A 276,328-nucleotide genomic window follows, 5' to 3' on the forward strand; every position below is an offset into this window, starting at 1 on the left:
TCCAGGGGGCCCAAATGATGGTACTTCAGAGGGAGACAGAAGCCTTAGGAAAGCCTGGGAGAGGAAGTTACTAACTGCCTCTGGCACAGGAGGTGACATTTGAACTAGATCTTAAAAAATAAGCTGGGGGACTTCACTGGTGGTCCAGTGGTTGAGAATCTGCCTTCCAATGCAGGGGACGCGGGTTCGATCCCTGGTCAGGGAAATAAGATCCCACATGCCGCGGGGCAACTAAGCCCACATGCCGCAACTACAGAGCCCACGCGCTCTGGACCCCCTGCACCGCAACTAGAGAGAAGCCCACGTGCAGCAACTAAGACCTGACGCAGCCAAAAACAAATAAATAAATAAACATTAAAAAAATAATAAGCTGGTACTCAGTCATAAAAAAGAATGAAATAATGCCATTTGCAGCAACATGGATGGACCTAGAGATTATCATACTAAGTGAAGTAAGACAAAATATCATATGGTATCACTTGTATTTGGAATCTAAAATAATGATACCAATGAACTTATTTACAAAACAGAAATAGAATCATAGACATAGAAAACAAACTTATGGTTACCAAAAAGGATATATTTGGAATTTGGCATTAACAGATATACGCTACTACATATAAATTAAATAAACAACAAATAACACAGGGAACTATATTCAATATCTTGTAGTAACCTATAATGGAAAAGAATCTGAAAAAGAATATATATGTGTATATATATACATACATGTATAACTGAATCACTCTGCTGTACACCTGAAACATCGTAAGTCAACTATACTTCAATTAAAAAATAAAAATTAAAAAAAGCCAGAGAAGGGAAGGGCATTCCAGGCAGCAGGGAAAAGAGCACATTTGATTTTAACAAAGTTCTGAACGAGGAGTACGATGGGGTGAGGGGAGAGGAGGTAGAGTAACGCTGTGAATGTGATCTTAGGGGTGACATTTCAGGCCTGGAAGACTCCTCTAGCTTCACTCCACTTACCTAGCCACGCGAGACAGACAGGCCCCTAGCTGCGTTACTGGACACAGCTCAGAGCAAGACATTCCCCTTCCCCACCCCGCAGCGGGCATGACAGCCATACAGGTTTTATTAATAACATATAATTTGACTGGTCTCTTGCAGACAGAAGTACTGTGAGTCATACTGTGGGCATGTGCTCTGTCGTCGGACCTCAGGATGGGGCAGCAGGTGCTACAAAGCCACAGCACAGAGAAGTGCTTTGGTCATCTCTGCCCTCCAGCACCTTGCACAGACCCTGTCACAGAAGGCAGCTGCATTGAAGGAAATGATCTCTGGGTCCAGGAAGTTCGGCATTCAGGGAGAGTGGGCCCATTTCAAAACATGCTTAGATGCCCCCCCTCTGCAGGTTCCTGGGACTGGGGGGAGAAATCGCAGGTGGTTCTCAGGGGCAAGAGCACAGCATCTTGAGAGCTTGCTCAAGTCGCTTCTCCAAGCCTTGGTTTCCTTCTCTGTAAAAGGGGGAAATGATCATACTCATCCTAGTAGCCTCATGGAGTTGCTCCAAGAATCAAGAGTGCTTTCTTCGCAAATATGTGAGCCACTCTACGAAAGTTCTCTGTGAGCCGCTCTACAAATGTTCTCTGTGAGCCACTCTACGAATGTTCTCGGTGCCTGAATGGCCCTTGCTGGTTCTGGAATGGCTGTTCATTTCCTTTAGCTCCGAGGGGAACTTACAGATGTGTGAACTTATAAATTTTACTCTTTGGGGAGTATTTTAAATTTCATCTTAAAAGAGAAAGAGTAAAAATGAAGAATCTTAAGACTATATATAGTGGCAGAATTTTGTGCCCTCTGACTTTTAGGAGCCACGTGTTGGTATCATTCCAGGGAGAAGGTGGCACCCAGAGTGCCCCCTAAAGCTAGCTAGAATTCCAGGTGCTAGGACTCAGACTTCCCATTCCCATGCCCCACTTCCCACCCCCGGCTCCCACCCCCATAAGAAACAAAGTTAGTCCATCTCCAGGCAATCACCCATCCGGTCATAGATTGGGCCCTACCCTAGCCCGGAGCATAGCGCAACTAGGGTATCCCAGGCAGCCGGCAGGACTGATGGCAGCCCCTTCCTTCAGTCCCCAAGCTCAGGATCAGGAGGGAAGAGGGAGAGACAATGTACTGCTTCTTGGGTCATCCTGCCACCAGCCCTCAAGGCCTTCTGGACAATTGCCTACTCCAAATCTCAGGCTACCAGAGCCATTTGTAGTCCTGGTGGTTGATGGCTTGGCCATGGGAGTGTGGCTCGGTAGGAAAGAAGCGAGGAAGAAATGAGGAAAGTTGTGCTGAACCCAGTGGGGTTCCTTCCACTCTCATCCTGGAGCTTAGGTCCCTGGGGCTTTCTGCTTCTCACTGCCTTCACAGCCCCTAACCTCCCCACTCCCCCATAGGCACAACCGGGGAACAAAGGCTCAGTGAGTTCTGAAAAGAGAGTCACGTATCACTCAGGCAAGAATGCACCTAGGCAACAGACACAGAGCCCCTGCACGCAGTTTGCAGATCCACCAGTAACAAGCATCATGGGCCAAGGCCAAGGATGAGGGGTTCGGAGGCAGAAGACCTGGTTGCCAGAGCTGGTTCCCACTTCCATTAGCTAAGGGTCCTTGGGCAAGTTACTTACCCAAGTCTCTGTTCGCTCATCTGCAAAATGGGTTGTCGTGAGAGATAATGCAGGGTTGACCTGACACTCCCTTGAGATAATGAACATAAGCATTTGTAAGATGTGAAGCTTGATACAAATATCTCATAAGATACACATTCACCAGCTTGACTTCCCATCCCCTGCCATAGCCTCCCTGAAGCTCATAGACTTCTTGCCAAGAGCTCTCACAGCCCATGGTACCAGGTGCCGGACCCACACACATTTACACACCGCATACTGTATAAATATAGGTTTTATTAATAATGGGTGAACCCCCACAAATACAACCGGCATCTCTGTGTGACGGGGAGAATCCGTGGCAGGGTAAAGAAGGTAGAGAGGTGTGTGTACAGGACGAAGGGGGGACAAGAGCCCTAGGGGAAGGGGAAATCAGAAGTAGAATGAGCCTGGACCCGCACCCCCAGGAAAGCCAGACATGTTCTAGGTGTGTCTGTCGCTCTGGTGCCGTGGGCATGCTGCTCTGGTGCCCAGGGCCCACCTTGGCTGATAGAAAGCAGGTGGAGAGACGTGGACGAGAGTTTGAATGAGCAGCAAGTGGCCATGGAAGGAGAGGGGGAGTGAGATTGCCAGCTTGACACACAAAAGAAGAGCCATGGGGTGGCAGTGGCCAAGTTCATCTTATGCTCATGCTTGTGCTTGTGTGGCATCCTGAACTCCAGGGAGCTGGTGCCCTGTGCCACCCCTGCCTTGGGACGGAGGGAGGGAGGGAAGACTGGGGGGTAGACACCTGCGGATCCTGGAGACGCCCCAGGCAGCACCAGCCTCATCCTTAGAATCAAAGCGGGGTCCCCAGGAGGAGGGTGACACGGCCCTTCCCACAGCACCCACCATCACCACCACCATCACTCTTCCTGTGAGCCACAGCGGGACAGCGAGTGTGTGTAGGGCCGAGATGGCCTGTTCACATATTTGTGCCTGTAACTCAGGAGAGGTGAGGGAGCATTGCGGGACCACGCGAGCAGCGAGAAAGGAGGCTTGGGTCTTCTCCCACTCACCCCCCAGAATAAAGTGCATTCTCCAGTTCCAGTGGCGGATGGGAGAGAAACACAGACATTATTGCAGAGGTGCCATAGGCCCGGCCCCCACCAGAGGTGACGGGGAGGAGTCCAGGGGACAGCCCATGGCGCCAGGCCTCTCCAATCCCCAGGATTGGGAGGGATGATCAGACAGAAAACCCAGCTTCTGTCCCAACAGATTGTCCGAATCAGCCAGGGTCTAGGGGCAGGGAGAGGTGAGGAGGAGGAAGAGACTTCCAGAGTCCGTCCCTGCTCCATTCCAACGTCCAAACGGGACATCCAGGGGACCCCACCAGGGCCCAGCCCTGGAACACCAACCTTATAACAGCCCAGTTTACAAACACTTGTGTGGTGGGGACCCCCGGGGGGGCCGCTTTGGTCAGTTGTCAGTGGGGGCCTGGAGAGCCTGGGGCTCCCAGACAGACAACAGAGGAGCGGGGGTGCGGGGGCAGAAGGCAGGTGGCAGCCTCCCCGTGGTCTTTGCATGCAGATGTTGGAAAGAGGAGGGAGGAAGCTACAGACCTACAGACCGCATCAACTCGGGAAGACTCCTGGGTGTGGCGGGGAGGCCTGGCGCCCCCAGCCCCAGGGCCACGGCTGGGAGCACAGTCCGACAGCCAGCCTGTGGAGGAGCTGAGAGAGGGGAGGGCGGCTGCACCAGCAGCGGGGGCCCAAGTCTACGAGGTTAAAACAGTCCCAAAGGGCCGGGGCCGGGGCTTCCTGCTGCAGGGGCTGGGGTGCAGGCCAGGGCAAAGCTCTATCTCTCTGACTTGACCCGGTAACGGAGCACAAGGTATGCCAGCAGCCGCAGGGCCAGAAAGAAGATGCCCAAGACCAGGAAGTCCATGTAGAGCTTGGCGTCCTCCACATCCAGCGCTCGGAGGATGCTCTGTGGTTCCTGGAAAGGGCAGCGTTCCTCCAAGCAGGTCAGGTCTCCTCGTTCCATGCCATAGATGGTCAGAATCACCCCCTCAAAGCCATACCTAGGCAAGCAAGGGCATCAGAGCAGGACACAGAGCGCAGGGACCCTGCTCCCTGGGCAAACTGCCAGAGCCCAGGTACAATCTCTCACCCTTGGGGCATGGCCTCCTACAGGGAGGAGCAGGGGCAGATGGTGAGGAAGGGGCACTGACCTGACATAGGAGAGGTAGGAGCTCCACTGCAGGTAGGTGGGGATGGTTTTGAAGCTGACAAAGAAACCGGAGAACAAGAGGACAGGGATGGCGGTAACTGGGCCCACAAATGTGGCCACCTGGAGGGGAGGGAAGGCGACCGGGCCGTCACAGGGGTGATCAGGACAGACCCAGGACTGGGGTGGCCCCCAGGTTTCCCATAGATCCATCCCATTCCTTAGGCCAGCCCCTGATTCCTCCCACCAGACTCCGTCCCCCCTCTTGGAGGTCGCCACCTACCAGCCCCTCACCTGTAGGGAGTTGGAGGCAGCTCCGATCAGCAGCCCCAGAGACTGGGCCACCAAGGCCGTGGCAGTGGCCAGGGCTGAGAAGAGCAGGAAGCGGCTGGTCTCAGCTGGCTGGCCTGTCATCCAGTACACAATGCTGCAGTACACCACCGGGCACACCACCTGGGGAGTGGGCACAGGGCTGGGCAGAGGCCAAGACCCGCCACTCCACCCAGGCAGAACCTCTAGGACAGCAATTGCTAGAGCATCGTGGCTGCTCCTGCCTCTGCACTCCCGTTCATGCAGTCACGTGAACTTGACACGTCCCCTTCCTCCCCGGCTCGAAGAACTTCATTCATCCTCCAGTCTCACCTCTTCCGTCAGGCCCGCTCGGACCCGTTCAGGCACGGTGACTTCTCTGAAGGCCCTTCCCATCTGGACCAGCATATTCCTTATATTGTTAATTAATTAACTGTGTATATGAGAGCGTTTTGTCCCCCTGGATGCCATCAATTCCTGGAGGACAGGGACCGAGCCTACCATGTACAGTAGGGCAGGTTCTTCCCTGCACAAGGCGCCCAACCAAGAGGCAACCAGAGGTGGAGCCCCAGCCGAGCTCTTCTCACCCTAGCACAGTGCAGCCTCCACCCTGAGGAAGGGAGACATGTTTTCTAACTTGCTTAAAGGTGCCCTGCGGATTTTTGGTGGCCCTGGTGCTTGGAACAGGGTAGTGGTGGCAATAACAACAACCAAACCCAGCAAACATTATCGGGTACTTTAGTATGTGCTGAGCACTATTCTAAGTACTGTACGTGTATTAACTCATTTCCTTCTCAGAAACAATCCCGAGGTAGATACTATCATCATTCCACTTTATAGATGGAGACACTAAAGCAAAGAGTGATTAGGTGACTTGCCCAATGTCTCACAGCTAACGAGGAGCAGTACGGCTCCAGAGCCCACGTTATTCTCTACTGCCTCGAATAAGATTCACAGAGTCATTTGTAGGGCTGTTATTTCCATCATTTTCTGTTTGTCCTCTCTTATTCTCACCGGAACATAAGTTCCACAAGGTCAAGACTACTTCCGTCATGTTTGTTGCTATATCCCTAGTGCCTGGCATGGAGCCTGGTGCCTGGCAGGTGCTCACCACCTGTTGCTAAGCGAGAAGAAGTCAAGGAAAGGATGGCAGGTAACAAGGTTAAGGGAGGCAAGCAAGCAAGGATGGAAGGAGCAAGACAGGAGGGAGGCAGTGTGGGGGGAGGAAAAGGCTCACCTGGAAGGGCACATCGGCCATGGTCTTGGCCAGGTAATACGCTTTGAGGCTGTACCAGTAGTTGAGATGCTCCCTCATGAAGACGGCCATCTCTAAGGGGACTGAGGACACAGGCCGATCAGGCACAGCTGTCCAGCACCCTGGCCTTACCCCGTGCCCCCCACTCCCGCCCCACGCCCAGGGCAGCTCGGCTCACAGGTGAGCACAGTTGGCATCAGGGCAGCAAACATGAGGAAGAGCATGGAGAAGAAGAGGCAGCCCGTGTTGTTGAAGACCTTGCTGGCATCGTCACCGATGTGCAGGTAGAGGAGACCAATGAGCACACCAATCACCACATGGGACACAAACCGCAGGTGGGTCAGGACCTGTGTGAGGGGTGATCACGAGGAGAGAGGATGGATCACAGGCTAGGGATGGGCAGGCCACACTTGGGTAGGAATGTGGGTGTGCCCTCACAGGCACAGGGACCCACGGGGGCATTAGGGGGAGCTGTTGGGGGAGGGGCCCCATCACTATCCCAGCTGCTGGGATCCTACACCCCACAAGGCCAGGCTTATGCCAGCCTCCCCTCCCCCAACTTGATGTCTCACCGTGTCCCTGAGGATGGACATGAAGGTCCTCTTGAAGAGGATGCAGAACTGTGTGAGGGTGCTGGTGGCAAATGTGTGGCTTTCAATGGGATCCACTTCCTGGAGAGAGGAAACTGGATCAGGTGAGCCTACCCTACCCCCCACCACGAACCCAGCTCAGCTGGTGGGAAAACCCCTGAGCCCGTCCCTGGGGCAAGGGTCCTCCAGAATTCTCCACCATTGAGTTGGGTACCTGGAAGCTGGCCTTAGCGGTGTGAATCAGAGTGAGATTCAGAGAGAGACACAAAAAGGGAGAAAAAACTTGGGAGGGAGGAGATAGAAAGGAGTTAAGGACACCCATGGGGGCTACTAATAGATCAGTCACTTCTCTTTATTTATTTTATTCATTTGTTTATTTTTTTGGCCGCGCTGCGCAGCTTACTGGCCGACCAGGGATCGAACCCACACCCTCGGCAGTGAAATCACAGAGTCCTAACCACTGGACCACCAGGGAATTCCGCAGTCACTACTCTTTAATCCATTGAAAACATTTACCCTAAGGGTGTAATACCTTTATGCCACCAGTTTCACAATATTATTAACAATGATAATAATGATGACAAAAAAAAAATAATGATGACAACAGCAACAATAACCCTCCCAGTCTTCCAGGGTGATAGTATCTCATTTAAGGAAGAGAGCTGGCATGGAATGAACACCAACTGTACCGGCTACGGTGCGAAGAGCTTTGTGTGATGATCTAATTAGTCCTCCCAATAACCCTGTGAAATAAGTATCGTCACCTCCAAGTTAGTGATGATAGTAAACCACACTGACCACGAGGCCAGAGACAGCTTCAGTCTTGTTTACCAGGTGGCACTAAGGACAACGTGCTACAGACGCTCAGTAAGAATTTGTTGAACAAATAAATGAATGAGAAAGTCGAAGCTCAGAGAGGTTAAGTAATGTGCCCAAGGTCACACAGCTAATAGCAGGTCTATTCCAAGTCCTGGGTTCTTCCTAAGTACCCAGTGGTTGTGATGCCTCTGGGGCATGTCCTCTTTGGCAGGGCCATGTCCATGGTCCTCTCTCTCCTCCCCCACTCTGCACTCTGCCCTCTCCACCCCTACTCACCGGAGGGCAAGGGGGACAGGGGGCAGGGACCTCATTCTTCTCAGGGCTGCTCTTCTTCTCTGCCATGGCACAGAGCCCATTCTGCACAGCCCTGAACAGCAGGGGATTCAGGTCTCCGTACTCGCCAGAGGCCACCTCGATGACTGGGGGACACAGAGGGGTGTGCTCAGCTAAGATCTATCCTTGCTTCCCAAGGGCAAGCCAGCCCTTCCTTGGGTGTGCGCGGAAGGCAGGCGACAGTGAGATCTCTGCCCCTGGGAGGCCGAAATGCATGATCTGAACCCCCAAGTTTGGCCCGCCACCATAACCCAGCCCCTACCAACAGGCCCCCACTCACTGAAGTCAGCTGGGTTGTGGTAGGTGGGGCAGTGCAGGCCGAGCCCCTTCAGATAGGGGATCAGGTTGGTGACCACGCCCTTGAAGATGCACTGACCCTGGCTCAGGATGTAGAGCTGAGGCAGAAAGAGAAGGACGAGGAAAACACCATGAGCGGGTCAGGCAGGTCCCACGACACCTCTACTGACCCCTTCCCTCTCCCCATCGCAGGCCGGTCACCTTTGCGTCCCAGAGGACCCTCACCTTGTCAAACATCTCAAAGAGCTTGGCACTGGGCTGGTGGATGGTGCAGATGATAGTACGGCCCCCCTGGGCCAGGGACTTCATGAGGGACACCACTTGGAAACAGGAAGCGCTGTCCAGACCACTGTCCAGAGAGAGGCCACCAGGGGGCGGGGTGAGGTGGGCAGAGACAAGGGAAGGGACTGTTTGGATAGGGCAGCTGCTATGAGGGCGAGGGAGCTGGCAGGAAGGGGGTCACCCTGGCCATCCCTTTATCCCATCCACACTGTACGATTCAGGCATTTGGAGGTACCAAGAAGCCCAGAGTACTGTTAGGTGTAACAAGCAATTATTAAGCACCTGTTGAATGCCAGGCACTGGGATTACAAAGATGAATAAATAAGACATAGACTCTGGTTGGGAGGGAGAGAGAGAGAAATGCACAGATCATTTGAGATAATGTGGACCATGCTGTAGAAACATGGGGTGAAGTAGGGGGAGGGTTAAGCTCTGTTGTACAAAGGTGTTGGAGGGTAGTCAGAGAAGTTCCCTGAGTGAGTCTGGCAGAAGAAAGAGCTAAGCCAGGTGAGGGAGGGAGGAAGGGCAGGTGCGGTGGTGAAGGGCATTCCAGGCAGAAGACACAGCATGTGCAAAGCTCAGAGGCATGAAACACATGGCTTGACTAAGAGAATTGTAAGTGATTCAGTATTATTAGAGCATGAAATACAAGACAGTGTGAAGCAAGATGTGAGGCCAGAGAAATAGGTTCAGACCAGGACCTTGTAAGTCCTCTGACTTCATTCTGAGGGCAAATGGGAATCACTGCATATTTTGAAGCAGCGGAGTGAGCATTGCCAGACTTTTCTTTTAGAAAGTTCACTCTGGTTGCAGTTTGGAAGAAGGATGGGCTGGGAGAGACTGGAGATGAGGAGATAGGAGTCTTTTGAAGAAATGCAGGCAAGAGCTGATGATGTCCTGAATTTAAGCACTGGCACTAAGAATGGGGATGGGGCGAATCTGAGAGATGGAAAAAGAACGTAGAATCAGCAGGACCTGGCGATTGATTGGCTGTGGGGGAGAGAAGGAGCAGGCGACATCCGTCAAGGAGGACATCGGGATTTCTGCTAGGGTGAAGGATGGGGCTGCTATGGCAACAGGATTGGCAGGGGGGGAGCCCTTCTCTGGCCCCAGGAGGCTGCAGACACATGCTCTTGTCTCCAGCAGTGGAGCAGATTCAGCCTCTAGCCCTGGCTCTGGGCTGAGGGGAGGAGGCATCCTGGTGGGAGAGGAGGGGGAGAGATACCTGGTGGGCTCGTCAAAGAACATGACAGGTGGGTTGTTGACCAGCTCCAGGGCGATGGCCAGGCGCTTCCTCTGCCCTCCGGAGAGCAGGGCTGTCCTCGTGTGGGAGCAGGACATCAGGCCCAGTGCTGTCAGGATCTCTGTCACCTGGCCCGGCCGCCCACCCACCCCAGGTCAGCTTCAGAGTCTCTGCTTCCCCCAGCACCACCCCAATTTAAGTAAGCATCTCCCTGAAGCGTGATGTCCCAGCCTTGGCCGCCCCTCTCTTACCACCCAACTCGGGGGCCCCAGAACTCAGCAGCACTGAAAAGGGCAGCTGACCCGTTCCCCCCCCCCCACCCTCCCCCACTCACCAGCTCCTTCTTCACCTCCTGCTTCTCACTTAGCTTCAGGTTAGCAGAGACCTGGGGCCCAGAGAGAAGGCAGATCAGATATGTGTGGGAGGGAGCACAGCCTTGACCCCTTAGCCAATGGGAAGGACGGGGACAGCGGATAAAGGGAAGGACTAGGAGGAGGGGACGGCCATCCAGCTCTCACCATCATGGCTTCCAACACTGTGAGGTGTGGCAGCAGCATGTCGTCCTGCATGATGTAACAGGACATCTTTCGGAAGGTCCTCAGTTCCCTCGGCCTCCCATTGACCAGGATCTGCCCCTTCATTCCAGACTCCCTGAAGGAACGTTGGTTGGGGATGGGGCTCAGGGTCACTTCAGAACAACTTCTGTGCTCCCCAGGGGACCCCTCTGCCTGGTCCTGCCCCCATTCTACCCCAGCCTTGTTCTCACCTGTATCCTGCCAAGATGTTCATGAACGTGGACTTGCCAGCCCCTGAGGGGCCCATGATGCCAATCAGCTCCCGGCGGCAGAATTTACCTGATAGGCACTTAAGGAGAGTCTTATAACCTGCAGTGAGGGAGGGAGGAACTTTTGATCAGGGCTACAATGAACAGAGACACCCCAAACTCTTAGGAGCCATGGCTGTCAGTGAAATAGGCAGTCCCTACTCACTGTGAATTGGTTAGGATGGAGGAACGACCCTCAGCGCCCCAACAATAACCTATACCCTCTCACCCCGTCCCCCTAGAAACGACCACCACTAATGTCAAAGTACCCGAGGTGACAATGCTCTTCCTTTTTTTTTTTTTTTTTAAATTTATTTATTTATTTATTTATTTTTGGTTGCGTTGGGTCTTCGTTGCTGCGCGCGGGCTTTCTCTAGTTGCAGTGAGCGGGGGCTACTCTTCGTTGCGGTGCGTGGGCTTCTCATTGCGGTGGCTTCTCTTGTTGCGGAGCACGGGCTCTAGGCACGCGGGCTTCAGTAGTTGTGGCTCGCGGGCTTAGTTGCTCCGCGGCACGTGGGATCTTCCCGGACCAGGGCTCAAACCCGTGTCCCCTGCATTGGCAGGTGATTCTTAACCACTGCGCCACCAGGGAAGCCGGCAGTGCTTTTTCTGAAGGCCGTGGGAAAACCCCCACATCTGACGGATGGGCGTGGAGAGGAGATCAAAGTTACAGTAGACTCTACTCTTCTACAAACACAGCGGCCACTCTCTCATCCCCTCCAGGAAGACTTTCCCAACGATCCAGCCTGAGCTGGCTGACTGTCCTCTGTGCTCCCATAGCACTTCTCATATGCCAACACGTTTGTTACTTGATGTGCCTGCCCCTCATTCCCCTCCTCCAGCCTCTTAGTCAGTGAGCTCCTTGGGGGAAGGGTCTGTGTCTTACTCATCTTTGTAACCTTAGCAGACTGGCTGGCACATACTAGATGCTCAATAAGTGTTGGTTCTACCTTGGCCTCATTCTAAAAAGCCTTCTTCAGGGTGCTCTCTCTGCCCACCAGTCTCTGCAGACCCTAACATGGCCCAGTAAAATCTCACCTTTCATTCACTCACTGGGAGGCCGCATATGCATTAAGAGTACCAGTTTGGAGTCGGGTGGATCTACGTTCAAATTCTGGCTCCACACTTACCAGCTGTGTGACCTTGGGCAAGTTGCTTAACCTCTCTGAGCTCCAGGTCCCTCATCTGTAAAATGAGGATGATAGTACCTATCTCATAGGGTTGCTATAAAGATTCAATGAGATAATATATATAAAGCATATGACACAGTGCTTGGCACATAGAGCCCATTAAAAACAAGTGATATTTTATAATTAATCCCATTTGGCAAGCGCTTATTGATATATACTACATTCCAAGCTCTGTACCAGAGAGTGCACCAAAAAAATGAGGAAGACATAGTTCCTGCACTCAAGATGGTGATAGTCTAGGTTAAAAAGATGGACAAGAAACCATCTATGGATCTGAAGAAAGATAAAATAAGGGTTATAACAGAAGTACAAATCATGTGCAATGAGAATGCAGAAAATGGAATTGATGAGGGTGGAAGGGCAAGGGGAAAATCAGGAATGGCTTCATGGAAGAGGTGGCATGAGCAGCATTTCAAAATGGGAAAGGAAGGCAGAAGCTCTCCAGGCTTTGGGAGGAAAAGCTCTGCTATATAACAGCATATATGTAATACAATCCAGGGAACAAAGGGCAGAGACTCCACGGAGTCAACTGGTGAGACAAGTGGGTGGAGAGGAAAGATGAAGCCAAGGAGGCTGGCCTTGCCTGCTGGGCTTGCAGACCTGCCTCAGTGAGGCCGAAACACCAATCCCCTACCAGGTACTTTGCTCACTACCACCCTCCTCCCACCCGTACGGAGCCCAATTCCCTCTCCATTCTACCTCCTTAGCAGAGGCAGTGAAGGGATGTGATCTTTCACCCTCCCTCCACAGCACCCAGCCGTCCCTCTGGACATATCTGGTCAGACAGGGGATCAGCTGCTGCCCACTCTGGCATTCTGATCCCACCAACTGCCCATATGGTGCTTTCCAGTTTACAAAGCTCAGTGCCTCAGTCACTGCTGTAGCAACATGGATGAGGCAACTGGGGCCCAGAGACATCCAGTGACTTACCCAAGGTCACACACACAGCAAGTTCTTTACTGGGAGAGGGGAAATCATGGATTCCAACCCTCTGCCTCATTCATCATCGCCGTCAATTAGAAAGAAGTGTGGTTGCGCATGCCAGGGTATGCCTTTCAGAGCTACTCACAGGAAGCGATTTCTTTTGCAGGGGAAGAAATTGACAATGATGACCCCTCCCTTCATTTAATCCCCACCAAGCACTTGATTGAACACTATTGCTGAATTCAAATATCACCCTACGCTTGCCTTTCACAAAGCATTTTCACAGCTAACATCTCAGCTGAGCCGCACAACAAGCCTGTGTGGTGGGTATTCTTATCATCCCTGTTTACAGACGAGGAAAGTAAGGCCAAGAGAGGGTAAGCAGCCTGCCCAAGGTCACACAGCTTACAAGTGGCTAGGAACCCATGTCTTGGGACTCCTGCTGGACCACAACTGCTCAGCATGGGAGGGGCCTGCCATGCCTTCAGGATGGAGACCCACCACAGTTCTAGATCTGCCTCAGTCAGTAACTCTCTTCAGAATTTTATGAAGTCACTTAATCCTTCAGGGCCTCCATTTCCTCATCTATAAAATAAGGATAGTATATCTCCTCCCAAGGACATAATAAGGTTATTATGAATAATAAGTAAGATAATTAATAATAATTAATAGAAAAGGGTTTTAAAAATCAAGAAGTGTCCTTTGTAATTAGGAGAGGTGAGTGACAAATCCTTACGTGGGAAAGACAGAAATCTCCCTCTCTCCACGCCCCTTGCTCTTTTTCCTCTCTGCCTACCTCTAATTGCCTTCTGTCCTCCAGAGAAGGGGACAGGGATTCAAGTAAAAAGAGAAGGCAGAAAGAGGAGGACAGAGGGCAGAGAAAGGGGCAAGGGATGGACGAGACGGCAAAATGGCCAGTAAAGCAGAACGGGGTTGGCAAGGACAAAGGAGGGAAGGACTTGGTCAGGGGTGTCCATTTGCTGTGGCTGGTGGCTTGAAGCAGCCAGAGAGCTGGCCCATCTAGACACATTTCTTTTATATCTTCATTTCTCCTTAAAACTGTGAGGGCTAGGAAAATAACAACTACCTCCTCATTTGGCCCGGAGCTGGTGTCAGGGCCGAGAGGCTGCTTAGTGTTAAGGTGCTGAGCAGGGAGCCCGCATACCTCAGTTTCCAATGGCTCAGGCCCTGTGACCTTTTGGTCCCTCATGGGAGTGAGGGTAGGGAGGGCAGAGAGAGTTCAGGCTCAGCCCTGCTCTGAAGCACCCCAAACATTTCTTAAACCTCAGAGAACAATGTCCCAGCTCCACCCCTGATCCACACCCAGGCTCTGGGGAAAAACCCAGCTTCCCTATTCCCAGCTCAACCTGCCCAGGGCAGGGAGGGTGGGGTGGGGGGCAAAAGCTGCAGGGGATGCAGGAGATGGTCAGGGTTCAAAGGAACTCAGAGCCCCAGCCAGACCTTACCCCCCTGTCCTAATGGGAGAAACAAGGAGGAGATGGGAATGCTTAACAGGGAGGTTAAGAGAGAGAAAGGAACGCTGCATGGAGAGCTGGAAAACCTGGCTTCTGGTCCCAAGTCTGCCACTTATTAGCTGTGTGACATTGGTCAAGTTACTCAACTTCTCTGGGCCTCAGTTTCCTTATTAATAATACAGGGATGTCATCTATCCTGTCAAGCCTTCACCTTCCGTGCCTCGGAGGACTTCGGCAAGAACGAAGTAAGAAGACAGGAATGAGAACATCTTTTAAAATTAGCAGAGCTCTGTAGGTCCAAGGATTTTTGCGAACCACTGAGGACAACCCCTGCAGCACAGCCCCTAATTTCTCATATCAGCCCTCAGAGGCAGGAGCTCTACCTGAAACAACAAAGGAAAACTCCTCATGGACCAGAGGTGATAGTGTCATCTTGGAAGAGGAAATAACCAATTGAATCTAGTGTCCCATGGTGCTTACAGGTGTAGGGGGAGTGCAGACCCCCGGCACCTCAGCTGTGTGCACAGTGAATGAGGGGCATAGATTTTGGTGGACCCGCTCCTGCCGGATTTGCAGAAGAGGAGACATCCAGGCCTCATGCTCCCAAAGGGGCAACTCATGGGGGCTCACAACTCCCCATCAGGCTGCTCCCTTACCCCGTTTGCGCCAGCAGGGTCCCTCCCTCACGGAATAGGACAGCTCCACAAACTCGATGTCCACGGCTGAGCGCTTGGGTAGGTGGGAGAAGCGCTGGGCTTCGGTGATGTGGTTCTCCACCTTCTTCAGGTGTGTGGTCAGCATAGGGGGCTCCGCCCCATCCTCCAGCGCCACGGCCATGGCCACAGCCCCAGGTCCTAGTCCACAGCCCACGGCCTCCAGCGCCTTCTCCGCCATCACGCCGCCGCCGGCCTGCAGGGAGAGGGCCTGCTCAGTTTGGGGCAGACCCCGATCCCTGGCTCAGAGCTCCCTTGCTTTCTAATGTGCCCTCGCCCCCACTCCCCGCCTCCTTCTCAGGGTAGGCCGGCTACTGGGAGCAGCCCACATCCCACCGCCAGAGCATCTGCCCTCCCCCGACCACCACTCCCCGCGCAGCAACGATCAGTCCCGACCTCTCCTCGGTCCCAGGCAGCCCCAGCCCTAGTCTGGCCCCAGCTCGGCCCCTCGAAGCCCGCACCCCTCCCTCCTCCCCACGGAGGCTCTAATCTCCTTACCCCGCAGGCCAGCAGCCCCAGGGGACTGGATGGGAGGGGGTGGGAAGGGGCGGCTGGCGGAGGCTGCCGGCTAGGAGGTCAGGGTAGCAGGGTGAGCACAGGGTGGACCAGGCGAAGGCGGAGGAAGAGGAGGCTCTGGGCCTCCCGCTGCGTTCCCCTCCCCATCCCTGGGCGAGACGCCCTGGCTAGCCCCTCCCGCCTGCGCCCCTGGGTCCGCGCGCCCCGGGCTCTCCCCAGGGATGGGCGCACCACCCGGACTCCAAATCCCCACTGCCAACTAAGCCCCCCATGGCGGGCTCATCCCCCTCCCATCTTCCGCAAGCCTGGTCACCTTGAGGCGCCCCCGGGCCGGTGCGGAGCCGAGATGCTTAGCGCTGCCGCGGGCCGAGGATGGAGACTCCAGGCCCTCTTACCTGCCTCCGGCTGCAGCACCGGCGTCCCGGCTCCCGGTCCCGGCGGCAGGGCCGGGGCGGGGCCGGGCCGGGGCGGGCGACAGGGGAGGGCTCGGGCCTCAGGTCTGAAGAGAGATGACAGGGTTGGGGAGGGGCGACTGGGGCGCGCCCCTACTCAGCTTGGCCGCGCACACCTGGTTCCCTGAGCCCGACCCTCGGTGCCTTGTCCTCCCGAACCCGCCGGGCGACTGCGCTCTCCTCCAAGCTGCTGCTCGCCCTTCCCGCTGTTCTTAAAGAGCCCGCGCCGCCCCGCTGCCCGCGGGGGGCGAGGACTGCGAAGGGGAGCGACGCGTCGGCGACGTGGGGTGCCGCAGCGAGTGCAGTTGTGGACCCGGGACTGGGGAATTGGTGGCGAAGGGCCGACTTGGGGGCACTGAGGAAGGGAGAGCTGAAGTCACTCAGTGGGGACACGTCCCTGGATTACAGACTATACAACGGTGGTGGCGGAGGGGGAGGGGAATTGGGGGGTGCAGATTCCGTCACTCTCAAGGGATTGTGGAGCTGTCAGCCTGTCTGCACCACCACCACCCCAATTAATTTCCCTCAGTTCTGGCCCTTGAGCTCAGGCATCCCCTGGGAATCCCCAAACTAGATAAAAATGCTTTGAAAGCAAGAATCGTGGGACATCCTCCCCCCCCCCGCCCCCTCCCCCGCCTACCCTTTCCCTCTCTAAAGGCGAGGAGACTAGTTAAAAAGAGACAGAGGGTGGCTGCTTTGGGAGAGCTTGCAGGCAGCTCCAAGGTTAAACTGGTACCCAGAGCTCAGCCTGCTCCAAGTGTAGAAATCTTTATTCTCCCAGGCAAATTCGGGCCTTTAAGACAGGCATTGCCTGATGCTGGAGGCACATGTGTGCCAGGGCGTGCACAGGGCTCACAGAACACTGTCTTTGGCGTCTTCTCACATACGTGTGCATTCTCTCCCTCACCCGACAAGCCTTCAAACGGAAGTGCCCAGAGCACTCTCGGGGTTTTTCCCTGCTCTGATCCTTCCTCAGGCAACTCCTCTTGGCCCCTGCCTGCCCCCGCCCCAGTCTTCAAGGGGTAAGTAGGTTAGCCAGCAGAGACACGTGACCTGAGCTTTTAAATTCCCACCTGTCCCACAGCAGAGCCGGATGGGAGGGGAGGCTGCTGGTGTTGCTGCCGTGACTGAGGCTTCTCCTTGCTGCAGCAGATGAGAGGTTACTAGCAGTCAAACCTCTCCCCCGCTGGTCCCCCCCTCTGCCAGCCTCTCTGAAGCCTGGAGGCTGCCGGCCCCTGCAGGATGTCTCCAGGCCCCCCCCCCCGCCGTGACTTAGAGTTTCATAAAGATTTTGGATCCAGCCCTCTCTACCTTCCCCTGACCCCATGCGCCACATCACCACTGTTCCTCAGGAACCCCCATTCTCCAAGTTAACCCCCAGTGCTCTACTGTAGATCCCCCCCCAACAGTTGCATTATCTCATTTAATCCTCACAATATCCCTATGAGGCTGGTGTTACAACCTCTCTTTACAGATAAAGAAACTGAGGCATAGTGAGGCTAAGCCATGTGTCAAGAGGACACATTTAGTTGGTAACAGAACAGGGCTTAAACCCTAAAGTCCTCTCTGCTATGAAGCCTCTGGGAACCCTATTCCCAAATGGACTGTCTCCCTCCACTTCCTAGACAGGCTCTTCATTCTCTCAAGATAACCTCCATAGCTTAATGACACTCCCCCCCCATTCCCTGGCATACAACTTTCCAATTTTCAGGAAAATTTCCTCCCCTTCCTTAGGAATGCTCTGTCCCCATTCCTCAGGACAGCCTTCCCTACCTTCAGAGACCAACATTTCCAAGTCTTCTGCCAGTTTTCCGCCCTGTGCGGTTCACACCCCCTGTCCCAGGGCAGTAGTCCTCAGCCTTGGTTGAGAGTTAGCGTCGCTTGGGGACTTTCAAAAAGATGTTTAGATAACACTCCAAAGCAGTTCATGCTGATCTCTAAGGTAGGATCCAGGCATTAGTATTTTAAAACGCTCTCCAACTGATCCCACTGAGCGAGCAAAGTCAAGAACCACTGCCCTGATGAAACTTCCATTCCCTGGGTTAGGACACCTGTCATGCACCCACTAAAAGCCCTTCTCTTCCCTGAAACAGGCCTCCCCATTCTCTAGGACACAGGACACCCTCTCCCCATTTTGTGAACACATCTTCCATGTCCTGAATTTGCAGTCGGAAGATTTGCATTCTACCCTTTGTGCTTTTACTAGTTTTGTACTCAAGCAAATTTCTCCACCTCTGTGAGTCTCATCCATGTCGTGGGGATGATAAAAAAATCCTGCATATCTGCCTCTCAGAAGAAAAGGTTCTTATGAGATTCAAGTGTTCAAGTGCTTAGCAATAGATGATGATTTTTAATTCTCAGGAAAAGAACAGATCATACATCCTTACTCTCCAGGTCAGACTTACCATGGTTCAAGGTCATTTCATTTCCCGCAGAAGAATCTCCCATTTCCTTGGCAAAGGAGGGGAAACTACATTTGCTGAATACCTGCTATGTGCTAGGCTCTCAGCATAGAGATATGATCTCTGAAGAAAGAGCTAGGTCTGTCTCTTTCTCCCCTGAATTCCCAGAACTTGTGCACAGAAAACCCACTGTATAGCCATGTATTGACTAAACAGTCTAACCAGTCCTCACAACAAATTTATGAGGCCAGTATTATCCCCCCATGTTTCAGATAAGGAAACTGAAGCTCAAAAATGTTAAGTACAAGTATGAGGTCACACAGCTCATGTCGTGGATCCAGGGATCCAAAACCAAGACTACACATTCTAAACAATGACTTGATCTACTATGTCAAACTTCCTCATTCCCTAAGTGTCACCTTCCCATTTTATGAAGCAGATCCGTCTCCACTCCCCTGAACAGGCTTCTTCCCATTCTAGGATATAAAAGTTTTCCAACCTTCTAGAGGTCCACTAGGACAGACCCTTCCCATTCTGGGAGATACCCCCAACTCCTTCCACATACCTTCCAAGACAGAACTTTCATTCCGTAGAACGCACACCTCTAACTCCTGGAAGAGACCTTGTAACTCGAGAGCAGTAGTTCTCAAGCTTAGCACACATGAGTATCCCCTGGAGGGCTCCTTACAACACAGACCACGAGGCCCCCTTCCCAGAGTTTCTCAGTCAGTACCTGGGATGTAGCCAGAGAATTTGCATCTCTAATAAGTCCCCAGGTGATGCTGATGTTGCTAATCTGGGGGCATGCTTTGATTTCTCATCCTCCGAATAAATTTCCAGTCTCCTACCATGGTCTTTCCCTCAATGCACAAATGGATCCTCCCCCCCTTTCCTCAAATACACCTCCTCCATTCCGTGCGATTGATCCTCTCCTATTTCTAGGATCCTCCCCAATTCCCATCCCATAGCCTCCCCTCCCACCACCAAGACAGCCTCCATCCAGGACAGGTTCCCTAGACCCAGATAGGTAAGGGTTGGTGATAACTGGCTTGTGGGGAGCAAGGCAGAAGCAGAAAATTCCTGTCTCAGCTTAGTGCTGGGAGCTAATCTAGCAGACACAGGGTGCTCTGGGCAGGGATTTGTGGGAGAAGCAGTTGGTAAGGAGCTTTATGGACTTATGGGAAAAGGGGGATAGCAGGATCCTATGGGAGCTGGAAAGGAATTGGGTTGTGGACTTTGGAACTGACCCAGTTCTGCTTTCACCACCCCAGGTTTCTGGTCTACCCCGACAGTCCCTCTCTCTCTCTCTCTCTCCCTCTCTCTCTCTTCTTTGGATAGAATGATTTTCAAGTGTATTTATCAGTGGAAGGACCCTCTGCTGGCCACTTGGGGAAATGCAGCCCAGGCCTGGGAGAGAGTGGTAGATAAAAGAGGGAGGCTGCTGGAGACAGTAAAGATGGGTATAGGCACCTGAGTCCGGGCAGTGGAGGGGTACCTACTAGGCAGAGTCCTGGCTGTTGCCTTTTAAAAACAATCCTTGTTGTTAAAAAATATGAGAATATAACATATATAACAAAATCAAGCAATACTGAAGTATATTTTAAAAGTGTGATATTTCTCTCTCCATTTCTTACCTGTGATGTAGTTCCATTTCCTTTTCTTAAAATTTTTAAAAATAATTTCTTTTTTTTTTGGCTCCATTGGGTCTTCGTTGCTGCGCGGGGGCTATTCTTCGTTGCGGTGTGCAGGCTTCTCATTGCGGTGGTTTCTCTTGTTGTGAAGCACAGGTTATAGGTGCACGGGCTTCAGTAGTTGTGGCACGTGCGCTCAGTAGTTGTGGCTCGCGGGCTCTAGAGTGCAGGCTCAGTAGTTGTGACGCAAGGGCTTAGTTGCTCCGCAGCATGTGGGATCTTCCCGGACCAGGGCTCGAACCCGTGTCCCCTGCATTGGCAGGCGGATTCTCAACAACTGTGCCACCAGGGAAGCCCGCCATTTCCTTTTGATAAGAAGAAAATGAGGGGTTCTTCGAAGCTGCCAAGGTTCTTTGCCCGAGTCACTGTCTCTTTTTCCTTGAGAACCCACACACCTTCTGCCTCCCAGTCTCAGCTTGCCGTCTTCCTTCCCCTAGAACTTGAACTCCCACCACACCCCTTTGTACCCTTTGCATGGAACCAGCCTGAGACCAGCCTGTTTGCCCAGCTTTTCTCTGGGACTTGTTCCCCTGCTCCAAACACAAGGCCAACTCCCCTGGAGGGTGGGGAGAAAGGCCACTGCTGGTAGGTGTTCAAAATGCCTTATTTCCCTTGATCGCTGCTATTCCAATGACCCCTATCTCACTCAGCAGCCTACTTCCTGTGGACATACTTGGCACTCCAACTAGCTCCATTTTATTTATTTATTTATTTATTTATTTTTATAAATTTATTTATTTATCTATTTAGTTTTGGCTGTGTTGGGTCTTCGTTGCTGTGCGCAGGCTTTCTCTAGTTGCAGTGAGCGTGGGCTACTCTTCGTTGCGGTGCGCGGGCTTTTCATTGTGGTGGCTTCTCTTGTTGCAGAGCATGGGCTCCAGGCGCACAAGCTTCAGTAGTTGTGACACGTGGGCTCAGCAGTTGTGGCCTGCGGGCTCCAGAGCTCAGGCTCAGTAGTTGTGGAGCATGGGCCCAGCTGCTCCGCGGCATGTGGGATCTTCCTGGGCCAAGGCTCGAACCCGTGTCCCTTGCACTGGCAGGCAGATTCCTAACCACTGCGCCACCACAGAAGCCCTAACTAGCTCCATTTTAAAATGTCCCTTTTCACAACAAAAAAACAAACAAACCAATCGAAAAATGGGCAGAAGACCTAAATAGACATTTCTCCAAAGAAGACATACAGATGGCCAATAGGCACATGAAAAGATGTTCAACATTGCTAATTATTAGAGAAATGCAAGTCAAAACTACAATGAGGTACCACCTCACACTGGTCAAAATGGCCATCATTTAAAAGTCTACAAATAATGGGACTCCCCTGGTGGTCCAGTTGCTAAGGCTCCGTGTTCCCGATGCAGGGGGCCCGGGTTCCATCCCTGGTCGGGGAACTAGATCCCTCATGTCGCAACTGAGAGTTCGCATGCCACAACTAAAGTTCCCGTATGCCGCAACTAAGACCCGGCACAGCCAAATAAATAAATAAATAAATGTTTTAAAAATCTACAAAAAATCTATCTGGAGAGGGTGTGGAGAAAAGAGATCCCCCCTAGACTGTTGCTGGGAATGTAAATTGGTGTAGTCACTATGGAAAACAGTATGGAGGTTCCTCAAAAAACTAAAAATGGAGTTGCTATATGATCCAGCAATCCCACTCCTGGGCATATGTCCAGACAAAACTATAATTCAAAAAGATAGGACTTCCCTGGTGGCGCAGTGGTTAAGAATTCGCCTGCTAATGCAGGGGACACAGGTTCGAGCCCTGGTCCGGGAAGATCCCACATGCCGCAGAGCAACTAAGCCCGTGCGCCACAACTACTGAGCCTGTGCTCTAGAGTCCTCGAGCCACAACTACTAAAGCCCGCGTGCTACAACTACTGAAGCCCACGTGCCTAGAGCCTGTGCTCCGCAACGAGAAGCCACCACAATGAGAAGCCTGCGCACTGAAACAAAGAGTAGCCCACGCTCACCGCAACTAGAGAAAGCCCGCACGCAGCAATGAAGACCCAACGCAGCCAAAATTAATTAATTTTTTTAAAAAACTATACTTCAATTTAAAAAATACTTTAAAAATGTCCCTTTTCTGACCGCCTTTCCCTCCTGCCCTGATCTTCAGAGGCTCACTGTATTTGATTCTAACTAGTCTCCTAGGGCCTCCCTGCCCAGTTTTGACCTCAGGATCCTTCTCTGGCTGCTCTAATTACCCTGCTCCTTGACCCTAGGCAATTCATGTCCAAGCAGACAAGCCATGGCCAAGGATCAACCCAGTGGTCTGTCTTCTGCTTTTGCTCCGGGGCTGCTGGTATCTGCTACAAAAAAGTGTCTGGTTGTGTTGAAGTTGCCTGATCTTGGTCTTCAGCCTCTGCTGAGTTGTCAGGTGATCTATCTCACTCCTATATCTAAAAACGGCATTTCTAAAACTTGACAGTTGTTATCAATCTCCTTAATCCAACAAATTATCCCTCAATAACATTAATCCCTACTCTATCAAGGAAATAGAGACCGCCAGGCATGAAATCCCTCTCACACCTTACATCTCCTACAAACTAAATTCACATCCCCTCCCATCCTGCCTTCCCTCTACTCGAAGGAAGGGATGTCTCCATTACTTTCCAAGCTTCGTCTATCTACTTGTCCTCCATATTCCTTGCTCAGTCAAGAAATTCAAGCTATTTAGCATGCTATGAAAAGTTTTCACAACCTCCCCCTACCTTCCCTCTCAGCCTCAAACCCCTCTGCTACTGTACACGAAATGAGTATGCACCTCATTCGCAAAGTGCACCGTGGGATTCCTGATCTTGAGCAAATTCATTCATTCATTGGGAGCCTATATTCGCTAGGTCACAGTCTGACAGAAATGACTTGATTCCCCATGACTACTCTTCCCTCTTCTCATCTTGGAGAATCATTTCTCTTTTCTACCCACTCAGCTCTTCTGTGCTCTTGTGTGAGGTTATGGACTTGCCCTAAATAAGAAAAATGAAGCATCAGCTTCCACACTGCTGGGCCACCTGCCCTCTCTTCCTACCGCCACCCCTCTGAGAAGAGTAAGACAGGGTATCTCCTTAATCTTCAGGCACCATGATGTCTGACTCTAGATGAACTTTTAAGGCAATCAAATTAGTACTGGCACCCTCCTTCCTCCAGGGATCTGCTGTCACCCACCCCCAGCCTCTATATTCTTCCACAGGCCTCTGGCTGCTTAAACTCAATAACCCCTTTCTCCGGTCCGGTGCTTTCTAACCCACGCACACAGAGCCCAGGATCCCCTCCTCCTGGAGAACTGGAATCACACGGTAGCAGGCCAAAATGTCTTCTGCACTCCCCATGGTCCAGACCGAGCAATGGGATTTGGTGGGGGCGTCACTGGTATGACTGGTAGGGAAGCCCCTTTTCACGGGGTGCTGGCCTGATCCTGAAGGCACTGCTCAGCTGAGCAATGAATGCCATCAGTAATGCTGAAGAAATCCCTCAAGTGGCAGCCCCAGCCACTGCTTAGGACACCAGCAAACCAAGGGCACCAAAAAAATGAAAGAAAAAAATTGAGACCAGAATTTGATAGTTTATAAATATATATTTTTGAAAGTATAATCATGTTGTACTTACTTGTAGTTGCTTCCGGGTTTAATATTTTCATTTTGAATTATACACGGAGAATGGGGCACCACAGTCTTACCAGGGTTCAGAGCCTTTAGGCTTCATCTCATCTTGATTGGGAGAAAGGTCTCTAATGACTTGCCCTTGGGGTCTGCCTCTGGCCCTGTTCTGTTCAACCTTTTAACCCACCGCTTGGAGACAGTTGTCCATCGAGTCTCACAGGTCAAAATTTAATGAGGATAAACACGAGGGCTTGCTGTTGGGTCCAAGATAACCACTGCAAACATCTAAAGTGAAGGAGCACAGCTTGGGCAATAACAAAACATGTAAAGGCTTAGGGGCTCCAGAGGGCAGTGGCTTCATACTAAACTGAGAGCATGGTGTAACCACCAAAACTAGAGGCCCCAAGGACACGGGGATGGAGAGGGAACTCCAAACTACACGACACAGGAGGTTTAGAAGAAACTGAGGGTGCTTAGCCCAAAGAAGCCTCCGTTGTCTTCAGTTATCTGAAGGCCTGATGGGGGAGCAGAATTATACTTGTTTAGTGGAAGGACAGGGTGTGGGTGGTGAAATTGATACAAGATCCTAGAGGAGTAAGCCTGGAGATGCAGTGGCTTTGCTTATGCAAGTCTTCACTTGCGTTTCCTCTCTCCTCTATGTTGCCATTTAAAAAAAAAAAGAAAAACCTTTCTCAATGCCTTTTTTTTAATATATATATAATTATTTATTTCTTTATTCATTTATTTTTGGTTGCATTGGGTCTTCGTTGCTGTGCACAGGTTTTCTCTAGTTGCGGTGAGCGGGGGCTACTCTTCGTTGCGGTGTGTGGGCTTCTCACTGCGGTGGCTTCTCTTGTTCCGGAGCGCGGGCTCTAGGCGTGCGGGCTCAGTAGTCGTGGCTTGTGGGCTTTAGAGCGCAGGATCAGTAGTTGTGGCACACGGGCGTAGTTGCTCTGCGGCATGTGAGATCTTCCCGGACCAGGGCTTGAACCCGTGTCCCCTGCATTGGCAGGCGGATTCTTAACCACTGCGCCACCAGGGAAGTCCTGCTTTCTTTTTAAAATTATTTTTTATTGAAGTACAGTTGAAGTGCAATATTATGTTACAGGTGTACAATATAGAGATTCACAATTTTTAAAGTTTATACTCCATTTAGTTATTATAAAATATTGGCTATATTCCCTGTGTTGTACAGTATATCCTTGTAGCTTATTTCATACATTATAGTTTGTACTTCTTAACCCCCTATCCCTATCTTGTCCCTCCCCCCTTCCCTCTCCCCACTAGTAACCGTTACTTTATTCTCTGTATCTGTCTCTTTCTTTTGTTACATTCACTAGCTTGTTGTATTTTTTAGATTCCACAAATAAGTGATATCATACAGTATTTGTCTTTCTGTCTGACTTATTTCACTTAGCATAATATCCTTCAAGTCCATCCTTATTGTTGCAAATGGCAAAATTTCATTCTATTATATGGCTGAGTAGTATTCCACTGTATATATATATACCACATCATCTTTATTCATTCATCTGTTGATGAGCACTTAGGTTGCTTCCATACTTGGCAATTGTAAATAATGCTATGAACACTGGGGTGCATGTATCTTTTCAAATTAATTTGTGTTTTTTTCCAGATATATAGCCAGGGGTGGAATTGCTGGATGGTATGGTGGTTCTATTTTTAGGTTTTTGAGAAACCTCCATATTGTTTTCCACAGTGGCTGCACTAACTTACATTCCCACCAACAGTGTACTGTTTTCTCCACATCCTCACCAACATGTTCTTTGTGTTCTTTTTGACGTCAGCCATTCTGACAGGCGTGAGGTGATATCTCATTGTGGTTTTGATTTTGCATTTCCCTGATGATTAGCCATGTTGAGCATATTTTCATATGCCTGTTGGCCATCTGCATGTCCTCTTTGGAAAAATGTCTGTTCAGTTCTTCTGCCCAATTTCTAGTCAGTTTGGTTTTTTGACGTTGAGTTGTATGAGCTGTTTATATATTTTGGATATTAACCCCCTATCGGTCATATCATTTGCAAATATTTTCTCCCATTCTGTAGGTTGTCTTCATTTTGTTTATGGTCTCCTTTTCTGTGCAGAAGCTTTTACGTTTAATTAGGTCCCATTTGTTTACTTCTGCTTTTATTTCCTATGCTTTAGGACAGATCCAAAAAAATATTGCTACAATTTATGTCAAAGAGTGTTCTGCCTATGTTTTCCTCTAGGAGTTTTATGGTTTCCAGTCTTACATTTAGGTCTTTTACCATTTTGAGTTTATTTTCGTATATGGTGTTAGAGAACATGTTGCTCTTTCTTGAAGGGTCTCTTGCAGAGGCGAAGCGAACATCTACATTGACTTGATCTTAAAGCCCTCATTATTTCTTGCCTGAATTCCTGCAGCAGCTCCCTCACTTGCATCTGCCAGCTCTCTCACTCCCCATCACGGGCAGAATCACCGTTCTAAAACTTGATGCAGTCCTTTTGGGCGGCTTTGCCTTCCTTCCCAGTCTCGTCTTTCTCCACAACCCACTGCCCTCTGTGCTGCAGACCACAAAGTACCCCTTTACATTCGTTTACAGACCTAGTCTCCTCTGCTCGGAATAAACCGGCCACCCCTTTGTAGATGGTAGCTCTAGTTGTTTCCTCGACAAAGTCCTTCTCGATCCCTTGGCCAAGTAATACTGTCAGCTCCTGCTTTGAGCCTCCTCAACAAACCCTGACAGGCCTCTCACTCCACCCATTTAGGTCTTTCCTCGCCTCTGTACTGCAAGTCCCCCCGGGGCAGATCCTGCCTGGGTTTATCCATCTTTGTATCCTTAGCACCTGTCACAAAACCCAGACTATACGAAGAACTCAGTAAATGGCTGATGGAATTAATGAAGAGACTTCTCTTTCTTAATTCTTTCAGCAGTAGGCACACAGTTTTTGTAGTAAGAATTATTTAGTCCTTTTTTAAAATGTCTTTTTAAAAGACGTTTAGTCCTTTTTAAAAAGTGTTAAAACAACACTTTTGGGGCAGCTTCCTGCCTATCCAAGACCCCTGAGAGTACTTCCTTGACCTCTTGAGAGTGGCGGAGACCCTAAGAATGGACACAGAGCACTAAGATGTGACTGGACAGGCCTAAAAAAATGGTTCTTGTTTAGGAGGGTTCCAACCCCTTTGAGAATCTACTGAAAAAACAGACCCCTTTCCTCAGGAAAATGCATTCAGATACACAACTTTCTAACTTGGCTCCTGGACCCCAAGTACCTGCTATTCCCTAGGGCCTCCACATCCACCCTCCGCCCTAAGCCTCCTTCTTAGTCCCACAGCTCCACAGGTAAAGAACCCCCAACCCAGAGGTGCTGGCTTCTAACCAGCACTCAGAGAGTGGGGCCGGCCTGGGCGCTCTGGCTTCCTGGCAAGCCCCACTCGTCCATCCTAGAGTGTTCTCCTGCCCACTCCTGGCCTATGCCTGGGACCTCTATAGAGATGGTAGATGTTCCAAGAAGAAATGGAGAAGTTTCACCAAAGGTGGGGAGCGGGGGAGGGGGGCAGGGAACAAGAGGACAGTTAAAACAAACCCCAGTCACTAAAAGGGGAACGAGCCTAATTATTCAGCTCCTCTTCTGGGCAGCAGTATCTCCTCGTTATCTAGTTAATACCACCAAACATAAGGAAGAAGTTAACGGCCCAAGCGTTTCTTTTATTACCAAAAACAACTGTTACGCACATACTCAGTGCCTTCAATCCCATCCCTGAGGATGACCATGAAAGTCCTTGGGGTTTATAGGAGGAACCATTTAGAGGGAAATGCCTTGGCTGGTTGTGAGGAAAGGGCCCTTGCAGGGATCAGTTACATGTCATCCCTGGGCCTAAGGACCCCTAAAGACAGGAATGGATGTGAGTTGACTATGGATTTTAATCACTCTTCCAGCACGTCTGGGAGTTAGGGTTAAGCCTGACACTAGCCCCCCCCTACAAGAACACACACACAACCAGGGTGCCCCCCAAAGAATCCAAACTCCTTAGGATCCCCACAAAATGTGGTCTGGCAAAAAAGGGAAGTCCCTCAGTCTGCTGAATGATGCAAGCCGGGTCCAGAGTGGACCGCACTGCTCTCAACACCACTCCTAAAGGCATCCATTGGCAAGGGCTGCCCACTAGGGGCACTGCCACCAGCCCGGTTCAAACCCCAGGGTCTGGGGTAGCAATGGTCAGGGTCTGCAGCCTTCATACCATCTGGACTTCTGGCTCCTCAGCTACTCCCTGAAGCTCTTCCATGACGCCCCCGGAGGGGGGCTCAGAGGCTGGGGGTGGCTCTCCCGGGGCTTCGGACAGCACATAGTAGACAATCTCTCGCTCACCTTGGGCGCTGGTCTGATTCACCACGTGGATGACAGGGCTAGAAGTGTCCTGAGAGGCCGAGAGGGCTGTCCCCTCACCACCCCCACCTTCCTCTTCCTCTTCAGCCTCTTCCTGGGGTCCTGGCTCCCCTGGCACTGTTTCTAGAATGATGCCCTGCAGGCTGCTCTCATTCAGTGATGCTCCCAGGCCCGATCCCTCTGGGGGCTGCCGCAGCAGTTGCTGTGTCAGCTCTACACTCTCATAGCGAACCAGCTGCAGACGCATGTAGCCGTCTTCATGCTCCTTGTACCTGGTGAAGGAGGAGCACAGAGGGCAGCAAACAAGGGCAGAGGGAGGCAGAAATGGCCTGGAGATTGGCGAGGTAAGGGACAAGTATGGGGGAAAGAAGCAGCCCTGGGATTCTAAGTGATGGAGGTTAAAGACAAAAAAGGTCTTTATTGGAATATTTAGAAGAAAAGGCAAGAAGGATCATTACTCAAAAAGGAAAGGGAGGGGAGGAAAGGGGAGAGAGAGGAATTATCTGTACTGGACAGTAGTGTTGTCAAAGGATTTATGAAAAGGCCATGGAGCTACAGATTAGGACCCTTGGGCTCACACTCTGGTTCCGGCTGCAGGACTTTTGGCACCATTTACTGTTTTTGGCATCGTGCCTTGGATTCAAAAATCAGAAAAATAATCTTTGCCCCACCACTATTCTCTAGGTTCCTTGAGCCTAAATGGATATGGTGGACATCAAAGTACCATCAAATTCAAGGTCTATAAATAGTTGAAAGGTATGAAGAAAAAGTGTGGGAATCTGGGAGGAACATACCGAAAACGGGGGTGCCCTGAGGGCCACTTGAACTGGTGTTTCTTGCGAAGGTGCACGGTGAGGTTGTTGCCCCTCGTGAAGCATTTGTCACACACATGGCATCTATACCTTGGCTCTGAGTCTCCCTGTGGGGGTGGGGGGAGGGAGAGTGAGGCTAGCTTCCCCCCGACCCCGGGCTCCCCGACACTTCTGCTGGCCCTTCCCCACCATCAGCCCCACTCACTTCATGCACTTTTCGGTAATGGGACTTGATAGAGCAGAGCGACCGGGCACTGAAGGTGCAGTTCTCGAAATCACACCTGTAGGCTGGCTCCTTGCTATGGGTATCCAGGTGCTTCCGGAGGTCGATCAGATTCTTGCAGCTGCCGAGAGAGGTCAGGAGGGGTCAGAGGGCATGGAGGACCCTGGAACACGAGTTTTCTGATTTCCAGTCCCCGTTTCCCTTTACCTGTAGTCACAATAGTCACATTTAAAGGGCCGGTCCTCGCTGTGGCGAAAGCGCATGTGGTTTCGGAGAGAGGATGGCAGTGGGCAGGTCATGTCGCACAGAGGGCACTTGTAGTGGTTCACTGAGAAGTAGAGACGAGGCTGTGATCCGAGGGCTAGTGGAAGCTTGGAGGGCGGGCCGGGACGAGAGGGGGTGGCCGGCTACTCACCATGGTTACGCATGTGGTCCCGCAGCAGCCGCTCCGTGGCAAATCTCTTGGAACAGTGAGAGCACTGGAAGTGTTGCTCTGTGGTGGGGCGGGCAGAAGAGAGGGTGGGTTGTGAGGGATGGTGGAGAGGCACAGAGAGGAGAGCAAGGCACAGAGAGGGGAACCATCCCAGGCAGAAGGGAACCACCAGAGGAGGAGCGGGGAGCTTAGGGAACTATGGACGGACATAGTATCACAGAAAGAGCATGGGACTTGGAGTCGAGAACCTGAATTAGAATTCCGGCTTGACCACTTACTAGCTGTGTGATCTCAGGTGATTTAACCTCTCTGAGCCTCAGTTTCCTCATCTGCAAAAAGCGGGGATAAGAGGCCTACCTCATGGGGCTGCTGCTAGGATTCACTGAGATAAGAGCTGTGGCACACAGTAAGCATGGCATAACAACGTCTAATGAGTCTCTATCAGCAGACACTGTGGTAGGTGACTGAGCCCTCAAGGTAGATGTAGCCAACTTGCAGATACCTTCAGGGGTCCCCTCTCCTGGGAATGTGCCCCTGACCCCCACTCCAAGCCTGCACCCATGCCCCTTCTCCGACCGCTTACGATCCAATGAGGTCTGGCGACGAATGTGATCTAAGAACTTGGTGTTGTTGGCAAACATGCCCCCGCAGGTGGGGCAGGCCACCACCTTCTCCTGGGTATGGCTACGGAGGTGCTCTCGAAGCTTAAAGCGGTCCTTGAAGGTGCACGTACAGCCTGGGAAGGAAGGTCCAGTCAGGTCCAGCTACAAACCCTCAGAGTAGGCTCTGGTACCCCCAAGTCTCTCCAGCCAGCAGCCAACCTTGCCCTGTAGGACTGGTCCCACCCCTAGCAGCCCTGGCCCCTTAGCAACCCCAAGGTTTCTTTAGAGGTCAGAAATTAAAGAGTGGTCCTACCTTTCCAGCCACACAGCACCACGTGGTTGTCCTTGCCGACTGCCTGGTATTCACAGCACAGGCTGTGCGCTTCCACATGCCGATAGAACCACTCGGGATTGTCGAAGGAGCTCTGTGCCAGGAGCAACTTGGGGTAAGGACTGAGGGTGGGTGGAGGGACTCTTACCCCTAGGTGTCCAAAGGGGGCTTCTCGGCTCTCTCCCAAATTAACTTGGTGGGGATAGGAAAGTTTGAGCAAGGGGGCTACCCAGAAATGTAGGAGGGCTACTAGCGGGAACCTCAAGAATACAGGGCCATCCCTGAAAGGGTCAAGGCATCTTGAGATCCCCAACTTCCCTCCACCCCTATGACTGGCTCTGCCTGCTGACCTCACAGTGCTCCCACAGACACAGGAAGTGGTCAGGGATGTCAGGGATGAGGTTGCGGCTCTGGAAGTCCAGGACGCAGGGGCTGAGGTCGGCCTGGCTCTGCAGGGCCTGCAGCCCGCACTGTTTCAGCTTGGTGTGGTAGCAGTGGAAGTAGACATGGCGCACGAGATCAGCCGAACTGTCCAGAGAACAAAAGCCGCACTCCTGCCACAAGCAGGAGAATTCTTCCTCTGCAAAGAGGGGTTTAGAAGGACGAGTCTGATACTTTCCAAAGCTCTCCGTCCACTTAGCAGCAAGTGAGGACGCCGGACTGACCTGGTATGCCAGGAATTCATTCAGCAAATACTAGTATTTAATGACCACTGACTGTGTGCCAGGCACCAGGGATACAAGGACGAGTAAAAAAGAGTCCCAGTCTTTGTCCTCGTACAGCTTTCAGTCAGGGAGAAAAAAACATCCAATAATCACATGTATAAATACTAGACTGCAACCAGGTGGAGGGGAAGTGTGGTCTAGGCAGGGGGACAGTGTGTGCATGTCCCAGTGCCAGTGACTCAGAGACAGCAGGTGTGGCTGGCATTTGCTACAGTGGCTGGGAGTTTCTGCTGTTCCCCGAGGAAACTGGGAGACCTCCCACCCCTTCCTGTCAAACCGGAAGTCCTTCTTTCCCCCATATCCTGCCCAAAATCGGCCTTCCCTAGGAAGGACTATTCACTAGAACTATTCAATTCCACTTCCTATCTCTCTAGCATCTGTCTAAGCACCAAATTTCCAATGCTTTATAGGGGTTTACTTGTTTTGAAAAGTAGATACTTTTAAAAATATAATAATCCCCTAATTTCTCCCCTGTATAAATATTACTTGACTTTTGAAGCTATTAGTCATAGTTCGCAGTCACTAGACTCAAAACAGAATTTGAGGTGGGGGAAGGAGAGGTGTCTCTATACCTTCTGTAGAACAGAGTTTTTCAAACTGTGTTGTGACCCATTAGTGGGTAGTGAAATCAGTTTAGGGGATTGCAAATCACACTTTTTTTTAATGAAAGAGAATAAGATAGAACAATTCAGAGAGAATTTAATAAAGGCAAGTATTGTTTTTAGTATTTTTTAACTTTTGTGTACAGGGTTGTGATATAAGATGTATTCCTAACTGGTGGTCACAGTAAATAAAAAAAAAAAAAAAAATTGAAAAACACTACCAGAGAGTGAAAAAAGCAGCTTGCCAACAGCTTGTACAGTATGATCCTTTTTAAAAAAATAAAATCATATCTATCTAATTTATGTATACACATGCAGAGAGAGGTCAAAAAGAATGTTCACCAAAGTCAGTAATTGACTTTTGATGGCAGGATGGCAGGTTCATTCCATATATCCTTGTTTAATGAGTTTTCTATAATGAGTCTACAGTGTTTTTATAAACAAACCAAAAAAAGCACAATTAGGAAAATAAACCACTACTCTCGCCGGCTGCCTTCCCCCTTTGCGGCAAGGAAAATCAGATTTTCCACCATCTCTTGAGCTCTTTCCCCCTGCTGTGTCCTGCTTCCTTACCCAGCGGGTCCTCCTCCTCCTCCTCCTCCTCCTCCCCGGAGCCCTGCAGGTGCTGCTGCAGGTGCTGAGTGACGTGCTCGCAGAACTCCTCCATGGCAGAGCACACAAAGGAGCAGGACCCCCACTCACACTGTAGCCCCAGGTTCTCCTTTCGAGGAACTTTCCCAGGGGGCGGCATGGCCTTCACCCTAGAGGGGGAGGAAGAAATCAGCAGCTGCCTGGATTCCACCCAAGTGCTGTTGGGCATAAACACCTGGGTGGGCAGCCAGCCTAGACCCAGGAGACATTTTCCAGTGGCCCGTGACAAACTCCATGCTTTTTCAATAAGGACAGAGTAGCAGTTCCTTAAACCCCTGGAAGCTGTCTGCTGTTCTTGGGAAAGGAGAATACAAACTAACATTACTGAGCATGTGCCAGGCTCTGAGCTAAGAACTTCAACAGACATTTTTTCAAGGAGCTTCAGAGCAACCCGCCAGGAAGGAATTACTCCTACAGGAAGCAGAACAATGCTCAGGTTCAAAAAGAAGGCTTTGGGGAATGACCCAGGGTTCAAATCCAGACGCCTCTGTCCACCACCTACTTAGCTGTGCGACCCTGGCCAAGTAACTTAACCCTTCCACTCCTGAACATCCTCATCTGCAGAATGGAGATAACAAGCCCTTCTGCTTTTAATTTCACACTTACTATACGCCAAGCACCTACTAAGCACTTTATCTGCCTTGTGTCATTTAATTACCAACACCACCCTATGAGGTAAGCACTATTTTTAACTTCATTTGTAGATAAGGGCCTAAGGCTTGGAGAGGTTAACTGGTTTGACCAAGATCACACACTAGTGTGGTCGGGTCAGGTGAGGCTGACTCCAAAGTCCACATTCTTTCCTATGCACACAGATGACCCTAGAAGCTCCTTATTTCTTACTGTATCATAAGTCCCCCGCCAGACTTACAAAGTGCCGTACAAACTCCCTTTGCCTAACCTATCCAGTGCTTTACTCCACCACTGCCCTAACACCCTCTGAACAACAATGCAGATTCCATTTCACGAAGGAGGCGGTTACCTGTCCAGTTTATACTGGGTGTACACAGTGCTAGGCACACTTAGGCATGTAATAAATATTTATTGAAGAAAGCTGAATAAAAAAACTAAAGGTTCTCAACCTTTAATATGCACACAAATACAGAGGTTTCCAGCCCCTCCCCTAAAGGTTCGGATTCGGGAAGGCTGGGTTAGGCCTAGAAATATGCTCTCTTAACTCAGCACTCCAGTTCTGGTGGGGCTTCCAGGAACAGAGTTTGAGGAGCAATAAAAGAACAGTCTCCCTTGTTAAAACAAAACACAGGGACTTCTCTGGTGGCGCAGTGGTTAAGAATCCGCCTGCCAATGCAGAGGACATGGGTTGGAGCCCTGATCAGGGAAGATCCCACATGCCGCAGAACAACTAAGCCCCTGCACCACAACTACTGAGCCTGCGCTCTAGAGCCTGCGAGCCACAACTACTGAGCCCACGCACTGCAACTACTGAAGCCCGTACGCTCTAGGGCCTGTGCTCTGCAACAAGAGAAGCCACCGCAATGAGAAGCCCACGCACCACAAAGAAGAGTGTCCCCTCCCGCTCACTGCAACTAGAGAAAGCCCGTGAGCAGCAACGAAGACCCAACGCAGCCAAAAATAAAAAAAATAAAACAAAACAAAAAAAACCACAGAATGACAGATGATACTGCAAGCAAAATCTCTGGGGGAAGAAAAGACACTAAGAGGCCCTGACTCTGTCCCCTGAGTGTCACCTCTTCCTTGAGGATTCTCACTGATTCCTGCTGTCCCCACTGTGGTACCCTGAGAGGGAGCGGAGGCATTGCTCCCGCTGGCCTTCCTGAAACAGGTGGGAACTCTGAAAAAGAACTTTACTACATAGTGACGAAAAAAACCCAGAAAACACAAAATGCATAACATCTTTCATAGCTACAACTGTAAGAACCTACTATATCTAAATGCTTACCAGAGAAACCCCTTTTAAATCCACAGCCTTTGCCTCTTCTCTGAGAAAAAGCCAGCTACCTTTGACACTCTGGGTTGTGAGTACTTGGGGTTGCTGAGCTCTTGGTAGACTAATAGTGAAGCCCTATTAGGAGAAAATGTGGACTACTTTCACAATTTTGGGGTAGAAGAAGTAGGGAAAGCCTTCCTAGGTCAGACATAGCAGTCCAAACCTCCTATACTACCCTTCAGGATCAAGTCCACTTAGCACCGCATGCAAGGCTCTTCTCCAACTGGCCGCAACTTACTTCTCCAGGAGCTGGGTAAGGGAACTAACACATGAGGGCCTACCATGTGTCAGCCCTGTGGTGAGTCCTCTTCCAAACTTCAGTTCATTTGGTGTAAGAGTGTCTTGATTCTAATCCAAAGGTCGTGCCCTTCCCCCCACACCTATGCATTTATTCCCTCTTTCTCTCTGAGTCAGTAATCTTTGTCCCTAAGCATACTACATTCTCCTAAAACGCTCTGCCTGAGAAACCTCTACTCATTTGCTTCAAGCCCAAATGCCCCCTGCTTGGTGACCCCTCTCCCAATTCATCCAGGTACAGCTGACATATCCCCCCTCCTGCCTCCACAGCACTCGGTACACACTTCCATCCAACTACCTGTTACAATGGAACAGAATGTGTGTCCTCTAGACGAGGAGCTTCTCAGGGCAGAGCCCATCTCTTCTTCACTTCTCATTCCCAGCATTAGCCCAGAGCTTTGTACTCCCGGGAAACTCAATAAATGTGGGGATATGACTATATCCCAGGAAGCGCTCCTAAACTACCCCGCCCCTCAAATCACTCTCACATTTCGGTCTGATGGCTAGCGTAGTTGAAACCAGAAAAGCTCAACCCTATTTTTTCTGCTGCCCTTGGTCACTCATGGTTGTTTTGTGTTCCACTCTCATTTACCCAACTGGACAATATTAGCTGCTTCTAAGCAGATACCCTATCACGCCTGTGTCCCTATACTGTGTCCAGCACAATGCTGAGCACAAATATTCTAAACACATACCTGTTGTTAGACTGTGGATAAGGCCCCGGAAGCAGGCTATCTAGATATCTAGAATGACTTGAAATTTAGGCAAAGCTCCCTGAATCCCTCTTTCACCATCCCCCAGCGTTCTTTACTTTCTTTCCCTGTACGCTGCTTGTTTCTACCCTGGGAAGCTGTAGGACAAAGTGACTATTTGGTCACCCCTCCTCTTTCTGTAGGCAAGGGATGCAAATGAGGCAACCTGTATACGGAAAGGGTGCTGGACCAGTTGTCAGAAGACCTGGGTTCAAGCTTCCTGTCTCAATGAGTTTGCTCAGCCTAGAATAATATAACACCTATTAACTATCTACTATATGCCAAGCACTGTTTTAAGTATCTTATATGTATAAAAACTCATTAACACAACAACCCTATTGAAGTAGGTACCATTATTACCCACTTCGCAGATGAGGAAATGGCCCAGATAGGTTAAGTAATTTACCTAAGATCAAAGCTAGAAAATAATGGAGACAGAATTCAAAGCCAGGGAGCTTGGCTCCGTTCTCCTCCTGCATCAGCCTGTCTTACCTCTTCATGTCTGATTCCTTCCTCCCCACAGACATCATATCCATATACACAATACCCAAAGCATGTTTTATTGAGTAGCTATTTTGTCAGTTTCCTCCAATAAGCTGTGAGCTCCTAGAAAGCCTGGTCTGTGCTGTGTTCAGTTCTAACTGCAGGGCCACCACGTACCTACTACAACCTCTTTTAATGTTTAGGTAAATCTGTTAACTTATTACTTTACTTTTAGACAAATCACATAGCTTCTTTGAACCTGTTTCCTTAAATGTAAAACAGGATACTAATATCACAGCAGTGGATGATGGATTCAACAGATCTGATTAGAAAGTTCCAACATTTACTAGCTATGTGACCTCAGGCAAGTTACTTAAGCCCGGGTTTCCCATGTAGCATGGGAATAATCATGCATGTCTCATTGAACTGATTTATGGATTAAACCAGATAATGAATATTAAAATGCCTAGCATAACACACCGCCAGAACTCAACAAGTGTTGGCTCTTCGTATCCTTGCTTCTAAGGATGAGATGATCTAAGCACGAATTCTACAAAAAGATCAACAAAAGGAAAGCCCGAAGGATTCCTAACCCTTCCTTTCATCGGGAGTCATAGTAAGAAGCAATCAGCAAATACTTGAGTATAAATTGTAACGCAAAGCACCGAATGAACCCTGACTGGTGTTCAAGAAAGGAGGGACCCAGATCCGGAACCTCCTAAGGACTCACAATGTGGTCGAAGAGATAAGACTCTGACGTGTTAAGACAACGACCAAAACAAAGCGCCGAATGAGGGAAAGCTGGACAGGGAGAAATCCCAGTGGCAGGCGAAGCAGGGAAGACTTGCCCTAAGCGGTGAGGACCGGGCCCCTGGAGCACAGGTAGAATTCGGAGAGAAGGAAGGAGACCGTTCCGGCGGGTAAACCTCTCCCTCTCAGCCCCGCAGGCTTCCCCCAAGGCGTGGCGGCGACCGTGTCTCAGCGGCAGCGAAGCCCCAGACGGGAGGTTCGAGTCGATGTTGGGGGCAAGGCGCTGCAGGCACCAGGCAAACCAGCGTGGCCGAACAGCAAGAGGGAGCCTCGCCTAAGCGACCGGGGAAGAGCCTGGCCTCGGCAGCCAGCCCAAAGCCCAGCCCGACGCTGCCCGGCCAAGCCCACAACCCGCAGCTTACCGTCGATCAGTCTGCTCCGGGGTCTCTCCTGCTCTCCTCCCACCTCGCACCGTCTCCGGGAGGGCGCTTGAGCGACGGCCAACGACAGCCAATCGCCGCTCTCGGATCCCTCTAACAACCAATCGCCCCTGCGACTGACGGAACCCGTGCGCGACCAAAACACGGAAGGGGCGGGAGTGAGGGGCGGCGGGACGCGCGGAAAGGTACCGCTGCTGGCGCCGCGGATCTCCTGGCGTGGCGCAAGCGGGGATCCCTAGGGCCCGAATTCCCCGAACTGCGCAGGCTCGGCCCACGGCACCCACTGGGCATGCGCAGAGCTCGGGCTGAGCGCCGAGAGGGGTCTCTGTCCTTGTGTTGGTTATCAAGCTAGCTGGCCGCGTGGGCGCTGAGGCAGAGGAACAGGTGGAGGAGGCCGAGGAGGCGGAGGAGGAGGCATGCGAGGCTCCGTGCCCAGCACAGCAAGCCCCGCTCAGCCCAAATGGGGGTCCTTCACCTTCTTAATCTTTCTGTTTCTTAAATATCAGTATTCCTTGTGCCATCTTCTCTTTCCCCTACACCTCACCTCCTGTGTCACCAGTCTCAGTGAATGACTCCTTCAAGTCAGAAACCTGGCGGTCATGGCTGATTCCTCCCTCACACGTCGCATCCAATCCATTGCCAAGTCCTGTAAATGCTACCCCCTTAAATACAGGATCTCTCATGTTCATCCCCCGTTCTTGATGTTCGTCGCCCCCTCTCTAGTCCATTAACAACGTCCATCCCGGATGTCTACACTGACCTAACTGGTTCCACTGCGGACACTCCTACTTCCCTCCAAACCATTCTCGACGGAGCTCTCAAGTGATCTTTACAAAGAGCAAATCTGATCAAACCATCACCCTGCTTTAAACACTCAAAGTCATTCTGTTGTCCTCAGGACAAACCCCCAAACCATACTGAGGCTTTCTAGACTGTTCAGCATCTGGGTCCTGCATACTTCTCTCCACCGTGTCTTGAGTGCTCCTCGAACTCACTCTCTGCTCTCCAGCCCCCACATTTCTTTCAGTTTCTCCACCACACCTAGCTGCCTTTCCTCCCCTGCCTTGTTCTTGCTGTTTCCTCTGCCTGGAATAATCTTCCCTTTCTCACCTTCCCACATATGTTTGATTCCTACTCATTCTTCTGGTCTCAACGAAGATGCTTCTTTTTCCTGGAAGTCTTCCTGGACATCCCTTTCCTGCATTTCCCCATTACAGCTCTATCACGCGGTATTGTATTTGCCTGTTTACGTGTCTGCATTCTGCACTAGACTCAGTTCAGTGAGAGAGGGCAGGGATTGCGTGTGGTTTTCACGTTTATAACCCCATTGTTTAGCCTAGTGGCTGAAACTCAGTAAGGGTCCAAGACATATTTGTTTAAAAATTATGTACGTTAGTAAAGTTCATTGGGATTGATATTTACTGTGTTATATTTTCTAACCTAAATATAAACCTATATAATTTATATAATCAGAAAACACCTTACATGCTCAATATAAATAAAATGAACTTAAAGATGCCATTAAAAATAGCAAAGCCAGGGACTTCCCTGGTGGCACAGTGGATAAGACTCTGAGCTCCCAATGCAGGGGGGTGGGGTTCCATCCCTGGTCAGGGAGCTAGATCCCACATGCAGGCAGCAACTAAGGAGCCCTGGAGCTGCAACTAATGAGCCTGCCTGTCGCAACCAAGACCCGGCGCAACCAAATAAATAAATATTTTTAAAAAATAGCAAAGCCAGAGTAAAATCAGAATTTTGTGCATGAAGTTTGTTACTAACAACAAACAGTGAATTAAACTTTGTCCCTATTTTAAAATATAATTCAAGAGTAACAAAAATGTTTTATCAACTTTATCCATTCAAAAGCACATAGGTATATTAATACTTCATAAAATGCCAACTGTATTTTAATTCAGACTTACACCACTAAAGATGGCTCTTAGCTTTAATTTAGCAATTTCATGAAGAAAAATCCATTCACTGAGCTGTGTAGACTCAAACAATATTTACAGAGCAAAAATTTCAGGATATCTCTGGAATCCACGCATGTTTCCAAAATTTGAAATGGTGTATTGCTGTCTAACATAGGTCACTTCCATCTCAATCTGCTTCTCTTGAAAACAAGACACAATTTTGGCTGGATAATTCAAGACACATCCTGAGATTTGTTCTTTAAAAGCTGCCAGAAAATCTTAAAGCGTAATTCATACTCATCAAAAACTGTGGATCTCTTCTGAAAGTATAAGGTGAATTAGGTTATGTTTTGCGTTTCTTTTGCGTTCATTTTTTTAAATCCCTATTTTTGAAATGTGATCAGGCTCTTTGCCACTACTAAATATGTGATTGCATTGAGTTCTGGGCAGATCACCCTAGAAACTGAGTACATCTTCCAGTCACCATCAGCTCAATCCACAGGTCTAGTAGGAATCTGAATACCTGCCCTCCCATCAACAATAGTTTCTTGTGAAATTTCAAGTTCAGTGTGTTTGGCCGTCTTGTCATATTGGTAAACAAACTGCTGCTCTGTGAACTATTAAGAGTTGTATTTCTTAGATCAGGGGAAGTAGCTTGATAAATCTTTGAGTTTTGAGGACCTAGAATTTAGCATACCAATATATGCAAATTAACCAAACATCCATATTCTGCCACCCTTTCTAAATATTCCATTATTCTGTGACTAGCACGGACAGGAGCATGGGGAAGATGAACAACTCCAAGCTGCCTAGCCAAAGGCAGGTGCCCTGAAGCCCCTGTGATATAGGTTAGTCAGAATGGCAAGGCTGGAAGTGAGTGTGACCTGGATGATTATCTAGGCCACCCTTCATTTTAGAGATGTGGAAGTTAAGGTTCAGAAAGCAGAAGTGGACTTCTCAAGGTCACTTGCTGTGTCTGTGGTACACCCAGGTTTTCTGTTACTGGTCGAGTGCTCTCTCTGACATCCTGCAGCAGCTTATCTGTTTCAAGTCCTGTGTAAGATCCCAGAGAACAGCAACCAGCGTCCTAGAGTTTGCTAGTATCCATAACTCCCTGAAATTTGCCCACATTTAGGAGTGAAAGACTTTTTGATGATGATGAAACCCTTATAAGACTTCCCCCTCCCAATCCGTCTCTTCTGAGGCAACAGCTCACACTTATTCAGCACCGACTGTATGCCAGCCAAGTTCTAACCCACAACCAAATGATAGTTACTTTTATCGCAGTCCCCACTTTACAGATGAGAAAAGTGAGGTGCTCTAAGTTTACATATCTTGCCCAAGGTCACAAAGATAATTAGTGGAGCTGGGACTCAAATCCAGGCAGTCTGGATCCAGAGGCTGTGCTCCGGACTCTCCTATATTCTAGAAGGAGCAGCCTGTTCAAGGAAGGGGAATGAAGATGCCCGTACTAGCCAATAGACTTTTTTTTTCTGACTGACATTTTTGCTACAGCTTCACCCTTTAAAGACGCTTGTTCTCCCATCCTCTCTGTACATGTCCCTTCCTCCCTGCAGGAACTTCGTAGACCCAATATATGTGTCACCGACCCCACCTCACTATCTGGGCCCTGTCTCTGATCCTCCCACTCCGTCAACACCACAGCCTCGCTGCCCATTCGCCTGTCAAAGGATGACCAGTTGTCCAGTTTATAAACTCCAATTTGACTTTAATAAATTAAATTCCAGGCCATCACACAGCAATGGACATCATCATCTCCCGCTAGACAGAGGTGCAGCTCTGCTCTTGCTCCCATCATCACACGCTCTGTAAATAAAGCCCCTAAAGCCATCTCTCGGGGGAAGGATTCCCATCAGGCTCCTGGCTCCCTCCTTCCAACAGAGCCACTGCTCACAGAGAAGGCATCAAGTACAAAAACGGTAACAAAGGGGGAGGGAGGGATGAGGAGCAGAAGGGGAGGCAGGGAGGTGGGGAGTACCTGCCCCCCATCCCGGGCACCGGCCCGGCTTCCTATGAGCCGTCAATGTCCTCAGAGGCAGACATTGGTGCTGGTCGGAGTGGGGACCTGAGGGAGGTGAGGGAGCCCCATCCGAAAGGGAATTGCCTACCCTCCTGGGATAGGAAAGAAGGGTCACCTGGGAGAGATGCCCTCTACTACCTGTTCACTGAGGGTCCGGGACCACACATATAAATAAAAAAGAGAATAAATAAGGGAGGAAGGATCAGCTGAGGAGCTGCGCACCCTGGGACTCCTCTGAGGGGCCAGTGTCGACAGCAGGCCAGCGGGTCTGGGGAGTGCCCACACGTGCCAGGACAGAGCCCCCTCTCGCTCCCAGCCACCCGCTCCCTCTTCTATGTCCTCAGCAACGGGTGTCCACGTCTCACATGCTTCCCGTTGCAAGTACTCTTCCAACTAGCCCCACAGCCCAGGGTGGACAGGGCATCCTGGAACCCAGAGGGCTTCCCTGGCCCAGGCTACTGGGAATCCAGGAAGGGGAATGGAAGGGAACGTGGGGAAGGGGCTGAGAGGACGCCTGCCCTCTCCTAGCTCAGGAGGTGAGCAGGGCCCTCAGAGCTGGGGGCTGGGGTTGCCATTGGCCTTGGGTTTGGATTTGAAGGAAAAGCGCTTGATAAGACGGCGAGAAAAGCTGCCAGCCTTCTTTCGGACGCTGGGTGTGGCCGTCGTGTTGGAGAGGTCATCGTGTGATTGGCTCAGACCAGCTTCCTTCTGACGAGGCCTCCGGCGGAAGATGAGCTTAGTGCCACTGCGCAGGAAGCTCACTGTGAGGGGAGAGGGGAGGCTGAGGCAGCGAGGGGGGCCCCACGGGGTGGGGTGAGGAGGGGAGCCGAGAAAGGACAAGCGTGAAGGGGTCCAAGATGTGGAACAGAACAAACATGCCCTTTAGCCTTCCTGGGGAAAACACGGTGATGCTCGTGGGAGTCCGTGTGTGCTCCTGACCACCGCCCCTGAGGTGGAATGTCACGGGGCTGGCTGCTCCGTGAGGACAGATGGACGACTGGGCCTCTTTACTATGGAAAGACAGAGGCGGAGCAGAGGGTGTTCCTAAAAGCCATGAAGGGACAAAGTGGGTTGACGCTGACTTGTTGACCAAATTCCAGGGTGTGAGCAGGAAGCAGTGTGTCTGGAAAACTTCAAAGAGGTAAATTCAGGACGAATATAATGAGAAGGGTGCTTACACGGCAGGCTTCGGACTTAGGACTCTCATTATCCCAAGAAGTGATGCAGGCTTAAATCATAAATAAATACATTCGTGAGTGATAGACTCACTGGCAGAGGGATGTGGACGTCTGGGGGCAAGCCCTTGAACCTGAGAAATTAGAAATACCACAGCTGTGCACAGACTGTGTCACTGCTAGAGGGGTACTCCTAGGGTTGCCTGGGGTAGGAATTCTTATACTCATAGGGGAGAGAGTAAAGAATGAAAGGAAAGGGTCGTGGGCGAGAATAAGGGAAGGAGGATATGCGCTTAGATCCAGGAAGAAAGAAAAAGGGAGGTAAAAGGAAATATTTTTACATCTCTTCTTATCACCCAAGCCTGTTAGATCCAAGCCAAGACTCAAGGCATCAAGTCCCCCCTCTCTACTCAAGCTTGGCTGAAACAGGCTGGGAACTCTGGGATCCCTTAGGGGAGGAAGGAGGAGATTGGCCTGAGGCTCCTATGTCCCTTAGTGTCCAGTGGGACCCAGGTGATGATACTGGGTGTAAAAGAAGGGGGGGGCTGCCAATATCTCCCCACCTTTGTGATCCTTGAGGCTGCGGGTTTCCAGCGCACCAGTAGACCCTGTTTCCGACTCAACATCATCCACAGAGGGCCTCTCAGAAATGTCCGAACGTGTTGTCTCATCTGCTTCCTGGACACTCGTGGGACTGGAGAGGGCATCTAGGGGTCCTGGGGATATGGCTGGTGGGTCTGAGGGAGGTGAAGAGGGACCTCCACTGGGCCCTGCATCATCCTGCATTGAAGCTTCCAGGGATGCCGCATAGCCCAGGGATAGTGCCAACTCGTCCTGAGCAATGGGCACCTGGCAGGAGGGACAAGTTTTAATGGGCAGGAGTGACCAATGAGGGCTCTCTCCCTAGCCCAGCTCCTCTCCCCAGAGCCCCGTTACCTTGGAAACACCGGAGATGATGAGTGTGCTACGCTTGGTGGGTGTCTTCTTGGCTGCCCGCCCGCTGGGCTCAGTCAGCTGGCGAATGGCTGTCTCTGCTACAGGGTCCAAGCCGTTGGAAAGGTGGCTCTCCCCTGCTGGATGACGGATACAGGGGATGGCTAGCCTGACTCCTCCCCAGCTCCTTCTTGGACCTGAACTCCTGTGCCCCACCCCAAATGGTTTTTGACTCTGGGGCCCAGGTGCCAACCCCCACTCACACTTCCCGATTCCCTACTCACGGCTGCTGCTGTGGGAGGTACTGCTGGGGCCACCACTCTCGCTCAGCACAGTTGTTGTCTTCTCGGTCACCTCCACCTTGGACGGGGAGCGGGAGGGGGAGTCTGGTGGGTGGGGGAGGGTCAGTGAGCTGGGAGGTGCTTTAGAGTGGCCCCCACCCCCTACTGTCTTTATTGAGATGCAGACTTTGGTTGACTCAGAGGGTAGGGATGACTAAGGGATGATTAATCACAGGGGTGACTAAGAAGATGCCATGGGGACAAAAAGACACCACAGGAACCAATGGGAGCGTGGGAAAGTGCCATGGGGCCCACCGAGGGCGTGGAGAGATGCCATGAAAATATTGAGTGTGCAGAGATGGCAAAGGGGTCCAGTGGAGGTAGGGGGAATTCCATTCCCCTAGGGGGAATTCCATGGGAGAAATGTCATGGAGGGCCCCTGGGAGTGGGAGAGTTGCCAGGGAGGACACTGGGTTTGTTGCAGGGTCCCACAGGGTGCTGGAGGTTGAGGGGCGAGGGAGGGGCAATTGGGCAGCTGGGGCTGGGAAAAGGGAAGGGGAGAGACGTGTGAAAAGACAGAGGGCAACTTGGGGAGGTGGAAGTGTGAGAATACCGTAGGAGGGGCTGGTAGATCCAGGATTGAAGAGGGAGAGGACTAGTTAGGGAAATGGAGGGATGCAACGGAAAGTTTGAGAGAGTTGAAGACAATGAGGAAGATGTGGTCGGAAAACAGGGAGAGTTGGAATTAGGGCTTTCCTTGCCCTTTCCCTGTCCAGCCACGGATCTGCAGTCTGGGGCCCCTGGCTAGAGCTGGGCTCCCAGGCTCCTCCTCTTTACCTAATTTGCCATCTACCCGGGGCCGGGACTGGACGGTGGTGACTGTGGTGACAATGGTGCCATCGGGCATGATGGTCCGGTCAAGCTCAATCTTCTTGGTAGGTGTGATGCTGGGGCGTGGAGTGGAGGGGGTGGGAGTGCCCAGGTTCCGGGGGGAGCCCTCCTCATACTGAAGCTGCCGAGGGGTGGAAGAGGAAAGAGGCAGGGCCTCAGAGACTGGTCTTCCCCCGTGTCCTCCCACCTCCCCCCAGGGGGCAGCTTCTCACCTCTACTGCCATGGTGGCTGCCTGCCCCAGGGCTTTCCCTGGCCCAGGGGTGAGTGGGCACACCTGTCTTCGGGACAGTGGTCTGGAAGGGGAGGCCACAGACACTGTGGCCTGGCCCAAGAATTCAGCTGGGGAAAGGGGTGGCACTGTGAGCTGGGGCCATGACCAGGCCCCGCTCAGCACCCACCCAGAGGTGCTCCTTCCTGCCCCATACTCACTGTCTCCACAGCTGCTACTCCTCAGCACTTTGAGGATCAGCTCCCGGCTCTGGGGCCCCAGATCCCTGTGGCCAAGAAGAGGTGGGGCAGGGAGGGGGAAGATTAGCAAACTGAATCCACCCTTGAGTTGATCACAGGCCAGAGGCAGAGAGAGATGGCGGTAAATAAGATAGAATAAGTGCTGCAATCATCCTCCAAATATGGTCTCTTCCCAAGAGAATGGGACGGGGCTGAGCAGGGACCATACTACTCAGCTGGGCATTCAAATCCTCCATGCTCCTGCCCCATCCTGCCTTCGCAGTCTCCCTCTATGGCAAATCACTCTCTTTTTCCTTTACTCAAGTTGTTCCCTCTGCCATGAACACTTTTCTCTAACACTCCGTTAAAATCCTACTCTTGCTCGAAGGTGTGATTTAAATGCCACCTCCTCCATGAAGCCTACTCTGATCCTCAACCTGTGGGAATTAAGCTCCCCCATCTAAGCACTTCCACGGCACTTTGTGTAAACCTGGACTGGAGCACTTATACCATCTTCTTTACGTACACCTGTCTCTGCTTCTAGCCTGTGATCAACTCAGGGCGGGGGTGTATCTTAGTTATATCTGGACTAGGCCAGGGCCTGGCAGACAGTAGAGGCTCACACCAAGGTTTACTGAAAACAGAGCTGATTCATGCCAGGGCTCTGCTGGAAGGCTCTGATCCCCAGTCCAGCCGTGGGAGCAAGGGTGGGGGCTGGGGAGTCACTCCTTACAGTGTCAGGTCCTCGCTCCACTCCACCTCAGGCCCAGCCCTCATGGGCTTGGTCCACTTCTGTTGCATGGGGTTGTCGAGCTCAGCTACACAGCACACTTCCCCAGTGCCTGTGGGGAACCGGAAATTTGAAAATGCTCAGTTCCAAGCTGAGAGGCCACTGAGGAGCAGAGAGGCCACGCCCTTGGCGGGGGGGGGGGGTGGGGGGGCGCCAGGAGCACCTGCAACCATAGCCTCGGCAGTCCCCCAGAAGCTTCTGGCTCTCACCTTCCAGCTCACGTCCCAGGTGAGATGCTCGAAGCTGCCTTAGGAATAACCGGGTAGGTCTGGGGATGGCTGGCTGGGCTTGGGGCACCACAGGTGGCTTCTCACTGGGTACCTAAGAGCAGAAGGAGGTAAAAAGACCAAGAATCCCGACACAGTACCCTGGGGACAGTATGCACGCAAACTCTTTGCTTTGAGCACCTACTCACCAGGCCGCCAGGGGCAGAGCAAGCCCTGAGGTTGACCATCATAGCTGGCTGGGTGCTGACTATGGAATCCTCGATCAGCTCCTCAATAGTGGAGAGCTCTACTTGCTCCTCACCTCTCTGCGGGGAGGAGAACAAGGAGGTGAGGCCCCCCAGCTCCGCCTCCCCCTCCCTGCTCTGTCGCTTCTCTCCCAGCCCTGCCCCCTTACCTCCCTGTTCTGCAGCTTGGGAAGCACTGTCAGCCTGAGATCTGGGCGATCAGTGAAGGCCCAGGATACAAGCAGGCCCTCGCCAGGGATTTCCTCCAGGTTGACTTCCAACTGGGGACAAGGGACAAAGGGACTGGGTTGACTTGCCCCACTCCTCCAACTACTCCCAACCGCCCCCCCAGGACCCTCCCTTCCCAAATTCTGTCTTAGAAAGGAACCAAACTGAAAAGGCTGAGGCAATTGAACCACCCGCCCCCTGCCCAACTCAGTTTCCCACATCCTCCTCCACCTGTGTTGGTGGCAGTGTCAGAGTGACGTGGTAGGTCTCCATGGAGACGGCAGCGGGGGACTGCTGGGTCACAGAGACTGGAAACATCACCTCCTCAGCAGAGAGCTGGCAATGCAGCACCTGAGACAGGCGAGGCACGGAGGCAAGGAGGGTCAGGCACAGAGGAAGGGTGCTCAACTTGGCCCTGCCCTGTCCTGCCCGACAACGGGTCAGCAGACCCCTCTCCACTTTGGTTTTCCTTGGGAATCACCTTTTGGGGGTGATAAGCCCATAAAAGAATGACAAAAGCCAAAGACTCCTCTCTCCAGAAAAACGCAAATATGCACACATGTACTACAGTTTGCATGTAACTTTAGTGGGATTTTCAGACCTCCTGAAGCCAATCCTGGGATTCCCTAAGGCATTCAAAGACTTCAGGTTAAGAACGCTCAGACTAAAGGGAAGTCAGGATCAGCCCCCACTCCAGCCCTAAAGAAGGCAGTGCCCATCAGACCCTTACCATGGTGCGCTCTGATTGGTCTGTGCAGGTCACATGACTGATGCTGGCTTTGGGTGGGAGTTGGGGCACCTCCTCAAAGGCGATTTGGATGGAGCTCTGAGGGAGTAATGTGGGCATAGGATCAGGTCTCTGGAGCTGCCCCCCACAGGGCTGGCCTACTCAGTTGCTGGCTAGGCCCTGGCACTGCAGAGGCCTCAGCTGCAGGCTGGCTTCTGGCCTCTCCTTGGCTCAGGGCTTTAGGACAGGAAGTGTCCCCCTTGAACCCCGCCTCTCCAGGGGCCTGCAGCTGCTAGGGAGACCTGGGAAGCTAGACCACCTCAGAGACCACATCACCTTGAGCTGAAGACCCTAGATTTCTCCTGGAATGCCAGAAGCCTCCCTCTTCCCCCCCAGCTTCCTCTTCATCCCCACCCTACCCCCGAAGAAAGGTGTGCATAGAAAAAAAATAATAAAGGTGTTGGTGCCACCTGTATATCGTAGCTGGGCAGAGAGAGACACAGCTAAGCTAAGGATGAAAGCAGTAGGGCCCCTTATTCAAGACAAGAGCTAAACCTTCTTCCAGATAAATAGGATGTAGAGGCATAAGAGTATGACTCTATCCATATTCTTGGAGATGAAGACTAGCTCAGCATGGCCTTGGGGAACTTTACCAGAGGAACTGGGAAGAAAAGCAAGCTCAGAGGGCTCAAGGGCCAGAGACTTGGCTAATTCCTCAAGGCAGACAGCAGGGTGGCTTTAGGGAGCAGAAAGCTGCTTAGCTTAGGTGTTGTAAGAGCTTCCTAATTCTTCCACAGCAGTGGAAGCAAACTACTGCAGCCCCATCCAGAGAGCAGGATGGGAAGAATTGAGGAGGGGGCACAGACTGAGCTGGCAGCTCCTCCTTGGGTCTTGCGATGGGAGGAAACAAATGCACAGGGCTCATTTGCCCGGCAAACCAGGGAAAGCCAACTTCTCTGCTACTGTAGCAAGCTTGTTCAAAAGCCAGGCCAAGGGAGATGGATGCTGGGAACGCCAGTCTCCCCACCCCCTGCAAGGGAGGCTAATGTCCAGCTGAGTCAGCTGTCCCGGGGAGTCAGTCCTGACCCAGGGACAAGGTACAGGGAGAGCTGGGTGGAGGGCTGAGTTCACGGCGTAGACTGACAGATGCCATCTGGCTTTCAGGTCAGCTGGGCAGAGGAAGCAGAGCAATTTCTTGCATGGCCACTTCTGTTTCCAGGCATCTGGGGAGCTAGTGGATTAAAACCCTCAGACTAGTGGTGACTGGAAATGGAGAACCCTCTGAGCCAGGGGCTAATAGACTGTGAGGGCCAAGATGAGTGTGGACCCCAAGAGAGGGCGGTCTCCACCTCCCACCCCACCTCAGTCTTATGACCACGCTTCCTGCCCCACTTCCTGGGAGGCCAGCTGCCCATGGTGCAATGGGAGGAAGTAGGCTGGGCTAGTCTGTGACTGACCCTCAAGGGGCAGCTCTAGGCTCATCTACTGGGCGGGGCATGGATTGTCAATCTCCTTTCCACCTGAATACCTTTCCCTCAACACAGACACTGCAGGGAGCATGGAGAAGGATGTGTTAGACTGCAGCAGTGAAATTACTGAGGGATGGGGTGGGGGGGAATTCTCCCGGGAGACCTGCCTGATCACACCAGGGATCTGGGGCATGAAGTGCTGACTGGGTGTGGTGGCATGAGGACCAGGCAAATTCCTTCCACAGGTGCACAAGTCTCCCTTCTACCCCCTGCAGCGCCCCCCCCCCACACCACACACACAACCAGCACCCAAGCTGGGCGGAAGTGCCCTGGGGCACAGGGATTAGCGTTGCTATGAGAACAGCAAGTTGTGCACTGGTCTGGAGCCAGAGAGTACCTAGACCGCAAGAATAGAGGATTTGGGACACAGCCGCATTTCTACAACCTCCAGCCTCACTTGCACCCGTTTCTCTGATCCCAGAGGAAAAGAAAGGCCATAGGGTTCCCCAGTTGCTCCCCACCCCCATACGTGCCTCCTGGCCTGAGCAGTCCCTCCTCTAGAAAAAAAGGCTGAGTGACGGGACCACCTAGGTCCTCCTGTCCAACTCACCCCATCCCTGCAGGCCTGCTCGTTCAACGCTCGCACCCAAGCCCGCTGCCAGTTCTCCCGGAAAGACCTGAAGGCGAAGAGCGACGCCAGGAGGCCCCGGACGCCTGGCTCCTCAGGGGCGCCAGCCCGAGTCGCCCGCAGCCTCAGCAGCGAGCGCCACGCGCCCAGCTCCCGCAGGGAGCCGGCGGGCTCGGCGGCTAAGGCGGGTCCCGGGCCCCGGCCCCCGCGGGCCCGCGCCAGCCACAAGCCCCGGGCATACTGCAGCAGCCAGCCCAACACCGTAAGCAGCGAGGCGGCGAAGAGGACCAGCAGGGCCGCCCAGCCCACGTCCCGCTGCCCCCAGTCTGGATCCATGCTCCGCGCGGGCTCAGGTCCCGGTTCCGGCTCGGGCTCAGCCGCTGCCCCGGGGGAGCATGGCCCGGGCGGGCCGCAGGCCGGGGGCGGGCTCCCCCGGGGCTCGGCGCGCGGGATCGGGGGCTCTCCGGGGCTGGGTGCCCAGGACTAGTGGGTGCCACAGATCGAGGAGAGGAGGTTCCTGGGGGGTCGCGACGCCGGGGTCCCTCTCTCCGGAGTCCGGGGCCCTCCTCGGCTGGTCCGGCAGTCCAACCCGGGTTAGTCGCCGGCCAGCGCCCGACTCCTCCCACGGCGGGGGCCCCGCCGGACCCGGGCGGGGACTCGTCTGCAGAGACGCTGGGGCTCGCAGGCCGGCACCGGCTCCGGGAGGGCTGCGTGCGCAGAGCTGACACTGACAACACCGCCGGGCCCCCCGCCCCCATCCGGCCTTAAAGGAGCCGCACCCGCGGCGGGCGGGGCTTAGTGAGCCCGGCGTTCCAGCGCTAGAAGAGGGTGGGAGGAGGAGCGGAGAGCGGAGGAGGTTCTAGGGTTGGAAATAGGCGGGATCTTTAACTACCCCGCCCCATCCTGGAATCAGGGGTACTCGTGCTCCCCCGAGCTCAAGGCGAGAATAAGCAAGAGTAATTTCACTCACCTGAGATGACGCCTCTGCTTTCCCCTACGTTCCTTAGCTTTCCATAGTTTGGACGCCTGTGGGGTTAAAAAGGAGGTGACCCCTGTGAATAGCATCAACCCCTTATCCCAACACTCCCAGGCTCAGCAGCTTCTTGGTTCCTATGTCCTGGCGGAAGCTAGGCCCTGGGTATGTAGCTGCAGAGCATCCCTCCTAGATAGAAGTGCCTGGCAGAGGTCCAGCTGATACCGACCCGAGAGGAACCAGAACCTGAACCTGGTAGAGGCTGAGAATAGAACATGGAACACTGAACCCACTCCTCCACCCCCATCCTCTTCCCTCTGGAGCCAGGACCAAGGGACACCCTATTAACCTCCTTGCTCGTGTGGGTTTATTCTGGAGATATTTGCAAAGCCTGGGGCTGCTTCTGTTTTTAAAAATAATTTATTTCCATAGTAACAGCTCCTGCCTATAGAGCACGTGCAGAGTGGGTGGCAACGAGGAGGGAGCTGGCAATGCAGCACTGGACTATCAGTAGATTCAGCCAGAAGACCCTGCCATCCAAATATGTGATATCCCAGCAAGCACCCAAAAAATTATGTTATAGGTACACTCTGGCCTCAGGATCCATCCCTTTTCCTAGATTTAAGGGAATGGATTTCGTCCCTATAGGACAGAGGCTTGTCACTGCTTTCTGGAGGCAGGGGAAGGAAAATCCTACAAAAGGATTCAAAGGAATCCCCATTCCCCAAGAGGTCCTTTTTCCCCACATACATATGGCAGGCCTTCCTTAGAGAGGTAAACAGAGAGGCGTTAAGTATCTCTCTCCCAAATCCAGTCGTTAGTCTGAGCAGTGAGCAGATGGGAGTAAACAATGTCTTCTAAAGTGCGCGGTTGCAGAGCTAAGCAGAACCTGTCAGGTCAGCGACAGGGTGCCTGAGCCACAGGAGGTGGTAGGAAAGCCTGGGGCATCCCCAGATTTCACTCTAAGGAATGGGGTAGGGTGATGGGGTAACCTTGCTGTGACCCTGCCCATGCATTATCACTGGACCTCCAAAACCATAGAAGATTCCTAGAGTGTGGATTTTTAATCTTGAGGGGAGAAGAAATGAAGGGAGGAGAGAACTCAGGGACACAGAAGGAAGCTGTCAGTGGACAGAGCAGCTAGGGCTAGGGGAGCAGGTTATGCGGAAAGTTGTCCAGGTACCGTTTCACTATGAAGACCCTCTTCCCCCAAGAACCCGTTTCAGGGTTCTTCAGAGTTCATCTCAGGTCTCTGAGTTCTTGGGTTTACTTCAACTCCTCCACTGAGCACTTGGTCCTGTGCTGCCGGATACTGCTTCACAATTCAGTCTTATATTAGTCTCTCTACTTAGTCCTCCCAATCTTCCATCCACTTGTTACTAGACCTCTTGTACTTATTTCATTCTGCCTTATAGCCTAGCTGGTTGTTTATATGTCTGTTTTTCCCACTCACCAGAAAGCTGCTTAAGAGTGGAGACCCTGTCTTACTCATCTCTCTTCCCTCATATTGACTCAAGGTGCTTTAATATGATGAAGTAGACTCCTTGGGGAAAACAATTGCATTTATATCACTTTGTGTCCCCACAGTACTTAAAAGTTTCCCATGCACATAGTAGGGGTTAGCAAATTCTTTGTAATTTTAAGAAGTCTAACAGAAAATATTCCAATATACATGTAAACACTGAGAATTGCTATATTGTTTCCATCTTTTGAAAAGCCATTCATGTCATCCAAGTGGAATGGGAGATCTTGGGGCTTGCTATCAGCTAACAACTTTTGATAAACTGATAGGAGAGAGGTGGAAAGAAATGGTAAAAGAGTAACTCAGCTGCTTGTAAAGAGCCACAGATATGGTCCTGCAAGTGTCATAGATCCGGACTCTCCAAAGCTGTCTCATATGGACTTTTTCAGCACTGTGAAACATTTCTGGGACAGTCTTTGTCAGGCAATCAGCCTTAATAGTGCATTAGCTTTGCTTACTGGGAGGCACTCAGAGCTCCCCAGTAGGAGATGCGCATCTCAGACTTTGTCTACTCAGCCCAAGAAACCAGTGGAAACTCACCTGATCCATGGGTCCTAGGACCAGCTTCAGCATTTAGGTAAATGCTTTGAACTTGTACCAGGACAGGCACAAAATTTCAAGTGTGGCCAAGTCATGTGTGTGTTTGTTTCTCCTGGTGAGTCTGATAATCAACTGGGCATTTACCATCATGGGAACAAAAATATTCAGATTATATGACAAGTATCCAAGTAACCATGTTCTGATGGTAACATGTATGCATGGATGATGAATCCCCAGTGTCTTGTTTTTGAACAAGTATCCCCTACCCTCTTCCAGGGGGGTGTGTGGGGGAGGGCTAACAATCTCTGGAGAAGAAAGAGACAAAGGTGCCCAATGCCAAGCTGGGAAGGAAGAGTTATTAGGATTGGCCTCCTAATAAAACAGGAAATAGATACAGACTGTCCCTCAGACCTCCAGGGAGTCTCAGCCCGCTCCTGATCAACAAGATAACTGAATGCTGCCTCCTCTGGGGCTCCGACAAGCTCCTCCTTTCCACCTGCTCCTGGCATCTCACTTTCGCTGTTTGGAAGGCCCTTCCACTCTTGCCACCCACTGAAATCCTTAGAGACACTACTCTTCCTCAAGGTCCTCTCACTTCCCCTGGTCACAACTAATTGCTCTCTCCATGTGCTCCTATTGCCCTCTGTACCTCTTTCAGACCCAGGCTCATTATGTGTGATAATACCTTGTATACAGATATCTGTGTGTCCTTAGCCCCATAGGAACACACTGTGGAACAGAAAACACTTTGCCTCTAGGGAATTTCCAGTCTAAGAGGCACAGATGCACACTCATGCACCCGTGTGCAGGTACACACACACACACACACACAGAAAAACAATACCAGTGGGATAATAAGTACTGAAAATTTGGAGGAATACTACTATCGAGTAATTACTGGGATTACTTTATATACATGGTTTGAGTTGTTAATTAGAGCCACCTTCGAGTAGAAAGGACATTTCACATCTGGTTTTGAGAGACAGGAGGGCCTATCTTTGGCCTAAAAGGAATCAACCTGACCCTGACTCCTTATTCAAGAATGAACAAAATGTCAGCATACTTCAGTCGTCTCCCGCACTTCCTGGTGATGAATTCTTCTCTGAGGACTAGAAATCATTTGCCATCTAACAGCTTGTGTGTCTGTTAAAGAGAAAGATGCTGGTGAACTGTTATTTGCAAGGAAACAGGTGCCAAGCAAAAGGCACCTAACCTGGAGGAAGAAACCTGCCTGGGAATTCCTCAGACTTACTGGAAGCCAGCCACTTGTGGGTCTGGTTCTCCTACTTAGCTCTTTCCAAAGCCTCAGCCTCACCTCCTCCGACTGGGAGCCTGGCACAGTGCATCCAGGACCAAGGAAAGTCAAGTACGGGGTTAAATCCAAGACCTGAGGGCATGAGGGTACTCCCAGCCCCTTCAGTGCTGAAGTACCCCTCAGTGTTGCCCGGCAACTAACTGCTACTGGGGGGGGCAGAAGGCGGGTGGGATGATGAAGGAAAAGTACCTGGATCAAGGACACGGAAAAACATGAAGTGGGAGGGGCTTTTCCAGTGTCCGCGCTTTAAATTTTACATCATCTTCCAAATTGTAGCTGTGTTTTGGGGAACTGAGTTGTGTTTACCTTGGCTTACTTCCCAACGTTGACTACGTTGGCAACAGGTTTTCTATACTGAGCAGGTGTTGCTCTACATCCTCATTCCGCCTGCCCTCCCCCTTGCTCCCAGCAGCCATCTTCCCGTCTCCAGAGACGTCCCAGAGTAAACGCGGGGCATTGGCCCTTTAAAGGCGACCAGCGAAGGCCGACGGAGCTAAACTTGACGTGGGACGAAGAGTAAGCGGCGTCAGACACGTGGTACGAGGAGGCGCTCATCTTGGAAGCGGGCAAGGAGTTTTTCCGCTTTGGGCTGTACACCTTTAATGTGATGTTAGGAAAGTATCCGCCTTTGTTTGTCCTTCTTTAATTGCTTTTCCAATCCCCTCTTGATGATTCAACTCTCGAATAAAGGATGTAGTTTAAAATCACACTTCTGTCCCTACTCTTATGCCCATATTAAAAATGGCCGCCGCCTTCCACAGCGACAGTTGCTCTGCAAACTAGATCCGGGTGGAAACAGTGGGTAGGCAGATGCAGTGGGGCAGAGCCAAGGTTGCTTTATAGAGGCTCGAGGGAGTCCAGAGGGCGGCTCAGGTCAGAGTTGCTGGGTTTCGCTCAGGGTGGTGTGGGAAGATCCAGCCTGTGGGGAGCGGCCACTCCTTACTGCTGGGGCCTCAGGGCTTCTGCCCAGCTTGCTCGTTAGCTAAGGAGGGGGCCGAGCGGGCCCCCTGGACGGTCACCATGTGGGCCTTCCCGGAGTTGCCGACGCCGCTGTTGGTGAATTTGATCGGCTCGCTGCTGGGACTTGTAGCCACACTCACCCTCATCCCTGCCTTCCGTGGCCACTTCATCGCCGCACGGCTCTGCGGCCAGGACCTCAACAAATCCAGCCGGCAGCAAATGTGAGAGGCCGCGCGCTGGTCCGGGGCAGTGGGGAAGGGGTGGGCAGGCAGGGTCGGGGGCTGGAGTGCTGGACTGCGCGCGGAGACGAAGTGCTAACCCAACAGCCAGCCCGGGACTCTGGGAGGTGGAGGGCAGATCTGGTTAGCATTGGGGAAGGGGTGGAGGCGGGAAGGTGGGACCCTTGGGTGGATCTGGGACTCCAGTAGTGGTGCCCTTCCCCGCTCCCAAGTCAGGTTATGGTGGTGCTTGCACTAGTGAGTAACCACGCCCCCTTTCCTCTTCCCCCTCCACCCGGCTTGATGCTGGCCCACAGCCCAGAGTCCCAGGGAGTGATCAGCGGTGCTGTTTTCCTTATCATACTCTTCTGCTTCATCCCTTTCCCTTTCCTGAACTGCTTTGTGGAGGAGCAGTGTAAAGCCTTCCCCCACCATGAAGTAAGTGGGTTAGTGAGGGCTGCTGCCTGTGACTGGGACTGGGAGCTACTGGAGAGAGTTGGGTTTATTTGGGTGTGGGGGGAGGGGCTGAGAACGAAAGAAAAGATGGGAATTCTTGAAAGGAACGGTGAAATGGGAGAAGGCTGGAGCCGTGACCTGCCCGAGCCTTCCCCAGTTTGTGGCCCTGATAGGTGCGCTCCTTGCCATCTGCTGCATGATTTTCCTGGGCTTCGCGGATGATGTACTGAATCTGCGCTGGCGCCATAAGCTGCTGCTGCCCACAGCTGCCTCACTACCTCTCCTCATGGTCTATTTCACCAACTTTGGCAACACGACCATTGTGGTACCCAAGCCCTTACGCCCACTTCTTGGCCTGCATCTGGACTTGGGTGAGTAGTACTGCCACTTCTGCCCCTATGGCCCCTACTTCAGGGCACCCTTGCCCTGTGAGATATGCAGCAGAGCAACCTTCCTGGTGCTCCACATTCTCCTCCCTGTTTTGTCCCTGTGTTTTCTTAGATCCTTTTGTTGGCCTTTCATCCCATCCTCTATCCTCACCACTTTTCTCAGAAGACTATCCTTAAATTCTCATTCTACAGGTGGCATTACTTCTCTTACTGTTTTCTCCCCCCAGGGATCCTGTACTATGTCTACATGGGGCTGCTGGCAGTGTTCTGTACTAATGCCATCAATATCCTAGCAGGAATTAATGGCCTAGAGGCTGGCCAGTCGCTAGTCATTTCTGCTTCCATCATCGTCTTCAACCTGGTGGAGCTGGAAGGTAGGTGGGATTGGACTAGGGAGAGAAGAGAAGTCTGAGTGTTAAGGAAGTTGCCTGATATCTGGCTTTGGGGAATTTGTTAAACATGAGAAAGAAACCAAGATTTGTTAACTGTGAGAAAGAAAAATAGCAGCCCTGTCATTTATAACGGCATTGGCACTAATAGGTAGGCCATGGTCTTCTCCTATTGAACATAAACAACTTCATAAAACCTCAGAATCAGACAGGGTCACTCTGTGACCGTGATAGAGTAAGACCAAAACTAGACCCCTCTGTAACCATGTCTGAGCATAGACAAAACCACAGGAACACGGTGCATCTCACAAAAATGACCAAGATCCCCTTCTAGCTAACATGAGTGGTTGCTGCTTCCTTCCGATAACAACTCAGTTCCTCTTACTTCTTGGATAAAAATTATTAAGATGCTCAATCATAGCATTATCTCTGCTGACAGCACCCAGTGCAGGGCAAAACTCTCCCTCCTTGCATCCTCCCCAGAATTATTTAAAACAAATTCTATAACAAGTCCTCCTAACACCTCCTTACTGAGGCATCCCATGGTTCCCCATGGTGTGTGGGTTCCAAAGTTTCTCTTGTTTCAAGTCAGTAAACCCAGCTTTGACTACAGGCGTGTTTCTGGTGGTTTTTGGCTGTTGGACATCCATAAGTACTTATTAAAGCTAAGCACTTTTAAAATGTGATCTCACTTTAAACTCTGTAACAGCTCTATGTGGCAGGTGTTTTCATCAGCCTTTTTTTTACAGATGGGAAACTGAGGCTCAGAGAAGTTAAATGTGTCATGACCAAGGTCACACAGTTAGGAAGTAAAGCTGGTATTCAGACCTAGGTCTGAATGGTCTAAACCAAATGTAAGATAGTAACTAGTTTAGGAAGAGTTCATGAAAGAGGTGAACTATTGGGAACTGCGTGGGTGACATAAAAGGGGTAGTGAGTTCTTGAGACTTAGAGAGGTGGACGATACAGCTTGGGACAGAACTCAGGGACAGACAAAAATAGGACCCAGGTATGCAGGGGAAGTGGCTATCAACTTTTCCTTTTTTTCTTTTTCCCCTGCTTCCAAAGGTGATTATCGGGATGATCATGTCTTTTCCCTCTACTTCATGATACCCTTTTTTTTCACCACCTTGGGATTGCTCTACCATAACTGGTAAGTAGGCCTGTGGATAGTGGGACAGCTATTTGAATTTGTGGCCAGTACGGTCCTCCTGATTGTGACCCATCTCCTGACGGAGAGGCTTAACCTGTGCATCTCTGTATTGAGTGTTTTCTGGGTCTTTTTGGTAATATTCTTAAATCTTAAATATTCTCTACCCAACTGTAGCCCGGGGCAGGTGCTGTGGAGCCCCCAGGAATAGATGGATTCAGGGCCTTGTTTCCTGGAGAGTTGCTGGGAGAGCTGGAATGTCCTCTGAGCCAGAACTAGGGTCAGGGCTAGCCCAGTGCACAGGGTGTGTGATGTGAGAGAAAGGATTGCTAATGCCTCTTGCCACTGGCTCACATCCTCTCCCCCACACAGGTACCCATCACGGGTGTTTGTGGGAGATACCTTCTGTTACTTTGCTGGCATGACCTTTGCCGTGGTGGGCATCTTGGGACACTTCAGCAAGACCATGCTACTCTTCTTCATGCCCCAGGTGTTCAACTTCGTCTACTCACTGCCTCAGCTCCTGCATATCATCCCCTGCCCTCGCCACCGTATACCCAGGTAGCCGCTTTGGGGCTTGAAAGGGACATCATAGCTTTTTCCTTTGGGATGCCTTAGACGTTTGCTGTGCAAAGGGAATGGGCCCGAAGAAGGGCTAACTCTTGCCATGCAGTTAGCCCTTTATACATTACAGAGCACATTTAGTTCCACGATCTCATTTAATGTTCACAGCAGCTCTGATCACACAGAAGCAAGCAGCAGAGCCAGAAATAGATCTCAGGGTGTTTGACTCCACATTCAGTGCTCTTCCTATTAATTAACCACAGGGAGGAGAGTTCTTTGAGTAGTGGCCCAGTCACATGAAGCTGTCTTCCCCTGCAGACTCAATACCAAGACAGGCAAACTGGAGATGAGCTATTCCAAGTTCAAGACCAAGAGCCTCTCTTTCTTGGGCACCTTTATTCTAAAGGTAACAGGGTAACAAGGAGGTAAGGCTCTAGGCTGCCATTCGGAATTCAGGGAGTGGGGAACCTAGGCCTACATCACACCCAAGGGGAGTTTGGAAACATTGAGCAGATCCCCATTCCTGAAGCGTAGGTATTAGCTGAAGTTCTCTCCACTTTTGACCCCTCCAGGTAGCAGAAGGCCTCCGGCTAGTGACAGTGCGCCAGAGTGAGAATGAGGACGGTGCCTTCACGGAGTGTAACAACATGACCCTCATCAACTTCCTACTTAAAGTCTTTGGGCCCATGCATGAGAGAAACCTCACCCTGTTCCTGCTGCTGCTACAGGTGCAATGCTGTTGGTGATGTGGTTTACATCTCCTTGTCTCCCTTTCTCTGTGGTTCTTACTGTAGTTCATTTCTCCTTACAGGTCGTGGGCAGTGCTGTCACCTTCTCCATTCGGTACCAGCTTGTCCGACTCTTCTATGATGTCTGAGTCCCCTGATCCACTGTCCTTTGCTTCACAGCCTCCAGATTTCCTGACTCAGGCCGACCTCTTCTAGACCAAGATTGCCTCCTGGCCCAGGCCTCTCTCACCCTTCATTCTCCTCCAGATTTTGTCCTCAGCATTTCCTTTCCCCTGTGATTATTGACATCCTGGGCCTTTTTTGCCCTCTAATGACTATTGATTGGACTTTGCCTATGGCTTTCTTCAACTTGCCACTCCCCCTCTCCGTCCCATCTTTGCAGCCTCCTAAGGTGGGATACTGTAGCTCTGATGCAATTACCCACAACTCTGACACTCAAGAAATACGTTGGGCCTGGGGATAGAACCCTGGCTGGGGATAGGGACACAGGCTCGAAGGTGACTTGACATTTGACTATAAATTAAGTATTCTGATGATTTAGCAGACTGGGGGGCCAGGTGCTCCCAGTGGTGACAATAAACTGTCGTCTTTTTCTTATTGTTCCTGTAGGTGTATTTCCTATATAGGGCATTTTAGGGTAGACTGGGAGGGTTGGTGGAGGCATTTCCTCGGAGAGGATGCCTATCTCTCTGCCCCACCCTTTTTCTTTCAGTACATCAGGCCCCTCCTAGCAAGAAGGGAACAGAGGGGGCTTCCCTGGTGGCGCAGTGGTTGAGAATCTGCCTGCCAATGCAGGGGACACGGGTTCGAGCCCTGGTCTGGGAAGATCCCACATGCCGCGGAGCAACTAGGCCCGTGAGCCACCATTACTGAGCCTGCGCGTCTGGAGCCTGTGCTCCGCAACAAGAGAGGCCGCGACAGTGAGAGGCCTGCGCACCGCGATGAAGAGTGGCCCCCGCTCGCTGCAACTAGAGAAAGCCCTCGCACAGAAACGAAGACCCAACACAGCCAAAACTAAATAAATAAATTAATTAAAAAAAAAAAATCTTAAAAAAAAAAGAAGGGAACAGAAAGAACAGACCAGACAGAACATGTTGAATAAATAGGAAATCCTGCTGCTCAGGTGGCATAAAGAGCCATAAGATTGGCGTTATCTCTTCTCTGGGACGGGGTTGGACTTTCAGGGGGTCTCATTCCTTCCCTTTTTCACTCTCCCTTTGCCAGGCAGGAAGAGGGAGTGACCAGACCTGGGACGGGAGGAAGAGGTAGCCGTAGTGTTGACCCCTTTCCTTTAAAAATCCTAGACCCGCACAGACTTCCCTGAGGCTCTTGAGGTGGCTTCAGGCTCCACCCTCTTTGTCTTCCGGCCCCGGTCTGGGCTGTAGGGTTTAAATCTGGCGCGCTTCACTTGGATTGGCTACACCCGGGAGTGGTTGGCTGTTTGCTTGCTGCCGCTCCTCCTAGCCTTTTCCCCGGGCAAAAGGTTTTCAAATTCGACCAATCGGCGGGCGCGTTCCCTCAGCTGAGGCGCGTCATCGAAGGGTTAACCGCAGCCAACCGGAGGCGGGTATTGGAGAAAAGAGCCAATCAGGAGGACGCGGGGGTGCGCCCTGGGGGCTTATAAGGGCGGCCCTTGGGCGCGCGCGGCAGCAGTTGGACTGCGGCGGACGGCTGTTCCTTAGTCTTGTGAGCCGTCCTCCTCTCCGTTCCTCTACCTCGCGCAGCATGTCGGGCCGCGGCAAGACAGGCGGTAAGGCCCGCGCCAAGGCCAAGTCGCGCTCGTCGCGAGCGGGCCTCCAGTTCCCCGTGGGCCGCGTGCACCGGCTGTTGCGGAAGGGACACTACGCCGAGCGGGTGGGCGCCGGCGCGCCGGTCTATCTGGCGGCGGTGCTCGAGTACCTCACAGCCGAGATCCTGGAGCTGGCGGGCAACGCGGCCCGCGACAACAAGAAGACGCGGATCATCCCCCGCCACCTGCAGCTGGCCATCCGTAACGACGAGGAGCTCAACAAGCTGCTGGGCGGCGTGACGATCGCCCAGGGAGGTGTCCTGCCCAACATCCAGGCCGTACTGCTGCCCAAGAAGACCAGCGCCGCCGTGGGGCCGAAGGCGCCCGCGGGCGGCAAGAAGGCCACCCAGGCCTCGCAGGAGTACTGAGGGCGCCCGTGCCGCCGCCACCGCCGCCGCCCGGCCCCTCCCCTCGCCACCACAAAGGCCCTTTTAAGGGCCACCACAACGCTCACGGAAAGAGCTGGGCCACGTCGGGCTCCGGGCCGGGCGGCCGCGCACTCGCCCCCTCCGCGGCCCCGCCGCCGCCGCCGTGCGGCCTGCCCCTCCCCCGCGCGGCTCGCTCCGGTCGTGGCTCGGCGGAGGACGGCCGTTTGAACGCCGCTTGGTGCCAGGAGCGAGCTCGTGACTCGGCCGGCCTGGCCCCCGAATGCTGATGGGCTGCGGGGAGGCCGCGGCACCTTCTAGAAGGCTGGGACGGCCGCGCTGACGCAGGGCCGGGGCGCGTGGCGGGGAAGGTGAGTCGGTGCGGACGGCCGCCGGCGGGGCCGCGCGCGTTCCCCACCAGCCCGGTGCTCCGGACGGGACTCGGTTGCCGCCGACGGCGGCGGAGTCAGTCGGTCACTTCATTTGTCCCGGGACGTCCTTTGCTGCCGGATCCCGAGCCTTGCACGTCCGCGCCCCTTCCATCTCCACTCGCAGGCCTGTGCGCGTCCCGGAAGACACCCTTCGCGGCGTGAGCATCTCCCGCGGTGTCGGGTCCCGGCGGCGTGGGGGCTGCGGGAGTCCTGCCCCTGGACCCGCGCCCCTCCCGGCGTGTCCGCTCCGCAAGCCAAGCACCTAGATACCAGCACTAGTCCGTTAACCCCCATCTGGACTGAGCCGCCGTTGGCCTCGGAACTGGAATTTTGCAGCTAACCCATCCAAGACAGTACTTTAGGTATTGGGGAGTTTCAGATGGACTAATTTTGTTTATTAAAGGATTGTTTTCTTTTTTAAACAATGAGGTGTCTCTTCATTTTGCAGACGGGTTGTAGGATCGATGACTTTGTAGATTCCTAAAGGTAGTGGGGGAGGGGAGCTATCTGATACAAAGGCTCTACCGTTAACTGGAGCGGCAAATCGTAGATTATAAGATTATGGTTCTTTCTTGATGTTCCCTGGGAGACAATTTATTCTGTCAGAACTACTGAGACAGAAACAGAAAGCAATGTATTCCAGGAGAACTTTGGACAGGGGTCCTAGCCTCTGAGGTAAGGAGCAAAGGGTCTTGTGGTTGTCCTTATCTTTCTTAACTGCAACCCCATCAAAAACAAAACCACCTTCAAATCTAGTTTATTAGTGGAGTTGGTTACATTCAAAGGCTGTGGCTTGTTAGATGTTTTTTCTTTAGAGACTAAGCCTCCACCTACTGAGGAGACAAGGCATCACCAAGGCCCCAAGTTGAGACAAGTCTCTGAGTCTCTGCCCCTGCAGTTCAATCCCCTGGGTAATCACCCCCCAGGTAGCAGTGAGAATGGGGCACTGAGGGCTGGGATGTAGGCACGGGGCACCAGCAACCCAGGCACCTGTGCCCCACAGACCAGTTAGTGGGCATCATTGAGCTGCCGTGCAACATCCAAGATGTTCTTGGCTCCTTTGTTCAGCAACAAGGTGGCCAGGCTGATGCCCAGGCTCTCAGCAGCCAGCTGGGCTCGTCGTGGAATGTTCTGGGCAGTGATGCCCACCAGCTGTGGATCATCCTCAGGGCCATCTTCATGCTGGGCAAGGGAAGGAGGGTAGGATTTGGTGAGCACGAAAGGGGAAGTAACATACAGACGTGTTTTTTACCCTCTCCGTCACCCTCCAGCCTTGGCACCTGGGCAGGGACATGGATGGTGGCCTGCATGGTCTCTTGCATGCTATCTGCGCCATTCAGACTCCAGACTCCTCCAGTCAGGTATAGCTGGGAAAGAAAACAGTTGCCTCAGCGTATCGTGAGAGGGAACTGCTTAGAAACCTGGGCTTTTCTTGCTGGCAGCTCAGGATGTCCCTTCCCTGCCCTCCCACCCATCTTCCCCTGCTTACTTGCCCATCCTTCATAGCTGTATGCACCGCCACTGGCACACTGCAGCCTCCTTCCTGCAACAAGTTCCCCCTGTGAGCTCCAAGGACCCTTACCACCCCCTGTACCCAGAGTCCTCAGAGATAACAGACCCCTCTAAGGACATAACTGAAAATGAGGTAGCGGCCCAGACCTGGGTCCTGTCCATACTTTCAAGGATGAGTTACCACGAAATACAGAGCAATAATTTGAGAAATCTCCCCACTGCCCTTCCCAGCTCCCCAGGTACCCACCCCTCCACAAGAGCACAGGCCCTACCAGGTGCCTCAGGAAGGCCCGTTCAGCAATGCAGCGAAGCAAAGTCTCAGGATCATGCAACACACCCACCAGATCCAAGATGTCCTGGTCCTTGGCTCGAACTTCCACTCCCAGAGCCCCCTGATGGAAAAATAGACTAAGATATCAGGGCCAATCTTTCCCCAACCAATGGCGCTAAGGATGGGAACCAGCCTACTTCCACCTGTTTGCCAGGTCCTTTTGGGCCAGTAGCCTCCCAAGGCTTGCCCCTCCCTGGGAATGTTCTTGGTTGAAGACAAAAGAAAGGGACACATCAACACACGGCTTCCCTGGTCAAGCATACCTGACCCACAGCATACATGCACTCCTCAGGGTGCAGGATCTGTGGGGGCAGAAGAGGCAGTCAGAAGGGTGGAGGTGGGAGTGCCTAAAAGCACACAGCAGTGAGATCGGGCTTTCCTAGCATACAGAAGGGCTGGAGAGGCAAGAGTGGGAGTTTGGCCTCTGATCCCCAGTCTTCCCAACCTGGGACTCATTTCCAGCTTGCACTGTTAGAGGTGGGTATTCAAAAAGAGAACACAGGCAGGAAGGAGATGAAGATCAACTGGGGAGGGAAGAGGGGCAGGCCCTACCTGCCCCACCCGGTTCTGCCAGCCCATGCGCTGCAGGCCAGCTGCGGCCAGGATGATGGCACTGAACTCCTGCAGCTCATCCAGCTTCCGAAGCCGTGTGTTGAGGTTTCCCCGCTGTGGAGAGGCGCTAAGGACCACAAGCTTTGGGCAGTCTGGAGCCTTATGCTGTTCCCTTTGCCTGAGTCTCTCAATCTGCTAACTTCTCACCTTTGAGTTCTCAGCTTAATGACAACAGCTAACACTTACCTCATACTTACTACATGCCAGACACTGTTCTAAAGTGCTTTAGATATGTCAATTCATTGAATTTTCACAACCCTATGATGTAAGTAGTAGTATTATCATCTCCATTTTACAGATGAGAAAAATGATAGAGAGGTTTTAATTTATTTAATAACTTGCCCAAGGTTACAAGACCTCTGAGAAGCCTTCCCTGACTCTCAAGTCTGTGTTTAGATGTGCCAGCTAGAAGCTTCCAGAGAATTCCCTGCTTTGCACACTGGAGCACTTAGCAAATACTATTTTGAAAATCAGTTTTACAAACATATAACATTGTAAAAATCAAAACAATATAGTGGAATATAAAATAAAAATGGAGTTATGGTTACCAAAGGGGAAAGGGGATAGGGGGAGATAAATTAGGAGTTTGGGATTAGCAGATGCAAACTACTATATATAAAATAGATAAACAACAAGGTCCTATTATATAGCACAGGGAACTATATTCAATATCTTGCAATAAACTACAATGGAAGAGAATATGAAAAGGAATATGTATATATATGTACAACAATCACTTGCTATACACCAGAAACTAACACAACGTTGTAAATCAACTATAATAAAACAAATTTTTAATTATTTACATTTAAATTAAAATGGAAGCACCCCCCCAACCCCCCTCCCTTGATGTAATCATTATTCAGTATCACTCTGTACTATCAATGCCTGGTTGTCTGTCTCCAGAACTAAAATGTAAACTCTGTGTAAGCAGGGACAATGTTGATCTTGCTCACCATATCCCCAGTGCCAGGCACTTGCCTGGGGCTAAGAAAACATGAAAGGATTATGAATGAATGGATGGATGGCTGGATGGATGGCTGGATGAATGGGAGAACAGGCAGTCCACTGCATCCATGGTCCACTTCCTCTGGAAGCGCCTTCCACTCTCACAACTCCCAGGGCCATCTGGACCTGGTCTTCCTCCTTGGCTGCTGCCTCCTCCCTCCGCTAAAAGGATACAATACTCTTGAACTCCAGATGTGGGAACTTTCTCTGCAGCTGGGCCGCTCTCCGCAGGGAGCTAGTTCCCACCACGCTGCTCAGAGAGATGATTTAAAATGAGATTTAACTAGGCAGGCACTGTTCCTTTCCTCCTCCTCCCACCCCTCCATCTTCTGTGCACATCCCACCAAGATGCCTATCCAGGTCCCACTCACCTCTTCTCTGGCAAGGTTTCTAGGGTCTTCCCAACAAATTTTGGGTGAAAGACCACAGCATCATAGGGGCTCTCCCGCCTGGGGATGGAGGGAAAGTCAGAGAATAAGGGAGAGATCTTGGTTCAGGTCACTTCCAGGCTCTCTCAATAGTCAACTAACGGGCATTTTCTGAGTTTTCTGCCATGCTTGACACTCCTCAGGGCAGGGGAGACAGCCTAGAGGCAGAGGGCCAAGTCCCAAAGGGAAAAGTCAAGGTTAATATGATGTCTACCCCGTGCCGAGGCCCCCTGACTGGCAGGACTCTTACTTGCAGATGGCTCCAATGGTGAAGCCAGGAGGAAGCACCGTGGGCAGGTCCTTCAGGGAGTGAACAACCAGGTCCACTCTAGAGAGACGGCAGAGAGGGAAGGAGAAGGGGTCTGAGCAGCACGTCCCCAGCCCTTCTCCACCCACTCCTGCCTGTACGTCACTGGCAGAGCCTAGAGTAGTTCAGGAAGCAGGCCTTTCCGAGACCTTGGGTCCTAGAGGCCCGCTCCCCTCCTACCCTCCCTTTCATCCCCCTGCCCCAGCCAATCCTGCACCCCAGGCAGCCAGATGGCTCAGAACCAGGACACTTTCCTTTTCTGAGGCCTGAAAAACTCACATATGAGCCCCTCTCTAGCCTATCCAAGCGTTTAAGCCCAACAGTCTAGCTGATACCCAGGTCTGATGTGCACTGGGGTCCTAGCGAGAGCCTGGGAGGGCGCCATGCTCCCTGCTTTCACTTACTCATTCCTCTCCAGCGCGTGTTCCAGCTCCTTGGTAAACAGGCTCTTCTCTCCAATCTGCCAGGCAAGAAAGAGCCTCAGGGTGAATCTTTTGGGGGAAGGAAAGAGGAGGGGGAAAAGGGTTGGATGGAAAATGTTGTTACCTTCGAGAGAGCAGTATCAAGAATCTTGTCCCCTGTGGTGGACATAGCAACTGAGGAGAGAATCAACCAATCTGATGTTCAGTGATCAGCATTTATTGAGCCCCTACTGAGCTCAACACTTGTGCTAAGATTGTTGGGCACATAAGCCCCAGTCCCTACCCTCTGGGAATGTACGATCTAGGAGGAAGACTAGACGTAATCACAAAAAGACCCAAAGCAGATGTTAAATGCCAGGCTAGCCCAGGTAGTCAGAGCTGGAGGTGTTTAGAGGAGGACAGGGCCCTCCAAACTGGGGACAGCCAAGAAGAATTCTCAGAGGCAACAGGACCAGGCTGTGGTCCAAGACAAAGCCAGAAACACTGTGTTCTCCCCTCCAGGGGTTAAAGGCTTCCCATTAGCTTCCATTCCTGTCCAGAAAACTCACTGATTTCAAACTGCAGGCCTGGGTATAAGGTTTTCAGCGTTGCCACCACACTGTCCGTCTGTATGCGGGCCAGCTGGGGGTAGAAATTCAGGTTAGTCCTGTCCTCTGGCCACTGCCCTAAGGTCAGACCCTCACAGGGTCAGGGAGATCCTGAAGGGATTGGAATTCAGAGAGGGGATTGAATGCCCACCTAGGAAGGGGAGGGGTCTGGCCTGGGAGTCCTCTGTACCCCAACTTCCCAGCCCAGGGACTATCTCTTTACAGAATGCAATCTGTCATTCTGCATGGGATTTGATACTCAGTCACCCCATTTCCTCCATCCCCGAGCTGCTGAGAACGCTCTGGGCCCCCCAACTTATAATACTGTGAACACAGAAGTCTTCTGACAAACCTCCTCCACCCCGGTACTTGCACTCACCTGGCTCTTGCGGGTACCCACGCGAATCACTCTCATCTTTGAGCTGTTTTCTTCCTGCAGAAAAAGTCCCCAGGTCACAGTCCCTGCTGCTCTTTGTGTTCCTCAACACCTTGTCCAAGAACCAGAATCACTGGCTTGGAAGAAAGGAACCTCAGCCCCTGGCCTGTGGCCAGCTGAGCCTCGGAGTGGGGAAACACTCCCCTGCCCAAGACTGGTCCCTTTACCTTCCCCAATACCTTCTGCCTCCTCAGGGATCCAGAGAAGCAGAGACCAGACAGAACAGTAGGACCTGCTGTTGCTGTAATGACCAGGACACTAAGCCCTGAAGCCCAGCCAAGCTAAGGCAGCAGGAATGCTGCACTCAGCCAGGTGGGTAGAGAGATAAGGTCTATCAGTCTGGCCCCAGGGAGGGTGGGGCCTGCAGCAGGCAGGGGCAGGACAGCTGGGGCCACACAGGGGAACGTGAGCTGAGTCACTGAGGACAAGTTCAGCATCCAAAACAGAGCGGCACTTGAGAAAGCTTCAGTGCCACCTAGATGCCATAAGAGCTACCCTACAGCTGCCGCGCTGTGGATCCCGTAATCTGGACGGAATGCATACGTAAAGGACTGGGGTCGACAGATCTGACATATAGTCCTGCTCAGCCTCTTGGCTGGGTGACCTTGAACACATCATCTTATTTGTTCATCTATAAACCTGTTTGTTCATCTATAAAATGAAGAAGTTTGCACTCAAGTATCTTCTGCTTTTGATATTCTGTAAGACTAAGAGGGTGAGCTGTCTAATGTCCATTCACCTAGAATGTGGCCTCTGGTTTCACCACGAAGGAAATATTAGGATGTCAGAGACCAAGCCAAGAACTCAAAGGGACATGCCTCTTCCTCTTGCCAGGGCACCTTGGACAAAGGTATTCAGTGCCAAGCAGGCAGAACTGGGTTCTCCAGTCTGAGGTCCTATTTCTTCCCAGATCAGACAGTGGCCACTACAGATACTATCAACTTTCCCTGTTCTGGGATCTTCATCTGACAGAGTTCTTCTGCAGTCAGGTATCTGGGGCCTCTGTTGCTGGAGGAGGTGAGAGCTGGCTGCTCTTGGACTCTAGTCTACTCCATGGCTATCACTTCTCCAATAAATAAACCCTGGGGGACCCTAAGCAAATTAGGTTAGGTTTGAAATGCTAAACATGGCAACTAAAATTCTGGGCCACAGGGAGCCCACAGAAAGGAATCTAAGGTCCCAGAAACTGCTATGTTCAAACAATCCCTTAATTTCACTGATTCTGCACAGCATATTCAAGTCAAATTGTTCCAGTAAAAAATTCCTTATTGAGCATATATATCCTAGAGCTATTGCTTTTAATCTTCATAACAACCTATCAGGTAGACAGGGCAGGCATCTCTGGAACTATGTTACAGTAGCAAAGTCTGGCTCTGAGGAGCAAAGTGACTTGCCCAGGGCCACAGGGTTAATCATGGGTAGAGAGCTGGAATCCAGATCTTCTTACTCCTAGCCCAGCACTCAGGAATGTCAGCAATGGCAGAGAATCCCACTCCTTACCAGCACATAGGTCAGGGAGAGATAGGCAGCTGCCCCACTCCTTTCTTATCTCAGGCTGACGTTGGCCTCATGGGCTCTGCAGTTTGCATCTGCACAAGCCCAGAGCTGGGACCCCAGGCTAGGAATAGGAAGGCCCAAGGGCATCCCCCGTCCATGGTAGTAACCCAATGATGTGTCTCAGTTGGGGACTTTTGAGTGTAGGCTGGGGCTGGGTGTCCATTAGAAAAAAAGGGGAGAAGGTGCACTTCCAAGACGTTTGTGTGCAGTTCGGAGACTTCGAGGTACACTCTCCTCTCTGGATCCAAAATGGAACGCTTCCCCAAAGTGGCCGAATCTCGACTCGGACCTGTCTCGTGTGAAGGGATCCCGGGGAATAGCACTCTGTCCCGTGCAGACGAATTTTCCTGTGTTGGGTCACTACATCTAGAGCCGTGGAAGCCATGCCTCATGGAATCCCATCCAGAACCCCGCAGGAACGGGGTTGCGTTTGAGACAATCCATCTGCTCTTAAGTCCGCCCCCACCGCTCACTGATTCCCCTAAGGGCAACCCAGCTACTGGCCCTTTAAAAACTATTCGAACCAAAAAAAAAAAACAAAAAAAAAACAGACGGATAATCGTCCCGACCAATTGACGACGGAGAGTGGCAACTTGGGGCCAATCGTGGCACTGCTAGTGCAGAAGACCGAAGTTGCGAAGGTCACCGGCTCAGGACTCACCGCCGTTGCGGCCGCGTCGCCGTTACCAGACATGGCTGTGCGCGGGAAGTAGGCCGGGGGCTGCTGCCAATGTCCTCCGGAGTCGGGCAAGCAGAAGGCCCCGGCCGGCCGGCCGGGCACTGGGCGCACGCTGAGCTCGCGATCCTCCGGCAACCACACACTCCCGGCTCTGCTAAGGGCCTGCGTCACTTCCGGCCCCGCCCCAGAGGGGCTGGACCTCCCCTGGGCGGGAATTAGAACGATTGCGACAGAGAAGACCTTACCTTGGGTTACCGCCCCTACTCCCCCAGGCTGACCCCGGTCTTCCCCGTTTGAGACCCAGGCCCACCAGCTGTTCATTTTTACTTTTACCTAGCCAGGAATACCGATGGTCAGTGGCCAAGGTATGCTTCCCGGATTTATCCACAAAGTAAGTTCCTTGCAGTCCCTCCTACCGCCACCCAAGGGAACGTCAATAAACCAAAAGTAGGCGTGCCGAGAGGAAAAGGATATTAACCCTACAACGCGGCGTCGGAAGTTAAAGGCTACTTGAGCAACTTACCACGCCCCCAGGCTGCATTCAACGTCTACAAATAAGAGGCCTGCTTCTGAAAGCTAGTCACCCAGAATTCCACAGCACTATCTCCTTCGCTGTGGCACAAGCAATTAGTGCAGCTTATGTGGTGCTTCTTCTGCTACAACCCTGAAGTAGGCAACTAAAGACAAATAACTGAAATGGGAGTGCCAACACATTAGTGTTAGTGGGAAAACGGCTTGTGAGTAAAAGTGCTTTACCCATTAACAGTACTAATAACCACGTATTAACCACTTCCAAAAAACTGGACACCTGTCATCCATACCAGCCCGAGGGCTACAAGATTCCAGGCTTGACTTAACTCTATGTGTTTCAAAAGCACCTGGTATTCACCAGAGATGTTTTGCAACTGAGCTTTAAGAGATATGCAGTGGTCAACAGCCCCAAACCAGCTCTGACTTGACCACAGGACCTGCTGGTGTCCTAAAGCTACCTTTGCTTCATTACCATGCCAAGATCCCCGCCCAAGGGGGATATTTGTACTCTGCTAGGCGCAATTCCTGCCGTGTGGAAGACTGTGATGCCCCAGCTCCCCACCCCCCAAAATCTCTGCCCCTTTCCTAGAGCCCTGATGACATGTCTGCCTCCTATCCCTTAAATTCTCTTACTGCCCTCCCTTGGGGGAGAAGGTGTCTTTAGAGCATGTGCTCTCCCTTCTCCATTCCTTGATCAATGAATAGTTTCTGCTCTGCTATACCGAACATGGTTTTGTTTCACTGGAATTTGCAACTCCAGGCAAAGGACCCACTGAGGGGGTCACTGACCTCTTGGGGACCAGTAACACATCCATTGATTGGCTCCTTTGACTTTCATAACAGCCGTACTAGAAAGATGTTGTAATCCCTCATGTACAGACGAAGAAACTGAGGTTCAGAGAAGGTTCAGAGTTGCCCTAAGTGAAACTAAGAATCAAGCTCAGGGCAGCTGATCCAAAGTCTGTATTCTTAGCTGCTACCAATGTAGTGTACTCTATCCGCCTCTTCTAAATACTACCTAAACCACAATGTCTAAGTTACTTCTTTTAATTAAATAACCCCATAGGAGCAATTTTCCAACGGGCAGTGTAACCCCAATTACACGCAGACACTTAGCAACACAAACGTCAGCTGACAACTTCGAAGGGGGAACAAAATGTTTCAATAAAGGCCCTTTTATCCTGCTTATCATCTGGTACTGAATACAGCGAGACACCAACCCACCCATTATGAAGGCAGGCTTTAAAGCCCAAAGCTCCCCACCAGAATCTGCCTCCAGCTTGAATACTCTGTCCATACAAGAGCCACAGACCAGCCACACTATAGAGCCGAGTCCTCAGTCCGGGCTGCTCTTGGGGCTCAGGCCTCAGGCCTTTGCAGAGGTTCTTCAACTGAACTCTACTAGATGCCATAGGCCCCACTCATTACTGGAATGAAGTGTCGTCAACATCATCTTTAAGGAACTCTGTAGGAAGCGAAGGGGAGCTCTAGGAGAGCAGAGGGAAAGAAGAACATTTTGCACAGTTAAGAATCACCAGGAAGTCCCCAGAATAAATCCTTCAACCCCAAAATCATTATATGCTTTTATTTATAGACTCTGGGAGCCAGGACCCAAGCACAGCCTGGTGCTCTTGGATAGAGAATAAAGCCGCTATTGTCCAGACTCTGAGGTTGCTGAGGTGCCCTCCCCCTCTGGTCTGGAATGATCTACACTGCTCAAAAAGTCAACAGGAGAAATGGCAGGTTGGCCGAAGGAGGAGGCAGGAAAAGAAAGTCCCCTTAAGTCCTGAGGGCTATGGCATGAGATGAGAGCAGAGTCCTGGGCATGTCTGCCTAACTCCTGTGCAACAGCCCTGTCTCTGTCCCCCTGTGTCCCTGCTGCTGGGCCTCCACCAACACACCCCTCCCACTAGCCGCTTAAGTGCCCCTCCTGGCGTGTATGAGCAAGTCCCTCTGCAGCCCGGCCTCCAGGCTCGCAGTCAGTCGGGCTGTGGGTGGGTCGGTCAGCAGAGTCAATTTGTTGAAAACACCTCGGCCAAAGTAGTCAGCAATCACAGAGAAGCTGTCGTTGGAGCACTTGAGCTGCAGGGAAAGAGAAGAGTTGCGAGTCAAAAACCCACAGGACGGGCTTCCCTGGTGGCACAGCAGTTAAGAATCTGCCTGCTAATGCAGGGGACACAGGTTCGAGCCCTGGTCCGGGAAGATCCCACATGCCGCAGAGCAACTAAGCCTGTGCGCCACAACTACTGAGCCTGTGCTCTAAAGCCCGCGAGCCACAACTACTGAAGCCCGCACACCTAGAGCCCACGCTCCACAACAAGAGAGGCCACCGCTTAAGAATCCGCCTGTCTGTGCAGGGGACATGGTTTCAAGCCCTGGTCTGGGAAGATCCCACATGCCTCAGAGCAACTAAGCCCATGCGCCACAACTACTGAGCCTGCGCTCTAGAGCCCGTAAGCCACAACTACTGAGCCCGCGTGCCACAACTACTGAAGCCCGCGCGCCTAGAGCCCGTGCTCCGCAACAAGAGAAGCCACTGCAATGAGAAGCCCGCGCTCCGCAACAAGAGAAGCCACCGCAATGAGAAGCCCGCGCACCGCAACGAAGAGTAGCCCCCGCTCAACGCAACTAGATAAAAAGCCCGCGCACAGAAACGAAGACCCAACGCAGCCAAAAATCAATCAATCCATCAAAATAAAACAGAACACCTCATTCCATCTCTTTAAAAAAAAAAGAGAGAGAAGCCACCGCAATGAGAAGCCCGCGCACCGCAATGAAGAGTAGCCCCCGCTCGCCGCAACTAGAGAAAGCCTGCGCACAGCAACGAAGACCCGATGCAGCCAAAATAAATAAATAAAATAGATACATTAAAGAAATAAAAAATGTTTTTTAAAAAAAAAAACCCACAGGAGGAGGAGAAAAGAACACCAGTCCCCAGCGCTCACCACCTCCCTGGGGGCGGGGGAGTCACGTCATCCCCACCTGGTGCTGGAACTGATCATGGAGATCTCGCTTCTGTTCCTGGGCCCGAATCATATCCATGACCTTGCGGTTTTCAGGGAGGCAGGTGGGGCAGTCAGCATCACTTTCTGAGTAACTCTCAAAGCAGTGCTGGTGGAAGGAGTGGCCGCAGAGAAAGTGGACTGAGGGCAACTCCAAGGCACTGTTACAGATGCTGCACTTGGTCTTCTGGAAAATCTTCGGACTACACACAAGGGAGACCAGAAAAGAGTGGCAAAAAGTGAGGGCAGGGCCAGGAACCATGTGGAGAGAGAAGGCAGTTGGAGGCAATGAGGAGAGAGAGGTCCCCGTTAAGGAACTACGAGGCCCTGCTCTTCTTACCACCTAAAGGGGGTCACAGGAGGACCCCACACTGGGCCTGCAGGGAGTCTCAGCACCCTCCCAGCAGGTCCATCCAACCCAAAAGTACCTGCTACAAGATAATATCCTCCAAAGCCCAATAAATCACGTTCTACGTAGTAAATCATTCTTTGGAATTCCTCCATCAAAACAGATCTTCAAGAATGAAATGCTCAAACACACTCCATACAATCCTCTGTCTTTGAAAAATGACACCCTGTGAAGAACAGTGTTATCTCCGGACACCTCCACAATTCTGGATGCCAAGTACCTCGCCTTCAGCTCCTGGATCTCCTGGCGGATACGGGTGGTCTCCTCTCGGTAGCGCCGCACCCGGAGCTCGTCCTGCGCAATCTGCTGGCTCTGCTTCTGCAGTTTTTGGACCAGGTAGTCCCGGATGACAGACAGGGTGGCCGTGGAGTTGTGGGCCAGGGTCTGCACCACTGAGATGGGGGTCCGGGAGGAAACAAGACCATGAACCAAGCAGCCCTCTGGATAGAACTGAAGGGCCCCTGCCCGAGCCCGACTGTCGGCAGCCTGCACCCAGCCACCCTCCCCGTCCTCCGCAGTACCTAGAAGAGGCGGCATGAGGTTCTTGCTCTCGATGTGCTTAAGCACGGCCGCCACGTACTCCTTGCAGTCCTCCTCCTTGCGGGCGAAGTAGCTGAGTGCCTGTTCCCACAGGGAGGGCTCCTGCTCCCCGTGGCGCTCGCACACGGTGATCACCTGCCGGTACTGCTCGTGCTGCATGTGATAGTGCATGATCTGTTGGAACCTGCGGCCGGGGAAGGCACACGTCAGCAGCTGTCCCCCACAAGGGACTCGGCTACATTCCCCTTCCCTGAGATTCCCCAGACTCTTACAGTTTCCCCTGCTCATAGAGGTAAAGGACCCCATCCTGGAAGTCGTGCATCTGGCAGAGGACCAGGGCCTTGTCAAAGACATCACAGAAGCGACCACTCTTCAGTAGGGAGATGGCCTCTGCGTGAAGCTTCTCTTTGACCTAAAAGAGGAGGGTAGAGCTGCTGGACATCAGGGAAAAACGACAAGGCCTCTCAGGACCAGGCAAGTCAACTATCTCTTCCCCTCAGTCCAATTTCCTCTTCACGGGGGACCATTTAGCCCCCAAGGGTGAGGTGTTATTGGTCTAAAGAAAGCAGCAAGAGGCAACCAGGAAAGAAATGGAAGCAGTTTTTTCTCCAGCGCCTCCGGCCGCTTTGCCAGGTCTCACCTGCGGCTCCTCCTCGTGAGCCCAGTTCTGGAGTCGCAGCTCAAGGAGTGTGTCATAGATGCCCTGCGGGGAGTCAGGCTGCACCTCACTCATGTGCTCTAGGAAAGCTTTCAGCTCCCGCGGGTTGTTGGCAAAGATGGGGATGAACTCCTCTGAGTTGGCCTAGGACGGCAAGGGAGGAGAGGTGGCCGAGTGAGTGGGCTCGGTACTTGGGCTGCTAAGGTGATCCCTGCTGTCCAAAAGCCATTCTCCCTGAGGCCTCACCCTGCAGCCTGGAGCCTCCCTATCGCCTCGGCCTTCAAGGCTGGGCCGATAGTCGGTACAAAGTCCCTTCAGCAACTCAGTCGTCTGCTCTGGTATATGGTGCATGAGGATCTTGCCGTAGCGTTTCATGTTGCTCTCTGCCTGCTCAAAAGGCAGCTTGCCGATGTATCGAAGGGCTTCCTGATAATTCTGTGGAGAGAGAAAGGGCAGAATAAGCACATGCTCCTGCCTCACCCACCGGGAAGCATTTTCAGCATCCCAGGGATGTCCTAGAAAAAGAACAGGGTCCTGCCCGTGTCAAGAGGCTCAGCTACCTTGATGTCCTCTAGCTGGATCTTCAAGTACCACTCGTGATGTGCGTGGTTCTCAGCCAAATAGAGGGCATGGGAGTAGTAGCCAGCCTGCCGGAGGACCTTGATGGCTGTCTCCACATCAAAGTGGACTTCACTCTCACTCTTTGTCTGCCAGGGAGACATTAGACAAAACCAGTCATAGAGAGGTTGTGGTTGGGGAAAGGAAAGGAAATATGCATCTGATTCTCAGACCAGATTCTTAAGGCAATAAAAAAGTTGATGCTTTTTTTTTTTTTTTTTGGCAGCGCTCAGCGGCATGCAGAACCTTAGTTCCCCAACCAGGGATCGAACCCATGTCCCCTGCAGTGGAAGCGTGGAGTCTTAACCACTGGACCACCAGAGAAGTCCTAAAGTTGATGCTTTTAAAGCACTGTTATCCTGCCTCTCCAAAAGTCTTCCTCTGCCTCTACTATTAGAGGGACTCGTCTGGGAACACAGGGCTTCCCTGGGCTTAGATACCACGAGAAGTTCTGGCATCAAAAAACAAGAGGGGTGGGAATTCCCTGGCGGTCCAGTGGTTAGGACTCTGCGCTTCCACTGCCGGGGGTCCGGGTTTGATCCCTGGTGGGAGAACTAAGATCTGGCAAGCCACGCAGTGCAGCCAAAAAGAAAAAAAAAAAAACCAAGAGAGAAAACAGAAGAAAACTCGCAAAAAAGGCTATTCCTCTTCCTAGTTTATAGACCAGAGGACTCTGGTCCCCAAATAAGGTCAGCTCTTCCCTGTCTCTGCAGCCCTGGTGGAGCCCCTCATGCTCAGTGGGGCCCTCACAGAATCCCCCGCCAACACCACCCTGCACCTTGATGAATTCCTCCAGCTTCGAGCTGTCCTTGAGCTTTGTGTAGCAGTTGAGCAGTAGGGTGGTGTGGTCGGCATTGGCCAGGGACTGCCGGTGCAGGGTCTGCAGGTAAGCCGTCAGGTTGTGGATGCGCTGGGCATCCAGGAACTTGCGGATCACATACGATGGCTCCAACTTTCCAATGGTTCTAGGGAGACATATGCATCAAATAGCATTGGGGTCAGCGTACTTCTCAAACTTTCATGTGCATAGGAATCACTTGAAGATCTTCTTAAAATGCAAATTGTGTTTCAGCACATCTGGAGTAAGGCCTGAGATTCTGCAATTCTAACAAAATCCCAGGCAATGTCGATTCTATTAGACCATGGACCACATGAGTAGCAAGGCTCCAGAGCACTGTTTCTTAAACTTGGCTGAAAACAGGAATTCGAGAGAGGTTGGGAAAGAGCCTAGACAGGTTCTTAAGACCCCTTATTAATTTAAGAATTAGTATTGAGGGAAGAAAGTGTGGAAGCAAGAGATGAATACCCTTTTCCCTTTAAAGAATCTTATCAAAATGAGTATTAACAAAGGTCAAGTTAACATCTAAAATAACAGATACTCATCAGCTCAACTGCATGCTGGTCATGTAATATTTGACCCAAAACACTCCCTTTCCAATAAGGTATACTGTCTTCTCACTTGAGGCATCACAGTTTCTGGAGGAAAAAAAGACGGTTCACAGTGGAGTCCACCCTCCTTCCCCAAGTGCAGGTTTTAGCCTATCTGGCTCACAGCTATATCCTAAAGCGCCTCCAGACTGACCGGATATACTGCTGGACAGCCCCATCATGGTTGCCCTTGCTGTAGAGATGGTCCCCATACTGCATGAAGATCTGGGCCAACCCATCACTGTCCAGATGCTGGCTCTTGGCCAGATTAATCGCCATCTCGAATAGGTTCTTCTTAAACAGCATCTGGAAGGGAAGAGAGATTAGAAAACTGGAAGAAGCAGTCCTGAGAAGACACCTTCCCAGAACGCACCCACAACACACAAGGCAGACAGTTGTGAAGCCCCGATCAGCCTAGATCTTAGACAGGGTGAGACCTCTCAGATACCCCCAAGAGCAACATCAGCTCGCCTCACAAGGTTCTCTGCAGGCAGGCAGAGTGGACCCTGAGAGTGGGTTCAGGCTCCCAGCCACTGCTTCCCTCTAAGGCCTCATCCCAGGCCACTGGCCTTGTAATCCTACCCTAAGGGAGCTGAGTAAGTGACCCAAAGGGAAGGAAACACCCTGGCCAAGGGACTTGGGGAGCCTGTTCCTAGAGCTGCGTCTGGGTGCCCACGGCCAGCTCTGGGAATCTGGTGGCCTTGCCTCCAGTTTGGTCTGTGTGTCCTTCTCCTGCAGTGCGTGGACCCGCCCATCCCGCGTCAGCACGTACAGGGAGCCCCACTCAGCAAGCACATCCACTACATCCTCAAAGACGGTGCTATAGGCTATGAACTTGTTGCACAGGTCATAGATGTTGAGAATCTGCTTGTCGGAGCTCTGGGAGTCCCTGCTGGTAAACTCTGACCTGTGTGGGAAAGAGAAAGACCCAGATATTTGTACCACCTCTGTCTCAGCTCCCCTCGATTTCCTTTCCCGTGACAACTTTGGTGCTGCCCATTCCACCCAGAACAAGACACCGCTTTGGCCCCTCTAGCAGCTCATCCTGTGACATTTAGCATGGCGCTGGCAGTTGTAGGAAGAGAACATATAGACCTGGTCTTACCCTTTAGGATCCTATAATTAATACAGGCAACACATTGAAAAATTAACTACATTCCAACATCCATTATTTAATAAATAATTAGTGCCTGGTGCATGTAGGCCACTGAGCTTAGTACTGAATGAAAACTAACATCTGACAAGGATCACTTGCATCACGCTGAAGACCCCATCACCCTTTCTGGTGGCTCAGAGAAAAAAACGCCCTGTCTTGCATCTCCCAGAACTCTCCAATTTCTCCACTACTCAGTCCCTTGTTCCTCTACCCAATTCATTTTGACCAAGGAGTAAAAATCCCAATACCAGGTCCCAAATTCCCTGGAGCATTCTAGCGCATCAGGGCTGCTCAGCAAATGTCTGCAGCAAAATCACACACTTTTCAGCAAAAAAAAAAAAAAAAACATTATAACTGAGTCTAGGTGTAAGCACAATCTACCTAAAACCAAATAGGAGATTGACGGGATCCAGGCATTAGGAGTTTAAAATCAGGTTAATTCTGGGGAACAAGTTCAGCCCTCTCCCTTTTGCTTCTCCGTGGAGTCCTTACTTGGGAGAAACCTTCCGGTCACGGGAGACAATGACAAGGTAGCCTCTAAACCAGTGAGCAATGAGTTTATGGCCCTCAAAGGCGAAGCAGGGCCCCCGTTCATCAGGCTGGTACAAGTAGACACATTCATCCCCCGCCACTATGAACTGCAGGTCCTGAGAAGGGTCGCTTAGGGCTGAGCAGTGCAGGCCACAACCGTGGGTGTCCAACTCCACACGAGGGTAGTCCTTTCCAGAAACTATGTAGGACTGCAGGAAGTAAGAGAGGGGTTAACAGGCTCTCTTTGAGGAGGAGGCATCTAAGCCTTCCCAAAGGTATCTCCACCTCCATATTGGCTCTCTCTTCTTAATTCTTAGCACCCTAAGACTTTCCCTGGCTGCTTGCCATCTCCATTAACCACCACCCATCTATTAAATATATAAGCAAAGACTACATTTCTTTTCTCTGTATATACTATCACTACTTACTACAGGTATTTAGCAAGTAAGAGAATTTTACTGCTTTATCCAAAAACCATTGCTGAAACAAAACAAAACTACTGCTGAGACTAAGCTGTTATAAATTAGGAGCACAGGAACCAGAGAAGTAAAGCAACTTGTCCAGTGTCTCTTAAGTTAATTAGGAGAAAAACTTAGGTCTTTTACTACAAGACCAAGAGTTCTTTTCCTAGCTCTAACTCTTCCCAGTCTCCTAAGTGAGGAAATAAAATATTAAGCTGGGCAAATGATTCAAGGTTTTATGATGAAAACTGCAGGAATTCTACCTCTTTTGTCAGTTCCTTACCCTAGCCCCCTGAGCAATGTTAAAGCCTTTCCTGCCTGCCCGTAACAGTGGAGGCCCTGGTCATACCTGAACATTCTCAGTTGTCACAACAAACAAGTGAGTGGTCTTTCCTGCTTGGCGAAAGGCCAGTCCGGTAACAGGATAGTTGCCCTTGTGCAAAATCTGGGTCTTGCTATGCCGGTCCCGAGTGATGTCCCCTTTGTTCAATGTAACACTGCCATCTGTGAAACCTGCAGGAGAGCAAGAAATCGCATTTTATTGAGGCTGAATAGATCAGGAAGCACAGAAGGGGAAAAAGACTACTTGAGGCACTTGTTAGAAGTGACAATCTTTCTCCTCATACCCAACTTCTCCAGTGGTTACCATGAAGATCAGGACTCACTGACTCATTTTCAAAGAACAAAACTAAATGCTTTCCCATCCAGAACTTTAAAATCTCAAACGCATCAGTTCAGTACAAAATGGTCTCATGAAAACAGTGAAGATGAGCTGCAGAAGCAACTCTGAAGAAAATCTATAAAAAATCATGGGGTGTTAGCTTTGCCTTCTTTCTGCTTACCGATGGCCATAAAGTTGAGATTTTCATGGACAGTCAAACAAGATACAACAGTCGGCTCTGCCCCTGGGATGGCAGGGAAGATTCGAGTGCAGAGTGGATTGCCACCATCTCTCTTCTCCAGGTTCCAGATCTTTACCTGTGGACAGACCTCAGATGTGTGAATGCTAGTCACCCTCCAACAAACAGCCATTCCCAGGCTCCTGGGTCTTTCCCATTTCCTTTCTAGGACTCACCAGGGGGTTGATCCCCTCTTCATCCTCACCGACAGATGCCAGAATGTTGTGCTGCTTCAACTGGTACAGGTGTGTCACCCGTAGTTTGTAGGCCTGGAACCCGGTAAGCTGTAGGGAGCGGGGCAAGAACCAGATCTGGCCTTCCATGTGTGCAGAGTAGTCAAGGAGCCTCCTTTCCAAGGAGAGATACTTAAATTTAGGCCAGAACCCAAATAACAACTAACATACATACAACTCTTTAAATTTTTCAAGGGTTTTTCCACAGATTATCTTCTGGGAACTCCCCATCTTAAAAAGACTAGAAAAGAAAGGCCCGAGTTTAGTGGCAGCATTATGAAAAACAAAGCAGCAAACTCATGGCCTCATTTAACTCCTCCCCCACAATACTGGGCTGGGGAGATAATGACACCTCACATATTCATCTTTTAAAGCCAACTTGCATCCGTTCTTTTCATCCATCTTAAAAGAAAACAAAAACAAAAACAAAGCCTTGCCGAACTGTTAGTCTACGCCCCTTTTGCAGATAAGGAAATTGAAGCCCAGAGAGGTTAAATGACTCGCCCAGGATTGTTCGCTCAGTTGGCAACAAGTTAGAGAACGGACTTCCTCCTTTCTTCCCTCGGACCACAGAAGGAGCACTGGGCGCCCATCTAAAGGAAAGTGGCACGTAACACGAACCCCTCTGAAGGACAGATTTCATCCCAGCTGTATCTCTTCAGGGATTCGGGGAGGAAAGAGGCAGCTCCAGAGGAAGGATATCTCCAAAGACTAGGCTCCCTCGGCCTGAGTCGCAGACAGTGATGCCAGGAGGGAGGCAAAGGAACTTGGAAGCAGAGGGTCCAGAGGCAGGCGCAGCCCCGGGAGCAGCCCCATCATTGCCCAGTGGCTCCTTCACCAGCTCCTTGTCGAAGAAAACGAAGCGCCGCCACTGCAGGTAGGCCGCCATCTTGACCGAAGGCCCCCGCCTCCGGTAGAGAGGTCACATGAGAGGAGCCGGCGGATCACGTGACCCGGCAGCTTCCTGGAGCCTGGGTGCGCAGGCGCTCTCCAGTCGCCTTGACAGCTTCCCCCTGCTGGGAGAGTGCGCGCCGCAGCTTGAGGCAGTGTCCCCAGCCCGCCACTCGCTCCGCATTTTGCGGTTTTGCCGGCTCTGTAAGTGCCCTGGCTGAAATGCTTGTTAAGAGCTAGACCTTCACCTCTTTGAGCATCAGTTTCCTCCTTTATTAAATTCGCAGGCAATGAGGGATCAAGATGAGGATCAAATGTCACGCGCTTTGTGAATTGTAACCCGCTGTGCCTAGGTGAATTACCTTCTGCCCTCATAGGACTGTTTTGAGGCCTAAATGAACCCGTGTATGTGAAACTGGTTTTTCGGCCGTAGAAGAGGAGAATTGAAGTTAGAGGTTTGTGTCTGCCACCAGATACGGATTGTGAACTCTAGTCAGTGTCTTATATTCGTTTTTGTGTCCCTCTGTCAGAGCGCGTGGCATGTAATGGGCACCTAAAACATGTTTCTTAAGGAAGCTGGGAAATACTGATGGGGCAGGAATTCCAAGAACCTGGCCTTTCTCTCGTTGCCATAGTGGCAGGGTATGGCACGTAAGCAGAGCACAGCAAAGAGCCTTGAAGCCGCAGCTCTGAGCACTGAGTGATTTAATGAGTGGTGTCTAAGACACTCCATGGTACCCACCAGTCCCAACTCGGGCTAAACCAGCTGTCCACGTGGAAAACTGCAGGTGTACTGTTTGTGTGCCACAGGAATCTACAAACCGGAGTGACACAGTCATTTGAGATAGTATGCATATGAAAAAGTGGCCATGTGGTTAGTATTTGTGAAGTTCATTTTTGCATCCTTAACCCCACAGCTTTTTGTTTTCAGAACATTTTACTCTTTATTCCTTCCCCGGAGTTCCCAGAGAGTAGGGCCTGTATCTTGGTTACCAGGAACCAGGTCTAACAGAGCCTGGTAGATACTCCATGTTTGGTTGAAGCAATGAATGTGGATGATTTTCCTCTTATCACCTCCTCTCCTTGGTCTTGTTGACGGGAAAGGTAGTGTCCATTTGTCTAAAGAAATAAATGAGGGGAAGGCACACAGATTGCCTGATTTCCAGCCCAGATTTATTTCTTCTCTGTCACACAGGTATTGGAACTAGTTCAGGATCTCAATCCGTGGGCAGAAGCACAAATGGGGAGTAGATGGGACCAGCTTTCACCTGCTGAGCGTATTCTGTACTATTCATTAGAATTTTTAGATCGTATGTTATGTCAGTTGTTAAGACTATGGATAATATGTGTTAAAGGAAGCAAAGTGAAAGCAAAGAGATGTGAACAGCAGAATGGCATCTTTGTTGCTGATGTGCGGCGTGCTCCCCCTACTGTCCAATGATAGAGGCTCAGCATCTTCCTTTGATGTCTGAACCTGGTAAGGCCCATGCGCACTGGATCTTCCTGTTGATGGGGGTACACAGGCAGATAACTGGCCCACAAGAGGACCCATGGCACCTCTTCAGACTTGCTGCCTTCCTTCCTTTCCTCTTTTTGACCAATACGTGTTCAGTACTAACTGTTCCTGGCGAGTTTGACCACCACCATAGGGACAGACATAAACAGGACTGACAGTATCCAGCCCTTAATTTCTTTTTTATAATTGAAGTATAGTTGATTTACAATGTTTCAGGTGTATGGCAAGGTGATTCAGTATATACCTGTATTCTTTTTCAGATTCTTTTCCGTTATAGTTATTGAATATAGTTCCCTGTGCTATACAGTAGGTCCTTGCTGTTTATCTCTTTTATATATAGTAGTGTGTATCTATTAACTCCAAATTCCCAATTTATCCCTCCCCCCTTTTTCCCTTTGGTAACCGTTTGTTTTCTATGTCTGTGAGTCTATTTCTGTTTTGTAAATAAGTTCATTTGTATCTTTTTTTAGATTCCACATATAAATGATATCATATGATATTTATCTTTCTCTGATTTACTTCACTTAGTATGATAATCTAGGTCCATCCATGTTGCTGCAAATGGCATGATTTCATTCTTTTTTATGGCTGAGTAATATTCCATTGTGTGTGTGTGTGTGTGTGTGTGTGTGTGTGTGCGTGTGTGTATATATGTCATATCTTTATCCATTCATCTGCCGATGGACATTTTTAAAAAATATTTATTTATTTGGCTGTGTCAGGTCTTAGTTGTGGCAGGTGGGGTCTTGCGTTGCGGCGCACAGGCTTCTCTCTAATTGTGGCTTGCAGGCTCTAGAGCGCATGGGCTCAGTAGTTGTGGCGCTTGGGCTTGGTTGCCCCGCAGTATGTGGGATCTTAGTTTCCCGACCAGGGATCGAACCCAGGTCCCCTGCATTGGAAGGCGATTCTTAACCACTGGGCCACCAGGGAAGTCCCTGTCGATGGACATTTAGTTTGCTTCCGTGTCTTGGCTATTGTAAATAGTGCTGCTACGAACATTGGGGTGCATGTATCTTCTTGAATTAGAGTCTTCATCTTTTCTGGATACCAGTCCTTAATTTCATGTAGTGAATGATACATAACAAAGTGCTTTCACTTTTCATGGATTCTTCATAGCAACCATCTGCAGAAGTATCATTATCTCTGATGAGAAACAGAGTCTCAGAGAGGTTCAGGTGATTCTCTCTGGGCAAAAACATCAAAGTCCTTTGGAAATAAAACATGAGTTCTTCAGTTCCCTAACCTTTAACTAAATGGTTTGCTGGGGTGTAAAGCTAGGCCACACTTGTCAGAACACACACCGGGGTTTAACTTTTAGTTATGCTTGTCTGAATCCAGGAACTTCAGTATAGTGAGGAAGATAAGAAGGCTGACTACACAGAAAATGATCGAGTGTACAGATTCACTTACAGTTCTGCATACTGAGAACTGGAGTTCTGAGGAGACTAAAGATGAAGAAGCAACTCAAGTCTTTAGCTTGAAATTAAAGAGATCACAACTCAGAATCAAGAATTGCCTAGCAATGCCCTTTCTTTTGCCCTTCAGCCAACTGCAGCCCATGATGTACAACAGTCATTTCCACTAGAGCAGAACAGGAACACTACTCGTTCTAGCTGCAAGCTTTTATTTTCTATCATTTCCCCCTCTCATCTGGCTCTCTGGGAGAAACCATTTTCTAGACTACTGGAAAGTCTGTTTTTTTTCTCTTAGCCCCTAAAAAGGCTAGCAGCAGTTTCCACTTTAGGAACAAGAAGGTCAACCTAAAATAAACTCAGAGGTCTTACAGTATAAGAGAGTCCAGGGCTCCAAGGCTACCATGAAACAGGAGAAAGAAGCAATTAACTGATTATTGATTGTGAAAATCTAGCCTACAAAAAGAGAAATTCCGCATGAACTTGGCAAAGCACTTAACCAAGCTTTTAACACTGCAATAGTGCACATCTTTTAGTTTTATTTCTCTAGACAAAAAACAAAAACAATAAAAAAGTTAACTAATGTATATTTGGTGCTTAGGATGTCCCAAGCCCTATGTAAAGCACTTTATTACCTTCTTTTTTTTTTTTTTTAAGTTAGAAGAACCACTAAACAGGCTCTTTTTTATTCATATATTTATTTATTTATTTGCACTGGGCCTTAGTTGCAGCAGGCAGGCTCCTTAGTTGTGGCTCCAGGGCTCCTTAGTTGCAACTTGCCCGCTCCTTAGTTGCGGCACACAGGCTCCTTAGTTGTGGCACACGAACTCTTAGTTGCAGCATGCATGTGGAATCTAGTTTCCTGACCAGGGATTGAACCCGGGCCCCCTGCATTGGGAGCGTGGAGTCTTATCCACTGTGCCACCAGGGAAGTCCCTACCGCCTTCTTTAATTTTGACACCAACCCTGTGAGGCACATACCAGCATGCCTCTTTAAATGATGTCGAAACTGAGGCTCAGGAGAGCTAAACAACTTGCCTAGAGTCACACAGGTAGGAAGTAGTGGGGTTCACAGACAAATCCAGGTCTGCAGACTCCAAAGCCCTGTATTCTGTGTGATCAGTTATTTTTTAAAGAGCACTCAAGTCCATATATTTGTTCATAAGTCTGAGTCATTTTTCTATGTGATCATGAAGTCATAGAATTCAAGAACCCTAAAAGTCTTGCTTTCTCTCCTTGACACATAATAATCCCCATCTCAATGCAAGCTGAGAAATGTTCCTAAGCCTTTGTGTCCTCATCACCCCCCGTCATTTTATTAAAACTTATAATGCCGGGACTTCCCTGGTGATCCAGTGGTTAAGAATCTGCCTCCCAGTGCAGGGGACACGGGTTCAATCCCTGGTTGGGGAACTAAGATCCCATGTGCCACAGGGCAACTAAGCCTGCATGCCGCAACTACTGAGCCCACGCACCACAACTACTGAGCCCGTGCGCTCTGGAGCCCGCGTGCTGCAACTAGAGAGAAGCCCCGTGCCGCCGCAACCACTGAGCCCATGCGCCACAACTACAGAGCCCGCGTGCCACAACTGCAGAGCCTACGTGCCATGGAGCCCGCACACTGCAAAGAAGAGCCCGTGCACCACAACTAAGAACCAATGCAGCCAAAAATAAATAAATAAATATTAAAAGAAAAAAGCCCCTCATAATGACAAGACTTTATTTTTTTTCCTTTTGGCCATGCCATGCAGCTTGCGGGATCTTAGTTCTCCAACCAGGGATCAAACCCGTGCCCCCTGCAGTGGAAGCCCAGAGTCCTAACTACTGGACCACCAGGGAATTCCCACCAAGACTTTAAAAATGAATTAATATTCTAATGTTAGTAAGGATACAGGGGCTGTCATCCACTGCTGTTGGGGAGTGCATATTGGTAAACCTTTCTGGAGGGCAATTTGGCAATATGTATCAAATGCCTAAAAACCAGAATTTAAGGCCACATTTCCACTTTTATAGATTTATTTATTTACTTTTGGCTGCGTTGGGTCTTTGTTGCTGTGTGTGGGCTTTCTCTAGTTGTGTTCTCTAGTTGCGGCGAGCAGGGGCTACTCTTCGTTGCGCTGTGCGGGCTTCTCATTGCCATGGCTTCTCTTGTTGCGGAGCATGGTCTATAGGCACGCGGGCTTCAGTAGCTGTGGCTCACAGGCTCTAGAGCGCAGGCTCAGTAGTTGTGGCGCACGGGCTTAGTTGCTCCGTGGCATGTGGGATCTCCTGGACCAGGGCTCGAACCCATGTCCCCTGCATTGGCAGGCGGATTCTCAACCACTGCGCCACCAGGGAAGCCCTCCACTTTTAGAAATTTATCCTAGGTAGATTATAAGGGATAGAGTTACATAAAAATTTATCAATAAATGTGTCCATTGCAATTTTATAACAGTACAGAGAACATCTTAATTGTCAAATAGTAATTTTGGTAATTTTAAAAATTAATTAATTAATTTATTATTTTTGGCTGCGCTGGGTCTTCGTTGCTGCACACAGGCTTTCTCTAGTTTTTGCGAGTGGGGGCTACTCTTCGTTGTGGTGCGCGGGCTTCTCATTGCAGTGGCTTCTCTTGTTGCAGAGCATGGGCTCCAGGTGCGTGGGCTTCAGTAGTTGTGGCATGCAGGCTCAGTAGTTGTGGCTCATGGCCTCTAGAGCTCAGGCTCACTAGTTGTGGCACACAGGCTTAGTTGCTCCGTGGCATGTGGGATCTTCCCGGACTAGGGCTCGAACCCGTGTCCCCTGCATTGGCAGGCGGATTCTTGACCACTGTGCCACCAGGTAAGTCCTTGGTAATTAAATATTGTATTTCTCTATGCTACAATTCCATAAATATAGCCACTGAAAATTCTGGAGGGGAAAAATATGACATAGGAACCTGTTAAAAGAGTGTGTATCGATTGATATACATTATAATACTATAAGTGATTTAATCTAGAAAATGGAATTGTGAGTGGTTTTTATTCTTTTGTTTTGAATTTTATTTTATTTATTTTTTGTACAGCAGGTTCTTATTAGTTATCTATTTTATACATATCAGTGTATACATGTCATTCCCAATCTCCCAGTTCATCCCACCACCACCCCCTCACCCCCCCGCCACTATCCCCCCCTTGGTGTCCATACGTTTGTTCTCTATATCTGTGTCTCTATTTCTGCCCTGCAAACCGGTTCATCTGTACCGTTTTTCTAGGTTCCACATATATGCGTTAATATACGATGTTTGTTTTTCTCTTTCTGACTTACTTCACACTGTATGACAGTCTCTATATCCATCCACGTCTCAACAAATGACCCAATTTCGTTCCTTTTTATGGCTGAGTAATAGTCCATTGTATATATGTACCACAACTTCTTTATCCATTCGTCTGTAGATGGGCATTTAGGTTGCTTCCATGACCTGGCTATTGTAAATAGTGCTGCAATGAACATTGGGGTGCATGTGTCTTTCTGAATTATGGTTTTCTCTGGGTATATGCCCAGTAGTGGGATTGCTGGGCCATATGGTAATTCTATATTTAGTTTTTTAAGGAACCTCCATACTGTTCTCCATAGTGGCTGTATCAGTTTACATTCCCACCAGCAGTGCAAGAGGGTTCCTTTTCTCCACACCCTCTCCAGCATTTGTTGTTTGTAGATTTGTGTCTCCATACAAATTTTAAGATTTTTTGTTCTAGTTCTGTAAAAAATGCCACTGGTAATTTGATAGGGATTGCACTGAATCTGTAGATTGCTTTGGGTAGTAGAGTCATTTTCACAATATTGATTCTTCCAATCCAAGAGCATGGTATATCTCTCCATCTGTTTGTGTCATCTTTGATTTCTTTCATCAGTGTCTTATTGTTTTCTGAGTACAGGTCTTTTACCTCCTTAGGTAGGTTTATTCCTAGGTATTTTATTCTGTTTGTTGCAATGGTGAATGGGATTGTTTCCTTAATTTCTCTTTCTGATCTTTCGTTGTTAGTGTATAGGAATGCAAGAGATTTCTGTGCATTAATTTTGTATCCTGCAACTTTACCAAATTCATTGATTAGCTCTAGTAGTTTTCTGGTGGCATTTTTAGGATTCTCTATGTATAGTATCATGTTATCTGCAAACACTGACAGTTTTACTTCTTCTTTTCCAATTTGTATTCCTTTTATTTCTTTTCCTGCTCTGATTGCCATGGCTAGGACTTCCAAAACTGTGTTGAATAATAGTGGTGAGAGTGGACATCCTTGTCTTGTTCTTCATCTTCGAGGAAATGCTTTCAGTTTTTCACCATTAAGAATGATGTTTGGGGGGCTTCCCTGGTGGCGCAGTGGTTGAGAATCTGCCTGCCAATGCAGGGGACACGGGTTCGAGCCCTGGTCTGGGAAGATCCCACGTGCCGCGGAGCAACTAGGCCCGTGAGCCACAACTACTGAGCCTGCGCGTCTGGAGCCTGTGCTCCACAACAAGAGAGGCCGGCGACAGTGAGAGGCCTGCGCACCGCAATGAAGAGCGGCCCCCACTTGCCGCAACTACAGAAAGCCCTCACACAGAAACGAAGACCCAACACAGCCAAAAATAAATAAATAAATAAATAAAGGAGTTCCAAAAAAAAAAGAATGATGTTTGCTGTGGGTTTGTCATATATGGCCTTTATTATATTGAGGTAGGTTCCCTCTATGCCCACTTTCTGGAGAGTTTTTATCATAAATGGGTGTTGAATTTTGTCAGAAGCTTTTGCTGCATCTATTGAGATGATCATATGGTTTTTCTTCTTCAATTTGTTAATATGGTGTATCACATTGATTGATTTGCTTATATTGAAGAATCCTTGCATCCCTGGGAGAAATCCCACTTGATCGTGGTGTGTGATCCTTTTAATGTGTTGTTGGATCCTGTTTGCTAGTATTTTGTTGAGGATTTTTGCATCTATGTTCATCAGTGATATTGGCCTGTAATTTTCTTTTTTTGTAGTACCTTTGTCTGGTTTTGGTATCAGGGTGATGGTGGCCTCATAGAATGAGTTTGGGAGTGTTCCTTCCTCTGCCATTTTTTGGAAGAGTTTGAGAAGGTTGGGTGTTAGCTCTTCTCTAAATGTTTGATAGAATTCACCTGTGAAGCCATCTGGTCCTGGACTTTTGTTTGTTGGAAGATTTTTAATCACAGTTTCAATTTCATTCCTTGTGATTGGTCTGTTCATATTTTCTGTTTCTTCCTGGTTCAGTCTTGGAAGGTTATACCTTCCTAAGAATTTGTCCATTTCTTCCAGGTTGTCCATTTTATTGGCATAGAGTTGCTTGTAGTAGTCTCTTAGGATGCTTTGTATTTCTGTGGTGTCTGTTGTAACTTCTCCTTTTTCATTTCTAATTTTTTTGATTTGAATCCTCTTCTTTTTCTTGATGAGTCTGGCTAATGGTTTATCAATTTTGTTTATCTTCTCAAAGAACCAGCTTTTAATTTTATTGATCTTTGCTATTGTTTTCTTCATTTCTATTTCATTTATTTCTGCTTTGATCTTTATGATTTCTTTCCTTCTACTAACTTTGGGTTTTGTTTGTTCTTCTTTCTCTAGTTCCTTTAGGTGTAAAGTTAGATTGTTTATTTGAGATTTTTCTTGTTTCTTGAGGTAGGCTTGTATTGCTATAAACTACCCTCTTAGAACTGCTTTTGCTGCATCCCATAGGTTTTGGATTGTCGTGTTTTCATTGTCATTTGTCTCTAGGTATTTTTTGATTTCCTATTTGAATTCTTCAGTGATCTCTTGGTTATTTAGTAACGTATTGTTTGGCCTCCATGTGTTTGTGTTTTTTACGTTTTTTTCCCTGTAACTGATTTCTAATCTCATAGCATTGTGGTCAGAAAAGATGCTTGATACGATTTCAGTTTTCTTAAATTTACTGAGGCTTGATTTGTGACCCAAGATGTGATCTATCCTGGAGAATGTTCCATGTGCAATTGAGAAGAAAGTGTAATCTGCTGTGTTAGGATGGAATGTCCTATAAATATCAATTAAATCTGTCTGGTCTATTGTGTCATTTAAAGCTTGTGTTTCCTTATTAATTTTCTCTCTGGATGATCTGTCCATTGGTGTAAGTGAGGTGTTAAAGTCCCCCACTATTATTGTGTTACTGTCGATTTCCTCTTTTATAGCTGCTAGCAGTTGCCTTATGTATTGAGGTGCTCCTATGTTGGGTGCGTATATATTTATAATTGTTATATCTTCTTCTTGGATTGATCTCTTGATCATTATGTAGTGTCCTTCCTTGTCTCTTGTAACATTCTTTATTTTAAAGTCTATTTTATCTGATATGAGTATTGCTACTCCAGCTTTCTTTTGATTTCCATTTGCATGGAATATCTTTTTCCATCCCTTCACTTTCAGTCTGTAGTGTCCCTAGGTCTGAAGTGGGTCTCTTGTAGACAGCTTATATACGCTGTCTTGTTTCTGTATCCATTCCGCGAGCCTGTGTCTTTTGGTTGGAGCATTTAATCCATTCACGTTTAAGGTAATTATCGATATGTGTGTTCCTATTACCATTTTCTTAATTGTTTTGAGTTTGTTTTTGTAAGTCCTTTTTGTCTCTTGTGTTTCCCACTTGGAGAAGTTCCTTCAGTGTTTGTTGTAGAGCTGGTTTGGTGATGCTGAATTCTCTTAGCTTTTGCTTATCTGTAAAGCTTTTGATTTCTGTTGAATCTGAATGAGATCCTTGCCAGGTAGAGTAACCTTGGTTGTAGGTTCTTCCCTTTCATCACTTTAAATATATCATGCCAGTCCCTTGTGGCTTGTAGAGTTTCTGCTGAAGAAATCAGCTGTTAACCTTATGGGAGTTCCCTTGTATGTTATTTGTCATTTTTCCCTTGTTGCTTTGAATAATTTTCCTTTGTCTTTAATTTTTGTCAACTTGATTACTATGTGTCTCGGTGTGTTTCTCCTTGGGTTTATCCTTCCTGGGACTCTCTGCACTTCCTGGACGTGGGTGGCTATTTCCTTTCCCATGTTAGGAAAGTTTTCGACTATAATCTCTTCAAATATTTTCTCGGGTTCTTTCTCTCTCTCTTCTCCTTCTGGGACCCCTATAATGCGAATGTTGTTGCATTTAATGTTGTCCCAGAGGTCTCTTAGGCTGTCTTCATTTCTTTTCAATCTTATTTCTTTTCATTCTTTTTTCTTTATTCTGTTCCACGGCCGTCAATTCCACCATTCTGTCTTCCAGGTCACTTATCCATTCTTCTTCCTCAGTTTTTCTGCTATTGATTCCTTCTAGTGTATTTTTCATTTCTGTTACTGTATTGTTCATCTCTGTTTGTTTGTTCTTTAATTCTTCTGGGTGTTTGTTCTTTAATTCTTCTAGGTCTTTGTTAAACATTTCTTGCATCTTCTCAATCTTTGCCTCCATTCTTTTTCCGAGGTCCTGGATCACCTTCACCATCATTATTCTAAATTCTTTTTATGGAAGGTTGCCTATCTCCACTTCATTTAGTTGTTTTTCTGGGGGTTTATCCTGTTCCTTCATCTGGTACAAAGTCCTCTGCCTTTTCATTTTGTCTATCTTTCTGTGAATGTGGTTTTCCTTCCACAGGCTGCAGAATTGTAGTTCTTCTTGCTTCTGCTGTCTGCCCTCTGGTGAATGAGGCTATCTCAAGTGGCTTTTATTCTTTGTTTTTCCTGTGTTCCTCCAGTTTTCTTCAATAACCAGACATTTCTTTTGTAATTCTAAAAACATTTTTATAAAAATAGAAAAAAAACAACTTATCCTGGTGCTTCTCTTGCCTAAGGTTACAGTAAAATCAAACCCTCTAGTCCTTTGTGTGACACATACAAAATAATTTTTAAATTTTTTATTGAAGTATAACATGCAAACAGAAAAGTGTACATACTACAATCCATTGAATTTTCCCAAAGCCACTGCAACCAGCATCCCAAAAGCCTGCCCTACGCCCTCTTCTTACCCTGAAAGGGTGAGCATCATCCCAACTTTATCACTGTAACTTAATTTTGCCTGTTTTTAAACTTTATACAAGTGAAGTCATAAACTGTGTGCTCTTTGGCTTCTGGCTTCTTTCACTCAGTATTGTTTGTGGGATTCATTTAAGTTGTTGAATGTAATAGTAGACCAATTGTTTTCATTGCTGTACAGAATTCCATTGTGTGAATCTACCACTATTTATTTATCTATCCAGCTATTGATGGGCATTCGGGTAGTATTCAATTTTGGGCCCTTATGAATTAAGCTATTATAAACAGTCTCTACATTTGTTAGATATACACCTAAGAATGGGGTTGCTGGGTGACAACAAATTTTTTAAATTCTCCTGGATTATGTTCGCCATAATCAACATTGCCCTCAGCCCATAACATAATGTGCATGGTTTATAATGTATGAATGTGCTCTGGCTAATATGTTCATTTTAGTCTTCTGTCAGTTTGGCACATGTTCTGCAAGATGGCAACTTTCTTCCCTTGGGTTTCTACACAGTGTGGGGGAAGGGATGTAGTCCTCAAATGTTATTACAGGTTATTCTGGAGAACTAGTGGAGTCAGCTGTCTTAGTTAATCTAAATCAGGTGTTTTACATTAAAAATTTCCCATTGTTTTACAACTTGCCCTTGTGAAATGCTATTCTCTTCTCTGGTCAGAGAACAAAACAGGTGACTTCCCAGAGCACTTGCACCTGCTGCACGTCCCAGGGGGACAGACACCCAGGTCGAGAAGCGTAGCTGCAGCAAACTGTGCTCCCACCAAGGGTATTCTGGGAGTGGGAGCTCACTTAGGAGCAGGGGAGACTGACTTTCTTACTCTTCCAATTAAGTCATTCAACAGGTTTTTAATAAGTGCATGAAACCATGAACATACTTGTTTCCCAACAGACTGACTCCTCTGAAGGAAGGGACAAGGTCGTCCCCATCTCTGGAAACCCAGCACCTAGCACAATGCTTTCAGACGACAGAGGGCCAATAAATGTTAAAATGCATACCCTGAAAGGGATGGAAAGAATCTACCCTACTGGATAGCTGGTCAAAAGTAGAGTCAGTTATTGAGAAACAAAATCTTTCTCTGTGGAACTGAAATGACAACTTCTGTGTTCATCAGTATGGCTAAACAACCCCCATGCTATAGAATGTTCTATAGCAGTAAACAAGGTGAATCTTTATGTACTGGTATGGAAAATGCTTCATGATTTATTGTGAGTTACCGAAAAAAAAAAAGAGCAAGTTGCAAACAATCTAATTGTACGACATTTTATCATTTAGAAAAAGACAACAGCTACATGTTTCAAAACACATATATGTAAATACAGAGGAAAAGGCCTGGAATGTTATACATCTGATAACAGCAGATACCTCAGACAGAGTAAGGTTGTGGATATTATCAAAGGGATTTAGCTTTATCTAGAATATTGGAACTTTTTTCAAGATTACATTTGTGTATGGTGCTCCAGTGGTTAAGACTTTGTGCTCCCAATGCAGGGGGCGCGGGTTCCATCCCTGGTTGGGGAACTAAAATCCTGCATGCTACACAACGTTGCCTTAAAAAAAAAAAAAAAATTACATTTGTGTATTATTTGTGTAATTAAACCGTTTTAAGCGAATTTCTATTTCTACCAATTTCTCTGCTACCTGAACACTGAACTGTTCTTAAAGGGAAGGAAAATAGACCTTTCCCTGGTACTGCCCATAGGTTTATCTTCTAAGCATAGACACCAGACTCTCTCCCTAAGCCTCATAAAAAATGTAGGGAAAGGAACAGATAAGAGTTCCTTAACCAAGCCCTGGCTGTCATAGCCAGGGCCTTCACGAGAACCTTCTGTGAAGGAAGGCCAGGCGTCGATTTCGTGAGAGAGGCGACTGATACCACGTTTAAGAAAAGTGCGCTCATCTCAGTAAAACTGGGAAAAGAAAGTGCTCTAAGGACCGTGCATATTTCTATGGGACTGCAAAGTACAGAAAGGGAAGTGAGAAGCGCCAATACCTGCCCGAGGTTCTTTAATTCAGAAAAAAAGGGAAGTGCACAAGCTTTAATGGAGGCGAAACAGGAGGTGGTGCATCTGTGCTTAACCAATTACAGCTTCACAAATATTAAAAGTGTCTCTTGTGTGTAGCGATTTGCAGTTTGGAATATTCCTTCTCATACAAATTAAACAGGCCAACTTCTGCCACGAACACAAGCGTTATCTCCGACCCATCAGCGAATATCTCTCCTCTGGTGGCTTTAGTTTCCTCAAAGAAACAAAGCGGGGTTGAGGTGGACTGAGCCAGAAGCGCAGCCATTCTCTGATTTCCAGCCAAAGCCAATACCGACCAACAAGCGAGCGCCTCTTCCGCGTGGCTGCGGAGGGGATGCCGATCCTTCCTGCCCCTCGGCCGGAGCTCCCAGGTGACCAGAAGAATAGGGCCGAGCGCGGGACCGCTCGTGCGCCGACTCGTTCCAGGGACCGGTCACTCCCGACCCGGGGAATCAGACATCCAGCGCCGCGGCCGGAAAAGTCCCGCGAGCGCACCGGGACTGACGCTGGGCCGCGTGACGTGGACCAATCCACGGCCAGCATCGGCAGTTTTCCTCCAACTGGTTGACTGGCCCCTCCGCTGCCTCCCCTGTAGGGGCCGGAGACGGAGGAGGGGGCGGGCTTAGGACCTGGCCCAATGGGAACGCGCGCCGCGGCGGCGGGGGGCGGGGCCGGGCCCGCGGCGCAGGGCCGGGCGGCGGAGGCTCCAATGAGCGCACGCCGCGTCCGGGGCCGGCTGGTGCGCGAGACGCCGCCGGGAGGTTGGTGGCTAATGTAACAGTTTGCAAACCGAGGGGAGTTGTGAAGGGCGCGGGCTTGAGGGGCGCGCTGCTGGCCTCGTGGGTCCGTCCGCCGCCGCGTTTTTCCCAGAGCTGGGGCCACAGGAGCGGAAGCAAGAGGTAGCGAGGGTGGGGATGGCGATGGGTACCGGCCACCCCTCCTAGAGGAGGCAACGTGCTAGCTCCGGGGGCGGGCCGGTAGTGGTAGTGAGGGTCGCACAAACGCCAGTGCGCTTGGCCCTGCATCTCGGTCCCCGGGGCGCCCCCACGTCTTAGGGGTGGACCGGGACCCGTTTCCGGGAGTGGGAGCCGCCGTCTTCGGCTGGTGAGGCTTACGTGAACTCGGGGTGCTCGGTACCCAACGGCGCGGAACCTTACCGTTCCAGGCACAGCGTCTGAGTAGGCAGCGGGGCCTGGTATGGGATGGAGAAGGGGAGCGGGCGGGACAACCCGAGGGGATGCTGAGGATGAGACAGGCCCTACTTCCATCCCAGCCTCCCCCAACGTCACCATCTCTCAGTTCCCGTCCAGGCCCGGCCCGGCTTTCCCCGCCAGCAGGGGAGCTCCAGGTGTAGGAAGGTAGTTGAGTCCTGGGCGGGGATCCCTGGCCGCACCCCAGGTGTCTGACAGCAGGAACAGTGCTGGGGTGCGCCAGTTGCTGCCTATGCTGTGGACGGAAGGCCCTGGTCTCCTTTCTCCTGTCCTGTTACGTTTATTTAGGGATGTGGTGGCTGGCGGCCAGGATCTCTGCTGTTTCACCTGGGCCTTTGTGTGGGCACTTCTGCGAATGCTGAGAGTGCTTGGTTCTCATTGGGAGGGAGGGGATGGGATGTAGACTGCTCTGCCCTGGGTGAGGAGGGAGTAGGTATGAATCTTAAAGCTCTGTTCTGGATGAGGTTCTGCCTCCTTCACTCAGGGCATCCAGTTACAAGTGTTGTTTTTCTCCTCCCCCAGAGACACAATGGCAGCCACCGTCAGGAGGCAGAGGCCGAGGAGGCTAGCCTGTTGGGCCTTGATGGCTGTGCTCTTGGCAGACCTGTTGGCACTGAGTGGTGTGTACCCCAACAGAGGCATCAAAAGAAATTTAAACGAGTGAATGTTGGATGATACATGGTGGGAAGGGGGAAAGAAGCTGGTGGTGGGAAACTGGACTCTTAGGTTGCCAGACCCAGACCTTTTTCTTTGTCTATTGCTGTCTTACTTTCTCCATGGAAAGAAGTGTGCTTTGATTAGCGGGGCCTCAGGAATTGGGGGAAGAGGGGCTAATTGACAAATCTGTTTCCCCTTCAGACACGCTGGCAGTGATGTCTGTGGACCTGGGCAGTGAGTCAATGAAGGTGGCCATTGTCAAACCTGGAGTGCCCATGGAGATTGTCTTGAACAAGTGAGGGCGGCCGCAGGGTCGGGTGGGGAAAGGGAGTCTGCGCCCCAAGCCACAGTGTGTTCTTCGTAGTGCCCTCGGCAGACTTTGGTGTGTGCACGATTGATTGTGTGTAGGGTGTTGAGGCTCCTGAGAACACACCCTGCCATAGGCACCTGGTCCCATTGTCTCTTTTCCACAGGGAATCCCGGAGGAAAACCCCAGTGACTGTGACCCTGAAAGAAAATGAAAGATTCTTTGGAGACAGTGCAGCAAGCATGGTGAGCTAGCAGCCCGCCCCCTTCCCAGAAGCAGTGGGCAGAGGAGAGGAGGTAACAGACCCCAGAGTCTGTTCCCTGATCTATCTCTGAGGTAGGAGGTAGTGATGGCCAGCTTGGAGCTTAATACTCTGCTTCTTCTTTACCTCCTCTCAGGCCATCAAGAATCCAAAGGCTACGCTGCGATACTTCCAGCACCTCCTGGGGAAGCAGGAGAATAACCCCCACGTAGCCCTTTACAGAGCTCGTTTCCCTGAGCATGAGCTGGGCTTCGACCCACAGAGGCAGACTGTGTACTTCCAAATCAGCCCGTGAGTGCCCTGCTGGGAAGGGTGGGCTCAGCGGGCCTGATGGGGTCCCCATTGCATGTGCTCACCGTTGTCTTTGCCTCGATGCCTGGCTTTCCTTGCCTCTAACTGCTTCCTTCCCCCAGGCAGCTGCAGTTCTCACCTGAGGAGGTCCTCAGCATGCTTCTCAATTACTCCCGTTCTCTGGCTGAAGATTTTGCAGGTGAGTGGCCAAGATGGGGCCAGTGGGAGCCAGGTTCCCTAGGGACTCAAATGGAGGTAGTTTTGCCTCCCAGGGAATATTTGGCAACGTCTGATGACATTTTTGGTTGTCACAACTGGGGAGCTACTGCTTCTGGCATCTACCCAGTAGAAGCCAGGGGTGCTGCCAGACATCCTAGACTGCACAGGCCTGCCCCCCAAACCAAAGAATTATCTGGCCCAGAGACTTCCCTGGCAGTCCAGTGGTTAAGACTCCATGCTTCTACTGCAGGGGGCACGGGTTTGATCCCTGGTGGGAGAACTAAGGTCCCGCATGCCGCACAGTGCCACCAAGAAAAAAAAAGAGAGAATTATCTGGCCTGAAACATCAATTGTGCTGAGACTGGGAATCCCTCCTCTAAGGTGTGAAGCTGGTGGGAACTCTGTTCTTTTGTCCCCTGTAGAGCAGCCCATCAAGGATGCAGTGATCACCGTGCCAGCCTTCTTCAATCAGGCTGAGCGCCGAGCTGTGCTGCAGGCTGCGCGCATGGCTGGCCTCAAAGTGCTGCAGCTCATCAACGACAACACTGCCACTGCCCTCAGCTATGGTGTCTTCCGCCGGAAAGATATCAACAGCACTGCCCAGGTGAGCCAGGGAGGAACTGCTGACCAGACTTCCAGCGTGGCTGAGTCTGATGATGGAGGCCATTTGGCTCGTTTTGCATCTTGTTTCTATGGCTGGCCCTTGACAAAATGAGGCAACAGCCCTCAACCCCTTTTGGAGCTGTTTGGCTTTCATTTGAGAGTTGGTGCAGCCCCTTGCAGGCAGGGAGGCACGCACCCTGGAGTTGAATAAGGTTCCTGTGACAGTGGCCTTGATGTCTCTACAGAATATCATGTTCTATGACATGGGCGCAGGCAGCACTGTGTGTACCATCGTGACCTACCAGACAGTGAAGACTAAGGATGCAGGGATGCAGCCGCAGCTGCAGATCCGGGGAGTGGGGTAAGTGGGTGCTGGGAGGAGGGCTGCTTGCTGAGATACCCTCGGGTCAGGGGTTTCTTCTCAGAGGGGCAGCTGCCTCACTTTCCTGCTCCCTGCAGGAAAGCTCTCCTGGTTAAAGCATCAGTCCTCATAGGGTACCTCTCCTGAAGAGCAAGGGGTAGATGGAAATTGGGGGAGGACAGTTTGGGAAGATTGAAGGGCAGAGAACGTCCCAAGCTGCTTCTGAGGAAACCCACACGGCCATAGGCCATATGTGGAGTGTCAGATTCAATTATTTTTTTGTTCTCGTCATTCCCAGTTTACTTATCACTGGCGTTATCTTATTTCACGAACCCATTCTTTCCTGTCCATCTTTACTGCCTCTATGCTAGTCCAAACCACCATCGCCTCTTTCCTGAAGAATTGAAGATCTCCCCGCTGCCAGTGTGGCCTCCCTCCAGTTCTTTCTCCACATTTCAGCCAGAGGGTTCTTTTCAAAATGCCAACCTGACTGTATATTGTTTCTTTAAAAACCCTACAGTGGCTTCAAACCTTTGCCTTGGCCTATAAGGCTGTGCCTGTGTGCTCCTGGGCTCCTCCTGCTTGGCTCTGACCCTGAGCCTCTTGCTCTTTGAGCTCCAGCCATCCTTGCTCTCCATGGAACTTACACACCGCACTCTCTCACCTCACAGTTCTTATGCATGCTTTTCCCTCTGTCTAGAATGTTCTTTCCTCTTCACCTAGTTAACCTCAACTCATCGTTCAGGTTTCAGCTCAAGCATCACTTATTCACAGAACTTTTCCTGACCTCTCTAAATAGCTGAAATTTTCCATATATACGTTTAGTGGCGTTGTTTTACTCTCTGTCATAACGCATAGGATGGTTAAAATTTCACATTTGTATGATCATCTGGTTGCTGGATTATAAACTCTTTGACAACAAGGGGCTTGTCTTGTCTTTTTCTTCTCACGGTTGCATCTCCAGAGACAAATACATAGTTTGATGCTCAATAGGTACAGTTGAATGAATGGGCAGATGCTTATCGCTGTGAGGTGTCAGCCGTGTGGGTGAAGGCCAGGTTCTGTGCAGGTGAAGGAGTCCTGTGTGTTCCTCATGCTTTTCCCTGTTCCCTTTCCTGCACAGGTTTGACCGCACCCTGGGGGGCCTGGAGATGGAGCTCCGGCTGCGTGAGCACCTGGCCGGGATTTTCAACGAGCAGCGCAAGGGCCAGAGAGCGAAGGACGTGCGGGAGAACCCCCGCGCTATGGCCAAGCTGCTGCGTGAGGCCAATCGACTCAAGACCATCCTGAGTGCCAATGCCGATCACATGGCCCAGGTGCTCACATGTGGCTTCTTGAGGGCAAATATTCCCCACCCAGAGGGTGGAGGATCCCGCCACGCTGAGCTAAACTCCTTGTGCCTGGTGTGGCCCATCCCTTCTTCCTGTGCTTCCTTCCATCCTCCCAAAGTCCTGTTCCCTTGGTGTCTGACCTGCTCACTCAGAGAGCAGGACCTGGGTGAGAACTCTGACCCTCCTCATCCTCCCGCAGATCGAGGGCCTGATGGACGATGTGGATTTCAAGGCGAAGGTGACTCGGGCAGAGTTTGAAGAGCTGTGTGCAGACCTGTTTGAGCGGGTGCCTGGGCCTGTGCAGCAGGCCCTGCAGAGTGCCGAGATGAAGCTGGTGAGGGGGTCGTCGAGGAGGGCATGGCGGGGAGGCAGGTGGGATAGAAAGCGATGAGGTGGCAGGAAGGAGGGAGTAGGAACGTCAGGGAGCAGTCAGTGCTGAGGAGGAGGGTTAACTCGTGCTGATCCATCTCCCATTCTTTCTCCCCTTGCAGGATGAGATTGAGCAGGTCATCCTAGTGGGTGGGGCCACTCGGGTCCCCAGAGTTCAGGAGGTGCTGCTGAAGGCTGTGGGCAAGTGAGTGTGGGGGGCTGGAGGGCTGAGGGGAGGCGGGCCGGGCTGGGAGCTGCAGGTGGATGGTGCTGAGGCTTGGGATGCTCACAGGGAGGAGCTGGGCAAGAACATCAACGCCGACGAGGCCGCCGCCGTGGGGGCTGTGTACCAGGCAGCGGCGCTCAGCAAAGCCTTCAAGGTGAAGCCGTTTGTTGTCCGAGACGCGGTGATCTACCCCATCCTGGTGAGTAAGCCTGTCGGATGGGGTGACAGGCTCCCTTTACCTCTTCCAGGACCGTCTCCCCTGTCTGCTCTAGACTGTCCGTCTGTCTTCCTGCCATTGGTGTTCCCCGCCCTTCTTCCCCGAGACCCTCCTCTGCTTCTCCAGCGTACCTCCCCTCTGCCTGCCGTGTAGGTGGAGTTCACGAGGGAAGTGGAAGAGGAGCCTGGAGTTCGCAGCCTGAAGCACAATAAGCGCGTCCTCTTCGGCCGGATGGGGCCCTACCCTCAACGCAAAGTCATTACCTTTAACCGCTACAACCATGACTTCGACTTCCACATCAACTATGGTGACCTGGGCTTCCTGGGGCCTGAGGATCTTCGGTGAGGGGGTGGGGCAGGGAGAGGGCTCCAGGGAGGGAGGGTTTGGGGTCGGAGGGTGACACAGGGGAAGCAGGCTGTGGGCTTGGTCTTGGGGTTGGGCTGAGCTTCTCCTCCGGGAGGAGCTTCCATCCCGAGGGTGTCCTCGGGGGGGGCCCCGCATCTCGTGCTGGGAGGCTGTGTAGGCTAGAGCTGGGGGGGCTCCCCTCCCCTTAATGGCTCTCTCCTCCCCACGCAGGGTATTTGGCTCCCAGAATCTGACCACGGTGAAGCTAAAAGGTGTGGGTGAAAGCTTCAAGAAGTATCCCGACTATGAGTCAAAGGGTATCAAGGCTCATTTCAACCTGGATGAGAGTGGCGTGCTCAGCCTAGACAGGGTGAGAGCAGGAGACCCCGTGTCTCCCAGGCCTGGGGCTGGCCCAGGCCCCAGCAGCCTTTTCCAGAGCAGTTCCTCATGGTAGTAGAACGTGATAAATGAAACGGGTTCTGGAGTTGGGTAAACCTTAGGTTAAACAAAGCTAACCAGGGACGCAGTATGGGCCGTCTCAGAGCCTGTAAATGCTCGTGGCTGTTACAAGTTTCAGGATCTGTAGAATGGTTGAGGAACCTGTTTTTAAAGAACGGTTCTGGGGTTTAATATCTTTCAGAACATCCTGGGGCAATAACGGCCCATTCGGTTGAGTGGAGAAGTGTGAGGGTGGGCGGGCGAGGAGCTACGGTCCCCTCCTCAAAGGGCTCATAATCACCAGGGGTGGCGGTGACTCCATCCAAGAGCCCGTAGGAGGAGGCAGGCGAGAGAACAGGCCGGCACACCTGGGAGTCACTTGGATGTGCCTCAGCAGTCACCCGCCAGGCAGGATGTTTGTGGAGAAGAGGTGGCTTAGCGTGTGCGTTTTCTCACCTCGGATCCCTGTCTTCAGGTGGAGGCAGTGTTTGAGACGCTGGTGGAGGACAGCCCAGAAGAGGAATCTACCCTGACCAGTAAGATGAGTGTGCACACACCTGCCTGTGTTTGTGTGTGTGTGATAGGGTGTACTTGTGTGCATCTTGGGGAGGTGGGCGGGCCGTGCCCTTAGGGTTGGGGGTGGAGTCAATGCTGTGGTCCCCTTTAAGTCTTTGGGTTTTCTTCTTTCTAGAACTTGGCAACACCATCTCCAGCCTGTTTGGAGGTGGCACCACACAAGATACTAAAGAGAATGGTACTGACACTGTCCAGGTAAGGCCAGGATGGAGCCAAGGGAGCATGGAGGATGGTGCGTGGGACCAGGTGGAGGCAGCAGGGACAGGGGGTTGGAGTGGGCATCTCAGCTGCCTAGGATGTGATAGACCTACCCCTCCTCTCAGCCCAGGCCGAGTTCACCACACCCTCCTCTGGACTCGGAGCCGTCCCTGTGCTTGAGCTCCAAGGCCCACCCTCATCTCCAAACGCTTTTCCTTTGTCCAGCTAGACTGCTGCAGTCCAGATGCCTGCTGCCGATTTCCATACAGTGGTCCTCTGTCTCCCCCAAGCTGTGTCATGGGCGGTGAGCCCCTCAAAGCAGAGCCATGGGGACCTGGCGTTGCCGAGCCAGTCCTGATCCACAGGCTCTGCTAGTGACTATTGTGGGTGGGCGTGTCTGTGATTGTTTCCCAGGAGGAAGAAGAGGGGCCTGCTGAGGGGAGCAAGGCTGAGCCTGGAGAGCAAGCAGAGCTCAGGGAGGAAGCTGAGGCCCCAACAGAGGACACCTCTCCACCCCCACCCCCTGAGCCTAAGGGGGATGCAGCCCCTGAGGGAGAAGAGGCCGCAGAGAAGGACAACGGGGAAAAGCCCGAGGCCCAGGTGAGCTCTAGGCAGAGTGAGACCAGCCTGGACCCAGCGGTTAATGGGACAGGTGCCTGCCTTGCTTCTTGGCCCCCAGAGCCCTGCCTGTGGAGGATAGAAGGGCCAACACTTTCCCTGACATCTTGGTCTCGTCCCCGCAGAAGCCAAGTGAGAAGGGCGAGGCAGGGGCTGAGGGTGTCCCTCCAGCCCCAGAGGAAGAAAAGAAGCAGAAGCCGGCCCGGAAGCAGAGAATGGTGGAGGAGATAGGGGTGGAGCTGGTAGTCCTGGACCTGCCTGACTTGCGCCAGGATGAGCTGGCCCGCTCGGCCCAGAAGTGAGTAAAGGCTGCGAGTGCACGGAGGGTGCCCAGGGTGTGGAACAGAGCCCCTCATGCCTGCCGCCCCTGTCCACAGACTCCAGGACCTGACGCTCCGGGACCTAGAGAAGCAGGAACGGGAAAAAGCGGCCAACAGCTTGGAAGCATTCATCTTTGAGACACAGGTTGGTCGGCTGGGAAGCACACCTGCCCCAGGCCCTGTGTCTGGGGCTGGGGAGCAGGGAGGGGGTCCTGCTCCGTGAGCCTTGCCCCCAGGGCCTGCTGCATGCTTGCGCTCTTGTGCACCTCCCCAGGACAAGCTGCACCAGCCTGAGTATCAGGAAGTGTCCACCGAGGAGCAGCGTGAGGACATCTCTGGGAGACTCCGTGCCGCGTCCACCTGGCTGGAGGATGAGGGCTTTGGGGCCACCACGGTGGTGAGGGACCTCGCAGGACATGGCGGGCCGGATGGGAAAGGGAGGAGAGCTGGGGTGTGAGGCCGTAACGAAGGATGCAGGGCTGGCTCCAGGGCTGACATGTCGTCCCCTCAACCCTTCTTGCCCTCTCCCTCCCCCACATCCATCAGATGTTGAAGGAGAAGCTGACCGAGCTGAGGAAGCTGTGCCAAGGCTTGTTTTTTCGGGTGGAAGAGCGCAAGAAGTGGCCCGAACGGCTGTCTGCCCTCGATAACCTCCTCAACCATTCCAGCATGTTCCTCACGTGAGCGGCCCCTTTGCTTTTCTTCCTCATTCAGTCCCGCCCTGTCCCTCCTGGACTGATGGTCTCCTCTCTGGCTGCAGGGGGGCCCGGCTCATCCCAGAGATGGACCAGATCTTCACGGAGGTGGAGATGACAACGTTAGAGAAAGTCATCAATGAGACCTGGGTAATCCCCGTGTAAATACTTAACTGGAGACTTACCTGGCGAGGCGGGCTGTCCTAGGCAGCGTGGGAGATGCGGAGAAACGGAGAGCTGGCAGCCTCTGCCTCCGGGCTTGGCAGCTAATCTGGAAGGCAGAAGATGGTTGCGTTTGAGGCCATGTCGGATTAGTCCCAGACTAGGGTCATAGCCATGAGTCGTCAACCAGACGAGCAACAGAGCCCATCCCCATGAGGTTAGAGAAAGCTGCTTTGAGGAGCTGGGACTTGAGCTGGATGCAGAAAGTGGGCCAGGGTTTGGGGAGGTGAGAATGACTTGTCATGAGAAGCAGAAACTGTTTTGGACGTGGGGACTTCTTTTTTTTGAACCAGAGCTCAGAAGTGGAGAGATAAGGAGAAAATAATTAAGAGGTTCAGCTGTAGTTAGTCCATAGTAATAGGATGTAAGCCAGAAACGTGTAGTTTGGGACTCCCATGTGGAGAGCCTCGAATGCCATTCTGAGGGGTCTGCTTACTTCTGGGGCTGACGGCCACGGGCAGCAGTGATTTGGGGTCTGAGGGAAGAGCCTGAGGTTGGTTGGGGGGTGTATTTCACCTGGGACAGAGGCGTCTGCCACTTCCGTGGCTGGCTCTGAGCCTGTCCTTGCCCCCAGGCCTGGAAGAATGCAACCGTGGCCGAGCAGGCCAAGCTTCCTGCCACAGAGAAGCCCGTGTTGCTCTCAAAAGACATCGAGGCCAAGATGATGGCCCTGGACCGTGAGGTGCAGTATCTGCTCAATAAGGCCAAGTTTGCCAAGCCCCGGCCCCGGCCCAAGGACAAGAATGGGACCCGGGCAGAGCCTCCCCTCAATGCCAGTGCCAGTGACCAGGGGGACAAGGTCATCCCTCCAGCAGGTGAGGGCAGGGTGCCTGGTTTCAGGTGCTACTGGGCAGCAAGAAGCTTTCCCTTCCTTCCCGGGACTACATTTTCCTCCTGGTTTCCCTCCAGGCCAGACTGAAGATGCAAAGCCCATCTCAGAACCTGAGCAAGAGACTCGTGAGTTGGGGAAACTGATTGGGAATATGGGCATCGCTTAGCCAAGGGGTCGGCAAACTGGCAGGTACAGCCTCTTTGCAGACGGCCCCTGAGCTATGAACGGCCTTAGAAGGTTATTTCCAAAAACGAAATATGGAAAGAGACCTAGTGTGGCTCACAAATCCTAAAATATTTACTACCTGGCTCTTTGCAGAAAAAGTTTGCCATCCCCTCTGTTAGCCCCCTTCCTTCCTTTGCAGACGCTAACCCATTCCTTCCCGAAAGCAGGATCTGAACCGGCAGACTCTGAACCTCTGGAGCTAGGGGGTCCCGCAGCAGGTGAGGGCAGAGCGGGAGACGGGAGGTACCGGGAAGCCTAGCAGGGTCTGGGGGGAGACGCCTGCCCAGAACTGGGCCCGTTACCTCCATCTCACCTGCTTTTGTTCCTTTGCTCTCCCCCAACTCCCACCAGAATCTGAACAGAAAGAGCAGCCTACAGGACAGAAGCCAACTTTGAAGAATGATGAACTATAACACCCGCCTCCTGGTTCCCCGGTTCCCCGCTCGTCCCTGCCCCCTTCTCTTACCACCTCTATTTATTAAACACCAAGGGCTGGGGGAGGGGTTGGTCCCGCCCTCAGAGGCTCAAGTTCCTCTTCTCTCACCTGTGATGGGAGGTGTGGAGAAGGGGAAGGAAGGGACAGCTCACCAGTTCTTCTGGAGTAGTTCTGTGGTTAAAACTGAAATTGTTCCGTTCCCCAATCCCACCTTCTGGTTCCCTACCCATCCAGGCCCTAGTTTGGGAAAAATCACTATTAGGTCTTAATTCTTCGCCTGTGGGTAGGTGAGAGGATGGCCATCGGTAGTTGGTTGACAGACCTCGTAGTGGGAAGGGTGTCCTGGCTTATTAGAGGGTCTCCAGTCTTTTCTGGTCATCCTTCCCTCCCTCCCTCTTCCACCACGAGATCAATGCCACACAGGCCAGTGTCTGCAGAGCCTTGGTTACCAGGTTTGATTTCTGAGCGCCTGTCTGTGCTCTTGCCTCCTCCAAGGTTTTTTCTCTAAAAACCCCCGCCCCCATGCCTCCTCCCCGTGGGTCTCCTTGGCTTCCTCTTGCAAGTTCGGCAGTCCTCTGCCTCTAGGCCAGAGCCCTTCCATCTGGACTGCCTAAGTCAATCTAGGTCGGCTCCCACCCACACGTACAACCCCCGGTGGCCAGAGTAGGCAGGGAGAAAGTAAAGAAGGGAATCCAGCTGCCTCTCCAGGGAGTGAGATGTGTGAAAACCCTGTAGCTCCCCAACCTGTGGACTCTTGGGCCTAGGAAAGCCGTGTGCAGTGGCTGGCACAGGATGCCAGCGTCCTGCAAGCACTGTTGAAAACTGCATCTTCCTAGTAGCCTGGTACTCCATGGCCCTTTGACTTCCTGCCCCCATTCTCTCTGCTCCTGTTCTGCCCTCTCAGACAGAGCCTTTCCCTCATTTCCTGGCCCCCTGGGCTGACCAAAATGTGCTTTCTACTGTGAGCCCCTGTCCTAAGACCCTGGGGGCAGGAGAGACCATGGCGTGAATGTAAAAATGCCACCTCGCTCTATTGGAGGCAGGCCTTGTGGGGGGAAGGAAGAGGGTACAGGCTGGCCTTTCTTATTAATGTGTTGCTCTGCTGGGATGGGGGCCTTTTACCCACCACACCGATGTTGGGCAGCCTGCCCTCCAGGATCCCATCTGTAGCAGGAGCCAGGGCTGCCACCCCAACTCCCAGGGCAAGGGGGAGCCTGCTTGTGTCTGTCTCTTGTGTTTTTTTCCTCTTTTTTTTTTCTTTTTTTTTGCCACATTGGCAGAAGTGTGACCCAAGTGTCCTACCCTGTCCTGTATGTTTGAGTTGTTTCACTAGCAGTTGAGGCTGGTTGGACAGCTTTGAGTCAAGTTGTATTTTGCTCCATTGTTAATTGAAAAGCTGTTTCAATAAAATATTCTTTTCTACAGTTTTTTGTGCTGTGATTTTTTAAAAATATGTTTATTTCTTGAATATAAATAATGCATGTTTATAATGGAAAATTTGGAAGGTAGAAGTTTGAATAACAAAATTGCCTATAATACTACCACCAAAACATCATTAACGTTTTGGACTTAGTTGAGATTCATGTATGTAATTTTTCTTCATGAGAACAAAACTGTGGTTTTATTTTTCCCCTGACATCATTTGGATCCCTATATTCCAGGTATTTTTAGGTAATAATCCATTTTTAAGGTAACAACCTCATTTTACAAATAAGAAATCAGCAGTTCATAGAGGTTCAGAGGTCCAAGGAATCAGAGGTATTAGGTGACTCAGCTAGGTTTGAACTTAATTCTGACCCAATAACCCTTCCATTATTACCCTGATACAAGAATGTGTTGCTAGAGCTTCATTACTCAGCACAGTTAATTTGGGTTGTTCATCAGTTGTAATGGAGCCATGTTTTACCAAAGGAAAATCACTGTAATCATTAATTATTATTAACAACGGCCTCAGTCTTTTTTTTTTTTGGTTGCAGTGGGTCTTAGTTGAGGCAGGTGGGCTCCTTAGTTGTGCAAACTCTTAGTTGTGGCATGCACGTGGGATCTAGTTCCCTGACCAGAGATCGAACCTGGGTCTCCTGTATTGGGAGCGTGGGGTCTTACCCACTGCGCAACCAGGGAAGTCCCTAGTCATTAATCATTCACATGTCTAAGCAGTTGAATAAAAAAATGACCATGAAGTTTATGTTTTTCTCTAAAGGTTGAACAATTCAGACGACAAGTTTTGAACCTGCAAGTCTCTTTTTGTTTCCCAACAGACTTTTTTTAAGGGCAGTTTTAGTTTCACAGCAAAATTGAGCAGAAAGTACACAGTTCCTATATACCCTCTGGCTCCATACATGCTCAGCCAACCCCAGGATCAACATCCCACACCAGAGAGGGACGTTTGTTACAATCTATGAACCTACACATCATTATCACCCAAAGTTTACATTAGGGTTTACTCTTGGCATTGTATATTCTTCAGGTTTGGACACATGGATGATGAAACGTATCCGTTAACATGCCATACAGAGTACTTTCACTGCTCTAAAAATCCTCTGTGCCCTGCAAATCCATCCCTCCCTCCCCTTTAACTCCTGGCAACCACAGATCTTTTTACTGTCTCCATAGTTCTGCCCTTTCCAGAATGTCATGTAGTTGGAGTCATACAGTATGTAGTCTTTCCAGGTTGGTTTCTTTCGCTTAGTAACATGCATTTAAGGTTCCTCAATGTCTTTTCATGGCTTGATAGCGCATTTATTTTTATTTATTTGTATTTTTGGCTGCACTGGGTCTTCGTTGCTGCCCACAGGCTTTCTCTAGTTGCGGCAAGCGGGGTCTACTCTTCGCTGCAGTGCGCAGGCTTCTCATTGCGGTGGCTTCTCTTGTTGCAGAGCACGGGCTCTAGGCGCGTGGGCTTCAGTAGTTGTGGCATGCGGGCTCAGTAGTTGTGGCTCGCGGGCTCTAGAGCACAGTCCCAGTAGTTGTGGCGCATGGGCTTAGTTGCTTCACGGCATGTGGGATCCTCCCGGACCAGGGCTCGAACCCGTGTCCCCTGCATTGGCAGGCGGATTCTTAACCACTGCGCCACCAGGGAAGTCCCATGGGAGGAGGGAGGGGTTTTGATGCCGAAAGCTCAGCTTCTCTGTACACCGGTGCCAAATCAAATCTTGGAGACAGAGTTTTGGGTGAAGTAGAAAAGGATAGCTTTATTACTTTGCCAGGCAAAGGGGGATACAGCGGGCTCCTGCCTCGAAAAAGTATGTGTCCCAACCCAGGAGGATTTGATGAGGAGTTTTATGACAATAGTTCCCAAGGGTGGGGTTGCTGACAAGATTAGGGTGCAGGGTCTCAGAGTCTCAGGTGCTTGGTCTCCTAATCTTGATGAGCTTCTATGGTCCCTTTAGTCTTGTCTCAGGTGGTTTCTTGGCTGCTCCTCCCTTGATTAGTAACTATTTGAACCTGCCCTTTGGAACTCAGGGACGGTCATGGAGGCTGGAGTCTTGCCTACAAGAAACGGGGGACAAAAAGGCCTCCGTGCCCGGGAGCCCCACAAGGCCTCGCTTGGTTTCAGTTTTTAGTATCTAATAGATAGATGTCAAGGATGCTGTTAAACATACTACAATGGACAGGACAACCCCCCACTACGAAGAATTCCCAGCCCCAAATGTCAATAGGGCTGATGTTGAGAAGCCCTGATTTAAATTCCCAAATATTATCTTCCTTCAATTCTTTGCTAATATGTGTGGGAAGCAGCATCGTTCATTGATTAAGAATATGGGTTTTAGGAACTGGGCTGCTGGCTGTTCCTGAGACAAATCTTTTGGCTTTGATCTTTCTTACCTTTTTAAAGGAAGATGAGGGACTTCTCTGGTGGTTCAGTTGGTAAGACTCTGCGCTTCCAGTGCTTCCACTGCAGGGGGCGCGGGTTCAATCCCTGGTCAGGGAAACTAAGATCCCACATGCCCCATGGCCAAAACTAAAAAAAAATTAAAGGAAGATAAGACCCAAGCTCGGATGATTTCTAAAACCAACACAGTATTAGTACTTTAATTTTGCCAACCTGATAGATGAAAAGTGGCATCAGGGCTTCCCTGGTGGCACAGTCGTTACGAATCCACTGCCAATACAGGGGACACGGGTTTGAACCCTGGTCCGGGAAGACCCCACATGACGCGGAGCAACTAAGCCTGTGCACCACAACTAGTGAGCCTGCGCTCTAGAGCCCACGAGCCACAATTACTGAAGCCCACGCGCCTAGAGCCTGTGCTCTGCAACAAGAGAAGCCACTGTAATGAGAAGCCTGCGCACCGTAACCAAGAGTAGCCCCCGCTCGTCACAACCAGAGAAAGCCCATGCACAGCAACGAAGACCCAACACAGCCAAAAAAAAAAAAGAAAAGAAAAATGGCATCAATTTATTTCAGGATTGAGGTTGAGCATCTTATTTAAGAGCTGTTTATAGAAAGGGTAGACAGCAGAAGCAAGAACTACAATCCTGCAGCCTGTGGAACAAAAACCACATTCACAGAAAGATAGACAAGACGAAAAGGCATAGGGCTATGTACCAGATGAAGGAACAAGATAAAACCCAAGAAAAAAAACTAAATGAGAGCTTCCCTGGTGGCGCAGTGGTTGAGAATCTGCCTGCCAATGCATGGGACATGGGTTCGAGCCCTGGTCTGGGAGGATCCCACATGCCGCGGAGCGACTGGGCCCGTGAGCCACAATTGCTGAGCCTGCGCGTCTGGAGCCTGTGCTCCGCAGCGAGAGAGGCCGCGATAGTGAGAGGCCCGCGCACCGCGATGAAGAGTGGCCCCCAATTGCCGCAACTAGAGAAAGCCCTCGCGCAGAAACAAAGACCCAACACAGCCATAAATAAATAAATAAATAAATAAATAAAATTAAAAAAAAAAAACTATCTTCATAATAATACTGAGATGTAATTTGCCTTTTTTTTTTTTTTTTAATTTATGGCTGTGTTGGGTCTTTGTTTCTGCGCGAGGGCTTTCTCTAGTTGCGGCAATTGGGGGCCACTCTTCATCGCGGTGCGCGGGCCTCTCACTATCGCGGCCTCTCTCGCTGCGGAGCACAGGCTCCAGACGCGCAGGCTCAGCAATTGTGGCTCACGGGCCCAGTCGCTCCGCGGCATGTGGGATCCTCCCAGACCAGGGCTCGAACCCATGTCCCATGCATTGGCAGGCAGATTCTCAACCACTGCGCCACCAGGGAAGCCCATGAAGATAGTTTTGACCTCCCTGACCCTCCCAAAAGATCTTGCAGTGTCCAAAGATTACACTTTGAGAACCACTGCCTTAGTCTATCCAGAGTTTGAGCTGATTTGATTGGACTGTCGTGTTTTTTGTTTTTTGTTTTTGGCTGGGCCGGGTGGCTTGCATGATCTCAGTTCCCCCAACCAGGGACTGAACCTGGGCCATGGCAGTGAAAGCCGTGAATCCTAACCACTACGCCACCAGTGCCCAGTTGGACTGTCGTCTTTGTGAAGGTTGTGTTATTTCATGTTGGCCCTTATTCCCGGAGTGCAATCCATCAGGTGCCCTAAATTAATGGCTGGGCTGGTTTTCATGCTGCCTTCTCCTTGATGGCCTTGACCTTCATTTTTTGTCCTCCAAATCCTAGACTTCTGAAAGCAGTGCTGAGCTTCCCTTCATTATTTTGGATTGCAAATGCCTTCGTGATGCAAACAGCACCAAACGTTGTGTTCACTTCTTTGGGCTTCTCTTCACTCTGGGATCTTGACCTCTGTGGCAGATTGACTGCAAGAAATGACTGTAGTTCTTCATCTACAACTTTTGCAATGGATTTTGCAACTCCTTTCATGAAGAGGTAGAGTCTATTTCTCCATCCCTTGAATTTTGGGTGGTCTTAAGCCTGCTTTGGCCAATAGAAGATGACAGAAACAATACTGTGCCATTTCTGGAACTAGGCCTCAAGAGGCTGGCATGCTTCGGTTCTGCCTCAGACCCCTGCTATGAGAATTGCCATGCTACTCTGCTGGAATATGCAAGACCACATGGAGTAGAGAGAGACTGTCTCACCTGAATCCATCCTAGATCAACCAGACACCAGCCATGCTACCTCCTGACTGCAGACACGTCAGCAGCCTGGCTTGGATCAGCAGAATTCTCCAGCTGACCCATGGACTTGTGAGCCACAATAAAATGCTTATTATGGTTTTAAGCAACTAAGTTTTGGGGTGATTTTGTTATATAATAACAGGTAACTGCAAAAGCTAATTGATAACTTTCTGCTTTGGTAGCTCTTGGACACCTTCAAACACCAATTTTGTATTCTGACCAGCTTTTCTATTTGTTATTGGTGGGAGGATTGGTCTGCAACAAGCTAGTCTGATGTTACTCAAAGCAAAACATCCTTGATGACATTGTTTTTCCTCATATTTTCATGAGTCTCCTTTATATTTTTGAGAATATTTAATATGATTTTAGCTTCTTGGACCACAAATCTGCCTTGTCTGCTATAGGCTGTTCAATTTGTTTTATTTATTCTTTTTTTAAAAAAATTAATTAATTTATTTATTTTTGGCTGCGTTGGGTCTTCATTGCTGTGCACGGGCTTTCTCTAGTTGTGTTCTCTAGTTGTGGCGAGCGGGGGCTACTCTTTGTTGCGGTGCACGGGCTTCTCATTGCAGTGGCTTTTCTTGTTGCGGAGCACGGGCTCTAGGTGTGCAGGCTTCCGTAGCTGTGGCACACGGGCTCAGTAGTTGCGGCTCGCAGGCTCTAGAGTGCAGGCTCAGTGCATGGGCCTAGTTGCTCCACGGCATGTGGGATCTTCCCGGACCAGGGCTCGAACCTGTGTCCCCTGCATTGGCAGGCAGATTCTTAAACACTGCACCACCAGGGAAGCCCTGTTTTATTTATTCTTACAATGATTTCTTTCCTAGACTTTTCCCCCTTGGGCACATATTCCCCTAGGGATATTTGCCACTTTGGTGGATGGAGTTGTAAACAGGGACAAACATTCAGGGCATGAGCCACTCCAGGTGAAGCAGGCTTGCGTTTGGAGGAGGGTATGAGATGTAGAGCAGAGATGTTGAAATCATCCAGGGCAGTACAACTGCCTTTTGGGGAGCTCCCTTCCTCACTTAGAACCATTTTGCTGTTCAGGTTTTGAGGTGGTGGAGTAAATGCTAGGATGCAGCTAGTCTGCCTGTACCTGTGTTGAAAGCTGATGCCCCAACCTATTGATATCCAGTTGGCTGTTGTTTTCTGCCCTTAAGCAGTAGCAGAGGCACACAATGGACTGGCCCAGGTAATGTTGGGAGAGTGAGTAGCAGACCTAAAAACTCTGCCCTACTTTATCTCCTATCCACAGTTCATGGTCCCTGTCACTCTGGGCTGCCTTCTCCCACCCTCCACCCCTACTCCAAACACACACAGGACCTTATCATCCATTTTCCAGGAATGCCTCCATGTTTTCATGTTAATTTGACAGTTCCACCACCTGCCCTCCTATTTCTGAGTCTGGGTTTGGGTTGGCACTGGCAACGAACAGCCATTGATATTTACGTCAGATATATCTTTATTTATTTATTTTTAAAATTTTATTTATTTTTGGCTGCATTGGGTCTTCATTGCTGCGTGCAGGCTTTCTCTAGTTGTGGTGAGCGGTGGCTTCTCTTGTTGCAGAGCATGAGCTCTAGACGCACGGGCTTCAGTAGTTGCAGCGCATGGGCTCAGTAGTTGTGGCACGCAGGCTCAGTAGTTGCGGCTCGCAGGCTCTAGAGTGCAGGCTCAGTGCAAGGGCTTATTTGCCCCGTGGCATGTGGGATCTTAGTTCCCCGACCAGGGATCCAACCTGCATCCCCTGCGTTGGAAGGTGGATTCTTCACCACTGGACCACCAGGGAAGTCCCTGTTATTATGTTTTAATTAATTTATTATTTATTTGGTTGCGCTGGGTCTTAGTTGTGGCATGCGGGCTCCTTAGTTGTGGCATGTGAACCCTTAGTTTCGGCATGCATGTAGGATCTAGTTCCCTGACCAGGGATCGGACCCAGGCCCCCTGCATTGGGAGTGCAGATTCTTAACCACTGTGCCACCAGGGAAGTCCCTCTTCAGTTGTTTTTAAGATTGGAAAACACTGCCTCATCCAGCGACTAATCTAGTGGTTTTATTTTCTTCAATGGCACTCTTTAATCTATCTGGGGTTTATTCTTTGTGGGGTATGCAATAGAAATCTAAATGGATTTTTTTTCTAAATAGCTAAACAATTATCTTACACCATTAATTAATTAATTACCCCCCCAATTGATTTGGGATGTCTTCCTTATCATGGTTTAAATTATACATGTGAAGGTCTGCTTCTAGTACATCTTGTTCCTTTTAAATGCCTGGCTATGCTCTAAACCACATAATTATCATAATCTTACAATTGTTAATATTTGGCAGTGGAAATTCTCTTTACTCTTTTTTTTTTTTTTAATTCGTTGAGTTTCTTACTCTGATGTTATTTATTTTCCCAGATGATCTTTAAAACAATTTTACCCAATTTCCAAGAAATCCTATTGGGATTTTGATTGGAATTGCTTTAAAAACCCCAAATGGAAGGAATTCCCTGGCGGTCCAGTGGTTAGCACGCCACGCTTTCACTGCCTGGGTTCAATACCTGGGTGGGGAACTAAGATCCCGCAAGCAGCGTGGCCGAAAAACAAAAAACAAAAAACTCCAAATGAATTTGGAAAGGATTGATGTTTTTACAGTATCAAAATCATAGTTTCTTCTTCAGGCATGTAGTATAATTTGCATTTATTCACGTTAGGTTTTATTATCCTGTAGCAAAGCCTGCTTACTTTTGGAGGATGTCATTGTCTTATTTCCTTTCCTTACTTTTCTTGGGAAATAAAGAGTGAGAAGACTAGCGTTTACGTCTCTACAATGTCCTGGCCATAAGATGCTTTACAATGTTTTCTCGTTTAATTCCCACAGTGATGCTGAGGTGGGTTAGATCGTCCATGTTTTATTTGAGGGAACTGAAATGGGAGAAGGCAGGGAAATAACTTAGAATGACCCCTGGCTGAAAGGAGGTTGAGGATTGTAGTAGCTACGTTGGTACTGCAGGCGTTGAAGGCCTGTTAAACTCTATTTCTGGGCCATTTTTCAGAGCTCTTGGCAGGTGTCTCTGTCCTCACATATGTGGCTGAGCAAACCTTGCCCAGACTTTCTAGCTCTGGCTGACCTCTGAGACCCACTCCCTTCCCCTCCAAGCCAACTAGCTGCATCAGCAGTGGCCAAGGCAAGATTCTGTGCCTACCTCTGCCTCTGAATCCCCATGGTTCTCTCTCTGGTAGGAATTTTTAGCACTTCCCATTGGAATTATGACTCTGTCCAGTTTCTATGCCTTCCATCTATTGCTCCTCAATTTGGCAAGCTAATTCTTACCAAACAGTTCTTTGAGTGTTTCATACCCCTCAGCCCAAAATCCTTAACTCTATAAAACATGTTTATGCTATAATAGAAAAAAAAATCAAGATATAAAAGTATTTAGGTGGTGTGAATAACTGTTCATCTAGCAATTTACTGAGTATTACAGTAGTGTTTTGTACCAAACACTTAGCTGGGTACAGTGGTAAAGGGGCCATAGTCCATCCTCAGGGATGGGTTATTTAAGTGTTGAGAACCCAATAGAAAAACACTTTAAAAAATCTCACAGGGCTTCCCTGGTGGCGCAGTAGTTAAGAATCTGCCTGCCAATTCAGGGGACACAGGTTCGATCCCTGGTCTGGGAAGATCCCACATGCTGCGGAGCAACTAAGCCTATGCGTCACAACTACTGAGCCAGAGCTCTAGAGCCTGCGAGCCACAACTACTGAGCCCGCGTGCCACAACTACTAAAGCTCATGTGCCTAGAGACCGAGCTCTGCAACAAGAGAAGCCACCGCAATGAGAGGCCCGCGCACCACGACGAAGAGTAGCCCCTGCTCGCCGCAACTAGAGAAAGTGCACGCGCAGCAACAAAGACCCAACACAGCCAAAAATAACTAACTAACTAAATAAATAAATAATAAAAAGAAGAAGAATACCAACTCATAAATACAGAAGGAATGATAGAATGAAAAATCCTTCACTTTGCAACCACCATATTAATAAATGATTCAGGAAAGAATCATCAATAGATGATAAAACCACTGGGTGAAAGATTGTTGAAACAGGAGGATATATCTGCAGTATCAAAGTATGGTCCCACTATAGATTACTAATTACAAAGAGGAAAAGTTTCCTCTAGTACAGAAATCAGGTGGACACCATTTTAACTAAATGATCAAATTTATCACATGCTTCCTGATGTGGTACACTGAGAAAGACACATTGTCATCTATATAGTACTTCTGCCAAAATTATTTAATATGATAGTATTGCAAACACAATCAGACATATCCATATGAGGGACATTCTGCAAAACAACTGACCTGGATTTTTGAAAAATATTAAAATCATGAAAGATTTCTTTCTCTTTCTTCCTTCCTTCCTTCCTTCCTTTAATGGGAAACTGATTTCTCTTTATTTAGGCCCTAGGAAGACAATTAAATTTGGTCACATATTACTTCTTTAAAAATCTAGTGTCAGGGGTTCCCTGGTGGTCTAGTGGTTAGGATTCTGGGCTTTCACTGCCATGGCCTAGGTTCAATCCCTGTTCTGGGAACTGCGATTCCACAAGCTGTGCGGCGTGGCCAAAAAAAAAAAAAGAAAGAAAAAAATCTAGTTTTACACAGATAGGACCAAAGTATCAGAGAAATAATTTCTTCTGTAAAAATTGGCCAACCTTTATAAAAAATCTAACATACAATGTAATTCAAATTATATAAAGACTGCTTGGGATCATAACAGTCTGAATGCATGATAGTTGCAATTCCATTCTAATAGGTGTGAAAATATTTGCTCTCCTGTGGCTTTGGTCCAAAAGAGGTGAGCTGAATCTGCAAGAATAAACTAAGTACCTGTGGACGAAGAATGTCGTATTAGTAAACAAAGGATGTTACAGCCATCAAGCCCTCAGCCACTGCAGCCACCACCAACTGTGCATCCTGAGGGGATTCAAAGGAGAAAAATAGGATGCTGGCCCAAAGAATTAATGTGCATATGAAAGGAATGATTTAAATGAGCCCAGACTCTTACATCTTCCAATACATAGAAAAGTCCTATATTCATTAACTTGAGATGTCTGGTTTTTCTTTGATTAACAGTAATCGTTTGATGTTCTGACAACCTAGTTTTTGCCCATATATCCTGGTTCCTCCCTTACCTCTTCAGAGCAGTTCCTCAGAGCTATCTGAGAGGCTGTCTTCCGGGCTTAAGTCCTCAGCAAGTCTACTGAATAAAACGCAATTCTCAACTTTTGTGTTGTGCATATTTTTTCAGTCGACAAACCTAGTCTTTTGCCAACATTAATTTAGATTGCTATTGGTAGCAGAAATGTCCATGATGACTAGTTCTACTATAACAAAGTAAAATAAAAGAATTTTTTCTTTCGGCCACGCCGCGCGGCTTGTGGGATTCCCCGACCAGGGATCGAACCCGGGCCACAGCGGTGAGAGCACAGAGTCCTAACCACTGGACTGCCAGGGAATTTCCAATTAAAGAATAGTTATCATGAACACATCACAGTATCAGATAAACTTTTTATAACAGAAAAGTATGAAGAAAAATAAAAGATTAAACAGCTACCACAAACAAAAAAATAGTGTCTCCCCCATAACTCTATTTGAAGGGGTAGAAAGTGCGATTAGTGGTTTATTGATGCTAATATGAAAGGAAATTGAGTATTGTATTTATTTCTTATTTTATACAACTCTTACTCTTTATAACAATGTTTATAGTCACATCCATAAAAGTATGACCCATGGCATCTGAAAGCAAATACTCTGTAATTATTTAAAACGGCCTTTTAAAAAGTATAATACTGGGCTTCCCTGGTGGCGCAGTGATTAAGAATCCGCCTGCCAATGCAGGGAACAGGGGTTCGAGCCCTGGTGCGGGAAGATCCCACATGCCGTGGAGCAACTAAGCCCGTGCGCCACAACTACTGAGTCTGCGCTCTAGAGCCCGAGAGCCACAACTACAGAAACCCGTGCACCTAGAGCCTGTGCTCCGGAACAAGAGAAGCCACCGCAACAAGAAGCCCGCGCACCACAGCGAAGAGTAGCCCCCGCTCACCGCAACCAGAGACAGCCTGCGTGCTTCAAGGAAGACCCAACGCAGCCAAAAATAAAATAAATAAAATAAAAATAAATAAATTTATTAAAAAAAATTCAACTGAGTAAATTCTAAAAATCTTATTGGCTTTATTCAACAATTTATGAATCAGGACACGTCCAATCTAGCAGCTAGAAAGGCGCTCTGAAGAGCTGTACAAAATGAAAGCCTTTTATAGGTAGCAGGGAACAGGAACAAAGAATTAAACTAGGCAAAAAGCAGATTGGCTATTACCAGGTTACTTCGCTTTAGGGAATGGCAGGGGGGTCTATAGGTAGATGACATAACTAAATAACTAGTGCTGAGCAGGCGATTCCTTTTTTATTTTCTTTTTGTGGCGGCACCACATGGCATGTGGGATCCTAGTTCCCCAACCAGGATCGAACCCAGGCCCCCTGCCTTGGAAGCACGGAGTCTTATCCACTAGACCGCCAGGGAAGTCCCAGGTGATTCCTGATTGACTTATTTAAGATTCTACTTCTGGGAGAGCCAAAACAGTAATTAAGTCTCCCTTTGGTGATGTGGGGCTTAGCATAAGCAACTCCATTTTGGACCTGTTGTGTTTTTAACATCACTCTAAAAGAGCTTTACTCTCAACTTTGAAGCACTTATTTCAGCAATTCTCTGATGGACTCTGTGAAAGCAATTATCTAAATTTTCTGAACTCCTATCTGAATCTTCTATTGAATCCTCACAACCACCCTATGAAGTTGGTAAGAAACTGGGGCTCATAGAGATTATTAATTACCCAGGGTCATGCTGTCAGAAGCAGCGCGTCCGGGATTCGAATTTAAGTTTTACTCGGGGCCCATACTTTAAACACTCTGGCTATTTTGTTTTAACTCTGTCCGCAATAGTCTGACCACAGATAAATGTTCAAATTGTGCTTACTGAGGACTGCATTAATTTCTTACAGAAAATACTGTGTTCTCTTACAAGATGTTTCCCTACCGTGAACAACTCGGGAACAGTAATTGGTAGCTGGAGGCACTCACTGATTTGGTTTGTCGAATGCCGTCAGTTAAGAAGGGAACGTACGACTCCAGCCCCTAAGGGGCGCTGTCTTCGCCCAACGACCAGCGTGACCCGCATTCTTATACGAAAACGTTTGTGGGTGGCCTCGGCTCTCGGGACTGGAAGACGCAGGCGGAGTCCCCGCCCCACCCTGGGCGCACGCGCATGCGCCCGCCGGGCCCCGCCCCATGCCACTCCAGCTCCCACCTCCTTTCAGGTAGGGGGCGGTGTGCGGGGGAGGGGCGTCGCCTGGGGGCGGGGCTGGAGTGGGAGTCTCAAGCGTTGCTGCTCCTTTGTCGGAGGCCCAACTTCCAATCCAACCAGGAGCAGTTTCTGCGGCTGCCGGTTCAGGGGTGGAGGCAGTTGCTGGGTCCGGGAGCAGCACGCTCCCTCTCCTTTTTGTCGCACGAGTCCTAGGGTCTCCGCACCTCTCCAGCCCCTGCTCTCGGGCCCCCGTCTATTCCCAGCCGGAGTCGGGTGTCCTGGGTAGCTTGAGGACACGGGGCTGGGCAGGTGCCGAGAGCTCGCCGCCTCGCTCCCTCCTCCCCCTTCTTGCCGCTTGGCCCCACCCCGCCTGGCCGAGCCACTCGGCGCCGGAAGCGAGGGGCCTCCGGGGCCTACGTGGGGCAGCCTGCTCCGCTTGCGCCCACGCCTTCTGCTCCAATTGCTTTCCCAACCAAGCGGCAAAGCCGGGGTCGTGCTGCCGGGGCCCTGGGAAGCGGGGCGCATGGGCACTGCGCCTGGAGTCCATCGCTGCGCCTTCCCGCCCACGGGGCGTCCGGTCACCGTCCCTGAAGCCCCAGTCTGCCAGACCGGAGCCCATACTGACGTCAAGGGTAAAGGCGACCAGAGGCATCTCAGTGGCACAACCAGGACCCCTGCCCCTAGTGGGGCTTTCGGTGTGCAACCGTGGGTCCTGAGCAGGGAACTTCCTTCCCCCGCCCCTTGCTTACCGTTCTGCAACTGTCAGTAAACAGTTATACCCTACCGTGTGCTAAGCATCAGGAGTTACAGGGCTTGAGGTCAGCTCTGGAAGACTTGAAAGTGAGGTTGTTGGGGATAGGTGTCTGATTGAGTGTGTGTGTGCGTGTGCGTGTGTGTGTGTGTAGAAACTAACCCAGCACCTAGTGCAGTGCCTCTCAACCAGTAAGCCCTCAATAAACCTTCGCCGAATGAATGAGAAGGTAGGTGGATGAGGGAGCCGGGCTAGAGAGGGCAGCTCTACTCATCCCACCCCTGCCTCCCCTGAGCGCAAGCCGACAAAAATAATTAGGTTAAGCCTTTAATCACAGCTGGTTTCACGGGCAGGCGGACAGGGAAGAGCCGGGAAAGGCAGCAATCCTGGGGACACGGTGTGCTGGCCTGTTTCACGGACACTGCCTCCCTCTCGGACGCCCTCCAGGCCCCCACAGCTTGGGCGTCAGTAATCTCCTGTTTTCTTGTCTCCCTCAGGACACCGGGTTCCCTAGGAGCCACCCCAGGCTTAATGATTGTCCAGAAGGTGCCTATAAAGGGAGCCTGGGAGGCTGGGTGGAGGAGGGAGCAGAAAAAGCCCAACTCAGCAGATCTGAGCACTTGAGAGCCTCAATCAGGAGCCGTGGTCAGAGGCTCTGTGTCCCGGCCAGTAGGGCCTGCTCTTTCCCACCATGGCGGCCCGAGGCTACGGCTATTACCGGACTGTGATCTTCTCGGCCATGTTTGGAGGCTACAGCCTGTACTACTTCAACCGCAAGACCTTCTCTTTTGTCATGCCGTCGCTGGTGGAGGAGGTCCCTCTGGACAAGGATGACTTGGGTGAGCCCTGGCAGGGCAGGGGGGGTGAGCCCTGGCAGGGCAGGGGGGGTGGGCCCAGGATCACAGGACCAGCAGAACAAGTTGGGTGTCTGTGCAGTGTGGTGGGTACAGGCATGTAGTGTGTGTGGAGTGTCTGCACAGCAGACGCCGGGGGACAGTGCATGTGCCGGATGAGGAGGCTCTGAGATCCATGTCTGTGGGCACAGGTGAAGGACTGTGGGTATGGTCTAAGCATGTCTGAGGGCTGCTTATCTGGTGGGTGTGTGTGTGTGTGTGTGTCTGCGTGCACGCCCGCCTGTGACTAACGTGTCCCCAGAGGCACTGTGTGTTAGGGGGATTCTGAGCATGGTTTCTGCACCTGTGTGGGTGCAGGCTAAGACCACAGGGTGAGTGCTGGCCACTGACATTGTGAGCACTGGGAACTGGGGAGTTGGTGCAATGACTCCATGTGGCCTAGCAGGCTACCCTTCAGGAGGAATAAGGTCCCTGACTCCAATTCTAAGCCTTTTGCCCCATGTTCTGAGATGGGGCAACAGAACTGCCAGAGACACTGGGTTGGCATCCACAGTGAGGGAGAAATCAGGCATATGAGAATCCCATGGAGGAGGGCTGTCTTGCTCCCTGACAGCTGCTGCTGGAACTCTCCAAGAGGCTGAAAAGTCATGGGTCAGCCTGGGGCTAGTGCTGATGGAGAGGCCGGAGGAGTAGCCTGGCCCCATGAATGAATGTCAGGATTCCAACACAGGCTCCTCCTATTCCTCTTGCGAGGAACCAGTCTCACCCTGCCAGGCACCTCTACACACCTGACCCCATGCCTTCCTCCACCCTCCTGTGCCTCTGCCCTGGCCCCTAACCCCCCAGGTGTCCTGCTCCCTGCTCCCCTCCCCTGCAGGGCTCATCACCAGCAGCCAGTCAGCAGCCTACGCCATCAGCAAGTTTGTGAGCGGGGTGCTGTCTGACCAGATGAGTGCTCGCTGGCTCTTCTCTTCTGGGCTTCTCCTGGTTGGCCTGGTCAATGTAGTCTTTTCCTGGAGCTCCGCAGTACCTGTCTTTGCTGCTCTCTGGTTCCTCAATGGCCTGGCACAGGGGCTGGGCTGGCCCCCATGTGGCAAGGTCCTGCGGAAGGTGAGTGTCTGCTTCCAAGGAGCTGGTTCAGATTGGCAGAGAGGACACCTAAAGAGCATGTGGGCACACTGGCACCTCCACCCCCAACCAGAGCAGGTTCCTCAGGAGTTCCAGCCCAGCTCCTGTTGCTTGTCAAGGCTGAACGTGGTGGGATCAGGTGGCAGATGAGGGAATTGGCCCTGCCAAGTAGAAGAGCCCTCTCCCTCATCCCTGTAATGTGAGCTTCTGGGTCTGCGCCACCTGACCCTCACCTTCAATATGGACTGTAGGCTGGGCATCTACTCTGTCCCCCTCTGCCCCACAGTGGTTTGAGCCATCTCAATTTGGCACTTGGTGGGCCGTCCTATCAACCAGCATGAACCTGGCTGGAGGGCTGGGCCCCATCCTGGCAACCATCCTCGCCCAGAGCTATAGCTGGCGCAGCACACTGGCCCTGTCGGGGGCACTGTGTGTGGTTGTCTCCTTCCTCTGTCTCCTGCTCATCCACAATGAACCTGCTGATGTTGGACTCCGCAACCTGGACCCCACACCCTCCAAGGGCAAGAAGGGTGAGTACGCACTAAAGCCGACCCCTAGGGAACCTTCATTCATCATTCACCTGGCAGACTTTCATTGAGGACTGGCTGTATGCCTGGCCCTGTACTAGCTAATGGATGTCGGGATGGTGATGGAGAGTGGGTGGGGAGTAAATAAAACTCCATCCTGAGAGGCAGTTAAGTACCAGACAAGTGGCAGAGCCAACAAATACTATGACTCATGTTATAGCCTAGTCCTTCCTTACAAGAGAGCCAGGGTTCCCTGTGTGGACAGCATCCTAAGCGTAAGTGGCTTGGGTGCCTTCCTCCATCCCCACTGGTCCTCAGGTTCTCTTTCATTCGTTGAGACTTGCAGTGGAGAGGAGAGGGCAGAACAGTGGGTGAGGGGGACCTTCCTGCTGATCCTTGACTATGTGGACGGACTCTGCCCCTATGGCTAGGGAATGAGTGGTGGGGGCAGGGCAGCCTGAGCAGAGTCCTGAGGCCTGGCGTCCTCCCACCCCCAGGCTCCCTGAAGGACGAGAGTACCTTACAGCAGCTGCTGCTGACCCCCTACCTGTGGGTGCTCTCCACTGGCTACCTTGTGGTGTTTGGAGTAAAGACGTGCTGTACTGACTGGGGCCAGTTCTTCCTTATCCAGGAGAGAGGACAGTCAGCCCTCGTGGGTGAGATGAGTGTTGGGATGGGGCAGGCCTAGGGAGCAGGAGCCAATGCAGGGGATGGGAAATTCAGACCCGCTTCCCTTTATCCTCTTTCTTCTTTCCCTGAGGCCGGGCAGTACTCAGGCAGCTGTGGCCAGTCACCCTTGGGGACCTTGTACCTCTCTGGGTTTCAGTCAGTCTGGGACAACCCCAAGGTGTAATACCCTTCCACCCTTCCTTTCCCTCTTCCCACCACAACTCCCCACTGCAGGTAGCTCCTACATGAGTGCCCTGGAGGTTGGGGGCCTTGTAGGCAGCATCGCAGCTGGCTACCTGTCAGACCGGGCCATGGCCAAGGTGAGTGGGCAGAAGGGACGGGAAGGAAGAGGGTCCCTTTAAATCTTCCCAGCATGACTGGGACAGGCACCAGAGAGGTAGGAGCCCTGGGGCACAGGCAGCTTGGCATATGCTGGTTTAGGTTGGGTGAGGTGGGAATGATTCCAGGCTACTCTTCTTTGCTAGGGTGTGGAGATGAGACTCTTGGGGGAAAGGGTTTTAACTGATGTCAAGGAGAGCCAGAATTTCTCTCCGCCTAGCTTCTCCACAGCCCCAGGGAAACTGGGGTTGGGGAGGGACTGGATGCAGCCTGCCACCACGTGTCCCCAAGCCTGCCCCAAGTGGAGGAAGGGATGTTGTGGAGTTTGGCCTCAGAACATAATAAGCAGGTCCCAGGGCCTCCCAGAGCTGCTTTGGGCCAAGAACTGCAATGGGATTGCCAAAGACCTGTCAGCAGAGGTCTGCTGTGTCAGCGTCCAGGGGTGAGGGTTCTCTGCTGCTCCTGGGGCCTGATGTTGCTGGACTGTGTCCACAGGCACGGTTGTCCATGTACGGGAACCCCCGCCATGGCTTGCTGCTGTTCATGATGGCTGGCATGACAGTGTCCATGTACCTCTTCCGGGTAACTGTGACCAGTGACTCCCCCAAGGTAAATAAACAGGGACTGGCCGACATCAGGGACAAGGATGAGAAAGCAAGGGCCACCGACTCTGTCTCCCTCTCCCTGGTCTTTCTCTGCTTCTGACTGCCCTTTTCAGTTGTTTGTACCTCCATTCCCCTCTTCTGTACTCTGATGCCCCTCCTTGACTCTGGGCCTGGTTTCTTCTCCTCTCTATGCTCCTCTAGGATGTTGCTTTCTGGACTCCGGCTCTTCACCCTCTCGCTGAGCTCACAGGCTTTACAGAGCATGAGGTGCCCTATCTTTATCTCTGGTTTTCCGCTTGGTGTGTCTCACCTTTGTCCTACCGCCTCTGCCTTGCCCCTAGCCAATCCAGCTTGCACAAGTCCTGAGAAGAGACAGCATCTCACTTGGAGGGATGGCTTCTGAACCTCCCTCCCCTACCTGCACAGGCCCCTGGGTTGGCTGAATGTGGCCCCCACTCCTCTAGCTCTGCAGTCAGCTGTGCTGGGAAGTGGTGTGTGTGGGAGTCACTTACTGTCTGCTTTTACTACAATTATTTGTTCCTGGGGCCAAGCATTCCTCTCTCCTCTGGCAGGGGTAGGTAGGTAAGAGGCTTTCTCAGACTTTAAATGCTACCCTGCACTGCCCTTGCAGCTCTGGATCCTGGTGTTGGGAGCTGTGTTTGGTTTCTCCTCTTATGGTCCCATTGCCTTGTTCGGAGTTATAGCCAATGAGAGTGCCCCTCCCAACTTGTGTGGCACCTCCCATGCCATTGTGGGACTCATGGCCAATGGTAAGTGATACCCCCACTGATGCCTTGCACACAAGCCAGCTAGGGGCTGGAACAAGCCCCACTGGCTCTATCCTCACAATGACTCAGGCTCTTCCCCTGCTCCCTGACAGTGGGCGGCTTTCTGGCTGGGTTGCCCTTCAGCACCATTGCGAAGCATTACAGCTGGAGCACAGCCTTCTGGGTGGCTGAAGTGATCTGTGCGACCAGCACAGGTGCCTTCTTCCTTCTACGAAACATCCGCACCAAGATGGGCCGAGTGCCCAAGAAGGCTGAGTGAAGACAGTGCAGGCTCTGGAGCATCCTGTCCCACTTGTGGCCTCTCCCCTCCATGGGGGTGGGGGAAGGGAGGGAGGGGACTATCTGACTAGCACCTTTGACTTTCCCTTTCTGCTCCTTTTCCCTCATCCAAGTGGCACTGGAAGTTATCAGTGGCTAATGAGGTCCCAGCTTCCCATCTGATCTCTATTTAAGAGACAACCTTTGTTCTTGGACTCCATTAGCTCCTATTTCCTGGCTTCAAAGAGGAAACCCCTGCACTCAGGGAGTCTCCTATATCCTTCTCCCTCTCTTGGGCCCTGCCCTGTCCCCATCCCACCCCATCCTCACCTGAGGTGAGGCTCCTCCTGCAGCAGCAGGGCAGCAATGGCCTAGGACCTCTGCCCTGAGGCCTCTCAGCTGGGGGCAACTGCTCCTGCCAATACCTTGGACTCCAGGGGAAGAGGGTCACTCTCACCAATACCCAGGGTACAGTAGGGGGGTATGGGTGGGAGAGTAGAAAGATTTGTTACAGAAAATTAAAACTAGATTTGATACTAAACCCTGTCAGTGAGTCATTCTTTCAAAAACGGTAGTACAGGGACTTCCCCTGGTGGCGCAGTGGTTAAGACTCCGCGCTCCCAATGCAGGGGACCCAGGTTCGATCCCTGGCCAGGAAACTAGATCCCACATGCATGCTGCAACTAGGAGTTTGCATGCCACAACTAAGGAGCCCGCCCGCCGCAACTAAGACCCGGCGCAACCATATAGAGAAATAAATAAAATAAATATTAAAAAAAAAAATAAAAAGTTCTTCTCAAAAAAAAAAAGGGGAGGTAAAGAAGCCAGAGATAGCTTTTTTGGGGAAATACTCCCTTAATACATGCTTTTTCCACCCCAGAAGAGAGAGACTTCATTCCCCTGGAAGGGAAAGCTGAAGTGTAGATGGACTCCTTTAAACTCATGTCTCTACTGCCTTCAACTTCATACTGCATAATTCAATGAACATTTTGAAGATGAAACTACTGGGTGCCAGGCAGGTTAAGTAATTTGATGGAGGGAGATAACAGTGTAGTCAGAAAGCCTGGGTTCAAACTCAGTCCGCTGGTAACTAGCTTTGAGACTTTGCGGCAGAGAGTTTGTACAGTGCTTGCTGAATCTCATCTGTAATAGAAACAGAATGTACCCCCTGAGGTAAGGGAGAGGATTAAGTGAGATAAAGCAGTAAAACGTGGCTATAAGCACTTGATAAATATTCCATCATCATTTTCATTATCGTCATCACCACCATACCCACCACCTAGGAAGTCAGTAGCAATTCTGGAACTAGGACCAAGGCTCCTGATTCAAAGTCCCATGTTCATTCATTCACTTAATGAACATTTATTTGTTTTGTTTTCTACTAGAACATAGTATCTCATTTTCCCAGAATTCCCTTATCATTCCTGTCTCCCCTCCTGAGGCTTTTTCCCCAAACCATCAATTAGGATAGCAAACACTGAGATCAAAGGAATGTTTATTATAGCATTTATGGGCCTACCTCCTCCATAAATAATCTGTACAGAGTTGGGAAGTAGGACCATAATAGATACAGGAGGAAAGAGAGCATGGTATTAAGGCTCGGGCATTGGTACATGTCATCAGGCTCAGCAACCTCCCATTTTCAAGTGCACTAACAAATGCCGCTGGGATCTCCATCGGAGTGGAAACAGCAGGACCCCTGTTGCAGGATCTCTCAAGAATATGCGGGGAGTGGGGGGGGTCCACTGCAGGTTCAGCCTAAGACCCAGGTCCAAAAGTTCCAGCCTTCTCGGCCACCTCCAGGGCTAACTTCAGGTTCTGGTCAAACAGCTCACACCTAGGCCAGACCCAGGAAGCACAAATAAGGACAAAGTGTGAGGCCTGGCTCTCTCCCCACCTTGGGTGCAGAGGCAGAGCCAGTGGAAACTCTGCTTGAAGAAGGACATAAACCCCAAGGAAAGTCTTTAGTTTCTCCAAAAAATAAGTAAAAGGCTAGTTACTTTTGTTTTATTTAAAAATAACTCTACTACACTTCAAAATGACATTGGGGAAAAGCACACAGGGAGGGGGAACAAGGAGGCTTTGACCAGAAGCTGGGAAGTGGGACCACATACCTGATGGGCATTTCCAGGGAGTAAAATGGATTCTTCAGGGCAAAGTCTGAGTAAATCTCATAAATCTTTCGGAGAAGAGAATCTATCCCAGCCTGCCTAGGATCCGCCAGCACCACAAACTTTATCCCTGGAGAGGGACCAGGAATGATTACCAAAGGGTAGAGAGTGCAGCAAATAATGCTGTCCTTTGTTTGTACAGCACTTTCATATGCCCACTTAAATTTTATCCTTATTGCTACATAAAGCACGAAAAGCAAGATTTTGAATCTACAGGTGAGAGCAGAGAAGTGAAATGACTTTGTTGCATCACATAGCTGACTGAGTGACCAGGCTTTGGGTTCTAGCTCTGTCGCTTACTTCTGGCCTGGGGGCCCCTCAGCAGAAAGTGCCAGGCAAGGAACAAACTCAGGCAGTTTTCAATGATCTGCCTTCAGGGAGTGATGCAATGACAGTCACGATCCAAAGGCCATTTCCATTTCGCATTCAAATTTCATTTTGGAACAACACACCTTCCAAAACGTGTGCAACATGAGATAACATTAAGGTGAGTTTATCTGTGGACAGGATAACCAAGGCTGAGCACGCTCAGTGGCATGGACAAAACTGGCGTCAGATTAAATATTGGCTTTAGATTCACAAAACAAGTAACTGTCTGTGCAGTTGTCCCAGAAAAGGCTAACCAACACTCCCTTGCTTACCAAACCCAACTTGGGTCAATCCCTTCTCCCAACCTGCCCCATCGCATCCCCTTGGCCTATCTAGAGGTGCGTACCTGTCAATGTCTGGAAGCAGTGCAGTTTGAATGTGTCTGTCTCCAGCATCTCAATGCCTGAGCTGCCCTGTTCAGGAGACAGCTGGGAGCCGATTGCGAACAGCCTATTTGCAAAGGAGGCAAAGTTGGGAATGCACCTCATTGCTATAATGGAGAAGTGCTTCTCGAACTTTTCCACTGAAATTACCCTTATCTTCTGAAGAGTTCAAATTACAGCTTGAGAGAGTCAGAAGCAGCAGTATGAACTGCCTGGCAGCAGCATCAAAATTTCTTAAAAATTCATTTTAATTCTGCATGTATTTTACATTCATACTTTCCTACAAAACATTGTACATTGAAAACTCTGGGTGAAATTAACATTCCGGGACTATGTACCACGTTTACTCACCCCATAACTATGCATATCCAGTACATCTCATACCATAATTGACAGCAAGAAAAGATCTTAAAGATCATTTAGCTCAATTGCCTTACTTTAAAGATGAAGAAACTTAAGACTCAGAAAAGAGGTGACTTAGGCAAACAAAATCACACCACTGCCAGCATTACCTACAGCCTAGTCATACTGGATCAATTCTTTTCATGACACAAGAACTGACGATTTAGAAGGAGGAAGGTAAGCACCGCCGCTCAGGAAGTCTCTGAGCGCAGAACCACACTAATCCAGCCAGTCTATGAGCCAAGTGCAGACCGACAAAATCTAGGAAGGCTTGTGAGACTTACGAGTGGAACATGGAGGCCAGCATGAGCTTCTCATTGGAGGTGAGGCGAGGCCGGCCGAATCGAATGGACACCGGGTAGTTAGCAGGGTTGCCCAGGTACTCCAGCACCTCTTTCCCATCGGCCGTGTACTTGCCGCTCACGTCCACACCATTGATGGCCAGCACTGCGTGGCCCACTGCAGAGCCGAAGCTAAGCGTCAACGAAGCCTCAGCTTGGGGATCCCGCCAAGGGGACAATGGACCCGGCCCCAACTCCTCACCCCCTCCGCCCCCCGCCCAAAGACACCTGCTCACAACGGCGGCACTGGGCCCCGCCCCCCGGACCCGAGCCTAACCCACCCCGGATGCCGTCGCGCTGGCCGAAGGCAACCAGCACACGCTCGTCATGCAGTTTGAGCAGCAGATCAAGCGGGTAACTGAAAGTTTTCTCAGCCTCGGCCCGTGGCGCGTAGCTGTCCAACTGGTAAATGAGGCCTCCAGCTTTGTTCACCACAAACACACTGAAAATTGCCATTGCTGCCGCCGCGACTGTGGGATTGCCTCCCCCTCCCGGCTCCGCCCCGGAACCGCAGCACAGGACCTGCCCCTGGCGCCCCGGCCGCGCTTCCCCTCTCGACCCCGGAGCGCGGCCCGCTGCGGCGCTTGCGCACTTGGAGCACTCCTGGCTGTCAGTAATGCCGGGAAGTTAGTTGTCGGGATCTAGAAAATTGTTTTCCGTCCCTTTTCCCCGGTTTTTAGTGTCAGGAAACGGCAACGTGTGACTGCCTCACAACTAGCCGCAAAATGCAAAAGGTAGGGGCAGCCTCAAGTGCCTCCAGCTGCGGGATGAGGTCACCCTGCCCACAGCCACTTCCGGGCCTGAGTCAGGCCTGAGCCTCCGGACTTCCTCCGCGCGGTCCCGCCCCTTGCCCCGGAAGCACTCGCTGCAGGCGGAGGTTTCTGGGTCTCTTCGCTAAACGCACTTCCTTTTTGTCCGACATCTTAGCGAAGCGAGGTGGTAGCAGTTCCTCTCTCGGCTTCGTTATGGTGAGCTCTGTTTGGGGTCAGCCGGCGTGGTTTTGGGAGCCGGCGGTGCCGGCGCGCATTTGGGGCGGCATCGGAGGAGGGCTCCCAGAACTGCCGGGCCGCGTGTCGAGGCGGGCGGGCTATTGCTTCCCCCATGTGCTCCGGCAGTGGGGTCTGCGCGGGGGTGGGGGGGTGGGGCGCAGGCGTAGGGGGAGCGTGGGGCTGCCTTGAGACCTGGCCGCATTCCCGCTTTTCTTCTGTAGCCGCCCAAGGATGACAAGAAGAAGAAAGATGCCGGAAAGTCGGCCAAGAAAGACAAAGACCCAGTGAACAAATCTGGGGGCAAGGCCAAAAAGAAGGTAGGAGTGAGTCGCTTGAACGTTGAGGGAGGCTGCGGGCGCCCGTCCCTTATCGATATATTAACTGACACCTAGCAGATGGCTTGTAAGGTTGTGGGGTCTAGAGTCAGGTTATTACAGCTTATGCTCTTATCACCATTCTGTTTTTTCTTCATTTGGAAAATGGGGTGATATATGCTGTTTGGAAATTTAACAGATGTGTACAGAGCATTTATTTTGATATGTAGCACATAGTGTTATTTTAATTGGTTCCTTGGGGCTCAGTCAGTATCCGAAAGTCTCAATAATAGGTTTTCCACCCCCCCCCCCAAACCAGATGTGTCTTTGATGCCGTTAACGACAACCAGGGTCTTTTTTTACTTTGAATTCTGGGTTTCTAATTATTTAAATCTTAATTTGCGGAGTGTGTGCAAATTTCTGAATTTCATAGATCTCTGTAGGCCAAGGAATAGAGCCACTCTCAGTATAGCCGTAAAACCAAGTAACAATTCTTTGAGGCAGGTTGTTCAAGGAGGGAAGAACTGGAGCACTGATTTTTTTTTTTTTTTTTGGTGAGCAGAAGTGGTCCAAAGGCAAAGTTCGGGACAAGCTCAATAACCTAGTCTTGTTTGACAAAGCAACATATGACAAACTCTGTAAAGAAGTTCCCAACTATAAGCTTATAACTCCAGCTGTCGTCTCTGAGAGACTGAAGATTCGTGGCTCCTTGGCCAGGGCAGCCCTGCAGGAGCTGCTTAGTAAAGGTGAGAGGGGTGTGTTGTACTGATTTGTATGGTTTTGCACCTTAAATTGGCCTGACCGTGTTAGCCATCTTAAATGCAATAGGTGGTTGTTAGTAATGTAATTCTAACATGTTACCTAGGTTATTGGTTAGTGCCCAATAATGGAAACAGTGATTTTCAAGTTATAGTGTAGTGCTGTGAAGGTGGCCATCCCAAGAGCTGGTGGTGAGTCCCTTGTTTTAAAAGGGTAAGTCAAATTAGATTATAACCAAGAAATGTAGGCATGTCTCCTGAACTCATGCTTAAATTCAACACTTCTGTTTTGGGATGGGATGTAAAACAAATATTTCTAGCGTCTGATTAAGTATTTCATAGTACTATTGTGTGAAAAATTTATAATTTCCTTCTAGGACTTATTAAACTGGTTTCAAAGCACAGAGCTCAAGTAATTTACACCAGAAATACCAAGGGTGGAGATGCTCCAGCTGCTGGTGAAGATGCATGAACAGGTGAGCAAGAACCCAGGGGTTCATGGTGTAGGAAGTATGCATTCCTTCACAAGGCTCTATAGTTCTGATCCTTGAATTTTTTTTTTTTTTTTACAGGTCCCACCAGCTGTATATTTTGAAAAATAAAACTTTATTAAATAAGTGGGCATGTCTGTTTCTTAAGAAAGGCAGTTACAAAGGATAATAGTAGGTCTCGGTTTGTTCATTTGGCTTTGAGCATTACAGTGGTTGAAAATGTATTAGGAAACCATTAACTTTTCTTTCTACGTGGCTGCTGTTTGTTTCTTGCCGCGGCTTCAGTTTTGAATTGATGCCTGAGAAGAAATGAAGGGTTAGCAGGACGAAGGGTGAGATCTCCCAAGGGGGAGTGGGTTGGGGTCCTGACACTGGGCCCATACCTGGATTGCCAGCGGCGTCCATTATTCCAGACCCGGCCAAATGAGGGCAGCCAGCCTGCACTGGTACTGGAGTTATGATCAAAGTTGGCCCCAACTCTGTCTGGTGGGAGTTTCTTCAATTTCTGTTTTTCCTCTACAATAAGCAGTTTTATTTCAGCAGGAAGACTTAAAGAACCCATCACCATTTCTGAATTAATTAACTTACTTTCTTTGAGAAACTCTTCATAGGAGGGTCCTATTTGTTGGTTCCCAGAGGTACAGTCCTCATCTTGGACCATCCAGGGAGGTGTGGCACCTGGAAAAGGGAGACCCTTTAAGCAGAAATCAAAGCACTTAGAAAAAGTTTTTAACCTTCAGGCTATTGTGGAACATACCTAGCTATAAGTTCCTACCTAACTGAAAACTATAAATGTTAGTAAACAAAATCCAGGAATTCTGGACCATGGGAAGTTGAGGGGCCTAGGCTAATTTAAAAGGTGCTGATACTTAATAAGCTGTATTGAGGCATGACTGACATAAGACAAACTACACACATTTAAAGCATACAGTTTGAAATGTTTGGGGTGAAATCATCACCACCATGTATCCTTGTGCCCCTTTAAAATATTTTCTAGCACACCTTCCTTATACCCCTTTTCCCAGGCAACCACTGATGTGCTTTCTGTTGCTATAGGTTAGTTTGCATTTTCTGTAATTTTGTATAAATGGAATATATTATGTACCCTTGTGTGCCTTTTAGCATAGTTACTTTGAGGTTTTTGTGTTACGCGTGTTTTCAATCATTCCTTCTTTGTTATTGAGTATTTTTTGAAGTGTTCATTTGCTGAGGCACATTGAGATTTTTTTTCAACTTTGTAAGAAACTGCCAAACTGTTTTCCAAAGTAGTTATGCCATTTTGCATTCCCACCAGCAGTGTATGAGAGTTCCTGCATATGTAAATGGTCAGTCTTTATAGCCTTTTTAAATTTTTTGGCCACACCATGTGTCATGTGGTATTGTTCCCCAACCAGGGATTGAACCCGTGCCCCCTGCATTGAGAGTGCGGAGCCTTAACCGCTGGACCGCCAGGGAAGTCCCTAGTTTTCGCCATTTTGATGAGCATCTTTTTATACGCCTTTATTGAGTGTTGAGAGGTTTTCATATATTGAGAATACACATCCTTTATTAGATGCTGCTTTACTTTGGAAAAACGTAAGTTTATTATGCTAAAGTTTGTAATCTTCCATTTTTCAAGCAAAGTATTTTTTCTCTTAGTTGAAATACAAGGAGACAAGTGGCTGTAGCATGGCTAATGCCATGGTGGGCACTGTGTAGGGTATAGAAATTTCTCTGGCCCTCAATTGCAACGAGTTTTATTTTTAAAATTTATTTTATTGAAGTATAGTTGATTTACAATGTTGTGTTAATTTCTGCTATACAGCAAAGTGACTCAGTTATATATGTACTCTTTTTCACATTCTTTCCCATAATAGTTTACCACAGGATATTAAATATAGTTCCCTGTGCTATACAGTAGGACCTTGTTGTTTAGTTTATACTCTTTTTATTTTCACTCTTAAGTGTATTATTTCAAAAAAAATTTTCACACTTATATAGTGGTTGAACAAAAACCCTTACAAGAATTACCATGTCTGACATTTTCTAACTTTTAAAACACATTAGATCTGAAAGTTAAAAAAAAAAAAAATCCGGTAAGCAGGTGAATGTACATCTGTTACTTTCCTGAGTTACTCAGATGCATTTGACATACGTGTCTTCGATACCCTTCTGCCAGTGAAAGGCCTAGAACTCGAGTGTGTCCCAAAGATCCCAAGTTCACTGACAGTGCTGTATCTTAATCAACTTTATTCTCTTAAAAAAAAAAAGCTTCTTACAGTTTGAGAAACATTGCCGTGGGTCTCACCTGAGTGGATGTTACCAATTCCTGGTGTATCCTGTAGTTGGAAATGGGGGGAAAAATCATAAGAAAGCCAAGAGATGATAGGATACTCATAGCCTAGAGGAAGAAATTTTACAGGAGGTGGATGGAACCACTGCCATGATGCTAGTTCTGCACTGGGTTGATGTTAAATCTTACAGAGCACAGTAAATCACTGAAAGACAGTCTTGCCCTCACCAGACTCAAGGTCTTAGTAGCAGAAATGTCCAAAAATAAGTGCCAACTAGATGGTAGGTAAACGAAACCCTTTTCTTAGCATACATACTACTGGGAAAGAGAATTAAGTATGAATTATACAAATTACATTCACAGCTTTTTACATGGGGCTACATATATTTATAACAGTTTTCCATGAAAAAGTGACATTCGAGCTAAGAGCTGAAGGAAGGTGAGGGTTAAGTAGATGATGAGGGAAGGAAAGCATATCATTTAAGACAATGGCAATTACATGTTCAAAAGCGAGAGGAGCACAGTGCAGCTGGAGGATAGAATGTAAGAAAGCAGGTGATGCGATTATTTTCTGTTGTGTTTGGGACAAGATGGCAGTAGTAGGAATTGTTCGAAGGTAGAAGCTGGTAGAGACCAGCTTGTATTCAGGAGATAAAATAGATAAGACATACTCATTGAGGGAATGTGAAAAATGAAAGAAAGGAGGGGATAAGAATCTGTAACTACAGTTAATGGAAACACAGGAGTGGTAGGGGTTAGCTTCAGGTACCTGCGGGGTATCTATAAATGTCCCGTATTGAGCTGGAACTATGAATTCTGCACAGCATGAGATTTAGGAGTTGGTACTCCTATGTGGCAGTTGGGGCAGTGTGTGGATAAGATCACCATGGAGGGTGAGGAAAAAGTCTAGGAACGTGATACTATGGGACAGGGCAGCAAGAGGGAAAAGCCTGCTAAGACAGGAATGGCCAGAATACACAGAAAAGCCAGGAGAGACGGGTGTCCTGGGAACTGAGGGGGCATTGGCCCTTTCCCAACTTTCGTATCCATTGTACCTGATGGCCAATGAATGTCAGAGGTTGTCCTGTCTCCATCCAGTCAAGCTCTGGGGCTGGTGGCAGGTCCACATATGAGGGCTGCTGTGAGGTGGAGGCTACTTGGCTGAAAAAGACAAACAGGAGCCAGGCTGGCAGACAAGGTCCTTGAGCCATGAGGATAGCAAAGATGAGATTTGTTCCCTTTTCCCAGCCAGAGTTACAGAATGTTCTAAGAGATGTCAGAACTCCCAATAAGAGGTTTCCTAACAATCTTACCTGTTTGTCCCGTTCCAGCTTCCAGGTGCCGAAGAGCCCTCTTCCGGGTCTGGCACTGTCTGAGGCTGAGTTTGATTCAGGAAAAATAAATGTGTCTAGGATGCTTAAGAATTTTCCTAGGCCATGCTCCCACCCTCCAGACGTAAACAAATTGAGATACTGAGGGTACTGCCCATATCTTGCAAACTTCCCTCCCTCCCTCCCTCCCAGCCTGGCCCACATCATCTCCACTGACAAAGGCCTGCCCCCTGGTGGGCAGGTAGGGGAATTAAGCCGAGCTGATGAAGCATGGAGTCCATGAATTCTCCTAAGAAGAGCTGGTAGGTGAAATGTTGGACCTGGGAGAAGCAGGAATCAGTGGATTTGGATACTGCGCTGGCTCCTCCGAGGGAAACCAACCTCTAAGACAGACCGAACCACCTCCTGCCGGCTGTGCTCCACCTCACGGATCTGAGCTGCCATCTGTGGGAGGGAGGCTGCTTAGATAGGTACAAAATGGTTGGGGGGCTGGGTCCTTCAGAGGCCTTTCCTTTAACTCACCTCTTTAATCACTTCATCCTCTTTTTCCTCATAGGAATCCAGACTTTTCACCATGGACTTCTTGAATCTAAAAAGAAAAAGGGCAAGTCCCTGCCAGTTGTGAAAAGATCCTCAGTAGATCATTTTTCTCTGAATTTTGAGTAGTGTCAAACTCCCAGAAACAAAATAGTACAGTGAACACCCAAGTACCTCTCCCCTAGATTCACTGTTAACATTTTGCCATACTGGCTCCAGTTCGCTTATAAACACATTTCTTTTCTGCCAAGAACATGAGACTTAATTCTAAATTTTTCAGCATGCATCTCCTGGGAACAGGAACAGCCTATGAAACCATTACCATACTTAAGAAAATCAATTTCCTTTTCTTGATGTCCAAATTGTCCCATATTTGGGACAACAATATATTTGCAGTTGTTTTTATCCTACAATACAAAGGTATCCAAATAACATCAATGCTGCTATCAACAATAAGACTACTAAGCAAAGCTCAAGATTTCTTTGCAGTTCATTAGTCCTCAGAAAACCTTCGAAGGGTGTACAGTCAGATTTTTGTGTTCAAATGTTACTTGAATTCTTATTCTTTTGTCATTGTTATCAATTGATACATAATTAATATAACTGTCTTTGCCTAATTTTATTATTATTTTTTGAAAATATAACTAAAGGACATTTATTTGTTTTTCACTAAGACTTTGTCTTGAGGACATAACTAAACCGCGTCACCACCCCCCACCCCGATTTGAAGAAGGGTCAGTACAGTGAATGTTACAGCAGATACGAACAGTTTGAAGGACTGGAACCAACAGTAACTGACAAAAACCAGCTTCCATCTAAATCATCATAAAAATGTTTTAAGTTAAAAAAAAAGGGAGGGGGAGAAGGGGGCAAAAGGGGTTTCAGATTGAACAAGATCCTCACATTTCATCTAATACATTCAACCCTGGCTAGTGTATACCAAAATGGAAACCGGATTACTATAATACAAAACTTCTACTACAGCACTCTGTACACACCTGTGTTCCAAGCCCACCCCCATCCCCCTAATGCTTCCAAACTCAACTGTTTCCCGGCCTGTTGACGAAGGAGCATATAGATCTCTTTAATCCAGTCTTTGTTATAAGGCTGGTATGTCTGGGTATCAGCTCGGTAAACAAGGCAGCTGAGGTCTTCCAGGTCATCAATAAAATCAAATAACTGACTGATATCATACGTGATAGAGGGGCTGTTGGGATTCACTCTCTTCAGATGTTCTTCATATATTTTACAAACACCTTCCATGCATTCATTCACAGATTAATAGCATAAGTTCTGCCTTCTGGCCTCTTGGTAGGCTGTACCAGCAAAATGGTGTGAGACATGGTGCCAAACTCTTGCTGCAGCCGCTGCCGACTACTATGCCGACTCCGCCACCACATGTGAGCTTATAGCCTTTTTGCCTAATTTTAATATGTAAAACATTTATGTAGGGGAACGGCTCTATCAAGGTGCCCTGGCAGCCTTGCACGTATCCTTACAGGCAAAGCATTGAACTGCAGCTTAGAGTTTTGGCTGAAGTTCTGCGTGATCCTCCTCGAACACAAGAGGACGGGAGGCCTGAAAGGAACTGCTAGGAGGCCACCTCCCACTCGTCTCCCCTATCTCTCATGGGAGACCATTATGAAAGAGTTTCTCATCAACTCCCAGTTCTGATGGGGTATGGGACTTTGTGCTCTCAGATTAGAGCTGTACATATAAAGCACGTAGCTGCAGTCTAGACTTGGCTCCCCAGCAAAAGTACCGCACAGCTCACACTGCAGTCATCCAGCCCTATTTGTATCAGTATGGTCCTTTTTGGTGTGTTGGACAACCTGGGAAGCTGGCACTTTGGGCTTACTCTTTTCACTGCCTATGCAACAAACTGCTTGAATCTAAAAGCTCACTGGGACTTTCCTGGTGGTCCAGTGGTTAGGAATCTCCCTTCCAATGCAGGGGACTTGGGTTTGATCCCTGGTCGGGGAACTAAGATCCCACATGCTACAGGGCAACTAAGCCCACACGCTCTGGAGCCTGCGCGCACCAGAACTAGAGAGAAGCCTGTATGCTGCAATGAAGCCCCTGCGTGCCGGAACTAAGACCCGATGCAGCCAAATAACTAAAAAGACTAATCTTTAAAAATAATGATTAGGGCTTCCCTGGTGCCGCAGTGGTTAAGAATCCGCCTGCCAATGCAGGGGACACGGGTTTGAGCCCTGGTCCGGGAAGATCCCACATGCCGCGGAGCAACTAAGCCTGTGTGCCACAACTACTGAGCCTGCGCTCTAGAGCCTGCGAGCCACAGCTACTGAAGCCTGCACACCTAGAGCCTGTGCTCCGCAACAAGAGAAGCCACCGTAATGAGAAGCCCGCGCCCCGCAATGAAGAGTAGCCCCCACTCGCCCCAACTAGAGAAAGCCTGCGCGCGGCAACAAAGACCAGACGCAGCCAAAAATAAAATTATTTATTAAAAAAAAAAAGTTAAAAAAATAATAAAAGTGGCTCATTGTATCTTTACTGGTCAAATCAGTCAGGCTTGGCCTGGCCTTATCTTGTGTGAGCTTGAAATTTATAAAGCTCAAAAGTCAAACTATATTTAAATAAAAAGTTCAAAGAGTCCATCCTCATAATTCTCAATTATAACCTTTGATGCTCAACTATCCTTTATTCACCCACCAAAAACCATATGGAGCTGAGCCAGGGTGTGAGGAGTGAGTGGCCTCAGTTTCTTACCTCCTCCCAGTCTGAACCACAGATTTTAAGGCAAGGTGGTGGGATTTAGGCATTTCTTATTTCCTCATTATTCTCCACACTGGGTAGAAAGAAATAACAAACACCATGTGTTTTCTTAACTTCGGCTTTGGGATCCCCTTGGGTTCCACACTCCACAATCTCAATATGGTCCCAATAGAAGTGATGATGTGAGGCTGCCTGAGTCCTCTTCCTGAGGCAGGCAGGGCTCACTCCCTCTCTGTGCTGTCCAGCCTCCTGCACTCCAGTTCCTTGGGGTCCTCCGAGGCCAGTTAAAATAGAGTCTAAAACTATTAAAAGTGGGCACTGGGTGAGCACCAGTTTCTTGCACACTATAAAAAGCATCTTCTCCTAAAGAACCTTAGTAGTTTCTGTGTCATACATTTAAGTAGTTGATTATGGTCGGCTTTAATTATACACTATTCTCTATTTGCTAAATACATTGTAAATCCCCCCCCGCCCCAACTAGACTATAAACCTTTCAAGGACTCTCATATTTCTTTTGTGTCCAATAGGGTGCCTAGGATAATGAGTGCTACAAAGACAATGGTTACTAATGAAGTCCTTACTAAACTTCCCAAGTAGTAGAGGAAGCTCCAGTACCTGACACAGGCCCAGAGAATCCACACTCTGCTACTTCATCATGTGAAGTAGTGACTTACCGTGCATAATCCTGGGGGGAGATCAAAAACTTCTCTTTCATCTGGAACTCAGCCTTGTTCTCCCACCAGAATCTGTTGGTTGCTTTCTTGTGCTCTGGACTGAGAATGGAAAGGACAAGTAATCTCAATGATAGATTACAGAATATTACACAGATATCTAGGCATTAGATAAATAATGCAAACTGACATCTGGGTTTCTGTCTCTGGGCAAGGCTGAGAGAAGAATACTGATAGTAGTCTCTTCAAGATCTCCAGTCTCCCCCTTCCAATAAAAATGTGAGAATCTGAGAGGAAGTGATGGGAGGGAACCTTGATTGAGCAAGCTGCCCAGCTGACTTTCCCAGCTAGACCACCAACACCACTGGGACCATGGCAGCCGTAAGCCCGCTACCCTCAAGGCTGACAATGCCTACAAGATGACTCAATCAAATCACAAAAGCGTTCTTCCTCTCACCCACCCTAAACTCTCCCTCCCACAAGTGTACACGACTGTTGTATGCGGCTCCCGGCCCGGCGCTCACCTGGCCAGATGCTCCAGCAGCCCCCCATGCAGCACAGTCAGGTTTCCGTGGCTCAGGTGTTTCCTCACCTCACAGCCGCAGCACAGGCACCAGCAGCACCGCTCGTGCTCGGGCACGAAACGCTCCACCTGAGCGGCGCGGACGGCCTTGCGGGCGGCCTCCACCTGCCGCGGAGCGGGTACCAAGGGGAAGAGGCTAAGTAGGACCCCGGCGGGACCCCCAGATCCCACCCCCTCGGGCCCTCACAGCCCCGCCCGCATTCCCGCCCCGTCCTGTCCAGGGTTTCCTCCAGCCTCCCGTCCGCACCTGAGGCAGAAGCCGCTCCAAAGCCACCTTCAGCTGCCGCTGGTGCTTGCGACTGTAGACGTGTCCGCGGCCGCAGAAGAAGGTCTGGCGGCAAACTGTGCAGCGCTCCGCCGGCGCCATCTACCCAGGACTGGGGATCCGCGACGCGCAGCCGCTCCTTCGCCGTCCGGTGACCTCTGACCCCTCAGGGGCGGGGCGAACCCAGCGGCCCCCGCGGCCCCCAGCGGCCGGCAGGCGCCACTGCAAGTCCTTCTACGGTTGCGCGGGTTTTTCTCCGGGAACCCTCATTGCGCACAAATCCAGCCCGTCGCCAGTACCGCCAAATGCAGTCTGGCTGGAAAAGGTAAGGGAAAGGAGCGCACGCAACGGTTAGCGGGGACCGCGCACGTATCTGGACACTGACAAGGACCCGTAGAGACAATGTAACAAATCGTAACTAGTATTTATAGGGTGCTCAGTGGGGGTCCAGAGCTTTACCTTAACTACCTCAGGTAATCTTACCAATAACCCTGTGTGGTGTCCTGTTATTACTGGCATTTTACAAGCGGGAAACTGAGGCGTGAAGGAGGAGGCAAGTCTGTGGAAGGTTGCACAGGTGTAAAGCGGCCGAGGCATTACCAGCAGGCTGTAGGGAACACAAGCTGAAGGCCTAATCTAACACCTAATCACGCTCATACCCCACAGGGGTGATCTGAACGTTGCTCCTGTAAAGCTGTAAAGGGAAAGCTATAAAGGGTGCAGAGTCATTGCTGAGGGTTAGCAGACGTGTTTAATCTGTAAACGTCCTAAACTAGTGGAACTTTATTCTCTACAAGCCACTTCTCCCAGAGTCGACAGCCTTCCTATCTGCCCTGCTCCCTTAGCACCTAAGGTGAATTGCTCCCTCCGAGGGCTGAAATCCCCAGACTGTGATCTCCACCCTAGAACTCCCTCCAAAAACCCTGGGGCCTGGCCCACACCTTAACTTATAGGATGTGCAAACAGAGCTGGCACAAAGTCCCCAGCTTCCCTTACATTTGTTACCTGTACTGGTGCATTAACCTGAATGGGTTACAATGTCTGTGGGCATATCCAGTCAACTCTACATAATTCAGACCCAGAAAGTAGCCAGACTCCCCTTCAGATCTTGACTTCCTGATGGAGCTTCCCTTTAGACTCAGGCCTTTGCCAGATGTGATCCATTTTGATGACCTTGCAGTTCTCAGTTCCTTGACCTCTCATCACTCCCCTGGCAGGGGTAATCCTGGACCTTGTCCACCAAAAATTGCTCCTTCTCTGAATTCAAACTCTGAAGTTCTACTCTGACCATCGTCTTCCATCCTCCCCTGTGGACTTACCTTCTATCTGGTCTTTAACTGCAGGGAGACCTCCATTCCTGAATATGAGTACTCTTATCCATTCACTTGGAAAATTATTCAGCATCTGCCAGCTACTAAATGCTTTGCTCTAGGCCAGGTTTAAAAATTTAAAAACCTTTAAAATGTGGCCTCCCGGTCAGCAGCATCAGCATCTGGGAACTTGTTAGAAATGCAAATTCTTGGGCCCCACCCCAGACCTACTGAATAGGAAACTCTGGAGTGGGTCCCAGCAATCTGTGGTTTAATGAGCCCTTCAGGTGATTCTGATGCTCAGTCAAGTTTGAGAATCACTGGTCTAGGTCTTAGGTCCTCTTGACTTCGCTTTACCCACTGGATCCCAGGAATACTTCCACCACACTCTCATGGCAACATATTACTTCACTTGACCTACCAAGACCTCTCATTCTGTCACACCCCAACCATCCCATCTGTTTCCGTCATTTGTCCCAAAGCTGCTTTAGAGTAGTCTATACCATCTGCTTAAACTCCTAACTTTTCAGCCCTCTGTAATTTGGGTTTTGAAACTGTTTCCCTAAAGTCTTCCATTACTGAGTATTCATTCGGCTGCCATCTGAACTAGACTGTGTGAATGGAACTCAATTTCTTCCTCTTCAGATCATCCCCTGTTTTCATCCTCCCAGTGAATGATACCACTAAACTAAAGCCTGGAGTTTTGGGGTAAGTTATCTTTTTTTTTTAAATTTATTTTTATTTATTTATTTATTTATTTTTGGCTGTGTTGGGTCTTCGTTTCTGTGTGCAGGCTTTCTCTAGTTGTGGCGAGCGGGGGCTACTCTTCATTGCGGGGCGCGGGCTTTTCATTGCGGTGGCTTCTCTTGCTGCAGAGCACGGGCTCTAGGCACACGGGCTTCACTAATTGTGGCTCGTGGGCTCTAGAGTGCAGGCTCAGTAGTTGTGGCGCACGGGCTTTGTTGCTCCGCGGCCTGTGGGGTCTCCCGGACCAAGGAAGGGCTCGAATCGGTGTCCCCTGCATTGGCAGGCAGATTCTTAACCACTGCGCCCCCAGGGAAGTCCCCGCGGTGAGTTTTCTTTGATACTCCCTTTCACTTAGTCCCCACATCCACCCTGTGCAAGCTGTCTTACTGGATTTCTGAGATGTCTAAAATCTGTTCTCCACCTTTTATACTCATAGACCATACCTTATTTCAATTCCCTACCTTTCTTGCTTAGATTCATGTAAAATCTTTCTGACTGGTTTCCAAGTGTCTGGTGTATTTCAGCTCCATTTATCCTCCACACGCTGGTCTTAAGGTAGTCTCTAAAATGACTTTCCTGATTAATTTAATATCTCTAAGTTGCCTTCAGGAAATATCTAAATTTCGCAACATGAATTTTACACTAAGTTTCCTAACCTCCTTTTCAGTCTTGTGTCCCACACTCCACCCCTCCACCCCCTCCTCCAGGCAATATTCCTGCAGTCCTGTTGCTCCTATGCACTTTAGCATCTCCAGCCCTTGGTTCCCTCTGCCTAGAATTTACTTCTTTCCAGCTCTGCCTGATAAATTCTTTCTATTATATAGGGCTCTGAAATATGAACTAGAATGGAATTTCCACAAGGCTGGTGACTTTGTCTGGAACATGGTAAGCTCTCAATCTATTCATAAGCTCTTAGATCAATTCATGATTGAATGAATGAAATGTCACCCTTTTTGTGAAGCCTATCAGAGTGGATCCTGCAGAATTAATTTTTCAATTTCAAGGTCCTTTGCTCATCCTCTTGTCGTTTTGTTTAGTAGTCAGTTGAAAACCCAATAGTTAAAAAGCTCTTCAAGTGCAGGGACTGTGTCTTTTTTTTTTTTTTTTTTACTAAATAATACTCAGACCCACAGAACTGAGATTTTCTTTTTTTTTTTTTTTTTAATTAATTAATTAATTTATTTATTTTTGGCTGTGTTGGGTCTTTGTTTCTGTGTGAGGGCTTTCTCCAGTTGCGGCGAGCGGGGGCCACTCTTCAGCGCGGTGCGCGAGCCTCTCACTGTTGCAGCCTCTCGTTGCGGAGCACAGCTCCAGACGCGCAGGCTCAGTAGTTGTGGCGCATGGGCCTAGCTGCTCCGCGGCATGTGGGATCTTCCCGGACCAGGGCTCGAATCAGTGTCCCCTGCATTGGCAGGCAGACTCTCAACCACTGCGCCACCAGGGAAGCCCAGGGACTGTGTCTTGATCATACCTGACTCAGTAGAACTAGCAGAAAGGGATCTTCTATGAATATTTCTCAAATTAAGTTAAAATCATCAAAACTCCAGGCACCCTGGTGTTAACATGCCCATGGGGTGGGAATCTGTGCTGGGAAGGAGCCTCAGAAGCATGCAGCTAACAGCCTGCTAATTATGTTGCAGGAAAGGGGACCCCTTCCAGGGCCCAAGAGTGGGCTCTTGTCTAACACTCGGAAATGAATTGTCTGAGGAGATACATGTACTGACGAAGCAAAAGACTTTATTGGGAAGGGGCACCCGGGTGGAGAGCAGCAGGGTAAGGGAACCCAGGAGAACTGCTCTGCCATGTGGCTCGCAGTCTCAGGTTTCATGGTAATGGGGTTAGTTTTCAGGGTTGTCTCTGGCCAGTCTTCTTTCTTGGCCTATATTTGGTCTGACTCAGGGTCCTTCCTGGTGGCGCGTGCATCTCTCAGCCAAGATGGATTCCAGTGCAAAGGATTCTGAGAGGTTGGCAGGACAATATTATGGGCTGGCATCTCCTCCCTCCTTTAGGCCTCTCCCAGATTCTCCTGGTTAGTTTTCGGTGGCAGCACCATGTTCCTTATTGGGAACTCGTGTTGTGAGACAACTCATGCAAGTGGTTATCATTGTGCCTGGCCAAGGTGGGTGGTATCAGTCAATGGTTCCCTAACAATTAGAGTATCAAACTACAAAATAGGCTAGTAGATAGCTTTATTTATTTAAAAATTCTAAAAATAATTTCTTATTAAAAAAGAAAAAAAAACCTGTACCGAAGCTATAAATGAGAAGGGGGACTTCCTTGGCGGTCCAGTGGCTAAGACTCTGCGCTCGCAATGCCTGGGGCCCAGGTTCGATCTCTGGTCAGGGAACTATATCCCACGCCGCAACTAAAGATCCCGCGTGCTGCAACTAAGACCCAGCACAGCCAAATAAATAAATATTTTTAAAATAAATAAATAAATAAATAAAAAGGGATTGGCCTCCATATCTTTTTGCCACCCGCCAATCCCCAAAGATGACTATTACTGTCTGATACCTGTTTTCTTCAAGACATTTTCTGTGCGTAGACAACATACTGTTCTGCTACTGTTTGTTTTTTTAGCCCTAAAAATGTATTATGAATATCTTTCTACACCAGTACATTGAGTATGATTTAAATACTGTCTATATCCCCCTGACTCTCAAATGTATTTACGTCTTCAGCTCAGGCTTATCTTCTGAACTCCAGACTTACAACAATTATCAACTTGACGTAACCACCCTGATGTCTCACACATTCTAAACACAAAACTGCTCAAACCTGCTGCTCCTACACAGGCTTCCCCTCCTCATCATTCATCCAGTCATTCAAACCAGAAACCTCAGAGTCATTATTTTCTCCTCCTGCATCTAGTCAACACTGTTGACGTGTTGATTCTGCCTCCAAGCTATATCATCAAATCAGGCTGCTGCTCTCCATTTCTACTGCCACCTGGATTCTGCAGTCACCTCCCTACAGGCCTTCCTGCTTCCATGTTTGCCCCCTCCAAGCCAGTTTCAATGAGTGGCTAAGCATCATTTAAAAATAAAAGGGAGTTGGACTTCCCTGGTGGCACAGTGGTTAAGAATCTGCTTGCCAATGCAGGGGACATCACTTCCGGAGAAGAGCTAGCTGTTGTTTTCCAGACTTGGAAAGCAGACCCTGTGCTAACGTCTCCTGTGAGAAGTCTTCCCCAGTTCCTCTCACGCTAATTGCCCTCTTCTCTGTGCTTCCAGAGAACAAGGAATCTGCCTGTTAGGGAAGTTACTAGTGACAAGTCCTAGCAAACAGAGCATTCTTACTACCTAATGGGCCCCATGCTAGGCTCTGGGGTTTGGACATGAACGGGACTTATTCCATTGTATTGTCCTCACTGGTTGCCAGGGTCACTGAGGGTGAGCGCCTCTGGGACAGGGACTGTATCTTATACGTTGCTTGGTTTGGTGGTTTTCTACTTCATCAGCCTTAACACCCTAGGAATGGAGCAAATACTCTGTAAGACCGTCTTTAGCACCCTGAAATGAACCTTACTGATAAAATAACCTACCTACACATACTATTAAAAAAAAATCAAACTGTAATGCTCTAACGGTAATACAACAGAAAAATAAAGGGAGAGAAATGTATAATAAAAATGTATTCTAATGGATAGACTATATATATTCTTTTTTATAAATTTATTTATTTATTTTTGGCTGTGTTGGGTCTTCGTTGCTGCACGTGGCTCTGGTTGCATCGAGCAGGGGCTACTCTTCCTTGCGGTGCGTGGGCTTCTCATTGCGGTGGCTTCTCTTGTTGTGGAGCATGGGCTTTAGGTGCACGGGCTTCAGTAGTTGTGGCTCGCGGGCTGTAGTGCGCAGGCTCAGTAGTTGTGGCACACGGGCTTAGTTGCTCCGTGGCATGTGGGATCTTCCCAGACCAGGGCTCAAACCCACGTCCCCTGCATTGGCAGGTGGATCCTTAACCACTGCGCCGCCAGGGAAGTCCAATAAACTATATTTGAAAATTGAGACAGTTAAAAATTTGTAGATACTTATTGTGAATAGCTTAAAGAGAAGTCATTCAAATGATTATTGAAAATACTTTTTTAAAAATGGATATAGAGCTATTCTGATTTTTTAATTTATTAATTAATTAGTTTGCACCAGGTCTTAGTTGTGGCTCGCCGGCTCCTTAGTTGCGGCATGCGTGTGGGATCTAGTTCCCTGACCAGGGATCGAACCCGGGCCCCCTGCATTGGGAGTGCAGAGTCTTAACCACTGCGCCACCAGGGAAGTCCTGAAAATACTTTTTTCTGTATATTGGCTACCTTGAAATAGCTAAATATTTGTTTATACATGTAGAATCCCGATGATTACAACAAATACAAACAGACCAATACAGGCATGTGGTATTGGTGAGTTAAATACCAGAGCAGCTTTGCTGTCAGTGAAGTGATTTTCCGAAATGGCAAACAACTCTCAGAAAACTTCCAAACTAAAAAAAGTACAGTCTTCCTTCACTTTACATAAGAGTTGCATTCCTGGAAAATTCAGTATATAATAAAACAACACAACAAATACTTTCTGCTTAGGTGTAAAACCGGGTTAGGTTCTTGGCTCAGCTCATTCTCAGTGGCCTTCAGTATGAGGCTCAGGTCTTTAAGGTGAGACACTGCCTCCTGCACTGACACTTGACACTCCTGGGCCTGCCAATCCCCCACATCCTTGGGGCAACCATAGGGCCAGTGAGAGCCCCTGGCCTAGCACTGCTTTTGGTGCATATTCCAGAATGAATGCAAAGCTGGAGCAGGTAGAGCAGAGGTGGTTGTGGTGATGGACAAGTGACCAGGGCGAGACTGCATGTCTGTTACCAAAAACGTGCAAACCAAGCAGATGAACCGGGGCCTTTCTTCAAAGGTAAAGATTTTGGTCAGATAGGGCATGGGCCATGCTTTTCAGGAATACCATGTTTCAGAGACTAGGGAGGAGGCAGTCTGATTTTATAGTGCTATAGACTGCAAGGGATTAAGGGCTGAATAAGTGGACAGAAATGAAGGCAACTCCTTAAATAGCTATCACACTCAATGACCTGAGAAGAATAACAGTACCTACTCCTTAAGGCCTCTGTATGGATTAAACCTGCAAATGCACTTAGAATGATGTCTGGTCCAATTGTAAGCACTCAATGTTAATATGCCAGACACAGGACTACACACTTTCCATTGTCCTATTTAGTTCCCAAATCAAGTCTGTGTGTACTTTTACTATCCCCAATTTGCATGCAAAAGAAACTGAAGTTTAGAAATGTTAAGAAAACTGTGCTAAAGAAGATACAGTGAGAGATGACACGTGATCTGCTGAGCAGGAGCAGAGCGGGGAGTCGGAGATGGCGCAAGGTCCCGGCTCCCACTGAGAGTTGCCAAGTGCTGAAAGTAAATCCAGGCCATCACTAGCCCACCAGCATCCTGGAGGAAGGAGGCGGGTCCTAACTAGACATCACAAGAAGCAAAAAAACAGCTACCATTTATTTAGAACTGGGAGCCAGGTTTGGTATGAAGCACCCTACTCCTTCCCCCCACATCTCAACGCTGGTACAGTACTAAGAAAGAGCCATCAGGGACTTCCCTGACGGTCCAGTGGTTAAGACTCCGTGCTTCCACTGCAGGGGGCGCGGGTTCAATCCCTGGTAGGGGAACTAAGATCCCACATGCCATGCTGTGTGTCCAAAAAAAATAAAAATAAATAAAAATTAAAAAAAGAAAGAGCCATCATTAACTCATTTTCCTGATCAAGACACTCAAGCTTAAAGAGAAAGTGGCTGCCTGAGGCAGGTTCTTCTAGAACGAGGATGCAAGAGCAGCAAGCAGCTACATCAGAGCTGAGAGCCAGTGCCCTTCTTGAGACTCACGCACCACCCACTGCTACCTCTGGGGAGTAGTGATGCCCAGTCCCCTGGGACAGTGTCTGAGGCTGGAGCCATGCTTCTGTACAGGCCTGTTGTGGGGTGAGGGAAGAGCAGGAGAGGGAATGAGAAGGGTCATCTCAGCCCTGTGGGAAACCCAGCGTGAACTTCAAGCACTGTGGGAATGTCCGTGGCATCCCGAAACAGCTCTGAATCTTGTTCCTTCCTTACTTGTCCCCCTGGCTTCTCCCTATCCCTCAGGTCTGAGGCTGGCAGCTGGCCTTGCCCTGGACACAGTCTCCTGCAACCAGGGAAGCCACAGCAGCCCAGCTGTGATCTGCAGCCTCTAAGGACAAGTACTCTGGTTTCTACTGAAACCGGAAATATGGAAGGGCCATGCCTCTCAGCTCTCAGTTCCCACCCCTCACCCCCAATGCTTAAATGGGGGAAATGAGACTTAAGCCTGGCTACTCCTTTTCTCAAGAAATTCTTTCCTTTCACCTTTCTCACTGCTCCTTCATGGCCTCCTATAAGGGGCTTTCCTTCAACTGTTCCATAGATGATGTGTTTCCCTGGGCCTCTCCTCATTGTCCCCAGCTGATTACATCCACTCCTATGAGTGGGTGGTGATTTGGGGGGGCCTTTTGCAGGCCTGGCTGCTTTATGATAGCATCTCCCAAGAAAAATGGGACCCTAAAGAGGGTTGAGTGTTTTCTTCCTTTGAAGAAGGAAGAGTATGGGCTCCCTTTGCTGTGCATCAGGCAACTGCCCCACCCATCAGCTCTGAGGGCATCCCATTTCCAACCTCAGAGCTCACCTCCGCCCCCACCCCTGCCCCATCCTCAGACCATGCACACACCAGGGTGCTGCAGATAACTTTAATAAGGCATGGGCTGACGGTTGGTTTGTGGAACTAAAGGTCAAAGAGGGAGGGCATCACATCTGTAAGGAAAGAAGAAAGTCAAAGGGATCTATCTGCCGTTTGCAGACGCTGTTCCCTAAGCCTGGAAAGCTCTCTCACGGCAAATGATCTACTTTTCCTCTCTCAAGGCCCAAATGCCACCTGGTCTCCAGGAGAAGAAAAAGCCCCCTTTGCAGAGAACCGCTTATACCATGCTTCTCACATTGTGTGGTCACCATTTCGCCAAGCTGCGGGGCTGTGAGTAGGGCCAGCTGCACCTTAGCTGTTTCTCCATCAACTCCCAGCACCTCAGGTTCCGTGCTTGTGTGTGTGGGGGGACCCCTGACGCAGGCACCACCCCAGGGTCTCAGAACACTGCTCTCCTCTCCCCTTCCTACAGAAGGTGCCACCCCCCTCCCCGCCCCCTCCCCCGTGTGACCCTGGCTCCTTCTTTGCACACTCGGCCTTGGGTCAGGATCTTCAGGGCCCCTTCCCTCGGCCCCACGTGTGACGAGGCCTCACACCTGGCTGGCTCATGCACTGTTGGATAGTTTCCAGCTTAGTGGAGGCCAAGGCGCGGGCCTCCTCTGCAAAGCGGCGGTGTCCCTCCTCGGTCAACTTCCAGAGGCAGGATCGGGGCCGTGTGCTGGCGCCACCCTGCATGCTGACCGGCACTTTCTCAAAGCTGTCTCGGAAACAGAGATTGTGACGCACGGTATTCTTCCAGCCTTCAGGAGCCGTCCGGAAAAAGGGGAAATGTTGTCTGCAGACAGGGAGGAATGGTAAGGAGAGGTGTGGTCTCTCTGGGAGACGCCTTACCCTGGAGAATGTTCTCCCCCGGGGCCAGGAGCCTCAGCCCTTCTCTCACGTCGTCGGAGAAGGGCAAGCTGGCCCACGACGCACTCTGCCGACTGAGCATGTGTCAGACCTCCACCTGGCGCAGTGCTTGTGCAGATCCTCACCTTATAGACCCAGTTCACTGCCCCCACTCCCCGGCTCGCTTTCCTCCCTCCCTCCGAGGGCTCAGGAGTTTGACTTGCAACAGGAACAGAGCAGAAATCAGGCCAACGAGCTCCTGTCAGAGGAATCCTGGTCAAGGAGGATGCCTCTTGAGGATTAATACTCTGTGACTCGTCTGATAATAGAGGGAAAAGGTCTGAGAAACTCGTCATAGTCATGGGTACCCGACTCTCAAAGCTCAACGTAAATCCCTTCTCAGCCCGGCTTCCCCGGGTCCTTGGGGAACAGGCTGTGCCAGGCAGTTCAGTCCAAAGGGAAAGCATGTGAGAAACTGTTGGGGAAACCAGATTTTATACTGGGTTTATTTTAAACCAGATTTTATACTTCCCTCTTGAGAGGGAAGATGGGAGAATTTATGACCCGGGTGATTTTATATTTTAAGGAACTAAGGTATAAAAAGGTTGGAGTTTCTTAGATGTGAAAGGGGGTGGGGTGGCTATCTTCCTGTCTGTGTGAGGTGTGGACACACATTCGGGGACAACCCAGAACCAGTGCCTGGGAAAGGAGAAGTATCCTCTCAGCCCCAGATGGGGGAACTGAAGCAGCAGCCCAGGGCCTGGAAGGTATCAGAGCAGGGCCCTGCCCCCTCCCTTCGCCCTCCTCACAGGGCCCCCCCCTGCACATACCGAGTGAAACTGTAGATCTGTTGCACGTTGAGGCCACAGGGGGAACTGTTTCTTAATGCCAGTGCAATTAGGTGGAAGTAATTGAGAGGGGGCCGGGACCACAGCCCCCCCTCCTGGCTGTTGGCTTGCCGAAGCCTCCGACTCTGGAGGGGGGCCCTTTTGTGAGGGGACGGGAGAGCCACAGAGGAGCTGTCATCCTGGTCCTCAGCCTCCTCCTCTTCTGTGAGCTAGAGGAGCACAGAGTAGGAACTGGTCCTGACTCCACGGCCTCTACTCCAGGGGTGCAGTGGCAGGAAGGGGTGGTGGTCTAGGGCCACCATCTGGGCTTCTCCCCAACCCAGGGGCACAGCTAATTTCTGAACCCATTAACCCTTCGTTAACCCTAAGAAAACAGAACTCTCTGCTGCATCATCCCTGTGCCCACCCTGCCTACATCCCAAGTCCAGCCCACACCCCAGAAATCCCTACCTCCCAGTTGCTGGGGGAAGAGGCAAACCACTTCCAAGGGGGATACTGGTCTCCAGAAAGTGATGGCGACTCCACCACTGTGGCCTGTGGGCATTTGGCAAAGTCGTCTTCTTTTGGGGGTGGCTGAGGGGAAGGGACTATGCTTGTCAGATTCTTCCCCTTACTGGGTTCTGGGACCTCCAGCTTTCCAGGGGGGAACACGATGTTGGGGTCTACCCACATCCACAGGTTGGGCTCGAAATCTGGACCTGTGCAGAGAAAAAGGAGATTGCGGGCCATAGGTCATGGGCTTTGGGTGTCCCGCCCAGGCCACAGGGCCATGTCAGAGAACTCACTCCCATCTACTCACCATCTTTATCAGGGTTAGGTTTTTTTTCCAGAGGTAGTTTTGGTGGCTCAACTATTCGGAGTTTATATCTGGCAACTAGCAAAAAGAAGAGAGTCAAAACATCCTAGGATTTTCATTTTGGCCCCTTGAAGCTTCCCTGGGAGGTGGCTATGGACCGTGCCTGGGAAGTTATGATGCCATATTCTACTGGTTTCCCCTTACCTCTCTGACCTTTTCATTCTCCTCTGCATTCTTCTCTTCTCACCCCACATTACGGCCCCTAAACCATCTCATTAATGCCTGTTACTTTAGTCAGTCACCATCTATAAACTCAAGGCTTACAAATCTTTATCTCTAGCCCAGACTTCTCTGCCAGCCCTTAACTAGAACTGCCCATGGGATAACCCACAGGCATTTGAACAACATTTCTAAAACTCAACTCCATTTTCCTGCTCTTGCTCCTGCATTCCTTGTTTCAGCATATGGCACCATCTAACCAGCTGTCCAGGCTAGATACTTGGAAATCATTCTTTTTTTTTTTTTTTCCTCAATTTTTTAGTTGAAGTATAGTTGATTTACAATGTGTTTGTTTCAGGTGTACAGCAAAGTGATTCAGTTTTATACACACACACACACACACACACACACGTGCGCGCGCATATATATACACATTCTTTTTCAGATTCTTTTCCATTGTAGGTTATTACAAGATATTGAACATAGTTCCCTGTGCTCTACAGTAGGCCCTTGTTGGTTATCTATTTTATGTACAGTAGTGTGTATCTGTTAATCCCAAACTCCTAATTTATCCCCCCCATGCCCCCTCCACCACTTCCCCTTTGGTAACCATAAGTTTGTTTTCTATGTCCGTGAGTGGAAATCATTCTTGACTCCTCTTTCCCGTACAGCCACACCCAATCAATCACCAAGTTCTACCATCCTAGTCCAAGCCTATAACCTAAAAGGTCTGTTTATCTTCTTTTCTTTAATCTACCGTATTGCAGTTTGAGTGATCTTTCCAAAAATGTTAATCCAATCATGCCACCCTTCAGTGTAAAGCCTTCTGATGGCTTTCCATTGCCTTTGGGCCAAATCTAAATTCCTGAGATAGTCTACAAGGCCCTGGCTTCTCATCAGTGTTGAGTCATTCCTCCCAGGCTCTCCACCCATCTCCAACAGACCACATCTAGATCCTCTGCCTTCCCATAAGCTGTTCCCTTTGCTGGAAAGAAACACTCTTCCCTCTTCCTGCTTGCCTAGTTAAATGCTACTCACCCATCAGGTCTCTGTTTAAACATCTTTCTAAAGCAGGCCTTCTCTGACTACCTGTCCAAACACTCCCGTAGCACACATTTTATTGTAATTACCTGCTTAGTGTCTATCTCCAGGTCTGTCTCCTTCACTGCCTGGCACATGGGAGGAGCTCAACTTAACTGGATGAATGAATACATGGTGGGCTCAGAGTAAATCAGGTATATGTTAGAGCTAGCTGCTCGACATGAAGCTGGCTTCTGGTCCAGTTAGGGGGAACTATTTTTGTCCCCCTCATTGTCCCCATGAGTGTCATATTACAGATGAATCTAGGTTTTTGTCTGGAAAATGATGATATACTTATTAGAGAGCTCAGTAATTAGAAAGGATGCCCATTACATCGTTAATGTTCAACACAGTATTCTAAAAAGGAAAAAGTAGTAAGAGATACAAGAAAGAAAAAGGCAAAACTATGATTATTTACAGAAAAAAACATAGATTAACAGAAAACCATACAAAATCGATATATAAATTATTAGAACCAATAAGAGTCCAGCAAGTTTGCTGGATATAAGACCAACATACTAATCACCACTGTTCCTCTATACCAGCATTAAGAAACTGGAAAATAATTTTTTTTTCCAAAAAGGTGCTGTTCACAATAGCAACCAAAGTTATAATGTATCTAGGGATTAACTCATCAAAGAATGGACCTTTATGTGAAAATGATGTACTTACTACTTAAGGACCTAAAAGACTTCAATAAACAAAGACATATAATACATATTATAAAGATGCCAATTATCCTCAAATTAACCTATACATTTAATGCAGATATTATAACACAAAAATTGAAAAGTTCTGCACAGTAAAACTCACAAGGGAAAAAAAAAATCCATAGATAATAAACCAGAAAAAAAATCATCTCCAGAACTCTCAATTCTCTGATAGACAGCTCCTACAAATCAAAAAATAAAAGGCTAAGACAAATCTATACATGGGTGAAAGATACGAATCAGTATTCAGAAGGAGGGGCTTCCTGAAGATGCTCAGCCTTACTAGTAATAGGAACACAATAAAAGAATGATATAATACTTTACATCAAACTGACAAGAATTATAAAAAGAGGTAATACCAAGTGTTGGCAAAGATGCAGTGAAATAGGATCCTTTATTACATCTGAATAGCAACCGGTGCTGGTGAAGAATAATCAGGCAGCACTACAATTTACTGTCTAATCCTGGGTGTGTCTACTCAAGTTAAAAGAGGAATTTATATACTAATTTTCATTGCTACCATCATCTACCAAATTCTCGGCCACTCCCCCTCATTTAGAGGAATTTAGTTCCTGGCTCACTGTCACTAGTGCTACTCCTGCCTTAAATCTTGGCTATTTCAATAGATACATAGATGATTATCCTAATAACCTGGCTTCTAGTTTCTTGAACTCTTCTCCTCCCAAAATTCTGCCTTCCATCCTAACATAGACAGTCCTCACTGTCATAACCTAAACCAATAACTGCAACCTCTCCATAACCTCATTTTTGCACCATGTAAAAATGCACCACCTCCTCTTTCCAACCATCTCTTTTGATACCAACTGATAACCCCAATCCATTGATCTATGGCTTTGGAGCACTTGTTTGGTAGAGCTGGATTTAATCAGGGTTGTGGTTTGGCCAAGCAAGTGTTCCAAAGCCATAGAGAGCCAAAGGAGTCAACGGTGTATGCAAGAGAGTGAGCCTGTTTGACTGGGGGATTCCAGGTTAGTTAAAGAGAGGACATCCTCTCTAACTCTGCTCTTTGAGAGCAGGGAAAGGGTGATGAGATCAACAGACGGGTGGTCTCAGTGGGATCAAAGGATAGTGCCTCTGTCCATCTCCCTCCCCTGCTCTCTCTGACACAGGTGGCCCCACACCTCCTCAAGGACAGTGTTTGAAATTTATTTTGGCCTCAGGAGGCTTGTGGGATCTTAGTTTCCTGACCAGGGAGCAGTGAAAGCGCCAAGTCCTACTCATTGGACGGCCAGGGAATTCCAGTCTCCTCTCTCTTCTGTTACAAATTTCTGTCTCTGGACCATTATCATCATTCAAATATGCTGTTAATTCTCTCATCTTATTAAAAACAAGAACTTCTTTTATCCCCACTTTCTGTGCCAGGCCACTACTCCATATTTTTGCTTTCCTTTGAGGAAGAACTCCTCGAAAGAATTGCCTATACTTTGTCTCCACTTCCTCTCCCTTCCACACTTAAAGCCTTGCCAATCAGTCTTCCTCCTCCACCACTCCACCAAAACCACTGTGATGAAGGCTGCACTCCACCAAAACCATATAATCAAGGCTCTGCTTTGCTAAATCCAATAGTCAGCCCACCTCCGACCTGATCTCTCACAGCAGTGTTCCTGTCCTGTGACCACTCCTTCTTTGAAACACTTTCTTCACTTGGTTTCCAGGAAACCACAATATCAGTTTTGATTCTTAATGGTCACTTCCTCAGTTTTTTTGGTTTATCTCCTCTCCAATATCTTTAGAATGGAATGCCCCCCCAGGGCTCATCCTTGGTTCTTCTCTATTCTCACCCCTTAAATGCCAGGCGTGTACCAAAGACTCTCAAAATTTATATCTGCATACCTCTCTCCAGAATTGCAGACTTATATATTCACCAGCTTACTCAACATTTCTACTTGGATATCTAAAAAATATCTCAAACTCAGTATGTTCAGAACAGAATTCCTGATTTTCCTCCCTAAACATCCTATCAGGAGCTTACCCCATCTCACTACAAGACAACCCATCCTTGCTCTTGATCAGCCAAAAACTCTGGATGAGTCATCCTCTAATCTCTCTTTTTTACACCACACATCCAATCCATCAAGCGAATCCACGTGGTCCTACCTTCTCACCATATCCTCTGCCACCACCCTGGTGGTGCAGTCTGCCATCGGCTCTTGTCTGGATTACTACAGTAGCCTCCTAACTAGTCTCCTGGCTTCCCAGTCGCTCTACATTTACAGTGTACCCTCAACCCAGCAGCCACAGTGATCTTTTCAGACTATAGATCATTCAGGATCAGCTACATAATTTGCAGCGCCCAGTGCAAAAGGAAAATGTGGGCCTCCTTGTTCAAAAAAGGAAAATGTGGGCCTCCTTGTTCAACAATTATTAAAAATCTTAAGACAGTGATAGCAGGACATTAAACCAAGTATAGGCACACTATGCAATGGCACAGGTCACTCACTAAGCTGGCGATCATGTCACTCCTCTGTTCCAAACCTTTCAACCATGCTGCATCTTACTTGGAGTCAACCCTAACGCCCTCAAAGGGGAAGACGGCTCTTCCTGATCTCAGCTCCATGACCCACACCCTCTGAACTCTCCTCTTTATTTACTTTGATCCAGCCTCACTGGCCTCTTTACCGGTTCCTCCAGGCATATTCCTGAGGGCTTCTACACTGGCTATTTTTTCTGCCTGGGAAATTTTCCTCTAAGTATCCTCCGGCTCACTATCTCACCTCCTTCAACTCTGCTCTGCTCATATACTATGTTCCCAATGAAGACCAACCTGATGACCCTATTTAAAACTGTAGCTGCCACCACCTCCCAGCCCCCATTCCTGAGCCCTCTTACCATGTCCTTTTTTCCCCCATCTCAGTTATCACCTTATAACATACTATATATATATATATATATATATATATATATATTTTTTTTTTTTTTTTTTTTTTTTAACGTGGATTGCCTGTGTGGCCCCAGTAGAATGTCAGCTCCATGAAGACTTGTCTGTTTTGTTCATGATGTATCACGTGAGTGTCCAGAACAGTGCCTGGCAAATTGGAGGTGCTCAATAAATATTTCTTGAATCAGTGAAGATACAAGAATGTTCGTCAGCATTACTTATGGTGGCAAAGAGTTCCAGTGGAGTTTTGTCTCCATCAGTAAGGAGAATTAAAATGCAAAAAGTAATGTATGCAGATGATAGAATACCGCACAGCAGTCAGAAATGATGAACCAGATCTGCATTTAGCAACCGAAATAACTCTTAAAAACAATTTGAATGAGGGGAAAAAAAGCAATGAGTTTATGTCAATTAAGTTCATCTATAAAAGCAAAATAATGCTGAACAGTTTTCAAAGATACACCTATCTAAAGACATTAAACGGATTAGGGTAGATACTTGAGAGTGTGGGAGGTGACAAAAGTGGGTGGGGATTGAATGAGTTAATCCAAGTACTTTGCCCAAACAGATGGCAATCATGTACCATGAATGTAGGAGGAGATTAACTCAAATCGCAACACTTGAGGACCAAACAAAAAAAGTTTTTAAAAGACAACGGTCAACTATCCATTCAGCAAATATTGAGCACCTCTAGGTGTCAGACAATGTATTAAGAGGTGGGGATACAGCCACGAACAAAACCGATTTTAAAAAGATTTTAAGAGAAAGATGAACGAAAACGTAGTGTGCCCCGATGGCGTAGGCGCCACGGAGAAAAGGCTGAGAAGAGGCCTAGAAAGTTCTGGGATTTAGCCGGGGTGGGTGGGGTAGGATTGAAAGGCCGTGTTCAGGCAGGACCCCTGCCCTCCCTGGGCTTTCGGTCGAGGCGGGGACTCCACTGCCCCTCGGAAAAAGTGGGGGCGGGGTGGGAGCTCCGGGGTTCAGCAAAGGGGGCGCGGGGCCCGGTAACGCGACATACGTCACGGGGCTCGTGGGGGCGAGTGGCAAGCGAGTCAAAGGCCGGGGAGCTTCCGGTCCGGCGCGCCCAGGAGCCTCCGACCCTCCGCGGCGCGCCCATCCCCCACGAACCCCCTCTCGGACACTCACGGTTCTGTTCCGCTAAGGGCAGGTGCGTAGTGGTGAAGGCCAGAAAGCACTCGTTCCCCATGTCCCAGTCCAGCAATCCCGGGACCTGGCCATGGAGGCTGGCCCAGAAGTCTAGGTGCTGGAGCTTCAGATCCACGATTAGCTAGAGGAGGGAGAGCCAGCACAGGGTGGGAGAGTCTGAAGAGACTGAGGCTGAGGCCTAGGAGGCACTTCCTCAAATACCCGCGCTCTGATTGAGTTAGGTCGGAGCCCGCTCAGGTGTGCCCAGTCCGTCTGACACCCTTGCTCTCGAGCCTCCACTGAGTGCTCCTTGCCACGTCTTTCTGCAAGACCCCCCGCTTTCATTTGGGAACCTTGGGGGTCCAGAAGGGAGGTACCCCAGGCCCTCTTTCCCCTCTACATTTGCACCAAGCTCTTCTTTTATTTAGTAAATCAGTCTACCATTGAAGAATGATCCCGTGGTGGTATTAATAGCTACTTTCTAGAAGTTTGGAAGATTTCATGGTTTATCCAAGATTACATCTGTAAGTATATGGTGGAGATAGGATTAAATGGTGATTTTTTTTATTATTTTATTTTTTTGAATGGTGATATTTAAATTTTGTTTTTCATAATTTCAGATTTACAGAAAAGTCCCAAGAATACTATAAAAAATTCCAGTATACCTAAATCCTGTAACTCACCAATTATACCAATTATTAACATTTCATCACATTTTTGCTTTTGTCTCCATGTATGTAAGACATACATTATTTTTTCTGAACTGTTTGAGAGTAATTTGCAGATGTCATGTCCCTTTACCCACAAATACTTCAGTGTGTATTTTCTAAAAACACGGATATTGGTTTACATAACCAGAAAATCAGAAACAAGAAAATCATCAAAATTTAACATTGATGGGCTTCCCTGGTGGCGCAGTGGTTGAGAATCCGCCTGCCAATGCAGGGGACACGGGTTCGAGCCCTGGTCTGGGAAAATCCCACATGCCACGGAGCAACTAGGCCCGTGAGCCACAATTACTGAGCCTGCGCATCTGGAGCCTGTGCTCCGCAACAAGAGAGGCCGCGATAGTGAGAGGCCCGCGCACCGCGAGGAAGAGTGGTCCCCACTTGCCACAACTAGAGGAAGCCCTAGCACAGAAACGAAGACCCAACACAGCCAAAAATAAATAAATAAACAAAGTAAACAATGCGTTAAAAAAAAAATTCTGTAAAAAAAAAAATTTAACATTGATTCAATACCATGTTTAAGATACACATTCTATTCAGATTTCACCAATTGTCCCAATAGTGTCCTTTATTTAATTTGTTTTCTGGTCTAGAATCCAATTCAGGATCATGCAGGGCATTTAATATTTATGTCTCTTTAGTCTCTAATCTGGAGCAGTTTCTCAGACTTTTATTTATTTATTTTTAATTTTTTTTTGAATTTTATTTATTTTTTATACAGCAGGTTCTTATTAGTTATCTATTTTATACATATTAGTGTATACATGTCAATTCCAATCTCCCAATTCATCCCACCACCCCCCCACCAGACTTTTAAATCTTTCATAACGTTGACACTTTTGAAGAGTACAGGCCATTTATTTTGTAGAATGTCCCTAATTTCCTCATAATTAGACTTAGATTATGCATTTTTGGCAACAATACCAGAGAAGTGATTTTGTTTCCTTCTTAGTACATCACATCAAGAGGCCCATGATGTCACTTTGTCTCATTATTTGTGGTATCCATCATGTTTCTCAACTGTGAAGTTACCTTTTTTTTTTCTTTTGTAATTAGTAAGCAATTTGTGGGGAGATACTTTAAAGTGATCTAAAATCCTGTTTCTCATCAAGTTTGGACCCACAGATTCTAGCGTCCATTTACGATTCTTGCCTAAATCAATCATTACTATCATGGGTGTGAAATGATGATTTTTTTTTTTTTTTTTTGACTGTGGGATCTTAGTTCCCCAACCAGGGATTGAACCCGGGGCCACGATAATGAAAGCACTGAGTCCTAACCACTGGACCGCCAGGGAATTCCCTGATTTTTCTAAATCAATCATTACATCTCCATTTATTTAGTTGGCATTCTGTTGTAAAGAAGAGCTTTTCCTTATCTCATTTTGTTTATTTGTTATCAGTATGGACTCAAAGGATTGATTCTTATTTTACAGAGTGGATCATAATTCAGTACTGTAATTATTTGTTTTAATTCTTAAATTGTTCAGATTTGGCCAGAGGGTGAGGCAGCCCCCTCTGGTTCCTTTGTGCATACTGGGTTTTCCCATCAGAGCTCATCCACCCTATATTGTGTTGCCTGTTCCTTGTCTACTAGACCAGATTTTTTTAAAAAAATAATTTATTTATTTATCTTTGGCTTCGTTGGGTCTTCGTTTCTGCACGTGGACTTTCTCTAATTGTGGCGAGCGGGGGCTGCTCTTCGTTGTGGTGCGCAGGCTTCTCATTGCAGTGGCTTCTCTTGTTGCGGAGCACAGGCTCTAGGCGTGTGGGCTTCAGTAGTTGTGGCACACGGGCTTAGTTGCTCTGTGGCATGTGGGATCTTCCTGGACCAGGGCTCGAACCCGTGTCCCCTGCACTGGCAGGCGGATTCTTACCCACCGAGCCACCAGGAAAGTCCCGACCAGAAATTTTGAGAGTAGTACCTGGTGCATAGGAGACCCTCAATAAATGTTGTTTTAACTATGGTGAAAACAACAGCTTTCTTTTAAAAAATTTACTGGGACTCTACCTTTAATGTCAATAATAATAACTTTTATGACAATTTACCTAATTATAAAAATAATACATGTTTGATGCATAAAACTTGGAAGTATAGAAAGTACAAAGAAAAAACAATAAAATAAAAATCACTCTTGTTATCAACCAGAGATAATAATTAATTACATTCTGATGTATATTATTCCAATCTTTTTCCTTATGAGTGTTTCATTTTTGTTTTATAAAAAATGTTATTGTAATGCATCCACCCTTTTATAGCCCTTTTTATTTTTTTTTTATTTTTATTTTTTTTCCTTTTATTTATTTTTTAGGCTATACTGTGTGGCATGAGGGATCTTAGTTCCCCAACCAGGGATCGAACCTATGCCCCCTGCATTGGGAGCACAGAGTCTTTTTTTTTTTTTTTTTTTTTTAATATTTTATGTATTTATTTATTTATTTATTTATTTATTTATTTATTTATTTATTTATTTATTTATTTATGGCTGTGTTGTGTCTTCGTTTCTGTGTGAGGGCTTTCTCCAGCTGTGGCAAGTGGGGGCCATTCTTCATCGTGGTGCGCGGGCCTCTCACTATCGCGGCCTCTCTTGTTGTGGAGCACAGGCTCCAGACGCGCAGGCTCAGTAATTGTGGCTCACGGGCCCAGTCGCTCCGTGGCATGTGGGATCTTCCTAGACCAGGGCGCGAACCCGTGTCCCCTGCATTGGCAGGCAGATTCTCAACCACTGCGCCACCAGGGAAGCCCGGGAGCACAGAGTCTTAAATACTGGAGTGCCAGGGAAGTAAGTCCCCTATAGCCCTTTTTGGTTGTTGTTGAATTTCATTTTATTTATTTATTTTTTGTACGGCAGGTTCTTATTAGTTATCTATTTTATACATATTAGTGTATATATGTCAATCCCAATCTCCCAGTTCATCACACCTCCACCCCCACCCCCATAGGCCTTTTAAAATTAGTGTATCATTTAAGAATGTTTATATCATGTAAATCATATCTCTGATAAGGGGTTAACATCGAGACTATATAAAGAACTCCCACAACTCATCAAAAAACCCAAACAACCCAGTTTAAAAATGGGCAAAGGACTTGAATAGACATTTCTCCAGAGAAGAAATACAAATGTCCAATAAGCACATGAAAAGATGTGCTTTTATATCATTAACATTAGAGAAATGCAAATAAAAACCACAATGAGATACTACCACATCCATTGGGACAGCTATTATAAAAATAAACAAAACACAGAAGATAGCAACTGTTGACTAGGATGTAGAGAAATTGGAATCCTTGTGAATAGCTGGTGGGAATGTAAAATGGTGCAGGCCCTCAAACCAAAAAATGTAGGGACTTCTCTGGTGGCACAGTGGTTAAGAATCCGTCTGCCAATGCACAGGACACAGGTTCAATCCCTGGCCCAGGAAGATCCCACATGCTGCAGAGCAACTAAGCCCATGAGCCACAACTGCTGAGCCCACTCACCACAACTCCTGAAGTCCGTGCACACTAGGGCCCACGTGCCGCAACTACTGAGCCCGCATGCTGCAACTACTAAAACCTGCATGCCTAGAGTCCGTGCTCCGCAACAAGAGAAGCCACCGCAATGAGAAGCCTGTGCACCGCAACGAAGAGTAGGCCTCCACTCAGTGCAACTAGAGGAAGCCCGTGCACAGCAGTGAAGACCCAATGCAGCCAAAATAAATAAATAAAATTGAAAAAAAAAATGTAGAATTACCGTATGATCTAGCCATCTCATTTCTCAGTATATAACCGAAAGAAGTGAAATCAGAGATTTGAACATACATCTTCATACCCATGTTCGACAGCCTTATTCACAATATCTAAAAGTGGAAACAACCCATCAGTTGACAAGTCCATCAGTGGATGAAGGTGGTATATACATACAGTGGAATATTATTTAACCTTAAATTGTTCTGATGCATGCTACAACATGGATGAACCTTGAAAATATTATGCTAAGTGAAATAAGCCAGACACAAAAGGACAAATTTTGTACAATTCCACTTGTATATCTAGAATAGCCAAATTTATAGAGACATAAAGAACAGTGGTTGCCAAGGGTAGAGGAGGAGGGAATGGGGACTTATTATTTAATGGGTACAGAATTTCCGTTTGGGCTGCTGAGGTTCTGGAGATAGATAGTGGTGTTGGCTGCACAATGTAAGTGTACTTAATGCCACTGACCTGTACACTTAAAAATGGTTAAAATAGTACGTTTTATGTTATGTTCATTTTACCACAATTTCTAAAATGTTTATGTCAGTAATATCCAAACTTTGCTGCACATTGGAATCCCCTGGGGATCTTTAAAAAGTACTAATGCCTGGATCCCACCCCCAGTCATTCTGATTCTGGTGTGGGGTATGGCCTGGGTGTTGGGATTTTTAAAACCCCCCTGGATGATTCTAATGTGCGGCACAGTTTTGCTCCTTGTCTGATGTTCTTCCCACAATACAAGAGGGGTGGGCACCAAACCTCCCTCAGCTGGTGCAGTTAGGGTGGGAAGCAGGGCCTGAACCATTCTCCCTGACCCTCCCTCTTGACTCCAGGCCTCAGCTCAGTCAGGCCCACTGAAACTAAGGAGGGTCGCAGTGTTCGCCTCCTCTCATCTATCATAGCACTTATTACAGTTTTATTTATTTACTTGTTCGCATTTTGGGGAATCTGTATCTTCCACTAAATTCCATGTAAGTTCCACAAGGGAGGAACAGTGTCTTTTCACAGTTTATTCCTAGCACTTCCAGTAGCACCTGGCACATAATAAATGCTAAGTTAGTGTTCGTGGAATTCATAGATATTGTTGTTCTTCTCTTCCATTGCCTCCCTCTCCCGGGCTCCTGGATTACTCTAGAAAGGGATCATTAGACCATTGTTCCGGCATCTTCTAACTCTGTGTCATTTTTTATTGTTTTTGCAGAATTTTTGGCACTTTCCTAGCCCCCGCCTTCTCTTCAGGGGCTTGTTAATTCATTCGTTCGTTCACTTATTCAACAATATTTATTGAGTATCCACTGTGTCCCAGGCACCGCAAAGGTACTACAGGCCCTTGGGAGCAAAGCGACAACTCCCAGGGAACATAAAGTCTGGTGGGGAGACAATTGAATAATCACATAAACATAATAAACATAGTAATGCTATGAAAGATGGGATAGGAGAACCCAACCTAATGGTGGGTGGAGGTCAGAGAAGGCTTCCCTGGGGAAGCTGGCTTAACTATGCAAATAGAATGGAGTGGGCGTGGGGGCAGTCTTCAGAGCAGCCTGGGCTTAAGGAATAGTCTGTGCAAAGGCGCTGAGGCAAGAGGAAACACAGGACATTAGAAGACACATGGTGAGAGCCAGAGGGGCAGTTAGGGGAGAGACCCAGGGCTGTCTTTGAAGGTCACCTCAAAGATTTTGGTCTTTCCCCTAAGAGCAAGGCAAAGATCCTTAGAAGGAATATATATATTGGAGAAGACACAAGTGAATGAGGATGAGCACTCCCGCTCTTTTCCCTCCGTTACCCCACGGTACCACTCTTGCCCCCTCCGGCAGGGTTCTTCCACTTCTGCTCTCTCCTCCTAGAGACCCTTTTGCCTATTTTCCACTCCCCTTGCCCCCAGCACCCTGTCCTTGGGTCTCACCCTGGTGGCCCTCTGTCTTTTCCTGGTCAGAGCCTCTCTTTCCCCCAGCGCTTCCCCTTGCCCTGCTGGTCCCCACGTGGTGCACCAGCCTCGGCCACACCCCCACCCCAGGCCCCTGCTTGGGTGGCCTGCTCTGGAGGGTGCAAAACCCACAGCCCAGGTGTGAGTCTGAGAACCCTGACTCTTGGATTCTTTTTTATTTTTAATTAATTAATTAATTTACGGCTGTGTTGGGTCTTCGTTGCTGCGCACGGGCTTTCTCTAGTTGTGTCGAGCGGGGGCTACTCTTCATTGTGGTGCTCGGGCTTCTCATTGCGGTGGTTTCTCTTGTTACGGAGCACGGGCTCTAGGCGCGTGGGCTTCAGTAGTTGTGGCTCGCGGGCTCAGTAGTTGTGGCTCACGGGCTCAGTAGTTGTGGCTCACGGGCTTAGTGGCTCCGCGGCATGTGGGATCCTCCCGGACCAGGGCTCGAACCCGTGTCCCCTGCATTGGCAGGCAGATTCTTAACCACTGCGCCACCTGGGATGTCCCTGACTCTTGGATTCTTATCTCATCCACCCCTTCCTGCCTCCTGGGAAACGCAACTTTGGGGCTCCAGGGCAGAGAGAGGACTGAGAGCAGCTGCAGCCTGGACATAGATTCTATAGGTTCACCCCAAAGTGGAGCCCGCTGAAGAGAAACACACACAGCAACATGGCATCAGGTTTTATTGTAGGGACTAAATTCACTGAGGGAAGGAAAAATTCCTGTCTGTCATGGGTAGGGATTGGTTAAAGAGGTGAAATGGGATGAAAACCAATTCTGACATGAGTGGGATGAGGGGAATAATAGGGAGTGTTGGGTCAAGGTGAGGCCTTAGGGGACAAGGAGGGGGACAGAGGGAGGAAAGGGCTGCAGTGGAGAGGGGGCAAGGAGGGGAGGTGATGGCACCAGAGGAGCCAGAGCCTGGCGACTGTGGCCTGGGCGCAGGCAGTCTTTTCAGCAGAGGAGACAGGAGCAAAGGCAGAGCCCTGAGCTGGGGAAATGGACGATGCCTTGGACTTCCTGGAGGAGCCTGCTGCCCGGTGCTGTCTTCCTCACTTTTGGGCGCCCAGTGCCAGGGCGATGATGAAGCCCAGAACCAGCAGGAACATGGCTACAGAGAGCAGCACCGTGATGACCACCATGCCCCCCGTCCGGGCCATTCCCAGCCCAATAGATTCTGCCTTCCTTCCTGTCAGAAGAGAGGAGGGAGGCCGTTGTGGTCAGGAGGGGCCCCCATCCTTCGCAAGGCTCCCAGCCTAGCCCCTCATCCATTCATCCAACCAGCCATCCCTTCACCCATTTATTCACCCAACCAACCAACGACTTGTTGGAGGGATCCAGACATCCATCAGAAGAACACTTACGAAGCATCTCCTGTGTCAGGCACTGAGGATACAGAAATCAATCGGACACAATCACTACCCACAAAGTTTAGCGGTGTGGGCAGATGAGTCAATAGCCACTTAAAATGCCAAGGGCTCAGTGTGAAGATAGAGGTAAGCAAAGGAGCTAAGTAAGCACAGGGAGGGGCAGCTGCGGGATGGGGTGGGAGGGGCCTGGAAAGGCTCTGGGGCCCTGAGATGTTACTTACGAGGAAGTGTGGACATTGGGACCTCTCTACTGGACTCAGTGGATGCCCCCTTCGTCACTAGGTAGGAAATGCTTTTGTGGTGAGATTTGGGAGAGGAGAGAATCCTCAGTGAGTATCTGGGACTTAGGGTAAGAAGGAGCCCAGGCCTCCCCCTTCACAGCTATGCCTCCTGTTGTGCCCAGGAGAGGTGCATTCTTGCACCCCTTTAGCTGTGCCCTCACTCTCCCCCATGCTGACCACCTCCCACAACCAACACCAAAGTCAGGACCCAGCTTCTCTTCCTGTAGGCCCTCCCACAGATGCCCCAGGCCAGGGTCCGGTACTTACTAGTATTTGGTTCCTGGTACTAGGTTTGTCATCTGGTATGCACTGAGCCGGGTGACCGTGAAGCCAGACCCACTGTCCACCACACTCACCAGCTCCCTGCGTCCGCGGCATGGAGGCACCACGAAGCTAGATTTCACCACTGGGCAGGAAATTGGGGGTGTGAGGCAGGGTCAAGTTTCTGGAGACCCCAAGGAGAAGGGCAGGATTTAGAGTATGGATGGCCCAAGAAGGGGGTCAATAGGAAGGGGTGAGTGGGAGGAGGGATGCCGGGTGTCCTGGGAAGGGATCTCTGGAGACTAGGGGATGCCTGGGAGGGGGTAGCAGACCTTTGCTGTCATTGGCTCTCCGGACTATCAGTGTGGCATTGCCCCCTGTGAGGTGACAGGGGGGCAGGGCAACTAGCAGGCTTTCCGTCAGTGCTGGGGACAGCAGACCAGAGAGGCTTGAGATGTTGAAGTCGGCTGGGGGGCCAGGAGGGAATACAGGGGAGGATCAATCCCCCTCTCATCAACAGATCTGCCCCCCACCCCTGGGGGTCCTCTCTAAGGATGAAGAGTCCCATTCTGCAGTCCGTTTGCAGAACACGAGTCTTTGCCTGTGCAACCACCAGGTGGCAGGCTTGAGCTGCAGAAGCTACGTACTCCACCAAGCCGCTAGACCCTGGGTGCCAGAAGGGGGCAGAGCCCAACCCCACCCATATCCATAGCCTTGGACTCTTCCCCGCACCTCCCTGCCTCCTGGATCTGGGACCAGGAGTGTGCCCTGGGCCCCAGGGACTGATGCCTGGTCACTGCCATCTCCAGTCCCCCAACCCCAACTGGCCAGACCAGCCCCTCTTTGAGAGCCCTGGAAGGCACAGTCCCTCCTCTAGAGACCCCTGAGCCCCTCCCCACCCCGGCCAGAGATGGCAGAAACCTGCAGCCCCGGGGGCCAGGACAGCCAGCAGAATCAGGATCAAGGACAAGGTCCGGACAGGCAGTGGAGACGCCATAGCTGGGAGCTGGGGTGGGTGCTGGCAGGCTGTGGCTTCCTAAGGAAAGTGAGGGCCTGCCCTGGGGGCGTCTGATTTTGTCCTGGGGGTGGGAGGGGCTAGAGGGGAATCCTGTCCAACCTGCCCCTTGGGCCCTACAGCCTCAGGGGAGGCCCCCAGACAGGTTTTTCAGGATGGGGAGCTAGCCCTCAGGCCAAGAAGGGGGAGGCTCTGGCTGGATCTTGGTGGCTTAGTCACCTGCAGAGGGGCAGGGTAACTAAGGTGGGGGGAGGAAAACCCCCTTCTTCTGGGGCACCCACGTGTAAGGGCATGAGTGTTCCTGCCTGCACGTGCATCTGGAGCCCGGCCTGTAGAGGACCGTTCCCCTCAGGTGGTGCGGGGCTCTTCCTAGGAGGGCGGCAAGTTCTGAGTTTGCCCTGGTGTGCAGGGAGAGGAGAATAACCCTGAGGGGCTCCTGAAAGGGCCTTGGTTGGGCAGGAATGGGAGAGAAGCCGAAAGAAACAGGTAGTAGGGGGTGGGGGCAGCAGAGCCAGGGGTTCCAGTTCTTGGCATCCACTGAGGCCCAGGCCCTGAGCTCTGGGAGAGGCAGAGGGGTGTGGGTGCCCGGGAGTGCACAGTGCTTCCCATTCTTCTCGAGAGTGGGACCAAGGATGCCGGGGAGGACTTCCAGTGTTCGGAGAGGTGGGCACTGACCCACCCAGTGGGGGTGGAGGTGGGAACAGTCAGCCTTGGTCAGCAACCTTTGTGAACTGTTTGAGAATAAAGAAGAGAGAGAGGGGCTTCCCTGGTGGTGCAGTGGTTAAGAATCCGCCTGCCAACGCAGGGGACACACGTTCGAGCCCTGGTCCGGGAAGATCCCGCATGCCGCAGAGCCACTAAGCCCGTGCGCCACAACTACTGAGCCTGCGCTCTAGAGCCCGCGAGCCACAACTACTGAGCCCGCGTCCCCACAACTACTGAAGCCTGCATGCCTAGAGCCCGTGCTCTGCAACAAGAGAAGCCACCGCACTGAGAAGCCCGTGCACCACAACAAAGAGTAGACCCTGCTCACCACCACTAGAGAAAGCCCCCACTCAGCAACGAAGACCCGATGCAGCCAAAAATGAATAAAATAAATAAATTAAAAATAAATAAATAAATAAATAAGAAGAGAGAGAGACCTGGTAGGAGACAATGAAAAAGAGACACAACTTCTCTGATGGCACCATCCGTGTTAGACCATCAGTGTTAGAGAGACGTGAAGGAGGAGTTGTGAGTGGAGAGAAGACAAGAGGAGAAAGCACCTACCCTGAGCCCCAGGCAGGGTCTTTGCTTGCTCCACACTTACCCTCACAGCCATCCTGGGTGGTAGATGTCATTGGCTCCCTTTTGTGGATGTGGAAACTGAGACTCAGCACTAGAGCCACTTGTGGAACATGGAATACTTTGTCAGGAGAGGTCATAGACCTCCTCAGAGAGAGTTATGTGTGTCTCTCTGCTCCAGGAGCCACTCTAGCCTCCCCAGTCCTGGAAGAGGGCCGGGGTCCTGATAGGGAAGTAAGGGTCTGGTGGGGTTGTGTCCTTACCCCCATGGTGGGAAGGTAGGCTCAAGGTCTGGGGTGTGAGCAGGCGGTGACAATAAAGATAGGACTCAGGGGCCCAAGCAGAGTAGGAGGGCCTCAGACCAGCGCTTCTCCAAATTTAATGTGCGTATGAATCAGCGGGGATCTTGTTAAGATGCAGTTTCTGATTCAGTGGGTCTGAGGTGAAGCCTGAAATTCTGCATTTCTAACGAGCTTCCAGGTAACGTTGATTGATGCTAGTCTGGGAGGCCCACACTTTGAGTCGCCAGATGCTCTGTATTGCCTCCCCCCTCCCACACACACACTCTGGATCCTGTGATGGAGATCAGGGGCAGGTGTTTTTCCCCAGTCTCCCAGGACAGGCTGCCTTTGGGTGAAGAACTGAATCCCGTTTTCCCTGCACCTTGGCTTTTGTCCCCTTTTAGATCAGCTCTTATCATCGTTCTACAAACTGAAAGAGGATCTTTTGCACATTGAGAACTTTGGAGAGCGGGAACAGACTAAATGGTGGAATTCCAGGGATGAGGGATCTTCTTAGTACTCTTCAATCCCATCACCAACTGGGAGGATGTTTACACTTGGGCTTGGGAGGTATCTCTTCCCATTTCAGTCACAAACCAGGAGCAGAAAGAAGAGGTTGGGTTTATTGCAGAGTGGATCGTGTTGGGTCCACTCCTAAGCCCCCATCCCCATCTGAAATTATGAGGGGGATGGAGTCGGGTAGGGGAGGGCAGAGCCCTGACCAGATTTTAAAAGGATAAGAGGGGCCTGTGCCTTTAAACCCTCCTTTCTCCCTCCAATCCCCGCCCCCCTTCCCCACCCCTGGCCCTCCCCAGGTTTCTGGAGGAGCTGAGAGTTGCGTCTTCTCCCTGCCCGGCCGAGCTGCTCACTGGCTGCTCTGGAGGCTGTGCTTTGCGGTCTCCATGGAAACCATTAGTTGCTAAGCAACTGGAGCATCATCTGTGCTGAGCTCTCGCATCTAATTATCCCATCATAGCAGCCGAGAAGGGTTTGGGGAGCTGAGAGAAGGGGGAGGACAAGCGCAGGAGCAAGAGGATAACTCTGTTAGCAGAGCAGATTCATTGACAACGCTGAAGTCATTTAAAGCCACAGCACTCTCTTCCCCTGGAGGATTTCCTCATGGCTTGGAAAAAGGGAACCAGGGCCACAAATGCCTGGAGTCTCTCTCTTGGACGCACTCTTTCTAGGCTGTCTCCCCCTTGGATTCTTGATTCTCAACTCACTCAAGTTCCCTCCCCTGCCTCCTTCCTTCCAAATCCCCTAGTCAAGACAACAAACATTTATTAAATACCAGTTATGTCCCTGGAACTGTGCTAGGCACCAGGGATATGAAGGTAAGATAAAATTTTGCCCTCAAGGAGCTCCTGATCTCTCTATTCTGCCACAAAGATTAGCTCCTAAAACAGACCTACTCTTTCTAAACTGTGGTTCTTCCTTTCTTCCTTCCTTCCTTCCTTCTTTCTTTTTAAATTGAACTATGGTAGTTTTGCAACCAAAAGAGCTCAGATCAGAACTCAGGTCTGTCTGATATACTTAATGGTTCTCCTTTCCTAATGCCACTCTTCTGCTTCCCAGTCAATTAGAAGAACATGTCCCCTTGGTTCCATGGGCATGTCAACCTCTGATGGGGACTACTGTCCTCCTGTTGAGGAGTGATACCATATGACTTCAGGTGAGTTACTTTGAACCTCAATTTTCTCACCTGTAAAAAATGGGAAGACTCATTCCTTCCCATCTATCTAGTAAGATATGACAGGTGTACATATGCTTTAAAATAAAGGTGCAGAAGGAATGTAGATATCACGGTCAGAATCTGTAGGAGCAGACTGGGGGAAACCCTGGCGACTTGGACCTGGGGGTAAGATGCAGTGCTCACCAAATGTTGTTCTGATGGGAAATGTCAGAGCCTCTATCCTTGAGGTACTAGGCTGGAAAAAGCTGTGAGTAAGAAAATCTCAGTTGTTCAGTGATGGAAGACAACTGGATGCTTCTTTATTTTTTTCTAATGTTGCCTATGATACAACCACTTGCCTCAAATCTTCCAGCTTTCTGACCTTGGCCAAGTTACCTACCTAAGTACTCTGAGCTGCAGTTTCCTCTTCTGTAGAAAGGGTATAAAGTCTGTCTCACCAGGATACTATGACTATCGCTCAAGCTAATTTATTTAAGAGTGCCTAGCACAGTATCTAGTTCAATTAATATTAATTTAAGTAATTTATCTTATCCTCTCCTTTTTATTAACCCTTGGTGCAGATGAAGACTAGAGGCTCAGAGGCAATAAATAATGTTCCCAAGGTCACAGAGTGAGCAAGAAATGAAGTGGGTTAGAATTCAGAACGTGTTTTCCAACCATGTCATTGAAGCAAAGGGAGATGGTTGGGCAGGAAAGGTAGTCTGAGAGGGGAGAGTGACTGAGAGGTGGACAAGCTGTTCCTTGGATATCACAAATGCCACAGGGGTACTAGGCACGCAGGAACTGCCTGCTCACACACTTATTCATTCAGTAAACATTTGTTGAACAACTCCTCTATGGTGGGTACTATGCTAGGTGATGAGATACAGAGATGACAAGACACAATTCCTGTTCTCAAGTTGCTGAATTTTGGAGAGTTGCAGAGTTAGCCTTACTAAGTGGGATATTCTAAAAAGAGGGAACAACACATGAAAAGGCTCAGAGAAGTGAATTATCCTGACACCTCCTGGGAACTGTGAACCATACATCTTGGCTAGAAAGAAGTATTAAAGGATGGACATGGTGAGAGCTCTAGCTACTGGTTGGGTCACCAATGGCTTTGTATGCTATGCTAAGGAGCTTGGTTTTTATGCTGAAGAAAACAGAAAGCCTTTGAGGTGTTTTACTTGCTTAAAGATCATTCTAGAAACAGTGTGGAGAATGCATTGGCAGTGGGTAAAAGATCGGTACGTTGTGTCAGCATTGGTCTATGTGGCCAATAGAATACGACAGAAGTGATGGTAGGTCACTTCTGAGAGTAGGTCCTAAAAGGCATTGCACCTTCCTCCTTGCTCTCATGGATTGCTCACCCTGGAGGACATGGGAGCACCTCCATAGGGAGGTCCACGTGGCAAGGGATTGAGGCCTCCTGCCAAGACCCAGAGAGGAACTGAGGCCTCCAACCGACAGCCATGTGAATGAGCGAGCTTGGAGACAGAGCCTCCAGCTCCAGTCAGTCCTTCAGATGACAGTGGCCCAGGTTGGCATCTTCTCTGCAACTTCATGAGACACCCAGCTAAGTCTTTCCCAGATTCCTGATTCTCAGAATAAATGTTTGCTTTTATAAGCCACTAAATTTGGGGATAAGCTGTTATGCAGTAATAGATAACTAATACCAATATCTTGGGCAAGTCAGATGAAAATGACATTTTCATAATTGAGTATATGAGTCTGGAGCACAGCGGGGAGGTCTGGGATGAAGAGAGGGAAGGCAGGCGATGGTTAAAATCATAAATGTAGAAAAGAGTCCTTGAAGAGAGTAGTGGAAGGGAAGGACAAGACAACCAAGGGCAGGATGCTAGGAAACACAGTGTCTAGAGGACAGATGGAGGGTGAGGAGCTGATGAAGGAGGAATGAGCATTAGGAGGAGAACCAGTAGAAAGTGGATGGAGGGTTTTGCAAAGGAGGTGTCAAACGGGATGAAGGTCAGGATTGAAGGCAAGGACTGAAAAATATCCCTGAGCCTAGCATCTTGAGGGGTGTGTGTGTCCTTCAGAGCAGGTTCCTGCAGGTGAGGGGGGCAGAAGCCAGACTGCGAGAGTCCAGGGATAAGTGGGAGGAGGGAGAGTTAGAACTGTGTAGACTGCTCTTTGAGGAAGCTTGGCTGGGAAGGGAAGGAGACATAACTGGAGGGAATTGGGGGTACAGAAAAGTCTCATCTGTTTTGTTTTTAAAGTTGAAGATACAGGAGAGAGGGAGGTATAATTTACTGGGAGGCTCCTGGAGGAGGGAGAAGATGGGACTCACATCAGAGTGGAGACATTAGCCTTTGGCTGTAGGAATGACACTTTCCAGCAGAGAGAAGAATGGGGGCAATGTTGCAGAGAAATTGTATACCTTTGGGGGGGTTGTGTTGGGAAAGGTTGGGGGATGAGAGAAGTAAGTTAAGGGAGCTCCCTCCTGAATGTCTCTGCTTTCCCTGGGAAGTCGGAAACTCAGGGGGGAGAAGGGTTTGGGGCCTAGGTGTTGTGGGGAGAGGAAGGCACAACTACAAACAGCCCTGAGGAAGGCTGTGTTTGGAGGTGACAGCCCAGCTCAGCGTGGGGACCACTGGTCTTCAGGGACACGGACTGTATTAGTTAGGGTTCTCCAGAGAAACAGAACCAACAGGATGTGTATATATAGACAGATTTATTTTAAGGAATTGGCTCATGCAAATGTGGAGGCTTGGCAAATCCAAAATCTGATGGGGGGAGGCCGGCAGGCTGGAGACTCAGGAAAAGAGTTGCAGTTTTTGAGTCCAAAGGCAGTCTGTTGGCAGAATTCCTTCCTTCTCATGCGAAGAGGGTGGAGGTCATCTTTGTTAGGGCCTTCAACTGATTGGATGAGACCCACCCATATTATGGGGTAATCTGCTTTACTCAAAATCTGCTGATTTAAATGTTAATCTCATCCAAAAAACACCTTCACAGAAACATCCAGAATAAAGTTTGACCAGATATCTGGACAACATGGCCCAGTCAGGTTGACACAAAATTAATCATCCTACTGACCTTGACATTTTGGGAACTTTTCCAATTACTCAACAGCTAGAGCATAGAAATGATAAAACTGTCACATTGTACTCACTCAGTGTTAGGGTTTCCTAAGTATGGAAAGATGAGGGTATTGACAAGATTCAAGGGGTGGAGAATAAGATCTAGGCTAGTTTTGAGAAGGAATGATAGATGTGACAGGAAAGAGGACTGAGCGAGGGGGTGTTCAATGAGGTCAAGGTAGAACAAAGGTGTGGGAGAGGTGGAGGAGCAGGAGTGGGGGCCATCTAGGTGGCTGCTAAGGAGACAAAGCCAAGATCCTCACTGCAGCTGGATGGGATCAAAATGTTGCTGGGAATTCCCTGGCGGTCCAGTGGTTAGGACTTGGCACTTTCACTGCGGAGGGCCTGGGTTCATTCCCTGGTCGGGGAACTAAGATCCCACAAGCCTCGCAGTGTAGCCAAAAAAAAAAAAAAAAAGTTGTGAGGCCGGCAGGAGCTGAAGACCCCGCTGTCTCCAGGGTCCAGGCAGATAAAAAAGTAGTAAAACAAGGTGAGTGAGACTGGGGCCAACTAGAAAGAGTGTAGCAGCACGAGTTCCATCTACCGGGCCACCCCATGCAGCTCTGGAAGAGCTGCCCTGTGGAAGGTGGGGACCTAGTATGGCCACGCCTCCTCGCTTTTTCAAGAGAAGCCAAAAAATCTGAATTTTTTTGTAAAATGATCTTATTTTCAAATTTTAAACTAAATATATATTAGGAAAATGCACTCTGTGAGCCAAACAACATACACCTTCGAGGCCAGCTTTGCCCTCGGATCCCCAGGTTGTGTCATCTGGGACACAGGGTGTTGGAAGGATATTTGAGGCTGAGGGCGTAGAGGCTGGAGGGTGTGGAAGCAGCAAGGGGTTCAGCACGGCCAGTGGGCAGGACCCTGGGCAGGAGGGTTTGCAGTGGAAGGGGTGGGGTGCAGAAGTGAAGGAGCAATCGCCCTGTGATTTCCACAGACAGGAGGAGTCTCCAACAGGGTTTGAGTAGGGAAGTCGCATAATTCAATCTAGTTGTAGAACAATTACTGAAAGAGTAGGTGGAGGCTTGATTGCTGGGTAATTAAGCCTCTCCTTAGGCTGAAGGAGAGCTAATCCATACAAGAAATAATGATGGCCCGAATTAATTTATTCAATAAATGTTTATTAAATGCCTTTCCATCAGTCACTGTGCTAAGTGCTGGACATTCAGAGGTGAACGAGACATTGTTCTCCCTGAAATTATGGTCCAGTGGGAGATACTGAAGAGGCCACTACTCATTGCATCAGGATTTTAGTAGAAGATGTAATAATAACAGCTGTTATTTACTGAGTGCTTACAACATGCCAGGCGCTGTGCTAAATCCTTTATGTATATTTTCTTGCTTGATCCTCATGACAACCTCTGTGATGTGAGTACTGTTATTATTGTCCTCATTTTATTAATGAGGAAACTAAGATCAGACTCGCCAAAGAGGCTCCTCACAGAAGGGGCAACTTACATGGGCTTGGGTAGTCCTGAAGGGCTTCCTGGAGGAAGTGGTGAATAAGTGAAGACCTGAAGTTTGAGTAGGAGTTAGCAGGATGAAGGTGGGGGGTGGGGTGGGGGGGTGGAGAGGGGAAATAGTTCTAGGCTATAAGGGACCAAGATTAGAGAATGGGCCCATCGGAAGGTTAGAGTGGATTTTGAGGGAGCCACTGGAGAAGTAGCTGGGACAAGATGAAAAGTATTGTACGCCCCTTTAAGCATTTTAATTTTTATCCTAAGGCTAAAAGGAAGCCCTTGAAGGGTTTTATTTATTTATTTATTTATTTATTTTTAAAGGGGAACTTGGATTCATAGGTCCTTCTTAGCTTTGAAATTTATTGATTCTTTTTTAACAAGTCAATTCAGCCAACATTCATTTAATACCTTTTATTTTATTTTATTTTATTTTTTTAAATTTATTTTTTATTTATTTGTTTATGGCTGTGTTGGGTGTTCGTTTCTGTGCGAGGGCTTTCTCTAGTTGTGGCAAGCGGGGGGTGGGGGGGCCACTCTTCATCGCGGTGCGCGGGCCTCTCACTGTCGCGGCCTCTCTTGTTGCGGAGCACAGGCTCCAGATGCGCAGGCTCAGCAATTGTGGCTCACGGGCCCAGTTGCTCCGTGGCATGTGGGATCTTCCCAGACCAGGGCTCGAACCGGTGTCCCCTGCATTGGAAGGCAGATTCTCAACCACTGCGCCACCAGGGAAGCCCCCTTGAAGGGTTTTAAACTGGAGAGTGTCATGATCAAATTTGTATCTTATAAAGATGGTTTTTGCTGCAATGCAGAGATTGTGCTGGGTGAACAGCTGGGAGATATTTTGGATGTCTCTGACATGCTGTTGAGATAAGATTCCAGGCAAAAGATGATAGAAGAGGAGATTTGGGGGTGATGGTTTGGCTGGGAGGGCTGTGGAGGGGGCTGGAGAGCAGAGTTAAGGGTGCCTCCCAGGTCCTGGCTGGGGCAGCTGGATGGATGATGGCACTGTCACTAGCTGGGCATGAGTGGGGGTGGGAGGAGCAGATTTGTGGGAAGGTGATGGAGATCACTGAACTTGCTGAGTTGAGGTGCCTGGAGGACACCCAGGTGGAGGTGTATGGAAGGTGGTCGGATGCCTGATCTGGAGCTCAGGAAGGTTGTCAGCTAGGTGTGACAACTGCAGCCTTGGAGAGAAGTACAAGCCAAGTAAGAAGACAAGGTCAAGGACAGAGCCTGGGGAACAGCAACACTATGGGCAGAGGAAAAGAGGAGCCTGCAAAGGAGAATGAGAATCTTCCCTAAAAGAAAAAAGAAGCGCCAGGAGGGAGTGGTGTCCCAGGTACCCAAAGAAGAATACTTCCAGTTTGTTCCCTAGCAAACTGGTGCTCAGGGAATAAAGAGCCATGAAGCGTACTCCTTGGATGTGGCAAGTAGGAGTCATGGAGATTGCTTCAGACTAGGGGAACAGGTGACTGAGCGGGACTGGGCTGGCAAGAGGGTGTTGAAGGCCTGCAGGTCCTGGTGGAGTTGGGCCTGGGATTCGGTGAAAGGGTGGGAGACCGGACAGCCTGGGAAGGGCAGGTGTGAAGGCGGAGAACAAGGAAGAGGCTCTTCTTCTCACCCCCGGCAGTTCCTTAGACCCTCTTGGATCCGGAACCTATGACGGGAACAGGGAAGGAGGGTCAGGAGGGGTGTCCTGGATATTGGTGGCATGTGGAGGAGATGGTGTGAACTGAAGCGGTAGAAGTGAGCTGATCTGGATCAGCCTTCGCTTCAGGCCTGAGGAGGAAGGAGCTCTATCCTCCAATCCCTCTCTACAGGGGTGTGGGGCAGGGACCTGGGATCTCCAGCTTGATGACAAGGGATGTTTTGCCCCTCTTGGGGCCAGCCATGTCTTACACACACATGGACTTCCTGGTTAGGGAGTGGCTCAAGCCAGTCCCCAGAGAGAACGGGGAGCTGTTTCAAAGTAACCAGGTAGCCACTAGGAGGAACAGCAAGGTATGATGGAAGGGCACCAGCATCCTCTCGAATCTCATTGCACCCTCGTGGCAGGGAGGGGTGGTCTTGGCATAACTGCCCAGGCCATAACCTCAGTCTCTGCCTTCTCCCACCTCCCCAGGTCCTGTTTAATAGACGCATCAGATATGGTGCGCTTTGCAAAACTGTTATTTGTATAGAAGCCTGAGGGAGGGGGAGGGAAGCCGCGCCCTCCTCTTCCCCCCTTCCAGCCACTTCACTTGAAGAGAAGAGACCTGCAGTTAAATACCAACCCCCAGTCCCTCTGGCTCACTAGCTCAGAGACTTGCAAACCGAGAGCTGCCGGTTCCCCAGCTTCCCACGTGGCCGCGCTGTTTCTCACTGCATCGCCGGAAATGGCCTGGCCTCTGAGCTTCCCCCACTCCCACGGTCCTCTCCACCTCAGCCCTTCCTCCCCACTCCCCCAGCCCTGAGCTCAGAGCACCCCTTCGCCTCCCACTTAGCCCAGAGTCTGGCCGCTGTGGCGTATTTGCCTCAAGTCTCCCCACCTCTCTGTATCTCTCAGAATAGAATGAGAGCCTCAAACTCAACCAGCCCCCGAAGCCCCCAGCCTGCCCTGTCCTGTTCCAAGGGCACAGGAAAAAGCCGGGGAATGGGACACAGGCTCTGCAAGGTAGGCAGAGGTCTAGGAGGAGAGGAAACAGCTTTGGAGCAGATGGGCCTGGCTGCACCCCACTCTGGCTGTTGCTCACCAGCTTGGGGCCTTGATCTCAGTTTCCCGCCTATCAATGGAGGCGATAAACCTACCTCTGAGGGCCGTGCTGAGGACGAAATGAAACAAGTCCTGGGGTGCCCAACACAGTGTTTGGCACATAGTAGGTGTTTAAAACAAGTTCCCTCCCCTGTCTTCACTTCGGGGCTCTGATGAAGAGGTAGAATGAAAGAAACTAGGGTCGACGGAGAGAGCTCTCCCAGAGTCAAGGAGGCACACTGGGGTGGCAGTACAGCTCTGCTTCACCCAGGGTGGGGGGAGGGGAGGGAGTGCCAGAGCCCTGGGCCCTCCAGTGCTTCTGTCCTCACTGCACTCCTTGGACTGGCCTCGGGAGACCCCTGGGAAAGGCATTCCTTGTGGGTGAAGGAGGTCTGGTGGGGAGGACCTGGGGTGGGGGCACTGCCTCTGGGTCTTGAGCAACACCCCTCCCCGCTCCCCCAACTCATAATCTGATTTATATTCCTACTCCCTCCTCTGGACCTGTCACCATGGCAACAGTTTTCTCAGTTGCACTTCATCAGTTTCTCAGCAAATCTTTTTTTCTTCCCTGTCCTTCCGTCTCTCTTTTTCTCCTCTATCCGTCTGCCTTTCTCCATACCCATGGTGCTCACCTTTCCCACTAAACTTCTCTGTTTCTCTCTTGCGCTCCCTTTGTCCCTGCCTGCTTCTGTTCAAAGCTCTCTTTCTACACCTTCCCCCCTCATCTCTCCTTTCTCAAGTCCAAGATTGTAGCAACAAGCTAGAGTCTATTGGCTGGACAAGAGCTTGAGTTCCTTCTCACGTCAGGGCAGAAAAGTGGAGAGTCATGGAGGGACACAGTTTGGGTCCCAGTGGGCTCTGCACAGAGGTCAGTGATGCGAGACTGGATTTAAGGTCTGGTCTATCTATTCAACTCTGACCAGGAAGCAGGGAATGGGGGGCGGAGAGGGAAAGCAGGATCGGGCAGTTTCTTCTCTAGTCCCAAGTCAGAATCAGCATGGCTGGGCTTCCTGGTGGCACAGTGGTTAAGAATCCGCCTGCCAGTTCAGGGGACACGAGTTCAAGCCCTGGTCTGGGAAGATCCCACATGCCACGGAGCAACTAAGCCCCTGCGCCACAACTACTGAGCCTGCGCTCTAGATCCCGTGAGCCACAACTACTGAGCCCATGTGCCACAACTACTGAAGCCCGCACGCCTAGAGCCTATGCTCCACAACAAGAGAAGCCACCACAATGAGAAACCTGCACACCTCAACGAAGAGTAGCCCCTGCTCGCTGCAACTAGAGAAAGCCCGCGCACAGCAACGAAGACCTAACACAGCCAAAATAAATAAATAAATTAAAAAAAAAGAAAAAGAAGAAGAATCAGCATGGCTCTGGGGGGTTCCTGCATGGCACTGTCCTTGGTTCGCTTCCCAACTCACCCTCAGAGAACTTGCTGCATGCCTACAGCTCCCACTGGCATGGGGTGTGTCCCAAACACGTAAATTTGGCTCTGACTTCTCTCTCTCCAAATTCCAGTCAAGTCTCTCTACCTCCTCACTGGTCATAACCATGGGGATGCCTACCATCCTGCCTAATTCAACAACTCTAAACATGAACCCGTCTTCCACAAAGCATCACCCCGCTTTACAGTACTTCCCTGTCACTACCCAGGGTAAAGACCTCAGTGCTACCTGCGACTCCTCTCTCTCTGTCATTCTCCATATGTAGCTAGAGTCCAAGGGGTATCAATTCTTCTTTTGAAGAGGAGAATCTGCTTTTATCCCTTTGCCCTTTCATCTATACCACCCGAGACTGAGTGCCCAGCAAGTCATTCGAGGCTCACACTATAGTCCCATCCTCACCTGAGCCTCCTAGAAGGGTAGTCTCCTCTCAGAAACCAAACCCATCTGAAACATGATTTTCTTCTCACCCTCTTTTTCTACTTGATTTATTGAGCACCCATTATGTATTAGGCTCTTCATATATGTCATCTCATTTAATTTTCACAGTAATCTATGAAGTAGGTATTACCCCATTTTACAGGAGAAGGAATTGATGCTCAGAGTGGTTAAAGTAAGTTGTCCAAGTTCTACAACAAGTAAGCAATAGAGCTAGGGCTCAAGTCCAGATCTGTGGAGTTCCACAGTTAGTGCTTTGGTTTATTTTGTTGCTATACTAGTCTGCTTCCATGTGACTCTTCTACTCAAAAACATTCTGGTTCTGAGCCTTCTGACTTTCTTATTCTTCCATTAGGCTTTTGAGGTTCATTATGATCTGACCCATTCCACCTACAACACCATGTATCTTGCTACTTCTCAATATACCATGGATTGGTATCAACCAGGAACATTCGTGTGCTTTAGGGTTTGCCTTCATCTCTGTCCTGTTAAATATGTCTATTAATAGTGTATATGAAAATATAGTATCACATTTCACAGATATAAGCCTGGAGGGATAGTAAACACTTTGAAAAACAGGGTAAGGATTCAAAAATCAGCTCCATGTATATAGAATGGTAGGAAAACCTAACAAGATGAAACGGTCAGAGATCTGTGTAAGATCTCAGCAACACACACAGACTAGACATGTCTTAGAAGCAGTTCAGGTAAAATAGAATTGGGGTATTAGTAAGTTCAGTCTGAGTCATCAGCATAACATGGTTGCCAAAAGTACATCCAATTTTAAGCCATATTACTAGAGATATAGTTTTTGGAATAAAGGAGAGGATTGATAGTCCTGCTTTACTCTAAGTTGGCCAGGTGTCTTCGTGGGCATAACTTTAGTGAACTGGGAATGTTTAGGCTAGAGAAGAGGAGAAGAGTCTGGAGTCATTAAAGCTCAAAAATGTGAAGGGCCAGGAGGTAGTTCATGGACTAATGGGTAGAGACCACAAGGAGATAAAATTCAGCTCAAAGGAGGGAAAAACAGATGTTTGTAAATGGAATGAGTTGCCTTGGGGGGTAGGAAGCCCCCCATTACTGGAGGTGTTCGTAAAGATGTTGATACACTGCTTGCCAGGGATGTTATCAGAGAGTTGAGCATCAGAAAGAATTGGAACTAGGTAGTTGGTCTTTGAGACCCCTTCCCGCCAAGATCTATGACTTCTGTTTCTGCTCCATCTGTGCCCCTCACTGGGGCCTCTGTGCTCCCCTGTACCTGAGGTCAGTTTCCTGTTTCTCTTCCAGGTCTACCTGAGGATGCAACCTGCACTGGGTGCATCAACTCCACATCTTTTAATGATTTAGCATCTTTTATTGTTCTTTAATTGTCCCCATTTTATAAGCTCCTTGAGGGCAGGTGCCTTTATTATCTGTTACAGGATTAAAAACTTATTAACCACTGACTGTTCGCAGCCTCCATCTGCCTTGCCTCCCCTCAGCCCCAAGATAATTTTATCCCTCACCTGTTGTTGGAAATCTTGTCATGGCCTGCTCAGTTCCAGGGCTTTCGTAACATAAAACTGGGAGAACAAGAGGTGAGAGATAAGACCTAGAGAGGCAGGAGACAGGTAACGTTTTTTGTGTGTTAGGGAGAATCTGGGTAATGGGTGAAGGAAAAAAGAAAATAATGAAACATAAGAGGCTAAGCTAATCTTTGTAATAAGGAGAAGATGGTGGGCAAAGAGAGACAGAAAAGCTTTCTTGACTACAGAGAACAGAGAGAGGCAGAGAGAGGGGCTGATTTAGGGTTTGCAGAGAGCGATTTAACTGTTGCAAGGTGCAGCAGAATAGAAGAGGAGAGGGAATTTGAACAAGATGTGCTGTAGGTTAAGAATTGGATCACCTTCAAGAGACACAAGTAAAAATTAGGATTCTTTTTTGAAATTACTTTTGATATTTGGGCTGTGGGACCCCAGAATATATTCAGGTTATACATCCTGTAACTTTCATAGGACCCAGCATGGTATCAGGGTGAAGGAACCCCCATGAAGCAATACCCGGTCCCTGCAGATAGAGCAGACATGGTCCTGAGGCTGTGGAATCCTGCAAAAAGACAGAATTGTTAAGCTTACTCCCTTACTTCAGAGTTAGAGCTTTTAAAAACACTTCCTAATCTGGGATTTCAAGTTACAAATGCCCCAGGAGTTAGAATCGGTTACGGGTCTTGACAGATGGAGAAAATGAGGCCCAGGGAAGTTAATCAGCTTGCTCAAAGTCACAGAGCAGGTTTTAGGCCTGGTTGGGACTGGGAATATGCCTGGCCCAAGGCTTTGTCCACAATCCAGGGATGCCTTTTTAGGTTGAGCCAGAGACCTACATGCATGTAAATAAGGTCATGGTGGGAGAGGAAAGGGGGGCTGGGAGACTGGGGGTTCCGAGCACCCCTCCCTCTGTTCAGAGCCCTGCACCAGGCTCTGGGGGACGTCTAGATAAGGAGGCCAAGCCTGCCTTCCCAGATCTGATGGCCTCACAGGGAAATGAGCCAGATGCAGGAAGAAGTCCAATGGAAATTTGGAAGCGAGTGCTGCAGTGGTGTCGTGGAAAGTGTCTGGACTGGGAATTAGGAGACCTGGCACCTCTTCCAGCCATCACTCACCAGCCATGTGATTTTAGGCCAGTCCTTTCACCACTCTGTGCCTCAGTTTCCTTACCTCTGAACGTTCCATCTCTTCAAAATAAAAGCTTTATAGTGCTACATACAAGAGCAAGTTAATGCAGTTGCATTAATATTTTTTGGGGGTGTTGTCCCCCAATGCTCACCCCTCCCAGCAAAATCTCCGAAAGGCTTTTGCCTTCAGTTGACAGCAAGAATTAAATGTTCCCAGGACTCAGAACTGGCAGACAACCCAGGCAGTGAGGAGTAGGAGGTGACTTGTGTGGCCTTCTCTGGGCCCTGCCTCTGACAGCCTCTCTTGGGCATATGAACTCTGCCTTCCATCCCCAAGCCGACCAGAGCCATGTGATTGTTTTTCTCTCAACAAACCAAGCCTTCTATTTAATTGCTATTCTCTTGATAAAAAAGAGCCTGGAGATAAACTCATCCAACCCCCTTGTTTTTTGAAGAAACTAAGGCCCAGAGATGAGGCTGACTAGGCCAAGGTCACATACTCTTGGCTTTCAGGCCAGTCTCCTTTCTTTTTTTCTTTTTCTTTTTAAAAAATATTATTTATTTATTTATTTTGGCTGTGCTGGGTCTTAGCTGCGGCATGCAGGATCTTCGTTGCGGCATGCGGACTTCTTAGTTGTGGCATGCATGTGGGATCTAGTTCCCTGATCAGGGATTGAACCCAGGCCCCCTGCATTGGGAGCACAGAGTCTTACCCACTGGACCACCAGGGAAGTCCCCAGTCTCCTTTCTTTTGGGACTTGGAGAACTTATTAGACATGGATTGTTTGGGAATGCAGACTTAGCGATCTCTTACAACATCTGGTGAGACCCCTTGCTGGAATCCTGTTCTATACTTAGACCGCCAGTTAGATGTACTGTCTGCCTGGACAGAACCACACCTTAGGCTGGAATGTCTCAGCTCAGATGGTGCTCGCTGCAGGAAACTTTCCCAGACTCCCAAATCCCAGATAGATGTCTCTCCAAAGTGCTCTGCAAGCCTTCATGACACTGAATTGAATTCGCCTGTTCACGTGTCTGTCCCCAACTAGAGTGAGGTCAAGTGACCTCTGTGAAGTCAAGGACCACATCTGTCTCATTCACCAACATATACCTATTGTCTAGTCCAGTGCCTGGCACATAGTAGGTCCTCAACAGATATTTTTTTAGTGAATAAGTAGGTGAGGTTGGTCAGAGAAGGATTCTTGGAGGAGTCAAGGAATCCAAGGATTGTCCTTGGTTGGGTGAACTGCTTATGCGAAAGGAAGCCTTAGATAGAAGATAATTGGAAATGGGGAGAGGGAAGGAAGTGAGGCAACTGGGAAAAAAGAGAAAGGAACCCTTGAAGGTCATGGCCTTCGCTAACCTGGGAAGGCTTCTGGGTAGAGGGGAGGAAGGGTCTCAGCCCTACCTGGGATAGGAGGAAATGGTTGTGAGCACCTAGAATCCCTCAAGAGGGCCTCTTTATGGGGGAGAAACTCAGAAGGCAGCTTGGCTAGAGGGGAGGGAAACTGATGGGGGACCGGGTAGCTGGTAGGAGCGTTGAAGCCTGGCTAGAGGTTTGCATTTGCTGCTGGGGTCTGGAGGGAATGGGAGTTCTGGGAAGGCTGGACACAGAGAGAAAAGAAGGTGAGGGGCAGCTTCCTTCTATTGCTCCCCTTCATTCGGTTGAGACCCTGGCAGGATAGAGCCTATATCTTCTATTTTCTCCTGTCCTCCTCCAGGTGTCTGGGCACCTGGGACCCACAAGTAGGGTCCCTAGGGCAAAGATCTGGAAGTGGCTGAGGCAGCCTGATAAGTGGGGATGGCATGGCAGGGATTGTGGGAGCTCCACCAGCCTCCCCATAGGATTCTCTTTCTCTCCAAAGGTGCTATTCCTGCAGGAGGAGTACTCTAGCTGCCTCCAAAGTTTTTCTTTCACCAATACCCACCTGAGCGTAGCTTTTGCCAGAGACTGCTAAGCCAGATCTAACCACCAGGGGGCAAAAGAGCAGCCCTGAGGTCGGCGTCCCTCCACTTCCCCACCCGCACACCTGAAGGCCAAGATGGGCGGTTCCTCACCTGGCTCTCACAGGGAGCCTGGGAGCTCCATTAACCCCTTCCTGCCTAGACTGAGGTACTGCTCTCAGGCATAGTCTTTCACGGCCGAACTGGGGGGCAAATCTGATGGTGGAGGAAGTGCTGCCTAGGAGAGGGGCTAGGGTGGAAGTGAAGTCAGGGTTTCCGGCTACTCGGGCCCTTGTCCTAGCTGGAGCTGGGGGAGGCTAGCATTCTCTGCCTCGGTTGGGTAGCTACCCCCGCAGATGTGTGAAGGAGCCCCCTGGAGGCCAAAGAGGCCTGGGCTGCGGTCACCTGCGTGGGCCTCCCAGGCGGGATGTGGAGGAGAATGCAGAAGCAGCCACAGAACCCAGATTTCCGGGTTCCCTGCATCCTTCTGTCAGGGATCTTTGCAGCAACTAGTGGGGGTGGTGGCGGGAGGGTGGCCAAAGGGTGGAGGAAGAGGCACAGAGGGTTGGGGTGACAGGGGAGGGTAGACAGTTAAGATGTGGCAGGAGAGCGGACTGGATTACGCAGCTCTCAGGTGCCGGGTTTTGTGTGTCGCTCTTCGAGCACCAGGCAGCCTTCTAGGGCTCTGACAAGCCCAAGTTCCGAGACTGCGTTCTGGGCCACAAGGTGTTAAACTGTGGGTGGGAGTAGCGTCAGGAGTCCCTCCCTTCTTTCCTCCCTCACAGCGTCACCACCTAGGAGTCCACCGGGCTGGCGCGCAAGGAGTTAAGTCTGCCCGCAATCTGCAAGACTGGAGCCGGGGAGGGGGAGGAGGGGGAAAAGGAGGGGGTAGAGAAGGAGAAGGGGGAAGCGGACTGCGGGGAGACAGCGCCAGGAACCCCCTCCCCAGGGACCTGGCCCCTGGGCCCCCAGCCCCAAAAGAGGCCCTGCCCTCCCCGGGGTCGTGCTCTCCCCCCCCCCGCCCTGCCCCCGCCCTCCAGCTTTGTGTCCCCAGGAGGGTGGGCTGCAGGATTTCCAGCCAAGCCTTGGCTGCCTGCTCAGTTTTTCCAAACCCTCCAGTCGGGGAAGGCGGGAGCCCTGTCAGGATAAGAGTCCCTCCCCCACTGCCCCTGCCGGCCCCCTCTCCCAGCCTCCCTTTTCCTGCCCCCGCATCTTTTCCAAACTCCTTTCGCTGTCCGACCCTGGCCCCTGCGCCCCCTATCCCCACCTCTATTGGCTCCCAAGTTCCAAGTTCAGGTTGGAAGGGGCCAACTGGGTCCCACAATTCTGGAGAGGCGCTGGTAAAACCATACTCCGCAGGCCGACCCCGAGACCTGCGGGGCGCCGTCCGTACTCCCAGCCTGGCGCCCGCCCCAACCCAGAAAGTGGCCCCAGGGACACCGGGGAGGGTGGCCCCGGGGTCTCCCGCCCTGGAATGGAGGCGGTGCTGCGGGAGCCGGCAGAGCAGGGCGGCAGGCTCTGTGCTGCTGGTGCCAGGCCCTGGGGCAGGCTTCGAGGAGGGGCAAAGTGTTCCGAGGGCTGGCACGGTTCTGTCCAGCAGGTCTATTATATAATAATCACCATCTATCAGGAAGCCAGGCAGCTGGAGTGAGTGGGGAAGCCAGGATGCCCAGATCCGCTCCTTTTCCAGGGCCCAGGAGGGTGTCTCCATCAAGCTGGGGGTGTGGCAGCAGCCCAGGAGTGAAATGAAGTGGGGGTCGAGGGGCAAGAGAGGGGCGCTGGGCAGTCCGAAGGCGGCCTGACAAGCCCCGCCCCCAGAAGCTGACTGACAGTGCCCTCAGCCAATGATTGAAGTCACTGTGGGGCTCAACGTTAACCCTTTCTTGGGTCCCTGTTTGCTTTTGGGGATAGAGTCCCTTCCCAGGAACTGTTCTCTAGTCCTGAATCCCACCTGCACGAGGTCGGTGATGAGTACCAGCTGGAGGATCCTTTCGTCCTAGTCACCCCAGGTAGTAATCTCAGATAATCTGCAGCCCTAGCGCCTCCGACCCCCTACCTCCACCCCAAAAGTAAAGTGTATTACAAAATGTGGTTGTGTGTGTACACCCTGTGGTTCCAGAAACAGGCCCACGTAACGCTGGCACGCCCACACTGCACCACGAACAGGCTATACCCATGCCCGAACTTCCACCGACACTCGACACTCGCTGACACACCTGTGACACTCCTCGTGACATAGTGACACACAGATACGCGGCAACACACGGTGATTCCCCGAGTTCGCCAGTAGAGGGAGCCACTCCATTCCAGCAATGGGCCACCGGCCTCTCTCCTCTCCTCCCTCACTCCAGGGTTCCACCCAGAACTCGTGGCTGCCCAGAGCTGGGGCTCCGCATCCCAACCTGGAACCTACGCTGGGGAAATGAGTCACAGCTCCACCCAGGGGAGTGCTCTACATGGCTGCTCCACAGGACATGCCGAATACACTTGATTGTGTGCCACAATTAACAGACCTCTTGCAACACAGCCATCACTCACCCCTACAAACATTGTTTTCTGGACCTGCTATGAACTGGGCATCGTGCCAAACGGATCATCACAAGCCCATGCGGTTTGTCATGTATGTAACGGGAAACTGACCCACATAACTGGGTGGACCCTTCCTTTTAACAAGCAATCCTGTTTGAGAAATGGCCTTCTTGTCTTGTGGCTCATCTTATAGCAGGACCCTGGGGAGGGGAGAGGAGATTAAACCCTACTTCCATGGGTCAGGTACTATCCTAGGCTCTGAGATCTTTCACACCAGAGCTCAGCCTCTCTGGGCTTCAGTTTTCTTTTCCTTTAAGTGGGAGTAATACCTATCTCACAGAGTTGTGATGATTCAGTCCCTAAACCAGCTTGGTCTTGGCATAGCAGTTAATAGGCACTTGGGGAAGTTTTGTTGATTGGCTCAAAGCACGATCAAGAGATAGTGTGTATGAAAATGCTTTGTAAACTTCTATGTTAGGTACCCATAGAGGTTGTTATGTTATCTTCTTTCAGGGTTTCTCCCCCTTTTCCAGCTGTGCCTCCCCAGACCTTGCCCAGTGCCCAGCTGCGGACACCATCAACCCATCAAGTGAGTATTTACTGAATCCCACTATGAACCCAGCCCTTGAGTGCTGTGGGGAATATAGAGGCATAGGAGACGTGGTTTGGGCCCTCATGAATCTTTTGGGGCAACCAGACATACGCACAGGAGAATCAAGATAAAACATACAAGTAGGTACTCAGTTGGGTGGCATAGATGTAGAAGGTGAGAGGGAGGGAGGTCAGTGAGAGCTAGAGCTATCTGGGGACCATCTGTGAGGAGGGGCAGGGGAGAGCTCAGAGGAACCAAATAGCATGAGCAAAGGGGCTTGCTAGTGCCCTTCCTTTCTGAAGTGGTCAATGGTTGTTACTTGTTGGTATTAATCCTGGGTGGGTGGGGGTAGTGGGATACAGGGAAAGTGCCCTGGGGTAAGGAGACCCAAACTCTAGTCCTGGGCTTACCACTTTCTAGCTGTGTAACCCTGAGGAAGTCCTTAACTAATGCAAGCCTTTGTTTCCTCATCAGTGTCATGGGGCCATAACATTTTTCTCACAGGTTTGTGGCAAACACTGAAATAACATATGTGAAATGCTTTTTAAAACACTTTACAATTTTTTTCCATTGGATCTATTCTCCTATAGGGTCTTGTGTGTGTGTGTGTGTGTGTGTGTGTGGCACTTTGAGCTTAGGATAGAGTTCTTTTGGGAGAACAAAGGTTTTACTTCCACAAACATTTTCTTAGTATCTACTTTGCGCTGCTGAGGATTGAGGTGAAAAAGTTCAGTCTACATCCTCAAGAAACTCAGGGTCTACTAGGAAAGAGAGATGAATAAAGTGAATAAAGAGATGTTCAGTGCATAATGAATGTGGGTGGATACAATGAAGAGGGGACCCAGTGGGGGGGGGAGAGGGAGGGGGAGAGGGAGAGGGAGAGGGAGAGGGAGAGAGGGAGAGAGGGAGGGAGAGAGAGAGAGAGAGAGGGAGAGAGAGAGAGAGTGAGAGAGTGTTGGGGGTTGGGGGGAGTCAACTCCCACTGCTTCCAATCAGCGTAGATAGGAGGGTAGGTTTGTCAAACCTCTCCCCAGCCTGAGATGGTGTTAGCCCGTCTCCTCCCCAGTCCTTGGGAATGGGGTGGAGAGTGGCATAGAAGCCCCTTCCCCGCCCCCGGGCCAACCTGCCTCCCGCTAGCCGGCCGGGCGCCTTACCGAGTCAGACCACTGGGAGGCTGGGGGAGCCGGGTTGGGCGAGGAGGCGAGCGAGATGGGGGAGCTCTTATTTTGACAGGGGCCTCTCCGGGCTCTGGTATGAAGGCAGAAGGAGGCAGCCAGAGAGCCCCGATGCTTATTCAGGCTGGGGAGCGGAGCCGAGTGGAGGGGCGAGCGAGGCTCCGGCAGCGCAGGGGAGCCCGGGGAGGCGGCGGCGAACGGCGGAGCCAGTGGCCGGACATGCCCCGGACTCGGGGCCGCTGCACCACCGCCGCTGCCCGGAGCCAGCCGGCCGGACGCCCGCACGCCTGGGTCCCCCGGCGCCGCGCCGCCCGGGGACTGCGACCCGGACCCTCGGCGTCCGACCAACAATAAGCGCCCAGACAGCCCCCTCCCAGCCCCGCGCCCGCCGTCCCCGCGGGCCTCGGGAAAAGTGAAAGGAGGAGACGAAGGAAGGAAGGAAGGAAGGAAGGGAGGAGGAGCAGGAGCCGGAGCCGTGAGGTTCGGGGCTGAGACCCCAGCCCTGAGCCCCGGGCCGGGCGGGTGTGCGCGCTCTCCCGCCGCTGCCCGGCGCCCAAGACCATGCTCCGCGGTTGGAAAGCAGGAACCCAGGCGCCCAGCGACCCCCGGATACCCACTCCTGGGCCGGGCTGGTATTGAGATCAAGGCGTCCAGGATCAAAAGATCACCACCTGCCCGCCCTCCTCCGCACCTCCAACTGGCGAGCAGGAGGACCCCAATCCACCCACCGACCCTGACCTGGTCATGGCGTCCAACTCCGGCCTGGCGTGAGGACCCCCGACCCGCGCGAGGTGAGGGGAGGGCTGGGGCCGAGGGCGAAAGTCATGCCAGGCCAGCAGAGGCGCGAGGAGGGAGGAGATCCAGTTCGAATTGGGGAGGGGGAACACAGTCTGATTGTCTCTGGCCCTCTGGCACGCACCCCCAGGCTGTTTAAGGGGTCGGGGACGCCCCCAGGATTAGTGGAGGCCACTCTCGGGCCCCCAATCAGGTTGGCAGCCCCAGCGCACAGAGGGGAGGGCTTAGGGGCAGCCAGGGGACCCTGCCACCCTAGCACAGAGAACAAGGCCGGCCTTGGGCCAGCTGGAGCAGCAACTCTGCCCTGGGGGCTTCTGGGAGATGTAGTCCCCCTCGCAGGCTCACCAACCCCTTGGGTCTCAGCACCCCGGCACTCCTCTCCTGGCTTATAGGAGCTTCCATAAGGAGGTGCGTGGGGATTGGAGATTGCTGGGGGTCACCCTCTGCCCCCAAGCACTGCCTAGGAGCAGCGGGGGCTGTGACTGGAGGAGTCTCCCCTGCCAAGGATTCTTAGTGGTGTGGGCTTGGCCCCGGGGTGGGGGTGGGGGGCAGTCACACAGTTCCTTGGAGGTGTCTCTGCCTTGCTAAGAGAAGACAGCCCCTGCCTTGGTCTGGGGGAGCTCTTGGGGGAGGAATGTGGGGAAGAGAGGGGAGGCTTGGGGCTTCTTGCTTGGCTGGAGTATGTCCTGTCCCAGGGCTGCTGGAATTTGGTTTCAGGGGACACCGAGGTCTACTCTCCCCTTCTCCCTCTTGGGAGCTGAGGAGAGTGTCCCTTACAGTCTGGGAGTCTGGAGGGTGTCCCTCTGGAGCAGTGAAGCCAGGATTGGCTTCTGTCTGTCTGTCCAGCTTCCTTCCTTCCGGGTTTTTCTGACACCCCCTCCTCCCTCCTCCTTCTGTCTGTCTGCTGCTTGGGGTGTGGGTCTGTGTCTGTGTCTGGGGGCCTCTGCTGCAGGGAGGAAAAGTGTTGCTCTGGGAGAGGTGAGCTGGGCATGTGACTGAGCCCCGGGAAAGGGGCTTGGAGGCCCCCTTGATCTTTGGCCTTGGTTTCCTGTTTTACCTAGGAAAGCTGTCTTCGCACAGTATCTGCTGTAACCCTACTGATGCCTCTGGGCAGCTCTCTGAATGAGACCTGCAGGGTGGGTGGGCTTCCACTCCCCTTGCTCTCCCCCCTCCTCAGCCTCTCCAAGGAGCAGCTACTTTTTCTGGGCTGGGGCTGCCTGGCTTGTCTGCTGCCCCTCAGCACTAGCTTGGCTGCCTTCTCTGGGTCAGGACCATGATTTCATGGCCCCAGGGGAAGAGCATGTTCAGGCCCTGTCTTTCTGGTATCAGCTCTGAGGCGCCTGCTGATAGGAGCTTCAGGACAGGATGAGAATGGGAGAGAAAGGAAGGTAAGGGGCGGGGTGGGGGGTGGGGTGGGGTCTGGTATCAGGGCGGAAGACGCTGCCCTCCCGCAGCTAATCAGGCTCCTTGGCCTTGGAGAACCAGGCCTGGAAGCTCAGCCTTCTGGCCACTTGCCTCTGGAGATTCTCTACTTACCTGTGTTGCTTCTGACTGGGGTGGGGCAGGGGTTAATGCTGGAAAGGGTGCTCCTGAAGGGGAGAATACCTATATAACCTTGGATCCAGAGTGACTCTTGTGCTCAGGGTAGCAGGGGCCTCACGCTAGAGATGGTTTCTGGAGGTCCATATGGAGGCTCAGAGTGAGTCTCTAATTACTACTGAGGTTGAGGGTCCAGGTGGGAAGAGATTACAGAGTCCTGGAGAAGGATTAGTGTTGGTGGTCCACAATCGATCACAACAGTGGTAATGTGCGACCTAGTGAACTTGCTTATTGAGTCTGTGTTGGACACCCATGATTCCCTTTGGATAGTGTCTGCCTCCCAACTTCTGGGTATTTGAGTTTAAGCAGGAGCCCTGGGCCGCAGACTCAACTTCCATGAAGAGGCAGGGCAATAGCCTTCTGGGCAGAGGCCTAGTGGGTGGCAGTGTCGACTCAGCAAGGGCTGGAATGCCTGGCACCTGCTTTAGATTAAAGGAGATGCCTGCAAAGGGGGCTGCCTGCCTGCAGGGGGAGGGGCTGGGATGGAGCTGCGTGGAGCCCAGGAGTGGGGTGGAAGGAAAGGAGCAGGGTTGCAGGCAGCAGCAGCTCTGGCAGGAGTGGAGGGAGCCAGCAGTCACCCAGCTCAGCAGCCCCTCCTCCAGGGTGTCCAAGACAGGAGCTGGGGGCCCGCCACACTGCCTCTGGCGCCACTGGCTGAAGTTCCATCCCAGCGCCCTGGGGGGGCAGCTGCGGGGAGCCAGGGTGTCTGAGTGTCCAGTCTGCCCAGGACTGGAGGAGGCCTGCAAGGAGGTAGGGGGCACTTCGGGGTTCTTTTTGGCCTGACGCCATGTTTACTCTTCTGGGGGCTCCTTGGTTGCTGGTAGTGAGGCACTCCAAGAGCCTGGGCACCCAGGGGTGATGGGGAAACGGCATCCTTTCCCTGTGCCAGGAGCCCTGGGCACTGCTTGGTTGCTGACCTCGGGGGAGGGGGCAGAGGGGATGGCACCGTGGGAAAGTGGGCAGCCGTGGGAGCCAAGCGGGTACAGGCTGGGTGCCGCGGGCAGGGAGCCTCTGCCAGGCCTGCTCTCCCTGGGGTGGGGCTCGCTGTTCCAGGGACTGGCTCAACCTGTTGAGCGCCTGGCTGCTCTAGCTTGGCATCTGTGCCCCTGCCTGCCAGCCCCACCAGCTGCCCACCCGTAGCCCCACTGTGGGGGCTGCCCCCAGGGATCTGGGGCGAGGAGGCTCTGACTGGCCAAGGGGCCAGGATGGAGCTGGTAGAGGCTCCTCCAGGGGCGCTAAGTTTCCCCAGGTCCCACCCTCTAACTACCAGAGCTGCGGCTGGAGCCAGTTGGAGGGCCAGGTAGCCAGAGGCTAGGAGCTGAGGGGCAAGGTGAGGAAAGCTGCAGCACTAGAGGTGCTGCATGTCACTTGGATGGGCCTCCCTGAAGGCAGCCTGGAGTTAAGGCCTGGCATTTCCTCTGCTGGGTGCCAGGGCCAGGCCTCCAGAGCCCCACCCCCAGCCTGGCCTGACCTCCCCTCCCTGGGAGAAAGCTGCCGACTTTCCCTGGAGGTTGGGGGAGGGGCAGTAAGGGCATCCTGGTGCCCTGGGAGGAGAGGGGTGACTTCCTGGATGTGGGCGTCTGTTGTAGTGCCTCGGCCTCCCAAAGAGCCCCCCTCCCTGGGAACCCAGGTAGGAAGCTCTGGCTTCCCAGGGAGATGTCCCCCACCCTGCCCTGAGTGTGGGTGGTCCTGGGTCCCCTGGAAGGTCCCTGACCCCCTGCAGGCCCTTGCTGTCCTCCCACACCCTCTGACCCCCCGTAGCTTTAGGCCTGCCTTGGGGCTCTGCTAGCTGGCGGGGAAGGGGAGCCAGCTGCCACTCTGTAGGGGGGAAGGTGGCCACCACCACCCACCCACGGGTCGAGGAAGGGCCCAGGTGGGTTCCTTCGCCTTCTTTCTTCTCTAGTCAGTGGCTAAAGTGGAAGCCTCTCCTTCTCTGCCTCCTTTCCACCCCAGGCCCTCCCTACTTGGCCCCGGGCCACCTGCCCGTCCTAACCTTGGTGTCTGGCCTAGTCCCCATCCCCAGGGGCTGGGATGCCCTCTGTCCAAGTCCCTCTTCCAATGGGCTGGTGGCCCTGCGCTAGCCTGTCTTCCCCCTCCCCTTCACTCTCCACCCCCCAGCCTCAACTGAGAATGGCCCTGAATCCAGCATTTCCAACATTTCGAAACCAGGATTGTTTTGAAATCCCTGAGTACTTCTCCACCCCCCTGCTCTGACTCCCCTCCTCCCCACTAGCCCAGAATTTAGTCCTCTAATCTGACTTCATGCTGTGCATTGCCTGGGTGTGTGTGTGTGTGTGTGTGTGTGTGTGTGTGAGTGAGTTTGTGTGCTAGCACATGGCCACGTGCATGCTACTCTGTGTTGTGTGTGTGTGTGCTCGTGTATCCCAGTGTGGGTCTATCTTCTGTCTGTCAGTAGTTCTGTGTGACTGGCTAATGTCATTTGTGTTTCCCGAGCTCTCTTTGGCCTTCTCTGAGTATGGGAGCCTCTATGGGTCTTAAGGAGTCCTTTTTGGGGAGTTTGGGTTATTTTAAAGAGGTATCCTGGATGTGTGTCTTTGGGGGTTGTGTCTGTTTCTCTCTCAGATACACGTCTGGGAGTATCTGAGGAGTATGCGTGCTCGGGATTGTGTCTCTGATGCATGTGCGTGTGCGTACGTGCGCACACTCAGTGCGCTCTGCTTCTGTTGCCGCCTCTATCCTCCTCCCTCAGAACATGTCTGGGGTGCGTAGCCACAGGTCTCCCCATAGCTCCCTGGGACATGGAGTCCTCTGTCCTTTGATAGGGAGGTTTCTTGGAGCGAGGCCAAGGCTTCTGGCCATTCTGTGGTCCTTGGAGAGAAAGTGTGCAGTGGGGAGACTTTGGGATAAACTGTCCCCAAGGCTGGGCTCTCTTCCTCTGCCCTTCACGGACACCTGGCACCTTAAGGGATCCCAGTACTCCCAGTCCCTCCTCTTCTTGTCCTGGTGACATCGTGGGAGCTGTCACAGGGTGGCCCAGTGCTCTCCACAAAGGGCTGGGGAAAGGGAGTTAACCCTCCACCCTTGGGGTCACTTGCTTCATTGGGGACAAGAAACAGCCAGCCACATCAGACCTGGGAGCTTGGTGGCTAAAGTTCAGAAAAGTTGACTTTGCTAGCTAGGGGCAGACAGCAAAACAAGACAAGACACTCATATTTCCAGCCTGAGCAGAAGACAGAGGGGCCTGGAACGCTGGGGCGGGGGTGGGGGTGATGTGCCACCCCAGAAATATGAAGCGTTGGATGTGAGGCCAGCTGCCATTGTAGCCTTGACCCTGGGAAGTCCTTCTTGATGTCTGACCTTAATCATGTTTTACAGGAGTGGGGTGGGGATTGCTAAGGGGAGCTTCCTTTCTTTCTTTTTTTGCCAAAGCAAGAGTTGTGTTAGTAGAGTTATGTCTGCATGGGATGCGGGCCCTTGGAACCCCTGATGCCTCGCTATGACTCAGTTTCCCATCCTGGGATCTCAGGCTATAATTGAATACTTTCCTCTAGAAGCACTTGTAGCAAATCAGTGAAGAAGAGGGCTGGGGCAGGGGCTGTTTGTTGGAGTCAAGGGCCTATGGAGACAGCAGCACGAGGTGGGCAGAGAGAAAATTGTCTGTTTATAACCCCCCTTCCCATGGCCTCTGGTCCCAGGACTCAGTGGGAGGAAGGGAGGGGTAGAGACACAGGTTGGTACAGTGCTCAGTGACCCAGCAGGGGGAGGGCCTTGGCAAGGAATTTTCAGTTTGTTTCTCAATCTCTGTCTCTGAGACACGCACACACACGTCACTGCAGACACCTTCAGGAGATGAGCCCAGAAAAGTCACCCAGGTGGTGGCAGGGCGGGGCAGTACCAGATGGGGCCGTGTGGTACCATGTTCTGGCAGACACCCTGTGCTTGCCCCCTAGAACTGGAAGTTGGGCCCAGCGGGAGGTCCCTTCCCCAACTCCCCTGTCGTGTGCCTGGGAGCACCACAGGCTGGAGAGGGTTAAGTCTGGTTGGCAGGGACACCCCCCCACCCAGTGCAGTGAGAGAGAGGGAGGGGTGGTTAGCAGCTTGCTCTAGTTGGCGTCTCTCCCAGAATTCTTCGGAAAAGAACTCCCCTTTGACCCCCAGTACAAACTGAGCCCAGCCACCAGCCTCCCTCCCGCCTGCCTGTGGGAGCTTCACCCAGCCCCCTCCTACTGAACTGCTAAGCCTGATTCTCTCACCCTAGGCCCTCCCAGCCAAGCCCGGTCCCCAGGGGCATCTTCAGGGGACAAGAGAGACCACACAGGGACATAGGACCCCCACCATTCTTCTCCTTGACACAGGATAACCCCGGGGTGGCTGGTGCTGGAAGCTGGGGTCCTCAGGCCTCCCCATCCATCCCTCTACCCGGGTCCTCAGGCCAGGCCGTGGGAGTCCTCCCCCCTCTCCCTGTGGGCTGAGCTCTGAGGGAGCTCTAAGGCATCTCTAGTGCCTTCTCCTTTCCTGCTTGCAGGGGAGGGAGGGGGAGCTGTGCGGTGGGGCCGCTGGGTCAGGCCTGGCTCCCGGCCAATCCACAGAAGTCGTGGGGGGGGGGTGGTGTCCAAGTAGCTCAGGGACTTCCTGGAGCTGCAGGCCTGTCTGTGTGTACATGCTTAGTGGTGTACGTGCTGGGGGTGGGGCTGGGGCTCTGGGAGGAGCAGGGGTAGAGATTGCTGGCCTGGGGCTTCTAGCTGTGACCCTCTCTCCACAGGGAGCCCCAGCCCAGATCACACCCTTGAGCCTGAGCCCGACACGCATTATCCTGAGGTGAGAGGTCTGTGTGCTTATGTGTGTCCTCACGGCCTCCTCGCTCAGCTCTGTCTGCCTCTGCCGTTGCCTCCTGCTTGGCTTTTTGTCTCGGGCGCCCTCCTCCTGGCTCTCTGCCCCCACTTCTCCTTTCATTCTCCTCCCCCCCGGAGGAGAGGGTGCTGACAGCCTACAACCTGGAACCCGGTAGGGGACGGGGGCGGGGCCGGGGCAGGAAGGGTTAAAGCGCCACAGCCGCTGCTCCAGTGAAAGTCCCAGCCTGGGTGGGTGGTGGGGAGCCCCAGCCCGGTCACCCCTGGAGGGCAAGGTACGGTTTCCTTCCCGGTCATCCCAGGTTCTTGCTCCCCCTCGCCTGCTGGCTTTGGCCTCAGCTGGCTGAGTCAAATCCAGGGTGGCTACCAGCCACAGTAATGTGGTTTCTGCCCTGGCCCCTAGACACACACACACACACACACACACACACACACACACGCGCACACACAGGCACACACACGCTTTCTCCCTACTGCCACCCCCACCCCCTCCCTCCCCTCCTTCCTTACTTAGCAACAACTCCCTGAATTCACAACAAACACGCCTGTAGGCTCCTGGTCTGACTAGGGAAAGCTGGAGAAAGCGGAGGACTGCGAGGAGGCACTTCTCCTAGACTGTCCCCAGGAGGGAGGGGCTTCGAATCCCCCCACCCTCCCTGCTGGAGGCCACCACCCCTCAGGGACACAGAGGAAGTGGTCCTTCCAACTTAGGCAATGAAAAAAGTGGGGGGCAGTGCCAGGTGTGGCTGAGCAGGTGCAGGGGGTGGGGGGGGCAGGGCTGGAACTCCACCCGTCACTAGTGAGTCCCACTTGACCTTTGACCCCCACCTGCGGAGACTCTTCCTGCCTCTGGGCCTCTCAGCAGGGGCCTGTGCTGTTGTCATGGTAACTTGCCTTGCTCCTTCCCCAGACTCTTAGGGACCAGGATGGGTGATGATGTAACAGATTGGGGGTGGATGGGGCTGGGGTGGCCCAAGAACTCTGCTCTCAGAGCCCCAGTGGGCCAGGCACCTGTGTTGAGGGGGTGGGGAGTGGTGGCCTCTCTTTGATCTCTTCCCTGGGCAGGAACTGTGGCCTCTAGCTAGGACCTGGTGCGCATCGGGGTTGGAGGGAGTATGGAATGAGGGGGTGAGGCACCATTCTTTCGTCATAGCACAGAGGGCTGCTACCAGGGTGAACATGTATTGTGAAATGGTTAATAGCCCAGTTGCTGGAGTGTCTGAGTTCAAATCCTGACTCTTCTAATTCTGGACTGTGTGCCTCAGGCAAATTACTCAACTTCCCTGGGCCTCGGTTTTCTTATCTGTAAAGTGGGGATAACAAGAGAACTTTCTTGTAGAGTACTAAATTAGAGGATTAAATTAGATAATGCCTGTGAAGCCTTCAGGACAGCTTGATGTTATAGAGTAAATGCTCAATAAATATTAGAGATCCTCCTCGTTATTATTAGCCATAGCTCTTCATAGGAACTCGTGGTCCTCCCGGGGGCTTTAGCAGGGGAAGAATTGATGGGGGTGAGGGGAGTGTGGACGGTGGGGAAGAGACAACCTTTCCAACAATTCAGACTCCTAGATTCTAATACCTATCCAGACCCACCTTCTTGCTGCCTCAGTTTCCCCACTGAGGGGAAACTAACATCTTGGTTGCAAGTTTGCCAGATAGCCATGGGCCTGCAGAGGGGTCTGAGGACTTAGGGCCTGTCTCCCTCCCCATCTCCTAGCGCTTCTCAGAGCTGAGCCCTCCCTCCCCCATGCTATTAGCTCAGATCAGCTTCAACACCCCTCCCACCATCCCATCCCCTGATGCTCTGTTCCTTCACCAGGCTGAACAGCCATTAAGACACTCTGTTCTTAAATGGCTTAGATGGCCGCCTCCTCTCTTTCCTGGCCTAAGGGGTCAGGGACCTTCTTTGGGGAGAAAAGTAGCAGTGTGGAGCTGTGACATGGATGGCAGCTGTTAGGCCTGCCTTGGGGTCCAGGGTCCACTGGATTCCCTGTACCCTGCCTGGGCATTTTCCCTGAGCATGGCAGGGCAGTGCCCAGGCCTGTGATATGTATAGAAGCCCAGATGGGCATGCCTGGCACCTGCTGCACACAGATGGGCAGAAGCCCATCCTGAAGCCCAGAGGAGGGGTGGGGTCATATCAGCATCCAGAGGACACCCCCAGAATCCTTTCCTCTGCGGCGTGGGTGAGTGTGGGCAGGGCTGGGAAAAGTTCTGTTTCAACCCTGTGTGCCCTGGGGCAGGCCAGGGGAGAATGCTGAGTGACTCTGGGTGAGCAAGGCTCCGAAAGGCCCTGGGATGAGAGTCGGATGATGGAGGGGCTAAGGCTTGGGAACGTCTGGGTGAGGAGCCCAGCGCTGGGCAGCAGGAATGGTGTGCCCACAAAGAGGGAAGCTCTGCAGATAAGTGGTTTGGTCTTCTGGGGAGTGAGTGTCCAAATCTCTGGAGAAAGTGGATTCAGATGTGGCAGAGTGCCTGGGATACCAGGGCTCTTGGGTACCTTCTCTGGCCTGGTACCAATGGGGGTGGGCTGGAGGCCCTGGGTCTACTCACCACCTCCTTCTGGGAACAGAGGGAACACCTCCCTTCCATGGGCCTGGGAGTGAGGGCTCAGTGTTGGCCTGGGCCATGCCTCACTGCTGGGCTGGCCATGCCGCTTTTGCCCAGCCCCTGGGGCCTGTTCGTTGGGCAGGCTGGGGCTATTTTTGGGATCGGGCTGGGGCTCTGGGGCTGGTTTCAGATGTTCCAATGTGAACAGGAGAAAATGGGAACAGATGGCTGGAGGGTTCCAATCAGCAGGTCCTGCTGGGAGCAGGTTATTTTTAGGGCCTTGTTAACCCTTTGGGGGCTGTGGAGCCACCCTGAGAGGGACAACCCTCTCTAGTTGAGAAGAGCACAGGTCTTCTCTCTGGACCTCTACTTTCAGAACTGCTTGTCCCAGTTGCTCTTCTTTCCCTCTCAGACCCTCCACTCTTTAAAGAGGCCCATGGCAAGAAAGTAGGCTCCAGCTTCCTCCCAGCCCAGACCCTGCACGGAGACTGCCAAGGAGTAGGACGGGGAGAGGGGTGGCTGGTGGAGGGGACGGGACGTGGGCCACTGTTGAAAGGAAACTCCCCTTTGCTTTTCTCCTGGGGTTTTGAGACAGCCCTGAGGCTAAGAGAGTGGATAACTGCTCTCTGGGCTCATGCTCTGGGTTTGAGTGTATGTCGATAAACCCAGTGATGCCCAGGGGAGTGCTAGCTGAGGGAGCTGGGCTCTGTGAGGACAGAGAAAAAGCCAAGTTTTTGTACTTGATACCACTGAGATGACGCCCATGGGCCCCGATCCCTTGGATACTCAAGAGCAAATATCTTGAGAGTGCCCATCTTTACCAAATGCCCAAGGATTTGGGTGCCATGTAGGGTGTAAAGAAGAGGACATCATGGCCAGAGGTGGTTTGTTGAGGGCCGAGTATGTCACAGGCATTCTGCTGGATGGTTTCACTATTAGTATCTCACTCGATATATTGATCCTCATTTTGCAGATGAGGAAACTGAGGCTCAGAGGGCTGAAGGGATGGACAAGGTCCCGTCGCTCAGAAGGGGTGGGATGTGATTGGCATCTTTGTCGGCCTGACTGCAAACCCGGTTCTCATTCCACTGCATCACTCACACTGCCTGCCAGTGTCCGAGCCACAGAGGCCCAGGCTGACGGGAGTGGGCCTCCTCAGGGAGCAGGTCTATGGAATGAGTGTAGGAACGGAGACCTGGGGTCAGGGGACCCTGCCTGTCACTGCTCTCACAATCCCTTAAGCCCTTCTTGCCTGAGGGTGCCAGGACTGACACCAGAAACCCCATTTGGCCTTCCTGTCTTCCCTGCGGGAGGATCACAGGCATACATCCTGTCTCATCAGCCCCCACCCCCACCCGTCCTGGCCCACATGCCCCTGCTTCCTGTAGGGTCACAGCAGTCTGGATGTCAACGTGGGCAGAGCTCGAGGGCCCTCCAGCTGCTGCTGGTGCCAAGAGTTTGGGCCAGGCCAGCGAGGTGAGGGCTGGGAGGATGCCTCTGACGCTGGCAGTACCTGGGGGAGAGAGCAGAGCGGGCAGGCGGGCTCTGGGTGAGGTCCCGCGCCCCATGGTGCACCGCCTGTGCCAGCAGTCTGCCTGCACTCGCAACTCCCACAATGGCCCCATTGTTCCCAGCCGCCAGGCAGTCAGGCAGTTTGGAGGAGGTTCCTGGGCCACCCCTAATCCCCCCCCCCCAAAAAAGGGCCAGATTAACCCCTTGGAGGACAGAGGCCAGGTGAGGGCCCACAGGGAGCTACCCTGCCCATTCCTCCCTTCTGGGAATCCGGGCTTGGGACGCCACCTCCCAACACGTGTACCCAGCAACAGGGCATCTCTGGAGATCGGGGTTTCCCACAGGGTGGGGAGTAGCACCTAGACCCTCTCCCACCCCTAGGGTGGTGTAGGTGCCAGGGGGCAGGAAGTGCCAGTGGGGTGGCAGGCGGAGACCAGATATATTTGGGCCGGTGGGGCTAATTCCAGCCACCGCTGCCTGCCCTACTGGCTCCTGAGCTCCTTTCCTTCCTGTGAAACCAGAGCTGGGTTGGGCCTAGCTCAGGATTTCGGTGGATTTAAAGAGGCAGCACCACCCCTGCCAGCCTGGCTTCCTCTCCCCCTCCCGAGGTAGGGTCTGGGGCAGAGAGAGGACTGGAGAGCTGCTTGCTCCTCCCTTGCCCCAGGCTAACCCCTGGCCCTTGCCCCTGCTGGGGTACCAGGCTTTTGGCACTCCCTTCTCCCAGAGCTTTGGGCGGGTGGGGTGGGCGGGGGTGGGCTGTGGTTTCCTGTGTTGGCTGTTTGTGCCTGGCCCAGAGTGCCCGCTGCCTGCCTGGGCTTCCTGCCCTGTCTTGTTTCCTTGTGCCCCCCCCTCCCCCCCCCCCCCGGGGGAGGCAGCAGCCAGAGATTGAGCAGTAGCCTTTGGGGGCACCCTACTGCCAGGCCGTGACTGCTTCCCGAGGCCTGGCCACTTGGGCACTGGCTACGGGAGCCAAGTGAGGTGACCTCCGGCTTGTCTAGGCAATGCCACTTAGTCCGGTAGTTTCCAGAAGGGCAGAATCCCCTCCAGAAGCACCCTGTTCAAAGACCCCAGACTGGAAGGTCTGGGGCCAGGAGTTTCCATGTCCCAGCAGGGTTAGGGTTGCCTTGACATCACCCTGGGGCTGCAGGTGGGGTGGGGCTGGAAACTCCCAGACAAAATGGTTGATTTGCATGATCTCCTTTGGCAGGAGGTGGGCGGAAGTGGGGAGAGCTGCTAGGAACTAGGGTGAGGGGAAGGCCCCCCAAGCCTGGAAGTCCCCATACAGAGGGTCCCAGAGCAATACCTTGGTTCTTGAGCAGATTTCCTGCTGGGCTCTGAATCCTTGACCTCCCCACCCGGCTGAGTCACCACCTCAGGAAGCGGAAGTGACCTGGGTGGTAGAGGAGAGCTTCTAGGGACCAAGGAGTCCTGACACCCAGGAGAAAGGGGACTCGGGACCTTGTTGTCTTGAGGGCTGCCTCTCCCCGAGTCAGTGGCTGAGGATCCCACCACTAATACTCCCAGCAGGTTCCTGTTCTTTCAGCTACCACAGGGTCCTAGCAGCCCATTTCCTCTCTAGAGGTGTCTGCCCACTGCGTGTGGAAGCATGGGCCCTCCAAGCGTGTTCTCACTGCCTCTTTGGGATGGTTCTGAGCTGGGCAATAAGACTGGTGGGCTGGCTGGTGAACCAAGGAGAGGCTCCCAAGGTGGGGGCAGCTGGAAATAGGCAGGTTGCCCCGTCGAAGCCTTCCTGGTCTCCCTCCCCCAGCTGAAGTCAGGTGCACTTTAACCCTTAGGTCACTTCCCACCCCCAAACCGCCCCCGCACCCCACGTTGCACCAGGAGGGCAAGATCTCAGGCAGGCTTTGTCTCAACAGCCTCCTGGGCTCCATTCTCATAAGGTCTGCTCCTGGCCTCTTCACTCAGGTGACTGGCACCTGCTCCCTGTTTGTGAGCACATGTCACTGCTCCCCACCCTACCCCCTAAGAGGCAGCCACAGCGCTGTGTTCCCAGAGCTCCATCCCTTTCCTTTCACCTATCTCAGGGGCTCCTGGCCTGGTGCTGGGAAGCCCCTTCACTCTGTTTAAAAACTGCACCCACCAGGAATCAGCTTTCCTGCCTCCCATCCCCAAGGTTTTCCAGGTCTCTTCCAGGGACTGTGAGTGCTAGAGGAGGACGGGGGTCTCTGGGATCTGGGGAAGACCCCTGAGGGGCAAAGGGGGGAGGTGTGAGATGGGAAGCTCCTGACTCATCTGTACTTGACTCAGCTCGTCCTGCCGCTGGGTGGGAGCGAGGGGGTGGAGTCCTAGAGGGGAGGGCAACTCCAAGATTCTTCTGGAGAGGAGGCTCAGCCTGACTGGGTACCCTGGAGAGGACTAATTTTCTAACAGCCCCTTCCCAAATTATTAGATGTCCCAATATTTGAAGCTGTGAACAGAGGAAAGTGGGTGGCCTTTGCCCTGCCCCAACCCCGGGGGGCTGGGTCCAGTGACCTGCGGCGTGTGGGAAGCCCATCTGTCGGGTGCAGGCTCAGATGAGCTGTCATGACTTGAGGGGAGGACACTGCAGTGGAGGGGAAGCACCAGGGGAATGGGGTCTTGGTGCTGCCATGTAATGGTCATGTGACCCAGGGGCCTGTCACTTCCTTTTCCCAGATCTCAGTTTCCTCACTGTGAAATGGGGCTAACAATGCTGTCGTGGCAGGTGGTTGGTAGTTTTGAGGATCAGCAAGGTGGTGAAGGTGGAAGCCTGAGACCCATGTCAGCCCCATAGGCCTGCCCCTAAGCCCAGGTGCCCTCCAGCTCTCCCCGCCTCAGTCCCCCCAACCCCCCGCACCCATCCCGCGTGATGCAGGAGATGGGGGCTGGCAGCAGGCTGCTTCCCAGCCAGGCCCTGGACTTTGGAATCTTCCCCTGAGGAGCCTCCCTCCCTAGAGACAGAGCTGGAGCGGGAGGGGTTGGGGGAGGCCAATGTGCCCCGGGGTTAAGTTAGGGTTAGACTCCCACAGGGTCACTGGTGTGGCCCCCCCCCCCCCAACACCGCCCAGGTCCCAGCCCAGCCTCCGGCAGCTCGGTCTGGCTGGGCCTGTCACCGGGACAAAGCTTCTGGCCCAAGACCTCCTCGTCTCCCCCCACCCCTTTCTGGGATCTGCGGGGGGAGTGGGGGGACAGGGCTGGGGGCGGTCGGGTGAGGCTTCTGTGTTTGTGTAAATCTGTTTGTTGGTGTATCTATGGCCCCGTGTGTGTTTCTTTGTGACTACCGGGCTCAACTTTCTATGGCTCCCTTGTGGCCGGGCCTCAGTCTTTTCATCTGTTCAATGAGTCGACGCGCTCCCTCTCTGCCCTCTGGCCGCCTCTGGAAACATGCCCCAGGCTGCTTCTGTGCTCCTGCTTTGGCCAGCGCCTCCCTCGCCCTCCCGCACACCTCCGCGGGCCGGCGTGAGCGCGCCTCTAGTTTCCTGGGCTCCGTGCGTGTCTTTGTCTCCCCGTCCACGTGTGAGCTGCGAGTGTGTGTGAGTCAGAGTTTGGGTGCTGGTGGGTGCCAGGGCCCCTGCCTGGCGGCGCCTAGCGCTGGACCGAACCTCGGCCCCGCCGTGGCGCGCGCCAGGCCCCTCGCCGCACTTGGCCGTGGGTCTGTCCGGGCGGCGCGTGCGGGGCCGGGAGAGGCACGCTGCAGTCCTGCCCGTCGCCCGCTCCCCGGCTCGCTGGCTCGCTGGCTCTCTCGCTCGCTCGCTCGGCCTCTCCGCTCTGGCTCTGCCGAAGGGGGCGGGGTGGGGTGCTGGGGCGGGGGGAGGGGAGGCTCCTGCATTCTTGCGGTCGGGGAGGAATCTGAGCCAGCGTTACTGGTCTCCAGAAGAGCCCAGCTGCAGCCCCGGGGCCCCGCCAGGCCTCTCGCTGCCCGCCCGGGCCTGCTGGGATGGGCATGGGCTAGGCCTCGAGCTGGGGGCGGGGCATCGCCCCTACCCGCGGCCCCCTTCCCGCCTGGGCGCCCAGGGGCAGGGCTCAGCGCTGGGGGCGGGGCGCCAGGGGGTCCCCCGCCCCCCGGGTGAGGGGCGTGCCTGGGGGCGGGAGTCCCCCCGGGGGCCTGACAGACCTCGCGGCCGCCCCAAGCGGGCACTTTTGCAACCCATCCTTTTAGTGAATTCTGCCCCTGCGGCCCGGGGGGCCTTGCTAGAGACTGCAAGCTCCCTGAGGGTAAGGTGCGGGAGGAATGGGGATAGGACCGGCCACTAGGATCCAGGCCCCCGACTAGTAATCCTTCCTTGCCAGTCACACCCTACCCTATCCAGTTCCCTAGTCCCAGGGCTGTTGGGTCCTCCCGTCTCCCCTCCCCTTCTCACACCCCCTCCCCAAGTCACAAGTTTTCTCTTTGGGGCTTGTTGCTGCAGTCCCTGCTCCAGTACCGAGTACCTGGCTGGGCCCTGGGCACGCACAGGGGCCGTAGCCCCACTGTGTGTGGGAACCATGAGGATCCTGGCTAACAAGACAAGGTGTGTGGGTGTCGCGGAGGGCGGGATATGTGTGTGGAGTGAGGGGAAGGGAAGGGCCCAGTGGTGATGGGACTGAACTGTGCAGGCTTGGAGAGCGAGCCCCCCTGAGTACCTGGCTTCCAGGCCACCGGCGGGCTAAAGGGAGGTCAGAATGGGAAGGCCTGCCCCGAGGCAGGAGCCCACAGCTTTAGTGCCTGGGCCCAGGGGACAGAGGGGAATGGCAACCAGCTAAGCCTGCTGTTCTAGTCCCTTCCAGCCCTTTCCTCTTAAAAACGGTTTGAGCAGACCCCTGCCCACCCCACTGTCGGGTCCGATGGCGCCCTCTGGCCTCAGTCTAGCTGGGGGTGGGAGCTGGAGGGAGGGGCGGTGCCTGCCTCCCTCCCCTTCTCCAGGAGAAGCCGGCAGACAGGGCCAGGCGGCAGCAGCAGGACAGCAGAGCTGAAATAAATCTGAGCTGGTGTGGAATGAGGGGGGATAAATATCCTCTCCCGTGATGTGATCTTTCCAGCGGCTATTAATAGGTCTCCGGGGAGGGGGAGGCGGTGGGGGGAGCGGGCTGGAGCTTAAAGGGCCCGCAGCCTAGGCTGCAGGAATCCTTGGCTTCAGTCTGCTTTGCACACCAGTCCCCTCCCCTTTTTTTTTCCTGCTCCTGCCTGCTGGCCAGGCATACTAGTAGACCCTCTTGAGGCGTTCCCCTCCTGCTCTGGGGAGCTGTCTGGACCAGTGGGTACCGCTCTCTGGTGTGCTTTTCCCCACTTCCCCAGGGGAATGGGGCTGGGGCATGAGCAGTGACCCTCAGGTCCTGTGCCCCTTCCATGCTGGTGTTGGGACACATGGCAGTTGAGGTTTGGGGACCTTGGAAGGAGTCTGAAGACAGCAAACCCTTGAAGAGAGGATGCTTAAGTGTTGGCCAGGTGCTAGTGGAGGGGGGTTGCCATGGAGGCTTGCAGTCTGTTGGATGCTGGGGCTGGGGGTGGGTTGGATTCTGGCAATGTGAGGCCCTGGTTTTCGTTTGAATTGTGGGGATTGGAGGGCGGAGGGGGTTGCCCCATCTTCACTGCCCAAGGTGGAGAGGGGCGTCAGCCCTTCTCTGAGGAGACATGGAGGGGGGTAGGGGATAGCTGGTGGTCTTAAGATGCCACTCAGCCCCCACCTCCGCTACCACTAGGTGAGGCAGGATGGGGCAATTAAAATCCAGGCATGCTACACCTCTAGCAAGATTAACTTTTCATGTCTCTTCCACCTTCTCCAGGTTACCCCACCCTAGGAGGAGAGAAGCTCCAGGGAGCCCGCCGCTGTCCCCCCGCGGCCACTGCCCCCCTGCCCCAGCCAAGCCAATGCACCCAGAAAATAAGTTGACCAATCATGGCAAGACAGGGAATGGCGGGGCCCAATCCCAGCACCAGAATGTGAACCAAGGACCCACCTGCAACCTGGGCTCGAAGGGCGTGGGGGCGGGGAACCATGGGGCCAAGGCCAACCAGATCTCACCTAGCAACTCAAGTCTGAAGAACCCCCAAGCAGGGGTGCCCCCTTTCAGCTCGCTCAAGGGCAAAGTGAAGAGGGAGCGGAGCGTGTCTGTGGACTCCGGAGAGCAGCGAGAGTCTGGGACACCGTCCCTGGATTCGGAGGCCAAAGGTATCCCATTTCCTGATCCCCAAGACCCCAGCATCTTCCACAGCCCTAGACTCACACTTGCTGGGAGACCATCTTTCTAGCCCCCTTGCCTAATCGTCAACGCCCACTCCTCTCCAGCATTTATGCCGGGGGCACCTTTCTCTTACCCCCATTATACCCACCCATCTGGTCATTCTCTCAGGATTGGGTGCCACCCATGGAGGGGCCACACAGAGTGATGGGGCCTCTGGTCTGTCGGTCTCATGCCTCTCCTGCTTTCCCACCAGAGCCCCCAGAGCGGGAGAGGGAGGTGCTCTGGGGTGAGGAGCAGACCCTCACACCTCCCAGGAACCTCCTGGTATCCTGGCTGGTGGGAGCTATGGTGTAGGCACTGGGGCCTGGAAGAGTAGCAGCAGTTTCCCCCTCCCCACCCCCCAGCCCTAATTAGAACCAGTTGTGGTTGGGGATTATGCTGGGCTTGGTGCTGGGTGGGGGAGGGGAGGCAGGCAGCAGGGCTGTAGAGAGAAATCAGAAACAAATGGTGTCGTGGTGGGGGCCAAGGGCTGGCAAAGTGCCCACCATGGCCTGGGCAATGCCCCCTGGGGTGGGGCATCTGGGAGACGGGGCTTGGGAAGGATCCCGGCTGTGGGAGGACAGGGCCTCTGGGTACTCACTCTGACCCCTGCCTGCCTGGGCAGAAGTGGCACCCCGGAGTAAGCGGCGTTGTGTGCTGGAGCGGAAGCAGCCATACAGTGGGGACGAATGGTGCTCAGGACCGGACAGCGAGGAGGATGACAAGCCCATTGGGGCCACCCACAGTGAGTGCCCATCATTGCCAGGATGCTGTGGCCCATGGTGCCCCCAGAGGATAGCCGCCCTGAGGGAACCTCCCTCTCCTCACCTAGGGCTTTAGAAGGCGCAGCCTGGGAAGAGGGAGCAAAGGGTCAGGAGCCCAGGCTCCTCCTCTCCCATCTCACATCTCTGACTCAGTCCCTCCCTGCACTGTGACAGCTCAGTTGCCGCCTTCCAGGTGCTCAGTGGCCCCCTCTCCCTAGGGACCAGGGTGGGGTAGGTTGAACCTCAGGTGGCCTCTCCCGGCCACATCTACACCTCCTCCCATGAATTCCTGGCCTATGCTGCCACCTACTGGTTATTAGAGGGAGGGCGGTGAGGGTCCAGCATCACTGGGAGCTGGACAGCTGGCTCGGCTGCGCAAAGCTGTGCTTAAGCCTGGGTGTGAGCTGACATTGCCTGTGTCTCTGGTGCCCTTCCCTACCCTCTAATTGACTCCTGGCAAGTGCCCGGAGTGCATCACCAGGACGAGGAGTGGGTGTGGGTGGACGCCCACCCCTCTCATTCTTGCATTGATCAGCATTTATTTGGGCCTGGCACTAGTGATGGGGGAGAAACGGACATACTCCTGCCCTTGGGAAGCCCATATACATTGATTTGATGCTTTCCCTCCAAGCTTACGTCTGTGTGTGGGGAGAAACAACTTAATGCATACGAAACTAACCAGAGAATGTTAAATTGTGAACTTGTCGAAAGCCAGACTGTAAAAAGAAGGAAGAAAAAAATATGCTGGATACTTTGCTACTTTGTTTTATTTAATCCTTATAATAGCCTTGTGAGGTAGGTGTTATTATGATGCAGAGGAGGAAACAGACTCAGCAGATGTTTGTGGAAAGAGCAGATCATGTCCGTGGAGGTGGTGTATGGGATCAAATACTGAAGCCTCTGCAGCTGGCTGGCACTTTAAAGGTCATCTGGTCCCAGCTACCCCCCACCCCCACCCCAGGGGACTCATTGGTGGTCCACAAGCCCCTGGCCAAACCCTTCAGTGATAGATGGGGGTGGTCACTGCTTCCCAGGACAGACCTCCTCAATTCACTTTTATAACACTAGACTGTGCCATTGTAGAAACATGAAAACACAGGGAAATCAAAGAAGAAATTGCTAACATCCCATACCTGATACCAAGGCAAGCACTTAACTGTTTTAGTTATATTGCCATTAAATTCTCAAAGAGTTCTTAATGGTAGGGCAGTATAATGTAGAAGTTAAGACCACAGACTCTGCAATCAGACCGCCTTGGTTTATATCCTGGGTCTTCTACTTATTATTTGTGTAAATTTGGGAAAGGGCCTCAGTTTCCTCATCTATAAAAATAATCTTTTCCTCTTAGGGATGTTGTGAGGAGTCAGTGAGTTGAGACATGTAGCACACTTAGAACAGTGTTAGCTTTTTTTTTTTTTTTTTTCTGGCTGCAGTGGGTCTTTGTTGCTGCGTGCGGGCTTTCTCTAGTTGAGGCGAGCAGGGGCTACTCTTTGTTGCGGTGCGCGGGCTTCTCATTGCGGTGGCCTCTCTTGTTGCGGAGCACAGTCTCTAGGTGCGTGGGCTTCAGTAGTTGTGGCTCGCAGGCTCTAGAGTGCAGGCTCAGTAGTTGTGGTGCACGGGCTCAGTTGCTCTGCGGCATGTGGGATCTTCCCGGACCAGGGCTCGAACCCGTGTCCCCTGCATTGGCAGGTGGATTCTTAACCACTGCGCCACCAAGGAAGTCCCCAGTGTTTAGCTTTTATTGTTATCATTGTACTAGAAGTTTCCTTATTGAAATAAAAGCCTGCCTCTCTCCCCATAACTCATCTCCAGGAGTCCTAGTTCTGTGTATTGAATGTGCACTTTCCTCTTCCCCAGGGCAGCCCTCACACATTGAGGTCAGCTCTCAAGTTCCCCCCCTAAACTTCTGGCTCTGTTATTCTATGTAAAACTGGAGAGACAGGGTCCAGAGCAGGGCCGTTATGAGGTAGAAGTGTTAGAGAAGATTTCTTCAAGAAGAGGAGCCTGCCCGTGGGCCTGCGGGAAGGTGGCTGCTGCCCCAGCTCAAGGGAGACAACTTGGGGCAGTAGGTGCTGTCACTTACTGTCTGCAGGCCAGGCACTTGACTGGTGGCAAAGTTCCACCCACTCACTAGACCCATGAATGACCAAGCGTAGATCTTTTGTAGGCGAGGACTTACAGTCAGGGCTGTGACCATGGAACAAAACCTCACTCGGTGCCGAGGATGGCCAGTCTACCCTGGCAGTGAACCCAGTATGTCAGGCTTTTGTAACTCTCTGTTTTCTAAACAGTTTTTTAGTTTGTGACATAGTTGTGAACTTGCTGTAAAAATAGATTTCTTTGATCAGCCCCTCCCCCTCCTGCAGGGCTGGAGTTAGTGTTTCCATTTTACAGATGAAGGAACTGAGGCTTAGAGGGAGGAAGTATCTTGTTCATAAGGTTGCAGAACAGTTAGTGGTAGGGCTAGAGTGAAAACCATTCAGCGTTTGAATCATCAGCTATACAAGCTCTTTGCCTTCTCCCCTCACCTGGCCAACGTGCATACACATGCACAGACCACGGTGAGGGGTCGGAACAGGGCCAAGCTCGGGGCTCTGCAGCCCCTGCCTGGTGCAGACCCTGGCTCTGCACTGCCTGGCTGTGTCACCTTGGGTGAGTAATGTTATCCCTCTGAGGCTGTCATGTGGAGTATACGACAAGTGGAGTGTACGACAGCTTCCTCCCAGGGATGTGATGATTAGGTGGAATCACATCCATAAGCGTCCGTCAGGGTGCCAGGCATGCGGGAGCCTATTCATAAGGGTCACATTTTCCCTCTCCCTCCTCTCCACATGGTCCGCACAATTTCCATCCTTTTCAAAGCCTGGTCTAGGGCAAGTATAGAAACTAGACTAGTAAAAATGCCCCATTGGGGCCCCAGATGACCCTGTGGGCACGAGCTATGAAGCAGTGAGCCTCTCTGTCCCTGGGCATCTCTAGGATGGTACGGTTGTGACAGGGGCGGGTGGGGGGCTGTCCCCCCACTGGATCTCCTCTCTAAATCTGGGCCTCCTTCCCTCTCCTCTCTTGTGTAGATTGTAATGTAGCAGACCCAGCCATGGCGGCCCCACAGCTGGGTCCTGGCCAAGCCGCCCAACTGCCCCTCAGCGAAAGCAGCGCACCAGGCCCCCCGCATGGGCCCCCACCAGGCCTCCGGCCCGACGCCTCTGGGGGTGGAGGCGGGGGCGTCCCGGGAAAGCCTCCCTCACAGTTTGTGTATGTCTTCACCACCCACCTGGCCAACACGTAAGTGCCTCAGCCCTTGTTTGCCTAGCACCCCTCCGCCTGGGGTCCTGAGTGAGTGCCTGCAGGGGGCCAGGGTTGGCTTGGGTTGGGCTGGGTGAGGTTGAGGGCTCCCTCCTGCCCGCCTCTCTGAGCTGTCTGTGCCCAACCCGCCTGTGTAGGGCTGCGGAGGCAGTGCTGCAGGGCCGGGCCGACTCCATCCTCGCCTACCACCAGCAGAACGTGCCCCGTGCCAAGCTGGACCAGGTGAGTGTGTCACCTGGCCTGGGCATGGTGCTCTGTGAGCAGCGGATTGGCCAGCGCATCCCCTTACCTGTCTCGTGCTCTGCCTTTGTCCTCTTGCAGGCCCCCAAAGTGCCACCCACCCCAGAACCGCTACCCCTGAGCACACCATCAACAGGCACCCCTCAGTCCCAGCCTCCTCCACTGCCGCCACCGCCACCCCCAGCCCCAGGCAGCGCCCCCCCTGCTCTGCCTTCTGAGGGGCCTCCTGAGGACACCAATCAGGACCTGACACCCAACTCGGTGGGAGCTGCCAGCACGGGTGGTGGCACTGGGGGTACCCACCCTAATACCCCTACAGCTTCCACCGCCAACAACCCGCTGCCTCCTGGAGGAGACCCCAGCAGTGCTCCCGGCCCTGCCCTGCTTGGGGAGGCCGCCACCGGCAATGGGCAGCGGAGCCTGGTGGGCTCAGAGGGTCTGTCCAAGGAGCAGCTGGAGCATCGGGAGCGTTCCCTGCAGACGCTTCGAGACATTGAACGGCTGCTGCTCCGCAGCGGGGAGACTGAGCCCTTCCTCAAGGGGCCCCCCGGAGGAGCAGGCGAGGGGGGACCCCCAGCACAAGCCCCTCCCGCCCCCCAGCAGCCACCCGCGGCCCCGGCCAGCGGGCTGAAGAAGTACGAGGAGCCCTTGCAGTCCATGATCTCGCAGACACAGAGCCTCGGGGGCCCCCCGCTGGAGCATGAAGTGCCTGGACACCCCCCGGGTGGGGACGTGGGGCAGCAGATGAACATGATGATGCAGAGGCTGGGCCAGGACAGCTTGACACCTGAGCAGGTGGCTTGGCGCAAGCTGCAGGAAGAGTACTACGAGGAGAAACGGCGGAAGGAGGAGCAGATCGGGCTGCATGGGGGCCGCCCACTGCAGGACATGATGGGCATGGGGGGCATGATGGTGAGGGGACCACCGCCTCCCTACCACAGCAAGCCTGGCGATCAGTGGCCCCCCGGGATGGGAGCCCAGCTGCGGGGGCCCATGGATGTCCAAGATCCCATGCAGCTCCGGGGTGGACCACCCTTCCCCGGTCCCCGTTTCCCAGGCAACCAGATGCAACGGGTGCCTGGGTTTGGGAGCATGCAGGGTATGCCCCTGGAGGTGCCCATGAATGCCATGCAGAGGCCTGTGAGGCCGGGTATGGGCTGGACTGAAGACTTGCCCCCTATGGGGGGGCCTGGCAATTTTGCCCAGAACGCAGTGCCCTACCCAGGCGGGCAGGGTGAAGCCGAGCGATTTATGACCCCTCGGGTTCGTGAGGAGCTGCTGCGACACCAGCTGCTGGAGAAGCGGTCGATGGGCATGCAGCGCCCCCTGGGCATGGCCGGCAGCGGCATGGGGCAGGGCATGGAAGTGGAACGGATGATGCAGGCGCACCGGCAGATGGATCCGGCCATGTTCCCCGGGCAGATAGCTGGCGGCGAGGGCCTGGCGGGCACTCCCATGGGCATGGAGTTTGGTGGAGGTCGGGGCCTCCTGAGTCCCCCCATGGGGCAGTCTGGGCTGAGGGAGGTGGACCCACCCATGGGGCCAGGCAACCTCAACATGAACATGAACGTGAACATGAACATGAACATGAACCTGAACGTGCAGATGACCCCACAGCAGCAGATGCTGATGTCGCAGAAGATGCGGGGCCCCGGGGACATGATGGGGCCGCAGGGCCTCAGTCCCGAGGAGATGGCCCGGGTGCGGGCCCAGAACAGCAGCGGCATGATGGGCGGCCCGCAGAAGATGCTTATGCCCTCGCAGTTTCCCAGCCAGGGCCAGCAGGGATTCTCTGGGGGCCAGGGACCCTACCAAGCCATGCCCCAGGAAATGGGCAATACTCAAGACATGTTCAGCCCCGACCAGAGCTCAATGCCCATGGCAAACGTGGGTACCACCCGGCTCAGCCACATGCCCCTGCCTCCTGCATCCAATCCTCCCGGCTCTGTGCATTCAGCCCCAAACCGGGGGCTGGGCAGACGGCCTTCAGACCTCACCATCAGTATTAATCAGATGGGCTCACCGGGCATGGGGCATCTGAAGTCGCCCACCCTTAGCCAGGTACACTCACCCCTGGTCACCTCGCCCTCCGCCAACCTCAAGTCACCCCAGACTCCCTCACAGATGGTGCCCTTGCCTTCGGCCAACCCGCCAGGACCTCTCAAGTCACCCCAGGTCCTCAGCTCCTCTCTCAGCGTCCGTTCGCCCACCGGCTCGCCCAGCAGGCTAAAGTCTCCCTCCATGGCGGTGCCTTCTCCAGGCTGGGTCGCCTCGCCCAAGACAGCCATGCCCAGCCCCGGAGTCCCCCAGAACAAGCAGCCGCCTCTGAACATGAACTCTTCCAGCACCCTGAGCAACATGGAGCAGAGTGAGTCAATGGGGCCGGGCAAGTGGGCCCTGGCCTCTGGCGCTGGGAGCCTCCCCGGTGGGAGTATTCTTGCTGGGCCAGGGGAGTGAGTTAAGGCATCCGTGCCGGGGCCCAGAGGTGGACGGCTCTGCTCGTGGGGCAGACGCTGGCAGCTGTGTGTGAGCTTTCACAGGGAGCTCCATGTTCATCTCCCAGGCATTTCAAGGGGGTCATATTTGGGATCTCCCCACTGCCCGGGGCCCTGAGGCTGCAGGAACTGCTTGGAGACAGGTGGGCTGTAGTGACAGTGGGGGGCCTGTGTTGCGTGGGACATCTGTGCCTGGAGGAGTCAGGTGGAGGTTTGGGAGCTGACCTCTTGCTAAGCCCCCAGTGTGAGCAGCCAAATTCATCTTCCCCTCCCCAGTCACCCCTGCTCTTTCTGTCTCCCCGCTTCTGTAGGTGCCCTCCCGCCTAGCGGCCCCCGGAGCAACTCCTCAGCGCCTCCCGCCAACCCTCCCAGCGGCCTCATGAACCCCAGCCTGCCATTCACTTCCTCCCCAGACCCCACGCCTTCCCAGAACCCCCTGTCACTGATGATGTCCCAGATGTCCAAGTACGCCATGCCCAGCTCCACCCCGCTCTACCACAATGCCATCAAGACCATCGCCACCTCAGACGACGAGCTGCTGCCCGACCGGCCCCTGCTCCCCCCGCCACCACCACCGCAGGGCTCTGGGCCAGGTGCGGGGACAGGGAGGGGCCGCGGGGAGAAGAGCTGATGCAGGCACTGGGCGTGGGAAGAGTTGCCACAGCCAGCAGCTGCCCCTGCGGTCCTGCTGGCTTTTTTGCGCTTCCAAAGAGCCCTGGGCATGGAGTAGGGGGGGTGTCCCGGGACACAGTTCCCACTCATCGCTCAGTGAAGCCAGGCCCGGAAAGCTGGAGTGGTCTTTCCACCTACTGATGTGTCCCTGGCTGGCTGGGCCAGAGCTTGGGCCTCTTGGCTTCTCACCTAAGTGCCTGGAGTCCCTTCCCTCGTAGCTAGGGCAGGCCAACGGTGAAAGCCCTCAGCCCTAGTACCAGCCTGGCTGGGGAGTGGGGAAGGACTGAGTTCTGCACCCTCCCCCAGCTGGGCGCACACGGTTCCTGACCCCCATTTCTCTTTCCCCGCAGGGATCAGCAATAACCAGCCCACCCAGATGCACCTGAACTCAGCTGCTGCCCAGAGCCCCATGGGCATGAACCTGCCAGGCCAGCAGCCCCTGTCCCATGACCCCCCACCTACCATGTTGGCCTCCCCCACCCCTCTGGGCTCCAACATTCCACTGCACCCCAATGCACAGGGGACAGGAGGGCCCCCTCAGAACTCGATGATGATGGCTCCAGGGGGCCCAGACTCCCTGAATGCCCCCTGCGGCCCTGTGCCCAACTCCTCCCAGATGCTGCCCTTTCCCCCTCGGCTGCAGCAGCCCCATGGTGCCATGGCCCCTAGTGGGGGCGGGGGCGGGGGACCCGGCCTGCAGCAGCACTACCCTTCAGGCATGGCCCTGCCCCCAGAGGACCTGCCCAGCCAGCCGCCAGGCCCCCTGCCCCCCCAGCAGCACCTGATGGGCAAAAGCATGGCCGGCCGCATGGGCGACGCTTACCCCCCGGGCGTGCTCCCCGGGGTGGCGTCAGTGCTGAACGACCCTGAGCTGAGCGAGGTGATCCGGCCCACCCCGACGGGGATCCCCGAGTTCGACTTGTCCAGGATCATCCCCTCGGAGAAGCCAAGCAGCACCCTCCAGTACTTCCCCAAGAGCGAGAACCAGCCCCCCAAGGCCCAGCCCCCCAATCTGCATCTCATGAACCTGCAGAACATGATGGCGGAGCAGACCCCCTCCCGGCCCCCCAACCTCCCGGGGCAGCAGGGCGTCCAGCGGGGGCTCAACATGTCCATGTGCCACCCCGGACAGATGTCCTTGCTGGGCAGGACAGGTGTGCCCTCACAGCAGGGCATGGTGCCCCATGGCCTGCACCAGGGGGTCATGGCCCCTCCACAAGGCCTCATGACCCAGCAGAATTTCATGCTGATGAAGCAGCGGGGCGTGGGCGGTGAGGTCTACAGCCAGCCCCCCCACATGCTCCCCCCGCAGGGCTCTCTCATGGGCCCGCCGCCCCAGCAGAACCTCATGGTGTCCCACCCGCTGCGGCAGCGCAGTGTGTCTCTGGACAGCCAGATGGGCTACCTCCCGGCGCCGGGCGGCATGGCCAACCTGCCCTTCTAGCAGTCCCCGTGGGGGGGCTGGAGCTGGGGCGATACTGCAAATAGGATAACCTTAAGAAAGTGTCTTCCCCTTCGGTGTTGGGATGGCCTGGGTCAAGGGGTGGGGTGGAGGGGGTGGGAGGGGGCTTGTGTGGGGAGTGGCATTTGTGGAAACCAGATGTGCTGGCAGCTTAGGGGGAAGTGGCAGAGTGGGGTGGGGGATTTGGGATGGGGGTTGGTCCCATTTCGGCCGCCAGGACTGCCCCTCCCCCTCGCCCCCCCCCACTCCAGTCCTACGGAGCCTCGATTTTCCCTCTTTCTCTGCGTCCACCCTCTTCAGCTTTGCTTTCAGAGCCCTGTATCTAATCCTTGGCAGGGAGCAGGAGAGGAGAGCTCTCCCTCCCTCTCCCTCCCCTTCCTGCTGCTGTCTCCTCCGGGAGCTTCACTTTCCTCCTCTTGGTTTCTCTGCCCACCCCCCCACCCCCGTTTTTCCTTCTGTCTTCTCCTGCCTCAGTTCCTCTCCCTGATGATGTGGCTGACCCCCTCTCCCACCCCAACCTGCAGGCGGCTGGCCAGGTGGGCAGGCGCCAGCCGTAGCTGTAAATAGAGCGCTGCGCTTTTGTGCCGGTTTGTGTGTGTGCTGTATTTCTGTGTTTTGATAGAAGTCACACAAAAAACGGATAAAAGAAACCCTTCCCCCCTTTTTCAAATGATTGCCCCTTCCATTCCCCTGGACCCAGGGGCATGCAGTCTGACACACCTACCCGCTGTGGCAGTGTCTTTGGGTCCATAAAGGGTACCATTCCGGTCCCCTCCCCCCAATGGTGAAATGGCGTAGCTACACCCACACCTAAACTGAGGTCAGACCACCTAGGCTTCCACCTGGCGAGGCCCAGCAGGGCTGAGACCCCCCAGGGCGGCAGCCTGTCTGCTGCTGAGTGATTCAGGAGAACGCGTGCACGTGCATGTGTGTTTGCCCCACAGAGGTGACACGGGGCCCTGGCTTCCTAGCTGTGGATGTCTGGTGTCCCCTGCTGCTACATCTTAGCCAGAACTTGAAGTCCTTGGTCCCCAGTCTGGGATGAAGGCAAGGAGGACGAGGCGGAGACTGTGTGGCCCCCTCGTGTGGAGCCGTGGAGGGGTGGCCCGGGGGGCCAGATGGTCCTGTGCCTGCTGCAGTGGCTCTGGGCCAGGTAGCCCCCAGGGCCATGACTCTTCCAGAGGCTACCACCTACTTCTTTATCACCAAAGGAGGAAAGGAAAAGGGTTTGGCCAAGTCCGTCTGTCTCCCTCCAGCCTCCACCCGCTGAGGATGGAATAGAGAAAGTGTTGGATGCGGAGCAGGAGAGCGTCTTCCCTCTTCTCTCTGCTGTCCGATCACTGGCAAGGTCCCTCTGCCCAGAGCTCAGGGCTCTGTACCCACCCAGGCGCAGCCACTGCCTTCCCCTCAGCCCCCGGCTCTTTCCCATACGAGCTCCCCACCCGCCTCTGGTCAGAGCTGAAGCCATACACAATTGGGTGTTTTGCCCCCCTCAGCCCCAGGAGTAAAACACTTCTCCTTTTCTCACTTCCTTTCCTGCCTTGTGAGGTGGCAGGGCAGTTACCTGGCTGAGGCCATTTGTACTGCACCTCCAGGGCCAAGGGCCATTTCTAGACAAGGTGTCTTCTGCCGTGGCCCCGTCCCCAGCCTTCCTGACCTGAGGGCCTGGTCTCCCATTGGCAGCTGTGATACAAAGGGAATTTGTCCCCAGTTCTCCCAGTCTGGTGCTGTCCTCAGTACCCCGTCAGCCAGGTCAAGTGCTTCCTCCCGGGCTGGCTGCGAGCTCCTGCCTCCCCCAGCCCCTCCCAGGGGCCAGGGCCTGGTCCCCCGTGTTCAGGGGCCACCTGCCCTCAATCCCGCCAGACACGTTCCCATCCTGTCTCAACCCGGGCCTCGTGCCCTTGAGTCCCTCACCCATGACCCAAGACTCCCCAAACCGACTCTTAAGTGTTTCCTGCGCAGAGGAGAGACGGGTCAGACTGAAAAGGGCCTGATGCCCTCCCCCTCCCCCGCTCCTCCCACCTCTGCCAACAGACTAGCTTTCCAAGGTGAATTCCACAGGCCAGCTACTTCCCTCCATCCATGGCCACACCCCCAGCCATTTTGTACCATTATATAAATATATATATAAATATAAATATATAAATACAATATGTGAAGACATCTTCTTGGTTTTTATTTTGAAACAATTTTTAGGCTTGTTCCGGGGGTCTCTGTGCTGCCTGTACTGTATTGACCTGTTTTATAGGTGCCTTTTTATTAAAAAGAGAAAATTAAAAATCCAGTTTCTTGCTGTCTTGCTTCCGTGTCTGGCTCCTCCGCTGCCCAACTTACTATTGGGTGCTGGGAGGAAAAAGGGGCTCCAGGGATTCCCTGGTGTTCCACGGTGAAGACCTAGTCCCCTGGGTCACAGCTCTGATCTCCCCTGCGGGAGCCTCTTAGGGACCCTGGCTGACTGGCTTGAGTGGGCTTGGGCAACCGATGTGTGCCCTCAGCAACTACAGGGGTCCCTGATGTCTCATTCTAGGCAGACCAGAGGCTGGGGAGGAGGCAGGGAGAGCCCTCCCCGGGCAGGGGGCAGGCGGGCGCAGAGCAGCTTCCTGTGGTTCCATCTGAGTGGTATCCTCTCGGGGCAGGGCCCAGCTTCCTGGAGCCTGGGGACTTCCCTGCCTAGGCCTGCTTGTCACACTGCCCAGCCCAAGGGGATGCCTTGCGGCTCTTGCTGAGGCCCAGAGAGATGGCCTGGCCTGCAGGCAGGGGGCTGGATGAGATGACCCCCAGGGACCCCTTAGGTCTGTCTCTTTCCTCAGGAGGTCTCCATCTCTGCTCCGTGGTCAGATTCTCTCTGTGGCTCCAGGAGTTTCCCCTGGCTGTGTAGTTTGCGGGGAGAGGGACAGGGAAGAACGCGTCTGTCCCCTTCCCCATCGGTGCCCAGACCCACCAGGGCCCTGGACCCTGCTGCCCCTGGCCCACCCTGGGAGCTCTCCACCCTGGGCAGAGAAGACAGCTGGCTTTGGTTAATACTTGTTCATCCTTGGAGCTGGGGAAGGAGAATCTTTCCTTCCCTTGGTTGGGCTCCTCTCTGCTGACCTTAGTCCTTCTCTAGGATGCTGGCTGGTCTCTGAGGGCGCCTGGAGTCTGCCTCAGGCTGCAGACCTCCCAGGGCCCAGTGACGTGGTGCTGGCCCGGTGCCATTTTGGTCAGAGCCAGGGGCAGCCACCTGGACCGGGTCATCCTGAGCTTCCTGCTTGGTCAAGATGCTGCACGGCTGGTGACCTGAAAGAATGTCTGTGCTTGTTCGGCACTGAGACATGTTAAGGCCCCAGTCTGTTGCCAGCTGGCCTTTCCTCAGCCTTAACCTCCATCCATCCCCTGGTGCTCAGCCGCTTGTTACTTTTGGCAGGTGAGCTGGGAGGAGAGGTGGGTGGTTGTGGAGGTCGGTGGTCCATAAGATGATGGAGTACATTCTGGAAGGGGAATGACTTTCCCTATTGACAGGGGCAGAAGTAAAATTTGTTTCTTGAGCTTTAGATGGTTAGGATGAGAGAAGGTAAGTGTGGTCCTCTCAGCCCAAAGTGATGCAGACGAGCACAGGTATCCTTTGCTTTGCCCTTGGGCTGCTTTCCCCTCCCTGCACCCCAGCCTAGACCCGGGGCTGGGAGAAGAGCTGGCGGGGATGTCCCAGAAAGAGGGGTTGGTTCCTCCAGCTGCCCCATATGAGGACACTGGCCAAGGCGAGCTCTTAGGATCCCAGATCCTGTTGGAAGAAGTTCGAGCATCACTGCCTGCCCCAAGGAAAGCGGAAACAAAGGGGGGCTAGGACCTAGAAGGTGGTGAGGGAGGTGGCATTCTCTGACTCCGAGAGGCTGCTCTTGCGCCAACTAGGGAAGAACTGGCAAAGAGAGGCAGAGCCGGCACAGCCCAGCTTGGTCAGAAGCCGCGACAGGTCACTGCGGAACTTCACGCCGGCAAACGTGTAGAGCATGGGATTGAGGCAGCAGTGGGCCAGGCCCAGGAACTCACTCATGGTGATGGCCACGGAGAGATAGCCATTGAACTCACAGCTACTGCCCAGGGCCTTCAGCCTCGTCAGGGTGTCCAGGAAGATAACGACGTGGTAGGGTGACCAGCAGAGGAAGAAGACACTTGTCACAAGGATGGCCACCCTGACCGCCTTCTGCCGCTGAGGACGCCGCTGGGCCTGGCACAGCCTGTGCACCACCCCGACATAGCACCAGGTCATCACCAGCATTGGCAGCAGGAATCCTCCGATGTGATAGAGAAAGCGGGAGGTGAACCAGGCATTGGTTTCGGCCTGGTTCTCTTGGGGGAAGGTGCAGCGTGGCAGAGAGTCGTTGTAATGGGGTTGACTGACCTTGGCGAAAAGGATCTCTGGCAAGGCGAAGAAGACGCCCGCCAGCCAGATGGTTGCACAGGTGATGTGGATGGAGAGGAGGCGGCGGTGGCGGTAGGCGTGGACGGCGTGGACGATGGCCAGGTAGCGGTCCACGGCGATGCAGGCCAGGAGCAGGCTGCTGCAGTAGAAGTTGATCTTGTGCAGAGAAATCACGGTTTTGCAGAGGAAGCTGCCCAGGACCCAGCCCACGGAGCCCTCGGCCACAGCAAAGGGCAGGATGAAGACCAGCAGGAGGTCGGCCACCGCCAGGTGGAACAGGAAGGTCTCGGTTGAGCTGCGCGTTTGCCGGTGCCGCTCCAGGATCACCAGCACCAGGATGTTGCCCATCATGCCCAGGAGGAAGATGAGCCCATAGGCCACGGGCACGAACACGGCCTTGAAGGAGGTCAGCAGGGGCCCCTCAACCGTGGAGCAGAGGTGATTTTCCATTGTGTGGGTCTCCGTGCTGTCATTGTAGCTGCCTAATTCCTTGTACTGCAAGGGCAAGGAGACAGGAGGGTGGGAACTGAGAACCAGTCTTTCCTCTCAGAGAGGGACCCAGACCCCCTGGTAGAGTAATCCTATCCCCCCAGGCTAACTGCTTTTGTCCCTGCACTCCCAGTCTGCCCACGGACCAAATCCCAGTTTCCCTTTGTGTTCCTCAAACAAATCACGTTGCCTTTTCCAACTTCAGTTTTCGTCTGTAAACATCCCTCACTGGGTAGTGACAAAGAGGAAAGGAGATATATGGTGTGGATGTGCTTCATAAACTCTGAAGGGCTGGGCACCTGTAAGTCATTTCTCGTTTGCAAGTCCTCAGGTGTGGAAGGATGCAGCCGCAGGGGCTGGAATCAGGGTTTCCATTTGGGGAATGGATCTGGTTGGGACAAAGAGCCACCTCTTCCAATTCTGAACAGAACAGAGGGCACTAAGACCTAGGATCCTGCTGAAGGGGTGGATGCTGATATGGCCTGCTGGCTTGCTCTCAGTTTGTCCCCTTGTTCCTTCATTATATCTGAAATTGCAGTAAGAGCCTCTTTTTTGTTTAATCGGCACAGCAAGCTCAAGGTATGTGGTATTCCTGTTTCACCCATGTCTTGCCAGAGATCAGGTCTGCTTGAACCCGCGCTGATGTAACTTCCACCACTACGCAGCACTGCCTGGCTGCCCTGCCTCCTACTCCCCATCCCCAGCAAACGCCTCACTCTGCTCCCTTCTCCTCGAGGGGGGTGGGGAGGGGAGGAGGGGGGGAGGTTTCCAAGTGAAGGGGATGTGCCCACTCTGTCTCCGGAAGCTCACTCCTCCCTTGCCTCCTCCTCCTCCCCCCACCCCTCCCCACCCCAGCACTCAGGTTGTTTACCCAGCTAACCGCAAAGGAAGGCAGGGTGCCTGTTTTCATACCTTTCACTCACAGCTGTCCCCCTGCACCTGCTCCGCACTTCCCAGCTCTGTTCCTCCCACCCCCTCCCCTAACCAGCCCCCTCTCCACAGCATTTCAAAACCAATTATAACCAGCTTATGTGGGTTCAAAAAGGCACTTCTGTAAACGATGAGCCCCAGGGAGAGAGAGGATGGGAGAGGGTACCGGGCACCCAGGCTCAGGGTGGTCCCACCCTGCCCTCCTTCCTGGAGAGCGAGGGTCCCACACAAGCAGGGGGTGGTTGTACTGCTACCCAGGGCCCCAGTTGTGGGTCATACACTTGCTCTCAATGGTGGGAAGACCCATTCCCCAACCTGGGCCTTTCCTTCTGGTTCCTGGGACAGGTGGCTCTGGGAGAAGCGGGTGGGAGGATACATTAGTGCAGTGGCAGAGTCATAGGCTCGCCCGACCCCAGCATCCCTCTGCCATAGCCCCAGTCTAGCCCTTCTTCACCCTAATGCTCTCCCCATTACTGGGGACAGGACTACTGTCTCCCCATGGGTCCCATTCTCACCGACTTCTCCACTCTTATCCATCTCCTACACAGAGGACAGGATGAGTTTTTCAACCCACGAATACCATCACATCAGTGTCCTGCTTAAAATCTTTTACTGGTTCCCTGTTACCTCTAAGCAGTGGTTTTCTTTTCTTTTTGTCTTTACCTTTTTTTTTTTTTTCAGTTTCATAGAATTTAAAAAAAAATTTTATTGGAGTAGAGTTGATTTAAAATGTTGTGTTAGTCATATTTAATAGCAAAGCCAATTATAAGGAAAAGTCATGTTTGGGATCAAGTTCATCAGTGGAAGATTGGAAGAAGCCAACCTCAGTGCATTCACACAGCAGAATACAATGCAACGCTCAAAAAGAAGTGAGGTTTACCTGCATGTTCTCTTAGGAAGAGATGTTTACCATACATTACTAAATTTCAGAACTAGTTGTGGGGCCTCTCATACAGCGTAAGTCCATGGACTTTCTTTGCAGGTTTTACTGGGGTTGGGGGTGGGGGCGGGAAGGGAGGGAGCCTCTGGTCCTCCCGTCTTTAAACCAGACACCCTTGCCTCATGTGGTGTTTCACACATATGCTTTTGTTTAAGAAAATGGTTCTGCTTTCACTGGAAGACCATGGACTTGCAGGGTGAGGTCTAAACTCCTCTACAGGGCCTTTACATTTTTGCAAACTGTATATTCCCCTGACCTTTCAAACCTTCTCTTCCACTTTATCGCTTTATCCCTCTCCTTCAGGTTTATCATTCTCCTGGCTGCCTGCCCCCGTCACGCTGATACAATCCTGTCTCTAAACTCTTCCTTTCGCCCAGCAGTCCTTTCTCCCCAAGTCTGCCTACTGCTATGCTTCCTTCAAGGCCCCACTCAATCCCACCTTCCTACGTCCTGCCTAACTTTTCTGCTTGGAATTACATTCTCTCTTCTTCCATCACGTGTGCCTTTATTACCTCACTCAGGGTTGGGATGTCGGTGGCCTCATTGGATGGTGAGCTCCCAGGGGCAGGTCTCCTGTGTCTCCCTGACAAGGCCATGTGTTTTACACATGCCAGACATGCTGCAGGTGTGTGCTACACCGCTTGGAGAGCAGTTTCCCAGATAAGGCCAGGGGACCTCGTATTCTGGGACTCTGGGGAAGTTCCTCCCTGTGCCTCAGCAGACTCAGACACTCCTTCTCACCCTTCTTCAGTTTTTGCCTCTTCCCAGTGCTCTTGACAGCCTAGAGCCTATCTTGGGCTCTCTATCCGTATCGGGAGTCATTTCCAACATCGTCATTGAATACAACCATTTGACTCCTCCTGGAATTCAGCAGGAGTTAAAGGGGAGAGCAGTGAGATGAGCTGTTTTCATGCAGAGCAAAGCAACTGAGACAGAAGAAGAGACGCAGGGTTTGGTGCAGTCAGCGGGGCTGGACTCCGTCTACCTCGCGGTGGGAGCCTGGCCGTCCCACTGCCCAGCGGAGGGCTTAGGTGCAGCCAGCCTGTCTGGTCCAGAACCACTCAAGACCTGCCCTCTAAAGCATTCAGGTTGATTGGTTTGCTGCTCATTTAAAGTCAACACAGAGAGACAAGTCCCTAGGACCCCAGAGCCCCCATCTCCTGAGAACCCAGGTTTAGAGGAGGGTTGGGAGTGGGGGACTGTCTTTCCCTTCTTGCCAAGAGATCGTTGTTCGGCAGAGCGCTCAGGCAGAGAGGAGAGGACGGAGGAAGCTGGTTTGAGGAGTGCTGAGAGATGGCGATGCCCCTCAGCAGGAGGTGTCAAACAGACATCCTGGGGGCTCGGGAGTGGCACGTGTTAAAGCCACTTCCCACAGCCGGGGGATCCGGCACACCCACCCTTCCTCAAATCATGGAGAGAGGTAATCGAGCAAGGTCAGCTCTGGCCCAGTGGGAAGTTAGGAATCAGGAATCCTGAATGCTGTGGGGAGTGGGCGCGGAAGGGAGCCCCCCAAGACTCACACCCAGAGGGAGCTCAGGGTGGGCCACCTGGCCGAGCGCTCACTCATTCTTTGCCATGAGAAGCTGCAGGAAGCCACGGCCCTCAGGCACACACACACTCTGACGGCAGCATGACCCTGTATAGACTCAGACGTGTGACTGCTGGGGCCATGACAGCATGTGGCATAAGCAGGTACCCAGTGGACAGTAGCCTAACAGAGGCCAGGGACCCAGGCCTCAAAGAAGGCAAGAAAACACGATGACCGGGATGAAGCTGCGGAGAGGGCAGGAGTGGGGACTAGAACATTCTGTGTCCTGCTATTGAGGTGCCAGGAGAAGGGAGGATGGGGGGAGAGATCAAAGTGCTTGGAATTATAAATATTACTCTTCCTACCCCCACTCCACCCCTCTGCCCCTCCCTTCTTTCCTTCCTCAGGAGCCTCTGTGGGACCCAGGCCCCTCCCTGGATAATTAAGTCCTCCAAGCCCCATCTGACTTCACATAATGAGGCTGTCTCACTGCCCTGCACTGGCCGGTGTGAAGCTCAGCGAACGTTTGCTGATGGGGCTCTGTGTCAGCAGGTGGGCAGCCGGTGTCTAGGACCTTCCTCGGGGGTCTGTCCTGGATCCTCTCCTCTTTTTCTCTCTCAGCCCTGTCTTGGGTGATACGGCTGGGGGAGGCTTTCAGACAGTGCAGAGTTCTCTACAACCTGGAACTACAGGCGCAAACTGACCAGATGGAATTGATAAAGAAAAGTGTAGAGACCTAGATGGGGTTTAAAACTTCAACTCTTCAGGGACAGGTTGGAGAAGACCTGACCTAACAACTGTTTATGCGAAAAAGACCCGAGAGTTTGTTGACTGCAAGCTTCAGATGAGTCAACAGGGTGACGTGGCTGCCAGCAGGGCTTTGTTACCTTATCTAGGTGAACAGAAACCTGTAGGTGGGCACCTGCCACCAACCCAGTTTGTTTGGGCTGGACAAGCGTGACCAGCTGTTAAGGGGTCTGGAAATCCCCACCCTGGGAGGAAGTTTCCAGGTCCTAGGCTGTGGTGTCCAGGAAAGAGAAGACTTGAGTCCGGGAGAGCTGGCTCCTTCAAGGGCTGGAAAGAGCCCCCATGGCGAGAAGGCAGGATGGGCTTATTGTGTGAGGTCCTAGAGGGTAGAGCAGGAGAAATGGGCAGAGGTTGGGATTGGGGGTGTTTCAGTCAAAGGAGAAAGAACCTTCTAACAGGCCCTTGGGAGGAAGAGGAATGTTTGAGGCCCAGTGTGTGGGGAGGGATTCCTGCTCTGGAAAGGAAGCTGGGCCCTGCCCTCAGATGCCCCTTGCTCACAGCTCCCAGATGCTCCGAGTCTCCGGTTGCCATGCCCTGCCCTGCGCTGATCTGGTTCTCAGTGTCTCCTTCATCTAGCTCAGCACCTGGGTGGGAGCCATTGCTTCTCCAGCCTGTCTGTCCCGCACTGAGTGAATGGCCCAGCCTGACTTGCTTCTCAGCCCCCAGGAGGGAGGCAGGGCCGCTGAGTGCTTGGCTCATCCAGGCCCAACTCCAGGGCTCCAGGGGCCTGAGTCATACTAGCTGCAAGAGGTGTCTACACACAGACGCGGTTCATCACTCTGGCTATAGGGGACACACACAGGCTCCGGCTCCTTTTATGTCCCTGGCTGGATATTCCCAACCCAGAGTCAGGAGTCATGAGTGGGACCAGCCAGGGTGTCTCTCACTCCAGCTTTCAGTGGCTTGAGGGGTGCGGGGGTCTGGAGGAAGGAGGCTGGGCTGAGGGGCGAGGGCGGAGGACTTTATCCCTTCCCCACTCTTCCTTTAGAGGTTCCACACCCCCCAAAGACCATCTGAGACTCCGGCTGGCCATTTGTCACATCTCCCCCCTCTCCCCGCCCCCACCCCTCAGGAGCGAGCCCGCCAGGCTCCTCTTCCATCTCCACCCAAGGGTTTTGGCCATTAGGAACATGGCACTACTCTGGGTGTGGTTCTGGGGGGAGACTTTAAGCTACCCCTACCTCTGCACTGAGTCTTCAGGTTTCAGGGGGTCCCCCTTGGCACCCCAGATCAATTTTCACTTTGGGGACAGAGCCACACAGTCCGAGGGACAGGTAGACAGGTCTCTTAGGTGTGTACGGCAACCTCTTGAAGCCATCACCTGGGTCAGTACTGATTTGAAATATTTTGTCCCATTGTTCCTGAAAGAATACACATTCTTGTGTCCTGATTCTCAGTGCTAAATTCATGGTCACTTTTTCTGCCATTGTGCCAGAGGAGTGGATCAGCTACAGTCTGTGTCCTCACTGAAGGCAAGAATTCCTGATGGAGACTGTGGTCTGTGTGCCTGAGCCCAGACTTGCCCCAACACTGACCTCTCCCCAGGCTGGCCCTGGGTCTCGCCCTCATCTCTGACCCTTCCAATCACCCCCAGTTGGGGCTTCTTCCACTGGGGTTCCTCTGGGAATTTTGACCTGGTTTGGGAGGGGGTGAGCCTCCCTTCCCCCTAGGTAAACCCCAGAAACAGCCTGAGCTGGTTTTGGTTCCTCTTCTTCACACCTCCTTGATGAAATGGGACAGTGCCTATGAATGGCCTTTACGTCCTGTGATGCTCTGATCACGCTGAAGTCATAGTTTGTGGGGGTCATCCCTGGGGAGGGGTCAGGGGAAGCCAGGCCCTGGGGCTGGACCAGCTTCACCCTGCTCTATAGCAGCTTCCCCTCCTGGCTGGTGTGCAGGGTGGGGCTGGAGGTGCAGTTTATGACTGACCCCCTTAGGTGCCCCAGGTCCTAGGTCTGTCAAGAGGAGGCTGCATGCTTTCAGATCCAGGTTCCTATGGACAGAGGCTTTTCTAGGTCTGCCTAGATCTGCCTTCCCAGCAGGATGGGTCCCTGGCATGCCCACCCCAGGGACCTGGCTCCTAGTTTCTGGTACTTAGCCATCTAGAGTTTTTCTGTTTGGATCCTCCGTTCGTGGGAATTAGCAACCTATCTCAAGAAAATGGACATTTTAAACAGTTGATCTTAGAATGCAAGAGGAGGGAGGGAAGACAGGATGCCCAACACTCGGTTTATGGCCAAGAGTCCCCGGTTCTTAACCCAGCATTGGAGTCTAGAACCCAGTGTTCTAGGACACTGAACTGATACTTGGTTTGGACCGGGAGAGGGAGAGGAATAGGAAGCAAAACAATAGAAGTGAGACTAACTCCAGAGAGAAATGGGGAGTTGAGACACTCAGCAGAGCAGCACAAATCAGTACATACTTATTGAGAAGCTACTGCATACAAGATTCTTCTGCTGCCCTGCCATGCCAGGGCCCCTGTGCTGGCAGATACCGTCAGGGAGACTGTCAAAACTGCTCAAGGTCCTGCTGTGAGTGGCGGGGGGGTGGAGAGAGAGGGTCTGTACTTCTGAGGGGGCAACAGCCCTGGAGAGAGAGTATATGGGAGGTGAGTGCAGGCGGGATGAGGTGCTGGGGGCTGGCTGAAGACGGGTTCAGGGCCCGGATGGTCCTAGGACTCCTGGCTCCTGGCCCGACCCTGATGGAGGGGGTTCAGGCCTGCAGGGATGCCTGGACTGAGACCACTCATCTGAGGCGTTACATGAAGTGAATCACCGCTCTCTGTCCCTGGGCTGCAGGTTTTCTTTGGTATGTGGGACATGCCCCACTGTCTCCCTGCCCCCTGCCGCCACCTGTCTCTAGTAGGTCACGCAGTGGAGTGAGGCGTGCAGTTAGGGGAACTCTTGAGGTTTCTCAGAAGCCAGAACCGGCCAGGTCTCGAGTTGGTTACTGTGATATCCAACTGGGTCAGGGCTCGTGGTCAGCTTGAAGCTTCGGGCAGAGGAAGATGCCCAGTAACCTAGTCAGGTGAGGCCAGGGGCCAGGGATGGGGGCCAGGGTGGGAGCACGTTGCCTTGTCAAGGTTGTTGGGTTTTAGTCTGGTTGGACTCAGGGCCAGTTTTATGGACGTGAGACCAGTACAGTCACGCAGGGCCCAGCACTTAGAAGAGCCCTGTGCTTGGTTTAGTGCTCTGCTGTCTCTATCTTGAAATTTTTAACAGAGGCCCTGCATGTTCATTTTGCATTGGGTCCCACAAATTAAGCAGCAGGTCTGATTAGACTGATGGTTCTGGCTCTGCTTTTATCGGGGGGTTGGATCTGAGAAGACAGACTTTGGGTAATTATCCCTTCCCCCACCTCCCCATGTTCTGCTTACGCTTCCAAGTCTTGGGATCTGGGCAAGTGAGAGGCAGACTTTTCCAAGCAAGTCTGGGAACACAGTTGGTGGAGTTATAGACTCCAGTCAGGGGAGCTAGAGGGAGTCAGAGACCATCTCAGGGTGAGTTTAGGGCCAGGAGAGCTGGCAGGTATTGGAGAAAAGGTTTGGACCTTTCGAAAAGGATCCAGCCCAGAATTTAGCTCAGAGAGAAGTTCTTTTCCTAGCAGTGCCCTTGGCCATGGGGGAAAGGGAGTGAAGACTACAAGAAAGTTTCTAAAAGATCCTTACAAGCAACACTCTGCTGCCCTCACACAGGAGCCTTGGGTCTCTGGTTGAGTTGCTCCTTACATACATCTTTTGGGGACCCAGTAACAGCCAAGCCAACTGGGTTACTCTGCTTCACGGGACAGTCTTGGGTGGGTGGCAGAGAGTGACGCTGGGGACTATTTTCTTAGTCCACCAAAAAATACCTTATCTCTAGAGAGCCCAGGCCTCTGAGGGAGGCCACAATGTGCTCAAAGACATTTCTAGGATTAACACCGAGTTCTTCCACTAACTTGATACCAGCTTGGCACCCCCTACCTCCTGACCCCAGCCCACTGGGGTCCCCTCCCTTGCTGACCATCTCCTTGGGTTTAGCACATAATCATCATCTACGAGCTTCTGGTGAGTAGGTTTTTTCTTTCTTCTTGGCTAGTCCGTGAGCTATTGAAGTGCCAAGACCAGGCTCTCACCTTCTCTCTCCAAGAGAGAATGTCGTGCCCCGATGACAGAATCGTATAGCAAGAGATGAATAAACATACACTGACTGGTCAACTAGCAATGCCAGCCTCCTGATATTAAGAAAACCTCCAAAGTACTTTCCTACCTACCCCGTATTCCAGCCCCGTATTCTCCTCCGATGAGGAGAGGAGCCCCTATTGAAGGATGGAGGCAAAGTGACTTGTTCTAGGTCCTAGAGCGTGTCAGGGAGGATGCAGGACCTGAACCCATACTTCCAATCCCCTCTAAATAAAGGATGTCTATTGAAGGCAGCAGCTCTATTTTCCATGGAATGAGAAATCAAACCTCACAAGGCAGGCGCCAATGGGCCCGTCTAGATTCTGCCGATCCGCAGTGGGAGAGGACTGCATGCCTTTCCCCTCTTCCTGGGGCCCCGGGCGCAGGATATTTAGAATTCCTGGGCGACCATAAGCTACCTGTCCCTACTCACCAGGTCCTCCAGGTTGTAGTTCATGAAGTCCATGTCCAGGGTTAGGGGGTAGTTCATGGTTGTAGCCGTATGTCACCAGACTGGCCACTGCCTGATGTTGAGAGCTTCTCCGCCTGGTGACTATAGAGAGGTGGCAGCCGTCAGCTGCAAATTTAAACAAATGAACTGTGTGCTGTCTCCTGGGGCTGCGTAGGACCCGAGGCCTGTCTCACAACTCATCACTTTTTTTTTTTTCCACTGGGTCTTTTGTGTTTTTTTGAAGAAAAAGGGAAAATCCCCACAGCATCAGTGCTAGTCAAGCATTTCAGCTTCTTTCCCGGCAATAGTTGTCTCCGTTGGGGCTTGTAACTGGTTTAAAGGCTGCCGCTCGCTTCTCCTCCCTGTATCTCCACCAGCCTCCCAACAGGGAGTTGTGCCTTGTAATGAAAACCACCACATCGGTTGGGGGGCTTTGAGGGAAACTCCACGTAGAAGGGGAACAGGAGGTGAGCTCTTCCAGGCCCTCTCCTCCAAGCTGCCTCCAAACCCTCATCTGTCTCCCCACTAGGGCAACCCAGCCCCCAGTGTGCCCAGGGCTGAAAGTCCCTTGTCCTGGGAAACCCCTCAGTCCGAGGCAGACTGGGATACCCTACTTGCATCATCCTTTTGCCCAGGCAGGGGCAAAACCCCTTCCCTTTCTAGCTCAAGTTCAGAAGAGATAGGTTAGAAGTTTTCAAAGGGAGCAACAATAAAACAGTGCTGGAAGACAAAAACAAAATTACCCAAATCACCAAGCACAAAAATATAGTCACAGAAGAGTCATTTTCTGACTCAAAAATAATGATGTTCTAGCTATAAATTAACTTGGTTGGCACATAAATGGTTAACGTCATAGACTACCCAGCTAGAGTAGACTTTTACATGGGAGGACGCTGAGGCCCAGAGAGGCAGAGTGACGTCCTCAGGACACACAGCTAACCAGTGGAAGAGCCAGGATTGAACCCAGGCTTCCTGACTCCATATTCAGTGTTTCCTCTATCCCACCAGGCTGCTACTCTTACAGGCTCAACGCAACCCTTTTCCTTTCCCTCACCTCTGCCCTGTCTGTGGACCCCTACCTTTAAGAAGCTCAATGTAGACACTGATTGACTTCCCCTCCAAGTCTCATCTTCGTGCTTTTGCTTCCAGGAGAAGTCCACAATGATACAAAAACAGTGAGTGCACACACAGAGGCACCCACACGTGACGTGCTCTTTCCTTGCCCCGTGTCATCCTCCCCTTCCAGCCAAATGGCCATTGGCTGGGATTCTCCCCTTTCTAGTGCCCTCCTTCTCCTTTTCCTCCATGTTCACCTTCCCCTTTTCTCTCCCCCACTTCACCCCAACAGATACATCTTTCTTGGGTTTCGACAGCTTGAGGAGTTTTCAGCCTGTATTTGTACTGTTGAGGTCTTTCTTTCTTCAATCTCCATTCACTGCCTTCAGCAACAGCTTTCAAGGAGGAAGAATTTCAGGAAAAGGGGTCAGAGTTCCCTTCTGCACTTCCAGTCTGGAAACCTTCAGGAGGAACCTGCCCCAGTGTTTCCTGTGTACTCCCCATTCTTCCAGCCCCACCCACCCCAACATCCCCGCCCTTCCAATCAACTGATATACTCAATTTAGCTTTTGCTACTCTAAGGACATTGATCAGGAAAGAATATAGTATATAGGATCATGTAGGAATTGGAAGGGAATTTGAAAGGGCAACCATTCCATCCTCATTCCCCCCTTCCCCTACCCCCAGCAAATTCAAGATTCCTGTCACTACATCCTCATCAGATGGTCACACAGTATCAGTCAAACATCACCAAGGGTGAGAAATTTGTTTCTTTCAAGAGATCATGTTTTAATGCAGTATGATTTAATCAACCCATTCTTTGACCTCTGGGTGATTTCTGGTTAATGGCCTAGATATAATCTGACTAGGACAAAATATAGGAAGATAAGATTTTCCTTGTTCAAGGTTCCAAACTTATATAACTGTAATGAAAATGGTCTTTCCTGTGGGCTCCCACTCCCCTTGACAACATGCTTAACAAATTTCATTTTGATGGTTCTAGTCTGTCATCTCAGCTTATAAGGGGAAACTTTTGAAATCCTGATTCAGTCCTCTGTTGATGTGATACCAACTTAGATAAGCCTGCTATCCTTGGGTCTATCCAAGTCTTGATGGAAAATATTGACAGAACAATGCCGAAAACAGAACCCTACTTCATGCCATTAGAAACCTACTATTCTCAAAGGTCAGAGAAAACTTCATGGAAGAAGGAGGACATGAGCTGGACATTGAAGGTTTGGATAGAGTGACCTCATATGCCTGGAGGGGAAGGTGCAAGGTAGGGGGTGTGGGAGATGATGAAGACTGCATGAAAAAGTGTGTGGAAAGAATTACTCAAGATGTGATGGGTGTGGTTATGGTGGTGTTGATGATGATGATGATGGGGGGCGTGGGCAGCAGCAAGAAGATGGAGGAGGTTGGAGTGTACACTGGAAAAGGTAGGAATTGCTCTCGTGGCCTTCTCCTCTCTTATTCTTCCCGTGGGTGTCCATTCACCTTGATGTGTGGCAGGTCCAGAAGAGGGGTTTGGGAGGAGGCTCAGGACTGCTCCTCAGGTGCAGCAGCAGGCTTTGGCTGTGGTTGCAGCTATGATGCTGGGGGCAGCAAGGCATCTGCTAGCTTCTCAGTGGCTGACCTGGGTTTTATGGAGAAGAGAAACCTGTGATGTCACCTGAACTCCTCTCTAGTCCCTTAACTTCCTGGTGCTTCTTGCATCGTGGGCCCATTCAGATGCCCCTTCCTGTCTCTCCAGATGCTGGGACATACTGCAGGTTACCAGGGCCCACTTGTCCCGGCCACTGACCTTTGATGGTCAACTGGGTTTGCCCTAAATGGGTAAATACCACCCGACTATGAGTTCTAATGTTGCCTTAGTAGGTTCAGAGAGTAACTGCCTCTGGTAGAAAAGATGATCTTAAGATCTTCAAAGCCATAAAGCCAGATTAGCCCCGCAGAATAGAGAGGGAAATGCCTAGCCTGTGACCCCTTGACTTTAAGGATGAGATGACAGGGGTTCCACCTGTGTGTGAGGGGGACATTTCCAGAGGAGGCAGCCCACATTTTATTTCAACTTGTTTATATTTCTGCCGTGTGGGATCCCAATCCCTACCCCATGGCCAGCCTACCTGAGGCAGAGCTATTTTCCAGGCTTCTCATCAAAAGCCTGACCACTGGTGGTTCTGACAAGGGTAGATTTGTGTCTGCCTTAGGCAAGATGGTGGTTTAGTATCAGCCCAGGTGGATGTTTCTCAGTAATTTTGCTTCACAGTTCATGCGTTAATTAAGTTTCTCTTTATTTCACATACTAGATACAGTCACTTGTCTTGGAGTTCATTTCTTACATTCCACAGGAAAGTTAAGTGGTTCTGCAGAGTGTTTGGGGTGCAGGGAAAGGGTTGGGGCTTTCCCCCTATTCTTTCACTACCCTGGGGTGCTCGCTCTCTCTGATCTGGACAGAGATCTTGTTCTCTTCTTTCTCTGGGTCTTCCTCAGCTGTTCAGAACAGAGCTCCACAGGTCCCCACCTAGAGAGTCAGCCCAAGGAAGTGTTGGGTATCTTTCTAGGATAAGAGAATAACAATAACATTCGTATAGCATTTACCAATCTACAAAGTCGTACAATTTTTATATTTCATTTTTCTTAATCTTTATACTTAATTTCAGATTTAACTCTATTTAATCCTCAAAACTCGTTATGCAGGAGGTATTGGCATCACCCATGGCCAAATTTGCGGGGGGTGGGGCTGGAGGATGAGGAAACAGAGGCTCAGTTGCTCCCTCATGAGTACAGGGAGAGTGATGGCAGAGTCAGGGTCTGAAGCCAAAGCCGGGGGTCTCTCTACCAGACCACATGACCTTCTCTCAGAGATTCAGTTTCGCAAAGGACGGGCACTTACCTGGCTATCTGAGGGGAAAACTCTGCCTAAACCCTTTATGAGCTTTTTATCAGACACTTACTATGTGCCATGAACCGCTAAGCTCTTCACACACATCACTTCCTATGGTCCTCTGAACAGTCTTTAAGTGCTAGGTATTTTTATCACGTTATCACACATGTGGAAACTGAGCTTCAGGCAGTAGTGGGAAGTAGCTGTAAGTGTTAACAGCTTTCTCAGTCACCAGTGACCCAAAAGCACAATAAAAATGAACACAGGAAGTGGGGTGGTAAAGGTTCTCAGTGCTGGAGCCAGCACCCACGCATAGCTCCTCTCTCATTAGGTAACAGGTAGGAGTCCTGCGGGGAGGAAGTGAGCTGCAGGTGCTGGGGAGGTGCATCAAGGTTGCCTCAAGGTTATAGGGGCCATGAGCGTGTCTGGGAACCTCCAGCCTGGGGCGGGTTGTGTGGTCAGGATTAGAGAGTGAGTGAGGTTCCTGGATCAGGTGCTTGCATGCTGAGTATGGCTGAGCCCCAGCCAGAGGGGTGATGTGAAGATCGAGGGAGGTGGGATTCAGGCTCTGCCCTGGGAGGACTCTGTCCAGCAGAGAAGGCAGGACAGACCCACGTACCCAAGTCTGCACACTCATATACACATGTAACTTGAGAACATTTTCAAAGCAACATACACGCATGTATTTGAACCCAGTGCAGGCCAAGTCCAGCAGTGTGGAAGACACACAGAGTAGGAAGGATATACCCAGTGTTCCTTTACACATAATCCTGTGCGTGAATGCGCCATATAAACAGTGGAAAGAAAGCCAGGTTTTATAGCAAAAGGCCTGGACTGGAGGCCCAGCATTTCTGTTTTTCAACAAGGCTGCTTTTAGGCCAGACCTGCCTAGATATTCCAAGACACATCGAACACAGAATGCCAAACAGGGCATCCTTAGGAAAGTGGTTCTCAAATGTTATGCCTCAGAATCACCTGGAGGGCTTGTTAAACAGATGACTGGGCCCTCCCTCAGGTTTTCTGATTCCCAAGGTCTGGGGTGGGACCTGAGAATTTGAACTCCTAACAAGTGACCAGGTGATGCTGATATTGCTGGCCTTGGAAGCACACTTTGAGAACCACTGCCCTGGGCTACACAGCACTGGTACGCGGAGAGAGCTGATCCTGACCCAGCCCAAGCCAGCCAGCAAACTCTCAGCCTCTCCACACAAACCCTGCCACAGCTGAGGCTTCTCTACAACAACTCACCTCACACAACCGGCACCACAACCCACAGCTGCTTTCCCTCAGAACACCGGCTTCCCTGGGCCCCAAGCTGGCCCAGCTGAAATTCAGATCATGGCTCCCATCTCTGGCCCTTCTCTTGTCCATCTCGGCCTCCATGATAATTGGTGAAGCTTAAGTTCTGCTGGTTAACCTTCAGCACAACGTGTAACCCAGTCACTTTGACCGTGGCCCATAGTATGAAATAGGTCTTACATCACAGCCTCGTTGGCATGTGTACACGCACACACACACACGTTTCCCAAATAATACTTATTCTTTACTTATTCTTAGTATGTGTGACCTACTCATATTTTCTACCCTTCCTTTCTTCCTCCCCCGCTCCCTCTGGGTCTCTGCCTCTGTCTCTGCCTCTGTCCCTGCCTCTGTCCCTGTCTGTCTGTCTGTCTCTCTTTTTTTCTTCAGTGGAAGTCACTCCACCAAATTGCTTTCGTGGATCCACAAGTAAGTCCAATCCCTGGGTACATAAATTACAAATAAAACTTCTCTGAGCCTTAGCTTCCTAATCTGTACACTTGTAAAATGCCTGCACTGCCAATGTTGCTACTGTTTGTCTTGAATAATATCATGTATGTAAAAGTCTTTTTTTCCAAATAGAAATACTCCAATAGGTACAGAGTGCTATTAAACACACACACACAAACCCACACCCATACACACCACACTTTTAAAAGGGGCTTGGAAAGGAAGGAAGTTCAGACAGGACTTTGAGGGAAGGGAACAGGGAATGACTGAGCCCCAGCAGAGGTCTGTAGGTGGTACAAGCATATCTTGGGGAGAGGATGGTGGGCAGTTTTTCTGGACTGGAGCAGAGGAAGATGTGGGACAAGGACAAGAGTCTGGGAAGGTGGATTCTGAGAGGCACAGAGAGCTTCTCTGGGCATTTGGATCACAGATGGGGCAACTGGGAAACGCGATAGATCCTTCAGCAACAGAACTTCACAATGAAGATAGAATTAAAGGAAGTTTGTTCATTTCAACTTCAAAAAAACACTTATTAATTGCCTACTCCATGCCAGGGTGTAGCAGTGAACAAGACAGACTAGCCTTGCAGATGTCTCTGATGAGGATGGGCAATGGGTCCTCATATAACTTAATTATTCCTTAAGCCTCCATTACATTCCAAGCACTGAACCAGATGCTGGGAAAAATAATAAGAAACAATCCTACACGTGACTCCCGCCCTATCATAGTTTACACTCTGGAGAGGAGGTAGGCAGTAAACCAATCAACTATTTGCTTAGCAGTAATGATAACTTATAAAAATCTGTAAGTGCCCTGAAGAAAAGGAACAGGATTCCCAGAGAGAGAACAATAATGTGAACTCAATCTCCACAAACTAATAACCACAATCATAATACGCCCAGATTAATTTACAGTTTATAAAGTCCTTTCCCATGCTTTGTCTCAGCAGGACCTCATCTCAAGCCTGTGGAAAAAGCCAGCCAGGAGTTCTTTGCCTCTTTTTTTTTTTTTTTTGATGTTCTGCTCTTTTCAATAATTTTATTCCTTATCTTTTTCTTTTATAAATTTATTTATTTTATTTATTTATTTTTCTTATTTATTTTTGGCTGCGTTGGGTCTTCGTTGCTGAGCGCAGGCTTTAGCTGCAGTGAGTGGGGGCTACCCTTCGTTGCCGTGCGCGGGCTTCTCATTGCGGTGGCTTCTCTTGTTGCGGAGCATGGGCTCTAAGTGCGCAGGCTTCAGTAGTTGCGGCACGTGGGCTCAGTAGTTGTGGCTCGCAGGCTCAATAGTTGTGACACAGGGGCTTAGCTGCTCTGTGGCATGTGGGATCTTCCCTGACCAGGGCTCGAACCCATGTCCCCTGCCTTGGCAGGCAGATTCTAAACACTGTGCCACCAGGGAAGCCCCTCTTCACCTCTTTTATTTGTGAGAAAACCAAGGCTCAGCCGGTCTCATGAGTTGCATGAGTCTTTCCAGTAGAAAAGGAAGTTCAGCCAGTTCTGACTCCAGACCCAGTGCTCTGCCCTCCAAGGAGCAAGAGATGAACTGGCCCCCAGTGGGGCAGTTAGCCTGCTTGTTCTAGAGCAGATGTAAAGTGGCAAAATGTTCATCTCCAGGTGTAAAGAACAAACTTATGATTACCAAGGGGGGAAGGGTGGATGGGATGAATTGGGAGATTGGGATTGACATATATACACTATTGATACTAATGAGAACCTACTGTACAGCACAGAGAGCTCTACTCAGTGCTCTGTGGTGGCCTAAATGGGAAGGAAATCTAAAAAAGAGTGGATATATGTATACATATATCTGATTCACTTTGCTGCACAGCAGAAACTAACACAACATCGTAAAGCAACTATACTCCAATAAAAATTTTTAAAAAAAGTTCATCTCTTGGGCTTCCCTGGTGGCGCAGTGGTTGAGAATCTGCCTGCCAATGCAGGGGACACGGGTTCGAGCCCTGGTCTGGGAAGATCCCACATGCCGCGGAGCAACTGGGCCCGTGAGCCACAACTACTGAGCCTGCGCGTCTGGAGCCTGTGCTGCGTAACAGGAGAGGCCAGGATAGTGAGAGGCCCGCGCACCGCAATGAAGGGTGGCCCCCGCTTGCCGCAACTAGAGAAAGTCCTCGCACAGAAACGAAGACCCAACACAGCCATAAATAAATAAATAAATAAATAAATAAATAAATAAAAATTAAAAAAAAAAAAGAAAAGTTCATCTCCCCTACGTCCACGGCCTCAGAGCCTCTACGTGAGGCTAGAGAGAGGAACTGTGGTCAGCGAGGGGGTAAAGTTAGGGGCCTGGCCTTGGATGACTCACAGTGGGGCGGGCAGGACAGAGCAAACTTGAAAGGCAAAGGCAGGAAACGCGAAGCAGGACAGTGAGCTGGCATTGTCAAATCATCTGCACCATCTCCATCTCCGTCTCCGTCTCCAGCAGTGAAAGTGAACCGGGCCCAGGGCGGAGGTGATGGGCCAACGAAACTCACCACCGCGTTCACCTCCGTGACTGGGGACACAGTGAGGCAGGCCCACCTGCCGTATCAGCACCTTGATCACGGAGCTCATCAGAGACAGGTTTCCAAATGACTCGGCCCTGCTGCCCCAGGAAGGAAGCCTTCTGGGCTGCTGCGTGGGGGCCGCTGTTTGTGGGCCAGGCACTTGAAAGAGAGTAAACGATGACACAGCAGTAGGGGACAGGGCTGCTGACACTGTGGTTCCAGCTCTGGAGAGGAGGCCGGGAGAGGCTACGACGGAGCAGCCACCTGGCCTTACCCACCAAAGGGCGATGCTGGCAAGACCCCATAACGGCTCCCTGTTAGCAAGGAAACAAGCACCAGATTCTGTAACTTGGCATTTTTGGTCCCTGTAATCTGGCCCAGATGCACTGTTTTTCAGGTAATAACTACTTACAGGATGTCCACTATCTGTTTCTAAACCTCTGTCCTCCTGCTCCCCCTCAGGTGCATCACCCTCGAGCCACACAGATCCCTAGAGTTTCCCCGCTTCCTCTCTCCGCCCCTTCCTGCCTTCACCTTTCCCTTAAGGTGTTTCCTGAAATCTCAGCAGCCCTTCCCCCATATCTCTGCTGGACCAAAACTTGAATATCCTCAAGGCCCATCTCAGTGCCCCTCCTCCACAAAGATTCTCCTAAATCAGAGTAACTTTTTCCTCCCTTGAACTTGATCTAGCGCTTTACCTACATTTCCTACCTTTCATCTGGCATTGTAGTTATTTATGTACTATATACTCTCCTATTAGGCTATGAGAGCCTTTGGTGACCAAGTCCTTTATGATTCGTTTCCCCCCTCTCGCTGAGAGCTTTGTACCTAGTAGGTGCTCAATAATTGTCTTTGACTGACTGACTCACTGAATGAAGGAAGGAAGAGGGAATGGGAGAGGGGCCAGTGGAGGAGAGGTAGGAAGTCTGGGTAGGGCCCAGGGGAGGTTGGCTTTCCCTGAGGCTTTCCGTGGGCTGAGCCTGCAGAGCTTATCCTGGGAGTGCCAGCAAGGTCAGGAGAAAGAACTCCGGCTTTTGAATCTCAGTCATCAGTAGCCGTATGACCTTGGGAAAGTCTCTGTCTTCTTCCTCATGTGTAACTGATCTAACACCTATCCCAAAAGTTTATTGTGAGGATAGATATGTGATCAATACAGGAAAACACCCAATACCCGGTAGTGTTCGATAAAGTTGCTGACCAGTTAACCAAGTGAGAGGGGTTTGTTTTAGCTTCTTGTTTTAGGTGGGGTGGGTGGCTGGGGCATTTGCCCTACTCCTCTTTGTAGCAGAGACATCTGCACACTGATCCTGCTAGATTATAACCTAGCACAGTGCCAGGCACACTGCATGGAGTCAGCAGTCCACAGAGGTTTGATGAATGATGGATGAACACTGCATGATAACTGAGTCAATAGCCTCTGGAATCTAAAATCCTCCTTCTGGGGCTTGCCTGGTGGCGCAGTGGTTAAGAATCCGCCTGCCAATGCAGGGGACACGGGTTCGAGCCTTGGTCCGGGAAGATCCCACGTGCCGTGGAGCAGCTAAGCCCGTGCGCGACAACTACTGAGCCTGCGCTCTAGAGCCCGCGAGCCACAACTACTGAAGCCAGCGTGCCTAGAGCCCGTGCTCCGCAACAAGAGAAGCCACCGCAATGAGAAGGCTGCGCACCGCAACGAAGAGTAACCCCTGCTCACTGCAACTAGAGAAAAGCCCGCACGCAGCAACGAAGACCCAACGCAGCCAAAAATAAATAAATTAAATAAATAAATTTTAAAAGTAAATAAATAAATAAAATCCTCCTTCTGGAAACTAAAGGAACATAAGCTGTGGCTGTTACTGTTGTTCTGCTTCAGGCAGAGGAATTCTTATCCTCCGGGTGGTTGATCCAGCCCTGTGATCCTCCAGGGCCCCTGGCTAGGTGCCGAGGGGAGGCTGTAGAGGCCGAGGTGGCAGAGGGGCCCAGCTTGTGCGCGAGGGCAATCACCCTTGCTTGACAGCAGACCCAGAAACGAAACGGTGCTTTTTGTCCTTGTCAGGCCTGGGGTGGGGAAGAGAAAGCCACAAGGCACTGAGCCTTACAAATCAGCCCAGTGCCCAGAAAATGGACCCTGGCCAAGGCTGCATAGCCGTGGAACTCACTGTCCTGGAGATTGGCCCGGGAGGCTGAGCCCTGGTCAGCAGCAAAGAGACGGCTCCTTGGGCTGGGCAGTGGGCAAAGAGGGTGGCTGGGGAGGTGCCTGGGGATAGGGTAGAACGAGCCCAAACTGGCCTTGACAACTTCCATGCACCCATTTCCTCCTGTGAGATGAGCAGAGTTTGGAACGCGTCATAGAAGGTTCTCGGACCAGGGGCACAGAAGGCTGATGAGGGGCTCCTTTCCATAATCGGAGGCTAGTGCCCCGGGATGTGTCATGTGTGGATGCACCCTGGAGAGAAACCGGCCTCACTGATGTCTAGAGGTTGCTGAGCTGCAGGAATTCGCGGTCGGAGGACCATTGTGGAACCGCACAACTCAGACTGGGGCTGGAACCCAATTGCACCTCAGCTGTGACTCGAACTCAGCCAAAACTCAGACTGGGAGTTGAACCCACTGTCTTTTAATTGAAATCACACACCTGGTCTCGGACTTAATGAAACTCAGGGTCTTTATGTCTCAGCGCAGAAGGAATTCAGCGAGAAGCAAAGTGCTAGGTAAGAAGCAGATTTATTGAAAGAGATACACACTCCATAGACAGAGCATGGGCCGTCTCAGAAGGTGAGAGGCCTTTTAGATACACATTCCTTAGACATAGCATGGGCCGTCTCAGAAGGTGAGAGTGGCCCTGAAATACGGGGTGGTTAGTTTTAATGGGCTGGGTAATTTCATAGGCTAACGAGTGGGAGGATTATTCCAATTATTTTGAGAAGGGGTGGGGATTTCCAGGAATTGGGTTACTGCCCACTTTTTGGCCTTTTATGGTCAGCCTCAGAACTGTTATGGCACCTCTGGGCGTGTCACTTAGCATATGCTAATGTGTTACAATGAGCATATGTATAATGACGCTCAAGGTCTACTGGGAGTCGAATCTTCCGCCATCTTGGGCCTAATCGATTCTCACCAGTTTTTGTCGTATCCTCAACAGCTAGCCATTCTTTTAAAGGTTGTGCCCTGCCCCCTTCCCTCCTGTCTCACTTGGGAGGCCACAGTCTCTCCCCAGTATTTTTTCTCTGGGTGCACTAAATCTGTGTGGATCCCGCTTTCAGAGGGGACTCTCTGAGGGGAGGTTTTAGAGCCCTGCTGGAGACAGGGAGAAGGGAAGAGGGTGTCCTCACCCAGCCACCCCAAAACTGGCTGAGGACTTTGGGGGTGTGTCCCTGGGGCCATATCCTCAGGGACAGGGGAGCTCTCCAGGTCTCTCTCCAGCCCCCCACATCTGTGTTTAGGGGAGGGCCCCTGGAGCCTGGCAGGGGGAAGAAGCGGAGATTTGTTGCTTTGTGAATCTCCTCCTTACGGACCAGACTTTTTTTCTAAAGAGGCTTCTTCTAGACGTATTATTTTTTTCAATCTCATTACACAACATGAGAACATGTTATTCTTGTAAATGATTTACAGAAAAAGCCCTTTGCTTAAGACCGACAATGAGCTCCTCCTTCTCCCCGTGGATAACCACAGCGGCAAGGTCACTGGCCTTCTCTCCAGACCTATTCCAGGCACCGTCAAAAAGATAAGGTATTGCTTAGCTTCACTTTTCTGTAAAGGATGTCATGTTGTTCCTACTTCAGTACTGTAAGTCAAAGTCTTGTTTTAGAGGCAACATTACATGTAATTGGAAAATAGCAGGAAAAATCCGTCGTAATGTTACAATGAGAACTAATGCAAATTTTGTGCACCGTCTTTTTTCTTACACACAAATTGCCAATTTGTAATCATAGTATCCATGTGATTTTGTAGCCTGCCTTCTCATTTAGCATACTCTCATAAACATTGTTTGGAGGCTTTTTTTTTTTTCCACCACTCCACGTGGCTTGTTGGATCTTAGTTCCCTGACCGGGGGTTGAACCCAGGCTCACTGCAGTGAAAGCGCTGACTCTTAACCACTGGACCGCCAGGGAATTCCCTGTTTGGAGGTTTTTAGCATGAAATGTGAATGCTTAAAATTGTTCTTTTCCTGACTCTTACTGTTTCCAAAATGATAAAAGAATAGCCAGAGCTAATAGATATTAATTAAATGTATTCACAATTATTGTCAGGAATGTACTATATGCCAGGTTTTGTTCTAGGCTCCAAGGATGTAGCAGTGAGCAAAATAGACAAAGATCCCTGTCCTCCAGTCTTCATAGAGCTTACTTTCTAAAGGTGAAAGACAGATAACAGGCAAAATAAATTTGAAAATCAGATAGCGTATTAGATAAATATGTATATGAGAACGGCATATGTGCTATTAAAAAAGGTAAAGCAGGAAAGGAGGACAGGGAGGGCTGAAGCTGTCAGGAAATACCTAACATTTAGAAGGGGACTTTTGGGTGAAGATTTGAAGGTTACAAGAGTGAGCCAAGAGGATAACTTGGGGTAAAAATGTTCCAGGCCTCGGCTAGCAAGCACAAAGATTCTGAAGTGTGGGAACATGCAAGGAGGCCAGTGTGACTGCAGCAAAGCGAGCAAAGTGCTGTGTAAAGAAGATGACAGCAGAGATGGTGGGGCCAGATTATATAAGGCCTCATAGGTCCTGTAAGGACTTTGGCTTTTACTCTAAGGCAGGAAGTACTGGAGGCAAAGGAGTGTCATAATATGACATTTGTTAAAGTAGGCTCACTTTGGATGCTGCATTAAGAATAGACTCGAGGGGGGACTTCCCTAGCGGCACAGTGGTTAAGAATCCGCCTGCCAATGCAGGGGACACGGGTTCGATCCCTGGCCTGGGAAGATCCCACATGCCGCGGAGCAACTAAGCCCGTGCGCCACAACTACTGAAGCCCATGTGCTCTAGGGCCCGCGTGCCACAACTACTGAGCCTGCATGCCACAACTGCTGAAGTCCGCACACCTAGAGCCGGTGCTCTGCAACAGGAGAAGCCACTGCAGCGAGAAGCCTGCGCACCACAACGAAGAGCAGCCTCCACTCACTGCAACTAGAGAAGAGCCCGCGTGCAGCAACGAAGACCCAACGCAGCCAAAGGAAAAAAAAAAAAAAAGCTCAAACATCAAAATAAATAACATTAAAAAAAAAATAAAGAATAGACTCGAGGGGAATAAAAATGGAAGCAGGGAAACCAAGAAGCTATTTCATTAGTCCAGGTAAGAGATGACGTTGACATGAACCAGTGTGGTTACAATGAAGGCGGTGAGAAGTGATCAGATTCTAGGTGTATTTGAAGGAAGCGCTGACATAATTTGCTAATGGACAACTCCAAGAACTTTGGCCTGAGCAGCTAGCAGGATGCAGTTGCCAGTAACTGAGATAGAGGAAACCTGGGAAAAAGCAGGTTTAGGGAGGGAGATGAAGAGTTTAGTTTAGGGCATGTGAGGCTTAAAATAACTATTAGATGTCCAAGGGGAGTTGTCCATCAGGTAGTTGGATATTCAAATATAGAGATCAGAAGAGAGGAAGGAGCTCAAGATGTAAATTTGGAACAAACCAGATAGAAGTGAGTGTAGGCAGAGACGAGATGAAGGATTGTGGCCTAAGGCACAGGGTTCAGAGATGAGGGAAATGCATTCATTCATTGAATTCTCACAACAACCCTCTGAGGAAGTTACTATTATTGTCATCATTTTATAAGTGATGAAATTCAGGCATAAAGTGGTTAAACAACTTGCCAAAAGTCACATAGCCAGTAAGCAGCAGAACTGGGATTTGAACCAGCCAGTCTGGTTCCAGTTACCATACACTTAACCTCTAGTTTATACGGGTGGGTTCTATTCATGATCACATTTTACAGGTGGGGAAACTGAGTCTTAGGCTAAGTAATTTGCTAATACTGGTGGCAGAGCTGGGATAGGAACTCTCTCATTGACTCTCTGCTTTGAGAGATCTCTGCTTTTTTAATCACTCTGCCGTATGACCTGAACAACTTTCTGGAGGTGGGGAGAAAGCCTTCTGCATCTCTCAAGTTATAGACCTTAAACAACCGCCTTTCCTCCTCACACACAAGAATTTTCTTTTTTCTTTTTTCTAAAATAAATTTATTTATTTTTTATCTATTTATTTTTGGCTGTGTTGGGTCTTTTTTTTTTTTTTAAATTAATTAATTAATTAATTAATTTATTTATTTATTTATGGCTGTGTTGGGTCTTCGTTTCTGTGCGAGGGCTTTCTCTAGTTGTGGCAAGTGGGGGCCACTCTTCATCGCGGTGCGCGGGCCTCTCACTATCGCGGCCTCTCTTGTTGCGGAGCACAGGCTCCAGACGCGCAGGCTCAGTAGTTGTGGCTCACGGGCCCAGCTGCTCTGCGGCATGTGGGATCTTCCCAGACCAGGGCTCGAACCCGTGTCCCCTGCATTGGCAGGCAGGTTCTCAACCACTGCGCCACCAGGGAAGCCCCTGTGTTGGGTCTTTGTTGCTGCACACGGGCTTTCTCTAGTTGCAGCGAGTGGGGGCTACTCTTTGTTGCGGTGTGCAGGCTTCTCATTTCGGGGGCTTCTCTTGTTGTAGAGCACGGGCGCTAGGCACGCGGACTTCAGTAGTTGTGGTGCACGGGCTCAGTAGTTGTGGCGCACGGGCTTAGTTGCTCCGTGGCATGTGGGATCTTCCCAGACCAGGGCTCGAACCCATGTCCCCTGCATTGGCAAGCAGATTCTTAACCACTGCGCCACCAAGGAAGTCCCCACAAGAATTTTTTGACTTGTCACCATGCTTGGAAAAATGGGATGCTAGGTCTAGCTGCCAAGGCAGCCTCAGCCCCTGTGACCCTTCCCCTCCCCCTTCTCCTGGTCAGGAAGCCCGTGGTTGGATGTGATTCCTGACTTCCTGGAGCTTAGGTCTTAAGGTGGTCCTATGGAATGGTTCTGTGTGGCCATCAGCAAGTTGCTTCCCTTCCCAGCCTCAGTTTCCTCTTCAGTAAAACAAGGGGATTAGGTCAGGACAGTGGTTCCCAAGCCGGCTGTGTACCTGATTCACCCATCTGAGGATTGTTTGGAGCCTGTAGTGCCCACAACAGACCTACTGAGTCAGACTCTTCATGGGTGAGGCCCAGGCATGTGTGTGGTACTGCCAGCATACCCCTGATTAGGACGCCCTGGGTGAGATGATCTTGAAGGCCTCTTCTCAGGTGTGTGTGCTGTGGTTCTGGGGCCTCCCTCATCTTGGACTGTGCTTCTCTGATGTCTCTCAGGGCCCAGAGCAAGGTGCAACTCTGAATAGAGGGCAGGGAACGTTTTTTTTTTTTAACATTTATTTATTTGGCTGTGCCAGGTCTTAGTTGCGGCACGTGGGATCTTCCTTGTGGCATGTGGGATCTTATTTGCAGCATGTGGGATCTAGTTCCCTGACCAGGGATTGAACCTGGGCCCCCTGCATTGGGAGCACAGAGTCTTAGCCACTGGACCATCAGGGAAGTCCCCGAGGGCAGGGAACTTGAGTTCTCATTGCAGCCAGACCAGTAACTCAGCTCTGACAGGTTGCTTCCTCTCTCTGGACCTCAGTTTCACCATCAGCAAGAAGAGTTTATGGGGGTGGGGTAGAGTTGCCCTAGATTCACTCACCCAGCAAGTATTTACTGAGCACCTACTTGACTCTTTGCCAAGCTCTACGATTCACTGGGTCTGAGTCTAAATCACACAGAAAGGTAATATCATAACGGGTGAGGGTGGGAGGAGGGCTGCTGCCAGGCAACTTGTCCCAGTTGCCTGGACTTCGAAGCATGGATGCCATAGGTCCTTTTTTAGCAGGGTGAAGGTCCCCTCTCCCTAAACCCTCTTCCAGGCCCTGGCAGCTCCAGCTGGTCTCCACAGCAACAAGCAAGCCTGCTGGGCTCAGGAAGGGAGCAGTATGCAAAACTGGTCAAATAAAACTCATTAGCTTTTCTAGATAATCTTAGTAACAAGCTCTAAAATATTAAACTAAACAACCCCACTTAAAATAGCACAACTACAACCTAGTAAGATCAACGTGTGGGCCCCAGCACCGTAGCAGCGTCACCTGAGAGCTTGCTAGAAATCCAGAATCCTAGCCTCTGCCTGGGGCCTGCTGACTCAGAGTCTGCTTTTTAAGAAGATTCCCAGGTGATGGTATGCACGTCAAAGTTTGAGAAGCACTAAACTAAAAATAAAATCGCCTCAGAAAACCCCTTGACAACAAATGTGTGTGAGACCAGCATGAGGACAAGCACATGAATTCCCTGAGAGACAGCACATAGCACGCCACGTTCCTGGATGGGGTGACTCAGAGGTGTGAAGATGTCTATTCTTATGAGCGCAGAATGTGTAAAAGTGATTTGTGAAGTTCATCTGAAAGAATAAATGGCCAAGAATAGCTTTTTTTTTTTTTTTAAGTAAATAAAAATAATGAGATGGGATTTGCCCTATCAGAGAGAAATGGTGATAAGTAAGAATTCAGGTTCTGGAGGAAGTAGACCTGGGTTTGAATCTGGCTCCACCACTTCTTGGACATGTCACTGTTGTAGAATGAATTGCGCTCCCCACCCCATTCACATGTTGAAGCCTTAACCCCCAAATGTGACTGTACTTGGAAAGAGATCTGTCTCTCTCTCTTTGACTGAGAACAAAGGAAAGGTCATGAGAGAACACAGCAGGAAGGAGGTCATCAGCAAGCTAGGGAGAGAGCCCTCACCTGAAACCAAGCCCTGCCAGAACCTTGATCTTGAACTTGCCAGCCTCCAGAACTGTGAGAAAATAAACTTCTGTTGCTTAGGCCACACAGTCTGCAGTATTTTGTTGCGGCAGCCTGAATGGACAAATATAGTGACCTTGGGAAATATTCCTAATGTCTAGTAGCCTCCGTTTCCTCATCCAGGAGAGTGGGAACAAGAATACCATTTATAGCATCATTTTGAGTATTAAATGGAATAATACTCAATAATAAATGGATTCAAAGCACTTAGCACAATGCTTAGCCCTTAACAACTATTCAATAAATAACAAGTACAATGATAACAACAGTGCCACTGGGGCAAAAATTCAGAGAAAGACTAATGGAACCGAGTAGACAACACAAAAACATACTTCAGCATTTATATAAGCTCCAGGAGAGAGGAGAGGGACTGTATTTTTATTCACCATTGTTTCATTCCCCCCCATGCAGCACGAATATGGCACATAGTAGATGCTTTAAAATATTTGTTGGCTGCCTGAATTAGAATTTAATACTATACATGCTAAAGGAAGACTCATAAATCATTGGTGACAGAAAAGACTATTCTTTGAATGATGCTGGGAAAATTGCTGATTTGGAATAAAATAGATTTTATCATTAAATTTTGTAAAGGGGATTTCAAACCATGACCCACGGTAAGAAATATGTGAGACATCTCAGCCCAGTAAATATACTCAAATATAAATTCATAATTAAAGCAAAAGATCATAAAACAGTATTTATCCTTATTATGTCAGATGGACTTTGATCTAATCTGTTCTACTCCATTCCACTCCTATCTTATCCTATTAGAAAGAAAATTCTTGTCCCTACCCAGTAGACTGATCTCACAATACTAATGGTAGCTATCAGCAGTTTGAAAAGTACTACCTTATAAAATTAATTTCCAATTTGAAAAAGAAAAAGAAATTATAGATAAATAATGTGAAGTCTTGAAGTGAGAAAGGACTTGAGATTAAAAAACAATGGGATGGGCTTCCGTGGTGGCGCGGTGGTTGAGAGTCTGCCTGCCAATGCAGGGGACACGGGTTCGTGCCCTGGTCTGGGAGGATCCCACATGCCGCGGAGCGACTGGGCCCGTGAGCCACAACTGCTGAGCCTGCGCGTCTGGAGCTTGTGCTCCACAACAAGAGAGGCCGCGACAGTGAGAGGCCCGCTCACCGCGATGAAGGGTGGCCCCCACTCGCCGCAACTAGAGAAAGCCCTCGCACAGAAACGGAGACCAAATGCAGCCAAAAATAAATAAATAAATAAATTTTTTTTAAAAATGGGAAAAAGCTCACAGAGGCAAATGTCAACAGGTTTGACTATTTAAATATTTATTTATTTATTTATTTATTTGGCTGTGTCGGGTCTTAGTTGCTGCACGTGGGATCTTTTGTTGCGGCATGTGAGCTCTCCATTGGGCGCTTGGGCTTCTCTCTAGTTGCGGTGCACGAGCTCCAGAGTGTGTGGACTTAGTTGCCCCACGGCATGTGGGGTCTTAGTTCCCCGACCAGGAATCGAACCCGGGTCCCCTGCATTGGAAGGTGGATTCTTAAACACTGGACCACCAGGGAAGTCCCGGTTTGACTATTTAACCCTTTGAAACGTCTGTTGGAGGGATTTCATGTGGAAGAGGCAGCCGTGACTGAAACAGGACATGACCACGACGCGAGAGGAAGAGGCCGTTCATCCCTGACACTTCTTTCTTCCTCGCACTCACCTGCCTCTAAGCATCAGCAAGAACTGGGGATGCGGCCTTCATCTGTGCCCTTTTCTCCCTCCCACAGCCCCAACTGAGTCCAGCCACCACTATCTCTCACCTGAACTGCCGCCACCACCTCCTAACTGGTCTCCCCACTTTCACTCTGCACCCCACCATCCTGTCTCCTCACAGCAGTGAGAGTGAGATATTTAAAGTATAAATTAAATCACTCCCTTCTTAACACTCTTCACGTACGTACAATCCAAACTCTTGGATGTGGCCTCAAAGCTCGATGGAGCCTGGCCCCTGCCCACCTCCACCTCATCCTCAGATGCTCCCCATCCTCCTTTTTCCCCTGGCCTTCTCTCAGTTCCATCTAACACAACACTCTTCCCTCAACTCTCTGCTCCCCTGGCTTCTTCTCATCCCTCATAACTCAGCCTCGGTTACCTTCACACAAACCAAAGCAGGCCCCCCCCTCAGCGATTTTTCCCCCAAATGTGTAAATATTTGCTATTTGTTTGCTCCTTTCTTTATTGTCCAACTCCCCTTAATAGTCTAAGTTCCTTGAGGGCACGGACCGCTCAGTCTTCTTGACTGCATCATCCTCGACACCCAGCACAGGGTCTGGCCTATAGTAAGTGCTCAATAAATATTCACTGAATGGAGTACATGCTAAGACCAGAGGAGGAGGGGCTCCAACTTTGGGCCTGTGCTTTAGAGGGCCCTGCTCTGGCCCTCCCGTAGTTCTGCCCTTCCCTATAGGGAGGAGAGAAAATGTGCCCACTGGGTGGCTTCTCCCCACAAGTACATATAATACCTGGGATCCTAGAATTCCTTTCCCAACTCCCCTCAGCCCTCTTCCAGGGCCTGCGTGGGCCTCTTTCCTGGGCCCATCATCCCAAGGACAGGTTGGGATGCTTATGTGTGCATCCCTAGGCCTGAAAGGTGGCCAAAAGTGACTGAAATTTAGGTGTGTAGTGGAACTTGGAGGTGCTGGTTGAGGTAGCCACAGGCATGCCCCCAAGGCCCTGGGCAGGATGGGGTGGAGGTGTAGGGTTAAAAGAGGGAGATGCCAGCTCTGCCTGCACCCCGACATTCTGGAGAGAAACTCTAAGGAGTCCAGGAATTCTAAATTAGAGCTAGGCCTTCCTGGTTGTTCTGAAGGTATATTTGTCAAGGTAGGAGGATAGACTATATATATTTTTTTTAATTTATTTTATTGAAGTACAGTTGATTTATAATGCTGTGTTTATTACTGCTGTACAGCAAAGTGATTCAGTTATACATGTATGTTCTTTTCCATATTCTTTTCCAGTATGGTTTATCACAGGATGTTGAATATAGTTCCCTGTGCTATACAGTAGGACCTTGTTGTTTATTCATTCTATATATAATAGTTTGCATCTACTAATCCCAAACTCTCAATCCATCCCTCCCCTACCCCCCCACCCCTTGACAACCAAAAGTCTGTTCTCTATGTCTGTGAGTCTGTTTCTGTTGTGTAGATAAGTTCATTTGTGTCATATTTTAGATTCTACATATAAGTGATATCATATGGTACTTGTCTTTTTCTTTCTGACTTCCTTCACTTAGTATGATAATCTCTAGGTCCAGAAGATAGACTATATTTTATCTAATAGTCTCTTAGCTGGACTTATAACTTTTATTTATTTATTTTTATTTTCAAATTATTCCTATGAGAATTTTATTTTTTTAAATTGAAGTATAGTTAATTTACAATGTTGTGTTAGTTTCTAGTGTACAGCAAAGTGATTCAGTTTTATATATATATATACTCTTTTTCAGATTCTTTTCCATTATAGGTTATTACAAGATAGAGTATAGTTCCCTGTGTTGACTTATAACTTTTAAATATTAGATATATTGTCTATGGGTGTCCATCTGCACTTTTGCCCTGGGCCTGGCTGGGTCAGGGACAGGCCTGGCTGAATGCATGAACAGCGACTTCCTGGGGCTGAGCTCTCCTTCCCATGGATAGGGAGTGGGGACACACACAGACTCTGAGAGTTGGAGCTCCCACTGAAACTTGACCCTAAAATCTCTGAAGCCTTGATAGGAAAGGTGGAGGGGAATGAAAAACTGTCATTTCAAAGCTGATGTTAGTCCATTTTCATTCTAGGGAAACCGCTTAAGAGGACTTCTACTTATGCAAATGTAGAGCAAAGCTACTCTTCTGAAAAGGAGATGCCTGTGGCCCAGTGGCCCAGGAGCATCACTTCTGGTCAAACAATGGCAGTAAGCCTTTGTTGTAGCCAGAAAGGCATCTCTTCAGATTCTGTTTCCAAAAAAACCAAAAATTGTATAAAATATAATTTATACAGTAATATTAAATGAACGATCATCATGTGTCAGATACTGTGATAAGCACTTTACATGATTATCTCATTCAGTCTTCATAGTACCCAATATTATCATCTTCATTCTATAAATAGGAAAGCTGAGGTTCATAGAGGTTGTACAATTAGCAAGCAGCAAAGCTGGGATTTGAACCTTCATCTGACTCTAGAGATGGCACCACCTCTATCAACCTCTGGAATCATTAATGATCCTCTAATGTGGAATGCCCAGACTAGAAGGGCATCCTCAAGACTGACTCAGACTGGGGCAGAACAGGAGAAGCCATCATTTTGTGTGAAGTGTGTGCCAATCAGAGTCATCCTTCTGACTTCTGAACTGTTTCTTGACCAAAGAGGGAGAGGAAGGAACCGCTTTACAACAAGGGCACAAAGATGCAGCCGGCAGGAAGGAGCCAAGGCCCTTTCTCCCTCTGGGCCAGGCCAGGAAGAGTTGAGCCCCACCCAGGTGATCAAGCCACAAATAGCAAATATTTACACATTTGGGGGGAAAATCTTGATCACCCAGGTGATCAAGCCACGTTCAGAAGGGTGATGTTGAGAACGGCCTCAAGGTGATGCTGAGATAGCTAGAGTGTCTCACAGAAGCTTAGGGCCCACTAGACAGGGGCCAGTGGCCAGAGTGAATTGCTGGGATGAGTCACTTTGGAGAGCCAGAGGAAATCTGAAAACAGCTCCCACTGGCAGCCTGGAGCCACATCCTGGACAGGGCTGCCCCCTTGATGCAGACTGGGGGCTGGACACTGTATTGGAGACCTGTGGGTCCAACATGGAAGGATGTCATTGTCCTTGGCTGTGGAGGCCTGTAGGACTCAAGAGAACTTTTGCTTGTAGATTTAGCTTTTTTTAATTTAAACTTTTCAAACCACATGGTTAGCAGAGTGCAAATGCTGCCTGCCTCCTATCCAATCCCCTTGCACTTTCTGGGGGGGGGGGGTCTGAGCAAAGAAAGTGTAAGAACTCCATCCTCTCCCACCCCTCCTCCAAGAAAGGAACCCTGCCTATTTGCTGCAGCTCAGTGGTTACACTTTTATCGATGCTTCTTGACATTATATTGTAAGCTGTTTGTTCATATTTAGCTTGTGGTTGACCTAAACAGCCAGATCTTTTTCATACAAACTACTGTCAGGCCAGTTTTTCCCAGCCTATGCTTCTAGTATTTGTGCAACTGATCCAAAAAAAAAAGCAAAATGTAAATGCAGGACATTTCACTTTTAATTTTGTTTGAATCTGGTCTGCTGAAATAATGTAAATATTTTATTCTGTCACCTTTTATAGTAATCCCTTTGCAGCTTTGTATCATCTGCAAAACTGATGAACACTAATTACTTTGTAGTTAATGAAAATTAACTACAAAATATTCATTAGTAATTAATGAAAATGCAAAATAGGACAAAACAGAGTCTCGTGGCATAGCATGACAATGGGGTTTCTCAAAGTGTGGTCTGCGAATCCTGGAGTTCCCTGAGACCCTTTCAGAGGGTCTATGAGATCAAAACTATTTTCATAAAAATGCTAAAATGTCTTTATCCCTCTCATTCTATCGTGAACAAACTGTGGAATTTTTCAGAGGCTACATGACATATGATACTGCAATGGACTATGCAGAAGTAGTTATGAGAATTCAGCTGTTTTCTATGAGCCAGACATTACAGAGGTTTGCAAAACTGTAGAACGAAACCACTCTTTTCTCACTATTTTTTTTCTTTTTGGAAGATATAGTCATTTTTAATAAAAAGGTTATATAATATAAAATAGAGAAACAAGAACCTATACGGAATTATATTCAATATTTTGTAATAACCTATAATGGAAAAGAATCTGAAAAAGAATATATATATACATATATACATAACTGCATCACTTTACTGTACACCTGAAACTAACACAACATTGTAAATCAACTATACTTCAATTAAAAAAAAAATCTAAAAAAATTTTTTAAAAACTTTACATAACATACAACAGGTTTATTTTATTTTAAAAGCAGTTAAAACATTTAACATATTTTATTAATTTTAATTTCCAATACAATAATATTGTATTAACAGATATAATCCACATAAAAGTTCTGAGGGTCCTCAATAACTTTTTAAAAATTAATTAATTTATTTGTTTATTTTTGGCTGTGTTGGGTCTTTGTTGCTGCGCCCGGGCTTTCTCTAGTTGCAGTGAGCGGGGGTTACTCTTCGTTGTGGTACGCGGGCTTCTCATTGCGGTGGTTTCTCTTGTTGCGGAGCATAGGCTCTAGGCGCGCAGGCTTCAGTAGTTTTGGTGCACGGGCTCAGTAGTTGTGGCTCGCGGGGTCCGGAGCGCAGGCTCAGTTGTGGCACATGGGCTTAGTTGCTCCGCAGCATGTGGGATCTTCCCTGACCAGGGGTCGAACCCATGTTCCCTGCATTGGCAGGCGGATTCTTAACCCCTGCGCCACCAGGGAAGCTCCCCCGCCCCCCCGCCATAGTTTTAACTGTAAAGATCCTGAGACTACAAAGTTCAAAATATGGTAGAGATATTCCTCTAGACTGATAGCTAGCCCTTACTCTATGAGTTGTCACAATAATGTGAAGATTCTCAGAATTTCTCTAGCACTTTTCTTCTAAGGCAGAGGCAGTACAGTCAGGCAGGCACTGGAGATTAAAGAGACTGGAGCTCTAATACTGGCTCTGTCACTAACCGGCTGTATGATCCTGGGTAAAACCCTTCACTTCTCTGGAGAACAGTTTCCACATCTGTAAAATTAGGAGCTGTATGGGATTGACCTCTAGGGTCAATTTTTTAAAAATTAAAGCACTTTTACCAACCTCTTTGTGGGAGGGAGGAAGGGGCAGGTAGGTATTTGTTCTTCATTTTACAACAAATACCTACAACAGGGAAGTTAAGGTCCAAAGATGTTAAAGAGAAAGACACGTCCTAAGCTGGTATCAGATTCAGGATTGAAGCTGGGGTCCTTGTCTTCTGGGCTAAGACTTGATCCACTCAATTGGTAATATTAAGAATAATAGTATTTGCATGTATATAGCATTAAAAAATAAATTCATATTTTGAAACAACTCCAAATTTCAAAAAGTTGGACAGAGGGAAAGAAGAACTTTATAATTTTCATGACTATGGGAGCCAGCCTCCATCGTGCCCCCCAGTAATCCTTACCTCCTGGTATTTGTGGCCTTGGGTAGTCTCCACCCACATTCAATAGTGCTGACCTGTGTGACCAACAGGATATTTGTCAGTAAGTTGAAGTATAGGGCGTGACTTTGAGACTATGTCATAAAAGACAATGCAGCTTCCACCTTGCTCTTTCTTAGATTCCTCTAGGGAAAGCCCACCACAATGTTTTGAGGACACGTAAGCATCCCTGTGGAGAGTCACATGTGATGAGGAACTGAGTCTTCCTGCCAACAAGCAGCACCAACTTGCATTCATGTGGAATGCAAAGGAGGTCAGAGGTCTTTGCAGACTAGACTATGACAGAGGTTGGAGAGTTGGTAGAGCCCTGGGGTAGAGCAGTGAAGGTATACGGCTGGCCCTGCCAACTAAAAGAAAACTGCATCGGGTGATCTCTTCTAAAAGGTATAGAGTAAAAAGCACTAGCCAAATCAATAGCAAACCAAGTGCCATGGGATACGTTGATTTGCTTTAGCAAAGAAATCATACCTGGAACAGCAGATGTGATTGAGTCACAAAATTTGGATCATCCATTGTCATTCTCCAAGTTCCATCAGTCTTCAGACAGACAAATAGATGATTTGAGTGGGGGATATGGCGGGAATAACTACCTCTGTATCTTTCAAGACCATGTTGGTGGCACTAACCTCTTCAATCCTTCCAGAAATGTGATACGTTTTTGGTTTCCTATTTTAGTAAGTGGACACAGTTCTAGTGACTGCCATGTGGCTTTTTCTATAATGAGAGCCTTTCCTCCCTGGGTCAGGGAAATGTCTAACAGTTGCTGAACATATCTACCCAGATACCTACTGAGGATATCTAAGCTGTAATATATATCCATCTATGTATTCTGGGACTGAGGAAATAATAATGGGATGGGTTCTGGGAACTACTGGGCTTGCCGTGAGATAGAGCCAAGCCAAAACTCCAAAGATCATCTGACTTCCCTAAGCCCCTACTTTGACAGTGGACCACAGTGACATTTTGAGTCTCCAGGGATTAGCATCAGTTCAGAGCCAATATTCTGTAATCCCCTAAAAATCTGGTTATCTCCTCTTCCTAATGCCCAGTCGCCCTGGTAAATGGCTGCAGGTCCCTTCAGGGGAAAGGGTTGTCAGAAGATTTACAGCATGACTTTTTGGCAATAGAGCAGGTTCCTTCCTCGAGTGGTCCCAGTCTTCCCTTCATTCCAGGGAGTCAGGGTTTATGAACTGGCTCCAATCTAAGAACTGATTGAAGGGCTCTTGCTCTATTGTCAGAAGTCAGACTTCTGTTCACTACAACTAGAGCTTTCCCACTCATACAAACCAAGTAAGACTTCAGTAGGCTGCCTGTCCATTTCTGTCCCAGGGACACTCTGATCAGTTAGCTGGTGCCAAAGCTCTGTAATCCAAACCACTATGATGCCTGCTTTGGCTCTGCTGCCCATTAAAGTAACTACACTAACTTGTCTTGGTTACTAAATGCCTCCACTTTGCTCCTGACACCCTGATATCCCATCATTTCCATTGCATTAATTCAGGGAGCCCATTTTGATAACTGCATTTTCCACCACCATGCCCTGCCTTTAGAGAATAGCCACTATAGAGCTCTTCAAGGACGCTGGTGTTCTTCTCACCAATGCATGTCTCAAAATCCTGGTGAAGGAAGTATCCTCTGGATCCTACCAAGGAATAGTGTTCATTGGTTTTACATTATAAATCTACTCTAGTATTCTGAATACCTTCCTCTTCTGTACTAGAAGTTCTGACATCTCAGCTTCATTCAGTGCAAGCCCTTTTTGGGTTTAATCAAGCTGTTAGAGCCATTCCCAGCCAACATGAGCAAATACATTAAATCCAGAATCTCTGCTTAGTGCACCCATGTTAACACATTCAGCCCAGTCCACAATTATATTCCTTCCATCCTGATCCAACACCTTTAGGATCCATCCTCATGCATATTCTCTGGGTTTCCGTCAACATACATTGGCATTGGAGGGGGTCTTGATGAAAGGTAAAGAGTATTGTTTGTACTATTGTTATAACTTTCAGTAAGGGTGAAATTATGTCAGAACAAAAAAGCGAAACAATATATAAACTGACAAACTTTCAATATTCTTTTGGTGTGTATGGTGCTTCCTCATGGGTCACACTAGTGCCTGCTGTCACTTGAATCAGGTCACAGATCTAATAGAGGTGGGTGGGGTTAGGTTCCTAGGAGGATGAGCAGTTCCCTGCGAGGCAAATACTTCAGGGGAGGTCATTACAGGTTCTTCAGGTAAGGGAAGAGTAACTTCATTTTTATTGCTGAAGGAGGGTCAGCAGAATTTAGAGTTTAAGGACTTCAGTTTCATCAGAATCTGTCCATATGTCCCTATCCTAAGATTCAGGGTCTCACTCCTTCCCAATCAATGTCTTATGTTAACATGAGACCCTGCTTTGTTATGAATTCAATTTGTATTGAAATTCAGTTCCCTGCAAGTAAAAGTTGAGGGTTTGGTTATCAGAAATCTTGACCCTGAGGCTACAAGAGATAAAAGTTTCTTCTAGGGCAGTCAGAGAAGTTTTTTGGTCCCTTTCCCAGATTTTGGGCTGGGAATTTAAAGGCCTAAGCTTATTATTTTCTTTCTCCAAACTCTCCAGCATACTTAGAAGCAACCAACAAAGCTCACTGTTTGTACTAAAATGTTCTAGGGCTGCAAATATCTGGTTACTCAAAGGCCTGCCTTCCATAGGCATTTATCACAGTGCACATTATCTACAAGTGAGAATTTGACTGTTTTGCCACTGAATGCCATGGAATACCCATGGCCCCTTTACCACTGGCAATAATCATTAATGCATTTAAATTTAATCAGATCAGAAAACCAATTCCAGATTCCCTTCCTTAAGGGTCTACTTCCCTGAGACCACAGCCAGAACCAATAAGCGTATCAGTCAGGAAAGCTTAACCACTGTGAATTATGAGATAAGGAGTTTACTATGGAAATTAGAGTTTACACAGTTTTGGAAGGAGCTGGAGAAGTGAAGGGCCAAGAGAGAAGTCAGAGGATCAGGAAAGGAGTCACCAATATGGGAAGCCAAGCATATCTAGCTGACATGGGAGTGTGATGGGAAAGCTCATGAAACTGCCACCTCTGCGGGCCCACCAGCAAGTGTCTGGAGATGGGCCCGGGGCCACTGCTGGTCAGCAGGGTCAACAATTGGGAAGCATTTCTGGACACTAAGGAGAGCAAAGCAAGGACAAGCTTGAGGTCATTAACACTTCTGTTTCCAACAGTTACCACATCTAACCACAAGGACCTTCAGAGAATCATATTTGCTGCTTTATTTCTGCTTTCCAAATCTCATGCACATTCCTTCATTTGACTAATTCTAACCTGAAACCATCCGGGCAACAGGATTCTGGCAAACATAGCTCCAGCTGAACCAAGTTCTCACAGTGCAGAACCACTATAGTAACGTGCAATGTGTGAGCCTGGACTGGAGAAAAACAACCCATAAAAGACATTTTGGGGACATTGGGATTTTTTTTTTTAAAGAAGGCTGCTATTTTATACATTTATCGTTTGTTTGTTTATTTATTTATTTATGGCTGCATTGGGTCTTCGTTGCTGAGCGCAGGCTTTCTCTAGTTGCGGCGAGCAGGGGCTACTCTTCGTTGCGGTGCGCAGCTTCTCATTGCGGTGACTTCTCTTGTTGCAGAGCACGGGCTCTAGGCACTCCGGCTTCAGTAGTTGTAGCATGCCGGCTCAGTAGTTGTGGCTCGTGAGCTCTAGAGCACAGGCTCAGTAGTTGTGGCGCACGGGCTTAGTTGCTCCACGGCATATGGGATCTTCCCGGACCAGGGCTTGAACCCGTGTCCCCTGCATTGGCAGGCAGATTCTTAACCACTGCGCCACCAGGGAAGCCCTGGGATGATTTTTATATGGAACAGCTATTAGATGATTAAAAGGGATTAATGGGGTTTTTTTTGGCTGTGCCGCGCGGCTTGAGGGGATCTTAGTTCCCCAACCAGGAATTGAACCTGGGGCAGTGGCAGGGAAAGCCCGGAATCCTAACCACTAGACCACAAGGGAACTCCCATAAAAGGGATTAATGTTAATTTTCGTGCTTGATCATGACACTGTGGTTGTGTAAGAGAATGTTACTCTTAGGAGTTAAGTGCTTAAATATTTAGGGGTGAAGTTTCCAATGTTCTAGCATTTATTTATTTTTATTACTTATTAAGTGAATATGGTAAAATATAGGTGGTGGATCTGCAGATGTTTCAACTCTTCTGTGTATTTGAAATTTTTAAGAGTAAAATAATAGGGAAAAGACAAGACTGCTATGATGATTACTTCCTCTGGAAGCCTTTCCTGCCCACCTCCCCCTTCTCCTCCAAGCTGGTTATGTTCATTCTTTTACTCTGCAACACCCCAGATGTAGCTCTGAGGCATTTATCACACTGTATGTTAATTTCTTGTTTTCTCTTCTCTCTCCCCCTCTAAACTCTGAAGTCTTTAAAGGACACCAGTGTCTCTCGTCTCTAACTCTCTAACACTTCTTCCTGTACCTGGCACAGAGTAGGTGCTCCATTAATCCTTGTTCAGTCAAGAACAGAAGAAAGTCTAATTGAGGAATTTCCTTCAGGGATACCACCAAATTAGGGTTTAAGTGAATCTAAGGAAAGCAAGGTTTTGAGTTTTAAAAATTTTTGTTTCAAATTACAAAAGTAACACATGCAAATAAAAATAATAGAGAATTAAAGTGAAAATGAAATTATTGTTTTTTTCCTGTCACATACACATACTCCAACCCGGGAGTCAAGAGTTTAGAATATATCCTTCCAGAACTATTTCTATACAATTATAAACACACACGCACACACAAAACAAAACAAATGTTTGGTGACTTACTTTTTGCTTGTCTTTTTTTAAAAATTAATTAATTAATTAATTTTTATTTTTGGCTGTGTTGGGTCTTTGTTGCTGCACGCAGGCTTTCTCTAGTTGCGGCGAGCAGGGGCTACTCTTCGTTGCGGTGCGCGGGCTTCTCATTGTGGTGGCTTCTCTTGTTGCGGAGCACGGGCTCTAGGCGCATGGGCTTCAGTAGTTGTGACACGTGGGCCGAACCGTGTCCCCTGCATTGGCCGGCGGATTCTTAACCACTGCGCCACCAGGGAAGTCCCTACTTTTTTCTTTTAACCTAATAATCCACATCAGTGTATAATAGATCTACATCATTCTTTTTTTTTTAATTAATTAATTTATATTTATTTTTGGCTGTGTTGGGTCTTCGTTTCTGTGCGAAGGCTTTCTCTAGTTGCGGCAAGCGGGGGCCACTCTTCATCGCGGTGAGTGGGCCTCTCACTATCGCGGCCTCTCTTGTTGCGGAGCACAGGCTCCAGACGCGCAGGCTCAGTCGTTGTGGCTCACGGGCCCAGTTGCTCCGTGGCATGTGGGATCTTCCCAGACCAGGGCTCGAACCCATGTCCCCTGCATTGGCAGGCAGATTCTCAACCACTGCGCCACCAGGGAAGCCCCTCTTCGTCATTCTTTACACAGGCTACAAGTAATTTATTGTATGTATGTGCATTTATTTATGTAACAACCACATTTGGATGAGCATGTGGATAGAGGAACAGTTTCTACAGGAAACCAGTAGCCTAGACAAAAAGGGATTTGGTAACTCCAGTAATCAAAGGAGTAAGAATAGCTCAGCCTTAGACTGTGGGTATAAAGTCAGGGTAAACTGGCAAGGAAGGGACTTTACCAAAGCCTCAGCTTACAGAAAAACTCGGCCTTTTCAAGGAATGAAATAGAGAGTATAGAAGAGAATGATCCAAGAGTGAAACTGAATTGACCCAGCTGACAAATGTGAGACCATGTAAGCGCCTAATCTGCATACACTGACACCGTCCCACGAAATTAACACAAGCTGGAGGACAGTGAAGCAGCCAATTGCAGACTGCAAATAGCCACCAGGGAACAAGTGAAAGTGGCAAATGTGTTGGGCCTGGTTCATCTTGGAGGAGAAAGTCCCACAGGTTTCCCAATGACAACAGAAAGTTACCCAAACAAGTGCTGATGAAATCCTGCCAGAAGGCTGTTTCGGGGGCCATCTGATCTCATCAACTGGGACCCCCACTGCTTTCGCTTTCCCTACTCATTCCTCATGCACAAAAACAAGCTTGTTTTGTCCTGTAGCTCTCCCTCCTTTTTGAGCATCCTCACCCTCCCTAATTATCCAATCTTTTTTTCCCTCTAAATTTCTTTTTTTTAATAATTAATTAATTAATTAATTAATTTGGTTGTGCCGGGTCTTCATTGCAGCAGGCGGACTCCTTAGTTGTGGCTTATGGGCTCCTTGGGTGCGGCATGCAAACTCTTAGTTGGGGCATGCGTGTGGGATTTAGTTCCCTGACCAGAGATCGAACCCAGGCCCCCTGCACTGGGAGCGCAGAGTCTTAACCGCTGCACCACCAGGGAAGTCCCTCTCCCTAAATTTCTAATGCCCACCTTGTGTTCCACTCAGACTATTACTGTGTCAACAGAAAGATGCTAGACTGCACTGAGACTGTTAAAATGATGGTGTTTACCTATTCCAAAGCACAGTATGAACACATCCACGTCAATTTACCTTCACTGCCATGTCATAAGTGTGTGTTCGGGGTTCTGGCTGCTGCTAACGGCAAGTATTCCTGCAAATAAAATAAATATGAATAAGTTTAGATGCATAATTTACTTTATACAAATCCAACGAGTGGTGATCCAAGAAATAACAAGTTTTGGAGGCAAAGTAAGTCCTTAAATTGGCAATTTCGAACTGGGATTCTGTGTAGTGCCGGGAAATCTGAATGTTCCACTATTCAAACACATACTACTCAATAGTGTTCGAGGTTGGTGTTTCTTTAGCGTTTGAATATTCACTGTGAATTACAGTCATTTGTATATACTTCAACAGAAGAAATGCAAAGAGAAGAGATGTGAATGTTGTAGAATACACTGACATGAAATCAGAAACTGATCTAAGGGACTTCCGTGGTGACACAGTGGTCCGCCTGCCAATGCAGGGGACACGGGTTCGATCCCTGGTCCGGGAAGATCCCATGTGCCGCGGAGCAACTAAGCCCATGAGCCACAACTACTGAACCTACGCCCTAGAGCCCGCGCACCACAACTACTGAGCCTGCGCACCACAACTACTGAAGCCCGTGTGCCTAGAGCCCATGCTCCACAACAAGAGAAACCACCGCAATGAGAAGCCCGCGCACCGCAACAGAGTGGTCCCCGCTCGCCACAGCTAGAGAAAGCCCACGGCAGCAACAAAGACCCAACACGGCCAAAAATAAATAAAAATAAATAAATAAATTTATTTAAAAAAACAAAGAAACTGATCTAAAATCTGGATTTGCAAAAGTAATACCAATTTCAACAGTAAAACCAAAATCAGGGCAGGCAGACAAAATATTTTCATTGTTAAAGGGGAAATGAACTTGTATGAACCAACATGTACTCTAATACCTAACTTAAAGGTGATTTTAGATATTTTTTTAGCAATTCGACTGACATTAATGCAAATGAAAGAACTTTCTTTTATATCTAGAATATTTGTCATGAAACAAAGATTAGACTACTAGACAGGCAATTAATTCTTTGTGTGTTTAAAATTTTCACTTTAAGAATGCTGACTTTTATTTTTTTTTATTTTATTGAAGTATAGTTGATTTACAATGTTGTGTTAATTGCCGCTGTACAGCAAAGTGATTCTGCTATACATATATGTATTCTTTTTCATTATGGTTTATCACAGGATATCGAATATAGTTCTCTGCACTGTACAGTAAGTAGGACCTTGTTGTTTATCCATTCTATATATAATAGTTTGCATCTGCTAACCCCATACTCCCCATCCTTCCTTCTCCCACCCCCTTCCCACTTGACAACCACAAGTCTGTTCTCTATGTCTGTGACTCTGTTTCTATTTCATAAATATGTTCATTTGTGTCGTATTCTAGATTCCCCGTATAAGTGATATCATGTGGTATTTGTCTTTCTCTTTCTGACTTACTTCACTTAGTCCATCCATGGACTAAGTCCATCTCTAGGTCCATCCATGTTGCTGCAAATGGCATTATTTCATTCTTTTTTTTGTTTGTTTCTATAAATTTATTTATTTTTGGCTGTGTTGGGTCTTTGTTGCTGCATGTGGGCTTTCTCTAGTTGCAGCGAGTGGGGGCTACTCTTCATTTTGGTGCACAGGCTTCTCACTGCACTGACTTCTCTTGTTGCAGAGCACAGGCTCTAGTGGGCAGCCTCAGTAGTTGTGGCACACGGGCTTTGTTGCTCCGCGACATGTGGGATCTTCCCAGACCAGGGATTGAACCCATGTCCCCTGCATTGGCAGGCAGATTCTTAGCCACTGCGCCACCAGGGAAGTCCCTATTTTGTTCTTTTTTATAGCTGAGTAATATTCCATTGTATGTATATACCCCATCTTCTTTATCCATTCCTCTGTTGATGGACCTTTAGGTTGTTTCCATGTCTTGGCTATCATAAATAGTGCTCCTATGAACATAGGGTTGCATGGGGTTTTTTTTGTTTGTTTTTTGAATTTTATTTAATTTATTTTTTTATACAGCAGGTTCTTATTAGTTATCCATTTTATACATATTAGTGTATACATGTCAATCCCAATCGCCCAATTCATCACACCACCACCCCCCACCACTTTCCCCCTTGGTGTCCATATGTTTGTTCTCTACGTCTGTGTCTCTATCTCTGCCCTGCAAACTGGTTCATCTGTACCATTTAGGGTTGCATGTATATTTTTGAATTATAGTTTTGTCTGGGTATATGCCCAGGAGTGGGATTCCTGGATCTTATGGTAACTCTATTTTCAGTTTTTTGAGAAACCTCCATACTGTTTTCCATAGTGACTGCAACAATTTACATTCCCACCAACAGTGTAAGAGGGTTCCCTTTTCTCCACACCCTCTCCAGCAAGAATGCTGGCTTTTATTTATTTATTTATTTTTAAGGCTGGAGACCAAACCCAGAGGATTTATTTATTTATTTATTTGTTTATGGCTGCACTGGGTCTTTGTTGCTGCGTGCATGCTTTCTCTAGTTGCGGCGATTGGGGGCTAGTCTTCGTTGTGGTGCACGGGCTTCTCATTGAGGTGGCTTCTCTTGTTGTGGAGCAGAGGCTCTAGGTGCGCAGGCTTCAGTAGTTGTGGCACGTGGACTTCAGTAGTTGTGGCTCGTGGGCTCTAGGGCACAGGCTCAGTAGTTGTGGTGCACAGGCTTAGTTGCTCCGTAGCATGTGGGATCTTCCCGGACCAGGGCTCGAACCCATGTCCCCTGCATTGGCAGGTGGATTCTTAACCACTGCACCACCAGGGGAGCCCCCATGCTGACTTTTTTTTTTTTAACAAATTTATTTATTTTATTTATTTATTTTTGGCTGCATTGTGTCTTTGTTGCTGTGTGCGGGCTTCCTCTAGTTGCGGCAAGCGGGGCCTGTTCTTTGTTGCGGTGCACGGACTTCTCATTGCGGTGGCTTCTCTTGTTGTGGAGCACGGGCTCTAGGTGCGTGGGCTTTGGAAGTTGTGGCATGCGGGCTCAGTAGTTGTGACGCACAGGCTCTAGAACACAGGCTCAGTTGTTGTGGTACACAGGCTTATTTGCTCCGCAGCATGTGGGATCTTCCCGGACCAGGGCTCGAACCCGTGTCCCCTGCATTGGCAGGCGGATTCTCAACCACTGTGCCACCGGGGAAGCCCCATGCTGACTTTTAAATGCTAAATATTGATAGCATTATCTATCAATTTTTAAAATGGTTTTTGTTTGGCGTTAATTTGTGTTAACTTTTTAGATTGTCCTTTAGCGTTTTCCATTATCAAATGTTATATCAGGTAGAGACCATGTTTACATGTTATTGAAATTAATCTTGTCACAATATGTTGGTTTATAATAATAATAAGTGTACATTTATTATTACGTTGCTTTTTTATAGCAAGCCTCTGAAATTTTTAGTATAACCTTATCACAGAAAACTGATTTGCTGTTTATAATTATGATCACTCATTATTATTTAAAACATGTAAATAAAGTGTTATGAAAAATACAGAATAATTTATAGCATCAAGAATTCCTGGTAATTTCTAGTTATTATTCCCAAATCCAGAAGATTGTAAATTGATAATTTTTGAAGCTGATCGTAGGCACATGAGAAGGTTCATAATACTATCGTATCTGTTTTCATATATGTTTAAATTTTTTGTAATAAAAAGTAAAACAAAACTGGATCATGCTACATTCCTGCCTAAACTTCAATGGCTTTCTAATGCCCGTAAGATGAAAGCCAGCTGCTTTGAAAGCTTGCATAATTTTGACCCTTTCAGCTCTCTGGCCCCAACTCATCTCACTCTCCCACTACTTTCCAGCAACACTAGCCTTCTTTCAGTTCCTCAGACTCACCACTCAAGATCTTTGCCCGTGCTGTTCACTCTGCTTAGAACACTCTTACTGTCCGTATTTCCCTGGCTAACTCCTACTCATCTTTAAATATGAGTTCCTCTTGGAGGTTTTGCTTGGACCAATCTCCCCCACCTCACACCACTAAATCTAAACGAGGTATCCCTGTGATAATCTCACACAATTTCTTCATAGCACTCAACACACTTTGTAGTTATATATTTATTCATTACTTATTGTTTTAATGACAATATCCCTCATTACATAGTAAGCACAGAGAGTGTGTCTGTTTTTCTCACCCCTGTTTTGCCTGCACCTAGCACAATGCTCGGTACAAAATAGGCCCACAGTAAATATGAGTTTAAACAATCCCAGCTGTGCAACATAACAATTAGAAAATAAAGCAAAATTGTTCTTAATGAATATAAGACAGCTCTCAGTGTTCACCAAGTTTTTTGCATTGCTCACAAACATATTCTAGAATCTCACCCAAGATCAACATTCAGCTTTCTATTTGTTGTTTCTGGAGTCTACCTTTCTTCCTAACAGCTTTAATTAAATCTAAAACTGATCCTCCAAGGTTGGCAGTGAAAGGAAGATAAGAATAGGAGACCTAAGAGACATAGCAACCAATTGCAATTCTATTTGCCTAGAATTTGAAGTCTTGTCCCGAAATTTAGTTTTTGGTGCAAAAAAAGATGACTTAGAGCCTATAGATCTATAGATCACTATAGAGCCTACAGATTTTAAAAAGACAGCAATGGAATTATGAAAAACTTTACCCCAGTGAAAATTGGACAACTTAGATGAGATGGATAAATTACTTGAAAGAGACAAATTATAACAACCGACTCAAGAAGAAATAAAATACCTGAATTGTCCTATATCAATCAAATAATTGAATTTGGAATGAAAAATCTTCCCCTAGGCCCAGATGGCTTCCTTGTTAACAAAATATTAGCAAATTGAATTCAGCAATAGGTAAAAAGGATAATACAACATTCCCAAGGGGATTTATCCTAGGAACCCAAGATTGGTTTGAAATCAATTAACGTAACTTACCATGTTAATAGAACAAAGGAGAAAAGCCATATGATTACCTCAATAGATGCAGACAAAGCATTTGAACAAATTCAAAACCAATTTGTAACAACAATCACACAACACTCACCAAGGTTTTTTTTGTCCAAGATTCACTATGTATGTAGCCTAACTTCCTAAATTAAGCATCTCCCTCTACAGCCAATCCTGAGGGAGTCAACACTCAACCTTGAACAAATATTTGTGAGACAGGAGAGAAGCGGGTAGGGTACAACTTTTAAAAGAAAGACATAGCCATTAAGGATACAACATAAACTGGTTAGAACAAACTAGGCCCAAAATGACAGAAGATTCGACTTCCAGTAGACCTTGAGCCTCATTATACATACGCTCATTGTAATATATTAGCATATGCTAAATGACATACCCCCCAGGTGCTGTGACAGTTCCAAGGTCGACCATAAAAGACCAAAAAGTGGACGGTGGCCCAATTCCTGGAAACCCCTGCCCTTTCCCCAAATAGTTGAAATTATCATCCCACTTTTTAGCCTATGAAACTACCCAGCCCATTAAAACTAACCACTCTGGCACCCCGAGGCCTCTCGCCTTCTGAGTCGGCTGACACTCGGTCTATGGAGTGTGTATCCCTGAATAAACTTGCTTTCACTTTACTATGGCTTGCTCTTAAATTCTTTCCTGTGTGAAACCAAAGACCCTCATTTGGTGGCCTGTCCCAGGGACTCACCCAAGACCTGGGACATGACCATCCTCTTGCGCCCCATTCTTCTGCAACATTTGGGTGCCTATAACAGGTTACACAATGTTCTAGGAGCTGAGGATACAGCCGTGAACCAGCCGATGAAGTCCCTGCCTTGTAGAGTTTGGAAATAGCTTTGATTTTATTAAGGGTTCTGGGAGAATTCCTTTCACTTTCATCCTACCCATGCCACTTCTGAAAAATCTGTATGTGTGCCTGTCTTCTCTTCCCTCCCCCAATTCTCCATAATTTCTCTCAGATTATGGGGTAAATAGTGACTACACCTACAAGTTCTTTCAGTGCCCTAGGAGGTAATTTATTTGGGCTATGGAGTCTTTTTTTTTTTTTGTAGCAAATAAGTCTAAGAATATTTATTTATTGATTTTTAAGTTGGGGTGTAGTTGCTTTACAATGTTGTGCTAGTTTCTGCTGTACAGTGAAGTGAATCAGCTATATGTGTACATATATCCTCTCTTTTTCAGATTTCCCTCCCATGTAGGTCACCACAGAGCATTGAGTAGAGTTCCCTGCTACAGAGCAGGTTTTCATCAGTTATCTTTTTTATACATAGTAGTGTATATATGTCAATCCCAATCTCCCAATTCATCCCACCCCCACTTTTCCCCCTTGGTGTCCATATGTTTGTTCTCTACGTCTGTGTCTCTATTTCTGCTTTGCAGATAGGTTCACCTGTACCGTTTCTCTAGATTCCACATATATGCGTTAATATACACAGAGGCTCACTTATTATCTTTCCCACATCTTGGACTTCAATTCACATTTAACTCCATTCTCCTTAGTGGAGCACTAAATAGGAGAGGCATGGTTTTCTGTCTGTCACTTGCAAATCTGGAGCTTTATGCCTGAGCACTAGTTAATAATTATCTTCTTGTTCTAAACACTTAAAAAACAGTTTTATTGAAATATGCTTCATATACAATTTAAGGTGTTTTCCTATTTAAAGTATATAACTCAGCGTTTTTCAGTATATTCACAGGTTTGTGCAACCATCATGGCGACCTAATTTTAGAACGTTTTCATCCCCCCTTAAAAAAATCCCATACCTATTAGCAGTCAATTCTAAACACTTTTAAAGTAGCTTTATGACTGTCCTTAGCTGGTTTTCTCAAGCCTAAGTCTAGGGAGGGTCTTCCTCCTTGGTTTCAGTCTCCCTAGAACTGCTGCTGTAACTGGTGCACACATTCTCTCATATGTTATATTTGAGCTTGCCCTTCTTCTGTTTTCCTCTTAGGATCATAGTGGATGTTGTCTTGACAATATTCAGCCCACCTCACCCACTCCTGATCCAAGAACTTGGGAAAAGAATGGATACACAAGGGACTTCCCTGGCAGTCCAGTGGTTAAGACTCCATGCTTCCAATGCAGGGGGTGGGGTTCAATCCCTAGTTGGGGAACTAAGATCCTACATGCCATGCAGCATGGCAAAAAAAAAAAGAATGGATGCACAGAATGAGAACTTACAAGAAGTTTTTAACAAAGAGTTAGAAAATATAAAGGACAACCAAATAGAGTTGAAGAATACAACAGCTGAAATGAAAAATACACTAGAAGGAATCTGTAACAGAATAAATGAGGCAGAAGAATGTATCAGTGTGCTGGAAGACAGAGTAGTGGAAATCACTGCTGCAGAACAGAATAAAGAAAACATAATGAAAAGAAATGAGGACAACTTAAGAGATCTCTGGGACAACATCAAATGTGCTAACGTTCACATTATAGGAAGGAGAAGAGAGAGAGAATGGGCCTGAGAAAATATTTGAAGAGACAATAACTGAAAACTTCCATAACATGGAAAAGGAAACAGTCACTCAAGTCCAGGAAGCTCAGAGTCCCATTCAGGATTAACCCAATGAGGAACACACCAAGACACATAGTAACCAAATTGACAAAAATTAAAGATAAAGAGGAAAATTTAAAAGCAACAAGGGAAAATCAACAAATAACATACAAGGGAACTCCCATAAGACTATCAGCTGATTTTTCAGCAGAAAATCTGCAGGCCAGAAGGGAGTGGCATGATATATTTAAAGTGATGAAAGGGAAAGACCTACAACCAAGAATACTCTACCCAGCAAGGCTCTAGTTCAGATTTCACAGAGAAATCAAAAGCTTTACAGATAAGCAAAATCTAAAAGAAGAATTCAGAACCACCAAACCAGCTTTACAAGAAAAGCTAAAGGAACTTCTCCTGGCAAAAAAAGAAAAGGGCACAACTAGAAAAGAAAATTACAAAATGGGAAAGCTCATCAATAAAGGCAAACATACAATTAAGGTAGGAAACCATCCACACACAAACTAGTAAGGAGGTTAAAAGACAAAAGAAATAAAATCATCTGTATCTGGAAAAAGCAGTTAAGGGACATACAAAAAAATTAGATATAAAATATGATATCAAAACCAATAATCGTGAGAGGAGGAGAGTACAAATGCAGGATATTTAAAACGCATTTGAAATGAAGAGATCAGCAACTTAAAACAATCATGTATAAATATAGACTGCTATACCAAAACCCCATGGTAACCACAAACCAAAAATTTATAATAGATATACACACAAAAAAGAAAAAGGAATCCAACACAATACTAAAAATTGTCATCAAATCACAAGAGAACAAAAGAAGAAGGGGAAAATAAAGACCTACAAAAACAAACCCAGGGCTTCCCTGGTGGCGCAGTGGTTAGGAATCCGCCTGCCAATGCAGGGGACACGGGTTTGAGCCCTGGTCTGGGAGGATCCCACATGCCGTGGAGTGGCTAGGCCCGTGAGCCACACCTACTGAGCCTGCACATCTGGAGCCTGTGCCCCGCAACAAGAGAGCTGCGATAGTGAAAGGCCCGCACACTGCAATGAAGAGTGGCCCCCGCTTGCCACAACTGGAGAAAGCCCTTGCACAGAAACGAAGACCCAACACAGCCAAAAGTAAAAAAAAATAAATTAATTCATTAATTAAAAAAAAAAAACCCAAAGCAATTAACAAAATGGCAATAAGAACATACATATCAATAATTACCTTATGTGTAAACAGATTAAATGCTCCAACCAAAAGATATAAATTAGCTGAATGGATACAAAAACAAGACCTGTTTACAAGAGACCCACTTCAGATCTAGAGACACATACAGACTGAAAGTGAAGTGATGGAAAAAGTTATTCCATGCAAATGGAAATCAAAAGAAAGCTGGAGTAACAATACTTATATCAGACAAAATAGACTTTAAAATAAAGACTGTTAGGGAATTTCTGGGTGGTCTAGTGGTTAGGACTCCGTGCTTCCACTGCAGGGGGCCCGCGTTCAATTCCTGATCAGGGAGCTAAGATCCTGCAAGCTGCACAGCATGGCCAAAAAAGAAAAAAAATACTGTTACAAAGATAATGAATGACACTACATAATGATCAAGAGATCAGTCCAAGAAGAAGATGTAACAATTGTAAATATATATGCACCCAACATAGGAGCACCTCAATATGTAAGGCAAATGTTAGCAGACATAAAAGGAGAAATTGACAGTAACACAATAATAGTGGGAGACTTTAACACCCCATTTACATCAATGGACAAATTATCCAGACAGAAGATCAATAAGGAAACAGAGGCTTTAAATGACACATTAGACCAGATGGACTTAACTGATATTTATAGAGCATTCCATCCGAAAGCAGCAGAATACACATTCTTTTCAAGTGCACATGGAACGTTCTCCAGGATAGATCACATGCTGGGCCACAAAGCAAGCCTCAGTAAATTTAAGAAAATTGCAACCATATCAAGCATCTTTTCTGACCACAACGCTATGAGATTAGAAATCAACTACAAGAAAAAACTGCAAAAAACACAAACATGTGGAGGCTAAACAATATGCTACTAAACAACCAATGGATCATTGAAAAAATCAAAGAGGAAATTTAAAAATACCTAGAGACAAATGAAAGCAAAAACATGACAATCCAAAACCTATGAGATGCAGCAAAAGCAGCTCTAAGAGGGGAGTTTAAGCAATACAAACTTACCTCAGGAAACAAGAGAAATCTCAAATAAACAACCTAACCTTACACCTAAAGCAACTAGAGAAGGAAAAGCAAACAAAACCCAAAGTTAGTAGAAGGAAAGAAATCATAAAGATCAGAGCAGAAATAAATGAAATAGAGACTAAGAAAACAATAGAAAAGATCAATGAAACTAAAAGCTGGTTCTTTGAAAAGATAAACAAAATTGATAAACCTTTAGCCAGACTCATCAAGACAAAAAAGGAGTGGGCCAAAATCAATAAAATCAGAAATGAAAAAGGAGAAGTTACAATCAACACTACAGAAACACAAGGGACCATAAGAGACTACTACAAGCAACTATATGCCAATAAAATGGACAACCTAGAAGGAATGGACAAATTCTTAGAAAGGTACAGTCTCCCAAGACTGAACCAGGAAGAAATAGAAAATATGAACAGGACAATCACAAGTACTGGAATTGAATCTATGATTTAAAAAGACAATACAAACAGATGTAAAGATATACTGTGTTCTTGGATTGGAAGAATAAATATTGTTAAAATGACTATACTACCCATGGCAATCTACAGATTCAGTGCAACCCCTATCAAATTACCAATGGCATTTTTCACAGAACAAGAACAAAAAATTTTTAAATTTGTGTGGAAACACAGAAGACCCCAAAGCAATCTTGAGAAAGAAAAATGGAGCTTGAGGAGTCAGGCGCCTTGACTTCAGAGTATATTACAAAGCTACAGTAATCAAAATAGTATGGTACTGGCCAAAAAAACAGAAATATAAATCAATGGAACAGGATAGAAAGCCCAGAGATAAACCCACGTACCTATGGTCCATTAATCTATGACAAAGGAGGCAAGAATATACAATGGAGAAAAGACAGTCTCTTCAATAAGCTGTGCTGGGAAAACTGGACAACTACATGTAAAAGAATGAAATCAGAACATTCTCTAACATCATATACAACAATAAACTAGAAATGGATTAAAGACCTAAATCTAAGACCGGATACTATGAAACTCCTAGAGGAAAACATAGGCAGAACACTCTTTTACACAAATTGCAGCAATATCTTTTTGGATTCATCTCCTAGATAATGGAACTAAGAACAAAAATAAACAAATGGGACCTAATTAAACTTAAAAAGCTTTTGAACAGCAAAGGACACCATAAACAAAATGAAAAGACAATGTACAGAAAATATTTGCAAACAATGCTACCGACAAGGGATTAATTTCTAAAATATAAAAACAGCTTATACAGGGACTTCCCTGGTGGTCCAGTGGTTAAGAATCCGCCTTCTAATGCTGGGGACGTGGATTCAATCCCTGGTCGGGGAACTAAGATCCCACATGCTGTGGGGCAACTAAGCCTGCGTGCCACAACTACTGAGCCTGTGCACTCTGGAGCCCGCGAGCCACAACTAGAGAGAAGCCCGTGCGCTGCAACAAAGAGCCTGCTTGCTGCAACAAAAGATCCACATGCTGCAATGAAGATCCCAGGTGCCGCAACTAAGACCCGACGCAGCCAAAAAAAGCTTATACAGTTCAATATCAAGCAGACAAACAAACAAACAAAAACCCAATCTAAAAATGGGGAGAAGATCTAGATATTTCTCTAAAGAAGACATACAGATGGCCAACAGGCACATGAAAAGATGCTCCACATCTCTAATTATTAGAGAAATGCAAATCAAAACTACAATGAAGTATCACCTCACAGCAGTCAGAATGGCCATCATCAAAAAGTCTACAAATAGGAGGGTTCCCTGGTGGCCTAGTGGTTAGGATTCCAGGCTTTCGCTGCTGTGGCCTGGGTTCAATCCCTGGTTGGGAAATGGAGGTCCTGCAAGCTGTGCAGCACAGCCAAAAAAATAAACAACAACAACAACAACAAAAAAAAGCAAAAAAAAAGAGAAATGCATTCAATCAGTCTCTATGCAAAATAAAAATGCTGGAGTAATAAATGCTGGAGAGAGTGTGGAGAAAAAGGAACCCTCCTACACTATTGGTGGGAATGTAAATTGGTGCAGCCACTATGAAAAACAGTATGGAGTTTCCTTAAAAAACTAAAAATAGAGTTGCCATATGATCCAGGGATCCCACTCCTGGGCATATATCCAGAGAAAACTATAATTCGAAAAGATACATGCACCCCAATGTTCATAGCAGCCAAGACATGGGAGCAACCTAAATGTCCATCAACAGATGAATGGATAAAGAAGATGTGGTATATACATACAATGGAATATTACTTGGCCATAAAAATGAACAAAATAATGCCATTTGCAGCAACATGGATGGAACTAGAGATGATCATGCTAAGTGAAGTAAGCCAGATAGAGAAAGACAAATATCATATGATATTGCTTATATGTGGAATCTGAAAAAAAAGATACAAATTAACTTATTTACAAAACAGAAATAAACCCACAGACACAGAAAACAAACTTATGGTTACTAAAGGGGAAGTGGGGGAGGGATTAATTAGGAGGATGGGATTAACATATACACACTACTATATAAAAAATAGATAACCAGGGACTTCCCTGGTGACGCAGTGGTTAAGAATCTGCCTGCCAATGTAGGGGACATGGGTTCGATCCCTGGTCTGGGAAGATCCCACAAGTCGCGGAGCAACTAAGCCCATGTGCCACAACTACTGAGCCTGAGCTCTAGATCCTGCAAGCCACAACTACTGAGCCCACGTGCCATAACTACTGAAGCCTGTGTGCCTAGAGCCTGTGCTCTGCAACAAAGAGAAGCCACCGCGATGAGAAGCTCGTGCACCACCATGAAGAGTAGCCCTCGCTCGACGCAACTAGAGAAAGCCTGCGCACAGCAACAGACCCAAAGCAACCAAAAATAAATAAATTAATTAATTAAAACAAAATAAAAAATTAAAAAAAAAAAACCAACAAGGACCTACTGCATAGCATAGGGAACTATACTCAATATTTTGTAGTAACCTATGATGCAAAAGAACCTGAAAAAGAATCTCTATCTCCATCGTCTATCTACCTATCTATCTATCTGTCTGTCTATCTATCTATCTACCTATCTACCTATCTATCTATCTATCTATCTATCTATCTATCTATCTATCTATCCATCTATGTACCTGTCTATCTATGTATCTATCTAAATCACTTTGCCGTATACCTGAAATTAATACAACATTGTAAATCAACTATACTTCAATTTAAAATTTTTCAAAAAAACAAAAATTAAAAAAAAAAGAAATCAAAGCATTTTCCCAGTTTACTAGAAATTATACAAAGCATCTTTTCTAGTGATTGCATTAATGTTCTACTGTGGGAACACTGAAATTTATTTAACCAATCTCATTTTTTGGTACCTAAGATGTTTCTATTTTTTCAGACTCGTATATAACACTGCATCCTTGTGAATAACTCTTTGTATATATTTTGGATAATTTTTTAGGATAATTTAAGAGGAGAATAATTGATATGCATCACCAAATTATTTCTCTAAAAGCAGTCTCAATTTGCCTCACCACCAGCAGGACATAAGAATAGCCTTTGCACTGCACACTTGCCTGCCCTGGATAGCCTTTTTTTTTTTTTTTCTTTTTTTAAGTTTTGCAAGTTTTGATAGATGAAAGATGGTACCTGGTTTAAAAAATTTGCATCTCTTTTGTTATTAGTGAAGTTGAACATTTTCCCACGTGTCTTTTAGCTATATATGTTTCCTCTTTTGTGAACTGTTCAAGTTCATTTATTTTTCAGGGTTGGGGGGTGTCCTTGACCAACCTCTTAACACACCTGGGTCATTCGCTCATAACCTACAGAAAGAGGTTTTCTAAATAAAGAGGATATTAAACAATATATAGATATCTAGAAAGGGGCTTTTCTTCATAAAATGTAGAGATTGAAAAAATGGGGTCAGAGTACAAATATTCATTTCTGAAAGGGCTATTAGCCCTCTCTGACTAGCTCCAACAGACTGAAAAGTTGGCAAATGTAGCCTTGGGCAAAGCACTAAGGTCTTGAGAATTTCCATACTTAAAAATCTCCAAGTTTAAGTTCCCAGTGTCTCACATATAACCTTAAACTTAAGCTCCTTAGGACCATGATAAAGATCTAAGTGGTCTTGTATTTGGAAAAGATTTGGGATGGGGGGGACTGCAAAAGTGATGCAAAGCTATTATCTATTTTCGCCCAAGGCAGGAAAAGAAAGACTAAGCATAAACTGTCTTAGGACAGGTATGGTTTAGATATCAATAAGGACTAGCCAGCTGTCAGCCGAGTGAGTCTGTGGACCAGATCATTGTGAAAATCTGGTTACTTTGTAGGAAGAAATTGAGAATTCCTTGATAACTTTTTGTGTGTAATAGGCATGGCCTAAGGGAGATTGGGATGGGTTAACAAACCTGGATTTCAGCTGGTCCACCGAACGTGAAAGAGTATGATCTCAGAGGGCCGTGACATTATCACGTCATCCAGCCATTTCTGAATTAACAGCCCATTAACATGCAGGAATTCTGGGCCTGAGTGGGAATCCCACTGAAGTCACACTACAAGGTGAAGGTTAAGGGGGGAATACCAGACCGGAACCTGACATTTCATTCTGCTTCCCTGGCAGGACCTTTTCAAAGAAACAAGAACTGAAATGTAGCTTGAACTGGAATGCAAAGCAGGCCGCTATTTCAGTCTGAATCATGAGTAGGGGCTGCAGTGGGCCATCCGAAACTGAGGGGCAAAAAAAACCCGAATACCGAGGCAGGAGCTGCACATAATAAAAAATTGAAACTGTCTGGGCAACAGGACAGTTCCAAGCATTAGCTACACTGGGAACCGAGCCAGGAAGCAGAATTTTATAGCATTTCCTTCCTGGCTAGAGCCATGCACCAGTGGTTCCCCCTCTGTCTCTCTCTCTCTCTCTCTCCCCCCCCCCTCCTTCCCAGGATTCCTGCAGTCAGTCCCCTGATCTGCCGCAGGACTGCAGGACGCGGGTCTCTTAGCACTGCTTGGCCTTGTACTGCAGTGTAGCCATGTCACCTGGTGCTCTGACCCTCCCCCAGCCCAGCCCAGGGTCATAGCAGCCTACGGTGTTGCCAAGGAGCTGGCATAACCCAGATCCAGAGGGCAAAATAGTGGCTGAGGTGGCCAGCCACGTCATCTGTAACCCAGAGTGTTTATGTTCTCTGCAGTCCAGCGACGCAAGAATCTGCCAACAATCCTCAAATTTATTCTGCTTTCTTGGGCCTTCAAGAAGTGAATAGCTGCCATGAAAACAAAGCAAAGAAAGCTCTGATGGGAAAAAGGTTCAGGCTTCCTTCTTGAATTACCTTTCCTGCCTTTTTCTGCTAAGTCATCTTCCTCCCTTCCTCAGACTCCCGTGTATCTCCCCTTCTGGAGAGCCTTCCTTAACCCTGGCTAAGACCTGCTCACTCAGGCTCCTGTTCATCTTTCCCATGATCATCAAAAAAGAGTTTTTCATTCAAGGTCCAGCTACCTCCTAACCAGGGAAGCTGAAGGACTGTTGAGAGAAAGTAAATTGATTTTACTATTAGCTTAAGTTACACATATATCTTCAGTACCTAGTAAGCACCAAATGTATGTAACTTAATTGACATCAGATGCAAAAACACCACATGTACTTGAGAGCCAAGGCAACTTTAATTTTTATATTACCTGTGCATACATCATTATTGAAATCCCAGGATCTTGATTGAGACAGACCTAAGTTTAACTCTAGGCTTTACACTTACTAGTTGTGACCTTGGACAATTCACTTCACTTCTCTGAACTGCCTTATCATATGAAACAAAGATCATAATAACATGCCTCATAAGGCCTTTCAGAGGATTATGTAAATGAGCCTCTCGTTCACATTTGTGAACAGTTAAGCGACAGTTGCATTATTCTGTGTGTACATGTTCTTTCATATGTTCTCTCTGTACACCTCTGCTTTTTGACCGTGATCTCTATGAGGATGGTGCCAGGCTCTACCACCTGAGCTGGCTGTTGTCCAGCTGATTGATCCTACATGCATAATGCCAAGAAAGCTCAGATACTGTCTCATGGTACTTGAAGTAGACTCAGGAGAAAGGCCTGGACCATTGATTTTGAGACACAGGATTGATGTCTGCATAATGAACCAAGCATGCTGCATCAGGCCATGATACACAGTTGTGAAGTTTTAGGAAAGTCATTCATTTAATTTTTTGTTTATTCACCCAAACATTTACTGAACATTTGTTATGTTGGAAAATATACAAGTTCTCTTTCCACCTAAGCTTACAGTTTAATTATTTAACCTAAAGATATAATGAGGCAATTTAATTAATATTCATTGGAAAACATTTCAACTATGTAAGGGGACATTGTGCTTTATTAAACAAAACCAGAACCTCCGAAGCTTAGCTCTTGAAAGAGAATATCTAGATAAGAATAACTGGCTGAACTGAGTCGTGACTCTGTCCCAGGTTCCCCCTCCCTCAGGTTTGCTATGTCTTTTTTTTTTTTAATCGAAGTACAGTTGATTTGCAATGCTGTGTTCGTTTCTGTGCTGTAAGTAGGACCTTGTTATTTATCAGGTTTCCTATGTCTTTGCTGTTTCCTCTCTAACACTCTGGCCCAAGCGTAGATAATAAAATTTTTGCTTATCAGTGAAATTGGTTGGAGTTCTCAACAAAATATTTTACTAAAAAAAATAAGAGAGAAGAAATGGACACCCTTGAAAGCAAAATGAAACATTGTTATGACTTTGGAAAATTGTTTGGTGGTATTTACTAAAGCTAATCACAATCAGATATATGCAAGGACTCAGCAATTTCATTCCTAGGAAATGTACCCAGTGTGCATTTTTTGAGTACATAGTATATCTAGGATGATAATAGCAGTACTATTTGTAATAGCCAAATATTGGAAACAACCTAAATCTCATGTGCAGTAGAATAGACAAATTAGGGTATCTTTACACAGTAGAATACCACACAGCACCGCAACGAACATACTACAACTACAGGTAACAAATGCGTGAATCTCACCAGCACAATGTTGAGAGTTAAACCAGACACAAAAGGGGATCTGCTGTCTGTTATTCTGTTTATCTGAAGTTCCAAAACAGGCAAAACCAATCTGTGGTGTTTGCAACCAAGATAGTGATTGTCATTGGAACTAGTGACTACAAGGGCACAGGGACACCTGGGGGGCTAGTAATGTGCTATTTCATTGATTTGGGTTCTGGTTACATGGGTGAAAATTCATTGAGGTATTCACTTATGATTTCTATACTTTTCTATATGTTCAGTACACATCAATAAAATGTGTTTTAGAAAATAGTATAGAACAGTCTGATTTCCTGATCATTCTACAGCTAACTCACTCATGGCCTTGGTTTGAATGATCTGTAACCTACTCAGACTGGGCAAATACCCAAGCACTTTGCATATGTTCCTGTTTCTTCTGTCCCCTGAACACTTACTGGGAGCAGGTGTGGTCTTATTTCCCACCACACAAGAGGTAATGTCTAGACAGTTGTGTCCCTTTGGTGGCTTAGCTTACCATCCCCCTGGGTCTCCTAGCTAGTTCCTGTCTCCCAACCAAGGGATTTTCCTGACCCCAGATTGGTAAGACTATGGTGAACGATTCAGTGAATAGGCATATCTTTTGGGTGAGATCCCAGCCCCCGTATCTAAGAGTGGCTATGCCCCTAATATAGATACAATAATAAAGTAATGCTTTAACAAAACAATAGTTATTGCATTCATGCCATAATTTCTCCCCATCTTTTAAAATAAGTTTTATGAGGGCAGGATTTTGTTTTATTTTACTCATGGCTGCTATAGCCCTAGCACATAGAACAGTCCCTGGCACATAATAGGCACTCAATTAAAATGTTTTGAATGAAATAATTATTCTCAAAGAAAAGAAGCATACACAGAGGATAAGAGTGTGTGTTCTAGAATTAGACTGCTTAGATTCAAATCCTAGTTATACCACTTGCCAGCTGTGAGATGTTGGACAAATTATTTATTCTATTCATGCCTCATTTTTCTCATCTGTAAAATGGAGATAGTACTGGTATATCTTCCTCTTAGAGTTACTATGAACTTTAAAGAACACATGTAAAGATAATGTATGGAACAGTTTGGTGACCACTATGTCAAAAGTGGGCTGGCCTATCTCTTAGAAATGCAAGAAAATTGAAGTCTTCTGACCATCTGTGTGACATACAATAGCATAAGTAATAAAAAGAAATGTTAATAAAAACAAAATTAGTGACATGAAGAAAACTTTTAAAAATATTAAAATTCAAGAACCCAGCAAGATTTTTTTGTAGGTATGGACAAGCTTATTCTAAAATTTATATGGGAAGGCAAATGAGCTAGAATAGCTAAAACGATTTTGAAAAAGAAAGGTGGGAGGAATCACTCTGTCTCATGTTAAAGCTTATGAGATAGCTACAGACTCACTATAAAGCTACAGTAATCAAGACAGTGTGGACTGATAGACACGTAGATCAATGGAACAGACCAGAGGACCCAGGAATAGACTCACACAACTATGCCCAACTGAATTTTCACAAAGTGACAAAAGCAATTCAACAGAGGAAGGATACCCTTTTCAATAAATGGTGCTGGGGAAATTGCACATTCATTGGCAAAAGAAAGAAAAAGAAGAACCTTGACCTAAATCTCACATCTTATACAAGAGTTAATTCAAAATGGATCATGAATTTAAATGTAAAATATGATATCCGGAAAAGACAAAAACTCTAATTAGAAAAGATACATGGCCCCCAATGTTCATAGCAGCACAATTAAAAATAGGCAAGGTATGGAAGCAACCTAAGTGTCCATCAACAGATGAGTGGATAAAGAAATGTGAGATATGTATATATGTATACATATATATCTACACACACACACACAATGGAATACTACACAACCATAAAAAAGAATGAAATAATGCCATTTGCAGCAACATTGATGGACCTAGAGATTATCATACTAAGTGAAGTAAGTCAGAGAAAGATAAATGTCATATGATATCACTTATATGTGGAATCTAAAAAAATGATACAAATGAAATTATTTATGAAACAGAAACAGAGTCACAGACATGGAAAACAAACTTATGTTTACCAACGGGGAAGGGGGGGATAAATTAGGAGTTTGGGGTTAACAGATACATACTAGTATATATAAAATAGATAACCAACAAGGACCTACTGTACAGCACAGGGAACTATATTCAATATCTTGTAATAAGCTAGAATGGAAAAGAATCTGAAAAGGAATATATATATATATATATATATATATATATACACATATATATATGTGTGTATACATATATCTGAATCACTTTACTGTACACCTGAAACTAACAAAACATTGTAAATTAACCTGCTTCAATAAAAAATAAAAATTAAAAATATGTAAAATATGAAAAAAGTCAATCTCTGTATGATTCCATTGATATGACATTCTCAAAATGACAAAACTATGGAGATGGTAAGGTGATTGACGGTTGTTAGGAGACAGGGATGGTGTATGTGTGTGTGTATGTGTTGCTCACAAGTGTAAAGTGATAACACAGGGGGGTTCTGTTGTGTTGATAGAACAGTTCTTTATCTTGATTGTGGTGGTGGTTCCATGAATCTATGTGGTTTAAAAATTTCATACAACTACACACCTGTGAATGAATGCATGCTAAAAATGGCAAAAGCTGA

General features: G+C 49.8%; 16 protein-coding genes, 1 long non-coding RNA gene and 1 pseudogene across 34 annotated transcripts; 7 read left to right on the forward strand and 11 right to left on the reverse strand.

Moving 5' to 3' along the window:
- Nucleotides 1-4,453: 4,453 nt before the first annotated feature.
- Nucleotides 4,454-15,259, reverse strand: ABCG4 (ATP binding cassette subfamily G member 4). 2 transcript variants are annotated; one of them, XM_068555151.1, is made up of 14 exons: nt 15,022-15,259; nt 10,720-10,837; nt 10,472-10,604; nt 10,288-10,338; nt 9,936-10,081; nt 8,654-8,777; nt 8,412-8,526; nt 8,075-8,217; nt 6,962-7,060; nt 6,568-6,736; nt 6,372-6,472; nt 5,120-5,278; nt 4,830-4,948; nt 4,454-4,679 (listed from the first exon to the last, which is right to left on the reverse strand). In XM_068555151.1, the coding sequence occupies exons 1-14, from the start codon at nt 15,257-15,259 to the stop codon at nt 4,454-4,456; spliced, it is 1,941 nt and encodes a 646-aa protein (XP_068411252.1). The 2 variants fall into 2 exon arrangements, with proteins under 2 accessions (XP_068411252.1, XP_068411253.1); XM_068555152.1 differs by lacking the exon at nt 15,022-15,259 and adding an exon at nt 11,907-11,961.
- Nucleotides 15,260-26,693: 11,434 nt separating this feature from the next.
- HINFP (histone H4 transcription factor) lies at nt 26,694-37,308 on the reverse strand. The gene is made up of 10 exons (XM_068556255.1): nt 37,159-37,308; nt 32,408-32,595; nt 30,858-31,087; nt 30,490-30,601; nt 30,158-30,310; nt 29,557-29,634; nt 29,349-29,469; nt 29,124-29,262; nt 28,901-29,025; nt 26,694-28,378 (listed from the first exon to the last, which is right to left on the reverse strand). Exons 2-10 carry the CDS (start codon nt 32,583-32,585, stop codon nt 27,955-27,957), a joined length of 1,560 nt encoding a protein of 519 aa, XP_068412356.1. The 5' UTR covers nt 32,586-32,595; nt 37,159-37,308; the 3' UTR covers nt 26,694-27,954.
- A 3,489-nt stretch (nt 37,309-40,797) lies between these two features.
- Nucleotides 40,798-49,879, reverse strand: C2CD2L (C2CD2 like). 3 transcript variants are annotated; one of them, XM_068555808.1, is made up of 14 exons: nt 49,134-49,878; nt 47,058-47,153; nt 46,559-46,678; nt 46,270-46,380; nt 46,064-46,180; nt 45,858-45,969; nt 45,592-45,700; nt 44,841-44,905; nt 44,623-44,750; nt 44,357-44,531; nt 43,523-43,624; nt 43,242-43,375; nt 42,869-43,154; nt 40,798-41,891 (listed from the first exon to the last, which is right to left on the reverse strand). In XM_068555808.1, exons 1-14 carry the CDS (start codon nt 49,485-49,487, stop codon nt 41,680-41,682), a joined length of 2,121 nt encoding a protein of 706 aa, XP_068411909.1. In that variant the 5' UTR covers nt 49,488-49,878; the 3' UTR covers nt 40,798-41,679. The 3 variants fall into 3 exon arrangements, with proteins under 3 accessions (XP_068411909.1, XP_068411908.1, XP_068411910.1); XM_068555807.1 differs by having other exon boundaries at nt 43,242-43,378; XM_068555809.1 differs by having other exon boundaries at nt 41,697-42,439; nt 43,242-43,378; nt 49,134-49,879.
- Nucleotides 49,880-54,307: 4,428 nt separating this feature from the next.
- DPAGT1 (dolichyl-phosphate N-acetylglucosaminephosphotransferase 1) lies at nt 54,308-58,974 on the forward strand. 2 transcript variants are annotated; one of them, XM_068556252.1, is made up of 9 exons: nt 54,308-54,682; nt 54,997-55,117; nt 55,293-55,506; nt 55,752-55,898; nt 56,982-57,066; nt 57,436-57,624; nt 57,946-58,033; nt 58,200-58,355; nt 58,439-58,974. In XM_068556252.1, the coding sequence occupies exons 1-9, from the start codon at nt 54,522-54,524 to the stop codon at nt 58,502-58,504; spliced, it is 1,227 nt and encodes a 408-aa protein (XP_068412353.1). In that variant the 5' UTR covers nt 54,308-54,521; the 3' UTR covers nt 58,505-58,974. The 2 variants fall into 2 exon arrangements, with proteins under 2 accessions (XP_068412353.1, XP_068412354.1); XM_068556253.1 differs by lacking the exon at nt 58,439-58,974 and having other exon boundaries at nt 57,946-58,052; nt 58,200-58,286.
- A 1,040-nt stretch (nt 58,975-60,014) lies between these two features.
- Nucleotides 60,015-61,386, forward strand: H2AX (H2A.X variant histone). The gene has a single exon (XM_068556470.1). It carries the CDS (start codon nt 60,102-60,104, stop codon nt 60,531-60,533), a length of 432 nt encoding a protein of 143 aa, XP_068412571.1. The 5' UTR covers nt 60,015-60,101; the 3' UTR covers nt 60,534-61,386.
- Nucleotides 61,387-61,702: 316 nt separating this feature from the next.
- HMBS (hydroxymethylbilane synthase) lies at nt 61,703-69,917 on the reverse strand. 2 transcript variants are annotated; one of them, XM_068556469.1, is made up of 15 exons: nt 69,174-69,917; nt 68,823-69,044; nt 66,548-66,601; nt 66,130-66,202; nt 65,706-65,755; nt 65,564-65,619; nt 65,103-65,180; nt 64,796-64,873; nt 64,599-64,674; nt 63,357-63,470; nt 63,068-63,106; nt 62,746-62,865; nt 62,451-62,504; nt 62,242-62,328; nt 61,703-62,143 (listed from the first exon to the last, which is right to left on the reverse strand). In XM_068556469.1, the coding sequence occupies exons 2-15, from the start codon at nt 68,853-68,855 to the stop codon at nt 61,970-61,972; spliced, it is 1,086 nt and encodes a 361-aa protein (XP_068412570.1). In that variant the 5' UTR covers nt 68,856-69,044; nt 69,174-69,917; the 3' UTR covers nt 61,703-61,969. The 2 variants fall into 2 exon arrangements, with proteins under 2 accessions (XP_068412570.1, XP_068412569.1); XM_068556468.1 differs by lacking the exon at nt 69,174-69,917 and having other exon boundaries at nt 68,823-69,099.
- Nucleotides 69,918-70,941: 1,024 nt separating this feature from the next.
- Nucleotides 70,942-80,212, reverse strand: VPS11 (VPS11 core subunit of CORVET and HOPS complexes). The gene is made up of 16 exons (XM_068556467.1): nt 80,008-80,212; nt 79,250-79,397; nt 79,017-79,152; nt 78,524-78,687; nt 77,675-77,922; nt 76,732-76,933; nt 76,181-76,332; nt 75,377-75,563; nt 74,541-74,687; nt 74,227-74,415; nt 73,963-74,124; nt 73,595-73,734; nt 73,304-73,506; nt 73,003-73,174; nt 72,354-72,576; nt 70,942-71,453 (listed from the first exon to the last, which is right to left on the reverse strand). Exons 1-16 carry the CDS (start codon nt 80,193-80,195, stop codon nt 71,289-71,291), a joined length of 2,826 nt encoding a protein of 941 aa, XP_068412568.1. The 5' UTR covers nt 80,196-80,212; the 3' UTR covers nt 70,942-71,288.
- A 100-nt stretch (nt 80,213-80,312) lies between these two features.
- On the forward strand, nt 80,313-105,521 carry HYOU1 (hypoxia up-regulated 1). Of its 3 annotated transcripts, none has more exons than XM_068554128.1 (26): nt 80,313-80,401; nt 94,872-94,969; nt 95,208-95,301; nt 95,480-95,558; nt 95,712-95,866; nt 95,989-96,065; nt 96,508-96,689; nt 96,934-97,049; nt 98,173-98,365; nt 98,580-98,714; nt 98,872-98,954; nt 99,042-99,174; nt 99,346-99,533; nt 99,769-99,907; nt 100,451-100,511; nt 100,667-100,746; nt 101,164-101,349; nt 101,493-101,665; nt 101,745-101,832; nt 101,962-102,084; nt 102,234-102,367; nt 102,448-102,532; nt 103,179-103,419; nt 103,514-103,561; nt 103,829-103,879; nt 104,013-105,521. In XM_068554128.1, the coding sequence occupies exons 2-26, from the start codon at nt 94,879-94,881 to the stop codon at nt 104,072-104,074; spliced, it is 2,997 nt and encodes a 998-aa protein (XP_068410229.1). In that variant the 5' UTR covers nt 80,313-80,401; nt 94,872-94,878; the 3' UTR covers nt 104,075-105,521. The 3 variants fall into 3 exon arrangements, with proteins under 3 accessions (XP_068410229.1, XP_068410228.1, XP_068410226.1); XM_068554127.1 differs by lacking the exon at nt 80,313-80,401 and adding an exon at nt 93,816-93,899; XM_068554125.1 differs by lacking the exon at nt 80,313-80,401 and adding an exon at nt 93,906-94,037.
- Nucleotides 105,522-117,659: 12,138 nt separating this feature from the next.
- Nucleotides 117,660-123,985, forward strand: SLC37A4 (solute carrier family 37 member 4). 2 transcript variants are annotated; one of them, XM_068554898.1, is made up of 9 exons: nt 117,660-118,157; nt 118,774-119,115; nt 120,008-120,240; nt 120,545-120,788; nt 121,283-121,441; nt 121,689-121,774; nt 122,289-122,402; nt 123,030-123,168; nt 123,279-123,985. In XM_068554898.1, the coding sequence occupies exons 2-9, from the start codon at nt 118,968-118,970 to the stop codon at nt 123,443-123,445; spliced, it is 1,290 nt and encodes a 429-aa protein (XP_068410999.1). In that variant the 5' UTR covers nt 117,660-118,157; nt 118,774-118,967; the 3' UTR covers nt 123,446-123,985. The 2 variants fall into 2 exon arrangements, with proteins under 2 accessions (XP_068410999.1, XP_068411000.1); XM_068554899.1 differs by having other exon boundaries at nt 117,660-119,115.
- A 937-nt stretch (nt 123,986-124,922) lies between these two features.
- Nucleotides 124,923-127,904, reverse strand: TRAPPC4 (trafficking protein particle complex subunit 4). The gene is made up of 5 exons (XM_068554255.1): nt 127,392-127,904; nt 127,054-127,228; nt 126,331-126,434; nt 125,559-125,685; nt 124,923-125,281 (listed from the first exon to the last, which is right to left on the reverse strand). Exons 1-5 carry the CDS (start codon nt 127,564-127,566, stop codon nt 125,203-125,205), a joined length of 660 nt encoding a protein of 219 aa, XP_068410356.1. The 5' UTR covers nt 127,567-127,904; the 3' UTR covers nt 124,923-125,202.
- Nucleotides 127,905-127,965: 61 nt separating this feature from the next.
- Nucleotides 127,966-129,788, forward strand: RPS25 (ribosomal protein S25). The gene is made up of 5 exons (XM_068554256.1): nt 127,966-128,078; nt 128,321-128,416; nt 128,976-129,159; nt 129,549-129,647; nt 129,744-129,788. Exons 1-4 carry the CDS (start codon nt 128,076-128,078, stop codon nt 129,641-129,643), a joined length of 378 nt encoding a protein of 125 aa, XP_068410357.1. The 5' UTR covers nt 127,966-128,075; the 3' UTR covers nt 129,644-129,647; nt 129,744-129,788.
- CENATAC (centrosomal AT-AC splicing factor) lies at nt 129,759-138,194 on the reverse strand. Of its 6 annotated transcripts, XM_068554252.1 has the most exons (11): nt 138,040-138,194; nt 137,734-137,897; nt 137,213-137,311; nt 133,788-133,854; nt 133,647-133,709; nt 133,248-133,312; nt 132,990-133,095; nt 131,950-131,980; nt 130,251-130,340; nt 130,046-130,178; nt 129,759-129,961 (listed from the first exon to the last, which is right to left on the reverse strand). In XM_068554252.1, the coding sequence occupies exons 1-11, from the start codon at nt 138,157-138,159 to the stop codon at nt 129,898-129,900; spliced, it is 1,002 nt and encodes a 333-aa protein (XP_068410353.1). In that variant the 5' UTR covers nt 138,160-138,194; the 3' UTR covers nt 129,759-129,897. The 6 variants fall into 6 exon arrangements, 4 of the variants coding, with proteins under 4 accessions (XP_068410353.1, XP_068410352.1, XP_068410355.1 ...); XM_068554251.1 differs by having other exon boundaries at nt 130,046-130,340; nt 132,990-133,312; nt 133,619-133,709; XR_011075341.1 differs by lacking the exon at nt 129,759-129,961 and having other exon boundaries at nt 130,134-130,178; nt 130,251-131,980; nt 132,990-133,312; nt 133,619-133,709.
- Nucleotides 133,790-136,519, reverse strand: LOC137771216 (enhancer of rudimentary homolog pseudogene; annotated as a pseudogene).
- Nucleotides 138,195-138,302: 108 nt separating the features above from the next.
- LOC137771227 (uncharacterized) lies at nt 138,303-185,674 on the forward strand. 2 transcript variants are annotated; one of them, XR_011075344.1, is made up of 4 exons: nt 138,303-138,382; nt 140,013-140,075; nt 184,090-184,358; nt 184,781-185,674. It is a non-coding gene; the product is annotated as an uncharacterized lncRNA (long non-coding RNA). The 2 variants fall into 2 exon arrangements; XR_011075343.1 differs by lacking the exons at nt 184,090-184,358; nt 184,781-185,674 and adding exons at nt 140,939-140,999; nt 142,796-143,722.
- On the reverse strand, nt 146,908-155,470 carry FOXR1 (forkhead box R1). Its single transcript, XM_068556471.1, has 6 exons — nt 155,410-155,470; nt 149,359-149,433; nt 149,010-149,257; nt 148,542-148,768; nt 147,420-147,658; nt 146,908-146,936 (listed from the first exon to the last, which is right to left on the reverse strand). The coding sequence occupies exons 1-6, from the start codon at nt 155,468-155,470 to the stop codon at nt 146,908-146,910; spliced, it is 879 nt and encodes a 292-aa protein (XP_068412572.1).
- On the reverse strand, nt 162,855-164,711 carry UPK2 (uroplakin 2). Its single transcript, XM_068556412.1, has 5 exons — nt 164,636-164,711; nt 164,047-164,181; nt 163,721-163,859; nt 163,394-163,464; nt 162,855-162,991 (listed from the first exon to the last, which is right to left on the reverse strand). The coding sequence occupies exons 1-5, from the start codon at nt 164,709-164,711 to the stop codon at nt 162,855-162,857; spliced, it is 558 nt and encodes a 185-aa protein (XP_068412513.1).
- Nucleotides 185,675-185,832: 158 nt separating the features above from the next.
- Nucleotides 185,833-212,521, forward strand: BCL9L (BCL9 like). 4 transcript variants are annotated; one of them, XM_068554326.1, is made up of 10 exons: nt 185,833-186,825; nt 193,152-193,207; nt 201,693-201,794; nt 203,047-203,432; nt 204,110-204,229; nt 207,323-207,533; nt 207,692-207,776; nt 207,876-210,162; nt 210,601-210,882; nt 211,312-212,521. In XM_068554326.1, exons 3-10 carry the CDS (start codon nt 201,769-201,771, stop codon nt 212,403-212,405), a joined length of 4,491 nt encoding a protein of 1,496 aa, XP_068410427.1. In that variant the 5' UTR covers nt 185,833-186,825; nt 193,152-193,207; nt 201,693-201,768; the 3' UTR covers nt 212,406-212,521. The 4 variants fall into 4 exon arrangements, with proteins under 4 accessions (XP_068410427.1, XP_068410428.1, XP_068410429.1 ...); XM_068554327.1 differs by lacking the exon at nt 193,152-193,207 and having other exon boundaries at nt 186,093-186,825; XM_068554329.1 differs by lacking the exon at nt 201,693-201,794 and having other exon boundaries at nt 186,805-186,825.
- Nucleotides 212,522-216,246: 3,725 nt separating this feature from the next.
- On the reverse strand, nt 216,247-226,162 carry CXCR5 (C-X-C motif chemokine receptor 5). Its single transcript, XM_068555970.1, has 2 exons — nt 226,106-226,162; nt 216,247-217,314 (listed from the first exon to the last, which is right to left on the reverse strand). Exons 1-2 carry the CDS (start codon nt 226,160-226,162, stop codon nt 216,247-216,249), a joined length of 1,125 nt encoding a protein of 374 aa, XP_068412071.1.
- Between the last annotated feature and the right edge of the window lie 50,166 nt (nt 226,163-276,328).

This window comes from Eschrichtius robustus, chromosome 11, assembly GCF_028021215.1.
Source record: "Eschrichtius robustus isolate mEscRob2 chromosome 11, mEscRob2.pri, whole genome shotgun sequence".
NCBI classification, from domain to species: domain Eukaryota; kingdom Metazoa; phylum Chordata; class Mammalia; order Artiodactyla; family Eschrichtiidae; genus Eschrichtius; species Eschrichtius robustus.

Bases quoted from the DNA above. Each gene is read 5' to 3' on its own strand.
- ABCG4 (XM_068555151.1), bottom strand. From the start codon at position 15,259: ATGGCGGAGAAGGCGCTGGAGGCCGTGGGCTGTGGACTAGGACCTGGG. The intron at 10,339-10,471 runs GTGAGAGCTGGA...TCTGGGCCCCAG, and splicing joins CAGTGTTGGAAGCCATGATG to GTCTCTGCTAACCTGAAGCT. The intron at 6,473-6,567 runs GTGAGCCGAGCT...CTGTGTCCTCAG, and splicing joins GATGCCAACTGTGCTCACCT to TCCCCTTAGAGATGGCCGTC.
- HINFP (XM_068556255.1), bottom strand. From the start codon at position 32,585: ATGCCGCCCCCTGGGAAAGTTCCTCGAAAGGAGAACCTGGGGCTACAG. The intron at 30,602-30,857 runs GTCAGCAGGCAG...CTCCTGGCACAG, and splicing joins GTCTGTGGGAGCACTGTGAG to AGCTCCTTCGACAATCCCGA. The intron at 29,635-30,157 runs GTAAGCGGTCGG...GCCCCACCACAG, and splicing joins TCGCCAGACCTCATTGGATC to AGCAACACTTCCAGTGCTCT.
- C2CD2L (XM_068555807.1), bottom strand. From the start codon at position 49,487: ATGGATCCAGACTGGGGGCAGCGGGACGTGGGCTGGGCGGCCCTGCTG. The intron at 45,970-46,063 runs GTGAGTAGGTGC...TTCTGCTCTTAG, and splicing joins GCTCTGCCCCTGGCGGCCTG to GTACCCAGTGAGAAGCCACC. The intron at 41,892-42,868 runs GTGGGGAGATAT...CTCCCCTCACAG, and splicing joins CAGCCTCAAGGATCACAAAG to TGAGCTTCCTGCGCAGTGGC.
- DPAGT1 (XM_068556252.1), top strand. From the start codon at position 54,522: ATGTGGGCCTTCCCGGAGTTGCCGACGCCGCTGTTGGTGAATTTGATC. The intron at 54,683-54,996 runs GTGAGAGGCCGC...GCTGGCCCACAG, and splicing joins AAATCCAGCCGGCAGCAAAT to CCCAGAGTCCCAGGGAGTGA. The intron at 57,067-57,435 runs GTAAGTAGGCCT...TCCCCCACACAG, and splicing joins GGATTGCTCTACCATAACTG to GTACCCATCACGGGTGTTTG.
- H2AX (XM_068556470.1), top strand. From the start codon at position 60,102: ATGTCGGGCCGCGGCAAGACAGGCGGTAAGGCCCGCGCCAAGGCCAAG.
- HMBS (XM_068556469.1), bottom strand. From the start codon at position 68,855: ATGTCTGGTAACGGCGACGCGGCCGCAACGGCG. The intron at 62,505-62,745 runs GTAGGGCCTGTG...AACTTGTTGCAG, and splicing joins GGGCCTTCCTGAGGCACCTG to GAAGGAGGCTGCAGTGTGCC. The intron at 62,144-62,241 runs GTGCCAAGGCTG...TCCCTTGCCCAG, and splicing joins CCATCCATGTCCCTGCCCAG to CATGAAGATGGCCCTGAGGA.
- VPS11 (XM_068556467.1), bottom strand. From the start codon at position 80,195: ATGGCGGCCTACCTGCAGTGGCGGCGCTTCGTTTTCTTCGACAAGGAG. The intron at 74,125-74,226 runs GTGAGGCCTCAG...TTGCCGTCCTAG, and splicing joins GGGAGGCTCCAGGCTGCAGG to GCCAACTCAGAGGAGTTCAT. The intron at 71,454-72,353 runs GTGGGGATGACG...CTTTCCCTGCAG, and splicing joins ATGATCAGTTCCAGCACCAG to CTCAAGTGCTCCAACGACAG.
- HYOU1 (XM_068554128.1), top strand. From the start codon at position 94,879: ATGGCAGCCACCGTCAGGAGGCAGAGGCCGAGGAGGCTAGCCTGTTGG. The intron at 94,970-95,207 runs GTGTGTACCCCA...TTTCCCCTTCAG, and splicing joins AGACCTGTTGGCACTGAGTG to ACACGCTGGCAGTGATGTCT. The intron at 101,833-101,961 runs GTTGGTCGGCTG...GCACCTCCCCAG, and splicing joins CATTCATCTTTGAGACACAG to GACAAGCTGCACCAGCCTGA.
- SLC37A4 (XM_068554899.1), top strand. From the start codon at position 118,968: ATGGCGGCCCGAGGCTACGGCTATTACCGGACTGTGATCTTCTCGGCC. The intron at 121,775-122,288 runs GTGAGTGGGCAG...CTGTGTCCACAG, and splicing joins CAGACCGGGCCATGGCCAAG to GCACGGTTGTCCATGTACGG. The intron at 123,169-123,278 runs GTAAGTGATACC...GCTCCCTGACAG, and splicing joins TGTGGGACTCATGGCCAATG to TGGGCGGCTTTCTGGCTGGG.
- TRAPPC4 (XM_068554255.1), bottom strand. From the start codon at position 127,566: ATGGCAATTTTCAGTGTGTTTGTGGTGAACAAAGCTGGAGGCCTCATT. The intron at 127,229-127,391 runs GTGGGTTAGGCT...TCGGCTCTGCAG, and splicing joins CCAGCGCGACGGCATCCGGG to TGGGCCACGCAGTGCTGGCC. The intron at 126,435-127,053 runs GTAAGTCTCACA...CTTTGCAAATAG, and splicing joins CTGGCCTCCATGTTCCACTC to GCTGTTCGCAATCGGCTCCC.
- RPS25 (XM_068554256.1), top strand. The intron at 128,417-128,975 runs GTAGGAGTGAGT...TTTGGTGAGCAG, and splicing joins GGGGCAAGGCCAAAAAGAAG to AAGTGGTCCAAAGGCAAAGT. The intron at 129,160-129,548 runs GTGAGAGGGGTG...ATTTCCTTCTAG, and splicing joins GCAGGAGCTGCTTAGTAAAG to GACTTATTAAACTGGTTTCA.
- CENATAC (XM_068554251.1), bottom strand. From the start codon at position 138,159: ATGGCGCCGGCGGAGCGCTGCACAGTTTGCCGCCAGACCTTCTTCTGC. The intron at 137,898-138,039 runs GTGCGGACGGGA...GCTCCGCGGCAG, and splicing joins TGGAGCGGCTTCTGCCTCAG to GTGGAGGCCGCCCGCAAGGC. The intron at 133,710-133,787 runs GTGAGTTAAAGG...TCCCTCCCACAG, and splicing joins AGGATGAAGTGATTAAAGAG to ATGGCAGCTCAGATCCGTGA.
- FOXR1 (XM_068556471.1), bottom strand. From the start codon at position 155,470: ATGGGGAACGAGTGCTTTCTGGCCTTCACCACTACGCACCTGCCCTTA. The intron at 149,258-149,358 runs GTGAGTAGATGG...TTCTCTGCACAG, and splicing joins ACCTAACCCTGATAAAGATG to GTCCAGATTTCGAGCCCAAC. The intron at 148,769-149,009 runs GTAGGGATTTCT...GTGCTCCTCTAG, and splicing joins CTTCCCCCAGCAACTGGGAG to CTCACAGAAGAGGAGGAGGC.
- UPK2 (XM_068556412.1), bottom strand. From the start codon at position 164,711: ATGGCGTCTCCACTGCCTGTCCGGACCTTGTCCTTGATCCTGATTCTG. The intron at 164,182-164,635 runs GTTTCTGCCATC...CTGGCCCCCCAG, and splicing joins CCTGGCCCCCGGGGCTGCAG to CCGACTTCAACATCTCAAGC. The intron at 162,992-163,393 runs GTAAGTAACATC...CTCTTCTGACAG, and splicing joins CCCAATGTCCACACTTCCTC to GAAGGAAGGCAGAATCTATT.
- BCL9L (XM_068554326.1), top strand. From the start codon at position 201,769: ATGAGGATCCTGGCTAACAAGACAAG. The intron at 210,163-210,600 runs GTGAGTCAATGG...CCGCTTCTGTAG, and splicing joins CCTGAGCAACATGGAGCAGA to GTGCCCTCCCGCCTAGCGGC. The intron at 210,883-211,311 runs GTGCGGGGACAG...CTTTCCCCGCAG, and splicing joins ACCGCAGGGCTCTGGGCCAG to GGATCAGCAATAACCAGCCC.
- CXCR5 (XM_068555970.1), bottom strand. From the start codon at position 226,162: ATGAACTACCCCCTAACCCTGGACATGGACTTCATGAACTACAACCTG. The intron at 217,315-226,105 runs GTGAGTAGGGAC...TTGCCCTTGCAG, and splicing joins ACTACAACCTGGAGGACCTG to TACAAGGAATTAGGCAGCTA.